Source organism: Rattus rattus, chromosome 16 (genome assembly GCF_011064425.1).
Source record: "Rattus rattus isolate New Zealand chromosome 16, Rrattus_CSIRO_v1, whole genome shotgun sequence".
Lineage (NCBI taxonomy): Eukaryota > Metazoa > Chordata > Mammalia > Rodentia > Muridae > Rattus > Rattus rattus.
Window position 1 is genome coordinate 35,053,135 of NC_046169.1, and position 288,358 is coordinate 35,341,492.

Below are 288,358 nucleotides of genomic sequence, written 5' to 3' on the forward strand. Positions count from 1 at the left end.
TGGGATGCTTCAGAGGAGCCGAGAGTCGAAGCGGCAATGTTGCCCATTGCGCCTGTCACCTGCTTCCTGCTTCCCACAGCCTCTGACCGCCTCTGGGGTCTGGAAGCTTCTCCTGGGAGCAAGGCTGAGGATACAGCAGGTTATTCAGAGCCAGGGGATCTGCAGGTGTGTTCTTACCCTGGAGAGGAACAGGGGACCTATCGAGGTCTTTCTGTTCAACCTCCTCCTCGAAGCCAGTCTCCTCATGGTACAGGTTAGAGCCACCCTAAACTGCCACGGGCTGTTCACCGTCCTGGGTTCTCACCCCATCTATACTAAGGGTGCTGCCCTCCTCTGCCCCGAGTACCTGTGGGCGTCTTCCTTCACATGATAACGGAGCCATCAGTCAAAGCTCTGGTCCTCTTCTCCCCAAGTTGTTCCTCTCTCATGATCACCCACTCCCTAATCTGACCTAACCAGACCATGGCTTCTTGTGCCTTTCTCTGGCTACCTGCCGGCTGTAATCCCTCCCGATCTGGAGCTTAGCCTCTGTGCCCACCCTGTCCTCTGAAACCAAGCTCAGCCAGCACCAACATTTCCACTCTGTGGCCACTGCAGGGCCACCCACGGTAGCAGCAGGGCACAAAGAAGCTTCCGCATCTCCAACACCTGTACCCTGACCTGCTGAGTCCGTCTCTACCCTGTTGGTGCCACCACAGTGTCCCTGAGGCTTGCCCTGCCTTGTCTGCATGGAGGCAGGGCTTCTCCAACTGACTCCTCCTCCGAACACTTTTCTTCCATAGTCACGCAATCGGGAAGGCTGTCCCTTGCTTACACAAAACACTTGATCCTTCAGCTCCGCCCTGCCTTACTGGCTATCTAAACTGGACATTGGTAACCCCTTCTGACCTCCACATGCTGTGCATCTGACCTAGAACGGACCCTGCACCCCACTTCTGACAATCGCTTTCCAGGGTTCTGCAGATAATATGAAAACCTCACACCAACAGAAGGCTTTTCCATACGGTGTGCCAGCCACACCTGCTGTTATGATACGGCTCAGGCCAGACTGGGGCTACATGATCTCCTCACCTCCTAACCCCACAGGACTGAAGCCGCATTAGGCTTGGGGTAGGGTGTGGCCATTCCTGTGACATCCCAGTGCCTGGCCAGAGGTCCCAATGATCTTCAGAATGCAGCATCAGTGGGCAGCAGGATATGGGGATGAGGAAGATAACATGGGCCGAGCTCCGGACACAGGTTTAAAGGGAAGGTAGGCTCAGGGCTGTGTCTGGACTGGCTGCAGGACTCTGGCTGAGGTTGCTGGTAGGAACTGTTACCAGAGAGTGCAGCTACAGACCTAGGAGTCCCTGGGAGGATGCAGTCCTGCAACCCCAGTGTGAACACACCCCCTCCCCTTTCCGGCCGTTCACAAGGCCCTGGAGATTGCATGTGGCAGGGTCCCCTATTGCCCACCTACCTGAAGAGGTCTAGCAGAAGCTTCTCAAGGTGTGAGTCACCTGTGGGGAAAGGGAGGAGGGGACAAGCATTTACTACAGATCCCCAGGTCTCACCCACTGTCCGAATGCAAGTCTGGGGGTCTCTGTGACCCCTGTGGTCAGCCCCAGGAGGTCAGCGACGTGCGGTGCAGGGTGACCGATAGATGAGAAGCTTCGGAAGATGGGACATTCTGGCCATGGGAAGTATGCCCCGTGACAGAGGTGAGTGGGTAGGACCAGATAGATAGGGACACCACCCAGTTAGACTGCTGACTTCTGCCCATAATGATTCCCTGCCTTGAGGGTGGGGGTCAGAACTGGATCTGGCACCTTGAGGAACATTACAACTACTTAGATGACCTGGGTGAGAAGAGGTGCCCAGGGACAGAATGAAGCCTCCATGTGTCATCTCATTTCTGCTTTGTTGGGGGTGGCCTGCATGCCAGTGACGTCTATGTCCAGGGAAGGGGTAAGGGCAGAGCCCAGCCCTCACTAGCACATCCCTAGGCACAACAGCATTTGAGCTCCCACCCATTAGATCCCAGGGTTGGGGAACAGATCTTGGCCGAGCAGAGGAACATGGTTTCCGTCAGAGTGGTTACACAGGAAGGGAAGCCGGCATATGGGTAGAAGCTGCTTCCCATTTGGAAGAACCAAATGAGCATGATCAAAACATCCTGCTCAACAGCAGCATCAAAAACACAAAATCCAGGGCTGGACAGATGCTTTAGTGGTTAAGAGCACTGACTGCTCTTCCAGAGGTCTTGAGTTCAATTCCCAGCCACCACATGGTGTGGCTCACAGACAGAATGGGATCCGATGCCCTCTCCTGGTGTGTCTGAAGACAGCGACAGTGTCCTCACATGCATACAATAAATGAATAAATTAAAAATAAAATCCAGTGACCCGCACAATGCAACACACTATACAACGCAGAACCCAGTCGCAGCAGAATGCTGGGCTTTCTAAGTCAAGGCTGAGAGGGTCCACAGCTACCAAGGCACTCTGCAGAACAAAGGGCCCTTGTGCAGTTAGAACGAACAGACACATCATTAAACCTGCACGCACCGGTAAGCAAGCGCAAAGAAGGCGGCGGAGAGGCAGTCACAGTGGGGGACGCCTCCGACCGTCAGCTGCCGGAGAACTGGATGGATGTCTATGGCCCCGCACCAGGTCGAACTGGCCCAGGGTGGGTACTGAGTCTTTTGAAATGGGCATACAGCTGAGGACTACTTGGTTACAATTTAAATTAAAAAAGAACAAACAAACAACAACAAGAACCAAGCAATATAACGTATGTGTCATCTCCCACGCCCCCCCCCCAGCCCCGGTTGACCCAAATCAGAAGCCAAACCTAAGATCACTGAGAGGACAGAGTCCTTTGAAGGCTGACTGCAAAAGGAAGAATCTTAAATGATTGTTGAGCTTTACACTGACTTCATGTTGAAAGAGAAGAGTCTGGCTTCGTTGGGGTAAAATAAAAATACATTGTTAAGTTGAATGAGGTTTCCGACTAGTCCTCCTTACTTTTGAAACTATGGGGTTGAATGGGACACACATCAAACACTGTCCCCAAGCTGGGGACACCACAAATCTGTGAGAGAGCACTTTGTACAAACCCAGGGTGGTGAGTGGATGCTCTGGTAAGACAGGCTTTATGGTGTAAAGCCGGAGACGACGTTCTTTAACAAGGGGTGTGAGTGGAGAGACTAACCTGACTGGTGAGACCTACTTAAACAAGGGTCTAATTTTCACCTCTTGCTTTTAACACCTCTGGGAATCCAACACAAAGAAGGTCATGTGAAGGGCCGCGTGGAAAGCTCAGAGTACTGAATTTAATCAGAAGGGGACCCTCCCACCCACCCCCATCCCCCACTCCCTTCCCTGAAGCCTAGGGCTGCAAATTCCTGTATATCAACCGTGGCAATAAATTAAGCATGCAATTAAGATTCAAGACCCACGAGATAAAACTCTCACTGGAGGGGAAAGCAGGACAGACGAGACAATAGGAAAAACCCAAGAGCATCAGATAGTGAACTGCTAGAAAAATCTATGATAAAGGGAAGCCTCCCACGGCAGATTAGGGGTGGGGAGTGTGCACTCCACCACAGAGCAAAGCGCAGGCTCAGAGAGACACAGGACAAACCCTCCCCCAAGTCCTATGAAAAACTGACGAAACACAAAACACACAAAGAAACAAACTCAATCTCTTTTTCCCAGGCTCCTCCTCCAGACCTGCCAGCGGTTGATGGAGTCTCTGGGAAACCACTGCTGAGGTGCTAGGAGGTCTATGTTGTTCCCAATGCTCAAATATTTGGGGGTACTTTGTCTCAGCTCAGCTTGGTCCAGGTCCAGGGAAAAGGTATCTTCTCTGTCATAAATGACTGGATGGTCACAAGTTGATGCTACAGGAAAGGACCCTGTCTCTGTACTTGATGAGATGGGATTTTCTTAACTCCGTAGGGATCCATGAAGTAGCGGGCCAGGTACAGTGGAGCTATCTGTCCCAACCATGTGGGCAGCGCCCTCACGGTCAGGTCTAGGGGGCCAGACAGAACATTAACACAATCAAGGCACCAAAGAGCCCTGCGTGAACAGTTAGGGGAGATGACTTGGAGTAAGGACGCTTCTCACTCTTTTACATGTCAAAGTGTTACCGTGCCTTTCCCTAGGTGGCCGCAGCAGGCCTGTACGCTTCTAGTCTTTGTTTGGTGTGGCCAATGTTCCTGAGTGTCATCTGGTTTCCTGGAACAGCTAGATTAATGGTAGGATCAGGAGGGTATAAAAGCAGGGTAGTAGCCCGTCAGCCGAGAGAGCCCTTGGCCACTTCAGATGCTCAGAAGCTCCTGCTGGTATGGGCCCAAAGCAGTAATGTCAGCTCACTGAGAGGACCTAGCGTGCTTTTCTCCTTCCTTTTAGCTAAGAAGGATGTGAGACCACTGCAGGCATCCGAGGCTGGGATTTTGTTACCTAGTAACCACAGGTATCTGCATCTGGAAGCCAACTACTGAGTAATGGATAAACCCATCAGGTAGTTCCCTTCAAAGAGAAAGCACACAGCTCTCTTCAGCACTCTTCCTTCTCTATGCTAAACAGTGCTTCTTATTGGCTTCTCTCTTTGTAGCCAGGTGCTGAACACGCATGTGTGCGTGCGTATGTCTGCCTGTATGTATATAATATGTATGTAATTTTAAATTTAAACTTGGATACACCAGAAGAGGGCATCATTACAGATGGTTGTGAGCCACCATGTGGTTGCTGGGATTTGAACTCAGGACCTTTGGGAAGAGCAGTCAATGCACTTAACCAACCGCTGAGCCATCTCTCCAGCCCTGAACTTGAGGTTTTTAAGCAATGTGAAGTGAGACCAAGTTAATCTGCCCGATGCAGAGCTGGAAGCCCAGGACACAGTCCACAATCCTCTAACTATCTGGGTCCACAGCCTTTCCTTGATGACTGTCATTATTAACAGGAAATAGTAACTAGTAGTGACTTTCTGTAGAGTAGATGTAAATGACTCGTGGGACATCTGGAGCGCAGTGACACATTAGAGATCGCACCTTGGTAGGACTCCAGCCCTGAGATCCCACCCAGTTCTGTTTAGCCGACTGACACTGCAATAGGGAGATCCGGGGAGTGGGGTGGGGGAGACTGGCACCACAAATGGAAACACAGACATCCATGGCAGCAATCCCTCTCACCAGAACTCTCTGGCTGTGGTTTCCTCTGCCTTTTAGGGTGCACAGCTTCCGGCTTTGCAGAGCACTTCTCATGGGCTCCCCTCACCTTTCTCTGCAAATGATGTGACAGGAGGGGGCGGGGTCTATGGAGTCAACCCAGCAAATTGCTGTCTTAATTCGGAGACGATGAGAGTAGCATTCGAAGCTGATGGAGGAGCAAGTCCCTTCAAATTACTCTGATTTTTACTGCCCATTTTGAGTAAAGTTTCAAATGGGACAGGAGAGTGAATCCACGACTCTTTTAGAGTGAGCAGGTTCTCTGCTGGAAGAAAAAATAAAAGCCATCACAGCGGATGGTGTGAGGGAGAGTGCAAACGGATTTGTCACTTTGTCCTAGGGCTGACTGCAAATCTCCCAGTAGGAGACATGATCACATCTGCCCTGCTCAAGAAGGCTAAGGATCCAATTTACACTCAAGCATTGGGCGGGTCTCCATGCTGGTGTATCTGGAATCTGACCTGGGAGCGACGATGCCAGATGATACCACAGGGGTCAGGACCGCGGTTGGGGTGGCGGGTAATAACAGTGGTCACCAGGCCAGTGTTGTTCAGTCAGTGGTGGGTGCACACGCACCAGAGCAGTGTGATCTCAGTACCGAGACAGGGTGGGAGGGGAAAAAAGCCACTCAAGGTTTCAGTAATTCAATAATTTATTCCTCTAAAAAAGTGTGTAAAAGTATATAGCTCTCATCCACAAGGTATATATGAATGACATTTAAAATGGAGGCCTTTGTCATTGTTTCTTTTTATCAAAGTCTTTAGTGTATTGAACCAGCACTGTGCTGTAGTTCTTAAATGAACGTCACATAGTTTTGTATTCTTCCCAATTGTCTGCTATATATAAAAGAAGCTCACTGCAAAATGCTTGAAGGAAAAAGGAAACAAAAAAGAAAATCAGAACTTCCCAGAAATGTACAGCTTTTACATTTAAAAAAGGCTCTGAGAGATACATACAGGCATGCCGGCCCAGCCCTCCCGCCTCCCTCCCTCCTCCCTTTTCAAACCATGGTGGGAGTTCTGATTTCTGCAGAGTTTTCAAAATTAAAAATAAAAAAAAAAATAAAATAAAATAACTTCTCACTCTGTAGCAAATCCAGGGCTTGTACATTTCAGATTAATTCTGTAAAAAACTCACAAGTAAAATAATGCATATTTAAGGGAAATATTACACAGACTTTTTCACACAGAAGTACATAAGATTTTTTAAATCTATTGCCATTCATTTATTTTTGCACAAAAACGTATAAATATGTCACCAGCTTCTCTTAACTTAAAAAACTTAAATAAAAGACACCAGATGAAAGCTACCCTTTGCTGCCTTCTTTTAAAACTTTTTATAGCTTTTTTCTGTTTTTATTTTTTGTATTTTTTTTCCTTTTCTCTTTTCTGTGTAGAGTTGAGTCTCTGGGAAGAAAAGCCCCTGCAGTAAAAAAACAGCCCATTTAAAAAAAGAGAGAGAGAGAGAGAGAGAGAGAGAGAGAGAGAGAGAGAGAGAGAGAGAAGCTATCCCAAGTGGTAAGGATTACAAATGTCTGGTTTGCAGCCCGCCCTCCCGGGTGACTTTATACAAGTTCACATCTCCGTCATCTTCAAAAGGCCTTGAGGATTTCCTCTCTGATAAGAAAAAATAGCACTGCGATATCTTAGGTCAACTTTACACTGTACACGTTAGATACAAACGGTTTGATATATCAGATTTTTTAAGCTATACATTGGAAAGGCAACCCCCCCAGTTGGTGAGACAGAGAACAGTCACCCATTTACAAGTTATTTCTCTGCGTTCACATTCCCACCACATGTTAATATAATGTTTTAAACGTTAGATTATCTCAAGAAAAATACTTTTACAAAATCATTCAATTATTACATTTTTTCCTTTTCTTTGTTAATAACCAGGACATCAAAGTCTCTTGGAAGAACTTAGTTTGCATGACTCTCCCACGGGAGCCGGGCTCAGTGCCGGGCCTGTCAGGAGGCTCTGGGAAGCCAGTCCACGCCCACCACCCGCAGACAGAAACATACGACATAAGGGCTAGAAACAGGGTTTCAAAGTCAACCCAAAGGTCTGGGACAGGGAGTCAAAAATACTTCAATCAGCTGTTAATGCTTTAAAAAAGGCTTTTTTTTTTTTTAAAGTCCCACATAGAGGCTCAGCTTCAAGTACTGATTTAATGGTTGAGTTGTAATATTTCTTTGAAACAATATTCCTATGGTCCAGAAAACTTTCACTGTGTTTGTAACTGGTTTTGTGAGCAAACACTTTGGGTTGTGATATGTACACAAGTCCCTTTTGATCTAATGAAAGGAGAGACCTGGCTTTCTGTAAGAATTCTCTAGAAAAGGTATTTCCATGTGACTGTATAGAAGTGACAAGGTCCTTGCCTCCAGCTCGGGGCTGAGCCTGACCACCTTCGTGTACAGTGTGACCCACACAAGGCGCGGCCACACAGACTGCTTTCCCAGTCTCCCGCTGGGTGTGCTACTACACTACCCTTCAGGTTTGGTCTCCCCACTTGTTCTCACTCCTTTTCTGGCTTCTAGGACAGAGGTATGTACTCAGAGAATCCTATGGTGGGTCTCAGTGGGTTTCAGCTACTGTACCTGGTCCTCAAGATTAGAAAAAACAAAGTTGCAAAAACCTTACAACAAAATTAAAAATAAATAGAACAGATGCAGCTGTCTCCAGACCTCCTGTGCACACAGGTGCGCCCCCTGACAGCTGGGGAGGCGGGAGCCCCAGTGCGAGGTCCCGTACTGGAGCTGGCGCTTAGCTGTCACATCCCAGGTTGTAAAGTACGGGGTGACTGACCCACAGGCATCCACCATTGGCTAGAAGATTGCATTCAGAGGGCTGGACAGCCTGGTACTAAACAGAGGCTGAGAGCAGGCTCTTGTGCAAAAGGACGTTGTCTCTTCTCTTTCACTCTGAGGCCACCAACAGTCACCACTTCCTGGGGACTGCAGGCTGCACACATCACACATTGGCTCAAGTCACGGCTTATGGAAACTTCCAGGTCCTCATGAGACACGTGAAGGAGTCACTGTGGCAATGAACACTGCAGAACGAGCATGTGCCTGCTCAGAAGGCGTCACAGTGCAGGGCTGTAGGGAGTGCTCTGAAAAAGGCCGGCCATTTGCAGAGTGGAGCAGGCTCCCTGGCCAAGGCTGCAGGAGGAGCTGAGGCAGAGGGCAAGCTTCCCGGTTAGAGCATGTTCATGATGGCATTGTACAACTGCGTGAGCACCACAAAGTGGACGGGAAGGCAGGAAGTACGGTCCTGGGTGGCCGGATTGCACGTGAGCCAGGACAGGGCATTGTACTGCTCCAGCACAAACCTGCCAGGGAGAGCACAGAGATCAGCTTCTGGGCCACATGGCTTGGGGGGTGGGGCCCATGCACCCCACCTTGCATTCCTTCACACCAGTATGCCCACTTCAGGGCTGCCAGGATCATGAAGCCACTGAGTGGTAACTGTTCCATGTTGGCTAGCCGCCAACGGAGACTGTCCTGACCATCCTGAGTTGTTCAGAGTGCACCCGATACTTTACCCACACTTGGCCTCCCAAGTTTCTCAAGGGTATTCTGTTGTGGTCACCGGAAAAAAACAACGGGGTGGGCAGGGTCTTGCTATTTATTCCAGGCTAGCCTGAAACTCTCGACCACAGCCTTAGTTGCTTGCCTGGGCACTGGGGACCTGGGTGCAGACCACTGTGCTTAACTTGCTACAAGGCCCTTGTTCTGTGTTCCTCCAGGGACCCTGAAAGCCAAGCTGCTGCTGAGGCATCCGTACACCTCCCATTTCCAAAGCACAGTACCCCAGAGGCCACTCAGAAAAGCTTATTTCTCAAGGTACCCAATAGCTCTTGTTTGCTTGCTTGCTGTTTGGTTTCTAAGCTCCACTCTTGGGCCGGTCAGTGACACAAAGGTTGAGTGTGTGCCCTGGCACCCATGTAAAGCAGTGTGCAACAGTGCACAACTACTATCCAACAGCAGGGTGGAGGCAAGGTGGGAGGAGGCGGACACGGGTCAGTCTCGGGAGCTCGCTGGCCAGCTGGCCCATCAGCTGCTGAGCACCAGGCTCAGTGAGAGACCCTGTCTCAAAGAGTAAGGTGGAGAGCAGCTGAAGAGGGCACTGATTGACCTCTGGCATGCGCATCCAGACAGCATCTCCTGACTTCAGGCTGGACTCTGGGCTTGAACTCAGTAAGTAGCTAAGGATGCCTTTGAGCTCCTGGTTCTTTTGCCTTCTCTTTCAAGTTCTGGGATTACAGGCATACGCCATTACACCAGACCCAGAGCACAAAACTGTATGCCCTGCTGAAACAGTGAGAGAATGCGTGCTTCTGGGATGCGTAACACAATGTACAGTGTAGTGAAGCCCATGTACCTATGTGTGCCAGGGAAGGCCAAGCCGTGTTCTCAATGCAGAGCCATCCCCAGACACTGTTCTCTAACTGCCCTTCCGCCCAGGTTTACACTGTGTCACCTCCTTAGAATAGAGAATGAAGTGTCCCTCATTTACTGCCTAGTGCACAGGGGGCACAGGCCGCATGTCCCTGCACCAGCAGCAGTGTCTGTGAGCACTGCCCTGTACCAGCACTCCAAAGGGGGCAAGGAGGAAGGAGCATCACTGCGAAGGAAGGCCCGCAGTGCTGCCTCCAGGAGAATCTACCTTAGAACATCAGATGTGGTCTTGGAGTCCAGAGGGTGTGGAGCCCGCTGAGAGTTCCTGACAGGAAGGAGCTCGTCGGTCTGTGCTACAGAGATGTGGTGATGGAGTGAGGCCTAGGGGAAGAACAAACGACTGTCATCTCCAGGCGCAGAGCAGCACCGTGAAGAGTGAGCGAGGCCCAGCTCCTCAGCTGTGCAGAGTCAGCTGCTGTGTGTCCAGGTTCCAACTGCCCAGTCATCTCCTGGGACACAGTCCCACGTCCTGGAGTTAAGTTCAAAGTCTTTCTGGTCTAGCCCACCTCATTTTGCTTCTGGAGGGAAAAAGTTCCTTGGTGTGCACGCACTCAAGAGCACACATGTGCCGGTCTAAAGACAGCCTGCTGCAGTGACTCCCTCCCAGGAGGAACATCTCGGACTGGGCGGGGTCCCTGACTGACTGCGCCATCTCACCAGCACATCTTGCTTCTCTAACACAGCAGTCAAGCACACAAACAGCCGTTCCTATGTAACGCTGTGTGGCCTGACAGTCACTCTGTTTTCAGTATTTAACCTCTGGAATATGTTAAAACAAACCAAATACTATACATCATTTCCCTTGTAAACTTATGCGGTATCGCTTACAGATGAGAATCTTTAATATTATACACACTGAAAATGTGTGATTCCTTTGTACCAACTAATAGGCTACGGTCAGGCTTCACTGATGATCTGGCGTGAGGGTTAAGGAGGACTGAGTATCGAGGCTCTGCACTCTGGATGTAGCTGCTTCCTACTGTGGGGCTTCTCAACCCTTCTACTCCTCAGATTCTCACAAACCCACTGTTTGATCCAGAGGTTCAGTTATGGGTGCACCTCCAGGGTGAGCATGCAGAAACACCTCCAGGGTAGGTAAGAGCATTCTGGGCAAGGCGGGGCATGTCAGCCAGAGGACAGCAGAAGGCTCTGTCTGTCTGCTGTCTCAATGCAGCAGAGTGAAAAAGACTAACCTCTGCGACGGGGACAGTCATTTCCTTCATGCTCAGTCAGTCTCCGTGACCACCCGTGCCTGGCATTTCTGAGCATAGAGTGACACACTACCTCCTGTTTGTCACCTCTGGTTTGGAATTGACCCTAACAGTACTAGGGAATCTCCTTGCTTTGCTGACTGACTAAATGTTCCCACAGGTTACTACTCCATGCCTCACAAGTCCCTCACAGCTCTTGCCCACTGAGATCCACGTGCAGTGCTACAGAGCTGGTTCAGTCAGCCTTCCTGACAGGCATGCAGCTCTTCTTAGCTCTCACGCACCTCATTGGGTTTGCTTATTTTGAGGCAGTGTTGCTGAGCCCTTCAGGCTGGTTTCAACTCACAAGTCATGTGACCTCCCACCTCAGCCCCCTTCATAGCCAGGCATGGGCATGTACCAAGTACATATGCCATTTCTCACGCCTGCCAACATCCAATGGCTGGAGGTGGGCACGCTGTGCCACAGGGGGAGCTCAGGAGTGCTATCGCTCAGTCCACTCCCTTACCAAGAGTCCTTCTCCCCATGGCTCTGCCCCACAGTACTCTCAAACCTGTGTCTCTGCCAAACTGCAAGGGAGGGACCGATCCCCTCCCAGGCTCCTTCACACTCGGCACGTGTGGGTCTTGTTTTAAAGCCTTAGGATCCGACCGATAAAACCATACAAGGAGGAAAACACAGAGATGTGAAGGCTTGATGGCTGGCTCTGCTCCATGGAGGATGGCGCCAGGGTGCAGCCAGGCAGGACTGTGCTGTAGCTTACTGGCAGCCATAGTACTGACTGGGAGAGAGTCAGGTCGAGCCACAGGTAACTCCCACACTTACACCAGGACCCTGATGGCCTCCAAGGTTAATGTGGACTCACTTCTTAACAGCAAGTTTGGGTCCCTCTTCTGAACTCCACTGTCCTGTAACTACAACCTCCCCAGACTGAGTGACACCAAGAAAGGAATGGAAGAGGGGATTTCTAGCTCCAACCAAACAGAACACAGGCCACTGATTTCTCTCACGCTCCAGAGTGCATCGGACCAACCTTCAGGAAGAGTGGGCACTGGTTCCGGGCCTGCGGGCATGACGACCAAAACCACTGCGGGAGGTTCTCAGCTTTGGCAGTTGATACAAAATACCCAAGGGCCAGGGGCTGCTGCTTGAGCTCCTCTGGAGCCTCCCGGGACAGAAGCCGCTCTCCCTGGCTCTGAAAAACAAGGTCCAAAGCACAGTGAGCACCACCAGAAGCCGCTTGCAGCTTTCCTCCTGCTATGCACACCAGTCACTTTAGCACTCTCTCCTTCTCAAGTGTTTATCCCGGGTTAAGTCGGCACACAGGACCATGTGGTCAAGGAGGCAGCACAGGCTTTCTCTTTGCTCTACAGCAGGCCTCAAGTGGGCTGGCCTTCGAGTCTGATCCTTCTACCTTAACCTCTTTAGCTCCTGGGTTTGAGAGTTATGTGCACAGATATGGGTGTGCGTGTTCTACTGTGTCCTGACTTCGCTTTTTTCCATTGGCCAGAATAATTTCATATTATTTTTTGTCTTTTTGCCCCCCCTCCCACCCTCTGGAGTTGAGGACCAAACCCAGGGCCTTGTGCTTGCTAGGCAAGCGCTCTACCACTGAGCCAAATCCCCAACCCCTAATTTCACATTTTCTTTGTCCAGAATCAGAGTCGGTAGGATTTGATGTAGTACATTAATAAGGGCCATTTTCTTTTTCTAAATAGGAGGCATTAAAACAACAAACCGATCACTCACTGTCACCTGTACTAAAGGCACCTTGTCCCTTCAGCTGCTCCATGAGTAAAGTGACGCTATTCTAACCCTTCCTTTTCCTCATCACCCTTACATGACGGCAGCGCTGGCAGCACGGTCCCCTCTACAAGTCAGTGCACGCAGGCTGGCTGGCACTTGCTCAGGGTGAGACACCACACAGCACCGCCTCAGTGACTTAGTCCTAGAACCTCAATTGCAGGTACCATACAGCCGTGAGGCCTGAGCCATTGGCTGGGACAAGGCTGACATGAGCTACAGGGCAGCTTTTGACCTTTAAGCCTCCCATCAATCCACGGCACCTAAAGATGGAGCTGGCACTGGGCTCTGGCTCCTTCACTGGCTTGTAGCAATGACCTGGGCACATCTGAAGACTCCACACTGGGTGGCTCTTGATGCCCTACAGGCTGCTGCCAACATGGCCAGCACAGCACATGAGAAAGTGCATGCACACAGGCCACAGACCGACCACACACTGCAGGGACTTTCTTAGCTCCAGACACTGCACATGCGAGCCACAGGTCTGCCTCCTGCCTCTCAGTTAAGTCGCTATCTGGGAAAATATCTAAGAAAAAGACTAAGAGGAAAAATGTCTTAGCATTTTAGCTCAGGGGGAAAAGGCTTCAAATCCTCGGGGGAGGCCAGGACGAGGAGCATGCACCTGTAACTTCTCAGCCCTCCAATACCAACAAAGCAGCAGGCAGGAGCACCACCAAGGCCTTGCACACAGGAGGACTAACTTCCTAATAAAGGGAGCACTAAGACTGCCTGAATGCTTCTTTCTAAATCCCTGCTCTCCAAGACAGGTTGGAGAGCTGTGTCCCTGAGACCGAGACCTCTGGGGCGAGAGGCATGTGCAGTCAATTCATGGCCGGGGGGAGGACAGTTTTCCTGAGAGTTGTGGTTGTTCTCAGCAACCTCCTTCCAACAGTCCTTACCCGACTGTGCTGGAAGTGAGAGCCCACACCGATTCCAGAGGGAGAGCCCGGAGAGGGAACCGGAGAGGAGTTGGGAGAGGAGTGGAGGTTCCCGGTCATGAGGATGCCAATGTCATTGTCCATGTCGTCTGGAAATGGAAGGTCTACGAACATGTCATCTAGAGGGAAACACAGCGAAGTTAAAAAGGAACCACGCTCCACCTTGCCATCCTGTGTTCTGTTAATCTTCAACTGTCACAGGTATGCTGTAGGTACCTAACAGGTGCCTACTGTATGCAAGTGCTACAAACTGCCATTGGGTTTCTCTCCAGTGACAACCTAACAAAGTAAAAATATAGTGGGGAATTCACAGCCATGGAAGAAGAAAGGCCTGATTCCTTTCAGCCTTCAAAGACAGATGAAAAGTGAAAGGCAGCTCAGGTGCTGAACGCCAATGCTGGTACTGTCCAGCAGCAAGCAGACCCCAGCTACATGATCAGTACAGTACCACAGGACTGGAAGGCTGACGTCAGGGGACAGGGAGAAGCCTGCCCTGCAGTGGGAGAAGCCCATCCCACAGAAGACCAAAGGCAATGTTCATTAGGAGATGCTCTCCCTTCTACACTGCAGAAGAAGGGCGGACTTGCAGCAAATTTGGAAAGGAAAAACATGAAGGAAAAACTATCACAAACCCAGTTAGCATGGACAGCTGCCATGAGCCCACACTCTGGGATCCTTTCCCCTCCCCATGTAGCAGGCACAACGACTGGAAGATGGTAAAAGTCCAACAATAGCACAAACAGATGCACAGAATGTGGGATTTTATGGTCTATGACTCTTTTGGCAATCCTATACAGGTATTAGAACAATTCCATTAAGAATAATCAGATAAGGAGCTGCTCTCCAGCAAACTGCATCCCCAGGGTGAGCCAAGAGGCGGTATCTTCACACGGCCGTGCCCTCCACAGTGAGGTCCACAGAGGACAGGTGGAGACGTCTGCGGACAGCTGCTAGTCTGTCTCTAACAGACAGTGGGCTATGTTAATCACCCATGTTCTGTGGCTTGGTGGTTAATTGTCAACTTAACCGGGTTAGTAAGCAACAGAGAGAGTGGAGCGGGCTGATGTTTCCGGTGAGCACTAGTGAACGCTCACGGAGGGATGTCTACTCTGCAAACGGGTAGTGCCAGCTGTGGGTGGAGGCCAAGATCCACAAAGTGGGGAAGGAACAGCTCGGGCACCCTGCTCCCTGAAGCCTCACGGGCTGCGAGCACTGCCATAGCTTCTTTGCTGTAGTCTGAAACCAGGGCAACACAAACCCTTTCTAAGGGATTGTCAGAGGCACAAAGGCACGAACGGAACATGGTGACAGTGCAGCTCCTCCCTTCCCATGGCTCCTATGACACGGCTAAGACGTACACATGCACACACATGGCCACCACCCCATACCCCACTCTACCTCCGACTGTGCCCTCTGCTCACCATTGTTGGGGCTAAACCCATCCTCATTGGGGTAGTTGGCTGGAGCCACCTGGATGGTTGACGATGTCGGGAACACCAGGATGTGGGTGCAGGAGGCATCCTGAGGTGTGTTCAGCTGGGACGACTGCATGTTCAATGCAGTGCTTCGGCCAAACACAGAGCCCATTGTAACAGCATCTAAATAAGCAGAGCTGTGTCAGGTGCCTCTGCAGACCGACAGCCCCAGGGAGGTGTCAGGTGATGTGTAAAGCTGCTTAAATGTCTTTAGAGAACCACTGAGACCACCAGTGACAATCGCCTGACCCTCCCCTCACATGCAAATGTGGAGCTAAACCTGGACAGAGTCAGCACACATTCTGCAGATGACTTAGCCACTGAGTGACCTAGAGCCCTAAGGCCTGCATACTTTCCATCTGTGGTCACGATTATAGGCGCACCACTCTGAATGACAGCACCCAATGCTCTTCTTTTTTTTTTTTTTTTTTTGGTTTTTTTTTTTGGAGCTGGGGCCCAGGGCCTTGCGCTTCCTAGGTAAGCGCTCTACCACTGAGCTAAATCCCCAACCCCCCAATGCTCTTCTTAACCCTACCTAGTGCCTGCCAGACGCTGGCCTGTGCTAAACTCCATGCCTGGACCTTGCTGGCACAGCACACCACCCTGAGGTGGCACCAAGTGTCACTTCTGTGTAAATGAGGGCACGAGCCTCTAAAAGGTGTGTGTAAACTGCTGTCAGTGCTGCAGGAGACCAGAGGTCCAAGGAGCAGACAGTTCAGCCATTGTCCTGCTCTGAAGCCTGACTTCATACAGAACAGGAGTTAACGGGATTCAAAGACACTGTATCTGAAATGTGAACAGATCCCGACAGCACAGCAGCTTAGTGGCAGTCAGAGCACGGCTCTGCTGTGGCTTTCCACAGCCAGTGCAGCTGCAAGGCTTCTGTAGCTGAGGTCCCGAGAGTCCCCAGAGCTCACTCATGTCTGGCACTATGCTAAACACTCCTCTCTTTGCTCCACTTCTCGTCCTCAACAACAACAGACACTAAAACCCTTCCCGAGGTGCCACACTGGCACCTAGAGGCTGTCTGGAGGGCGAGATCCTATGACAACAAGAGACTGGGGCAGACACACACAGCAGCCATGGCTTGTGCTCTCACTTGTGCTCAGGGCTTCCTCTTCTTCATCAGATGCTCTCATTCTCCAGGTTAGAAGCACAGCACTTAACTCTACATGTATGTATCCACGGATGTCCTTTTGCATGTACTGGGCTGATAAAATACCCAGTTAATGGAACTGACAAGAGACAACTCACCTGGCATCACTACAAAGGACCCCTGGGGCTCCATGGCAACCAGGCAGGCACTGAGGATAGAAGGAGAGTCTGCAGCAGAGATCCCACACATGCGGCACACATCCTTGAGCTGTTTGCTGATTGTCTGCAGTGAACATTCTCCAAGGAGGATACTCCAATCTAAAGTCAGACATCACACACAGTGTTTACAAGCCTGCATGGTGTTTCACACATCTGTCAGTTTCACTGGGAAATGTTAAGTGTTGTGGCTCAGTTCTAAAGGGAGTAGGGTTTTCTGTGTTCAGTCCTCCTCTGTTACACAGCTTCTCTCTCACTGCATTAACACAGAAACAAAAGCCTGCTCTTCCGTACATAGGCTGCCATGCCCTTCGAGGGGCCTGCAACAGATCCTGGCAGATCCAGGTTCTAAGATCCTTTCACTGCTGAGGTCTCTGTTGGCTGGGCTAGCCTGGGGTAGCCATTTTTCCCTAGGGTCTGATGCTTCACTTCCCTCTGACACTGTTCGCTGCCCCTAAGCAGCAGCACTCTGTCTAAGCACTACTGATGCGTCTCTGTGACGATGGCACCCTGTCTAAGCGCTATGTCACATCGCCCCCTACCGAGCACATGGGGCTCAGCTGCAGGCTTTCTACAGTCACACAATTCTTTCTGGGGCAAGGACAGGGCAGTGTACTTATACTTATAATGGTAGTCACTGTGGAATGGGAGAAAGCAGCTGAGAACAGGAAGAAAATATCTTCAAATGGCAGAAGTCAAGACAGGTAGGAGCACCACAACGCAGCCAGCCTGACTCTTCTGGGCAGACACTGGCAGTTAACTGGTAGACATGACGGCTACCCAGAAGCTGGGGGCTTCTGCATGACCTCACTCAGACCATGGCTCCAAGCAGAGGAGCCCCAGGTCGGCTGGGAGGTGAATCCGTGCTTCCGCTGTCTGCAGTCCCTCTGGCCACACTCAGGCTCTACCCTTAAGGGACAGGGAAGGGGAGCTTACCCCTTCCCACAATCTTACATAGAGGGATCTTATGAGGAGGGGCCTTAATCATTTTCTCAAGCGCTAAGTGACTAAGTGACAGACACATGTTCGTGCCTGCTTCTTGTCTATTATTTCCCCGCCTTCCCAAGGGTCATGAATAGCTGAAAGCCTTTAAGAGGGAAAACTGACTAAAAAGCAGAGTGGGGAGAAGAGCCAACCTGACAGAAGTGATGGGAGGAATCCCCAATGTATTAACCCCCAGGCTACTGATACAAGACTCATCTAAGTGCCAGGCTGTTTAAAACATGAAGAGGTCCCACTTTCTCCCAGTCCACAACATCAAGTGTGGCTAGGAGAAACGCTCTCAGTCCGGCACACACTGTAGTGTGCGCACACATGGCTCTGAGCCTGAAACTCAGTACAGACCTGCCCTACAGGGAACAGCTCGCACGTGGGCTCTGCCTCTCAATGGTTTAATTCCAGGGATTCCACAGTACCCGGCTCCGCTTCCTGTAGTCAAGCAGTGTACTCACTCTAACACGGGCTGGCATGAACTACAGCCTGCTGCCTGCCTCGGTCACACAGAATAGCCACTCATGCAGCTCTTATCCTGTTCTGACTTCACACTGGAAGAAGTGAAGAACTGCACACCAATTAACTGCTCTGCAAGAGGAAACTGTACTCTCAGGCCTTGGCAAGGACACTGTCCACTCTGATGTATGTCTTCTTTCTCTTTAATTCTTTTACTGAGATTGTAATAATTTCCTCATTCTCCCCCCCCCAACCGTTCCATATTGACGACCTCGCTCTCTTTCAGATTCACGGCCTCTTTTCCTATTAGTTGCTTCATGCATCCATGTACACTCTACACATATGTAAGCCTAAATTGAATGTGCTCGATCTGGACGTTACTCAAGTGTGTGTCTTCTGGGCTGATCATTTGGTAGTGATGGTCAATTGCTGTGCTCTTATCCCTTAGCTGCTGCGGTCCTGTGCATGGCTGAGGCCCCTGGGCTGCCCGTGGGTGTCAGCATGCCTCTGTTCAGCCCACGTCCAGGTAGTCATGTTGGTGAGACCGTAACCTACACCACGACCCCTGCGCCTACGGCTCAGGGAACCCTGTGGAAGGTGGATGGGAAGACTGCACGAGCCAGAGGATCAGGGCGTCCGCTGTCAACTGTGTCTCTCAGCCACGCTGCCCCACATGCTGTGTGTGTGAGCCCTCAGGGGTCCTGCTGAAGATCCAATCCAGGATCACATGTACACAGCAAGCATTTACACACTGCTGTTCTTACATATGACTATAACAATCACGTAGAATTTCTGATAGACGTCTTAATCCTTTCTTTTTACTGCCTTAATATGTAATGTTATAAAATTTAACTATTACTTTATACTGATGAAACAAACTCCAATTTTCCATTTAAAATATTATTTGTGTAAGTGACTGGGGAGGGGTGGAACTACAGAGTTTTTAAACTTCTGGTTTATCCCTTTGTATACATGAGTCACGGTCATGAGTTTTGGCCTTTGGGGCAACTTGCTTTGCTCAGTCTCCAGCCATCAGCTCAGTGTCCTTTGCTCCTACACCTGCTTACCTTTCAGTTCCGCCGTGGCCAAGCCGCCCCAAGCGGCCAATGACAACTCTCCAGGGCAGAGATGTCATCTGGACAATCCCCAGGCACCATTCCCACAGCTTCTGCAGCCCGATCTTACGTGCAGACACCTTGCTCTTCCGTGACCTGACAGAGAGAGGAACAGGAAGGGTCCTACACGAGTCAGTTGTCACACAGCAGGGCACCCGTTTCTAAGCCCAGAGTTAACACAGAAGCTGACCCAATCAGCAAGGGGTCTCACCTGCTTGGTAAAGCAATGTTTACGATGCAGGTCTCCAGTAACTCCCCATGCAGGTCAGTGCAGGATGCCAAGAGCCAGCGCTGGTCATGAGACAGACAGTAGCCCACAAAGAGCACGTTGTACTTCTGGCTCGCCTCACCGAAGGCCTCTCCCGGCTCTGTCTGCTTGTCTTTGATTGGGGCCAATATAAAGGGAGGGGAATAAAGCTGGATTGGACTGGGCCGCTGAAATAAGAATCAGGTTCGTTATCAGCACAAGGCCAACCAAGATAGCATTTACAATAAAGCCCAGAGCGAGCAACACCAAGGGAAGAACAGAGCGATGGCAATAGGCTGTCCCCACCACCCTCTCCCCAAGACTAAACACACAGCGAGCAATGAACACACAGATAGCAAAAGTATTGTAGGCCCTGTGGCTTAGTTGTTTAGAACATGTGTCTAATAGATGGTATAAGCCATCAATGTTTGACTGAAAGAAACCACTACATCCGAAAGTAAGAACAAAGCTGACCGGATGTCAACAGACACTAGGAAGACAGACGCTGAGGCCACATGAGGTCCATCATGCGCAGCCTCAGGAGGTCTGGAGTCCCAGGCAGTAAACTTGAGAGGTTGGCAAGGTACGGAGACAGAGACAGCTGTAAGCTGAGAGGCAGCAGAGGTGCCTGGTTTGCACTGCAGCAGAAGATGACTCTTTACAAAACTCACCTCCGGGTTCTTGAGGGTCATCTCAATGCTGGCTGCAGGCCCAAAGCCCGTGAGGGATTTGATGTGGATCTGTGTAGGCAGAGGCCGCCTGCACTGGCAGTACACTGAAAACGCCATGGACTTCAAGTACTGAATGTAGAAGACGTGCTCATCCTTCACTGTCTGCAGCATGTACTGGCAAGGCACAATCTACGAGACACAAGCGACGGTCGGTTCAGCCCCACAAGCCAGCAGCTGGGAAACAAGAAGGCACGGGCTTACGGCTAGAGTGGGAGAAGGAACCTCAACTCCACAACCTAAAGCCAAATGTGACTACGGCCTGACTCCTCCCAGTGACAGGAAAGCTGTTCCTCAAATGCCCACCAGCCATCTGAGAAGGTAGTATGGGTAGCCAGTTTCCTTGAGGACTGTCCTGTCCCACCACCTCATACTTTAAAGCAGGCTTCTTAGTGCGTGCCCATTTGTACATCTGACAATGCCCGCTGGCTGCCGTGGTATCTAATGAGGTGCACTTGGGGTGTAACACAAGGTAAGTGATGACGAGCCACCCCACTGTACAAACAGTTCACGGTCACTTCATTTTAAACCTAGTAAAAATGCAGGGTAGGCGCACTCACTCCCTGCTCAGGAAACAAGAGCAGGCATTTTGGAAAACGACATTTCAGCATCTACATTCGAGAAGTCACTGTGAAAAGGACTTATTAGCCTGAAGAACAGTGGACCAGCATGCTTGCCAGGCTCCGCTTACACCAGTGGGAAAAGTGAGCACGGCTGACACATAATGCACTAGCTGGAGCAGCCCAGTCTCAGCACTGCAGGGGCTGGGCCATCAGAAGCTGGAGGTCAGCCTCAGTACCACAGTGAGACCTGTCTCAGGACAACAAAGTCTTCTTATGACAAGTGTCCCCGTGTTAACCAGAGAAAGAGAGCCCTGATCTTGCAGTGAGACAAGCGCAGAAACGCTCTAGGATGAAAAGATGGCTGGGCCCAAACCACAGAGGCCTGAAGGAAGGAGCACTGCTCTCCACAGGCTCCTCAGAACCCTGTCTCACACACGAGGAAGCAAGAAGAGCAAGTCAGTGGAGAGCGACCTGGAGAATGAACGAGCTTCTCATGTGCTCGGGGATGTGATCCAGCATCTCCGTGTAGCAGCGCATCAAGCTCAACAGCCAGAAGTTTCCGGAGCTGGAATCCTCCTCTGCAGTGTAGGTGAAGGGGTCCACCATGTAAATGACAACGGCTGGAGGGTAGGCATGGCTGTCTGCAGAGTCGGGCTCCGTGGGGATTCCTATTCTCTCCCTCTCTGTAACACTGCAGAAAGAGTCAGCTGTGAGGCTCTGACAGCAAAGATAGACTCTATCAACAAATCAGCCAGAGCCCCCCGCCCCCAGGCGATGATCCAAGGCATCAGCACACATCAGGCTCGACATTGCAAAGATGACAGAGGAAACAGACAGCAGTACAAAAACCGCAAGTTGCTCTGTGGTACCCATATGTGAGACCCAACTTGGGGGGGTCTTGGGTTTCAAATTTTCAGGCAAAGGATGCTGGCTAGTAGAGCCTATGCAAATATCCCCAAATTCCAAACTCTGCAAACATGTCTGTGTGTGTTAGTACCGGGCACTCATATCTGTGTTAGTCTGAAACGCGTTTTCTCTCATCCCTTTCTTCCCTTTGTTATCAGTGTACACAAAGGGTTTAAACACTACTATTTAATGAACTCAGTAATGAGCACGCTGATTACTGGTTCCCTCTCTTAATGCTCCCTCAGAGCAGCGCTTGTCACTTCTTATTAGCAAGCATGGAAGAAGCATTCGTCTGGATTCTGAGAGTGTGTGAGAGGTGGAGTAAGGGGTGTGACCAAGTGGCAAGCCCACTGGTTGTGAGGCACACACACCTGTCTTGTCCGTCCTGTGAGGGCTGGGCGCAGCTCTGCCCATGCTCAACGTCTCCACAAGCCACGTTCCCTGGGGTTCCATCTGTGGAGCTGCCCCCAGCACTGGGGTTCTGCCCTCCAACCCCACTACTGAATCCTGAAGAAGAGGTAGTGCTCATCTGAGCGATGCCTGGAGCAGAGGTGGCTGAGGAGCCCGGCGGCCCAGAGCAGGCGGATGAACCACTGGCTGCAGAGCTGCTGGACGTGGGGTTGAATGCACTGCCAGCTGGAGGCGCTCCTGAGCCTGAACTTGAAGACCCAGCATTCCCAGGCGTGGCTTGTCCCTGTGCTTCTGCTGGTGGGCTCTGGTGCTTAGGTGGCATCAGCAGGCCACTGTCAAGCTGCAGAGTGGCTAAATAAGGTGCTGAAGGAAGACAAAAGTGGCCTTAGTGACCCTAGCAGTCTCCCGTGGACACTTTGAAAACCCCCACCACATGTGGATATGAACTCCTACACAAAAGGCTGAATGCACACAAAACAACTTGTCAGTTCTACAGCTGCTCACAGGAAGAGAGAAAAGAAACTGTGCTAACAAGTCTCCTTCAAGGTCCCCGAGACTGGACCTGTGGTTGTGCCCAGTCTCATAGTGCACCATGGACGGGTGCGCAGCTTGGCAAGCTCTCAAGTCTTCCTCAAGCTCAAGCGGCTAACGTCAAGGAACGCTGCTGTTTTCAACATGGCTATAAGCACATGTAACCCCAATAAGCAAATTTACAAAACATACATCATAAAAATCAGGATTTAGCCAGGCATGGTGGCATATGCCTCAGAAGGCAGAGGTGGGTCTACATAGTGAGTTCCAGATCAGCCAAGGCTACATTTAAAAAAAAACAAAAACAAAAAACAAAAAACCAACCAAACGAACAAACAACCTCCCCAGAACATGGAGACAAAGACCCACAATGCTGCACCTGCCAGGGAGGAGGAGACTTTCCCACTGTCCTTTACCAACCCTCCCATGCCAATCATTTCCCCTTTACCTAGGTGATGGCGGCAAACTTGAGCATAAAGTTTGAGTCTGGAATGATTGTCACTCTCCTCACTGCTCCACGGCTGGTTAAACCACTCGCTCACAAGCTCCTCTGTCAGCTTCTGTGCCACGGTCTTGCCCACACGCATGATCCCGTCACGGAGCACTTTGCAGATGGGCTTGTGTTGCCCCAGCCGACACATCTGACAGCACATGCAATGGTCACTGACAGCAACCACCCTCCACAGAAGCACGTCAGCACGTCAGCTGGCCTTCCCTGGCAGACACCCCGTCCCTGCAATTGCCCAGTCCTTCCCGCCCGGGTGTGGTCCTCTAAAGAGGCAGAGCAGTTACAGCACCATGTGTGCTGACCACTCTCTAAGAGTCAGAAGCTGCCAGGATACTGGCAGGGGCAGAGAGTTCAGGGAATCAGCTCTAACAAGGGGCGTTCTGCCTGGCTGGGAAGGGGCCATATCCCCCTTATTGTAGCTGTTGAGGTGACAGCTCACTGCGCTGCTTAGCTTTTGTCAATCCGACACGAACGAACCTAGACTAATCTGAGAAGAGGGAGTCTCAAGAAAGGAATGCCTCCATCAGATTGGCCTGAGGGGCATTTTCCAGATTAGTGATGGATGTGAGGGCACAGCCCACTGCGGATGATGCATAAAAAGGCAGCTGAGCAAGGCAGAGAAAGCCAGCCAGCCAGCAGCCTTCTCCCATGGCCATTGCTTCAGTTCCTGCCTCCAGCTTCCTATCCGACTTCCTCCACAATGCTGTACCCTATAAACTGAGACAAATCCCTTCCTCCGTGTGTTGCTCTCTGTCAGTGTTTTCTCACAGCAACAGAAAACCCAACGCTCCCAGAGGACACTGTTATGAGCAGGAGGGGACTACTGCCTGCAGCTCCCTCAGAGCAGGGGTGGTATACCTAACCAGACCCAGTGAGCCATGACACTCTGCATCAGGCCAGAGGGTCATTCAGAAGGGAGACAAGTTGTCTGTGACAGCTCAATTGTGACTTATCAGTGTCTTGTACCTACAGAGCAGACCAGGGTCAGAAGTGACAGTATCCAAGGGTTCACTTCCTGCTTAACATATGCCACTCACTGTATGTCAGCATCCCCTCAGCTCACCTCGTCCTTGTTCACCCAGAGTGTGAGCTCTGTCCTGGAGGATAGTTGACACTCAGCTAGGTCTTCTTTGCGGACACTTCTGTGGATCCCACAAGTGCTAGCCAGCATCCTAAACACTTTACAAATACTGGTTTTGTGTCACGCCATCGGCGCCCTGGTACTGGGTTTACAAGAGCCAGGCCTTGACGCTTCAGTGCAAGACACCAAGGACCCAGGAGTCAGGCCTCTCACAACTGAAGGAGCTTACACACTAAAGATGCAAAACTACCTTCCTGCTTTTCCTATCAATGTGGCTACCAGATTTCTAATCTACCAAATTCTAGTATGAAGATGAACGCAGTAGTACTAAAGCACAACAGAGCATGAGGAATTAAATTTATCCTTCAATTCAGGTATTTCAAGGTAAAGTTTTTGGTACCACTTTCTGAAACTCTTGTAGCCAAAATGCAAACGTAAAGTGCATGTGCCTCCTGTCTCCAGGCTCAACGATTCATCCCTCTTTACAACAAATTCTCTTTAAGATCGAGCTCCAGGTTCATTCCTTCAGTTACAGCCGGATGCAGGCCCCACATCAGAGAGGGAGCCCCACGACATGCTCACCTCATATACAGCACTCAAGTCCCTGAAGAAAGTTTTGGCTCCTTCGAGCAAGGCCTCGTTTTCTGGACACACCACAATGTAAGCAACATCGCGGTGGCCCCCATAGGGCTCCAAGAGCAGCCTCTCCCAGAAGGGCAAGGAGAAGGGTGAGATGGTCAAGAACTCCTTGTCGTAGCCCACCAGCAGCGTGGGGATGGGCAGTGGCTCAGGAGACTCTTCTGAACCTGGAAGACAGTGCTGTTTAGGAAGGAAGGTGAGTCTTTTCCCATGCTGGACAGCTTGGCAGCCCCTGACCCGTGTGACTGAGCCGTGGGGGCCTAGGACATGCTCTGTGGGCCTCCGGCTATCAGCTCACTAGATGGGCCCCAGTGAAAAGCCTCATGAGAGTCAAACCATCTTAGGAAGGGCGAGGAGAGCAAGGGCAGAAAGCAGCAGCCAGGTCCCTTAACAGGCACAGTCTCAGTGTGACTGAGCACCACACAAGTCCTGGCCCTGGAGCAGGAGGCCTGAGCACAGGCACCGTGGGCTGAGGCAGAGGCTACACATGAGCAGAGAGGCCAGGCCTTGCAGCAAGCAGAGCATGGAAGCCTAAAGGAACCTCAGAGGCACCAAGGCTCACTCACCGTAGGTCCCACGCCCGGCCATCTTATGGAACTGCTGCCAGGTGAGTGGCCCCTGCACGTGCTGGATGTTCTCCCAGGTCCTGCCTGTGCGCTTCTTCTGGATGGCATCTTGTAGGAAGGGCTGCAGGGACAGCAGCATGCGCACCACATCTTGGGATGAGAGCATGCTCGTGTCCAGCACTGTGGGAGGAGAAAAGAGCAGAGGACAAGGACGTCAGGGGAGCGTGCCCCCTTCTAGATGCCATCCTGGGTCTGCACTAAAAGAGATGGGTGACCTGGGAGTCAAGAGAAAGGCTCTTCCAAACTGAAGAAACGGTACCTTGCTAACAGGCATAAAGAGGGAAGTAGGTCACACTACTCAGAAGCATTCAACTGAGAAAACTGTGAGAGAAGTAAAGGGATCATGTAAACCTGCTTCCAAGAGTTTTCAGAAGACAGAGGGCCACAAGGTTTCCTTAGTCACCATGTTCCTTTCATTTATACATTACCATTTTGAGGATAAGGGAACAAAAAGGGAGAGACCTAGAAAACCTTGTAAAAATATCCTTGAGAAACACTGGATGTTTTATAAAGAGGCCCTATACTATCTACACAGCTCTGAAATATACCTACTTCTTCCCACCCTAAAGCAAGCTATTATTTATTTTCTCCTCATTGTCTAACTATTTCTTTTATTAAATTAGCGTAAGTTGGGGCTGGAGAGATGGCTCAGCAGTCAAAAGCACTTGTCCTTGCAGAGGACTGGGTCAAGTACCAGCGCTGACATGGCGGCTCACAGCCATCTGGAGTTACAGCTCCAGGGAATCCTCTGACCTCTGCTCATCTCTGCCGGGACCAGACATGCACATGGTGCACAGACATACAAGCAGACAAAACATTCATAGACATAAATCTAAATAAAGACAGTTTTATCACATGCGGGTGGGTACCAGCACAGAAGTGTAGGTGCCCACAGAGGCCAGTGAGGTCATCAAATCCCCTGGGGCTAGAGCTATAGGCTTGTGGGTACTTTGATACGGCTGCTGGGGACTAAACTCAGGTCCTTTACTTGGGAGTACAGGCACTTTTCCCCCTGAGGCCAGGTCTTATTATACAGTCCAGACTAGCCTGGAAGTTGCTATGTAGACCAAGGTAGCCTGAAATTCAGGGATTTCCCGGCCTTTGTTCCTTTAGCACAAGTACAGGCTCCTAGCAACTGTGTACCTCTCTAGTCCCAGCCCCAGCAACTGTGTGCCTCTCTAGTCCCAGCCTGCTGGTTTCTATTTGGTTTTCAGTTTCCCCAGATCTGTCCTTCGTGCTTTCTCTCCTCATCCTATAGTCTGGTGAGAATGCAGACTTCTGTCCTTCATTTACTTTCACAAATATGATGTCACCCAGTGTAACTGTTGCTGCCTGCTCAGGGGCAGCCCTGACCTCCACACATTGGGGTCCTCTACCTCATGTTTCCATCACTTACAATTTGCTTCCACAGGCTTCCTGTGTGCTTATTTAATATGCAACAGTCACTCTCCTAAACAGATTACGAAGTCCAGGAAGGCAGGTGCCTTCCGCCCTTGGTGTATCCCAGAGCAGCAGAGGAGCAGCCTGGTCAGCATTTGTAGAGCCCAATTCCAAACATGGTTGTCAACTGGAGGTAGGTTTCCTCTCCTCCCCAGGGCTGGGCACTGACCACGAGCTCTACTATGGTCTACATGGGCTGACTGGCAATTTTAAATAGCACAAGCCCCTAGGATGTACCCCTGTAACCATAGCAAAGTCACATGTGGTCACTGATATGTAGCATACTGAGCAACCAAAAGGAGAAAATACTCCGGACATGTGTGGTCAGTTCCAGGAAGAGACACCAAGGCAACTGCATACCGTAGGATGACTGGATACCTAGAGGTAGGACTGCTGACTATCCTTTTTACACACTACAAGCTACAAGCATGGCTACAAGCGGCCAGAATGCACCCCCTGCTTGTGGTGTAATGGAATGGCAAAGTCTTGGGAGGCGGTTACTCCAAAAGCTTCAGGAGAACACAGCCCAGCCTCTAGGCAGAGAACACAGCCCAGCCCTCACTTCCAGTCCTTCGGTTATCATGGGCAGCAAGATAACTTCTGAAAGAAGCCTGCTCTCTGGGACACCTACCATTGCTGTGCGGCCAACAGTGTACGGTGGCACTTCTCACCAGCGCCTCGTCCACTTTCCCGCCTGTGGGGTTATCCACATACTGCCTCCCCTGCTCCAATGCATTGACGCACTCTGTCCAGTAGTCATTGTTATCTGCCTGCACCCGGTCATAAGTCCAGCTCACACAGGGAAGTGCATGGCGGCTGCTGGAGGAGATGTAATCCAGAAAGCTGAGAGAGGCGAAGGGCTGTGTGTGCTGATTCTGGAGGAGGAGGAGGAGGCTTATGGGGGGCTCTGGGGCTTTCCGGGCGCCCTCCACCTGAGGAAGCAAGGTGGATTGGCAGGAGGTCTGGCACATCATCAGGCGTCTCTCTGCAGCTTGGCCAATGTCAGAATTCTTCCCAAAAATATCCAGCTCATCTTCGAGGAAGAGCCCCGAGTTGTAACCAAGTCTCCGGTTCACGATCGCACTGAATCCACAGGTGCAACGGTACTGGTCTTCCTTGGAGGAGTCGGGGATGTACAGCCCGACATCTGCCCCCTTGACGTTCATGTTGCAGGCGCAAATGCAGCAGCTATCAAAGTTCCTGTCCTTGAAGACATTCATCACGGAATCTGACAGAATCAGGGTGACATAGAGACTGTGGGCCTCAGGAATTGGCTGCATGGTGGCAGGCTCCACAGAGTTAAGGGGCCTTGTGGTAGAGGGGGTGGAAGCCGGTGACCCCTGATCGGTGCTATCGTATTTCACAGACCCTTGGCCACTAGCAGTGCCCCCACCTCTGGGAGTTCTTGGAGTCCTGGGGGTTCGAGGTGTGGGGACAGAGAATCGAGGGGTAGCTGGAGATGGAAGGACCCCAGCTCCACTGTTGCTGGCAGGGGCAGCGCTGTTGAGCGTCACAGGGGTGTTCATCTGGGGTGTGTTCAGATAGTCTGGATCTGCGAGGCTCCCAACACTAGGCACATTGCTGCAACAAACACAAGGTAGCAGTGAGGGTGGAGTGCACAGGCAGAAGCTGCCCTGCACATCCCACACCACAACCCACACTGAGCATCTGCAATTTTCTCTTCAAAAACAAAAGAAAAAAGGAGGGAGAGAGAAAAGGAAAGGGAGAAGCAGAACATGAGCACAGACAGACAGACACACACAGACACACACAGACACACACACACACTTCCTTTCCACATAATCCACACTACACAGTGCTCACCCTGACCTGCTGGGGAGCTGCTGAGGAAGCTTATGTGGCAGTGGGCATGGAGGAAGTCGGGTAAGGCACTGTAACTACTAATGGTGCTCAGAGTGCAGCCCAGACAGTGCAGCTCCAACAATGCAGGCTGGGTTTGCATCTACTCTACAGCTACGGTTTTGCGTCTCTGCCTGTGCATTTTTCTTAGAGGCCACAACTCTGTAATGATACTGAAGTAGCTGTAACCAAATCCACATTCAAATGTGGTGCTTTCCTAAGTCAGATGGCAGCCCTGGTAAGGCTTGAGTGTCCCCAGCACTGTGTGACTGCTGTGCCCATCTGTCTGTCTAGCACAGGGCTTAGTGTCTGTCACTCAGCAGTCACTGGGAAGGACATACCAAGAGGTCCCTGAGGGTCCCCTTCTTCCTTCAATCTCTCTCAGTTCTGAGACAGACAGGGCAGTCTATCTCATGAGCAGTGGCTTGGGGAGATCACGTCTGCAGCATGTGCATGCCCTGCCACTCTAAAGCTGCCCTGAAGCACACCCTCAACAACTCCCACAGGCCTGCAGCCAGCGCACAGGCTCAAGCTCACTATGCGCACTCGCCAGGACTTCAGTCCTAATGACTCGACACATGAAGCCTGTGCTCCTCAGTGAGCTTCACACCCATTTACTTCCACAAGCCATCGCCCTGCAGTCTTTTAGAACTTGTACCATTGGCTCAGGTATCTGAACCAGGCAGTAATTACATAAACTTTGACTTACAAGGATTTCTTGGGTTCAGACAAAAGCTGACAGAGAAACTGAATGGTGCAATAAATAACTATCTGTACATTTATGGATTCCTTTAAATTTTGCTGGTCAACAAGATCCTAAAATGATTTTACAGTGGATTAAAACAGAACCATGATTGCTAGCTGAAAATCTAAATACTTCACTTGTTCCCTAGGTAGAAAAACAGTTCATCTTACTTAGCAGCCTCATTCTTCCCTGTTTCCTAAGAAGGAACTAGAAACCAATCCTGAGTGAAAAGTGGGGCAGTCAGCAGAGAGACAGAAGCAAGCATCAGCAAGTGTACCAAGCGTGACAGGCAAGCCCAGTGCAGTGGCACTGGAGAGCACAGCAGGACCTGGCAGTGCCAAGCTGGGCCACCTGGTAAAGCAGTTCCCAGATCCCAGGGCTAGTTTTAAGGGAAGCAGAGCTAAGAACCCACTAGCCACATGGTAAGGAGCCAACACTGGCCACAGCCACATCAGACAGTGTGAGCAAAAGCTCTTCCCTTAGCATAGGCTCCACCAGGCCGCCAGTCTAACATCTGGCTGCAGAGGGCATAGGGGGAAGGCGATGGATGGGTGGGAGTGGCCACTCAGAGAGTGAAGACTATCAGAACCTGTCCAGAGAGTCTGGGGCTGAGGCTCCAGGACCTCGCTCAGCAGCTAGAGCCCAAATAGAGCTTGGCAGAGCCCGGCCAGGCACTCGCAGGGCAGCCGGCCTGGCAGTCCTCTCCCTTCCCCACTGCGGTCTGCAGCCATTGGCTGCTGGAACATTCCCACAGCTCTGGGGAGAATAATCTACTGTAAGGAGTGGAAGATCCAGGGCCAGGGCCCTTCAAGCCCACAGTCTTTTCAGGAGGCAGAACTGTCACATGGCATAGGTGCTGGCTTCCAAGTCCAGGGTCCTTCTGCCCCTTCCCACCCAGCTCCTCAAGCTGACACCATGTAAACTGCTGGTGTCTATCACAGACACGTGGCCAGAATGAGCCCTGAGGCAGAACTGGTTTACTCGCTCCTAAGGCTCACCATCTTTGAGTTCGCTGCTGGCTCAGATAGGCCAACATACATAGTCAGTCTCCCTGCCTGACAACCGTCCCTGAGAAGGGGCACGTGCTGGAGCCCACTCATCTCCACAATCCCTGCAGTGAGACCGGCAAAGCGCTGGTCCATCCACACATGCACATGGCCCAGACACACATTTGTGTTTGTAAATTTTTGCTTTATCTGAGGAAGAAGTTCTTTCTTTCGAAGAAAACAGAGTTTGCACTGCTGATACAAATATTGTTTCTCTGGGCAGACGAGACACCAAGTCACCAGCAATTTCTCCCTTTACTTTTCCCAATCACGCCTCAATCTGTTACTGTGTTACCTAACTTTAAAGTCCCACGCTGAAATCATTACCTTACACAAACCAAAGCTCCTCCCACTACTGACAACCATCAGCAACTCCAATCGGAGGTAGGTTCTACGGCAAACGCCACGTTACACTTACACACAGCTCTCTGAAATAATCTTAATTTGTCTACACACGCGCTCACGCACAGAGGAAATTTCATTTAAAAATAAACACACAATCCTGCAAAAGACAACATGGTCAAAATCGAGAGTAAGCAAGAAACCAGTCTGAGCCTGAGCTGCCGTGGCCCTGTGACGAGCACTTGGAAACCAACATGGTGGCATCGCATGCGGTAAGTGGTAGAGCTGCGCACGTACTTGTAGCCGTCTCTAATGGAAGAGGCTGCAGGGGGCATGGGCAGCTGCTCCATTTTCGGAGGAACCGCCCATGAGGGCCGGAACAGACAGGCATCTGGTGTCTTCAGAGGCAGCAGGCAATGGCTTGGCAGCGTCTTCAGTGGAGCGAACATGGAAGAGCCCACGAAAGGCTGGAACTGCGGCACTCTGTGCACGTAGGAAAAGTCCTGTGACAATGAGGGGCTGGGTTAATGCTGGCACAGCAGAGCCAGCCCTGGGTGCTCAGCACTTCCTAAACCCAGGCACAGAATCTGCTGTAGAAACAGCTCTCTACATGACGGAGTGAAGGGAAAACCTAATGCCCTCACTGCTGGTGAGCATCGGTCACGGAGCGTCCGTCTACTGATGGCTCCGGCTTCAACAGCCCTTACACACGCGTGTGTGGGCGCCACTGAGAAGCCGCCCAGCCTTGGGAAAGCCCACACACTGGTCATTACCTTTATCTCCTCTGGCTTGGGACTTCCTAAGCCATCTTCCACTTCCATCCTGAACTCCGTGAGGTGTGTGGGGACCATACTGACCACAGGGCTCTCCATCATGCCCAATGCAGTCACTGTCTCTGAACTCACTCCATCTTTGTAATTCATCACCGGAGAAAATGCAGGATGCTGTTCCAATGATGGAGGGGTGGGGAACATCCTTTGCAAGTCTGCAACTGCTAAAAACAAAATTAAAAGTGCATCTTAACAGCAAGATTCCTAAAAGCTCTGACAAGCAGCCAGGCACAGCAGTATCCACACAAGGCTAACAGACTTTCAAGACACAGGTCACGCTCAGGCGTCCACACGTCCCTGGGACCCCCTCTTCATGCTGTATGGTGTCATGCTAATGCAGTCACCAGGGTCTGCAGAGCATGCTTTTCTTCCCATAGTTGACTCTAAGACCTGAAGGAGACGGGTGGAGAAGAAAGTGAAAGCTCTCCAACTACACTACTTATGAAAGTCTACCTCCATCTCCAGACGTTTATGAAATAGTACAGAGAATAAAAATTATTTAGAGCAAGCCTGGGGGGTGGGTGACTGAATCACACAGTCCTGCTCTTTGGGGAATGATCTCACACTGTCTTTCTAGCCATACAGTTTTAGAGTGAAGAGTAATAATAGTACCCAGACTCTAAGGGCGTTGTCAGCAGGGCAGGGCACACAGTGGCCAGACAACAGCTTACAGTCAGTGTTTAGCAAGCCTGTGCGCATTCCTGGCTTCTGTCCTCAGCAAGGAAGGGGGGAGCTTACAGTACCCATTCCCGCTGTCTTCACAGAATCAGTATCTGAGAACAGTTCATGACCTGGTTAAAGGTTCTGACTCTGAAGCAGGCTATGCCTGACACAGTGCAAGTTGTGGTTATAGAGCATGTCCACTAGGTGGTGCCCTGGGCTTGGAACTGGTAGTTTGTGATTGTCACTTTGATGTTCCCATTTCCATGGTTGTCGCCTTTCCTGAGGCCCCAACATTTAACTAAACACCTAGTCCTTAAACGGGAATAACCTGAAGCAATGACCTTGACTATGCCAATTAAGCCCTGGCTGCTGCCTCTGGCTTCACACCCTTTAGGATCCACGCTCCAGGCAGAGTTCAGCCATGGCAGGAGAGATCCTTCCTCAGGGCCTCACCTACCACAGCAGTCCTTGGTCCCCCTTAGATCTGTAACAGGCATGCTTGCTTTCCATTGGAACAAGAGAGCTTCCAGCAGCTCCCTAGAGGGAGGGAGCAAATGGGCACCTGGAGCAGGAGTCACAGGCGGTGATACTGAGCGACCTTTCAGAGCCGTCCTCTGCCTGCTTCTATAGGGCAGGATTTACAACTTGAAATGCCTGCAATTAAGGAGGTCAGACAAGCCAACTACTGGAGACGATACACACAAGTTATTGACTCTAAAGCAGGAGAACAGTCTCCGATCAGATCAATATATTGTATTTCAAACAAAGGGTAGGATTACTATACCGGGTAAAGGCCGAATGGAGAAATGTGCACCACACCTCTAACATCTCCCCAAGCTGAAGCACAGCAGCAGCCCCACGACTGAGCGCGGGAGGAAAGCACACTTCTCTTAGAGTAAGAAGAGCAAGCTTGGAGCTAGGGCAGAAGTTTCACCCAAACAAGGCTTTGGAGAAGGAGCTCTATCTGGGGGAGACAGGGCCCACGAGACGAAGGCAGAGTGGTTGGGAAGGGCTGGGGAGGAAAAGTTCAACAGGACAATAAAACAGCCTCTGTGTGTTTCCAGAATGGAGTCCCACACTCTAAAGACTAACTTTAACCCAATGGTGGCAAAGCCTTTAATTCCAGCAATGCTGAGGCCGCAGGAGGCAGTGGCTGGGAGATCTCTGAGTTCAAGGCCATTCTGGTCTACACAGCAAGTTCCAGGGCAGCCAGAGCTACACAGTGAGAATTTTTCAAACAACAAAAAAAAATTACAGAGGCTGGAGAGACGGCTCAGCAGTTAGAGCACTGGCTGCTCTCGCAGAGGACCCAGGGTCAGCTTCAGCACCCACATGACAACAGCCCACAACTGTCTATAGCTCAGGCTCCAGGGAATCCAACACCCCAGCCTCCAAGGATACCTGCACTGCGAGCAAGCTCAGCCCCCCCACCCCAACACACACGCTGTCACACAGTGAAAAATAATAAAAACGAAACTGTAGTAAACTTTAGGACATGTCAGTCTTTCTGCGAGGGAGGTCACTGCCTTACCAATGCTGGGAAGTCAGCTCCATGCTTCAAAGCCTCTGGCACCCTGTTCATCTCTACAAAGACGAGACACGACTCCAGCGGCCACAGGCCCACTTTACGGAACAGCCCACATTCTCACCATCAGATACTCAGGGAGACCCCACTGTCAACCCCATGCACACTGCAAGCTTGTAGAGAAGGCAGGGTTCAGGTGAGCGTTTCGCCACTGCATCTCAGCACCCAGGAGTGAGGTGACACATGGTGTCAGCTCCCAACTAGGAGCGCACCGAATGAGAACGCTGCTCAGACAGAGCTCTACGAGCTGACCCAGGGGACCCGTGTGTGGGGAGAAAGCAGAGAGCCTGAGAATCCAACGCCAGGCCTCCATATGTGCCTGGCCAGCACGAGGGATGCTGCTCCTAGAAAACGGCACGGGCAACTCCATGCAGGACTGGAGGGTTGAGCCCTGCTGTTCCTCTCAGCTGCCTCACACCCTCCACCCCATCTCAAGCCACTGGCTCCTTCTCAGGATCCTTCTGCCTCAGAGCATAGAGCAGAAGCCCAAACACAGAATTAAACAAACAGAATGGTCCAACTAATTTTTTTTTGTTTTCTCTAAGATTCATTCTTCAAAAAAGATATAATTTCAGAGAAATCCATAGATAACTGGTCTGCTCAGTGTATTGATCCTTCATTGCTACATGCACAAATTAATACTATGGGATCTTTTCCTTTCACCTGCATGTGCTAGCTCCAAGTTGCTACTGGGAGTTCAGAACACAACAGAACTGAACAAACGGAGACAGCTGTACACGTGATCACACAACTCTAGAGAGCCCTGGAAGTGCCTATGACTACTCATTCTGAGCTACATTAAAAATGGTTTCTGATGGGGCTGGAGAGATGGCTCAGAGGTTAAGAGCACTGACTGCTCTCCCCGAGGTCCTGAGTTCAAATCCCAGCAACCACATGGTGGCTCACAACCATCCCTAATGGTATCCGATGCCCTCTTCTGGTGAGTCTGAAGACAGCTACAGTGTACTCATATGCATAAAATAAATAAATCTTTTGAAAAAATGGTAGCTGGTACACTAGGCCCAGCAGAAATTCCTCAACAAAATTACTTCCATGGGGCCTAAGCAGATGTCCCAGTTACCCCAGTGTGCAGCTTCTTTGTACTCTGCGGGGCGGTGCCCTTGCAGATACCACAGTCAGGGAAGCAGAGCAGAGATGGAAACCAGCCATGCTGCTTACACTGCTACTGCTGAGGAGGGGATTCTGTGTCTGTCTCTCACCCACCCACCCTCCGTCCCTCCGTCCCTCCGTCCCTCCGTCACAGACTCACTTAGGTCTTATATTGGATCGTGCTGGCTCTTGACTTCAGTGCTAGTCTTAACTCACTGTTCCAGCCTGTACTTTAGCATCAGATGCTGAGGCCATTCTAACGCAATCACCTTTTAAACAAAAATACAACACTGGTACACAGTGTTAAGGACCACACTGCAGGATGGCTGCCGTGAGTGGCCAGCCTATGCCCTCATAGGCAACAGAGAGGACTGGCCAGCTGATTAGCACATGTGAAAGCCCTTGCCTGACCCACCCTGAAGTGCATGTTTCTTTCATGTGTGTCAGCACCCACAGCAGCGGGCTGGCTATCACTCATTTCTTCCCATGTCATGAGTAAGAAGCTGTGATCTACTCAAACTGTCACAACCCAATCTCTGCGCACGCACATCCCACTTCTGCGTCTGAGCGAGTCAGACTACATTTACAGGGTCATAAAACTTTCTGACTCATCCTGTGACATGGTGGTTTTCCCCTCAATTTGTTCTCGTTACCAGCTGAAGCGAAGGAGCAGGAATCACAGGGTGATTTGCAATGGGGTGCGTCTCCCTCAGGGTCTACAGGGCCACCCTGTCTTTCCTCTCACTGAGGACCCATGTTTTCTTCAGGTAAACACAACACTATTTCTGTCCTCCTGTATGCAAGGTATTAACACCAGAGGCCTCAATGAGAAAACTAAAACTGCACAATGATTCCTGACAACCATTCATTATCTCTAAGTCAGTTTAATTTTTGAAAGCAGAGTGTTTTCTGTAACTTCTTTGAGTAGCAATCTCTGAAGTTAAGTGGACAGGACCCCCTGCCCTCTCAGCTGTGGCTTCACTTGGTCTGACAGCACAGCAGAGGGGCAGCAGTGAGGGCATTTTTGTCTCTGACTGGCTTCCTGCCTTCTCAGAAGCATTGACTTCTTAGGCTTTCATTCTCAGTGGTAACCATGTCAGCTCAGGCTCCTGCACCTACTTGGAGGGTAAGGGCCAGCAGCTCTTCCGTCCTTCCCAGGGGGCCGCTCCTCAGTCCCAACAGTCGGCATCTTAGATGAGCGGAGAGCAGGGGACACGGCCTGAGAATAGAGTTGTACTGTTAGAACACTGATGCGCACTACCAACCCTTTAAGATAGAGCGGCACATCCTCATGAAACGCCCACATCCACCTCTAGGCAGGGACGAGCTCACAGGCATCTCCAGGAAGAGAGACAGCTGTGTTCAGGGCCTGGTGGGAACACTACCCAGGCCTTCAGGCATGCTGCCTCCAGGTCAAGACCAGGGCAGCTTTACCAACATAGTAGCCGGCCGGTATTCCAGCAGTTGCTGGCCCTGGGTCTGGCTCTTCCTCCTTGGGAGGAGGCAACTAAAACAGTGGCCCTGTGCTCCCCAAAGCTACAGGTTTAGGTTCTAGCATTTCCATTTAAGAGTTAGCCCTCTCTTCACAAAGGCAGCCCCATCTGAGAGACTCTGAGTGCAGACAACTGACCAGTTACTCAGAACAAGGCAAGTTCCTGACTAGGAAAGAGTACCTTTAAGAACTCAAATAGGCTGGTCATAAAATAAAGTGTATCCAATAACGTAAAAGAATAGGTTTTGGGGAGGTTAAGAGCACTGACTGCTCTTCCAGAGGTCCTGAGTTCACTTCACCACGGGGTGACTCACTTCGAGTGTGTCTGAAGACAGCTACAGTATACTCATACACATTAAATAAATAAATGAATGAATGAATATATAAAATTTTAAAATAAATTTAATAAAATTTAATAAATTTAAAAAGAATGGATCTTACAGATCTAACACCTTTTATTTATACTTACATAATATACAGTTGAAATGTACATTTAAATTCAAACACATCTGACTGCTCGGCCAGCTGCCTCCCTCCCTCCTCTACTTACTAGGTAAATTAGTTTTATCAATAGATGCTGGAGGAGAAATCAAAGAACCCCTTATTTCAAAGAAATAAAAATTCAATTGAAAGCATCTCCTTTGTGTTTAATATTGCTTAAAATATATTCCTCGAAGAGCCATTTCTTCATTAAGCCCAACAGTAATTTATAACTTGTACAGGGAATGAAGTCACAGGCCCAGAGCAGACAGCTCCATCACAGCGCCTGCCCTTCTGCTCCTTCTGCTTGGCTGACTGGATCGCCTTCCGCCCATGCTTTCCTCTCCTCAGCACCAGAAGCCCCTGCCCCTCCATCCCAGCTCAGCCTGTGCTCATCTTCCTGGGAGTCAGAATAAAAGCGGAACTCTCCAAGGTCCAGACCAGCAGCAAGGGAGTCACCTCTGCTTGTACCACCGTTCACACTGCCGTAAGGGAGCGCGTCACCTCTGCTCAGTCAGTGTTCACAGTGGCATGCCCTTTCCTTTCAGGCAGTAACTGTCTGAACTAAGGCCGCTGTGTTCCAATGCACACAAATATCAAATAGAATTCTTGTTTCCTGCAGTTCAGACTTAAAAACAAAAGAGTGTACATCTTCCCCCAGCTCCACACTCAGCAGAGCCCTGGAAGTCCTGGAAGGTAGACAAGCCAAGAGCCCATCCCTAAGAGCGGGCCACAGATGAACAGGCTGCTGGCCAGTCCACAGCGATTAGCTGCTTCTCTCTGCTGTCCAATCAGGGTTCATTCCACGCTCACCCAATGCCCTGCCCCTCATGACCCCAGTCTTTGCCCTCTCCAGTCAAATCCACTTGTCAAGGCGGCTGCCACCTCACCCTCAGTAGCTATAGCAGCACTGAGAGGGAAGGCCTAAGATCTGTTGATTAGCTACGGTTGAGTTTAAAGTTAGAAATCTGATCCCTCCTTAACCCAGTGCTGCCCTGCCCCCTCTGCACTTCAATGGTCAGCATCCTTTAATCCTGGCCGTGAGGCTGAGCTCGGCAGTAAATACATCTATAGGCTGCTTTACCTTCTTGAGTTCTTAGCATAAAGTCAGTAATTTAACCAAGTATGTAAACTTGTTAATTGCCTCAGTTACCTGTCACAAAAGAACTGATCATCAAATTGTTTGAAAAGTTTACATAGAATAGATGGAGAGGAAGATTAAGTAAATAAATGAAAAAGAGAAATAAATGGAGTTCTTTGAACAGAGTGTGTCTTACTCAGCTTAGCCCCCTATGCAGCCTCCCTAGAGAGAGCGAATGCTAACATCTGCCCAAGGGCAGAGATGACGGGAGGATGAGGAAGGATGAGCTCCCTGCAATCGTGTGTCTACATCCACTCCCAGCACAGCACGGTGACTGCACACTCGCTCTCAGTGACTAGGTGAAGGAAGGTTGGGTGATTTGGAAAAACCTCCTCTTAAAAAAAATACGAAATATATATTCCTTTAGCCACATGATATTCAGGAGGGTTTATTAAAATAAATATGAAAGATTTTAATATCTACACCTATGGAGAATAATGGTGTAACCAAAGCACCAATAAGCAGTCCTCAAAGGGACTCAGGTGCTGGTCAGCCCGCAGCACGGCGGGCCTCACGGCTGCAGCAGAGCAGACTCACCCCAAGCTCGTCGTCATCAGAGTTATCAAAGATGTTGTCTAAGTCGTGCAGAGAAGGGGCCAGATCTGTCACTTGGGTAAGGCTCCCGGAGCCAGCTCTGCCAGCAGCGTTGTCCTGCCGGACATCTGTGGGAAAGGAGGCAAGGAGGAGTGAGCCGGCTCTCGCCGAGGGAGACAGGAAGGATGGACTGGACCTCAGTGTCTGAGGTCTGCTGGCAGTTCCCTCCCTATGTCCTACTTAGATTTAGACATAATTATTTCCAACTATGCTTCTCAGCTTTGAAACGAACCAAAAGACAAACCACGAAAACATTAAAGTTGTGATCAAATTACTGCTATAGCAATAGGAATAGAATCTTAAGTGGAAAGAACTCCCTTTGCATTTTACTTTAGCAACAGTCCAAGTGAGTGATAACAATGTACACACCTGTTTTAGTAGCAGAACTGAAAATAGACATGGCATTTTTCCCATCAGGCACCGGCGTGGAATGACCTGGTGTAGTGACATCCTTGGTACCAAATCCATCCTCTGACTGTGTAATAAATTCAGCCAAACAAAACACATGAACAGCAACCCAAAGTGTGGGATATGAAGGAGAACACAAAGAATTAGCGCGGCGATGGAACCTGTTATGAGCAGTGTGGGAAACCATGGTCTATGCAACCAAAGGGAATCAAAGGCAGGCAGGCCCTTGCTCTGCACTGCACAGAATCAAGAAGGCCCATCTCTCGCAACCCTCTAGGTGTCCTCAGAGACTCGGTGGTGCTGGTGGACCTCATTGAGGACCTGTCCTGGCATCCAACGCAGTCTTTAGTAATTGTGCCAATGTTAAATGACAGACCAAGCCTCTGGATCTACACAGACCCTGCACATTGTCCCCTCGACTCGATTAGCCTCTTTAACCTCCATCCTACTCTTCCCTACTCTCTCAGAAGGCTTCCTTAGATGGCTAGCCGGCAGGCACACCCAGCACTCGCTATCATGGCAATGGAACCAGAGTGGCTCCCACTGACGGCTATGAGCAGTGCTGCTATGGAGTCAGAGAACACACAGGCACAGCTCTCAGCACAGTGAACTACACACTCCCTAAGAACAGACACTGCCCTCAACACTGTTTGCTTTACATCTTAAATCCTGTAAAAGAAATAAGCAGGGAGCACAGGCCAACAGTAATTAGCATATGAGAGGAGACATGCACGGCATAAGGAACAGCCCGGAGAACACGCAGCTTCCTTTATGCTCGGCTGACTCTGGGACAAAGGTGAGCCATGAGGTAAGGAGGAACAGAGCGCTGCTCCATACAGTAGTACCAAGAGCATGAGTATGAGGACAGAGCAACCAGGCAGGACCACCTCAGACATCCTGCCTCAGGACTCTCCCACACACACTGCCAACGCCAAAACCCACAGGCTGCTGGGCTCGTGCTGTGGTAAATGGTACCTTGTTCTTTTTCAGGGAGTCCTTCTCCGTCCCCTGCTTGCATTTCTTATTTGCTGTGAAGATGTACTTTATGTCACCATCCTCAAAGGTGTATGGGTCATTGACTTCTCCCAGAGTGTCTCCAGGCTGCTGTGACAGAGGTGATGGGTCCAGGAAGGGAGCGGCTGCACCTGAGGCTGCTCATCCTGCCAGATTTTGAACCGCTTGTTAGGTTGTGCTAAGAGTCTAAAAGGGAAAATAAGTGACAATTTAATAAGGTAAGTGAAACTGTATCTTTCTTAACATAGTATTTATGACTTTTACATTTCTTTTTATTAACTTTGTGTATGTGCATGCACATAATAGCATGTGAAGGTCAGAGAGCCGACTCTCTCCTTTCTGGGGATTAAACTCGGGGTCAGGCATGGGCAGTGCTGATGTGGACTCATCATGAACATAAAAACTTCACAGATAAGAGAAAGTCTCCATGCACAGTGCTAGTTCTCCATGTGTTTGCCTGCTGAGCATTCTCTCTAGCCCAGTACTTATCGTTTAAAAGAAAGCTGAAAGTGAACACTGAAAAGCACTAGTAATTTCCAGTGTTGTTGTTTTTGTTTTTCAAGATCTTAAGCATGATCAGGCAAAGCTAAGGCAACTTCCTTAGCCCATGACCAGATTCTTCAGAAAATATGGGTCATGCCCCCCACCCCAAGTACATCAGCTCTGTCTCCTCAGTCAGCAAATCAGCACAAAGATGAGGCTACAGGTCACCTGCACCAAGGTTCAGAATGGTGAGTGGCTCAAAGGTACAGAGAGCACACCTTCCAGACAGCGCTGGGAAGTGCAACATGGGAAGTCTCTTCAATTACACTCTGGACTAATGGATAAATGAGTCCACAGTATGTCCTGAAACGCCACGGCAAAGCCGTCACTATGCCAAGTATTGTTAAGTCTCATGAAGAACAGGGAGTTTGATTCTGAGACATTCCCCATTTGCAGAGTTGACAGAGAGAGTAAAGATAGCAAAGACAGAAGACACTGGGTGTCCAGCCCCATCCCACAGAGAAAGCGAGGGTGTCCATCCCCATCCCAGGGTCAGCTCACCTTTGCAGGGCAGTGCTCTCGGGGCTCACATCCAGTACAGTGTGAAACCTCTCCCCCTGCAGCTCTGGAGGCCGGAACTCAGCATCCTCACTGGGTGGGAGACGAAAACTCTGCCACCACCTGTCTGACGACTCGGTGTATGAAGGCCTGAGCCCACTGTACAAGGCTGTCTCACTGGCCTCTGCCATCAGAGGCAGTCTTTGGCCTACAAGGACAGTTCTGTCCTCTAGAGCGGAGAGCTGCTGAAGGTCTAGCCCGTTTCCATAGAGGGCAGGGTTCACAGGGACAGAAGGTGGGTCCAAACTCTCTGTCTCCTGACCTCGTGGCTGAGGGCTGAGGGTGGGGGGCAGAGGGGAAATGGGGGAGTGAGGTGAATCCATAGGATTCAGATCCATTTGCTTGCTTGTGTTTCTGGAAGGCACGGCCATTTGCTTATCATACTTCCGACTGCTTGACACCTCTAAGGAGGAGTCTATCCCTGCCAGCCCTAGCTTCTGTCCAGGCGCATCCTGCTCCATGCATAACTCTTCAGCCACAGAAGGCCTGTGGTGGAAGGGCACCAAGGGTCTCTTTTGCAACTTGTCTCCTTTTTCTTGTCTTTCTGTGGTCTTGTGCTTGGAAGAAGCAGGAGGTGGTAAGGATGAAGAGGGTGGCGGTCCTGCACTGAAGCCTGGCTGAGAGAGCGTGGGAGGTCGGCTGGGTCCTACTGCACACCGCTTTAAAAGTTTATGCCTACAATGAGAATTAAAGTCAACACATACCCAGGGACAGATAAAGGCATGATTACAACGTCCCCAGACAAGTGTCTCTGCTAAGGGGAGACTCACACCTCTGAGAGGCTCCAGAATCCAATGTGCCTATAGACACTAAGATACACGTGCTGGGCAGGAAGTCAGGAGCCACTCATATGTAAGGGCAAGCAGATGACCATGGACATGATGGGAAGTACAACTTACTATCCTGCTCATCTTGAACCTTGCTATGAGACAGCAGGAGCTACAGTCTCTCTCTGCATCTGAAGACTGCGAGACTAAGGGACCAGAAAAGGCAACAAGGAGAAATTCAATGTCTACGTCTCAACTCTCTGACGGTCATACACAATGGCTTAAATGATTTGTGACATTGCACACTGGGAATAAAATCACTGTGGTCCAACCTCCAAAGACTATGAAACCAAGATAAACCAGAACACTTGACAGGACCTATGGCCTACTAAGCCTTGCCTCTCACTGTGCATCTGGGAGGGACCAGGAGACAAATGTGAACTTCAGACACACACATGAAGATGGGCTGGAGCTCAGAGGTTGGAAATTAGAACACGTGTGAGAGCCCCGACACATCTCAGTGAGGATGCACACCTATTCACACTTGGCAAACACAGACCTGAGGAACGGCTTGGTCAGGATCACTAAATGATGCCAAGTTCTCTGCACAGCCAAGTTCCACAACAGGTCAGCCAGCTTCCCCGTCTGTAAATCACTCCAGGGAAGATGGCAAGCTCTCTAGTGGTGCAGTGGCGACTCTGAGGCCACTTGGGTGGCATTAAATTACTGCTGCACTGAACTAAATGATGCCCTCGTGGGCAGTAAAATGGATTTGTGTGGCATGATGGGATGGTTTAGTGGGACAGTAGAATAGCCGCCCTGTTCCGTTCAGCCATTAAAGAGTGAGAGGAGTCCGCCCTTCATACGCTTGCAATTCCACAGCAGATAATCTGCAAACACTCCGCCCAAACTGTTTAAAAACTAAATCTTAAAAAAAGGAAGAAAGCAGAACCAAGAAGCAGCCGACTTTGAGTAAGGCTATCAGGGACAGTCCAGGCAGAGGCGTGCTCCATGTACCAGGGTTTCTAACTGTCACACACGCATGGGCACTCTCCCCAGGACAGTTAGCTGCACTCATCTTCTGGCGCAGTCCTTACGGGGACTCTTCAAAGGAAGGGTTTGCTGTAACGTGTGAGCTTCTGAAGCTGCCTCCTTCAGCTCCACAACGTTTAAGAGCAGAAATGTGCCCTGCACCGAGAGAGCATGTGCAAACCCCCAGTTACCAAGGAGCCCGCAGCAGGGACAACTTGGCAGAGCAGCCTTGGAGAGAGGGCGTGGTCAACAGGGAGGAGGAAGCCTACAGCAGAGCCAGAGTGCGAGACCCAGGAAGAGCCTGGCTACTAAGAATCTGCTGAGAACTGGAGCAGCGGTCCCAGAGCACGGGAAGTAAAGCACTATTTACTAAATATACTGGCGGTAATTCTTACAAACGTGACACTAATAAGTAAAAGTGTTTTAAGAAAAAGTCTAGATTGTAGAAAAGATCAGGAAAAAGGAAAAAAAAAAGGCAAAAGTCAAACTGACCATAGTTTATACCTCACATCCTTGCCCCACCTCCAACTCCCAGTAGCCAAGAGTGAGTGTGTGTGTGTGTGTGTGTGTGTGTGTGTGTGTGTGTGTGTGTGTGGAGAGAGAGGGGGGATTGATTCAGCTATACGTGCCCTAAGAGGGGGAGAGCTGAGTGCTCTCAGTGAGGACCCGAGTGAGGACCTCTCCTAGTGAAGCTGCACAGCAGCCAAGCGTGAGTGTGACTGGCTGAAGGAACAGGGGCTGCCCACCAAGGCAACACTTGGTGAGCATGGGGCCAGAGAGACTGGAACACGGGCCAACGTTCCTTCCTTCAAGTCAATGGAGAGAGTTTGCATTCCCTCAAGTCAGCCCACCAGTACTGCAGTAACGGCTGAGCTGAGAAGTGAGTGGTTGGTCGCCTTCTCGACAGACGGCCCTCATTCCTAGAAGGTCCATGGAGCTCATGATTCTATGTAAGCTTCTAGAAGCTCTGGAGCCGTAAGTGTAAAGCAAGGCCGGCCAGCTCTCAGCTGGACTGGGAGACAGGATTACCTCCCTAAAACTTTAGAAGCCATAACAGCCCGTGTCAGTGAGACCCGCCCGTGTACCCGCCTGTGTACCCGCCCGTGGTAAGGGTGTTAAGTCAAGGGGTAAAGAGGGAGGTTAGAGGCCATGCAGACAGTCCAGAGACAAGCAGCTGAGATACCGTTAAGGCGGTGGCTCTTGGGGTTTTAGCAAACTCCCTGTCCCTACCAGTCACAAAGATCCTCAAACAAAGGACCCCAAGAGCCACTGCACCCAGGTTCTGCTGACTCCAGCCAGCCAGGGTTCGGTACTAAATCTGAACCCTGGCAATAAACACCACTGCACGGAAGACTGGATGGATCCCTTCCTTCTGTACAGAGGACATTAGAGGGAACTCTGAGATGAAGGGGCCCGTGCGGCTGTGGCTGGCCAACATGGACGGTGCTGCCTCTGCCTCTGCCTCTGCCTCTGCCTCTGCCTCTGCCTCTGCCTCTGCCTCTGCCTCTGCCTCTGCCTCTGCCTGAGAAGCACACGCACCTGGAGCAGGAGCAGCTGACTCTCTGGGTTGGGTCAACAAAGTCCCAGGCAGCAGGACTGTGAGCGGGCTCTTCCTCCCCAGCGGGCGCTGACATCTGGCTCCTCCTAGAAAGGGTGGAAAAGTGACTGTGTACACACATGAGCTAACTCACTCCACTACAGACAACAGGGATGAACCCTTTCTACAATGTAATGGCTCCTGCTGATAAAGGAGTTCAGAGGGACGAGGAGGTAAACAGCCTGTCTGCTATGCACAGGGAGGCAGCTTCAGACGCTCCTGCCTGCGTAAGCTCATCTTACATTTACACAGACAGGACGGACAATGGACAGCACCCACTCTTCCGCTGCCTTTCAAAAGTCACTTCTGCTGCATGAGCAAGGCCTGGGTTTAGTACCACCCACTCACATGCCCACTACCACTACCATTCACACACACACACACACACACACACACACACACACACACACACACACACACACACACGATATATATAAAGTCACTTAACATTATGTAAGAATGTTTAAATTTCCGTTTTGGAAACATCTACGAATTATACATACTCTGTTATGCTGTAATCACCCGGGAAGCTCCTACATTAAAGTTAATGTTCTAACACTCTAATGTCGTTAGTAACAAAGCCCCTGGAAACAAGAGGCCAAGCTCTAACTCCTCACTCCCAGCAGCTGATGCCACAGATTCACCGGGTGACCCTTGGGAGTCCTCGAGGCAGCCTTCTCTACCTACCTGGGCGCCTCGGCTCCTACTCGGGCCAGTAAGAGAGGGATGTGATCTGTCAGGCACAGCAGAGATGTGAGGCTGCTTCTGAGTGAAAGCAGAGGATGGTGGGTAAGAAATACTAACTGAAAAATTACCTAGGCACTGAAGATAGAAGTAAAATTATTTGTACTAATTATTCTGAAGGAAACAGACTATGGTTTTGTACACAATTATTTTAGGGTTTGTCTAGCGCATCTCCAGTGGCCCATTCTAGAATCAATTCCTCTGACAGTAAACATTTACCATCAGTTTGCTAAAAGCCTGAGCCAAGGCAGCTACTGAACCCGCACACAACTCTGAACAGCACTCTTTTACAAGAGTTGGAGTTATTTCTAAGTGAAAAGTTACTGTAACAAGAGCACCAATGGCAGACTGGAGAGGCGACTCAGTGTTTCAGAGTGCTTGCTTGGTCACAGAGGGCCTGAGTTTGGTTCCCAGCACCCATGTCTCGCAGCTCACAGTTGCTTACAACTACGTGTACTGGGGATCCAGCACCTTCCTTGCCCTCCACAGGCTGTTTTTAAAATAATATTAGGGGTTACAGAGACGGTTGACAGAGGGGTTGAGAACACTGGCTGCTCCTGCAGGACTCTCAGGGAGTTTGGTTCTCAGAACAGTAGTTCACAACCATCCACAACTCCAGTTCCAAGGGGTCTAATATTCTCTTCTGACCTCTGTGTCAGGCATACAAGTGGTGCAGACACTCATGAAGACAATACCCAACGCATAAACGTAAAATAATATGTATATGCACACAGAGACACACAAACACACGCGCACAGACACACAAGGCACACGTACATGCACACACATGCAAACTTACACAGATACATTCAGATATATGCAGCACATACACGGGGACACATAAATGCTCACACAGACACACACACGTGTACACACACAGATACAATATCTAATAAAGCAGGAACACAGCATCATCCAGGTGTGCACTGCTGGTGAAAACCCAAGGCTAACTCAACAACTGTCCAAGAAGTTTGTTTCCCTCTGTAACTGGGAACCACTCAGAAATCTGCACAAAAAGAAGGGCAGACCCTGAGTGCCACCTGACAGTCAGGGCAAAGCTCTGAGCTGTCCCTGTTGGCAGATGTCACACCAACACTGTGATTTTCTTATGATCGAGAACCTGAAATTATCCATGATACATAAACCAGGTAAAGCAAGTGTCTGCTTTTAGCATCTTTGTTTCATATCATATTCTACTGAGTTTAAACTGTGAGATGACAATGTGGACATCTTCAGGTTTGAGCACACGGTTGTACATGTGACTGACTTGCCCTCTTCATCCTGCGATCGAGGAGACTTGACTAACCAGGATGCACAGCACGTACTTAGACTGGGCCCTGTTAAGGATGCACTCCTTCCAGACTCGATGGACCATGTGACTGTGGAGTTTAGGAGGGATCTTCTTTGATCTCTTTGGACTGTGCGTGGCTATCATCCCCCCATCGTGGGACCCGAGGTGACTGGCAGCGCTCTGCACACCGCTCTCGCCTGGAAAGCAAGCACGATCACAATGTCAGGACCACCATAGGAGCAGGTGGCACCGAGGCTGTTGGAAATTTCACCTGCCTAACCTCAGATCCGTGAAGCCTGGTTTCCCTCCCTCGCTTCTGGCAATCACGTTATCTGCAGGGATGAGAGAATCCTCTCCTCAACTCCCCCCACCCTTCCACACACACACAGTAACCAACCAATATCAGCTTGCCTAGCTCTGTGTGTTTCCCCTAAAGCAACACACATGAGAAACGTGCACACCACCTGGGAAGACGTGCACAGCAACATCTCACCCCTTATGTTTAGATGCAACTTAACGTATAAGGAAGGGAATATAATTGTAATATTAAAAATGCAAACATTCATTACTTGTCCTGATTTTAGGAACTAAACACAACCAGTGTATTTTGGGGCAGATAGAGCAGCAGAGACAGCTCTGTGCTCATTCAGCTAAACAGTTGTGTAATAAAAGCAGACAGTACACAGCAAGAGAAGAAGTTATTAGCACCCTAGTGTCTAGAACTGCCTGCCTTACTCCCAGTGTCAGTTACCTGAGCTTGGCACTAAAACCCAGAAAGGATTTTCTCCAAGTTATGTTCCCAGATAGAGATTCACCGGCTCCCCTCAGGGGTCCAGTTAATCTGTCCACCTGTTGATGGGTGGCCTATTCCTCCTGGCCACGCCTCCGTGATGGTAGGTGACAGAAGTCTTACCATTCCCATTTCAGTGGCCAGCCAAACGGCAATGTCCAGTTAACTCTAGGGCTTCTCTTATTTGACTAATAAATAGACTATGAACTCTGTTCTCAACAAAACGAGCGTGCAAGACCTCTTGAGCAAGAGTGTCAATGGCGAGACCGAATAATCTGCACTGCTCCCTTGAAAATCTTTCAAATGTCCCTTATGACACAAATTACTCTCCATGATGGCTGCATCAAGGCCATGGCTTTGCAGGATGTTTAGGTTTGTCCCCATTAAAACATCAAACCATTTTAAACAGCTGAAGCTGCCTTTCCTCCCAAAAGCACCAACACTGGAGATGGAGTACAGGAGAACAAAACCTGGTATTTGACTACTATCTTAAATTTAAAAAAAAAAAACAAAAAACAGACTTGGTTGCCATGCAAAGGAATGAATTTCTTTTCCCAATGTTTCTCTAGTGCCTTTCCTAAAACCTAGACCAAGAAATCATCAAAGTGGAGAACAAGTCTCAAACGCCCATGGCAGCGCTATGAGCAGCAGAGTAAGGAAAGAAGCCTTCACCGGACTGAAGGCTGCTGCCTCTGAGTTCCCAGGCCTCCAAAGAGACAGGAAGACATGGCTGTCTGAGAGGTCATGGTGATCTCAGCAACACCAGCCAGCTTGACCCAGCTGACGTCTCAGAGGAGCAAGGCAAGCCACCTGGTACTGCCTCAGTGACTGACAGTGAGGGCTCTGTTCAGCACTGTACAAAGGGGCACTTGGGCGAGTTGATTTGACTACACAGACACTAGAACCTTCAGATGGTTTTAGGGAACAAGGAACAGTGGAAGGGCATTTCCCAAAGACTCGTGCAGTGTGACACATAGAGCAAGTGGAAGCAATGTGAGGATGAGGGATATGAAGGCTACAACAGACTTATCACAGACAGCCTCTTGCTTTGGAACTGAGAACTTCTGGAGGTCAAGGCACCATACATGCAGCAAGCATTTCATTTTAAAGTCAACACAAAGCTGAGCTGGAGAGATGGCTCAGTGGTTAAGAGCACTGACTGCTCTTCCAGAGGTCCTAAGTTCAATTCCCAGCAACCACATGGTGGCTCACAGCCATCTGTAATGGGATCTGATGCCCTCTTCTGTTGTGTCTGAAGACAGCGACAGTATATTCACACAAAATAAACAAATAAATCTGAAAAAAAGCTAACACAAAACTTACTAAGAATCTAGGGGAGGAAACTGATAAACTAAAACTGATAAAAATTTAAAGTAGTGCAACTGTTAAGAATACAAAATTTTAAGTAAAATTCAAACTATTCAAAATACTGAAAGATGGGGTCTTTGAGGATCACTACAAAAGATAACGAAGCATTTTCCTTTCAATTTAGTTGTAATAAAACAGATCAATGGCTAGCCACTTCTGAAAGAGTTGTGCCAATGCTCTGCTCTCTGAGCTCTGTGAGTCTAACGCAGGCTGGGAAAGGCGAGCTGATCCAGAAGGGTGCACATAAGATGCTGGCAGCTGATCTGTGCACATCTTCCTGATGCTAGAAACCATCTCTCAACCATGGACAACACACGACACACGTGCCAGGGGATTTCCAAGGAAAGCAAGCTGACTCCAGCCAGGACTGTTAATACAGGAACCCTGTCACTCAACAAAGTGGACAAAAGGTTCTCAGTTCAAGCACGCTCTCCCTTGGGGTGGGCTGGGGTTCAAGCACTCTCTCCCTTGGGGGTGGGGGGGCACAACTGTCGCAGATCAGCACAGGACTCAGGACCCGCTCAGAGTCCTCATGCTAGTCTAACATGTCTTACAGTGCAGAAAGAGTCACTGCATAGTTGTCCTGCAGGAGGAACTGTGAGCCAGGCTAAGGTCCCGCCTACCCCTGGGCTAGTGCTTGTGAGTTAACACCGACGTCCACATGACCTTCGGGGCATCACGTCCGGAAGGCTTTTCCAGAGACAGTTAGCTCTGACTAATCAAGGGTTCACCCTTCCAAGTCAACTGAACAGTGGTGACAGGGCGGGTGAGAACTGCTGGAGGAAGCAGGACCCTGGAGACATGTCCTTGGGACTGCAGCCTGGCCCTGGCCACCTGCTCTGTGTTCTCTTTACTCTGTATCCAACAGGAAGCGAAGAACCGCCCCCATGTCCTCCCACTACATAATGACTGTCTGGATGCATGCAGCCCAGCAGCAGTGGGCTAACTCTGGAACCGTGAGACAAGCAAATCCTTTTCCCCTAAGGACATCTCTCTTGGGCAAAGTCGACACAGTATTTGCCATTGTTTAAAGAGTTTCCTGTGCATGTGCAGAAACATGGACATAGTGTGCCGGGGTAACTGCATGCAGTACTACGGAATGCACCAACACTATCAGTGGAACAGAGACTAAGGCAGCACAGGCACAATTCTGAGTCACAGGCACTTGCCCTTCTAACACTCTCCTCTCACCCGTCCCCACATGTCTATCCGGAGGTCTGCCATGCTGATGGTGGTCTGGGAATCCTTCTGAAGAGCACGCTGGGTTGCACTCACCTATAACCACTTGCTCTGGGGAGGTGGGAGGCGTGAGAGGCATCCCACAGTTACTGGGGTCTTTCACACTACCGAGCCCCTGCTGTGCAACTGTGACGTGCCCTCCAGCACTGGTACCACTCTGAGGAACCGGGATATCATTCTGAGAGATCAACACGAAAGCCGAAGGGTAGACCATCCGGACACCACCTATGAGGAAAGACAGCAGGAGCAGGTCTGAAGAACTGTTCAGTGAGCAGTCAACAGCTGCCTGAACATGGTCCCTGAGTCACCATGGCAGCACAGGGGTCAGGAAGCGGGGCCACAGTGTGCAGACCCTGAATGCTCATCTCTTTAAATGAACACTGGAGCTAGAGCACAGTTCTCCAGGCACACTTCCTTACCGACAATGACTTCAACTGCCACGGGAAAGTCATCGTCATATTCCAGCTCGGCCTCCTCTCGGGGCTCCTCCTTCTTCCTCAGCACCATTGGGTAGAAACACTGCCATTCCTCAATCAGCTTGCGGGTGGCCGGGTCAGACATCTTGTATGCATGCCCTGTTAGCGTGCCATTTAAGCCGTAAGGACTCACCAGCACTATGCAAAGGAGAGACAGGTATCACATATATACTTGGTCGTTTTAGGTTAAAACAGAGCGCTACTTCATGTCCTTTGATTTATAGCCTAAAGTCGTTCACAGTGTGGCATTTAAGTTTACTTTAGAATTATTTATGTGTAGTTTAATTACATCAATTTTTTAAAAAGTCAAGTTGGGGTGCCATTACACTACACGTTCAAGTCTATCAAGAAACATTGTATAACACATCTGCACATTAAAATGCATGCCTATCTATGGATAATGGCTGTTCAATATGAACACCACATCTGGCATGGACACCCAGGCCTACTTGGCACTTAACACTGACGTGAATCCTGAGAACCCCTACACATGTAATAATCAAAGAATAATAGGTAACACAGAATATACAATAACATGTAATGCCAACAATAAAGCGCCTACTAGCAGATCTTCATGCCCAGAGCATGAAGCGCACAGTTACTTGTGTGTCCGGTGAGACTCTGCAGGGAGGCAGCGTGAACTCCAGTACGGAGCTGACACCAGTTCTGTTCCTTTCAGTCTTTGAAGCCAACGTTGTTTTAATGGCGTTAGAAACAGACTGGGTTACTGTGGCACTCACACTGTGGCTCTGTGAACAGGTCTTCAGAATAATCCTTTCTAGGGGACTAGACAACTCAGAGTGGGAAGCACCCCATTTCCCTTTGGCTTTGTGTGTGCACTGCATGTATGTGTGCAGTCTACGTGTATACATGTGTGTGCCTATGAGTCTGGAGACCAGGGATCAAAGTCAGGGCTTCCTCTCTACATCACTGTCTTTGAAATTAATTCACGTGTCCAAATACGAGGACCATCTGCAGGAGTCTGTCCTCCCCTTCTGCCATCTGGGGCCCTAGGGTTAAACTCAGAGTGCTTATCAGGGAGCCTTACCCGCTGGGCCACCTTCCTGATCTCCACTGATGCTGGAGAGGTAAGGTATCTCCCTGAATACGAAGCCCACAGATCTGGTCCGTGTGCCAGCAAACCCCAGGCACCGACCAGTCCCGCTGTCCCAGGGCTGAAGACACAGGTTGTCATGTCCAGCTCTGACCAATGCTGGGCGGCAAACTCAGGCCCCGCGGCTGGGCGGCAAGCACTGCCCTAACCCCACCTCCCTTGGCTCATGCTCAGACTCAAAGTTCTTTACTCCATTATGGACCTAAGCCTGACCTGGAATTCTGTCTTCCTAAAACCGGGATTACTGGCACGTGACCCCATGCCTGACTTCAAGTGCCTTTTTCCTTTTATTAACAAAACAAAACAAAACTTTAAAAACTTTAAAATCATTTAAAGAATTCCTCTCTTGGTGTTTATTCATGTCCTGTATTACTGAGTTTTATAAAGATACTTTCTCTCAAATGTACCACCAGTTTTTAAGGCAGCCGGGTGATTTATTACGTGAGGGAAGACAGGCAGAGCTAACTTAAATGTGTAGCCTCTAAGGACCTTTATTCCTAATACAATCTCTCCCACCTTCCAAGGTTAAAAGCTACTTACCTTCCCTGTGACCGTTTATCTTCACAAACGCTTAATTTTAAGTGATAACATTGAACATTGAGTGACCATTGTGGAGGTCAGATTGCATTTCAAATGTAAACACAGGATTTAAACAAATTCCACAGTCTGCAATAGCACATGTTGTGCTTAGTTTGTATTTGAGAATTGGGTTGCTTTAAATTTTATATGAATTTTATAGCTATTTGCTGTGGGGTGTGTCCGTGTCCAGGTCTCTCTCTCTCTCTCTCTCTCTCTCTCTCTCTCTCTCTCTCTCTCTCTCTCTCTGTGTGTGTGTGTGTGTGTGTGTGTGTGTGTGTGTGTGTGTGTGTGTGTGTGTGTGTTTTCTCCTTGTGTAGCCCTGGCTGTCTTGGAAACTGGGAATCCTCTGGCCTCTGCCTGGTGAGCGCTGAAGTTGATGGCAGGCCACCACTGCACGACTGTCTGGCTTTCAGAAGTCTAAGAGGATGTAAGGGATGATGGTGAGGGGTGGCAGGTAAGACTGAGAACCAGGTGGAAGAATCCCAGGTCTCTCCCCGCTTAGCTTCACAAGTAAGGTAGACTGATCCTTATTATCTCTTTAAAGTGAGAACACATGTGGGGTACAAGCTACTGCTTTCTGTGTGCCCTGTTCTTTTCGGGCAGCCAGTTTTGGAAATGATAAATCAAATGGAGTCCAAAAGAATTTTTTCATGGTTTTTAACATTTCAAAACTATTATTCATAGAAATCTGGAATCCCTAAGATTAAGAAGTAGATTTAGAATGCTTAGTGGAATCAAAAGATGTAAAGTTAATTTGGAACACGAGATGAAGATAAAATGTGATGAGACCACCAGTGTATAAAGTCAAGTCATAGTCGTCCACAGAGTGCAGGGAAGAAAACAATGCTGACAGTAACGGCACTAACCACACTGTACACCAGAAGAGACCTGGGAAGCCAGCTCCCCTTGTGAGCAACCACCTTCTGTCAGTTACTTCACTGCAGAGCCTTGTTGGCAGACATAACCACAGCCCCTTCATTCACTGTGCGCAATGGCCAGGAGACGCTGGCCTGCGATGCTTGTCAATCTTAGTTTGTTTCGAGGAAATTACATAGCTTTACCAAGCCGTTAGACATGTACTTACCTGAGAAATGTTATTAACTGATCACGATTACTTTAAACCAACCAAACACCTCCTCCTACAAGACACCACTCCACCCTAGAACACCCTACACCCACCCTCAACACCCCATCCCCTGCTACAACACCCCGTCAGGAGGGGCAGCTACGCACTCGGGGGTGCTGGTGCAGGATAAAGCGCATGGCCTCTGACTGACCTTGAAATGGTGCGGGTGAAGACTGGGCCATGTGTAAGTGTTCCTCGTTGATCACATAGATCGGCTGGTGCTGAGCAATCTCCACGCTTGTGCACACATTACTCTCTCCATGAAGAAAGAAGGTGAAAGCACAGGACAGATGCTCACTGAAAGAGAGACCAGGACACTTGGTTTCATGCCGGGCAGGAAGCACCTGGATGCCGCTCTGCCCTTCTGACCACCCAGCCAAGAGAGATGCCGCTCATCTGCTGGGGACAAACAGCTGCCTCCAGTTGATGGGGCTTCAAAACAAGGCCAGTGTTAGTTCTTAGCAGTCACAGTGCTCTACAGGATGTCCCCTAGTCACATATGAAGCTCCCTTGTCAGCTAGAGACAGGAAAGCCCACAGGGCCTGCTGCACAGTGAGCACTCAAGCCCTGTTAGCTTCATAAAAGATGAAACACAACTTTTAAGAATTCCTTTTAAAGTGGATTGTAGGCACGATCAAAAGCACTGGAGCTGAGATTCTACCCCATTGTAGAGACAACGGTGATGTTACCTACTTGGGGTACAGTGTAGCAAAAATGTCACACAGCTTAGAGCACCATATTATACATTAGAGGTTAAAGTCATTGCTTAAATGGTAGGAGCAGGCTGGCACATGTCTGTCATCTGAGCACATGGGAGTCTGAAGCACGAGATCTACCCTGGCGCTGAGGTCAGCCTGAGCAACTCTGGGAGAGCCTACCTCAAAGCAACAGCGAAACCCAGTGAAAGAAGTGCTCACACCACCATGTGCTGATGCCGTCTCCATGCGAGGTAAGGACCGCATCTATCGCACCGTCTATTTTTACAATTTACATCCTTTTATTTATGTACTGACTCACTGAGGTGCCATGGAGCCAAGTTACCACAGTGGCCTGGTCTTTCAAAGTCGTGAGCTTTGATGCTGAGCCAGCAGTAATACACCCTCATTCCTCAGTGGCCTCAAGAACATTTGCCTACAAACCAAAACCACAACGCTGATGCCGCCACCTCTGGGAAGCAGCTCCTGTTCATGAGGCCTCCAAATTATGACAGGCCATATAAGAAGTACTCCTCAAAAGACCAAGTCTTGTTTCAAGAATAAAACCATAATGCTTTACCGAAAACAAGAGAAGCCCATCACTAGCACAGAGGGAAGCACACACGGGCTCCTGTCTGATGAGGGTACCCGGGCGGTCTGTGCTTTACTAAGACGTGAAGCTCTGACAACAGAATGTACGTGGTCTTGTTAGTATACAGTCAGCAAAACAGCAAGCCGGTGGTGCATTGGGGAGACTGGTTTTTCAAAAACTAAAAAAAAATTGTTGATATCCATATATTTAAATTTCAAGTTCACCAAAAAGGAACACCCACTCCTGGGCTGCACACTCACTCCTGGGCTGCACACCCACTGCTGGGCTGCACACCCACTCCTGGGCTGCACACCCACTCCTGGGCTGCACACCACTACTGCTGGGCTGCACACTCACTCCTGGTCTGCACACCCACTCCTGTGCTGCACACCCACTCCTGGGCTGCACACTCACTGCTGGGCTGCACACCCACTGCTGGGCTGCACACTCACTCCTGGGCTGCACACCCACTCCTGGGCTGCACACTCACTCCTGGGCTGCACACCCACTGCTGGGCTGCACACTCACTGCTTGGCTGCACACCCACTACTGTGCTGCACACCCACTCCTGGGCTGCACACTCACTCCTGGGCTGCACACTCACTGCTGGGCTGCACACCCACTGCTGGGCTGTACACTCACTGCTGGGCTGCACACCCACTCCTGGGCTGCATACTCACTGCTGGGATGCACACTCACTCCTGGGCTGCACACCCAGCACTGGTCCAAAGCTGAACCATACCTGGGGCTAGCACTGCTGTTCTTTGGGTAGAAAAACCTGCCTTTCCATTCCTCATCTTTTCCTTTAAAGTGAGGTAAGGGCCAAATATGGCCCAGTGCTTCTGTGTGCCCCAGCCGGAGGGCTTCTGTTGTGAGATGTCCCCTGACTGACTTTCAGCCAGGGACACACTTGTCGTGAGCTGCACATGGAGGAGCTTGTGGGAGTCGTCTTTGTACTGCTTCCCTCTTCAGCTCCTGCTGTCTAAACTTTTCTTCCACTTTTCCTAAGATACTAAAGGGCATCTAGAGTTCTGGGTTACAACACAAGATCATTCACCCGGCTTGGTAAGGGCTGTGCACAACTCGCTGTCTGTGTGATGGGGACGTGAAGCACAGGTCGTCCCTGCAAGGAGTGACAGGCTATGAGACTAGGTGACATACTTTCACGCCGGGTGAGCCCTAGGAAGACGTGAGCTTGAGGCAGGCGTGCTGGAGTGTGGAGTGGTTCAGTGAGGTGGGGGTTTAAGGGTAGGAGGAAACCAAACCCCTCCTTGTTTGAACACAGTCTGGGGTGGAGCCCAGTGCTGTGCTGTGTTATGTGTCTCTCTCTCCTGTGACTACAGCCCTGCGCTTTTAGACCAGCTGGCTTCTGAACTTGCAATCCTCCTGCTGTAGCTTCCTTCCATAACAGCTGGGCTCACAGGTCTGTGCTACCATGTCCACTTCCAGTTTCAGTGTTCAAACATGGGTTTAATTCACTGTTGAACTCTCTAACATTTAACAAATAACAAGAAAAACACCCACCCTTATTCCACCACTCCCCTCCCACCCGTTTCACCTCCTATCACTTAGATAGCAGAAAAAGAAAAACGGGGATTGGGGGCGAAGAGATCTGTAAACCTAATTTCTTTTTTCATTGAGCACATCTACCAACAAACTGCAACCGGTCCCCTGAACGACCAATAATCACTTCTCGGGGCTTTTTTTACATACCCTTTGACAAATCCCCAGAATTCCAAATGTCACAGAACTGTAAAACCTGTCTGCAGCTGGAAACCTCTGCTGGAGCACGAGCAAATCACAGTTAGCTGCTGTGGACAGTCTGAAGCAGCCCCACATCCCACATCTGGGTTACACTGAAAACATTCTTACAATGTTTCTGTGGTTTTTAAAGAAACAAAACTTCTTACTACATAGGTCGTTCCCTGAGTCCATGTCACTCCTCATGGAAAGGCTGCTCAGAGGCAGAATGTGGGGGTGACACCTGGGGCTGTGGCAGGGTGGGTAAGAGCTGAAGTCAGACAGCTGGGAAGGAGCTCACTGAGAAAAGGAAGCTGCCACCAAGCCTGATGGCTTGAGTGGGATCCCAGAACCCACATGGGGGAGGAGGAGAGAACCGGTTCCTGTAAGCTGTGCCCTGACCTCCATAGAACTGTGCACACAAACACACACAGTAAATAAGATAAGTAAACGGGGTTGAGGAGGGGTGAAGTCAGCCTGAGCTCTGGTGAGTTTCAGACCAGCCTCAACTACTTAGTGGGAAACAGTCTTTTAAACCCAACAGAGCACAGTATAGATCAGTCTGCTTGAGTAGAGCGAGGTGCAAGACAGCGCATTCTACCTTGAAAGACCATTTTTCTTTAAAATCTCGTGTTAGAATAAATGCTTTTTACCAGGAAGGCACCTCTGAAGGCTGCTGACTGCCTGCCTTACAACGGGGCGTCTAGGGAAGGCTTTGCCAAAGTGCAGGGGAGAAAGGCCCGCTCTCCTACCACATTTTTAAAGGGTGTTTTTACATCTTGAGCTGGGTCTTCAGAATGCAGCTATTATATATGCTTTCAAAATGCACTGTGAATATTAATACACTCCTATTCTCTTCAAAGTGTAAAGTGTTTTGCTAACAGATTCACAATGCAGAACACATGCAGACAATTTTACCTAAATGCTTTCTGTGTAATCAAGTTATCACTCTGGAATTTTCTGAGTTGTCATTAAGGAAGCCCTCTCTGATATTTGGTCTCCCTTCTTGAGAAATGCACTTCCCTTTGGCAGCTCGGACTTTGCTCATGGTGTCTCTTGTTGATCAGGCCTCTGCCTTCTTCAGAGGGCAGCACCTGGGCACAGTATTCTACAGAAGCCTTGACAGGGTCTTAGTAATTCTCATCTTTTTCTGTACTGTAATGAATTAACTATCATTACAAGGCAATGAAAATATTGTTATGCTTATTTTTTCAAGTTTTAAAGCTAATTGTATTTGTGTGTGTGCCTGCAGGAACACGGTGCACTTGGGAGGATAGCACAGCAAGCAGGAGCCAGCAGTCTCTCAGCACAGGGCCCTGGGCTCAAACTCAGACCCTGGGCTTGGCAGCAAGAGTCACTGAGCCGCACCAGAGGCCCTAACTACAAATGTTTTTGTTATGAGAGATGACACAGTACTTAACTATTAAATTACCATCAGAGTCCACGAAGAATCACTCCGCTAAAAAATTTCCCAGGGCACTGTTCCAAATGCTGTGAGGTCTTACTGGAGATTGTACACACACACACACACACACACACACACACACACCCCATGTGTGTAAATGCATACAAAATGCATTCATGTAAGCACACAGATATGCACACACACCTAAGACTAGGGTTGTTTTGTTTTTTTTCCCTACCGTCCTATCCTTAGTGCTAAGCTGTTCTCTGGCAATCCAAGTGTCCCTTTGGTGGCATAGTTCTCTGAGTCTGCAGGGTTCCTGGACTGGCACTATAACAGTGTTCGTCTTTGTCAAAGCAACTGCAGTGTCATAGTGACCTAAAGGACTAATGTTCCTCCTGGGACCCCACTTAACAGGGGCTATAACTCAGTTGTCTCTGATTCAAAGGCTGAGAGCATTTGTGGTTAGCCTTGATGGGTGGCAAAGCAATACAGGACTGTTTTTAAAATAGCAAAGTGGCTACACGGTCTGCTCTCTTCCACAGACATCAGCACACCAAATCTGAGAAGGCTTCTCAAAGTCCTGTTCAAATTTCTCCTGAGGGTACAGCTTGGCCAGATTGTTGCCAGTCTAGAGGAGACATAGGGACTAAAATAACAGCTGTCAGGGACCACGTGCAGCCGCCAAAGCACACCTTTAATTCCAGACCCAGGAGGGAGAGAGAGGCAGGTGGGCCCCTCTGATCTGAGGCCAATCTGGTCTACAGAGTGAGTTCCAGGTCAGTCAGAGCCTTAAAGTGACACCTCTCTAAAGAGCAAACAAGTAAATGCACAAGCTTAACCCCCACCCCAAGAAGTACAAAGTGGGGACTCTCAGGAGATTTTCAGGTTACTCTGAAAAGAACAAAAGGGTAGGAAAGAGGCAATATCACAAGGAGCCAAAGAGAGAGCAGCGGACACTCCGTGTGCTGTGGCAAGTCCATTAAAGGCGTCCGACATCAGCATTTGCCCGCCAGACAGCAACACTGCTGCAAAGTCTCCCACTCACCAGTACTCAAAGGAGGCCACTGTTTTCTCAGCAAGAGGAAAATAAAATGGCACAGGCACTCATTTAGTAAGGTGCTACCATCAGCCAGCACTTATCTCCCACACTCTTCCAGTGCCAGGCGGCTGTGCCAGGCACATGGCTTCCTCTGCCTTCAGTGGGCAATACCATTGTACCACAGATGTAATGGCTAGGACACTTTCCTCCAGCAGTGTCAGAAGGTCAGAAGGCTATGGACTGCCGCAACGTGTTAAACACCAAAGCAGTGACAGATTCACAGCTTTCAGAGTGGGAAAATTCAACTGAGAAAATATAAAAGAAAAAGAGAGAGAATGTTGGGACAGAACTGCCTGTAAGACAGTGGTTCAGTACAAAGACATCAACGCTAAAGTAAAGGAACCAGCAGAAAACACACAATGCCTTGGGCGCGCCACAATTACAAAGTGAATGTGTGCTCCAATAAATGGCAGTATTTACACACACACACACACACACACACACACACACACACACACACAATATCAGTATCTAGTTACTACAAAAGGGGAGGAATGCTTACAATTATGAACATTTAAATTGGAGAGTACTATCCTGCAAAGTGTTTGGTTTGGTTTTGTTGTTGTTTGGGGGGTTTTTTGTTTGTTTGCTTTTTTTTTTTTTTTTAAACATTCTAACCAAGGATTTTCTGTAGCTTAGGCAACTTCTGGTTCACCCCACCAGTATGCAGCCTGAGTGCCAGTGCACAGGCATTGCCCGAGAGCCTACACTGCCAAAAGCCCACAGTCCTGGCTCATGGAAGTTGCAGGCCAAAAAGAGTCCGTGTAAAGCCATTCAGAAAATCAGTGTACATGTGCAGTGGAGGGTGAGGGCAGGTTATGCAGTAAATCAAACGAGAGGACATGCTCAAGAGGTCAGAGAGGAAAGCAGCAGCAGCAAGAGAGCATGAGGAAAGAGGCGGGCAGGCAGGCAAGTCAGAGGCCTAAATCCAGAACCCTGCTGAATGTCTGGGGAGGAAAATGCCAAGTGTGCTCATCTTATAAACTGTCAGGAGAGGGCACAGAGGGTGCTGAGGGCGCTGAGAGTGCTGACCAGAACACACCCTGAGCCTGTGAACTGTAAGCAAAGGCATAAGGAATAAGGAATTCAGGGATGGGGATGGGGCAAGACACCAGCAGTAAGTCTGAGCCACGCTGGAAGCCAGGTGAGAAACATGGGCCCTGCGGACTGGACCAGGAGCAAAGAGAAGCCACGGGAAGAAGACCATGAGGAAGAACTCCGCTGTCTCAGCAGGGCAGTAGTGTCCTTTGTAGTTCAGCAGTCCCCAACCAAGGGCAGAGAGAAGAAAGAAATTAGGTAGATTGTCCCTTGACTTGTTATTGTAGAAGATGTGTATAGAACTCCATTTGAAATTTACTAAACTTTAAGGCATGTCAAACTAATTCATTCAGATATCTGTCTTTAAAGACTTTCTGTGAAATAAAACTTACTAAGATTAATAATTAAAAAACATTGAAAACAATGAAAGTTTATAATCAAACTATGTTGAAGTTAAATAATCTGAATAAACCGAACTCTTCTAGTTAGCAATCACACCTACCAACTTTATTAATGCTAACAGTGAGGATCCCCCCATCCCTTTACACTGAGTTCAGACGCTCCCTCTCTCTCGATTGCCTTCTCCTTCTCAGTGCTGAGAACGCTATGCCTGTGTCTGTGGTGCCACTGGCTAGTTTCTAAAGACCAGATGTCACAGAGGCCCTCTGGTTTCCACCAAGCAAATGGCAGTGCCCAAATTCCATCACTCCGGTGAGCAAAGCATCAGTGAAGGACCTTCTCAGAAAGGCAGGAAGCCCTTCAGTAACAGTGACAGTTAAAAGCACAACAAAGGGGGCAATGGGTGACCCCAACAGCTATCCTGAGGCATTCCACTTAAAACCACACCTAATGGCAATGCCGCCATCGTAAGAGATAGACAAAGATGGCCACTGAAATGTCCGAAAGACCCTGAAGCAAGTGATCACCCACACCTCTAAGTACAAGCACGTGTGTGGACTGTGCACGTGTATGGGAGACTTGACAGCCGCAGAGGAGGGGTTGGGGGTCTCAGGAGACTGTGTAGTCACTGAGGAGCGCGTGCCTGACACATCAGACAGGATGGGCAGAGAGTGTGGAAATCACCACCAGGTGATCTATCTACTCCAACTCTACCTTGGGATGTCCAATTTGAGTTTGCATGCCACAGGCAGAAATATATGGAGTAATCTAGAAGACGATTTTTTACAATGACCAGAGTTTAAAACCAACAACTGTGAACCGAAAGTTGAGACAGCTAAGGAAAAGGACTTGACGCTATGAAGCCTGACTGTTCTTACCACTGGGTGCTATCCGTGCTGTCCATGCCTTACAACCTCCATGCTGTACTGCTCAACACCTCCCTCCTGGGACACCAGAGAGTGTAGGCATGCCTGCCCGCTGAGAACTGAGGACACAAGCCACAGAAAATACACAGCCAGGACAGACTCACCACTGGGGCTCTTTCCTAGGGAAAGAAGCTCACTGTGAAGGCAGAAGGGTGGCCTTTGAAGACCTTTCAGTCCAGCTACCTCTCTACTGGGCCTCTCCAGTAGGCTGATTAGCACAGACCGTCAGGACTGACGGCAGAGGAACAGGCGTACTGACAGCTACAGCCTAGCAATGATGAGGGGTAGTGCCGTGAGGCAGGGCAAAAGGAACCGTCCTAAGAATCCATTCTGAAACTCGGGAGCCGTGTTATTGGGAAACCCACACAAGACATGGGTCACAAATGCCCATGAACTGGCCACTGACTTGCTCTGCCGCCGACTACTCTGTAACAGCGGGCATACAAGAACCCTCAATGTGAATGACTTGAGTGAACACACTGCCTCTCCCTGCGAAGGACAAATGAGCAAAGGGCTTCAGAAGGCAGCACATGCCTGGCTCCAGAGCAAGAATCAGGAAAAGCAGCACTGCTTAGACATAACTGAAAACAGTGCCTCTCTGGCCACGGTGTTCTTACACATTTATCCTCAGCTGAGAGCTCAGTCTTCGTTCATGTAGTTGTAGGGGAGAAAGGGCTCCATTCACCCACTGTTCCTCTTTACCAATGCCCCACAGATTGAGAACTTTAGATCCCTGTTCAGTAACAACTGTCATCTATGCTCAGGGTCCAGACAGGTGGGAACTGCTACAAAGTCCGGTCTGTGGGCACTGCTCCAGGTCCCTTGGTCTCAGTGATGCTTGCTCCGCTCCACATCCCACTCCATCAGGACCACACCCAGTCCCCTCTGCACCAACAAGCATGCAAAGGAGGGCAGTCCATCAAACCCCAGAGAGCAGTCGGAGGGAAAGGGTTAAAGCCGTGAGATGTATTCCTTTATTCTATGCAATGCATCTGTAATTCTCCCACTTTCAGTCAAGATCACAGTCCAGTGTAATAGTCTGCTTCAGGGACCAATTAATTCTTTTATGTTTAAATCAATCTCTGAGCCTCTCCAAATAATTTAGCTTCTACATGCTGCCTCCCATTTGATGTCTTTGGGGAGAGCAGAGTTAACCCTGTGTGGCACATTAATCACATTTGGTAATAGACGAAATGCATTACCGAGCAGTTTCACACAAAACTGGAGTATGCACTAAACCATGTTAGCACACAGTGTCTGTGTCTCCATCTCCTTAATTAAAACAAGCTAACTCAACGTGGAGCCAACCGCACACCCTTCCCCTGCCTTCTCACGAGGGTGTGTGCGTGTGTGTGACCAAAGCATTTACTCTGGCTTTGGATAAAACGCCTATCCAGGAGCAAAACTCCTGGCCTGGCCTGTGCTCGTGTTTGTAGACTCATCTGTCCCACCCCAGCCTGACAGAGTGAGCTGACATGCAGACAGTGGGAGGAGGGATAGCAGACAGGCGTGTATTTGATTCGAAGTGGCATGTGTTTGGCACTCTGCCACAAGGCTGTGTCCTTTTACTTGAAGTCTAATTAGTAGGGATAATTCCACATGATACTCACGGGTAGTCTGAAGGGCCTTACCACTGCATGCAAAGCAGACGCACACATTTAACACTATTGTGCCAAGTACTGCACTGAGCTTACAAGACTCAGAGTAGCAACACACTTGTAAGTGCCATGTCCTCCTGAGAGGAGCTACAGAGTAACAATAGAGTAACAACACACTTGTAAGTGCCATGTCCTCCTGAGAGGAGCTACAGAGTAACAATACAGAGTAACAACACACTTGTAAGTGCCATGTCCTCCTGAGAGGAGCTACAATAGAGTAACAACAATGCCATGTCCTCCAGCAGTAACAAACAACAACACTTGTAACAATAGAGTGCCATGTCCTCCTGAGAGGAGCTACAGAGTAACAATACAGAGTAACAACACACTTGTAAGTGCCATGTCCTCCTGAGAGGAGCTACAGAGTAACAATACAGAGTAACAACACACTTGTAAGTGCCATGTCCTCCTGAGAGGAGCTACAGAGTAACAATAGAGTAACAACACACTTGTAAGTGCCATGTCCTCCTGAGAGGAGCTACAGAGTAACAATAGAGTAACAACACACTTGTAAGTGCCATGTCCTCCTGAGAGGAGCTACAGAGTAACAATAGAGTAACAACACACTTGTAAGTGCCATGTCCTCCTGAGAGGAGCTACAGAGTAACAATACAGAGTAACAACACACTTGTAAGTGCCATGTCCTCCTGAGAGGAGCTACAGAGTAACAATACAGAGAAACCACACACTTGTAAGTGACATGTCCTCCTGAGAAGAGCTACAGAGTGACAATAGAGTCACAACACACTTGTAAGTGCCATGTCCTCCTGAGAGGAGCTACAGAGTAACAGAGTAACAACACAGCCATGTCCTCCCTGAGAACAAACAATAGAGTAGCAACTTACACTTGTAAGTGCCATGTCCTCCTGAGAAGAGCTACAGAGTAACAATACAGAGTAACAACACACTTGTAAGTGCCATGTCCTCTTGAGAGGAGCTACAGAGTAACAATAGAGTAACAACACACTTGTAAGTGCCATGTCCTCCTGAGAGGAGCTACAGAGTAACAATAGAGTAACAACACACTTGTAAGTGCCATGTCCTCCTGAGAGGAGCTACAGAGGCAGCAGCTTTCTACTTCGCATCCTGGATCTTCACCAGCACAAGAGCAGACAACTTTGTATTGCAGTGGCTCCGTCTTGGCTTACCAATGCCTGACTTAGGGTCAGAAATTTCAAAGTTTAAATATGTTATTTTTTTAATGGTCCATGAGTAAGTGATGCTCTTTTTGCTTTTATATATAAGCAAGTAAATTTCTCCGTAGAGTCTGTACATGATAGTTCACAGTGCCGACCGGCTCTGTGACACCAGGGAGAGTGACTGCGAAGCAGGGGAGGGGAGGTGAAGTCTCTGAAGTGAATCCAAAGACTGACAAGATGAACTGTCACAGAGAGACTGTTTCTCTGGGCATGTGGCATATGACAATGTGAGAATCTGGTCAACAACTATAATCGTGGTAGAAACACTGTCAGGTACTCCTCACTAATTCCCCAAGACTGGATCAAGGAAATATTTGTCTGTTTCAAATCTCAATAAAACCAACCACCGCTAATCCAGATCAAATAAGTGAACCAAATTTCATGACGGAAATCATGATCTCATATGATGTCATCACAGCCAACAAGCTTCCAGTTGCAAAACTTGTGGTTTCCTGGTGATTGGGCTAAGTGTATGTGGCTATCATGGGTTTACTTTCCTGTCTGGTTCTCCCTTTAAACGAATCTGTCAAGGTCTAGAGGGACCAAGTGTGTAAGAATCCCTGCAGATCACTACAGGACTCTCACGTAATCTCTAAGGAGTAAATGCACGGCAGTGAATAAACAAACAAGACCCCTGGGGGTTAGTTGAGACAACAAGGAGCTCGTGCACTGGGACCCCCCCTCACACAGGGAGTCCCCAAGAGGCAAGTGTGAGCTCAGCATGAGGCAGTCGTGCAGAGCGCAGCACTGCTGGGAACACACAGTGCAGTAGCAGGGGAGACTACAAAGCAGCCAAGCCTACCTGCTCGGGGACCTGTGTGGTGGGAGGCAGGAAACAACGCTTGCAAGCTGTCCTCTGCCTCCACACACACAAGCTGTGGCATGTAAACAGGTACAGACGCTCACACGGAATGTATGAATGAATGAATGAATGAATGAATGAATGAATGAATGAAACAAACAAACAAACAAACTGTCCAAGGGTCCTTTGTATACAGGCTTATCTTTCCTTTTTATAATAGGGTATGCTATAAAATACATGGCCTTGCTTGTGAAAACTAATACTCTCGTTAGTACAGCTTGAGGACTATCAAGGCATCAAATTTACAAAGAAAAACAACCCAAATGACAGAGTAAGCAAGCATCACTAAGAGAGCACTGCCTCAAGCTGCTATTGTAGCAACAGCCCTTCAGGCAGGGACAAGTAAACCTATGACATATACTGCCCTGTTCTCACTCAGAGAAAAAAAGTAACAACTTATTACTGCTTTATGTTTTAAAATTAGGTGTGGAAAAACCAGGGTGTGGAGAGGTGGCTCAGCGGGTCAGAGCAGTGGCTCACCGTGCTGAGGACACAGGTTTGACTCTCAGCACCCACGCTGTGGCCGTAGCTGGCTGTCAACACCAGTCCCAGGTGATATGATGACCTCTTCTGGCCTCTGAGAGCACTACATGCAGGTGGGACACAGATGTAGGCAAAACACCCACATACTTAAAATTAATAAAAAATAAAAATATGCAAAAAAAAATAAAACAATCACAAAGGCTTTGGGACTCATCACAAGAGCTAGTGAGATACCAGTCTGTCAAGCCATTGAACAAACTCGATGTAAGGCAAAGTTAGCACTGGGAAGGCATAGCCAAGTGGATGTGATAACCACGCAAGCCAAGGCTTAGGAAGACTGGCCACCTCAGCCCACTCCGATGACATCCATTCAAATACTGTCTGTGTTCATGAGACCATTGGACACTTCCCAACACCCTCCATCCAGCCTTAAACACGCAGAACCCTTTGGCAATGTGTGCAAGCAGCACCATAGACAATCATGGACTAAGCACGCCTGCTCTGGTGCAGAAGGGACCTGTCCTGCTACAGAATTCTAACACTGGGACAATACTCCTTTTCCTTCCTTCCGCGTATGCATCAAGCATCAAAAAGTAACACTGTCACGGCCGCTCCTTGCAGACGGCACACAATGCTGGAGAGGAGTGACTGGCATGTGCTTCCTCCCTCGCTCAGGGCCCTCTTACCCGGCCTGCACCCAGGTCGACACTCTGTCCGTGAGACTGTAAGCTGTATGAATGGGAGCCTGCATTCCTGAGCTCCGAATGTGACCAACTGGGGAGAACACAGTGCACAGGGAGCAGAGAGTCCAAATACTGGGCCACTGCAGAGGCTCAGGGGAGTGACAGATCCCCTTCCACAGAATACCACTGAGGCTGCAAAGACGGCTGGGAGGTCAGGGTGGGCGCTGCCAGGGCCAGTCTGTTCCAGCACCTACATGGCAGCTTACAACTTCCCACAACTCCAATGCTAGGGAACCTAACACCTCCACAGCTAGTGCGCGCGCACACACACACACACTCACTCACGCACACTCAGACAACACACACACACATACATACTCAGACAAAACACACACACACACAAAACATACACACACTCAAAACACACACACTCAGACAAAACACACACAGACAAAACACACACACAGACAAAACACACACACAAACACACACACACAGACAAAACACACATATACACAAAAGTAATCTTTTCAAACATTAAAAAAAAAAAGAACACAATTGTAAATGTGAAGGAAAACTCATTTTCCAAGTAACTGACTAGGAAGTACAACTCGTACCAACATGGACAGATCTTCAAGAGACAAGGTATAAATCAACCAACCAACCAACCAACCAACCAACCAACCAACCAACCAATCAGAAAGCAGTTTTAAAATATCCAGAAAGCCTTTTCTTTAGACAAGGGCACATGTGCGGTCGTCTCCCACACCAGTTGGCTGAGGGTGAGGAGGTGCCTAAGGCACAGGCAGGCCGGTTGTGGTGGCGCACGCCGGTAGGATTTGCTAAGGCACAGGCAGCCGCTGCCCTGAGTGAGGTTGACACTATTTTAGGACTTAGGAGAGAGGACAGACACTCGCGTCCTTGTGTTGTTCCCAAGGCAATGATCCTGATATCGGGCCCTGCATGATTACTGACTACAAAGGAAGCATGCCACAGTGACAGCTGGATGGCAGCAGGACGGAAATGGCCAGCTTGCCCTTCACTGGGACACCAAGAACAAGCCTCAGGTTTTCACCCAGGATCGGTGCTTTGTACCAACACAGCTGATTGGAGGGCTGTGTTGTTAACTTGTTTTTCCTGCACAGAAAGCGGCGGGTCAGCAGAGGTCATGACTGAAAGCCTTTACTTCTGGACAGTAGCAATAGCAGAAGCTCTTTCAGAAGAGCTCAGTGTGAAGTCACTGCTGCCAGAGTCTAACTGGAGACCACCACACATGGGCGGATTTCCCAGGACCAAATGAATGGAAATCATTACAAGACTTTTTTTTTTTTTTTTGATTTTCCAAATTTTTTTCTTAGCCAAAAACAAAACATCAATCTTGAATGTATCACATAATTTCTATACTATTTAGTTCAATCCTCTAGCTAGCCTCTTGTGGAAAAAATATTTAAAATTTTGACATAAAACTAAAATAGTACTAATATGAATCAATTACACAACTACAAAGAGATTCTAGAGGTGTGAGGTGCTCCCCATGATTGCTGGCCATACCTCTAACTCACACTTCCTGTGCACACACCCCTATCACACTGTCTCTTCAGTAGCAGCAGATCAGCTGACTTAAGACTCATGGGAAAACTGCACTGAGCTTCGACTATGACCAACGAGGGTCTTTGCAATAGCAAGGGGCATTACATAAGCTTAGTGAGGTTGGGTCAACATTTTAAACCAAATAGAAAACATTTTTTAAAACTCAAATTTCGGGCTGGAGAGATGGCTCAGTGGTTAGAGCACTGACTGCTCTTCCAGAGGTCCTGAGTTCAATTCCCAGCAACCACATGGTGGCTCACAACCATCTGTAATGGGATCTGATGCCCTCTTCTGGTGTGTCTGAAGACAGCTACACTGTACTCATATATAATAAATGAATATTTTTAAAAGTCTATACTGAAAGGCCAAAGTTATTTTATAAATAAGTCAAATCCTAAGAAGGGAGACTTTTAAGATATTATCCCAGATAATGAACAATTCCCGGAGAGCTAAAATATTAAAGAATGCTATATATTTTAAAGAGACATATTTTCCAGGATGAATCAAAAGCTTTGGTTAATTAGCATTCTAAGACCAGCAGTGCAGTCCATTTCTATGCTAGGAGCCAGAGGATGGGAACTCAAGCTGGAAACTTCTTTCTAATCAATGACATCAGCTCCAAGGAGGAAGAGTTGGCTACCGGAACCTATAAAGACAATGACATACAGCAGCCACCTACATGAGCAGAGCCACCTGGGGAATTCTGTTCACCCAGGTGCAGCGAGAGAGGCTGCAACACCAGATCCCCACCCAGGGTGCTCACCATACCCCCCTAACTCCTGTCTGTCTCCTCCTTAACGAGTGCAGTGGCACCTGGACCATTTCTGTTTATCACATGCTTAGCTCATGTCTGGAAACTGAAGGATGAAATGAGACGGCTTTCTAGAGCCAAAGGGCTTGTATGGTTTGAAGAAACCATCAGGGATGAAGGACCAGAACTCAAAGCTCAGGGGACACAGAATAAACAAAAGCAGAATCCAACAGCAGGACAGCGCTGTGAAGTCAGGTACCGCAGTACCTGAGTCTCTAGGCCAGAGGCTCTCAACCTTTCTAATGCTGTGACCCTTTAATACAGTTCCTCATGTGTGGTGACCCCAGCCATAACATTATTTTCATTGCTACTTCATAGCTGTAATTCTGCTACTGTTAGGAGTCATAATGTAGATATCTGTGTTTTCTGATGGCCTTAAAACTCCCCTGTGAAAGGGTTGTGACTGGCAGGTTGAGAAAGAGACGCTGCTCTGGGCCAAAAGTGTAAGCTTCCCTTTAGAGATCTGTCCTGTGAGATCTGGGCCAAAAAGGAGCAACAAACAGGGAAACCACACCAGTGTTTCACTAAGCAACAATTTTACAAATTAATTCTCCCCAATCCAAAAGGAACAGGAGTTACTGTCATTTCACATGGAGTTTAATCTGCTGTGATCTTTGAGAGAGAAGACTGGGAATCAACACTAGTCACACGGGTCAGCTGTGTTCAGTCTATGAAGGGTACTGAGAGGCAGGAGGAGGAGTGGGAGGAGGACCAAGACCAAAGTGTTGGGTAAGTCACAGTCTAACCAGATACGAAAGGAAAAAAGCAGAAGAACATTCAAAAAAAAAAAAAAGAAAAGAAAAATGCAGACAAGAAGAGGTGACTGCTTAACCTGTTCTGGTGGATCAGGATCAAGTCAAAGCAAGGAATAGGGTAGAACCAGTGCAGGGCAAACCACCACATCCTTCCAAACCCTGAATACAAACAAGTCTCTTGAAATAAGATATAACCATTATCCGTTTACTACACGACTGACTTCCTGAAGATCCACACAACTTGTTTTCTCTGTGTGTCCGACACTGTATGAACATCGGGGCAGCTGCAGACTGTATACTGTGCATACATTAAGGCAGCCAGACTACAAACCACAGTTTGTTACTAAAAGGCAAATTTTCTGTTTTATCACGTGACTTCTAGGTTCTTGGAAACATGAGCTAAACAAAATCCCATCTTCAAGGACTATCGTCTATGGAACATATAAACACAGACAGTGAGACAAGCTGAGACTTCTAACAAGTGTGAGGATCAGGCTCTATGGATAAAACTGTGTCTGGGGGATTTTTAGAATTCCAATTGTGAGGCAAGAAGCAGAGGTTAGGATGCAGCATGTGCCTGGAGGCAACAGAGACTGGGTGGCAGTCACTCAGTGCTGCCTCTGCTGGCACTGTGCGGAGAGCCTTTAACACTGCCTACATACTCAAGAGTACCTTAAAGGGCATTTAACAGTAGTAAAGCAGGGGGAGGGGGGAGCGTGGAGGGAGGGGAGGGGGGAGTACAAGGACAGGGAGTGGGGGGAGAAAGCTTGCTTACTCTCACAGTGTGTGAGCAACCAACCCTAGATCTATCTAACAGAGCACAGTCTCTCAGAACACTGAGGTAGTAAAATGGACACATCTTACTCCTGTGGTTCTCCTCCTACATTGTCCCCAGTGAGTGTTTCCTCTCTATCAAGCTGAATCAAACTTTGTATTCTAGGTTCACATGACGACATAAGCTCAACAAAGCAAACACCTGCCAGGTTAACAGAGCAAGAGAAGAACGAGAGTGAGTTCCCTGCTCCAGCAGCAAGGTGGGCATTACCTCACACCTGCCCTGCCTTCCCAGCAGAACAATGCTCGAATGTGTCATGCAGCCTACCACAGTCACCACAGGAAGTTCCCCCTTCTGTCCTTCTGCACCAGCCTATACAGTGCACTGCATCTGGGAAGCTAAAGCAGACAAGCGAGACAATCCTGCTGCTGAGATTCACCCAAGCACGTTGTGCACAGCCTTACATGCAAACTCAGTCTAGATGGCTTTCTTTGTCACCTGCTACTGTGTGACTGGAGTTCCACACTTTGGGGTCCAAACCCTTGCTTCACTGGTAAGAAAATAAGGTGCATCCCAAACAGAACCCAAGTAGCAGTGTGTGGCAGCCTCCTTCCCCGGCCACTGCATTTGTTGGCCCTATGAGCTGCCTCTGTGTCACTGGAAGTCAAGCAGTGGAAGGAGGAAGGGGCTGGGGAGCACACGCCAGGGCTCTAAGCAGCTGCTTGCCTCGGTGCCTTGAGGACTGTGGTGGCTGTATTGGTCTGGGTTCCCTAAGGGAACAGAACGGGTAAAATAAAAGAGAGAGAGCAGCTTCTGTTTCAGAGTGGCTTACAGACTGTGACCTAACAATCGGTGTCTCCCAGCAGGACAGCCAAGAGTCTGGGAGTGTTCCCTTCAGGAGACCGGATGTCTCAGCAGTCTCAATCTGGTGATGGAGTCTGGGAAGGCTCCTGGAGCCACAGCTCTTCCGTCTCTGTGCAGAAGCAGGTTCTAACACGAGTGAGGGAAGGCCTCAGCAAGAGGGACCAACTCGCCAGCAACGGTGAGAGCAAGCAGACAGAGAGCAAAAGCCTCCCTCTTCCAAGTCCCTTTATGTGGGCTGCCACCAGAAGGTGCCGTCCCACCTCAAATGGTCCGAGCAAGAAAATCCCACACAGGCATGCCCAGCGGCTGGGCTTTTGATTGGTTCCGGATGCTGTCAGGTTGATGATCGAGCCTGGCCATCACAGTGACCCGGTGCAGCAGGTGGAAAGCTGGTGGTGCCTCAGGATGAAAGGCAGAAAGGGAAGGATATCCGGCCCCAGCATCCTCTGAAAGATAATGTCCCCAAGCACCTCGCCTCCTCCCACCACACCACCTCATGGGTTCCCCTCGGTGCAATGGCAGCTCAGGCTGCAGACAAGCCTCTAAGGCATTCTTCGTTCTTTCATTCCTTGGGAGCTCTCACTCACCAGGCCATGGCTCTGGGCTGCTGTCAGCTAAGTGCTGGGCTTGCTCCAGTGGCTCTCTAAACACCTCACTCCCAAGCATCGAAGTACGTTACTTTGTAGGTAAACATTAATAACCATATATCACTTTATAAGTATTCCAACACTCGTGCTGGAACCTTCTTAAACTGAACCCAGAATGACTAAGATCAGTCATCACAGGGGCTGCCAAGGGTGCAGCACAACAAAGCATCACCCGCTGCTGCAGTGGTGGGCAGTGGTCTGCAGGGCTGCTTTAACCGTGCCCACTACAGCTGCCCACATGTCCATGCTTGGTCTACTGCTGGGTGTGAGCCCCACGCGGCACATGTATAAGCCAGGGACAAACTGCACACAACACAGATGCAATCTCCTGCACATGGTCACAGGGAAAGAAGGAGACCGAGAACTCGGTCAACTGCATGGTTCTGCCTCGGTAAAGTTCTAATCCTGCCCCATCTACAGTGTTATCAGGACAACAGTGACCAGGGAGCAGGGGACATGAGGATGTCATGTTATAACATTTGAAGGACTTAAAAATAATCCCAGTTAGTAACTTCGGAACTCTCACTTCAAGCAGGATCTTAGAGAAAGAGTGAGCACACTAGCATGCAAGTGTGTAAGTAGGTTAGTTTCCCACACAGGAAACATTCTGTTCTGGGGAGACCGTATGAAGACCGTACCCAGATGGTTCTTCCAATCAGAATCACAAACTAATGAACCTTACAGCTGCGAGGGGATTTAGAAAATGCCAGGGCCAGTCTAAAACAAGGCAAGCCACCACCTCCTTAAGTTCCCCAGGCATCGGAAGCCAACCATGAGATCCACACGTAGCCAGCAGTGGGCAGACATGGTTGCCACTGCTACTATCATGGCATTAGGGGTGTGCACTCACACCTCTTTCACTCGGGTCATCAGGCTTGGTGATAAGGCCCTTCCCTTCCGGAGCCAGCTCACTGCTGGCTCTGAACACCAAGAGGCTATGGGCATTAATTACATGAACACACGCACTGCACAGAGCCCCTGGCCTGTGTCCACTGCTGCACTCGTACACAGTGAGGTGGACCTGGCCACGGCTGCTGGGCTTAAACCCATGCAATGATTTAGTGTCTTAGTGTCATGCACAAGGGCCATGAAGATGACACTGAGGACGAAACAAGCATGCTGATGGGGCTGACATGAGACACAGCCCAAAGGTAAGATTTGCTCAGGAGCCTGTCTTCACTAGCAGGCATGAGTTAAGTGACCATCACAACAAGAATCTATTTCAACCTGTGGCGATGGTCAATTCCACCAGGACTCATTAACTCAGTTTGAGTCTGAGACCCAGGCAGGAGGGCTGGGGCGAGGAGCACCAGGCAGGAGGGCTGGGGCGAGGAGCACCAGGCAGGAGGGCTGGGGCGAGGGCACCAGGCAGGAGGGCTGGGGCGAGGAGCACCAGGCAGGAGGGCTGGGGCGAGGAGCACCAGGCAGGAGGGCTGGGGCGAGGAGCACCAGGCAGGAGGGCTGGGGTGAGGAGCACCAGGCAGGAGGGCTGGGGCGAGGAGCACCAGGCAGGAGGGCTGGGGTGAGGAGCACCAGGCAGGAGGGCTGGCTCAAGTCCTTGGTTCCCCTGTGCTGAGCACCACAGCCAACTCAGACCCCAGCACTCAGCTTCGGGCCCACCGGGGAAGTGTGTTATCTTAACACACGGCACACTTAGACAAGAAGTGACATCTTAAGCACTAACTCAAACGGGTTTAACAACTCTACACAAATAAACCACTAGAAAGAAAACCTAGATTTTCGCTTTGGTTTGTGAACTTTAATTTCTTTCTTTAAATGTTAGTTCACGTCTTTAATGTATCCTTTTAGCTCCATGTGCTTGCTGAGTTCTGGCACACAATGCAGGATTTCTGCATTCCTGGTTAATGTATTCTCTCCAGAATGACAGGAAGAAATGAAACAGTTGTGGTAAAGCAATCAAAGCTGTCTCCCTCAAATTACAGCTGTAACTGTAAACGGAGTTAGCTCCGAAACCAGGTGGTCAGAAACACATCTAGAAGGAAAGACAATGGAATCGTTTACTTTGACCAAACATAAATCGAAGTTGCCCAACACCAGGAGAAACAGCTGGAGGAGATTCTCCAAGTCCTCAAACATTTGCACGGACTGATGCTTCAAAGGCAGGAGAGTCGTCCCTCAGAGCTCCTCATCCTCAGAGGGCAGAGACAGGCCACACGCAAGGCAAACAAGGACCAATGGGGAGCAGGACTGAGTGGAGATGCTGCGCTCTGAACTCTAAACCACACCCTTAGGAAAGCTGAATGGGCAAGGTCTACGGGCGGCCCTGACCACAAATGTCCAATGCGCATCATCAGTGTTCACTCCAGAGAGATGTTCCTAGCAAGCTGTGAGGTAAGAAACACCTGACGTCTTAGGAGATGCCGTGATTCTTCTACTCCATATTCTCCACCCATTCCAAAGTTAGTCTGCAGCAGCCTACACATGGAAATAGCCAAGGGAAAATACCATTTCCTTCAACTACCAAAGTTGAGCTTCAGAGGTCAGGACTATGGCTGCATCCTCAAAAGACCTAAAGGCAGAAATAATGCTTAGGATTTTCCCCTTTCCCACCACTGGCCATGAAAGTAAACTTTTGGTCTTATTTTAAATCACTGGGCTACCTAGCACACTCATAAGATTCCTCTTCTCTCTCTCTCTCTCTCTCTCTCTCTCTCTCTCTCTCTCTCTCTTCCTCCCTCCCTCCCCTCCCTCCCTCTCTCCCCTCACCCCCTGTGTGTATGTATGTATGTGTGTGTGAAGAAACAGTGTATATTTTAAATATTCATGTATCGTGTCTAGTTTCGTCTTGCAGCTATGCCTGTGCACCACATACATGGGTACCTGCGGTCAGAAAAGGGCTTGAGATCCACTAGAACTGGCGTTACATTAAGTTGTGAGCCGCCATATAGATGCTGTAAACTTAGCCCAGGTCCTCAAAGAAGCACAGCAGACCACCTTCTGTATTACAGTACTGAGTGAAAGGCCATGGTTGGCTTGAGGGAAGCAAAGGGAGGTGACCATTTAAACTCAGTGACCCTTGGTGTATAAATGGTCATGTTCCACTTACTTCCAAACTCTCACTGACTGGAACATGTATGTGGCCACCGTGGGGCATGACACTAATCAAATTAATGTCTTTTTTAAACACCACCTCTCTAAGAAAAGCAATTACTAAAAGCTATGGCTTTGGAACATTCAATGCCACTAACCACTGTACTACTAAGTCACACAAGGGGACTTTGTTAAGGAAAGAAAGCCCTCATAATTTGGAACTCTGATGTCCTGGGGAAAAGAGAGGCTCTGGAAATGCTTGGTGGCACCTTAGATGGAAAAGGGCACCCAGGGTCACATATTACTAAGCACTTCTCTCTCTGTCTGCTCAGGCACACAGGCAAGGCAAAACATTTGATGCAGAGCAAAATGCATGGCCTCAGGGTCAGGCTGCAAGAGAGTCTCTCCCTCCTCAGAGCCTCGGATACTCAGCTACAGCCAGCATCAGGCACACCTGCAACGCACCAGGCTTCCCAAACTGTAACTATACACATGCAGAAGTGCATGAATAAAAGACTCCTAAACATACTTTTACTGTATGGTAGGCTCTGAAATTGCAGCTTCATGGATGGTGAAACCTCACCTGTGTCGCTGCACTCACCAGTCTCACGACATCGTGCTGACTTCTATAATTCGGCCGCGAGGTAAAGTTCAACACTTATGTTAAGCTGAGGTATTATATCAATAAACTTCCCATTGGGCAAGATTTCATACAGAACATAGACTACTACTTCTGCTCAGCCCTGAGACTTGCTTATAGAGAGCCCACAAGATCCTAGGAAAGGAGGATTACAGTAGGGCACACTGTGCTCCCACAGCGTGGCAGCATCAGGGAGCACATCCGCCAGGCTGATGCTTGAAGGGGAAGAGTCAAGATGGCTTTGGCTTTGCTCCTTCTCTAAAGAGCACCGTGTCAGGCCGCTGAGCATCAGGGTGAGCTCCTCTACTGTTTGCCAGCCCTTGACTGTAAGGTATGGATGCAAAGTGTCTCTGGCAGTTAGGGGGAGGGGGGCTGTGCACAGGCAACGGCAGTTGTTCTGTCCTGCGATGTACAGATGTACAGCTGCAGACCTCTCCCCTGCCTGAGCAGCAGCAGTCCCAGCACAGGGCTCTGCAGGCAGGAGGTAAGGCTAGAACACAGGCGCATCTGTAAAAGCCACCTCATGCTGGGCTCGGTCAATACAACCCCACTTTCATTCTCTTCACCCCAGAGGCGGACAGAGGCAGAGAGCAGAAACCACCCACATGCCACTAAGTGGCCCACTAATGTTTTCCAAGGACATGCTGGGGTAAAAGGCATTCTTTCAATGGCCTCTGATCTGAGAAAGGACTCACTGTGCAAGGAAAAGGCATTTCACACCTTGCACAAGTAAAAGGCAAGAATAAGTTGTGTTTCCAGTGGGAGTCGCCTTTGCCCCTGCATGGTGTCATCAGTGAGCTGCTCTGCCGGAGAGCAGCAGCTAAGCCAGGCTCACTGTGCACCTTGAGAGGCAGCAAGTCTTTTCGACACACTCCTGTAACTGCCACATTATTAAGGAAAATGTAAGAACAATGTAAAAGCATTTTCTTTTAATTGAATGCACAATTTCTGTACAAAATCCTGTAACAGTGATAAGCACTCACAGACAGGCATGCAGACAAAGCAGTCACTTACATAAACCAATACGTCTCAAACACACTTGGAACAGTGTCTGACTTCTGTAGCCCACGTGCTTGACTATAATTATGTCTACTTCAGTAAAGGCCGCCAGTCTCCCCGCCTGAAGCCGAGTGAGGAAGAGGTGAACAGGTAAAGTGACTCAGGCCCGGCTGAGAAAAGCAGGGGATCAGACAATTACAATCCCAATTCCCATCAGATGGTCCAAACGCTCAACTCCAGATCCACGGAACTCCCTACAGGGCGTAAGCCAGGTACTTTACTTTTAATATCTGCAAATTGGGGATGCAATCACCTCTGGCTGAAGACCTTCCGAGGCTTCCGTGAGATGTTTACTTAATTAGCAGACAGGTAAGCCTCTCCCCACGTCCAGGTATTATTACTTATTTGATCCGTACCCTGAGTCTGTGAGGTGTGAAGACGACTGTCTGATTTACTGATCTGTTGGCTTAAGTTACTTATCTACACTTTGTCTGCATCTGTGTCAACTGTACTAATGCCTGGCACCCAAGGAGGTCCGAGAGGGTGCTGCATGCCCTGAGACTGGAGTTGTGATGGCTGTGAGCACCACATAGGGCTGGGGACTGAGTACTCATTCTGTGGCAACATAACAGGTGCCGGGAATCCAGGCAGCCTGGCCTCACAGCTCATGCCATTTAACATCACTGGCCTCAAATGTACGTTAATAGAAATGTCACAGGACAAAACACAACTCACTTATCTCCTTTATAATCACTTAGAAAACTGGTGGATCAATGTTTGCAATCGAACTGGAATACATACACGGGGCGTAAAACAACAGGACTCTGAGTCTATCTCATTCTCAGTGTATTTTGAGGCATTTCATTTCTAGATGACAGTTTCTTTTAATTCTGAAAACAAACGAAATTTCATGAACCAAAGTAATTACTCAAGATGCTTCAAGACTTAAGGCTCTTCTGTTATTCCCACACTGATGCAGAACTTAAGCCCCGCGCTCGCCTGGGCTACACAGAGAGCCCTTACCAGAACACAAACAAAAAGGATGCTCAACGAAGATGTACGTCAAGGAGCCGAGACACAGGAACACCAATGAAAATGTCTTTAGGAAGTATGGGTCTACTTCTTATGCTGCAGCAATTAAGCCCGATCTGTCACAACAGATGGGTTTTAAAGTAATTTACACAGTCTGAGTGACTGACACTGATGTTTGGAAATAGATAAGCAGTTAATGGCGAGGCTAACTCCCAACCCAAAAAGCATCTCTGGGCTGAGCTCAATTCTAGATGCAACCAAGAAACACAGACACAAAGATAACATTTCTTTTTCTAAATTATGTCCTATTATTAAACTGTCAAAGGCCTTCAACTACCAGGTAAAGACAGGCCGAGGGCAGAGGAGCCTGCTTCTCAGCCTGAAAACAGTTCAATGGCAGAACTCACAGCGGAGAGAAGCAACTCCTGGGAACAGGTATGAGCACGTGAACCTTGGCAAGTACACGTAAAGCTTTAAAGTAACCGTGCAATAAAAAGAACATTCAGGAAAAGCCAAGACTAACCAAACAATTGCCATTCAATAAAGGCAACTGAAGGGCCTGCATTAGCACTATTTCTCCCCCAAAGATCAATGCCAAAATCCACCATCAGCACTGGCCAGGGCACTGCTGGACTGAGCAGGCCTGCTTCTCCTCCCTCCTCTCAGCTCTGTTTATGTCACAGCTGGAACACTTTCCTGGGATTCCACCTTCAAGTCTCCGCTCGCTGATGTTACCTACACAACAGCTGCACATGGAGTCCTCTGGAAAGGGAAGCTGAGGTGAAGAGGCACAGGCAGTGCTTCACCTCACTACCTTCCGCTCGTGGATGGCAGCGTCGTGAGCAGGCACACTGTGACCTGAAGGGAGAGAAGCTTTCTGGGCTGGCTGGATTCTCATCAGTCTCCATGATTTTGATAAACACTGACCAAGACAACCAGAGAAGGAGGCGTCTATCTGGGCTCATGGTTTCCAGGTGTTAAGAACCCATGGTGGCAGAGCAGACTGGAGAGGCAGGAACAGCTGAGAGCTTGAGTCCTGATTCACTAGCAGGAGGCTGGGAGAGCTAACTCAAAGTGGCCTTTTGAAACTTCACAGTCAGCCCCCACGGACATGCCTCCTCCAACAAAGACACACCACATCCCTGGGGAGCAAGTGTTCAAACGTGCAAGCCATTCTGTGGGACCACTCTCAGTCTAACCTCCACTGCCTCCCTCTGTGACCCCGATGTCTACTTGAGTAAGAACTCCAACACTGGCTTGCTCTCTTGGGTCTTTGCTCAAGTTGATTCAAGGTCTTGCTACAAAGGCCAGGCTGACCTAGAACTCAACATCCTCCCAACTGCCCGGGCCAGTGTGGTTTTCTTAACATAAGAATAAACCTCCCCAGGACTGGCTTTCTGTTAGCTGGTGTTGGTTACTGCTGTCCCTCAGCGCACTCACCGAACACAGGGCAGCAGAGACTACACGATGGGGAAGAAAGTGACAAGCTGATAACCAGGGAGTAAGATGTTTACACAAGCTAACAGAGAACTGATGCCATCCAGAACCTATCCAGAGGAAGGCCAGCGACCCTGCTCAGCCTTGGACGAGGACTGCTCATCACCACACTCCCAGGCCAGCAGGATCCAAATCCAAATTCCCCTGAGACTGAAGGACAGTGTCATCTTCTTTCTAAAGTGTCGGTCAAGCCAGTGCTTGGTCCCTAGTGACAGATCTAGGCTTCAGGTTCATGTGAGAGCAGAAAGAAGCAAGGTGTCTGAACAGTTTCCTCCACAGATTTATGGCTGGGAACAGGATCAGGTTGGCTATCGGGGTTTTTTTCATGATTTATTATTAATATGTAGTTTTCTTCTCAATTCACAGCTTTTAAATAAATCATATTATTAAATATTCATACATAAAGTCTTCTTTAGCATTGAAAACATGCCCGAGTCTGGGTTTTAAAAAGCAGTCTTTCGGACACCTCGTGTAATGACTAAAATTAGCAAAGAGGAAAGAGCATTTGCTCCCTAACTATCTGGCTAAATGATGAACTTATCTGTCCTCCAAAACCATTCATGCATTTTAATTTGCTGTTTCACTCAGCCTAGGCATAGGCATAGGCAAAGCCGCACCCAGAATGCAGAGAGCCCGGCCTCCCTGCACTCCTGGTAGACCTGACTACACTGAGGAGCTCCATTTGACTGCTCTGAGGAAAGACACAGGCCCTGTGACCCCACAGGAGCCCTAGGGAGCAGACTCCAAGGGCTCCTCAGACGGAAGGGTGACTGGAAGCTGCCTACTGACTGAGAGGCTATCTGAGGGTGGGAGTCTCCTCCCTCCTCCTAAGTATACATTTAAGCGCTTGCTCTGCTCACAGCGCAGTGTGCAGTGCGTGCGTAGGGAGCAGGCTCATAAGGAGAGGCATGGCTGGGACTTGCCTGCACACTGCTCTCTGCACGCTGTTCTCTAGCTGTGTCTGGGATCCCCAGCATTCTCCATGTCCGCAGTTCAAATCATTACTCATTTCCTAAAGGGGTGTCATCTTTCTGTTTTTAGGAGGAGAGCGTGGTACTTGTGGTGTTTGGGAGGACTGGGGCCATTGCCACTGCTCTGACCGCCTGCCTCTGACTGACTTCGGTGAGCTCCTGGCTGCTCTTTGCCTCCTTACTTCAGTTCCGATAGGTTGTTTCTCTGCCGGTGAAGAGAGCCAATGCAAGCCACATTGATTAGATTAATGGCAGGTTTACTGAGAAGCTGCTTCTGGGCAAGTTCGCTGGCCCCAAGGCTTGAGGCCAGGGGAGCTGCCATGAGGAGGGAGGGAGAAAGAAAGGGAGCCCACAAAGAAAGAAAGGGAAAGAAAATAACAAAGAGAGAAAAAGAAAGACACCAAAATGTCTGGATGGTATGGGAAGAGTCACTGGGGTAAGGCCGGTCCGGCTCCAAAAGTTCAGGGTTGGAGAACGCCAGGTATGACTGGTGCATGCTGGGAGAACCTGGAGGCCAGGTCTGCTCTGATGTGTAAAGTGTTCACCTTAGTCTCTTGTCCTAGAGGACAAAACCAAACAAATTCCTCTAACAAGATTAGGAACCTATCACAGTTCAGCTACCTGGGAAAGAGACACAAAGTAAGTCCTGCAATCTAGTCTGCACAGTCCTCCCCTCTCTAACTGCAGACACCACAATCCCAATATGGTATCTCCTCAGCAATAAAACCAGACTATACAGCACAGGTCTGGGAATGCAGTAAGGATTGGGAGTAACTGTGTGCGTGTGCGTGTGCATGTGGGTGTGCGTGTGCGTGTGCATGCACGTGTGGGCGCGTCCGTCCATCTATGTGCTCTGAGAGCCAGTTGTCTGTGTCCTGGCTGCCCCCATGTTTGCCCTTCAGCACTCATGCAAACCCGGGCTGTGGACTCCAGGCCTGGACTTCTTCCTGTTAGCAGCTCTACACAAAGCACCTGAGGAGAAGCTGAATAACTACACCCTGATGTCCTCCGTAAGAGTTTAAGTGTTACTCAAGTGCCTGAGATACGTCCTAACCTCAAAAGACTAACAAGTGACATAGCAAACTAAAGACCTCCAGAGCAGACAAAACAAGACCATACAAAAGGCGCCCACCACCAACAGGCTGTGGCAGTTTGAATGACGACAATGTCTGAATGCTTGACTCCCCGGCTGTAGGTCCTATTTGGGATGTGACACTAGGGGCCCAGCTTTGAGGTTTCAAAAGACCATTTGAGTCAGCCTCCTGCTCAGTTGTTCCTGCCCCCACACCTTTGCTCGGCCTTCACTCTAATGCTCAGAAACAGGAGCCTAATCACACCTTTATCCCTGGTTACCTGGGCCACAGTGTTTTTTCACAGCAATAGAAAACCTAACTAAGAGATAGGTTGAGGAAAGGAAGGAAAAAGGGAAGGGAGGGAGGGAGGGAGGGAGGGAGGGAGGGAGGAAGGAAGGGGGTGTGGGGGTGTTAGCGATGCATATGAACGCACCCTTTTTGCCTAAAGCTAACTCTATTGCTCTCCAAGCACACTTCAGTCTACCACCACTGGGCTTCAAGCCTCATCAACTACACAATAATTGTATATGAGCCAGGTTTTATGCTTGAACACACTTCTACACTTGCTATATGTGCTATACACTTCAGGCGCGCACACACGCGCACACACACACACACACACACGCATGCACCACGCACACACACACTGTGGGCTGAAGGACTTGTAGGCTGCAGGCAGGACCTTTCACGTGCCTGGGTTTCCGGCTCACTTTGTGGACCCTCAATCCTTGCAGCTTCACTGCTCCTCCTCTGCTGGAGACAGGACGGCAGATGTCTAGCCTTGGTTCCCCCTTTTCACGACTCTGCCCTAAGCCATGCAAACCGTAAGTCCTTCAAGTCTTCCCGCAGTGCACATCAACATGACTCTCTTGGCTCCTCCAGCTCCTGTTAACGTTTCATAACCCAAGACTTAATTCTGAGGCATTTACCCTGCCTCACCCTCCTCAGAAAGGCTTCGTGACGTGATCTTCCCTCCTCATGCCACTGTACTCCAAGACTGAATCGTGTTGGTGGTGAGGGTGGTGTAATTACTGTTGAGAAAGCTTCACACACGCTAGCAATGTGCACCACTCACGCTCTCAAAGTGGGGAATGTGGCACGACAGGTGTGAAGCACAGATTTCAAGTGTGCACAGTCCGTGTGCAAACACTGGGAATGACCTCAAGCAGTTTGGCCTGAGTCTGTAAGTACAATACAGCAGTGGGAAATGCAGAGAGGGCGCCACTTGATAACCTGTGATAGAACACAGAGCTGCCTGCACGTCCACATGTTTCATATACCACTGCACGTCCACACCCAGTTTCTTGGCTCCGAAATACCCACAGGACACAGCTGTCCTGGGCATGAAGCACCGTGCCATCCAGACACATCAGTGCTACCTTTTGACCAGAGAATCAGCTTGGAGAAATGAGCAGGTGTTTTCTGGACTGCATGCCTCACAGACTGGAGCTAAGAAGCACTTCAGCAGCACTAAAGGCTTGGTATTTGATAACTTCCTATTCTGTGTTAACCAAACATGCCTGACCTGCTATCCTCAGACAGTCAAACAGAAGTCAGTCCTGCCAGCTCTTAGCCTGCCGGGAGCCGACAGGTGCAGCAGCTTAGCACTGCTGTCCCCTCCTGGGGAGCCCTGGCAGAGGACAGAACTCTGCAGGGAGGCATTGACTTGGCAAGGGGCTAGGGGACCCAAAATATCTGTAGGAAAGTGAAGCAGCTCACAGGTGACCTGCTCTTGAAGACAGAGCATCAGTCTATGTTTTGTAATTTTTAATAAGAAACAAAGATAGGAAGACGCCATGCTTTAAGACCACTGAAATAGACCTTGAAGTTCTCTAGTAAAGCCAGTTTTCTCATTCAGTAAAGCCTGTTTCCTGAACATATAATCTTTAAAATCTCGGCTAACAGAAATATTTAGCCGCCTGTCTGGAACTATACCCAGTTCTAATTGCCCGTGTTTTGCATGTAACGATCCAGTGCCAATGGGAGCAGCAGTAACCAGTTTCAGTCACCCGTACCCTTCAACCGCTGCCCAGCAATGGACGGGCCCTCTTCCGAAGGCTTCCTTCTTTGTGTTTTGAGATCTTAAGATCTTGCCACAGTGTGGTGTGCATTTCCCAAAGGAATATGCCCGAACCAAGCAAACTGCTAAAACCCCAGCTGCTGAGACCTCAAAGCCCACTCAGTAATAAAGCCTAATGTAGAAAGACAGTACAAGGTTCAAAGGACTTTCACACACTTATAAAACCTAAGTGTTAGGGGTCCTGGTTCCACTCCGGGTTTCGGCACCAACGTTAGGGTTTTGAATCTCGGCCCATGCCCAGACAGAATACACCCAAGCACCGTGGTTCCATGTGGAGAGGTTTAATAAGAAAAGAACAGAAGAAGAGAGGAAAGGCAGCCGCCTGTGGGCATGTGGAGTGGGGTGGGGTGGGGCAAGAACAGAGTAGAACAAAGAGCAAGAGGGGTAAGAGAGAGAAGGGGGCAAGCAGCCCCTTATATAGTCAGGCACAGTTGGCTGTTGCTAAGCGACTATGGGGCAGGGCATACCTGGCTGTTCCCAGGTAGCTGTGGGGGTGGAGCTTAGACAGAACACCAACACTAAGTATTTCAAAACTTCTCTCTTAACGTCAAAAATGGGCAGGGAGCCTCTGTCTCTGTTGGCCACAGCTCTATGTTCTGCTCTATGGTAGGTAACTCTGCAAACTCGTTTAAAAGACGTGTAAAGATATTCCACTTATTTAAATCAACCTTCAGGAGACTTTGGACTCTGTGTTGAATAAAGAAAAAAGTGATGTTGCACACTGGAAACCTATAGCTTGGACGGTGCTCTAAACCCTACTCAAGAATTCTCTAAGAATGGGAGGGCACAAAGGTAACTTCTGTAGTACAGACTGAAAACTGAAAACACACACGGCACTCAAATCGTGCTGAGGGAAACAGAGGAACAATAGCTGAAGGCACGACCTAAAAGCTGCCTCAAGAAAGCAGCAGGGAAGGACTCAACATGAACTGGAGCTGAAGGGGATGGTGGTGAACTATGTGCCAGGACCCTCTCTGGCAGCGCAGTGTCCTGACCTATCTAATGGAAGCACACACAGGCTGGGGTGAGGACACACAGTGCAGAAACCGATAAGCCATGGCCTCAGGACTCACGGCATTTGTGTGTGTGATGTGTGTATAGCAGTGTGGAAATCAGGAACCAGTTTTATAGGACACAGCTCAACACCCAGCGGCTTTACCCAAAGGCCCGGCTCCAGGACACTCCTGAACCACAGACAGCCCAGCTTTGCATCACGTGACTACAAGGCAAACAGGAAGAAGTGCTGATGGGTGCTCAGAGCTATGTCTAACGACTAAGATCAAACTTAGGGATTTTAGTTTCATAATCTTCTTTAGTACCCTAACTTGCCAGCCAAGCAAGCAAGATTATTAGAATGTACAATGTCCCTTTCAAAAACCTTTAGAGTTCATAAATGTCAGCAAAAAAAAATTATGCTTTAAAATTCATACATAAACAGATGCAAGGAGATTTCAGATACTTAGAGAGGAAGAGTTCTTTGCAGATGGAAAATACTTCCTGTTTTGTTGAGGTTTGGTCTCATGTTATCTATTGTAAGGCTAAATTCGAGCCCCTGGAACCTGGTATAGAGGGAGACCCAGTAGGCCTTGCTCACAAGCTACTTCTGACTGGTAAATAAAGATGCCAACAGCCAACAGCTAGGCAGAAGAGATGGAGGTGGCATTTAGGTTTCCTGGGCTTGGGGTCAGAAAGAACCAGAAGAAGAACCAGAAGAACAACAAGAAGAACCAGAAGAACAACAAGAACAACAAGAAGAAGAACAACAAGAACAAGAACAAGAAGAAGAAGAAGAAGAAGAAGAAGAAGAACAACAACAACAACAACAACAACAAGAAGAAGAACAACAACAAGAACAAGAAGAAGAAGAACAAGAAGAAGAACAAGAAGAAGAAGAAGAACAAGAAGAACAAGAAAAAGAAGAAGAAGAAGAAGAAGAAGAAGAAGAAGAAGAAGAAGAAGAAGAAGAAGAAGAAGAAGAAGAAGAAGAACAAGAAGAAGAAGAAGAAGAAGAAGAAGAGAAGAAGAAGAAGAAGAAGAAGAAGAAGAAGAAGAAGAAGAAGAAGAAGAAGAAGAAGAAGGAGGAAGGAGGAGGAGGAGGAGGAGAAGGAGAAGAAGGAGAAAAAGAAGAAGAACAAGAACAAGAACAAGAAGAACAACAACAAGAAGAAGAAGAACAAGAAGAACAAGAAGAGGAGGAGAAGGAAGAAGGAAGAAGAAGGTGGTAGAGGTGCAGAAGGTGCAGAGGAAGGAGGAGAAGGAGAAGGAAAAAAGGAGAAGAGGAGGAGGAGAAGGAAAGGGGGAGGGGAAGGAGGTGCAGAAGAGGGAAGGAGAATCCACCTGGATTATGGAAGAGAACGTGGCCAATTGGAGTTAAGAGCAGCCCAGATAAAACATAGTAAGAGTAAGTAATAACTCAGGGTTATTGATAGGGAAGCAGAGTCTCTGCCCAACTCTAGTGCTGTTTAAGGCTCATTGCAAATATAAAGGTGTGTGTGTGTGTGTGTGTGTGTGTGTGTGTGTGTGTGTGTGTGTGTGTGTGTGTGTGTGTGTGTGTGTTTTATCTGGGGACTGAATGGTCAAAGGTAGGGCAGAAACCCCAGGAGGGTATTAAATCATTTCTACAACAGTCTTTAATCCCAGCACTTGGGAGGCAAAGGTAGGCAGATCTCTGAGTGTAAGGCTAGCCTGCTCTATGTAGCAAGTTTTAGGCTAGCCAAGGCTACACAGTTAAATCTTGCCTCAAAAACAAAAGCAACAAAGGTTTCACAGTGGAAATAAATGGCTCATTAACACAATTGCATGTATGCTAAGAAATTCAGACACTTGCATAGTAATCCTAATGTTTCCCAATGCTACTACCCCACAGTAGGCACCAGAAAGAATCACAGTCACATCAGTCCTGTGTCACACTTACTTGTTATCTTAATCCTAAAACAATTCACTTTTCAGAAACACAGCAGACCTACACTCAATAGTTGTAAGTTACTTGATCATATAACCTTTTCCTTGACAATATAATTTTAATTAGTTCTCTTCAACTGGGGAGGAAAAATATTGGGAAGCCCACACCCTCACTCAAATGCCTGAGTTACTCAGGAAATAGATATCATTTCTCTAATGGGGTAAAACATTCCTCTACCTGGGTGGCTCAGGCTGAGGACACTATAGAACAATCCCTGCTGCTGCTGTGTCCACTCTCAGCAATGACAAGGAGGGCAGAGCCTTCTAGAGTAGCCTGTTCCTAGAACACCGACAATCTGAAGAAAACATCTGCATCTGCCACGAGCTGAATTACTGGAGGGCAAGTGAAGGACACTGCCCATGTGTCCCGTCGGTGTCATGAAGGCTGTGTGTCACTTAAAGAACCAGACCGCTGACATGAGAAAGAGCAAATGTGCTGAAATAAGAGGGAGAACCCTAGAAAGAAGGAAGCAGAAATATCACCCAGCCTCCTCCCTCTGCGGCCTCTGGCACTGTGCATGGGCCAAGCCTCCCTTCTTAATCAGGGCATCTGCAGTCCAGAAGACCATGGCAGTAACCACAGCACCCGAGGCTGTTGTGACTGGTGGGAGAGGGTGCTACTGGCACTGTGCAGGGAGAAGCCAAAACAACAACATCCAACAGCAAACACCCATCCCATGGCTAAAACTCCAAGGCTAAATAATGATAAAACTGGTCAACTGCCTGTTTGCTCTAAGAAAGAAGAGATGAGAAGAAGTTGGGAAGGGGCCGAGATCAACCCTGAGAGAATGGAGTTTACAGCATCTGCACTTCCCACAATACAAGTGACTTGCAATGAAGGAGGAAAGCCAGCCCACTCCAAAGAGAAAGGGAGTCAATGGAGGAGTGTTCATTGTGCTTCATAACTAGCCGTAGCACAATAACGGTTAACATTGCTTGAGGACAGAAGGGAAAGTGTGCTCATAGCAGATAAATGGGGAAAAACAGGGATTTAAATGATTTTATACACACACACACACACACACACACACACACACAAGCATATGCACTTTTAAAACCTTATTCTTTTGCAGTAAGCACTTCTTGTATGCCAATGTTGCAATGGTCTTAATTACATTTTTACTGTAATTATACAAATAAAAAAACCAAATAGAAGCTTAATTTTTTTCTAAGCAAGAGTTTTAGATAGCTGATACTAGAAACTGATTCACTTTGAATGTGTCATAATGAAATTATTCCATTTAGAATTAATAATCTAGGTTGCAGAGACACAGAGTACTCTATAACTAGAAATCATAATACAAATAATAACCTTTACTCTTGCTTTTTTAGCTATGCTAGAAAAATTAATTTAAACCTACCCAATTTTCAACTTAAAATGAAAACAATGTTCCTTCTCTCTGACAGATAGACTCTGGGGTGTTGTTTTGTAAAAAGCGCCCATTAAACACATGTGTAAGTGAAAACAGTAATGACTAAAACACAAGAAGTCACTTGCTTGGGCACACCCATGTCTAACCTGTAGGAGGCCCCTGGGTACTGGGGCTCTGAGAAGTGATGAGTAGAAATGGCCCTAAAGGCAAATATATTTTTGATTTTTTTTTAAATGCTCACATCCTTCAGTACAAACAACTGTATTAAGCCAGATCTAAACAGTGAGCAGTGAACTGCACATGGAACGATCTCACTGGCCAATGAAGGCCACCAGTGGTGGGTCACAGCCCTTAGGAAACACGCTTCATCTGGGCCTCCATCTGGCCAACCTTCCCCTGAGGGGCTGCACTCACTGTTATGGAAGCCAGCAGAGCACAGCTCCTGTAACGCCCACTGCATCCCTCAAGTTTCCCCTTTATAATCTGATGGTGGACATCACTGCTGACACCACCCTTGGTCCTCTCTCCAGATATGGCCTTGAGAAGCGCCATCAAATCCCAGGGTGGTGCTAAGAAATTCAGATACGTGAATAGCAATCCTAATGTTTCCCAATGCTACTACCCCACACTGGGCACCACTGACAGACTCAACATCAAACCCCACCATGCTGTCTACCTGGTGCTGGGTCCTGCCCAGCTTCTGCGCAAACCCTTAACCCTTGAATGAACGCTACACCCCAGCAATCCATTAGTGTCTTCTGACCCCACTGTGGGATCTCCCAACAACCACTTTACTAAATCAAGATACATTGCGAGAAGCTACTGATGGAGTCTAACGCCAAGACTGGTGACAGCAGCTTCACCCTAAGACAGACTCCGACCTGCAGCTAGCAGCTGCCCTAGGGCACCTAGACAATGAAACCAAACTGAGGTGATACGTCCCCAGTGTGGAGCTCAGTGGGAAGGGGTTAAGGGTCTGTGCTTCATACTTAGCGTACAAAGAAAAAGAATAATTTGGAGGGGAAGAGGTGCTATGTACTGTGCTTTGTGAACATTAAACACTATCAATCTATTATAGATAACTAGAGTATGGTCAGAGGTAAGGAATGTTAAATTCAGTAATTTTGTTTTGGTTTCATTGATCTAAAAATCCATGCCTATTTAGCAGTGAAGTTCACACCCACTGCAAATGTGGGCATGGCAACCATCCATGGTCTCAGAGTCCACAGTGTGACGCTGACAGTCACCAGGCTGTGTGTGCTCATCTATGGGAGGAGCACACGGCAGCACTGCACACATGTTCACCCTTTAGTTCCATGTAAGCATTCTTAAGTTATGCCAAATAGCAGTGTAAGGGAGAAAACTTAGGGAGAGTAATAGAAGGGCCACGCTAGTGTGTCTCAACTTCAAACCCAACCTGATGGCCACATGGCTCAGCATGTGATAGCCCAGTGGCCCTAGAGTAACATGAACAGATAATAAACACACCAACCCATTCGGCCTAAGCCCAAAAACAGGCGTGGTCGCAGCTGAGAAAGCGAAACACCAAGAGCATCCTGAAGACTGACCTTCTGTTGACTGGCTTTTCATCCTTGTCATAGGGCCGCACAAACCACTTCCCGATCCTCACGAAGTTCTTATCCATTAGGCACCTACAATAAGCACATCAGGAATTACCTTCACAGACTCAGGAACAAAGCACTCTGTTAACAACGCGAATGAAAGGCACTGAAAGAAACACAAGCAGTGCCAGACCCGCTGTCGGAATGTTTCCTTACACTCAAAGAACTCACAACTCTGGGCACGAATTATCAATGCCCAAAGATGGGGGCACATAAGCAAGCAAAATAGTTGGAAGTGTTTCCAAAACTCTGGGATTTAGGTCACAGATCTGCAGTACATTAGTTCCCATATCATCAAGGTCAGAGTGTAGGGAACTGGAGGACTCTTCTTCCTGCAAGCTGGGTCTGGAGTTTTCTTGTGATAAGTTATCAATTCTTTAGTGAGGACACCAAAAACAAAACAAACTTTAGCACTGTTTATCATCTGCCTTAATGCTTTCTCTCTGAAGGCCCAAAAACACCATCTAGGAAAATGAAGACTTGGCATTAATCTTCCTAGTAAGGACGGTGTGTTGCTCTTGGCTCTGTCTCCATGGCATGGCATGGTGTGTGTGTGTGTGTGTGTGTGTGTGTGTGTGTGTGTGTGTGTGTGTGTGTGTGTGTGTGTGTGTGTGTGTAAAGGTTGTCGAGTTCTGGGTGTTCTCTTAAACATAGAACACCAACAGTGAGGACAACTGAGCTGAGTGACAACACAATTATGACCAAGTTCATTCATTACAGGCAGGTGACGACTCTACCCAGCCACCTCCTGCACAATGGGTGAGAGGCCGCTCAGAGCACTAACAAGTACCCTTGACTTTAATAATACGCAATGAGAAAGAAAAAGGACATTCTGAACGTGATGGGACACAATGGTCTCTCAATATCAGTAAGGAAATGATCCACGTTTTGAAGGAAAGCTGTCCAAATGTGGCATGTGATTCTTTTGTACGAGGCCCCGTGAGAGCTAGATTGCAGTTCTTATCTCAATATTCAGGCAGATCCGCACTCGGTTTTGTCTCTGCCGTTCCCACTCATCAAAGACTATGGAAACAATTCCAGCCCTCACCCATTTCATTACAGGTTAAACAGCTCAGTTAATGTCAGGCAACAGTTCCTCCTCACAGGATAACTCCCTTTGTGCAGAGTCAACTTGGGACAGGGTTACATCAAATATCACTGGATCTATTTGGAAAGTGAACCTCTCCCTTGTTCACAGTAAAGAAAATCATTTCCAAAGTAACTCAATCTGACTTCATGCTTCTAAGTGAGAGAGGCTCTGAATACATTAAATTTTGAATAGAAAATATGGAGCAGCCACCTAAGGAAAAGGTCACACGAACTGAAACTGTAAGGCTTCGCCAGGCTCTTCCCCAGCCAGACTCCATCCGTCCCGAGCAGACACTGCCACACAGAATGCAGTGCAGTAAGAGCCAACAGCTGCTAGCGTCACAATGGCAGACACCAGATCAGTGTGAGTGGAGATGACTGTCAGTGTCCACAGCTAAGGCACAGAGGGAGCGTCGCCTAGCGAGGTCAAAGTCACCAGAGGGAGGGAGCTGCCAGTACATCTGTGCACGGGGCCAGGACATAATTGACAGCTCCATAATATTCCCTTAATCCCTTCTTCCCCTTTTATTCGTTCTTTTTTTTCTTTAAACAGTTTCTCTGTGTAGCCCTGGCAAGCCCGGCACTTGCTCTGTAGACCAGGCTGGCCTTGATCTTGTAGAGATGTGCCTGCCGCTGCTTCCCAAGTGCTGGGATTAAAGGCGAGGGCCACCACTGCCGGCTCCTCCTCCTCCTCAGCGCAGGTCCACATCATAACTGGATTACTGTGCACACAGTTCTTCACTTGGTAAAAACTGTCACTGGGTGTCTACCTTGAAATCCACAGTGCGCAGAATAAAAGCAACGATGACAGGCATGGGGTCACACCCACCAGCAAACTCCACCTCATAGAGAACTGCATTGGATAGAGCTGTGCTGGGCTTGGGGTGGAGGCTCACACACAACTCCTCTGAGGTGAGACTGAACAGAAGAAAGTAACCAGGATGCTGTCAACTTTAAGCCTTGGGAGGAAATGGAAGAGATGTGGCTCCACTGTGGAAGACAGTTCTGTGACTAGACTAGCATCTCGGGAGTCCTGATTCTGCAACAGACTACAGTGCAGAAGGAACAAAAGCTCTTCTAATACTGCAACAAAGTAACTCGGCTCACAGAGTCCACACATCACACCCGCATCTGACACAGCCCATTCCCACGAGACAGCTCCACAGCCAGTGAGCCCCACTCCCCCTTACTGCTCTGTGCCTCCTCTCCCGTTTTAAACTGAGGACAGCTCTGTCTCTGATGCCATCTGAGGTTTCTCGTGTTTCTATGAGGGTTTCAGTGCTCAGTGCTCTGTCAGGATGACAGCGACTATTCACCAGGGACTTAAAGGCCTGTGCTGTGGCACATTCTGTGTCCTGCTCTGTACAGCTTCGTGTTCACTCAGTATCTGATACGCGTGGTACACACATAAGGATTACTTTCCTGTTCATACTGCAAGTGCTCTTATGGCCATGTTTGGTGTGTGTGCTCTTACCATGAGGCACTCAGTGACCGGGAAGGAAATCTACTGAATTTGCTTCTTCACAGCCTGTCAATTCCTAATGCAGCCTAAAATCACAATACCTCAGCACTGACGGGGCCATGCGGCTCTGAGACATGACCAGGAAAACAAAACACTATGACAAATTGCACTAATTATATTCAAAGAACATAATTAGGCAAATGCTGTTTTAAAGGTAGTTTTAAATTATAAAAATATCAGAAATAAAATATACCTTTCTGCCATTCTTTGCTCTTTTAAGGGGAAGGAGGATGAAAAGCTGTATTTAACTTTACAACTCAACCTTGCAGACACTTCGATCTGCTGAGAGCTGTTTCAGAACACTTTCCTGTCAGTACCAGGTATGCATTATAGTCAACCTGGATGTCACCAGCGTTTCAGTTTCCTAAGAAGATGCCATCTTTCTGTAAGGCAGCTGTGTGAGTCCGGAGGCCGACAGCGTTAAGCAACAGCAGAGAAGATCCCGTCCAAGAGCCCACGCCTCCAAGTTACCATCTCAAGAGAAATGCAGCGAAGCTGGAAATGAAGGCAAGCTGCACGTGTGCGCCTATCTGAGGTTCCTGTGATGTGCATTCTGTGGTGTACCACAGCGTCCTCAATAGTTACCACAATGGCCAGCTCCCATCTCCACTCCCCAAGCCTGGGCAGACCACCCTCTGCTCGCTAGCTGCCCACAGACTACATCCCACCCCCCTGCATGCCAAGTATCGTCAGTGCCACCTTCCCCTACCAAATTCATCAAATTCAGGAAATCTGTTTCTGTCAATCTTGTTACATCATGCACAGCTAAGAAGATGAGGGCCCTTCCCAGCCGACCCCACCCCCTCCCTCAGTGGCTGGGCTTCCCCGGTGCTTCAGCGGGCACTAATTCTTGCAGCAAGATGTAGCCAGGCAAGGCCTGTCTACTCCACATCCTCACTAAATGACTATAACCTTACATTCTTCTACAGGGCTGGCCTCCCCTGAAATGTCCACTGTGCCTCATGCAACTCCAAAGGCCTGCACCTTTCTTCATGGCCCATTCAGTGTCTAATGTCATTCTCTCATTATAAACGAAAAGCCAAAACCAGTTGTCAACACCCTCGCCCTGTCTCTGTGCAGCAGCAATAATAATAATAATAATAATAATAATAATAATAATAATAATAATAATAAAAACAATAAACACAACAATGCACAGCCTGATTGATGCTTTTAGAAGACAGACCCTGTCCAGGCATTTACTGGTAGGTATGTGTCTAGGCTTTTAGACTTACGTCCTCCCATTATAGACTGTACTCCAAAATCTAGGCTTATTCTCTGACGTGGCATTTCCATGAAGTGGGAACTGACTTGCTTCCTGCACGCTCACAGTGTAACCCCCGTCACGTCCCATGTCTTCCACTGCAGTGCAGCTGTCACTGAGCACCATGACAGCGGAGCTCTGCTGCAGCCTCTACCCATCATAAGGCAGGAGAGCGAGCCACAGTGTGTGGGCATCTGGCTGGGGTGGCTGCAGGCCCAGTCCCCGTGCTGTGCTCCCTTGCCAAGCACTGGGGCAGCACAGGGAAGCTCAGCAGCCCCAGTGCAGCCCCAGTGCAGGCCCAGGCAGGGCACACACTCTCCACACTGCCAGGGTTCCCTGGGTGCAGAATGGCAAGACCGAGCCCAGGGCCTCAGCCATCCCTGTCACCTTCCACTGTGTGCAACACAGGGGTGGCCTGACCTCTGGGGATAGCAATAAACCCCATGAACATCAAGACGCTGATTTTATTCCAAAGCCTTCAGGCAGTTACAAATTAAAGTCAGAGTAACAAACCCAATGCCAATCTGGCAGTGTGCTGGATGTTCTGCCCTTTCTCCAACGCCACGAAGGCAAGCTGCCTCAGGACATAAACCACTGTGGAGTGTCTGAACTGCACACATGCTTTGCTGTTTTGTCAAGAATTTTCACTCCATACTCATAGATGGATAATAGAATTTGATACATCATGAAAATCCATGTCAACTACAACAAGGCAAACAGCCAAGATGTCTGAAGTACTAACGTATACAGAGCAGGCTCCCGAAAAGCAACCTCACACATTGTTTCCATGAGGAGGAGGATACAGCCTCAATGTGACGCCCAGCGTAGTCACAGCAGGGTGAGCATGGGTGGCGTCACTTAGGTGGAGACTTTGGAACACTTGCCTTCTTCCATGGTGGGGAGAGGAACGGGATGTGCAAAGGGGGATGGGGCTAAGCCCAATCACAAAGGATTCTAGATAAATAAAAACAAAATTAATGGTATTTTATCATCCCAGGCATTTATCCAAAAAGATAATTGGCCTTAAAATAAACTAGGAAGCATGCTTACTTTCTCCAAAGACATGAAAAAGAATGGTGCAGACAGATCTGAGACAGGAACTCTGGGACTCTCCACTTCTCGGTTTTACACAGTCACAAAGATAAACCTAAAGAGCAAAGAGCTCCAAATCCCCCTGCCCCTCTCTGTCCAGAAACCTGTCTGCTCCCAACCATAAAGAGCAGCTAGCCGGAAGACAGACCGTTAGCCCACTGGCCATCCAGCGTGTCATGTGACTTCATCTCCACACCTCTCCTTTATAGACTGCTTTGTCCACTGAAGTGGTGGCCAGTGTCTTAGCTGATGAGCCATGAGCAGACACGGTATGCATTACCTCAGGGCACATGCACCACAGGCTTTCGGCTCCTGAGTCACCAGCAGTCTCTGCTCTCTGTCAGGAAGCCAACAAAAAGAGGCAAAGGCTGGCTGCTCAGTTCTTGGGCCTGGGGCAGGTAGGCCGAGGCACTGCAACTACACAACCAGCCTCGACTATGGAGGGAGGGGGCTTTGGTCTCCGATAACGCAGCGTCCTTGGGCCTAACCTGACTGCTGAGCAAAGCAGGACATCAAAGCAGGCCAGGGGCCCCAAAGGAGAAGAATGGGCCAACCGGCTGGAGAGGAGAGGGGTGTGAAACTTTCTAAGAACTACAAACATGGGGCGGGCACATGCAAGGTGCAGCACAGTGACCCCTTGAGGCCAGAGAGATGCTCACAGTAAGAGCACTTGCTGCACTTCCAGGTCTTGGGTTCAGTTCCCTGCACTCAGGGCAGCTCACCATGAGCCATCTTTAATCCAGTCCAAGGAGATCCGATGCCCTCCTCTGGCTTCTGAGGGCACCAGGCACGCACTTGGTACACACACGCACACCAGTAAAACACTCACACAAGTAAAATAAAAATAAATAAATCTAAGAACAAAACAAAACTGAAATCTCCACCATCCTGCCTTTTAAAAAAATGACCGAATGTGACCCCAGAAGATAGATTTTAAATACCACCGTGAAAGTCACAGGAGAGGACAGCCCTCCTCTGCTCAGGGCAAATCACATTCTAACTCTCTAGCTCTCTGAAGATGAAACAAACTCAGTCAGAACCTGCTCAGGTGACAGGAAGTTCTCAACGAAGGAGGACACTATAGACCAGAATCCTTGGAGCGAGCTGGCAACTATCAATGTCGCCACCACTCTAAAAATAGCAATCCTTGCTGTCCTCCTCTAGGCTGTGAGGGCAGTCAGCCAAACACAGAGCTCTTATAATAAGAAACGGGGTGTGCTGGGCCAAGGCCACGCCTCAGTTGGTTACGTGATGGACCAGAGACTCAAAGCACTCCTCTCTGCAGGTAATAAGGAAAGGATTCCAAGAAATAAATCTCTGGGAAAAACAAAACTATAAGCAGAGCCACTCTCTGCCTGACGCCAGTATGCAAATGTTTGCACGAGTAGCTTGTTCATTTGTTTTTAAATGGACGGATGCATCCAGCTGGAAGTGTATGCCGCGGGCAAGCAGACACTGAACAGTGACAGAAGAAATGAGTGTCTGAAGTCACAGTGCTCACAATTTAAAATCGCTACAGAACATCAATAGAGTGGTGCTTCAGTACCAATCAATATAGTCCAGAATGCAATGCTCTTCTGTGTGAAAATGGCAGGGAAGTTGTCCTTAATGAGTCACTGCAGTGACATCACTGTTAGCCTTTCACAGAGATCAATTTATACAGCTCCTTCTCAGACTCAAGTAAGAGCCTTTCACAGTAGTGAATGGAACTGCCTGTTAATTAAAGATCTTTGCACCTTAAAAAAGGCAGGAGAAATCACTTGTTCAAGCTTTGTTAATACATCAGCTAAACAAACAGTAATTTAGAGAGTAAACTAGCCTGCTGCTGAGCTGTCCTGTTTTTATGACAGGAATTCAGAACTCACGCTGGAAAGCCAGGCTGACCTTCCATGAACACAAGCAGAAAACACAACAGACCCGGCAGGAGACAGACTGAGAGAGAGAGAGCTCCAGCCAGTGATCTGAAGGATGGAAAAGGACACAAGCAGGGAGTTTTCATTCACAGAATGCTGTCCCTTCAGACAGAAGACTCAGCTTCTCACAGGGACCTTGAATTACTTGGGAACTGCCTGAGGAAGGGAGACCCGGGCCAAAAGTGCTTGCTCAGGGCAAGGCTGCCCTGCTCACTGCCTCAGATGTGCCCACAAGAGTCCAGATGAGATACTCTGCGGTTACTTTAACAGAACAAAATAATGAAATTTACATGAAAATAGTAATTATTGACAGAGTATGTGAAATACATTACACATGTTAACTGAAGCTACCTGCACCCCATCCCCCACTGGCAGGTTGAGTGCTGACAGATGTGCACCAAACTGAGACCAGAGTTTACCTCACAATTCATTTTCTTAAAAATAATGGTTCAGTTTGACTCAGGCATTGGTCCCCATCATGAAATCTAAACGCACACCTTGAATAAGGAACTCAGAAGCAGGTTCGGGCTGACCCAGGCGTTGGTTCCTAGGGGGAATCCTATCCTAATGCATGAGCCCTGAATAAGGAACTCAAAGGTACATCCTCTCACTGTTTCCGATTCTGATTTTCTAATCACAAAGGAAAATGCTAACACTCGGGCTAAGACAACGATGGGTTATTCACCCAGGACCCTATTTAGAAGAGCACACTTGATGAGCCTTATCAGACATGCACGCTTGCTTCCCCGATGTGCTCTGTGCTTCTGTTCTTGGTGACTTGGCAGGGGTACACAGAATTCCAATACTTCATTGATGATTACCTGATCTTCAAGTCAATACTTCTTTAGATGAGTAACATTTTTATGGAAAATGCAGAACAAATGTTTGAAGGAAACAGGGCTGTTCGGTAAGAAGGTTTTTGGAAGTGACTCAGACGGTGTTACCTCGTGAGTTCTAGCTGTTGCCTGAGCCAGCAGCTAGAATTTAGCAGTACTGTAAAGTCCACCCATTTTTGATGACCTCAGAGCATCATCTGCAGAGTTCACAGAAGGGAACACTGATCCCCACTGAGGCTTTTAACTGGGCCATTCTTAGTCATCTGTGTCTGCCCCAAAACACCACTGAGAGCCTGGTGGTGTCAAGCTGCAGCAGGAGGTAAGGAGACACTCCTACACTGACTGACATTTTTCAGTCAACTCAGCAAGAACGTGGCAGCAACCTAATGGCACAATGCGCTATAACTCAGGAATAAAGCACGACCCCACGGATGTGAACGGCTGTTTTAAGAACAGCTCTAAAATCCCTGAGGATCCCAGGTGAGCCTTGAGCTCCCGATCCTCTGACTTCTCCTTCTGGAAGCACAGAGTTACAGGTGTACAGCCAAAGAAGAAATGTGCTTCTGTATGTGAGCAGGTCTGCGGGGAGGGGAGCGAGAAGGACAGTGCAGGAGTGGGGCAGAGAAGAGGAAGAGGGACGACTACATGAGAGACTGCCAACTGGTTAGAGAAGAAATGGTGACAAATCAATAGTACAGAGATAGTGGTGGTAATGATTCCAGCAAGGGCCATCAGCAGGTGATACAAGACAGTGAGTGGGATTTAGAGGAAGGGGACATCCCACAATCCCACTGTGTCTGCCACAACTATGGCATTCCTGTCTAGTACAACAGGAGTGGGGTCAACCAGGATCTCAGCTGGCAAAATTCTAATTTAGAAGAAGAAAGCTGACAGAGAAAGCTGACAGAGAATATCACTCCAGCCACATGACTGCAGTCTCTGACACGTGTCAGATGCTGTGACTCTCAGAGGCGGTACAGCCTCAGTTCCATGCCATTCTTATTAAGAAGAATAAGCCTAATCAAATCATGAGAAACCGCCTCAAACTGAGGAGCCAAGCTAAGGACTCACTCAACAAAAATGGCAGCATTGGCAAGAATGGTTACGAGAAAGGCCTTTCCCAGACTTGAAGAGCTGTGGTACTAAATAGTGAATTATCACGGATTATCGTGGATTAGCTCTTTAATTTTTTGCAAGAAACATAACTGTCAAACCCCACAGCATCTCAATGACAGCGAGGGTCACAGGAGCTCATTCTGTCACTTCTTGATCTTGTGCTTACGTGAGAGGCTGACTGGACCTTAGGGATCCACCCTTCATTTTCAAAGAGTAAAAAAGAAAGTTGAAACTAAAACTGAACAAGAGATGCGCACAGCCTGGGAGGGATGCAGGAAATCCCTACCTTCCCTAACCTTCCCTAGCAATGTGAAACAAGCGGAGATACAGAAGCGTAGCTCTAACAGTGCCGATGACCCAAGTCTAAAGCCCGAGTGGACCTGGGTGCCCTGAGCGCAGTCACACCATGGCCCCTTTCTTACCTTTCTAACAGATTGTGGATTGCTTTGAAGAGCAGCGTCCTACATTCATAGGAAAGGCCATTTTCCCAGAGTCCTTCTTCCACAACTGAAAAGAAACAAAAAAAAAGAAAAAAAAAAGAACCAGTAAAAAGGACATCCAAATAAAAAGAAACTGACACATTTTTCTAATGCAAAGCTAATGAGCTCATTCAGAGGACTGCGTCTCAGTCTCACGGTGGACAGGGGGGCGCAGTTACGGCTGTCCTCAAACAAGTCACTTCTGATGCGCCCAGGGCGGCCTCCCCAGTCTCAAAGAATAATTCTGAGCAACTTCTATTACAAAATAACAAACCTGTCACAGAGAAATACCTAGGTGACTCCCCAAAGTATCTGAGTTAAACACAGTTGCTTAACTTCAAGTCTACCTACATGGTTTTTTCTAAAGATGTAAGATGTATTTGTTTTGTGTGTGTGTGTGTGTGTGTGTGTGTGTGTGTGTGTGTGTGTGTGTACATACGTATGATGAGTACATAATCCTCTCTTCAGACACACCAGAAGAGAGTATCAGATCCCATTGTGTGCCTCTGTGTGGTTGCTGGGAATTGAACTCAGGTCCTCTGGAAGAGCAGTCAGTGCTCTTAACACTGAGCCATCTCTCCAGCCCTAGATGGGGTTTTTAGAGAATTTAAATATTGCTAAAAATTAACTCTTGCTACAATATTAAATTGTTTCCTGGACTTATAATTGTATAAGCACTGAACATTTTTGATTCCTTTGAAGTAAGCAATGCCATGGACCAACAAGTAAGCAACTGTAAAAGAAGCCAATGCCCGTGCCGTCCTCAAGTTCTTTTTCTTTTCATATTTATATAAGGGGGACTCCAGAGTAGATGATTTTAAATTAAATTATCTTGACTCGAGATACAGGGATGGGGGAAGGGACGGACACTGGGAGGGGAGGCAGGTGGGGTCTCTGAGACTCACGGCTGAGAGGAAGTGCCTCACTGGATTAACAAGGCTGAGAGGAAGTGCCTCACTGGATTAACAAGGCTGAGAGGAAGTGCCTCACTGGATTAACAAGGCTGAGAGGAAGTGCCTCACTGGATTAACAAGGCTGAGAGGAAGTACCTCACTGGATTAACAAGGACCTGGGGAGGCCGCAGTGGTGTGGGGATGCACTATTGAGTGGATTTAGGTTCTGCTGAGTGAAAGGGAGACCTAGAGGCTGAGGACAAAGACAATGGCCACCAAGTCTGTGGGAACCGACAGGAATGGGGTATTCTCTTCATGAAACCACAAGTCACTCATTCAGTGGTAAATTCATTTTAAATTTAGACTCCAAGCTTCCCGGATAAATATTAATTCTATATGAATAAAAAGAGTAGTAAGAAAACTTTTATAGACTGTATTTATCAATTTAAATGTTTTTGGTATCAGAAGAAAAAGCACAAGAAATCAAATAGCTCTGTATACACGAGAGCAAAGTGTCAGTGGAAACTGTTCCTAAGTGCGAACACTGCCCCCAGCTACTGTAAGGGCTGCAGGCAGGCGAACAGAATGGCGAACAGAAGCGAGGCTACCTCAGCGGCTGTGTGCAGACCCAGGCTGGGGCAGTGGTTACCTCGCGGTGGTGGAGTCCTGTGCTCAGGAGCTGTTTGCTGTCACTTAGCTTCTGAAACACCATCCTCATTCAAATAAAGTGTAAAAGTACTAAACTTTCCAGAGGACACTGTTTTATTAAAAACAAAGTTAAATAGCAGTAATTACTGCATAGCATCCAAATACTCAAAATCTTCACAATGTAGAACTTTCCCCAACTTTTAAAACGCGTCTTACAGAATTAGTATGCTTCTTTAAGAGACAGGCCATGTAGAAGGTTCCAAGTGCTCAGGTGTCAATGTGGAAAATTATCAAAGTAGCCTCGTGTTTCCCTGCTCCTAAGGGAGAGTGATGAGAAGGAGAGTCCCAGGAGGGTGGAGAAGGGCTGCAGCACTCCTTCCTGCATCCATCAGCAGTGTGCACAGTCTAAACTGCAATGGCGCCCTCTGAGCTGTGATACATATTCCCCTTAATGTATCCCACTGCAGCCAGGAAGGAAATGAACATTTCCTCAGAAACATTTCTGACTCCCCCTGTGCTTTTAACCTCAGGCAACAGAACTACTGAAACCCATCACCCAGAACAAGGGGCGAAGCAGAGCCTCTGCAGAGGCTGGAGGGGGAGGGGCACTAGTGGGAAACAATTTCTCATTCAACCACTAAACTACTGAAAAGCAAATTTTGTTTGAACCCTACAAATACAAACAGACTTTTAAAAAACAAGAAGCAGGGGTTGGGGATTTAGCTCAGTGGTAGAGCGCTTTTATGAGCGCAAGGCCCCTGGGTTCGGTCCCCAGCTCGAAAAAAAAAAGAAAAAAAAAGAAAAAAGAAATCGTCAAGTTAATAAAGAAAAAAAAAAAAAAAAAAACAAGAAGCAGAGAAGTCCTTGTTAGATCTGCTGTGACGCAGGGCTAAGGGACAGTAATGCGAAGGGAGACTGAGGATCTATCTGTTCCTTACCTTTTGTTTTCAACTCTGCTGTCCAAGGCACAAACGGTCTTATAAACTAAACTCTCCAATTCTCACATCTACTTCCTGAGAACTATAAAATAAACGGGCACTGCACCAAGACAACATGTATCAGCCTCACCTATGGACTGTGCCAAATAATACTTAAAGATCTCAATTTTTGATATATCCGATTTCTAAAAAATTGACTTAACAAAAAATTGAGTAACAACGTAGCATAATGTCACATTAATTCTGAAATATAGCATCATACCCGTAAAAAATCCAATTACACACAGTATCATTGACTGATCACCATTTTGCTGTCATTGATTGCCTTGTAAAATCTATCTGAAGTCATTAATAACTAAATGGACTTATTTATATCAAATCAAACCTACTCAGTACGCCGCTCTCTTGAACTTGTCGTGGATGTAGAACACTTGGTATCACTCAACAAATCTATATCAGAAATGCATTTAGCTTGTCCACTGTCAATTCGTCAGTCACATGGATCAGAGGATAGATGGTAGGGTAGAAGACAGATGTAGAAGCGCGGTTTGTTCTGGTCTATCTGCAACGCTACAGGAGAACAGCGCTGAGGATGCTCAGCAGACAGAAGCAGGGCTGTGACATGCGATCTCACCAGGCTAAATAAAGTCTTCCTCAGGAACCTCTAACAGCACGGGTCCTCGACAGTTGCAGGATAACCAGAATTTTAATGAAGGCTTTTGCTCAGCACTGTGGCAGCTGAGACATGACCCACGTTAGCATTTCAATGGATCACAGGACTTGTGTAAAGCCAGTAAATTTTCAACTAAAGGAGGCCAGAGAATTAGATTTCTGGATACACTGAGCAAGACCTTCAGAAGACAGCTGTGCAGAAATCAGTCCCTCTTCCCTGTGATTGCTCACGCTGGAAGAGAAATTGTCAAGTGTCGCATCGTACTGACTTCCAAGCCCGAGCGTGGCCCCAGGCCTCTTAGAATGAGCATTCCCATTTTATCTTAAGCTTTTAACGTAAAAACGGACAAGGGTCTGGCAGGGCAGCCCCACCTAGAAGAGACCTCTGGCTCCTGGGAGGGCAGTCTATGCCTCACAATGACTCCAGCTGTCCTCTGTGGGCACACACCACTTAAGCTTAAGTTAGGCTGGTGTTTATTAAACAACCACATGCTCAGAAATTACAAAGGACCAGCCTGAGATATAAATGGGCGGAGGGGTGTCTTTGTTTGGAATATCACAGTATAGCCCAGGCTAGCCTCAAAGTCATGAAAATCCTATTGCTTCAGCTTCCAGATTTCAGGATTACAGGTATGAACCACCATTCCAGGCATCGAGAGTGTTCACTATTAATGAAAAGCATGCATGTAGTTGGTGTACAGGATGCACACATATATGACATGCACACATACAACACACATATGACACACACATACGCTTCAGATTTGCTTCAATCCATCAATGCTTCAGATAAACTTCCTCTAAAATGGCTGAGTTAGTCAAGAAGACTCAACCCCTGGGTCTCAATGTCCTCTCAATTAAACAGTAAAAATGAAAACCATTTCTTTCCTTCACTTCAAAGGAGACCTGCTTTGAAACATAAACACGCACTCGCTTGCTACTGAAATTCTGACAGGATAGGTCCCGACTTGCCTTTGGCGCTGAAGCTCCCCAACCTCTGTCAGAGCTATCACTGTGAGTAACTGTGTGGAGCGCAGCTGTCCTCTTGGCGCTCGGCGACCCTGGCTCGGCCAGCATTTCTGTTCTTGCAGCAATAATCTTAGGGAGCGTTTTACAGGAGGGTTAGCCCTGGCAGAGGGCACTGTCTGGCGTGACCAGCAGAACAGGGAAACGCGATTCATTAGCCACGCCTGGGGAGATAACAATGCCACTGCCTCTTGCTGCCTTTCAATCCACACATCAGCCTGAGACTAATGCCTTCCCGTTACTCAACAAGCACATTTACAGACAGGAAAAACTGTAATCACCTTTGATTAAGAGACGGCAGATTTCTCCTATATGAGCCGCCAGCCATGGTGACACAGTAATTATTTTGTAACTGACAGGTTAAAACAGCAAACGCAGCAAAAATAACATGGAAGAGAGAAGGGAGGAGAGAAAGGAGAGGGGAAAGAAAAGAGAGCGCAAATAAAAGGTTCAGAGACCACAGTCTGCTCTGCATGCCCTGCCTTCCCCTGAGGGGAGGTGCAGGCAGTCCACAGCACAGATGAGGGACTCCTGAGGTAAACACACCCACACGCTCGGTTCTTGTAAACAGTGGAGACTCTGGTCATGCTTTAGCTCATCACTATTGGCCTTTCTTTTCTGCTTCTCTCTCCAAAACTGAGACTGACAGTTGACACAGTGTTAATCTCCTTTATCTTCCTCTGACTACACTCTCTCTCACCTAGCAAACTGCTTCTTTTCATTTACATAAACACTGTTCCAAGCTCTTTTTTAATGTGGATTTTAAAAACACTCCTTTGAAGAAAAACCAGAATGCAGAACAATTATACCCACTCATCACTTAGCCCAGCATGCAATCAGGAGCAGAGGTTCCTGCTGTGAGAGCAGAGGCCCTGACAGCAAGCACGGTCGTTCTGCTACTTCCAAAAGTGAACAGTCCTTCCACACCCGTGGGGCTGTACCCTTTGTGGGAGCAGGCGTGCGTGCTGCCTGCTAGCCACAGTCTGTGCAGACACTGGCACTTAACGGGAAGAACGACTGAGTGTGGAAATGAGCACAGTGGACGCAGGAGTAGAAAGTTCATTCTAAAGATAATATGTACGTAATTAACTTTTTAAAAAACGACTTTTTAGGCTTTCCATAACATTACTGTACTTTCCATCATGAATGTGCTATAAAGCAAAAAAGAATTCACACACATGAAGAGTGCAGTAGGCACAAAACAGCTTCTGGAGAATAAAGAGAAAGAAAACAAGCAAACCAACTCTGGAGCAACTCCAGAGGCTGCAGAGTCAGTTGGAGGTTGGGAGCACTTGCAGCTCTTACAGAGGACCCATGTTGGGCTCCCAGCACCATATATGGCAGGTCACAACCCCTGGTTAACCCCGACACTCATGTGGTGCACAGTCATACACATAAATAAATTTAATGCACAATAATTAATAATAACTTTTAAAAGTATCTTTTAAAAACTGTGACTCAGTACTAAGCCAGCAGGCATGGGGCCCTAGTTCAAACCCCTGCTTGGCCTCTTCCTCCTCCCCAGCACAAACCCTAGAGTTTCATGGGGGTGGTGAGGTGGAACCAAACACACCTGTTTTATCCAGTCTAGCAAAACTTGAACAATTTTACACTGTCACGTGCTTTGGGACATGATAGCCACCAGGTCAGAAACTAAAATACCCACAGCCCACCTCTAATGTGCTGTTAAATGGACTTAGAGTCAATGACTGCTGAGGAGCTCTAAGTACTATTGCTATCCAGAATCAGTCAAGGCGCCACAATTTCTGCTCTCTACATAGCCAAAGCTCCTCTTTTACTTTGTCCCTTTGTATAGTATATAATCATGAACATCCACTCCCCCCAAAAAAAACTAATCAAATCATTTTCATAGGCTTCCTGTCTTTTTAGAAAAAAATAAAATTATCAGTAATCAAATATGATGCCACTGTGTACACGTGTGCGTACACACACGCGCACACACACACACACACACACACACACACACACACACGCATGCACGCACAAAACTCTTGGTTTAAATGTATTCTAGCAACCTGAACACTGACTGCTATTTGGCTACGAATCTTCCTAACTTGCAGTTTGGCTACAACAAGACTCTTAGCAGAATCAAATTATTACTCTTTACCTTCAAGGGGAAGAATGTGTAACTCTCCTATTGAGTTAGCTTATTTTCTGTTATCAGAACAAAATACCTTAGGTTCAATACTTAATGAAAAAGGTGGGTTTCCTTAGCTCATGCTGTTGTAGGCAGAAATCCTCCCTGACTTCATCATGTCAAGAGGGTAGAGACCAGTAGGGAGAACACAGCAGCCAGATCTGATTCTTGCCCCATTCCAAGAGCTAAGGCCGCGGTTTCTCCTTTTGCCTTTCTCTGCTGCTCAGGCTGGCCCAAACTCAAAATCCTGCCTCAGCCTCCATAGTGCTGGGATTCCTGGCTACATGTAGCAAAGTGTAGCCTTAGCCACAGCTGCATCCATTTTAGGTCATGATGTTAAAGAGTTTCTGAGACTGACCACTCCAAGCCCTGAAGTGGAAACCTAAGGGTTCTTTGGAAAGTCCTTTCGATGGTGTTTTGCTGGGGCAAACATGTGAAAGAAAGTTTCATTATGAAGTGGACACAGGTGAAAGGCTAAGGCAGACTCATGAAGGAATGTTTAGCTAAGGAGACACAGGAGAAAGGATGTTCTGCTAAAGCAAGCACATGAAAGAAAGGACACGAGGCAAGGAATTCTTCACTAACAACACACATCTGTTGGCCTGCCTTACACCGTGTAGCTGAGCTGCATTTGTCGGGGACTCCGTAGAGAGAAATGCACCAAAACACTTCTGGAGGAGTGCTGCCGCTTCTTGTCACTTCTGCAGACTTCAGCCGACTGATTGGCAGAGTGATGTCAGCTGAGAAAGACGAACGTGCTGAGGCGAGATGCATGGAAGACATGATGCTTGGAGGGTATAAATAGGATGGTGAGGAGAAGCAGCCTGGCTTGCTTACAGAGCTGCTGTGGGTCGAGTCTTCCCTGATCTTTGTTTCCCTAAGGCACAGCGGAGAACTCCTGGTCTCTCCCACTGCCCTGTGCGGAGGCTGAGGCCTGGCTGTCTCTGCTGGGCAGCACCACTGCTGCTGACTCTTGTTTGCTCTCCTGGCTCTAGCGACCCGGGCTGCTGCTCCATCTGTCAAGTGTCTGTAAGTGACCAAGCTGTCACTGCTAACCTGTGAACTGAACTGCCGATTCCCACACCATACACAGATGGAGTTTTGTTCCAAAGAACCTTTCTGAACAGATCCACCTCCCCCATATCCTTTCTTTTCCACTACCTCTGATGGGTAGTGGGCTACAAAGGAGGTTAAAGTGTTTAAGAACCATCATTAAAACTACATCTTGAAAATAGTTAAAGTTACGCAGCCCTAAGAAGGCACCCACAGAGGATTTACTTTAAAAAATAGGAAGAGCATACAAAGAAAATGAGTTTACAACGCACTGGGGAACGCAGGGAACAGCCAGGACCAGGAAGGCAGAAAGGCAGAAAGCTAGGAAGACGCTGCTGCTTGGCTGGAGTCATGCGCACTGGAGGTCTTTCCAGCTCCGACCCCACAGAACTGTCAGGGTGCACGGTGGCATCAGTCTCTGGTCCTCTACAATCTCACAAGCCCACAACACAAACCAACACTGCGGTTAAACTGGCATTTGGGGAGCTAACTGGATCTAAGCAGCATTTAAAATGGTTTTTTCATGCAGAAAAAAATGCATTTGCCAAATAATTAGCTTATATTACCTTGCTAATCACATGACAACATTTTCTGTCAATTGATGTATGATACTAATTCTTTATCCCATGATTTAAAAACTAGCTATGCTATTATAAACTACACCAATCAAGTACTTCATTAGTGCTGACTATTTAACCTGAACCAAACAGGAAGCTTTTGAATTTTCTATAATATGACAGAACAGGTCAGGTTGCTGAATAATTCACTTATTTTGCATACAATTTTCTACATATTACATACCAAAATTTTTAAACTTTAATCAACTGTGCTTCAAAGAGAGAAGAAACATACCCAGAAGCACCCAACTTGCAGCCCCAGTCCTGTCCTGCCACAGTAGCGATGCCTCAACTGCACTGAGCAACAGCCACAGGACAAACGCAGCTCTGGCCACTCTGAGCTCTTGTCCACGGCGCTCACTCACTTGGAAGGGAGCTGAAGGAGTGCAGTAAACAAGAAGTGTGGCATAGTAACACCGGGGGCACTGGTGCTGCCCCGCCAGCTACACCAAGGCAGAAAGCACGAAATGAGGCAGCTCTGAGTGACATCTCACTTCTCCTCCTACTTGAACTACACCAGCCTTCTGTCTCCAGCGTCACCCACTGGGGCTCCACCCACAGTTCTCTTGAGCTGCTCCCTGTTCCTTCTCTGCCAGCCACCCTTGCCTAACCCAAGCCCCCTAAACAGCCTTTCACCTGCTCTCCCTCTGATCAGCCACAAACAGGAAAAACTGCATCTCTCACCCTTCTCCTCACATCTGAAAAGGGACAAGACAGCCTGCACAGGCACAAAATCTTCCACTAAGAAAAACACTCATCATGAAACAAAAAGCGAGAAGCTGTGATTCCATGTTCCTCAGGCTATAAGCAGGGGTGTGTGTGTCCGTGTACTGGGCCGCAGAGTTCAACACATGCTCCACCACAGAGCCACACCCCATGACGTGAATCTCCTCAAGTTACCCAGGAAGATGCATTTGTTCACCTTCCCTCACAGCACTGATTCTAGGTCCAACTCCAGGGACTACCATTTACTGTCAACGAGGAAGGACACTTTGTCACTATCAGTTCACACTGTCCCATCAGTCACGGTTGTTCTACCACACAGCGGTAGAATTGGTTGATGAGATTTTCATCCACATTCCACATTGCTGTGACAGGAGATCAGTTAGAGGCCACACCTGTAAAAGCTCAGATAACTTCCCCTTTTTTGGAGAGGCAGAGGTGAAGAGACACAATTTTTAGAAACAAAAGAAAGAAGCAGAAAATCCTTTTGGGAGGCACTGCAGAATCACAGCAGATTAACTGATGCGCTTCCCGAACCATCGACATCAGTGTAACTACTGTCCTCAAATGTCTGAAACTTTCTCACTTATATTAAATTTCTGTGATTCTTCAACAGGTTTTAAAACAGGATATGTGATTTTTAATCAAGTATAATATAGATGTGTATAAATGGATTATAAATTTAATTTGGCAGTGTGGAAAAGGTTTATTTTTTGTATTAGATGATATTCTGAGATGGTTGATACTTTTGAGTATAATCGTAATTTGAGATAGACTATAAGCCCCTCCCTTTTAGTAGAGCCACTTTAGAAAGGTGACAAGATGGAACTCAGAGACACGGAGCTGACGCAGTCAGCACACAGGACAGTGGGTGGTAGGACAGGAAGGACCCAAGAATCTTCTGGGGGTTCCTGGGATTCCACACTACACTCTGGTCCAGGAGAAGCAGACAGAACTGGAAATCTGCTTCCATCCAGCTCTGGGGCTTGTGACTGAGCAGTGCAGTGGGTGGGTGGAGAGCAGTGCAGTGGATGGTAAGCAGTGCAGTGGATGGTGAGCAGTGCAGTGGGCGGAGAGCAGTGCAGTGGGTGGAGAGCAGTGCAGTGGGCGGTGAGCAGTGCAGTGGGCGGGGAGCAGTGCAGTGGGTGGAGAGCAGTGCAGTGGGTGGAGAGCAGTGCAGTGGGTGGAGAGCAGTGCAGTGGGTGGAGAACAGAGCTGCTGACTTCCTACAGACACTGTCTGTGGACACCAGGGTAGCTCTGGTTACATCAGTGAATGCTGATTATGACTTGGTAAGTAATCGGTATATCCTCAGAAGTCATCTGCCAGACTGACCTACGTGACAAGATGGAGAGAGCAGTGGGAGCAGTACTTGTCTTGTTCTACTCTCTTTTACTAAAACAGCAATTCTGAACCAGAGACCGAGAGGCTCTGTCATGAACCAAATCTCTGACCTAGGATGTGTCTTTAGAATTTAAAGGAGGAAGGGGAGTATTATGATCAGAATAGATAACTTATGTCCAATTATCATGAAGTGTTATTTTGAAAAATATTTCCCACATGATACCACATTCCTTCAGATAGGAGACAAGTCTTTTCACTTGTTTTCCTTCCTGCAGTACCAGGGAAGAGTGGAAAGCCTGATGGGTATGCTCTGCTACCTGCTGAACAGACAGACTTTACCCTGGCAGGCTTCACAGGCAGAGGGGTATCTATGGTTAATCTACACACACTTTTGAGTGTTTTCTTAATGATTTTGTTTTTTGCTTTTTGAGACTGTGTCTCTCTATGTAGTCCTGGGTCTCTATGCAGCTTAGCTCAAACTCACTGAGACAGACCTTTAGATGACCGCTTATTGAAAACCTGAGTTTCCCTGCTTTGTCTCAAAGCTGCATGCCCAACACCCAGAACATTACTCAAGGCACGCAGAGCATCTGAGAAACACCTGCTGAGGCCTGATGCTGTCTTGGGGCTGGTGGTCTTGCCTCTTAACACAAGTGACTCTTAGTACTCTAGCCAGAGTGACAACATCACTGGTAGGCATCCGACACCACAACAGGTAGAGCCCAAACTGCTTCATCCCTCTGAAATGCAGCTCCTCGCAATATTCATTACAGAAGCTTCCTGAGGAAGGGCATGTCTTGAAGTGAACAGCAAACCAACCTATTCGGCTCCAACCCACTGGTAAAAGGAACACAGAAAACAGAGGATCACAAGAAGCAGTCCAGAACAGAACCCTCCAGAGCAGTCGTCTTCCCTAAATATACGCATCTCCCACACTGGGGCAGTCAGACTCCACAGGAAGCCCTCCCGTCCAGTCCAGCAAGAGCAGTAGCTGCCAGTCGTCACAGTGCAATCTGATCCCCTCACACACTGCTCTGCTGTTCTACCACAGCTCCACTTACAGAACGGCAAGGCCTGCTGTCCTGTTTGCTCCCCTCGTCTCCTAATTGTTTTCCTGTTTGTTTACTGTGTTGTTTTGAATGTGTCCTCTCCCCATCAGAACATAATAACCGTGAGAACACAGACAATAGGGCTGATCAAAACAAACACATACCCACTGAACTGAATTTAATAGAGATCAAGATGTCAATAAAATTAATCTTCAACTCACAACCTTATTTCTATACAATTCAATTAACATGCTAAGGATCCATACAGGAGCCTAATATGAGGGCAATTAAATAAACCTCAATTAATTTGCTCACATTCTGTATTCAAACTACTACTGAGGCTGGATGGCCAGCTGAGATCACACATGAAAGGCAGGCGACAAACATCAGGTGGCAGCAGCAGCACACTGTAGCACAGGCCTCCTTTCTCACTTGTAGAAATCTGACCCATACAAACAGGGTACACAAACAGCTTTACATGTAAAAAGATAGAAATGCTATCATACGAAAAATATATAAACAAAATTATCCCTTAGTAACCAGGTTTTCACATTATTATTTCTATAAAAAGGAAAACAAAACAGAACAACCTGACTGACCAGTACCAGTAAGTGTGGCAAGTTTTCTGTACCAGCCTACATCTAAACAGCCAGCCGCATCTTCAAGATAGACCATGTCTGCCTCTCAGCATCCTTGACACGCACCTTTAGGAGGCCACATGTCCCTCACCAGCATCACCCTGCCTGGTGACTGAAGCTTCCCAATTCCTCCACCTGGAGCCCTTCCAACACTTCCAGCTCATCACAGCTCACTGAGCTGTCTCCGGACAGGCAGCCCGCGCCTCTTCTGTGCTACCTTAGACATACTGGCCTCTCTTCCTGAAGCACACTGAGTGCTGTGTGCTAGCCTTGCAGTGCCTCGCTGACCACCGGAAAGTTCAGAATGGCAATCCCAGCCGTGCGCTCCACTCCCCACTCCGCCCTCCAGCACCACACACTTTATGCCCTGAGGCTGACTTCTTTATTCAGACTTTCCTTTGGCTTTATCCCCAGTGCTTTGAACAGTGGCACTCAAACACCTGTGAGCAAATGTTTCCCCTTATCAAACAAGTACGTATAGAAATAGGAATGTAGCTGCTTGAGGCTGGCCAGGACGTGACTACAGGAGTTCAAGAGTGCCTGAGCTTCAGAGCAAGACCCTACTCCAAAAGTTCCAACTACTGCTGTCCCTTGTTTTTTTTAAAGGTCAAGCATGCACAATCCATATATCCGTGTACATAAAAACAAAATGACGCTTTCAAAGCAATGTTTATTTAAATCAAGCCTGTCATCATGATCATCACATACTGGAATATTCTGGTTTGTTTTTTTTTCCAATTAAGAACTATCTTTACCATGTCTTTATTGGAAGTACAAACATCTAAACGGGTCCTTCACACTCACACAAATGGGCTTTTACTTGCCTGCTAACATATTCTCTCATCTGGTGGCAGGCTGTGTGGGTTCAGACTACTTCAGAATTCTACTTTAGAATGAACAGGTCTGTTCTGAGCCAGATGAGTCTAAGATCAGCACTGAAGGCTAAACTCTGGACATAAATTGCTAATAGCTAACCACTGATTACAACCTTCTCTCACTTAGTCCGTTCTCTGTTCTGTTTGCGGTTAGCAGAGCAAGCACTTGACAAGAGATGACAACAGTGACATTCTGAGCATATAGTACCTCTCTAAATGCCCACAGTCCCACTGGGCTATGATCACCATGAGCTTCCTAGAGGATCACTGATAAAGCATCTCCTGAGTACATGAAGGGATGGCTGGCTCTAAGGCCAGTGTCTGCTTTCTCATACTGGGAATATGCTTCAAAGAGAATCTTGCAAAAGAATTTGGAGAAGGGCTTGGGGTCTGCTTGCTTACTTGCTTGCTTGCTTGCTTGCTTGCTTGCTTGCTTGCTTGAAGAAGGGTTCTCACATAGCCTAGGTTGGTCTGAAACTCCATTCACAAGTGAAGATGGCACCCTACCTCCTGATCCTATCTCTACCTCCAGAGTGCTGAGCTGTGCACCACCACACTTGGTTCTGTGAAGCTAAACATGGATCCTAGGATGCTGTGCATGGCAGGCAAGCACTCTACCAACTGAGCTACACTCCAAGCCCAGAGAAAGTTCATTTTTGGGTTGGTCTGGGTTTTGGCAAAAGACTGAAGACAGATTTAATGAGCGCTGTTTTCCTCTCTCCCTCAGTGCCAGAGTGAGTAAGTGTCACTCTGGCACATCGATCCACACTGAAAATAAAGCTAGCACGCTTCCCTTCGTGCACACAGAGCCCGGATCTACTCTGCAACTGTCTGCTGGGCACAAGGTAACTGAAAGGAAACAATCAGCAGGAGCGCAGGACATGGGCATGCCTCATTCCTGGGCGTCCGTGGGCAGGTGTGGATGGGTCGCGTCACCAACTGGAAATTACCTGTAAACTGCGATGGGCAGCATAAGCAATGCTCTACGCCTATCCATTTAGGTGTTCTGAGTGTCCTCTGAGCTGCTGATGTTAACAGATTTACACTTGCCCCGTGGGACAGGCTCATGTGCATGATTCTCTGGGACATGTTTCCTCTAATATACTTCAACCAAATTGTGCACTAAGTGACTTTGTGGCTTGCATTAGATTTATAAACATCATTACATGTGGGGGTAAGGGCTAGGGGCAGGGAGAAGAGAATGAAAACAAACCACAGGGCAGACACAGCAATAACAGACCAATACACTCTTTGGTTTGCTATCTCTCCTGAGGGTTGGTCACAGATGGTTCGTAAAAGTTACAAATACTAAACTGTATGAATACACACAGACTACTTTCAAACAAGAAGAAAATCAGAGTAACTTGTTCCTTTATAAAAGCAGGTTATTGATTGGCTCTCAGGGACCACACACATATACTTTCCTTCAAATCCCAATTATTCAGCCAATGCTGCAGAAGTTAATAGAAGCCCGGTGGACTGGGCAGCGGAGCCTGCACAACACAGGGTTATCTTTGCCCATTCTCTTGGGTACCAAGCACTGCACATGAAGACACCTGACTGGTGAGTTTGGTAGCTTGCTCTGCTCAGATGTGCTCACACTAACATCGGTTTGGGGGCGGGGGTGTTCAACCTAAGCCAGAGTCACAACACCAGGGACAGCACCATCTTATCTGCTGAGAACACAGACTCAGTGGCCCAGTGGCCCACATTTCCCTCTGCTTTCCCTTAACTGTCCCAAAACCCCTGGCAATGATTCGGCAGCCTCTTCTGTAATTCTGGGTGATTATTCTTGTCCTAAAATGAAAACACCTACCCCGAAACATGGAAGTTCTGTCCAAGGCACCGTCAGAAGAAATCCTGTGTTAGTATCAACTCAGCCAAGCACTCCACAAGGTCACTTATCACCAAGAACAAGTCCAGCAGTCCTCTTATTTAAAGAAGAAACAAACCACCTAAGAGGTGGTTCACAGTGCAGGTATCTTCATAAGCTCAAAGTATTCTCTTTTTTTTTTTTTTTTTTTTTTTTTTTGGAGCTGCAGACTGAACCCAGGGCCTTGCAAGCCACTGAGCTAAATCCCCAACCCCTAGCTCAATGTATTCTCATGTGCGCATGCGTGTGTGCATGTGCGCATTCTGACAAGGCACAGTAACTAACCGGGTGGCCTATCCTTTATCAGCAGTGCTTGGAGACACGGGTGTCTGAGTCAGGGCTATAGAGACTTGGGTATGGATTTTACATGATGAACAGCTCTAGGACTTATCACATTAGGGTTGCTCACCCTGTAATGGAACAACATCCTTAACATCTTTTCGGACTGAGTCATTTGAGCGAAAGCATTTTGATATCCCTTAAACCTACCTACTAGTAAGCACGTAGCGCACACTGTGAGTACTGGGCAGAAGGCAACATGGGATCTTATCACAGTACTCAGGACACCATGTAGCATAAAGCTGGCCAAAGGTGACTGGAAAGACAGGATTGTGCAGTAAAGAGAGGACAACACTGCAGTCTCTGAAGCCCTAGCTGCTTCCTGGAGGATTTTCAAGGATTAACAAAGGCAGTGAGCAGAGGCACTTCAAGACAGTGTCCCTGGCAGAAGTAAACATTCCCAAAAAAGTCTGTGGGCTTTTTGCTTTTGCTAAACTAAATGGTCTGCGCACTGAGCCTGCAGCCGGCTCTCTGCATATGTTAACACAGTCAATGTGTAATCCTCACTCCATCAATCCATCAGCATCATCACCCTGCAACTTCCAGCTGCACTCGAGCACTGCACCGGCCTTCCCGCTCCACAGCCCTCCAGTTCCTCCACACCCTTTCCCAAGGTAACTGCACTACAAGGCTCCAACACTGTACCAGGTCCATCACTTTCTAATGCAACTCCTTTATGACGTCCAACAGGGCAGCCAGAAGTTCTAAGAGACACAGTGCCACCCAGAGGAGACAAGGGGTTCAGCTCAGCTATACCTGATGGTTAATCAACCAGACAGACAAATGGCATGTGGGGACCTTGAACACAGTTTGAAGTTAATGTCTATGTGCATCATTGTACACACACATGTACATGTATGCACACAGTGATTTCCTCGTCACAGACTAGAAGACGACTTACAACAGATTTCTTTAAAGATATTGTCTGTTTACTTTATGTATGTGAGTACACTGTCGCTGTCTTCAGACACACCAGAAGAGGGCATCAGATCTCATTGCAGATGGTTGTGAGCCACCATGTGGTTGCTGGGATTTGAACTCAGGACCTCTGGAAGAGCAGCCAGTACTCTTAACCACTGAGCCATCTCTCCAGCCCAACAAGAGATTTTTTAAAACCAAGTCCAAGCCAGATTGATGCCTGGCCTGGTCCATCATTAAAAGTCTCTTCCAGCGCCAAGAAGCTACATAGCTGCTGTAGGTCATGGCATACAGCAGCCCCTGGATGTTGTGTTAGTCTAAGCTGACTGGGGTTACAAAAATAACACTTCTACACATGAAGTAAAAGTTTTAGCAGCATGTTCCACACACTCAGCCATCACTATCAAGAAATAGCAGAAAACTGAAATTCTTTTCTATTTCTGAAAAGAAAGCTTTAAAAATTGGCTGGCAACTCGTGTTTAAGATCTTGATAACATGCTCTAAATAGTCTTGACTCAAAAGGGGGGGGTCTAAGTGTAGACAAGAAGGGAAACAAATATTTGTCTATACAAGAACAAGTACCTTTCAAATGCTTATGTTAGCATGACTACAGTTTCTAAAGACGTGAGACCAATAAACACAGCTTGAAGCCAGAAAGGGCAGGAACGTCCCTGCCCACAGAAGCAGTCAACTGACTACAAACTCAAAGTACTGGGGTGCGGGCGTGACTGGGCGGAGCGTGCGGTACAACCGTCCAGCCAGCATCTGCACGGAGTTAGGGATCGGAGTCACACAGAGATAATCAAGTACACAGAACAGCAGGCTGGCTACAGATGCTGGCCATTTCTGACCAGTCTTGAGCATTCTTGGATCCTGGTGTCCATGTGGACATTCTAGGATGCCCTGTGATACCAAGGAATGACCACTTGTTCACTTAGCCGACAGGCAGAAGGTACGGACTACATAGCATCTAAGAGTCACTGGTCCAGTGTATGAGTCGGTCAGGTGATGGTGAAAATTTGGTCAACTCGAGACACAGCAAAAGCTTTACTCTCCTGTTCCAAAAGCCACACTGTAAAGCACTGATAGTGTTTTTAATACCAAAACAAACAACCAAAAAAAAAAAAAAAAAACTAACCCACCATTTGGCTTGCTATACTTGGCAATTTACTAGGCAGAATTATAGCCAACTAAGAATCCTCTGTTCTGCACCAGATGAATATAATATTGAGTCTGAAACAGAAATAACCAAATAGCTCCATGATATCATAGTCATCAGAGTGTAGCTTATCAATAATAATAAAATGTGAAACTACTGGGCTGGAGAGACAGTTTAGTGGTTAAGAGCACTGACTGCTCTTCCAGAGGTCCTGAGTTCAAATCCCAGCAACCACATGGTGGCTCACAACCATCTGTAATGGGATCTGATGCCCTCTTCTGGTGTCTGAAGACAGCAACAGTGCACTCACATACATGAAATAGATAAATCTTAAATAAAAAAAAAAAAGATGGAAATACTGATTGGTGTTTCTATTAACCTTGCCAAAAGCCAACCATTTTTCAAGTGTGTGTGTCACTGTCATGCCCATAAATATGGCTGCAGGTCCACGTTCTCTCTGGCTCTCAGCATAGCACAGAGCAGCTGAAGTGAACAACCCAGCCACAGCAGCCCAGGCAGCACCGGACAGCAGTGATAGGTGCTTACTGTCCTTCCTCTGCTAGAGTGTAACTGTCAACAGCCCGACTATAAGGCTGTCCCTTTACAGAAACAAGGGACTTATATTTCTTATGTGATTCTTACAATGTCCAAGCAGTTTTTAACAGTGTGTGTTAATTTTTGTAGTCATTAAAAAAAAAAAAGGTTGATTCCTTGATAGAAGAAACTACCTAATTATTAGTAGCAGTTTGAGATAAATGAATTATTAAACATACTGTTAAAAGATGGGCTTTATTCCAAGCAGCTAACAATGATTTGAATGTTAGTCCCTCATTTTTATTCACTCATAAACACCCCAATGTATGCACACGTTCATTCATTTACACGAAAGTTCAGAACAAAACTGTAATGAAGTACAGTAATTCTTGACTTACTCATTGTGTGCAAACAATTCTCCAACACTATCACTCTGATTCTACTTTATGCATCACTATGGAATTTAAAACCAATTACATAACTGGTGCTGGTGGTCTTCCTCATAAACTTTACTGCTGCTATAAAATGAAGAGAGCCGTTGGCTCAGAAAGGGGAACAGTTTGAAAGGACACGATTTACACAGTAACCTCCACTGTGAACAAAGGAGAGGGAGATGGGTCAGAAGTCCATCAGGCAGACTAACTTGCTAACTTGTTTATGTCTGAAGAAGTAACGTCTTTTGATTTTAGTCTTTTGAAAGAAGAATGGTGAGGGGGTTTCCACACCTGCACTCTCTGCTCCAGGTTGTCTTTTCTCTTTGCTCCCACCCAACAAACTTTACTGGTGAACTGTGCAGCATGTGTGGAAGAGCTGCCCCGCCTCCATCCAGAGTCCCCTGATCTTGTTTTCCAGAACTCTCCTCACATTCTTTGGATATAGGTGAGCTAACCCTCACTTCCTGACTAACATTTGTCTACAGGGCTCTAGAATTTCCGTCTGCTTTAAGAGTGTAACTAACTTTACCTCACACATGGGGGGGGGGCGCTGTTCACTTTCACTTTCTAATCCTCATTTACAATGAGCACTGGGCCCCAAAGGTCAGTTTGTGACTCAACAAGCAAGTAACATAAAGGTGTCAGTCGGTGTCTGTGAAAACGTTAGCAGCTCACCACCCAGTCCTCTGGCATGAAATCAGACAGAAAAGGGGACTGAGAAATGCTAAAGGACATAGGTGAGCCACAGCAGACCAAGAGCAGTAACAAAGACACCAAGAAAGCCACGACAGACACTGAGCTTGCTCTCACAAGAGTGACATGCTACACTTCCTTTCCCATGGCCCCTCGGTCTCTAGAGCTAGGTGCAAGCAAATGCATCTCATAAATGAGTGATCAAACCACAGAACTCAGAGGGCTAGGAAGCAGGGGTGCACAGAGTCTGAGGAGGAGAGACAGAGCCAGCTCCCACACACACTGTTCTCTGATCTCCACATCATGGTGTGGCATGTAGGCAAACACAGACAAAGGTTAGAATTTAAAAGTTACAAAAATACTTATTGACAATAGAAGTGTCAGAAATGGATGGATTCATCCTCCCTATATTAGGCTGTAGAAAGATAAGCCCCAAGTGCATGTGTTTAAGAAAGGCACACATGTCAAAAGGGCTGTTCTAACTACAAGAAACTCTGCAAAGACCTAATTGAAATCCGGGTAGACATGGAGATCGCTGCGATACCAAGATGGCCCCAAGCCAAATCTCTTTTCTGGCTGACAATGCAGGCCGTGTCACTGGACATTAACTTCACATATCATGCAACAAGCCACCCGGTGTCTAGTCCTCTTCCATCTGCCTAAAGCAGAGCGTACCTTCTTCTGCACATTTAATTATAACAGAGTATTGGAAAGCAAATCCAAGATGGCAGAAAGCACACCATTTCTACCTTCCTTCCAGTTAACGTCTACAGCTTGTCATCATTTTGGAAAGCAACATTTCTAAAGCACAGTGGTTGAGGAAGCTAGAAGTCATCCAAACTAGCATTCTCAATCTCCCATAAGCAGGCCTGAACTTCCTCAGGCCTCCCCTGCTAACTGCTAGATGCTACCTGCTGCTCCACCAGGATCCTGGGCGCTTGGCCATGCCCTCCACAACTCAGGTCCACATCTCTAACCAGGTATTCCTGTCCTGAGCTGTGAGGTCTTCTCCTTGTGCCACTACTTGAGATCACTGTCATTCCATCCTTATTGCTGAAGCTCTGAGAATGGAGAGAGAGCATCCATCCTGAGCTGGCTACACTGAGTCTACACTGCAAAGAGGCCTCCTGCTTCCCAGATGCATGGCCTCAGGCTGCCCCACATCCAATTCCTTCTTCCCAATGCTGTGCCTTCTTTCCAATGTAACCTATCAGATCTCAATTCTGAGGGTCGGAGTGAGTGCACAGAAGTCTCCCTAGCAGGACCTCAGCACTGTGTCCCTCTGTCTCACTCACTGAGGGCTATCACGGAACTGCTATTTACAAAAAAAATAGAACTATGGGGAATCTCAAGTGGGTCTCTGCTTACACTTCATCTTGACTAGGTTTGCAACAACCAAAGTCAGTGAAAAGAGATTTAGCTGCTGAAGAGGATGTGTCTAAGGTCCTCATGAGGAAGTCTATTTTCAAACATAATTGGTTCAGACCAATGATGCCTTAAACATAGAAGTGTAAAATCTGTTAAATGCTGTAGACACAAATATTTCTTAGCATACTGTTTTTCCATTGCTTCTTCGATAAACGATACTATAAAAGGTTTTATGTACCCAGGCTTGGTGGCACATCCTTTAATCCCTGAGTTCCAGGACTGCCTGAGCTGCATAGCAAGGACCACACAGAGAAATCTTGGAGGAGGGGAGGTGCTCATTTGTGTGGAGACTCCTCTGTCTTGCTAACTGGAATTATACTCTTTTGTCAAGGTTTATGCATGGCCTTCAGAAAAATAGACATTATGAATCCTGACACAGAGCAACAACCACGTAACAACCATCCTATGTGCAGGAGAGTCTCCAGCAGAGTTAAAAAGCCAGAAGGAAGCACTCGGTGTCTTCAGGGGGAAGTGATAGCAGCACTGGCTACAGGACTCATGGGAAGGGTGGTGTGAGCCTTGTCAGGAAGAGCCCTTGGCCGTCCAGGTGACCTGCAGTGTGGCAGCCAGGCTCCTGGGCGGCACCTGGCTGACAATGCACCTCCCCTTCCCCAGCCAGCCTCAGCGTCCCCACTTCCTGCCCTGGCACTCGCCTGCTGCCCTATGAATGCAGTCAGCACTGACCCTCTCCTCCCAGGCCCTCCGCGTCTGTACTGCCCGCGGCCTGCAGGCTGGCTGCGTCCACGTTATGTAAGAATGCCTTCGCCTCGTACGGGAGCTGTCTCTTGCTTTTCATCTCCTCGTCCCTCCAGCTCTCTTCTTCCTATCACTGAATTTAAACCTCTCTGCAGACAGAACTGCTACATAAAGACTCAAAACACTTAGGTAAAGAGCGAATACTCACTAGACCCCTGTCGAATAAAACTATATATAATTGTTACACAGTTTGAGATTATTTTATTATAATTATGGTATAGTACAATTATGTTATTGTTTTCATTTCTAAACGAACTTTAATAGCAGCAACATCTCAAAGCCTGCTAAAGGATATTATAAAGATATTATTCCTGGATTTTGCTTTGTCAGAGATAGGTAGAGTGTCGAGTCCTGTCTTCTGGTAGTCTCCTAAAGGGCGCAGCGTGCAGAACACATAGGTAGCTTACTTCTTTTTTTTTTTTTTTTTTTTCTTGCTGACCTGCTTCCTACACTGGCTCCCAGGGCAGAGGGCTTAACGGGAAAGACTGAATCAGAGGACCTGCTACAAACACACGCATGCATGCATGCACGCACGCACCACGCATGTAGAGTGGGCATGCCTATAATCACAGTACTTAGGTCACATGGGCCGGAGAGGATCAAGAGTTCAAGGTCGGAGTTGGGGATTTAGCTCAGTGGTAGAGCACTTGCCCAGCAGGCGCAAGGCCCTGGGGGGGGGGGGGGCCTCGACAAACAAACAAAAGAATTCAAGGTCATTCTCAGCTGTACAGCGGGTGTGGACCAAAGGAATGACCTTTATCAGGTGCAAGTACACACTTCTTTTTTTAGTTAAAAGCCCAACTGAAATGAAAACCTGGGGGAGAGGAAGGAAATAAAGGCAGCTCAACAAATTCAAAAGAAGTTACCAAAAGAAAGTCTGAAGCTAGTATTAGGAAGTGTCCTGTTGTCAGTCAACGGCATAGAATGAAGCTGTGTGTGTGTGTGTGTGTGTGTGTGTGTGTGTGTGTGTGTGTGTGTGTGTGTCCCCTCGTGTGTGTCCGCGTGTGTGTGTGTGTGTGTCTCCCCTCGTGTGTGTCCGCGTGTGTGTGAGTTTGTGTGTGAGTGTGTGTGTGTGTGTCCGCGTGTGTGCACTCGCACAGCAAGCGTGCATCAGATTCCTGGAGGCGGAGCTGCAAGCAGCTGTGAAGACCTCCCTGGGCTCTGCTTCTCCAGGAGGCGCTCTGAGCTGTGCGTCCAGCCCCGCCTTCGTTTCTACTGAGACTGTGGTTTATGGGCTTTGCTCTAAGACTTTCCAGAGAGAGAGAGAGAGAGAGAGGAAGCCCAGTACCATGGCAGCTGTTCCAGGTAACCGCGCACAGTGCGGACGTTCTCAGGAACTTGACGTTCCCATGAAGGACATTTAAAAGAACAGTGAAGATTTTGATTCTGTGGAACCTGCATGTTGTGGACATGGGTAAGCTTTGCTCTTCTTTGGTTTTGTTGTTGAAAGGCTGTTTTTAATTATTTTTAAGAAATTGAATCATAGATGTTGTATCTTATTTTGTTTAAACTGACAATGAACAGTACAAGCTCTGTCCGTCTATGACATTTGTCTGGTTGTTGAGAACAGTGAGGTCACACAGTAATAAGAAGAGATGTAACTATTATTAACAGTCTGCTAGAGAAGGTGAAGCAACTGGATCAAAGTGCCCGCCTCTCTCCTCTTTGTACAATGCAAGCGAGCCATCTGGCTGGACACGCAGAACACTGGCCTTTCTACAGCAGCACGTGCCCATGTGCCCAGAGCGCCGCTCCATGCAGCCCCTGTGCAGCACACACTCACACACACCCATCCTGACCATCAGCACCCCTGCCACCATCACCACAGCAAGCCACTCACACAGCATGCCACCAACAGGAGCTACTGCCGCAGAGTAAAGGCCAAGAGTGGGCCATACTCATCCTCCCACAAGTGACAGCTGATTCCTAAGAGCACCTCCCACAGGACACAGGTGACAATCTGCTCTGCACTTACACACTGTCTTACAGCAAGAGACTTGGGAACCAAAAAGAACAAAACTCCCCTAAGCTGAACTTGCAAAAGCGCACCTGGTCTGATTTTTCTCCTTGAACTTAGGATGTTTCCCCATAAGCACGATGACCGTCTTACCTGCACCGGAGCCTCAGAGTTTCTTCTCATCACAAGTTGACGACATTCAGATAAAAGGCACAAAACTGTGACACACTTGTGTGCACATGGAGGGATTCTCTAGGTTTTGTTTTGTTTACATTTTTGTTAGTGTGTTTCTTATTTTCTTTTGGGGGGAAGGTTGCAAGGGCAGAGGGCGGAGACTAGTGGGACTGGGGCACTTGATAGGAATAAAGCGTTAAACAGACAGGAAGTAAAGAAGGACCTAATGCATAGCAGCGTGGGGGTAGGGGACAGTCCGGCACGGGAGTTTTAACGACAAAGGCCACGGCTGCTCTTGCAGCAGGGGCAGAACCACTACAACATTAACGGCAGCTTATACACGGTGAACTGTCTAGGAGTTAAGTGCTGTGCCAAGCAAAGTGTGTTCCAAGTGTGAACTCAAGTAGCCCTCACACTTCAATGCAGTACTGGAAATCCCCACCTGCAAAGTGAGCAGACTCCTGGCTACAGCTGAGAACTAAGAGGGGCTGTAACCATGGTGTGGCTCCAAAGCCTGTGAGTTAATTCCTGAATGACCCTCTTACCAGTGGGTTCTCATACCCGCAATGTGCTAGGGGCTACGACGCTGTTATTACCAAGATCAATTCAGACAATCAGATTCTAGAGCCCACTACTAAACATCGAACATTAAAGTTATTGCTAGTTAATGGATTTTTTTCCTTTTAAAGAAAATTTTAGTTAATGAAGATGGAGGGGAAAAAAGAGAAGAAAATTTTACCTTTTTTGACACTAGAGTATCCATCATTTCCGGTCCTTCCCTTTCCTGCCTCCCTCCCTTAGCATGGACTCCCTTGCTCTCTTGTGCTCCCTATCAAATTCACGGCCTCTTTTCTTTGATGCCTAAGTAAATAAGTACAGCCTGTTCAGTTCAGTTAGTGTCAACATCTAGCTAATTCCATCTATCATGCATACAACTTAAAGGCTGAGCAACTGATGTTGGATAACCATTTAGGGGCACATCCCTGGGCTGACTAGAAATTATTTCATTCACTGGTTGGTTGCTTGGTTGGTAAGAAAAAAGGCCATACAAACAAAGCATTTGCCACATACCATCACCCCGAGTATCTAGCTCACACTTAACTCTGAGGGAAGAAGAAGGACAAAGAGTATGAAAGGGACACAAATCTGGTTCTACTATATCTCCTGCCCTCGGTCCATGTCCATCCCACTCAGTGCTGTACAGTAGGAGAGCATTTCATTCAAGTTAGCAGTCTTTGAGCACAACCATACCCTCCCACCCCCAGCCCTTGCTTTTATTCTGCTTCTCCCCAAAGGTTTCTCTCTCTCTAGACAGTTTTGATGAAGGGCGTTCTTTACATATGTTATTCATGGAAATTTATCTGTTCTTCAAGATATAAAAACATAAATACATGTATTCTTTAGCCTGGATACCAAAGTTCTTTACAGAGTAGCACACAGTGTTTACCATAATGAGACCGTGTGCTCTGTATTTACAGCATCTTTACTTATTCATACACTGACTACAAGAGAAACACCACGCCATGTAAAAGCTCCATCCTTAGAGGGAACACCAGTGAGGAAGAAGCACGTGCATGCTCAGAATAGGTGCTAGCTAGTTTTTAACACTGTTTCTCCCACACTTGAATCCCGGAAGCAGAACCCAAAAGGAAAGTAGAGGACTAAGAGGTTCTAGCTTCCATGTGGCCATTCTCCCAGAGCACAGCAACTAGAGATGCACAAGTACTGGAGCGTCACCTACCTCAATGGCCAGCACAAGTGGGAGGGGCTAGAAGGAAATACCATTCCCATGCTGCCCACAGAAGTCCTCACTCAGTTTTCCCTTACCTCAACACGTGAGAAACGTCTGAACACAGTCCACTGCTCCTACAGACCATTCATTCTACCCTCCCCTTTTTTCTTAAACCTTTATTTTTCATAAAACTCATTCTGTTATAAATATCATGATTTTACTCTCCAGAAGTGTGACATTCTTTAACTCTGCTGCTCTTAGCAACATGGTACAGTTCAGTCACCAACTTTTACTAAGTGTATGCAAGCAGACTAAATATTTCCCCACCCGTCTGATGACTGTCTCCAGCAAGGATAAACTATGACGTGCGGGTTTCACTGCCGCATGTAAGGCATGAGCACATCCATCAAGGTGTCATTTCATTTCCAGTGTAACTGCCAGAAGGAAATGGGGTAGGGCAGGATAAACACAGAACCTTGGATTCCGAATGAAATGCAGTACATCTGAGAGGAAGCCGCGTCTGTTAAAAGTGGTGTTTACCCCAAAGTCAAGGGTCAGGGTCAAGTTTAAGGACCTTCCAGATTTTTAAGCATCACAACATTAAGTGGACAACTAAGAAAGGTTTAAAGAGAAATGCTTATGCTAGGCATGGGGGAGGGGGCACTGTGCAATCTTAGCACTTTGAAAGGATGAGGCAGGAGAATTGTCACAAGCTTAAAGTCGGCTTGGGCTTCAATATAGCAGACCCTCAGTCTCTTGAAAATAATAAATAAAAAGGTTTTGAAAAAGCCCAAACTTAAGACTTAATCCTGGGGAGCTCTTCCCGCATCCACTTGCACGACAGTCGTTGCTGTCTGTCTAGTCTCCTTCAAGATACAAAAGTCCAATGCCAGCAGGCGCCCCTTATTCCACACGTGTTTGTGGGCAGCAGTGTGGTTGGTTAGCTGGATGGCTGGTGGCACCATCACACAGCAGGCAGCACTCTAGAGTGAGTTGCAGCATGCCCAGGAAGGTCCTGTGCTCAACTGTACGAAGCATTTTGTAAATACGATTAGCATATCTTATTTCATGTTCCCTCCAGGCTGCAATATAAATGACCAGCCCGTGTCCCTTAACTTCTATCAGACACATCTACCAAGCAGCACTGTGAAACCAAGCAGCCCTCGTCCCTCCCCCAATGGCTGAAACGAGGACATGTGGCGTGGCTCCAAGCCTGGGGACACTAAGAAGCCTTACAGGTCTGAGAGTTCCATCAGCTTGGGGACTGTATCACAGCACATGAGCTGTAGCCTAAGAACCCAGGCTGCCCAGCACCAACACCCTCCCCAACACAAGTCAAAGGGACGCGCTTTTCTTCCGTTCCTCCACCTGCCTTCCTAAGTGCTCTCTTCCTTAGCAGCCTGTGCTGTCCACCTTATACTCTGAAGTACTGACTGGACTAACCCTGAGAGGAGCATCCATCCATCACAGACCGTCCAGCCCGTCAGGATCTACTGCACACATGAGGGAAGCAAGCCTAGTGAGAAGGCTCCACCAGTACTCTTGCCCCTGCTAACCTGCTTCTTTCTCAACTCCTAAAAGATCTATGCTCCATCCTCAAAACAAGCACAAAGGGGGTAGGGTCTTCCTTCTGCTGCAGTGCGAGCAAACTGCAGCACAGGGGTGAGCATCCTCGTATACACGTGACAGTGAGCGGCTGAGCACATGCTCTCAGCAAGAGCGATGCCGGCCTTCAGTGCAGGCAGAGGACAAGGCTCCTCTTCAGAACCCGCATCTTCACTCATCAATCTGCGCTCTCACAGAACAGGTGAAACACTCGCTGTTTTGAAAGACACAGCGTCAACACTGAGCCCTCAGCATGAAGTCAGCATGAAGCAGACCCCTGGGTGGAGAGAGGTCTGACACCCGGGACAGCAGACAAAGTGTTAGAGTGAGGGATGTTACAGAGTGAAAGATGGGGAGCCTCTGGGTACAAGTGGCAGACACTAAACCCACAGAACACCACACGGGTCAGAGGTACAGGGCAAGGATGAAATCTGGGAGATGGACTATGGCCATCTATATCCTACACAATATTCTCTACACAGCATGCACTATCCATCCTATACAATATATACTGTACACTATGCACTGCATAATATCCACTATCCACTAGTCACTATACACTATTCACCGTACACTATCACCATACACCATCACCGTACACTATACACCATACACTATCACCATACACCATACACTATCACCATACACCATACACCATACACTATCACCATACACTATCATCGTACACCTACACCATACACTACACCATACACCATACACCATACACTATCACCAATCACTATCACCATACACTATCACACTGACCCAAAGCTCCTGTCAAATTCTGGGCAGACCGACACTAAAGGGCGTAGGGAGGTGGAGGGACAAAAGAGTAAAGCACTGACATGTAGTTCAGCACACCAAGGAGTGAGCTGACTCTAAGAATCCTCCCTGAAGAAGATGGCATCTGTGCAGAAAGTACAGAGAAACCATTCTATTTAACCACATCAGCATTTCAATTCAGCCCACTTCCACAGCCCTGCTGGGTGGAGGTGACAGCCTTGCAGTGTGTAGTGTAGTGTAGTGTAGTGTAGTGTGTGTGTGTGTGTGGGTGTGTGTGTGTGTGTGTGTGTGTAACATATACGGTTGTCTGCAGAAGCAATGGGCAAAGCTGCACGTCAACTGTGAATCGAAATGGAGAGAGCTGCGGTACAGGACGCACCCTAGGAATGAGCGAATGGCTCCTAACACTAAGCGACAGCCACAGGGTGACTGGAGAAGGGAGGATAAGGACAATGCTCCTTCCTGTCCTGTGTGTGCATTTTGATAGTGATGATAATAATTAACAAGTCCTGAGTTTGTCCACACCGGCAATTTACAGTCACCTTATGTGTCAACTGCTGGTAACCACTGTGAGTCCGCAACACCACACTTCAGATCACAGTGCTGAGATGAAGTGAGCCAAAGAGGCAGCGGCTGGCACGGCCTTCGTATTCAACCACATTTCTTTTCTGTAACAAACTCAGGAAACAAAATCCAAAGGCCCGTCAACTATCAACCAGTATCTTAGCATCTCAACCCTAGAGTGGAGCAAGGGCATCTACCTTCCTTCATCAAGAACAACATGTGTGCATAATTTTTTCTCAAAACATCACTACCAATTTCTATGAAAAGTGTTTCTGCAAAAACTTTTTTCTAAGTTTTAAAAGAATAACCTAGTTTATTTGGGAGCTTACAAAAAAAAAAAAAAAAGGGGAGAGAGGGGAGGGAGAGAAAAGGAGAGAGGGGAAGGGAGGGAAGGAGGGGGAGAAGCAGACCGGTCTCCTGTCATTAAACTCTACAGGTCCAAGCACTTAGAAGCCCTAAGATTATTATGTCGGCCAAATGCAGACCCCAACCTCACAGCTTATGTGGACATCATGTTTCACTAAAGGTAGTTATTTTACAACTGGCTGGATGCCCAGAGAATGCCAAAATATATTTTAACCAAAGGAACAGAAAAGGAAGTATAATGGATTTGAACTCAATTTTAAATCTACTATGGCTTAAATAACACAACACAATTGTCTCTTGTTACTTTTACACAAAATTAGATTGACGGAAGTGAACAGATACTCTTTAAAAAATAAAACTTCATAACTCATTTATTGCTTTACCTCAAAGTTCACAATGCTGTGTCCTTAGGAACTTCTCCTTCAGTTGAACGTGGGCACGTCTAAGGGAATGCACTGGCCTGCAGTCCTGGTGGCCGCACTCTGAGCGTCTGACAGAGTCGGAGAGCGCGTATACTTCTTTCTGTGAAGAGCATCACTCTGCATCGCGGAGCGGCATCCACACATGCAATACCCACACACAGCGGTTTCTCCGGCTTCCTAGACTAACCTCCAGCTTCTCACTACCCAGTGTCTAGATGATGGACTCCAAGGTGTGCCATCTCTCTGTCCTTCAGAGCAGGAGTGTGGTCTGACACTCACGGAACACCTCACTGACAAGAGGCCTCCTCTGCTCCACGTCAGGGCCTGCTGCACACTCAAGCCATGCAGGATCAGTTAGCTACACACACGCTCTTCTTCTCCATCAACAGTACTCCCTCACTTGCACAAACACACACATGCGCAGACACAGAAACAAAGAAGCTGTTCATAGCAGGCATGGCCACGTCCTCCTTCAATCCCAGCAACTCAGGAGTGAGGCACAGGTGGATCTCTGTGAGCTCAAGTTCAGCCTGGACAACAATTCTACAATGGGACGTGGCTACAGTTAAGACCCTTTCTCCCAGGGTTGGGGATTTAGCTCAGTGGTAGGGCGCTTGCATAGCAAGCACAAGGCCCTGGGTTCGGTCCCCAGCTCTGGGAAAAGAAAAAAAAGAAAAAAGAAAGAAGAAGAAAAAAAAAAAAAGACCCTTTCTCCCCTCCTCCAAAAAAAGCAAAACAAGAAAAATTTACAGCATATTTATAGCTCAGTTCTCTAATAATCTTACATTAAAATAATCAAGATTTTTCAAATAAAATCCAATAACAGGTTTTAAACTTTTTGGAAAGACTTTGAAAATTCCAAGTAGGAGTTTACAACTTAGAAGCAGTAGCTAACATGAGAGCACTAAGTTGTGGAACTTAGGATTTTTTTCAATATCCACATCCACACAACTCAATGTGGCAAACCTAGTCAACAGAAAACCGCTTTCATGAGCCAAGATATATCCATCCCTACAGTGACTCAGCCAACTGTTGTGACACTTCAAGAGGCTGGAGAGGACAATGGTTATCCTGAGCCATGCCTGTCACAAGGTGCAGAGCAAAGCAGAAGGAAACCCCACCTCCCTCTCCAGCATAGGCTGCTTATGTGATGCTGGACATAACCTCAGCACCTGTAGACCCTGACTGCAGCAGACTGGACTCACCGTGTGCACACTGCTTAGGCAGGAGAAGCCCATCTGCAACACGGCCTCCACCTAAGACACATGAAGGTGGGCCTGTGCCTTTTCCCTTCACAAGCAGCTCCTAGCGCACTGCTGGCCACATGTGACCTGGGCGAGCACAGTTTGAAAATATACACTCTGCCTCTTAGAAAACCCACAGTATGAAGCCCCAAATTCTTTGTGCTATGTGATATAAAGAACCACAAATTGCTGCTCCCAAAAATATCACCTCAAGCCTAGGTGTAAAAAAATTGTTTTTTGCAATGTGTATGTATTAGAGTCAGTTCTCTCCCTCCACCATGCAGCAGGCAGATCCTGGAGCTGTAACCTAGGGCATCATTAGAATACACCAGCAAGCACTTTACAGACTAAGCCATCTCGTAAACTCAAACTCATAAGGCAATTCAAGTCAACAAATGTTTCAAGGGGTGTTTATTGATAAGATATTGGAACATGAGCATTAATGCTCAGAAACAAGAGAAGCTTCATCCCTCCAAAAGAGCCTCCAAGCTACAGGGGAGACAAATTCAACACAGTACAATGCAACAAGCAAAAGTTAGCATGGGCTAGCCAAGCTGAAGTGTCACTGAGACAGCTGAACCTACTGCTCTATCCCAGCAACCACTTCCAGAGGCTCATGACTACCTGTAGTCTCAGAGGAGCACCCGTGCTCACATGCACATAACTAAGAATGAAATGTAAAAGAAGCAGGAGCCAGCAAAGCCTTCCCCGAAAGCTACAGCACCACACAAACACACACATACACACACACACACACATACACACACACACACACACACACACACACACACACACACACACACACACACACACACACACACACACACACACACACACACACACACACAGTGTCGGAACCTAAGCCAATTCCCTCTTTTCTAACCATCCTTCCAAATTATTCTGTACATATTGTATGTCCCCTCATCCGTACCACACAAAATGGGGACCCACACACCCACAAACTGCTACTGCTCTATAATATACTACTGCTATAAATAACAATGTTCAAGTGAACATCCCATACAATAAGGAAAACTAACCTTTGAGGCATAGAACAAAATGAAGTCACTCCAGCTAACTGACATATAATGCAGTGAATTTTTAAGGAAGAAGACAGGTCTCAAGGCTCTTCCCTGCGTCCGTGCAGGGAAGAACTGTTCTTCGTTGATCTTTACCACAGAAGGCAACCTCACCCCTATGCCAAGCAATCAAGGCTTTCCTGCTATTGGGCCGAAATACTCCCACCTTACAAAGCTAGTATTCCACTCCCCACAGAAGCATCGTCCCATTCTGCATCAGAAGAGAAGCTGTCCCAACTCATCAGTCATGAGCAAAGCCCTTAGCTGTGTAACTCCCATTTGTTTTAACTCCATCTTTCAAGCAGAGTGAGTGGAGGTGACTGTGGCTCCAAGGAGAGCTAAGTGTCTTGGAGCAGCAAGGTATGGGCACCTGATGTGCTGTGACCTCTGACACCCCAAAGCTACATTAAAGGACTGAATCCTGCCTGTCCTCACCTTTACTTTGAAATACGTCAGTGTACTAGTGACCATCAGTGGTTTTGGAAGACTCCTATGTAAATGCAGGTAGTTCTATCACAGAAAGAAGAGCAACTGCCGATTTCCCCGAGGTTGAGGACTGGCCCCAGGACCTCGTGTAGGGTGAATGCCCTCTGCCACTTGGCTACACCTCAACATTTACCTGGTTAACTTCATGCATACAATTCCTTCTTTCTTATACTTTTAAATCTTTTTTGTTGTTGTTGTTGTTGTTGTTGTTGTTGTTTATTCCTCAACTATATCTATTAACTCTGTGATGACAGAAATCCAAGTTCACCTGGCTATTAAGAAGCAGAGACTGGAGGCTGGAGAGACGGCCCAGTGGTTAAGAGCACTGCTGATCTTCCAGTGGTCTCTGGGTCAGTTCCCAGCACCCACATGACAGCTCGCCACTGTCTGTAACTCCAGCTCTAAGAGTTCTAACCCCTTCACACAGACGCACAGTCAGGTAAAACACCAACACACATGAAATAAAAAAAAGTAAATAAATAATTTTTAAAATGAAGAGGTAGGGACCACTTAGCACAAGCACAACACTTCAGCATTTCTTAGTGACTTGGGACCACAGCAAACCTGGCCCATCTCCCAGCACATGGGGGCAGGGGGAAGCTAAGCACCTCACATACTTATGCAAGCAGTCTGCAGTGTAAAGGGAGGCAAGAAGGCAGGCTCACATGCAAGAAGCCCACTTACACTATTCGCACTGACGAGGAAGAGACGGCAGAGACACTTGTTCCTTGTATGTATGTAAAGGCAGGGGGTAGGGGAGGGCTGAGGCGGGAGCCGGGGTGGAGAACAGGGCTCCGTCGCAGCAGTCTCCAGGGAATGTGCTACAGAAGCAGCCCGCAGCATGGGTCTCTAACTATAGCACAGGTAAAGTGTACCCCGCAGGGGAGCTCAGACGCAGGCAGGAACTGCCCTCCCAGTAACCAAACTCAGAGCAACACCATTTTATTTATCTCTTCCTTCCTTCTCTCCTTCCTTCCATCCTTTCCTGATTGACTGATTTTTCTTTTGCTTTTGTTTTGAGACAAGACCTCACAATTGAGCCCTGGCTGGCATGCAATTCACAGAACATGCTAGTGAATCTTGCAGTGATCTCCCTGCCTCTGCTTTCCAAGTATAAAGATTACAGGCCCAGATCACCATTTGAGATAAGAATAAAACTGTCAATATTGTAATACCTAAAGAAGTAATGACTGAGTTATTCATTAGCGGTGTCACATCAGGAAAGTCATGGGAAGCATGTCTGCAAGAAAAGAGCACAGTCCGAGTGCCGCAGGGAGCAGGTGACAGGGAGCAGGTGGAGCACAGACCTCTGGAATCTGGGCCGTGATCCCTAGTGGCTGCTGCTCCAGCAAACCCACTTCATTCTGCTCACACCAACACATACACACCAAGACCCGGAGAGTGCTCCCCCCAAAACAAGAGTGACCCCCACCCCCAGCTTCACTCTCACTAATGCACAAATGAGCGTGAAAATGCCATCATTAACTCCTGAGCCGAGCCCCACCTGCCAGGAAAGAGTTCGTTTTCCTTGACTAGAATCCTTCATGTAGGAAAGAGCAAGGCCACTGACAATGAGAGATCCAGGAAGATGCAGCAAGCCAAGTGAAAAGGACGTGCTTTGCTTAGCTGCCGATGCAACAGAGGCGACCGCAACTGTACGAGTCTCTTCTGGCTGCAGTGAGAGCACTGTCCGCTGCAACTTCAACAGAGGCACACTGCTAGCCACACGCAGGACACGGCCACCAGCGAGGAGGCACTAAGCAGGTATCTGCCTGTCGGCCATGAAGCACCTTGGGAGAAACAGTGCTACTTACAGCAGACTGAGGACAGGACGCAGAGGAACGCCTGCGATGTAGGCCACACAGCAAGTACGAAGACCCGGAGCGTCTCTGCACTAATAAACATTCCCAGTTGTGTTTGCTCTGAGACCCTTGTCGTGTCAGAGTGTAGCAACAGCTAAGGGCCATCTATGTCCCTGATAAAAGCAGTCATCGAGAAGCACACCCCAGTGCATGGTTGGGAACATTAGACTCCGAGTACCAGTTTGTGTCTGTGAACAAATGTCAACCATGGGAAGGCGGCAGTGATTCCTGGGGGACTGCTTTCACCCTGCCAAGCCGACAGCACTGAAGCCTGTCCTCAAGGCAGGACTGGGACCCACTGCGAGGCCTTCACAAGACTGAGGAAGAGCTTTAAGAGCTGTCTGCCCAGAGAGCCTGTGTGCACTCAGCCACCCATGCCTGCTCCCTCCTCTCTGCGGGGTCCATTGTCCCCACTATACTGACTCCCAGTCACCTCTTCTCCAGTCTCTGCTCCAGTTTCTGAGCTTGCCGATGGTGACTCACTCTCTCTGCCCTTGAATTGGGCTCTCCTGACTCCACAGCCCTGCACAACCCTTCCTCAAGAGCCACACTGGCCCTCAGTCCTGAAAGAAACATTCTGCATCACCCACTGGCAAGCCAGCTTTCTGTCACCAAACCTGTCGCTTCATCCACTTCAACTCTGGAGTGTGCTTAGCATGTGTGAGGCCCTTGTGGTCACTCTCCAAAGCAACAACAAAACTAAAACCTAACTCTCACTCAGAACAGCACTTCCTCACACAAGTCCACGCAGTCTCGCAGCTCTGGTCCATTACGGCTTGTGTCTGTGAGTTTACTAATGTTCACACCTCCCCTTCACCAATAACCTAAAACTCAGCTTGTTGCCAGTCACTAGTTACTACATCCCATGTGGTGTGGTGTGGTGTGGTGTGGTGTGGTGTGGTGTGGTGTGGTGTGGTGTGGTGTGGTGTGGTGTGGTGTGGTGTGGTGTGGTGTGGTGTGGTGTGGTGGGGGGGTGGGGGGTGGGGTGGTGGGGTGGGGTGGGGTGGGGTGGGGGGGGTGGGGTGGGGTGTGTGTGGGGTGGGGTGGGGTGTGGTGTGGTGTGGTGTGTGGTAGCTGCACACACTGGGGCTTGCTAAATTAACATAACTCACCCAGTGCAGAGATTCCCAGCACGGTTCAGGGCAACCCTCCTTGCCAATGAACTGGAAACCTCTGAGAGGAATTCCGACAGGATCAGGTTTTACATCTGATGACTTCAAGAATGAAGACAAAATTCTACATACATAAATCCAGTGGAATTATGTTGAGAGAAATAATACCATACTCCAGAATTCAATCTTTTAAACCAGACTATTCTCTAAACAGACAATAGATTAAAGATCACTTTTTAAAAGCAAAGATATGGCTCAGAAAGAAAAGTCAGACAATAGAGAAACTTCCTGAAAGGAACGCATGGTTGCTGGATAGGACAGCATCTGAACTGACTGTGAGAACTGAACACTGCCAGCGTGGGGCTGCAGCAGGGAAACTCAAGTCATGTTTTACACATGGGAAGGATTCCCAAATACAGCAGAAAGCAATTACTGGGTTTGAAATGTAGCCTGATAAGGACCTATAATATTTTCTTTAAAATAAACAACCTTCATCAACAAGGCAGGATCTTTTTTGCTTTGGTGCGTGCAGGTCTGAAGCTCAGGCTTTTCACATAATATTTATACTTTGAAAACCTTGTTCTTTATGTATGCACCACCACTTATGAGGGCTTATGCTGTGCAAGCATTGAGTCTGTGTGTCCTGTGTCCCCAGGGTGAGACTGTGGAGGAGGACACGAGTCCAGGACTGCAGGAAGAGCTCGGTGCGCAGACAGGCACGGCAGCACTCTGCACACGGTACTTCCCCTTCTGACTCCCCAGGGCTCTCCCTCTGGCATGCACTGAGCAAGCTCGCTAACAGTGGCCGTGCCCCTCTCACGCTTGCAGCTGACAGACTGTGCTGTAAGGAACAGTCCGCAAGCTGACAAGTTTATTTACTAGTATTTCTCCAAAGAAATGGTACTTCACCACATTTGAAATATTAGTTTTTTTAAAATACAGCTTATAAAACTTTTTGGCTTTGGTTTTTTTTTTTTTTTTTTTTTTTTTTGGTTCTTTTTTTCGGAGCTGGGGATCGAACCCAGGGCCTTGCGCTTCCTAGGTAAGCGCTCTACCGCTGAGCTAAATCCCCAGCCCCGGCTTTGGTTTTTAAGATGGGGTTTTCCTCTATAGCCCCGGATGTCCTGGAACTCGCTCTGTCGATCAGGTTGGCCTCAAACTCACAGAGATCCACCTGCCTCAGCCTCCTGGGTACTGGAATTAAAGGTGTGCCATGGTTGCCTGGCTATAAAGATAATTTTACTACTTTTTGATGATACCCTGCATCCAGTTTTACATGTAACCTAATTGTCATATAATGTCTAGGCTGCGTGTATCTACGAAGTCTCTGAGCACCTTCTCTCTCTATCTACTTCGATGCTCTGTGTCAGAAGTGTAACATAAAACAGGATGAGAATGCTGCACCCAAGGCTCAAAACAAGGAAATGTTTATCATACAGGCTGTCCGTGTCAAAGGCTTCTGTAAAGACGGGACTAAGTGAGCGCAGCACAGACACAGCACAGCTCCTTAGCAAGGTGCACAGAGAGCAGAGCGGCTCCTGGAGGGCACTAGTAGAAGGCACACCATGCGGCACAGAAACAGCTGCTGGAGAACATGGTCCAGAGCGGAAGCTCCTTGGACACTGTACAGACATGGTCCTCCGAGAAAACAAACAAATACCTCCGCGAAATGAGTCAGAAAGAAAGCACAGACCAGAAGAAAGACTAAGGCAGCCTTCAAAGTAAAACAGAACTAAGACTTCCAGTGCAGACAGTAAAACCAGGAAATTGTGCTAGAATGTAGGAACCGGGCAACGGTGAGACACTGAGAAGTCCGAAGATAGGCTGTCAATGCACATGTTTTAGAGAAGTTAAGACAGTTGTCCCAAGTCATTCAAAGAGCACAACACAGTATTCACAAGAGGTAGATCTGAGGGCTGTGTGTCTGTCCTATGAGTTACATGGCTGCATGGTTCTTATTTAATCTTTAAAATCACATTAATCATAGCATCACTGAACTCAACAGAGGATCAGTTCGCTGTCGTTCTCTCCTGCAGCTGTGCAATCAAATAGTGGCTTCAACTCCCCAACTCACAGGCCATATGAAGTGATAAGCTGTCAATTCATCAACAAATTCAAGTTTTCAAGTTTCCCAAAACTCTCATGTGTCCATGAACAGCAGGCAGGCTCCATCTTGAGCACATGCAGTGTTACCCTCCGTGATAAGACCGTTCTGCTCCTGTTGGGCAGCGCTCACCAAACACTGAAGTCTGGGGTGCTGTTCACCACTCATGCTCAGCTTCAAATACTTTCCCACCAAAAGGAAGACAGCACACGAGGCACGTGGAGGCCGCCAGCACGTTCCTTTGTAGAACCGCACACTGCGGCACACAGGCCTCAGTGAGGGACACATTTGCTGGAAGGACAAGTTTTTATGAACCTGAGGAGTTAAAGCTCTGGAGGAGAGACAGCTCAAGGGTTAGGAGCTCTGGCTGCTCTCATAGGGCCTGGGTTCAGTTCCCAGCAGCCACAGAGAGGCTTCCAGGTGGCTGTTACTCGGGGGATCCAAGACTCCCTTCTGGCTTCTACAGGTACTGTATACATATTATGTACAGACTGACATGCAGGGAAAACAGTTGTACACATAAAATAAAGGGGGAAAAGTAAAGTTCGTTAAACATACTCTTATGTGACACGTAGATTTGGGTTCCTGAGAGAACCCCACCGTAGGTGCAGTGTGAAGCCACTAACTTGGAGCTAGCACCCACCACCTCTGCCTGTGGACCATGTGCAGTCTCACATCACAAAATGGCTCTGACCTTCAGATTCTCTGACTGGGTTGGCAGGACCCATCACCTCAGCCCAACCATGGGGCTACAGACCACACTACTAAAACTGCTGGCCTAAGGTTGCTGGGATGGGGCATACAGCCCTGCCACAGATCACAACGAGAGTGCTTTTAGTTGGGAGGAGGCTTCCTATTGGTGAAAGAGAAAAAAATAACACTTATTTAAAAAAAAATCTAATGGTCTATAAATCACTCCACACTGTGTTTATATTAATTTTTTGTGGGATAGTATAAAATGAACCTTTGCCTTCAGGGAAATCACCTTGTAAGTCTCAAAAATCTAAAATCTAATCTAATCCACCTACCTATCATCCATCCATCTATCCATCCATCCATCCATCCATCCATCCATCCATCCATCCATCCATCCATCCATCCATCTCAGGTGAACATTTCCAGTTGCTATAACCAGTTCCCCTTGTGATATGACTCCAGGTTAGCCCACTCTAGCCATTGGTCTAGGCACCGTGAAGGCGGAGAGCAGTGAGTGCATGGTTAGTGACCGACTCTGATGCTTCCACACACATAGTATTAGCGGCAACCCAACTGCTGCCCCTTCCCACTCCCAGAACTCAGCTCCCTTCCTCGGGCACTATCGGCTAATCCATTTCTAAATCACAATCCTCGACTTGGGATTTATCGCTTATCACTTGCACCCAGTTAATTATATCCACAGACTGAAGATAACCTTTGAAGGCTGACTTTTTTTAATCAACTATATTGAGATTTTTAAGTATTTTAAAGCATATTTTCTTTCTCTTCTGTCAACAGTTGCTTCTCAGTCATCAAGTACTGGCCTTCCTCTCTGATTTCGGCCCCAGTGCGAGGGCAGGGGAGGCAGTATGGTGGTAGAGTGCTAGCCTACTACTTCAATCCCAACACCACCTAAGTACGGCTATGCACAGCTGCCATCCCAGCACTCAGGACACGGAGGCTGGAGGTTCAAGAGTTCAAAGTCAAGGCCCGGCTGAAATACATATGACCCTGCCAAAACCTAACGGAGCAAAAGCTGCTTGGTCTGCACCCCTTGCTACAGCTTCAACCTTGTGGCCGCTGTTTCTGGGATGCTTGCCTCTGGTCAGCAGGTCTGGGAACGCTCTCAGCAGCTCCTTTCAACATTGCATGGGCACCGTTCAGTATCTACAAAAACTTCAGTCAGCAACACTGGCTCCTGGTTTTCCTCACAGCCACTCACACTGACAGGCCACGCTGCGGGCTGCACAGACACAGCAGGCTGAGGCCCTGGCCCTGGTAAACTGCTGAGGTAGCTAATCTTTCAGTTCCTTACAGTGACACTGGGACAGGTACTTTGGCTGCACATGCATCCCGGATGATCAGATGTAGCTAAACCCACAACCTTTCCCCGGATCATTCTCTGCAAATGACAAATACCCTATTTTCATTAACTAGGAGACAAAATGAAGTGTTTCTCTCATAGATTTCAGACCTCTAATCTGAATACTGAACGCATCTACCTTCAGATACCACACGGCACACTGGAAATTACTGAATCCACAGTGCCCGGAGCCCTACCCTTACCACGTCACAGCACAGTGAGGGTGAGCCTTAAATCTTTGCAGGACTCCACAGCTGGCCCGGTCTACCCAATGAGTCCCAGTCCAGCCAGGACTACGTGGTGAGATTATGTCTTTAAACAAAAAGTGTGACTCAAAATGATAAAAAGTCAACCACATTTGAATATTCAATTTTCCTAATGGGTAAATTCAGCTGAGCTTCTTAAGCCAAAGCCTGCCGTGCACTTCCGGGGTGGGTGTGCTCACTGCTCATGGTGCACGGATGCTGACTTAGCGTCACTACCTCATATCCCAGCAAGTATGGATACATCTTCAGAGAGAAGACAGTTAGCTACTGCTTCTGGAAGAAACACTAGGCATGTTAGCAGGCTGCTGCGACCCCGGCTCTCACTCAGCTGAGGCAGAAGATTAAGAGCGTGTGAGGCTAGCTCACAATGTATGATTAGTACCAGGTCAACCTGGGCCACACAGCAAAGCCACACCGTAAAAACACAGTATTTCAAAGTTAATAATTTCTCAAAACACACACACACACACACACACACACACACACACACACACACACACACACACACACACACACAAATGTGTATTAACAAGGCTTAGCTTGTTATTTCTATTTCACCTCTATTTTCACAAACTCTTTGTAATTTTTTTGAATGCATAATCATTCCACAGGAAAAATGTACTCATAAATTAGTAAGATCTCAAAAACATTAATTTTGACTAGAAAACAAATCAAAGTTATTAAACAACAAGACTAAATACGTGTCTACTGTACATGGATATACCAAGGTCGTCCTATTGCTGGGTGTGGTAGTGCACACATGTTCCTATCCTTAGGAGAAAAGAGATCGAATTCAAGGCCATCCTCAGCTGGCAAATTTAAGACTAGATTAGCATGAGGAACAGGAGACCCTGCCAAGAATAAATACAATACGGAAAGGGAATTCGGAGAAACTTGGAGGGCAGCATTAAGGAAAGGGGGGAGCACAAGTTGAGTGAGAACCCACAGTAGAGGGCCTCTGTGTCCGCACGGTGAGTGTAGAGTGTAGTCAGGGGGTTTAGCATGGGAAAGGGGGAGGAGAGGGAGAAGGATGAATGGATGAGCCATATTAACAAGGAGGGAGAGCAAGAAAAGCTGGTTTTGGGGGACTCTAAAGTGAAAGCATTATATAGCCTTAAAGTTCAGTTACAGTCAGAAAAATATTGGTTAAAGATGAAAATGTTTGGATTAAGAGAAAGGAGAAAGACCAAAGAGCTAAGTCTAGACAGGGAAATGGACTAAGAAAGAGGCTGACAGGCCTCTGCACAGGTGAGAAAAACGAGGGGCACTGAACATTAAAGGACCCCATCTGCTTCAAGGCAAGGGCACTGAGACAGAGCCGGCATCCAACTTCTCAGTGGTTCTGTGGAGACAGAAACTGGGGATGGGTTTCCACGCTGCAGCCTGAGGAGGACCACGCTCTGCACAGAGCCCATGACGAGCCACCTTCTCGCACAGCCTTGTTATCCACACCACAAACAGCACGATCAATCAGTGGAGATATGAGGTAAACATGTCACACACGCTGGATGAAAATGTCACAGAATTAACAAAAGCGCTTTCAAAACTTAGCTGTTACTACATTTTTATAAATGAGGTAAATTTTATCTGAATGATCAGAAAACACACATGTAAAGTGGAAACCAGGTTAAGGGTATGTTTCAATAACCCACAAAGTAAGTCCACCACGTACCAAGCAGCCCTTCCCAATCACCCCCTAGCCACAGCTCAGACCACAGTGCCCCAAACACTCAGGCTTCCAGCCTCAGTAAGTCGGCCTTCTGCTGCCCACAGCAAGCTGTGCTTGTGTTCAAGTGTGCAAGATAAACCTCAGATCACTTCCCGGCTCTCGTGGCCACGGTAGCTGCTTCCTAAGTCTCACAGGGAAGACCACTCAGGTGAAGACGGACGCTGCGTGGCAGGTGAGGTTCTTGCTCTGCCTGTGGACCCGCACCACTGCCTCAGCTCTCGGCCACACCGCACCAGTGTTTTCAAAGTTGGGGTTAACTTACTCTCATTGTCACACTGCAGCCCGTTTAGGACACACCACAGTATCTGTATGCTGATGTTTCAACGGCCTCCTTCACTGTTGAGTATCTCCCAGCATAATTAATTTTATTAATAAAGAAAAAATAATTTTTTCCTGAGGAAAAACTACAACATAAAGGCTCCTTTTGTAAGTCGGTGTAAGGGAAAGCCCTTCTAAGTGGCCACCAAAGTCCCCAAGTCAGTTTCTGAAATGTGGCTCTCAAGAAACTTCTTAACACAAATCATTGCTTCCAGGTCTAAAATTCAGCTGAAGACTGGGAACAATGCATTTTATACTGAAAATCTTGCCAAAACTTCTGTTTACACAGTTTGACAAATTACTCCAATTTTTGCATGATAGAATGAACTAAAGACAAAAGATTTGCAAAGCTAATTGTTCTCTGAGACTGAACTACAAAAGCGTGTTCTAGATCACTCTGAAATGTACAATCAAATTCCTCTAAGCTCAGCTGTGTCACTACCAAAAAGACAGGCAATCATCTCTCTGGGAGGGACATGTCAGCCTCTGTCCAGGGCAGCAGGAGGGCTTGGGTGTATCTGTAGAGAAAGTAGCGTGAGCACACAGACCCTGTCTAGTAAAATACTGCCTTACTCTCCCACGCCTGTGGCAAAGGCTGACTGCAATCAGCTTAGCAACACCCAGCACACATTAGGAAGTCCAAGTTTTGCTGGATCGAATGGGACTCTCTCTCATCTTGAGAACACTGTGCCTATTAAAGCTTTGGAGACCCTGACTCACCTTTCAGGTAAGTTGTCTCTGACTTGTTGATCAATAACCCATTAGAGAGCCAATCCCATCAGAACGAACTCCTATGCCATGAATTCATGTTGTCCATTCCCGTTCAATGATATCAATTTCTTCACACATTTCAACTGTATTAACTAACAAACACAATCACCCATAAAAACAAAACTCAAAGAGACGTGCTTGACAGCAGACATTCCACTTTCTGGAATGGCTGGGCTGCCACGTTTGTCCTTGGTTTGTTTGGGTTTGCTGCTGTCTTGTTTGCTTGCCTGTTATCACTGCTGCTTGTTTTGAGGAAGGGTGTCCTCTGACTAGCCTGGGACTTGTAGCAATCTTCCTGCATGGGCTTCTGGAATGCTGGGATACAGATGGGCACCCTTCCTACATCTAAGCACACTTGTTCAAGGTGCTCGCTCGCTCGCTCTTCCAGGGTCAGCAGTGTGCACTGCTCTTGCAGAAGACCTGAGTTCAATTTCAAGCAGTAAAACCTGAAGTTCACAACCACCTGTAACCCCAGCTCTCCAGATGGGGGACGGGAGGAGGCTGCCTTCTGGCCTCCAAACCTGCGTATACATCTGCATACATACCCAAACACATAAATGAAAATCTTTTTTAAATGTTCTTCCAACAAAGACTTAATAATCTATAACTACCTGTGTTTGCAATAGAGTTTCTAGAAACAAAATATGCTGGTGCGAGGGATCCAATAGCACCTTTTCATTTCTAACCTACACTACAATGTAGAATTTGATCTACAACTATCTCTACCTACATTTAAATACAGTGACAGTGTGGCATGGGATCAAAGACAGGTACTGCTGTATACTCAGGTCACACAGCTCGCTGACAGTGTATGGCCAAGAGAGGTCTCGAGAGTCTACCCAGAAAGTAAGCCTAAAACCATGAGAACGTGTGCTTTGTTTCATTCTGTTTTGTAAGTTCACTGGGCCTGAGAGAGGATGTGGGAAGACTCCTTCTGTCAGATGACAACAGGCTGTGTGTGTCCACTCTAGTACCAAGGACAACAAGCCGTAGGTCCACCATAGCACTATTACTATGGGACTCAGGGACTAACCAACATAACTTACCAAATGCATGCATTCAACCTGGGACAATTATGACCTCCAGGGGTCACCTGGCTAGACTCAGGAGGAAGTAGCTAGCTATTGTTTGAGGCCATGGATGCTGCTGGGTACCCAACAATCCAAAGGACAGCTCCGCAGAGCTCAGATGTCAAAGGTACAGAGTAAGTGTCCAAGCCCTTCTCAGGTAAGCTACCTCTCACCCTCTCAACTATAAAAATACAGACTGCACATCTCACCCTGCTAGACATCAGTATAAAAAGCACATTCACTGGAAAGTCTTAGACTTTTTTTTACTTTTAATAGTGTATCGTAGGCTACCTAAAATACTGATCAAAACAGCAGCAGTTCTTACTATATAATTACACTGTTTAGCTATGGAAGGGCTGTCTTAGAAATCTGAAAATGTGCTTTCTGAAATTAATAGCTATCTGTATCTAGTCACATTATTTATAGTCCTAGCTTTTAAAAGAAGTTCCTAATCTATCTCTATCAGTCTGTCCACCTGCCTGCCTGCCTGTCTGTCTTATCTATCCACCCACCCACCCATCCACCCACCCATCCATCCATCCCCCTACCTAAGGCTAATCCCAGGTAGGAATGTAACTGGAACTGAACACATACCTGCAAGCTGACCTTTACCTCAGCACTGTCACTACTCAAATGGCTCCTTGTGCAGACTAGAACCACATCACATTGGGTACTTCCCTTCACCCACTGGATCCCACATAAAAAAAAAACCAAAACCAAAACCAAAAAACCTCTCAGGCCCTCTTCCCCTCTTTGCTCACTACTAATAGCCCTGCTTCCTGTCCCTCTCCATACCTACCCTCGTCCTGTCCTAGGAGAGATCCCTCTCTCTCACTCATTCCCTAGGGCTTACTTAAGAGCAATGTTCCCTAAGCTCTCCTCAGTCTCTGGCAAAGTCTACTTACCGCTCTTTGTAATATGTAAGTTCTCAATATAAACACAGACAGGTTAAACTTGAGGGCCACAGCTATAATCTGGAAACCAAGGGACTTCAATATATATACATATTTACTCTTTCACCCCCTTCCCCATGGTCCGAGTGAATACTTTCAGCACCCTGATGTCACCCATACATAGCAGAATGCTCTCCTACTTGAGGCTGAAGACAGTGTCAGCAGCTCATCCTGTCTCACAGCAGCAGGCAAGTCCTGTATAGTGAACGGTCAGCAAAAGAAAGCAACATACTTTGACCCTTATTTCCTGGAGTTGATGAATACACTCTTGCTGAGAAAGGCTGATTAGAAGGCTTTATTTTTTTCAGGAAAACCACAAAGATTTGAAGATTAGTCCAAAACAGACAGTGCTTAGCGAGAGCTCCTAAGAAGGACACCCACAGTGACCAAAGACACTATGCGGGTCACACTGGCTCGCCTAAGCCTCTGTGAACTGCAGCACAGGCAGCTGATCAGTCCAGCCCAGTCTGTGGATGCAGAAGTGACACCCACGACACTCAGCACCTGTATCTTACAGCAGGTTCTACTTACATCAGTCAGTGAGGCTGACACCACCAAGACAACACTTTACCATCTCGGGAGGAGTGGAAATGAGGCAGACACAGCTCCTGGGGAAATTCTCCAACTTTAAATCAATTGTCCCCTTGCAAGCCCTTGAACTGTGGGCTCCCACCATCTACAAAGCAATGTGTGCTCTGGAAATGAGTGTTCTAGCCCACTCTGACACACAAGCACAGCACCCATAAGAGAGAAGTCACCTTTCCACAATAAGGACAGTGTCTCAATGTGTTCATGACTTCTGAAGCTTGCTAACATTTATTAGATTCAATGAAAGGACTACAAGTTCTCGTGTGGCTAGAAGAACATGCATTAGTGTGTTGAGCTGGCAACAATGGCAAAGCAAGAGAAAAGCTGTATAGTGGATTCTTTGGCAAAGAGTCACCTCTGCCTTGCCTCGGGTAGAAATTCTTACATCTGTAACGGTGAGCAGAGTGCAAGCCACTGAAGCGTCAACTCTGGCTTATACAACACATGCCAGCTTCACTTAAGCCTCATTTGAGGAGGATTACTGCCTACCATCTAACTTCATTGGCCACTGCCTCAGTGCTGAGCCTGGTGAACTGATTAAACAAATGCTCTCTTCATCAGCCAAGGAGAGCAAGCACACTGAGGAAGGCTAGTCAGTGTTCCAAGGGAAGACTGCTAGGATTTGTGGGTAAGCCTTAAACTTCTAGGATAATCATCACTGGGCAGATGCACTCCACTGGAATATTACCTCACAGGAGTTAGAAACCTAATGAAGAATTAATGGCTGTAGAGCGGAAAACGGTCTGCAGAAGAACACAATGGAAACTGCACAGGTAAGAAATGTAGGTTTCCAACAGAGAAAGGGAGTTTACCCATGTAGCAACTAGCCAATGTCTCACTTAAATCAAATCTGTCACTGAATGCAGCTTCCTAGGAAACAACAATAAAATTTAGTCTTCAAATAAACATAACTTAAGAAAAAAATCTGTGGCAAATACTCAAAAAAAAATAGGTGAAATACCAATATCCAACCTAGAATCTGAATATTTCCAGGTGTCAATCACAGCCAAACTCTATATAAAGTGCAGGTGTGGACTGTTTTCTGATGTCAAACACACACACACACACACACACACACACACTGGAAGCCATTATTTTGATTTAAATCGTATAATCTAGAAACCATTAGCTATTTATCACCTGAATTGGCATTCCCAATGTCACTCAAAGTAAAGTCACTAGAAGTCTGGAGGCTGTGCAAGATTTATCTGACAATCAGTACCACATAGCTAGAACCCATGTCTGTCAAAAGTTGTGTATGGTGCTGGGATAAGTCACGAGGATAAGCATTTGAGTGTAAGAGGAGGCACTCACACAGGTCTTTAATGTCCTCCTGCGTCAGTAAATTACCAAGAGCAGCACATCTCCAGCATCTGTCTTGAAAACACTGCACAATTCACTGCGCCTATCAAAGTGGTGTACTAACAGGGGGCACACATATGCCCATCTAAGAAGAAAACAAGCACATCAAGAAATTTTAACAAACCACTTTTACTCTTTCAGAAAACCATTAATAAAAATTCCCAACTGTAGATGACTAGGACTTGGTATTATCTAAATATGGGAAACTATACAATCCTAGTTTTTCAATCAACAATGGAGCAGGTAAGCAAAGGGACATGAGCACCTTTGTTCTCTGAGAACATGGCTACTGTGCACTCTCCTGGCCACTGAGATGCACTTTACCCCTTAGGTGGAATGAGACTGTGTTAAATTTGCAGCGATGTGTAATCCCCATACAAATTTTACAGTTGCTACAGAGTCCACTGTATGTTGTAATTGTTATTAGGTAATATTTTATGAAAGGTAACAAGATTGTTCATCATGGCATTTAGTAACTTTTCTGTTGCTATGGTAATAAACACCATAGCCAAAAGCACCTTGGGAGGGAAGGGATTTTGACTTACATGTCTGATCATAGTCCATCACTGAGGGAAGTCAGGGCAAGAATCCATAAAGAAGCACTGCTTCCTGGCCAGCTCTAGGGCTCCTGCCCAGTTAGCTAGCTGTCTCCTTTTTCCTTCTTCTCCCCCCTCCCCTTTTTTAAATTGAGACAGGATCTCTTTCTTCATGCCTTGGTTGTCCTGGAACTCACTATGTAGACCAGGCTGGCCTCGACCTCACAGGAGATGTACCTGCTTCTGCCTCCCAAGTGCTAGGGACTAAAGGTGCGTGCCACCATGCCTGGCCCCAGCTTCCTTACACAGCCCAGGACCACCTGAGTAGGGATGACACTGCCCACAGTGAACCAGACCCTCCTGCATGAGTCAGCACTTAAGAAAACACTCAACAGACATGCCCACAGGATGTGGCATCTGATGGATGTAGTTCCTCAATTGAAGGTCCCTCTTCCTAAGTGACTTGCATTCGTGTCAAGTGGACAAAAGCCAGTACACCCAGAAAATCTGAAATTTTTCTTTCTGTACAGCAATCACAGCCCTGAGTGATCTGGCCTCAGCCTATCTTACTCATCTATTGTCTCTTACTTCTGTCAGGTACATTTATTACAAAAACAATATCAATTTTCCAATCTCTTTTCCTTCTCCTTACAATTAATTACTCATTCTCCTCTCCCGGAACAACACTCTGCCCAGCACCTGTCGTTGTTCTTTTAAGCTCCAACTTTCAAATTCTGTCCTCTCCACAAAGCCTGCCCACTTTCCCAAGGAACAGGAGATATTTCTGGTTTTCTACAGTGTGGATATAACTGCATAATAAAGTACAATTTTCTATGTAACATTTTGTTTAGTTATGTATCTTATAGCTTTCTCTCACCCCTGCTTGACTGAGCCCAGCGATGGCTGCAGAATCAAAACAATCAATGAGCCACAGCACCTGAAGCCAGAAGGGATTAGTAAGGAACTTACAGAAAGGATTCCACAGAAGGGAAGAAATGCACTTCTGTTTAGGGGCTTAGCATACAGTAAATCTGTTCACCTCGAACTTCTCAGACACTGTTTACATCAGCCCAATACCGTGAAAGCCTTCAAGTATAGTTAATTGGCATACAGATCCGGAAAGGCAAGTTACTCTACCCACGAACTCACGTCAGTCATCACAGGAGGAAGCAGAGCACTGGATCTTAGGCAAGGACTGACCAGTCTGAGTTTTGCTCTCATTTCCCTACACTGACCTCTCTGTGCAGTCAGTGTCAAAGCATCAAAGCCTATAATGAAAATCTCAGGTAGGTAGATCAAGAGCCAAGGTCCAAATGAAAACATTCATAGCATCTTCTAGGTCAGGGGATGGGGAGATGGAACATGCCAGATCTTCACCACGGTCTAAAAAACCACACAGGCAATGCATCCAGCCCCAGCCCACGCTTTCAATCCCAGTTTCTCACCTAGCTTATCTATTGCTGTCCCAAGCAAGAGCTCAGATCCCAGCAGCTGCACAGCTCTGGACAACAAGCAGCATGGGCTGAATACAATGTACAGGGGCAGCTTTGGGCTGTGCCAGACTTCAGCACAGCAGAACTGAGTGGACCACAGTCACTCATGCCGCAGGTACCCACCACTTAATCAAACAGAGCACTGAAGGAGGACTAGCTTCTAAAATCAAGATATGCACAGCAACCAGTGACAGGGGCTCACGTCACCTATGCAGGCACATTAACAGAACCTTTAGCCTAACGGGCACAGCCTACTTCAAGAGTTCTCTGGGATAATTCCGATCTCTGTTGTTCTCAGTCCAGTCCCTAGCAAACACCAAACACAGATCAGCAGCTGCAGCCCAGTCCACTGGGAGGACACAACAAGGGCAGTTCAATCCAGAAGAGACGGTGAGGTTTGCCATTGGCCCCCAAGTATGTGGAAGCAGCAAGAAGCCACAGGAACCTCATGAGAAGCCCAGCAATGCAATGTCAGATGAACCAATGCATGCGTACAGCAAAGAGCAAGGCAAACCAATGTTCCAGCTCCCACTGTCTGTGGGATCATATTTATATTCCTTCCGAACATCATGGGTCCTTTCACGTGCCTGTTACAGCGAAACATCCTTTCGCCTGTGTGCCCCAGCAAAACATCATTTGACATAACTGACTTTCCAAGGAAACCACAAGTTTCCACGTTAGAACCCCTCTATTTACCCCGTCACTAGTCAAGAACCCCTCTATTTACCCCTGCTCTATTTACCCCATCACCAGTCAACTTTTGTCCTTGTTTTGCTTTCCCAGCCTCTTCCCTTCCAGAAAGCCCATCTCCCTACTTAATCACTGGAAGACTCACTCCATTCTACAGACTCTGCACTGACAAGTAAGTCAACCACCGCCAGGTCTTCTCCCCCACCCCCGCCTCCCTGTCTCTGTCTGTCAGTGCCCTCTGTCTGTCAGTGCCTACTTAGCAACAGCAGCGCTGTGCTCGGCAGCTGCCCCTGCGCCTCACTAACCAACCCGGCTCACACTCTGGCTAGGACGGCTGAGGGTGAGCTGACTTGTCTGTAGGAGCCTGGAACGTCCCTGTCAATTTCTGCAGGTGTCCTTTGCTTTGGAAGGTGACTAACTTATGTGGTCACGCTTCAACAGCCCCCTCCCCCCAGCGATCGTTAAATGCACATTGGCTCATGTACAACACAAAAATCACTCCAACGTTAGTGGCTGTCACTGTCACTTCTCCCAGGGTCACAGTTAATCTGACCTCCTCGGAATAAACTATTCACAATGTTAAGCACAGATTATTTCTAAATTATATTTAATTTCGGATGCTTTTAAGTCCTTCTAAAAACTATTGAGTTTATCAGGCTTCCTCTAGTGTGCTGCTTTCATTTTGTAATGCATACATGCATACATGCATCCTAAAATTATATTTCTATTATTCAGAAAAATACTTATGCTAATCACATCCATCTAGAGAGGAGACCATGTGCCCATTAAATCTGGGTTCCCTGCTAATCCAACTGTGCCATTTAGTCAAACACCGTGTGCACTCTTAGAGTTCCCTCTGACTGTAACAGCCAATCTCTCAGAGAAAGGGCAACTTGCTGCTCAAAGATCTTAATAATCCGCAGGGCCTGGGGAGCACTGCCCTTTTTTTCTTTTTCTTTTTTAAGTTAAAAAAGGCCTTTCCTCTCAACAGAAATCACTGAAAAGCCTCTTGAACACAGCAAGAATGCAGGGCTGGCTTTGGCTACAATGCACATCCCTGTAGAATTGCAGAGTGCCGACAATGGTGTCAGTTTTCTCTCATTCCCTGCATGTGTTCGTGTCTTTCCAGGACTACAATAACCTGTGCACCCTCCCTGGCCTCCCCAGTGCTACACTTTATACAACATTTAACAAATTACAAAGCCATTGTCCTGTCACAGAGACTATTATTAGCCACAGAAAGAAACTAAACACGAGGCGATGCATTACATCAGGAATCTCCACAGCACAGGAGACCGCTGCTTCCTTCTCCTGCCTGTGAGCAGAGCAGCTCAAGAGGCAGAAAAAACAGCAGCAAGAGGCAGGCCTGACAGAGCCCTGCAACCCCAGCACTCGAGAGGCTGGGGTAGGAAGAAATAAATTCAGGGCCACCCTGGTCTACACAGCAAAATCTTGTGAAAGGTGAGAGGGGAGAGAGGACAGGGGAGGGGAAGTTGCTAAACTAGAATTAAAGACTACACTGTTCAAAGATCCTCAAATTTCAACAACTAGTCAAGGAACAGATACTGATCTGAGTTCCAAGTTTATACAGGAAAACAAAAAACAAAAGCACAAAACCTCTTGATGCCAAGAAGTGAAACAGAAAATGATCCCCAACCTAGTAAAAGGCAGCCACTCGCTTCATTAATGGTAATCATCACAGAATCACTGACTCACCCGCATGTGCACCAAAGTGACAGACCCAATTCCTCTCTGCTGCTTGCAGAATCGGAGCCAATGCTATAGCTGGGGCAGTGGCTCTGATGCAGCGTACGTGTGTCCAGTACCACACCATATCAACTTCCTTCCTGTGTCCACTTCCTCCTAAACCCTGACAATGGTCTCTTCCCTGTGTCTGCATTTTGTCATTTCAAGAATGTCCCATAAATGGAATCCACAGCACAAAGCCTTTGGGACTCACTTTTCGTTCCTCTCAAATTCCTGGAGATAATGTATTTAACCTACTGTGCGCATGGAGAGAGTATTCCTCTGTTAAAACCTTGCATCCCCGGGGTTGGAGAGATGGCTTAGCGGTTAGAGCACTGACTGCTCTCCCAGAGGTCCTGAGTTCAATTCCCAGCAACCACATGGTGACTCACAACCATCTGTAATGGGATCTGATGCCCTCTTCTGGTGAGTCTGAAGACAGCTACAGTGTACTCTTACCCATAAAATAAATAAATCTTTAAAACAAAAACAAAAGCCTTGCATCCCACTGTCAGGTACACACTTGGTTTTGCTTTGGCCTGCTAAAGACCATCAAGACTCACTGGCAATTGGTTTTATTCTGCCGTTGTATACTGAGGGGTAGGCTTTAGAGTGCACGAACGCATTTTCATTGTTCTGGGATAAAGGACCACATTACAGCTGCCGGACTGCACTGTAGATGAATATTTACTCTTGAGGAACTGAACAGCCTGGAGGGAGTGACTGCAGCACTTTATAGGCCCTGCACCTACACACCACTGACACCTTCCTCAGCACCTGCGGCTGCCGGGTGAGGAGGCTGCGGTGTTCCCCACAGGTTTAAGCTGGGCTCCTTGTGGCAAAGAAAGGAAAAGAATCTCTTCATGTGTTCAGAGCCAAGTCTGAAGCTCTGTTTCCACTCTCCTAACTGGCTGCTGCCTGTCTTCCTTCTCACCTTTGGGAGATTTTCTATTTTCTCTGCACTGACTCTTTGCCAGAACCTTTGCTGCAGTATTTTTTCCCACTTTGTACCCTGCTTTTACTTTGTTTTTTGGGGTTTTTCAAGGTCTTAAGAGGTTTAGGATTCTGTTGTTAGCACAGGTCTCCTGTACCCCAAGGCAGCCCTGAACTCCTAACATAGGCGAGGACCTTGAGATCCTGAATGCTGGGTGTGCAACGCCATGCCGGCTTCTCAAGTGACATTTCAGAATGACTGTGTTCACTTGACAGGGACAGCCTACATTCTCATAGACCAGGTCCTGGAGGTAAGGTCGAGTTGAGTCCTGAATGCTGACAATTCCCCTTTTTGTTATGCTGTGTATATCTGGGGGCGGGGATGCCACAGCCCATGGAGACTGAAGCCAATTCCACCTGTATGTGGTTGTCCAGCTTTTCAGCAGCCTTTACCAGCTGAGTCACCTCCAGCCCTGCTTTTATTCTGCAAAAATTCTAGGTTTGGGGGCTGCTTGGCAAGTGAAGTACTTGACTCTCATGGACAGGACCATAGTTCCGTTCCCAGCACCCACAAGGTAGCTCACGGCTGCCTGGGACTCCTGCTTCAGGAGATCCAGTGTCCTCTCTGGCCTCCTGCATGCCTGGTGCACTTACAGACAGACACTAATGGACATACAAATACCTAAAAGAAAACCTCAAATCATTTTACATTTCACACTCAAAATCTGAGGCTTGTTTTCTATTTGGATTTTGTTTGTTTTTCTCTGATTGCTTTTGGGTTTTTTGAGATAGAGTCTCATTCAGTTCAACTCAGCGAATGAGCACCAGACTCACTCTGGAGCCAAGCATATAAATCCCTGAGCCTCCTTCCTCCAGCCTCACAGCCAGCCCTGTGGTTTGCTCTGGATTAGCTGTGTAAGGTGTAAACTCAGGTAAGGGCATCATCCCAGGTCTGTTACCCCCACTGAGCAGGAGGGAGGGAGGGAGGGTGTCTCAGACCTCAAGGACCACACTCTTTACTGAACTTACACCTCAATCCTCTGAGCAGTTGCAAATGGTAGAGAATTTTCAATTCTGCGGTCCCTGTGCTCACAGGCAGCAGAGAGAAATTCTTCTGTCAGTGTTCTCTTTCGGCAGGCTGCCTGGAACTCCCACATAGGCAAGAATGGCCATAAGCCATCTTCCTGACTTCCCCTCTACGTGCTGGGGTTAGAGAGTGTGCACAGCCTAAGCTGTATGGACCTGTGTGAGCATTGGACCTGTTAGTGCTGCTAAAGCTCAGTTATTCTAAGAAGGCCTGTGAATGTGTTTTTAAAAACAAACTCTAGAGGTTTCCATGGAAATTATCACATTACCTGGAGGCTGGCTTAGCTGTTTGACTTCTGGCCCTGAATCTGTTCCCCACCTTGCTGAGCTCAAGGCCTCCTGCACTGTAGAATGGTGATTGTGATGGTGATGGCAGCCAAGCTCCATCCACCTCCTCCCTTACAATACTCATGAAGCAGGGGTGCAGAGAAGCGGTCACTACACCTCTCTACAGCCGCCCTCCGTAACTGAGCCCAGGCTGGATCAGCAGTCCCTGCTCTGCTGACAATCCAGGCAACTTGTCAGACAGTTTGATAATTTCTGCTAAATAAACTTCTCTTTTTCATTCCAGGATGCTTAAAGTTCCTTTGTTCTAATTACAGCATAAATTAGGAGGTATCAAACTGCTTTGAGAATTTGATAACAAGACAAATTGACCTTGTCAACAAAAATATATAGGATGTCCCCTTCTGCCACCTGAAAACAGCATCTTGTTCCATGCAACAAAGTCATGTCCTGCCCTCCCCTATGCAGGATCCTACTCTCCACAATTCAAAATGCATTGGTGCTCTCAAAACTCAGTAATGAGGCCTGGGAAATGACTCCGTGGGTAAAATGCTTGCTGCTCAAGCATGCAGACCTGAGTCTGGACCCCTAACCCACATAAAGCTCAGTGTGCCAGTGTAGACCTGTGCCAGTGCTAGGGAATGGCAGGGAAAGGCAGATTCTGGAGACTCTAAGCCAGCCAGTATTCGATGAGAGAGCTCTGTCTCAAAGCTAAGGTGGGAAGTAAGTGACAAAAGAGCATACCTAATCAGGAGTACAGGGCAAGTCACTCACAGTTGAGGACAGATGTCTCTTGGAGCCACTAGAAGCAGACTACAGTCAGCTCCTTTTCATTTCTAAACATCAACGACCTCTTTAGCCTTTTAAATATTTTAAAACCTCAAGTACCCAGAACAGAGTAAAGTAGGAGTGTCACAGGGCCTTCCCAGCAAGCTCCAAGAAAGACAGCTGGCAAACAAGAAATGGAAAATATTGTGCTTAGTAGTACTAAAGTACAAAATTCACTGATTGAATTCACTGTCTCAGAGGTGCTTGTTATTACATAACTACCTGCACAGCAATCCAAGCAGCCACTGCAGAGTCTTAACTATTAGGGCACACTGTCAACTCAGTGCCCTGTCAGAACAAACTGCAGTGGCAAGCCCAGGCTCCCTCTGTCATGATGAGCTGCTGTGGGCAGAGGAAGAGCAGCACACCGGCCTTGCACACTCAGATGGAGTCAACTCTGAAGCCTCTCTCTGATGGTACCGGGAGTACCACGCAATCCCTCAGCTAACTGTAACTGCCAGCAGCCTCTGGCTCCTTGCCAAAAAGACTCTGTCTCTTTGTCCAATCTTCAGCCCTTAGCACAAGTGCTATTCCATTCCCACCAGTGGGATGCTCAAAACAAAAAACAAAACCCTGGGACCTTTAACAACTGCCTCAAAAACAGCTCTTAGCAGCTGATGGCTGGAACCACGGAGTTAGACAGCAACCCTTAGGGGTTTTTAATGTGAGGAGTCTAACACTTTAAACTGGCATTTGCCACCCAGAAATTCACCCTCTTTTACAGAAAGCCTAAAAACACTAACATGCTCACATGAAAATGCTCACAAACACCTCTGAAAGCACAAGTCACAAACAATAACAAACAACCTGGAGCCCGACCTATCACTTGGCAGGGGCCAAAACAGGACCAGTTTGGCACATCACTCTCCTTCCCAGGAACCAACCAAGTCTACTTACTTTAGAGGGTGAGCAAGAGCGTGCGTGCATGCGTGTGTGCAATGGGAGAACTATGATGTAAAAAGAAAACAGTAATACGGATTTTACCTTTTCTTCTCTCCTCAGATCTGCACTGTGCTATCACAGCCTGAACCTTAACCTCACACCTTTACAGCACAGCCCATGCTTGCCTCCCTGGCCAGCTTCTCTGTGCTCACAGACCTCCTGTCACCCAGGATAGAGCACTGCTCTTCTCTGGGCCTATCACTGAACACTGAGACTACTCACAGGGCAGAGGGGACGTCTCAGGTAGGAAGTTTCAAGAATGGCACACGGTGTTGACATGACTTATGGCTTAACAGTTGCTCCTTGGTGTCCACCATCTTGCCCAACAGCTCTCCCACACCAACAGTTACAGCCATGGCTCCTACCTCTTGACCTCCACACTACAGGCACGGGGAGCCTGGTGAGAAATGCAGTGGCAGCGGCTAGCTCAGGAAGTGAGTAAGAAAGTGGAGGCTGGCTCGGGAGGTGAGCGACCAGTCACCGTGCAGTCTTGGATAGTAAGGGTGGAGGAAGGAAGGAGCCTGAGGACTGAGTCTCAGTGAGAGTAAAACCACACGAAACGAAAGCTTAGTTTTAAGGTCTACAGTCACACCCACTCCACAGTGCCACACCTAGAACACACACACACACACACACACACACACACACACACACACACACACACACAGTGTCTAAGTCCTGATTAGGAACTAAAGTCTGGAAGTGAGTCTGCTGCTTGGTCTGATGTCATTCTTAGGGCTACCAGGTGAGGCATGTGTATCCATCCCTGCCCCCTTCACCTGTAGCAGTGTGCACAGCAGTGTGTGTGCAGCAGTGTGTATGCGTAGCAGTGTGTATGTAGCAGTGTGTATGCGCAGCAGTGTGTATGTAGCAGTGTGTATGCGCAGCAGTGTGTATGTAGCAGTGTGTACAGCAGTGTGCGCAGCAGTGTGTGCAGCAGTGTGTATGGGCAGCAGTGTGTATGGGCAGCAGTGTGTATGGGCAGCAGTGTGTGTGCAGCAGTGTGTGTGCAGCAGTGTGTGTGCAGCAGTGTGTAGTGTGGCAGCAGTGTGTGTGCAGCAGTGTGTATGGGCAGCAGTGTGTATGGGCAGCAGTGTGTATGCGCAGCAGTGTGTGCGCAGAAGTGTATGTGTGCAGCAGTGGACAGGCCCTTGTTATACAGCACTAGCCAGAGAGTCGTGCTACTTTGGGCAGTAAAACAACTTTTAATTTTAATAGAAGAGGCCTACCCTCAGCTACTTCTGCTTAAGAAAAGGGGCAGAAGGGTTGCTACAAGAGCAAGAGCATCCGGCACCTTCCTCTGTCCACGTGCTCATCTTCAAGAAGGAGCAAATGCCTTGTCGTGCTTGAAGTAATGGGGAGGAAGACACAGCCTACAGACAATGAGACAATGAGAGATGGCTCAGTAGCTAAATTGCCTGATGCTCTTGCAGAGGACCTGGGTTCAGTTCCTAGCACTCACATCATAAGTCACTGCCAACTATAGTTACTGCTCCACGGAAGCCGATGCCTTCTTCTGACCTCCAAGGGCACCAGGCATGGACATGGTGCAGACATACAAGAAGAAAGTTCATAGAATGGCACCTACCCTCTTCCTTCTTGTCTTTTCTTTCTTTCTTTTTCCTTTCATTTTCTTCTTAGACCAGGAAAATAGAGTATTGGCTGACACTCAGTATTTCTAAAGCACTTTTGTACCGTTTTAGGGGTTAAATACAGTAGCAGATGCTTTTAAGTAGGTCCAACACTTGGGAGATGGGGCGGGAGGTAAATCAGGAGTTCAAGGCCAGTCTCTGCTACAGAGTAAGTTCCATACCAGCTTAGACTGCATAATTCTCTGTCTTGAAAAGTGGAGTGGGGGTACAGTAGTAGGGGGACAGGACACAAAACGCCTTAGACAATACAGATGCCTGCCATCCAGCAGTCCCCAGGACACACGTGGTGGGGAAAGAAACTGACTCTGCACAGTGTCCTTTGGAGTATGTGGGCTCGCACACACACAGATAAATAAATAAATGCAATTGATTGTTTTAATTACTATCCTGTAACCACTTTCTCACATTGTATAAATGATACATCAAAATATTCATTATACTATCACATTTATGTTCAAAATAATTGGAAACATCAAAAACATACAGGTGAGGAAAAAAAAGTCTCCTTAGGTGGGAATGGTGACCGTGGTGGGAGCTCCCTGGAGTGGCACTTGTTTACTCTGCAGTATCCTGGAGCAGTCCCATAAGCAGGCCAAAGGAGGAACACTGCAGGCCTCCTCAATGACTCTGCAGCTCAATGAGAGAAGGCACCACTGTAACAAGCATTCGACACACACAAGTGAGTCTACGTGAATCACACTTCAAAGAAAGCAAACACCACCACCACCAAGCCTGAGTTGCTTTAAGCACCACGGAAATGCTAAAAATAGGTGAACCGGGGCTGGGGATTTAGCTCAGCGGAAGAGCGCTTGCCTAGTGAGCACAAGGCCCTGGGTTCGGTCCCCAGCTCCGGAAAAAAAAAGAAAAAAGAAAAAAAAAAATAGGTGAACCGGAGAGTTACTCTATCCCAAAGGAAAAGGTTAGGAGACAGAATGTGTCCATCTTGACAGCTGGTACCATTAGGGTAAAGGGAAGCAAACAGGTTCTGATTCTGTATCAGACCCGCTCCCAGATACAGACCAGCTCCCAGATACAGACCCGCTCCCACATACAGACCCGCTCCCACATACAGACCCGCTCCCACATACAGACCCGCTCCCACATACAGACCCGCTCCCACATACAGACCCGCTCCCACATACAGACCCGCTCCCACATACAGCCTGCATTGAAGAGCTATCTCACTGCTACTTAGAAAATAGCAAAGCTTGCCTTAAGCTGAAGCAAGCCTCCAATACTAGGAGCGCCATGAAGAGGGGCTGGAAGGTCAGCTCAGGAGAGTTAGAGTGCACTGAGCATGTGAACCCTGCCCCACACCCACTGCCATGCAGAATCCTCCAGACTGCAGGACAACAGAATTATTATAGAAAATGTAGTGACCAGATGTGTCAAGTGAAAAACTGGCAATAAGCCGAGGACCCCTAGGATAGATACATCTCCTTGATTGGGGAAAAATGATAAGGGGAAAATAATTGAAAACATACAGTAACAGGAAAAATAAAGTGCTTCATCTGTGGACCAACAATAGAAGAGATTTACCAGTGACCCTCAGATCGGTAAATGTATACACTGTGGCGGGAAGGGACAGCGTGGGGAGCCTGGGTACAGCCATCAGCACGCACAGCAGCAGAGGCAGCACCCATGCCTGGGTGTGTCTTCTGGGCAGCAGCCAGTGCTTTCTGGCATTTAAATGGATGTGTGGCGTAAAAAGTCAGGGGTGGTCATCTATACTACTTCTAACACGCTTCTCCCGGGAAAGAAACCGTGGGTAAGAAAATGAATTAGAGAAGTTAACTACATAAAGGAAAAGGCTGTCCCTATTGTCAAGCTGCATGCAGCATCTATGGCATCCAAATACCTCACCCTATTTCTAAGGCACAGACTCCAAACATCCCTGAGAAACAGCAGGCGCTGCTGCCCGAGCCATCTCGTCAGTCCTGCTGTAGTCCTAGAGCACCATGCCGCCATCTGACGGGTTCAGCATCAGCTGAGTGAGCCAACAGCGCACAGCAGCTTTCTACAGAAATAATCAGGGGTTTAAAGCAGGGCATGTGCAAAATTCCTGAAATAACACATCCATAATTCACTGCCAAACTCAGATCAATTCAGAATCTGCAGAGGCAGAAGCATTATTACAGCTCTGAAATCCATATTCAGTGAGGTTGTGTTCAGAAAGTTTCATTTCAATTTCAAAAAAATAAATTACCAGAAAGGTTCAATAGTGACTTAGGCAGATGTAAGAACCCTTCACTCCAAGCAGAACCTGAACAGGGCTCGGGTATCTGAAATCTAACAAAGTCATCCGTTCACTGGAACTAAGACATAAATACTGGGTGAGGCATCGTCCACCTGAGAAGCATGACCTCTGTCCTCAAGTCGACAGCTCTGTGGACAACATGGAAAGGCTCTTGAAAGGCTGAGCTTAGTGCACAGGAGCATCCGGACAGGAAGCCCACACCTCCTCACCTCCCTCACGGCATCCCTAACAGTGGAAGGATGGCCAGGTCCTCTTTAGTAACACAATGCCAATGCTTCAGGAGAACACAAACTTTCCTCTGTCAAAAGGGTTGGAAGTAAATGTCAAGTGAGAAACTTCAAATTGTGGAGAAATTTAGCTCAGAAAAGAAAAGTGAGGGATGAAACTTGCACACAGCACTCTGTTCTGGTGCAGGCCCGGTGCTGAGCCTTTAGAAAATGCAGCCAGGAGCTTTGGGAAAACGAAGCTTTTCTTTCTCCTTCATGGTTTCTCTATAAAGCTCTTAGGTTTCCCCACTTGCAAAGAAAGCATGGAGGGACTGAACTACAGGCATGTCCGTCCAACACTTCTCTGAACCACGGACTGTATGTGGGCTCTGCCTCAGGCCCCATTACACAGCATCATCGAGCAGGACATGCAAGTGACCCACTGCTCTTTGTGTCCTCAGGTGTCCTCCAGGACCCAGTCTCACTCAGTTTCAAAGTTCTATTTCTGAGATGCTTGCAAATGAAACTGGGGGGCATGCACAGGTCCAGTCCCATCCTCAGTGGCCCCCAAAACAGTACAAATATTTTTGGTGAATAAGACACCCTGAGCAAAAATGTCACTTTACGAAGGAAAATAACATGTGGTAACAGTGTTTGCACTGTGAGACTTGGAAGGCTTCGGGCTGCATCTTCCACATGTCAGAGATGTACAGTACCACGTCTTGTGATCTGCTTCCAAAAGTCAATCTCACTCCAAGCTTCAGCACACAGATTAAGAGTTTATGAACAGAATCACCTAAATCTGTTTACTTGAGAGAGGAGAGAACCTCCCGCAACCTAATCCGTCACAAAGCACCAGTAATTCCCAGCTGATCATGAGCCCTGCAAGACCAGGTAGGGAGGAAGATGCCAAACGCCAACTGCTATCAACTAGAAGTTATTGGCCCGAGCTTCCGAGGCCGGGCCTGAGCAGACTGAAGCTCCACGCCCGGTGGTCAGGAGCTGGAAGCTCCTCTCTGTACAGTTTCTTCTTTCAGTGAGTGGGGTCTGATCTCTAAATGACAAGCATCTAAACCCCTTGCTTCGAAGCATGTGCTCTGGGCCTTAACTGCTGCCCTGGCTTTCCTATGGCTCAGGCCTCCGTCCCTACCAGCAGCTCCTTCAGCAGCCACTGATCGCTTAAGTCACCTCCCCCACAGGTCCTCCTTGTCTACGCTCTCCTGCTCTGGCCTGTGTGCACTGCTCAGTATGTCATTCTCATGAGCTAACCTGCCTGCAGCCCTGGTACACTAATGTCACCGCAAAGCGTACGCAGCAGAGTGTTATCAGCAGTGAGCACAGCACAATGCCTTCGCTGGCTCCCCTCGGCCCACGTGGGGCACTCATCAGCGAGTGGAGGCACACACATGCAACATTTACTTCTGATTCACGGCCATCTACAAGTCTGCAGCCATGCACCCCAGCTCACAGGGTCATCTTCGCACTGCTGCCAAAGAAAAATGGAAACTTTGAAATGAGTGGTGCAGCATCAAATGTGCAGCACTCAGTGAAGAGAAGTCAGGTTTACCTTTAGCTATCCATTGTGGAGTTCTGACTCAGGCTCACCCAGAAACCCACCAGACACATACTCCCAGAATAGGGGGGATGAGGAGCATATATATATGTATATATGTGTGTGTGTATGTGTATATATGTGTGTGTGTGTATGTACGTAAGTATGTATATATGTATATGTATTAATATAATTAATATAATATAATAATTAATATATATATATTAAATAGAGTCTCAAAATGTAGCCCAGGCTGGCCTCTAGCTCACAGAGACCCGCCTGCCTCTGCCTCCGGGGTATTAAAGTTAAGGGTGTGCCACTACATTCATAACAGGGCTGGAGAGCTGACTCAAAGGTTGAGAGCACTGGCTGCTCTTGCAAAGGACAGAGATTTGGATCCCAGAACCCATATAGAGACTCACCACAGTCTGTAACTGGAGTTACAGGGAACTCGGATGTCCTTCTGTGGTTTCTGCAGGCATCAGGCATGAGGCATGAACACAGTACACATGAACACATGCAGGCAAAACCCTCATACATATGAAGTAAGACAGGAGAAATTTAATTTTTAAATATATACTCTTAAAAAGAAAAGTCTTCAAGCCAGGCAGTGGTGACACACACCTTTAATGCCAACACTTGAGAGTCAGAGGCAAGTGGATTTCTGTGCATCTGAGGCCAGCCTGATCTACAGAATGAGTTCTAGGACACTGAGGTCTTCACAATGAGACCCTGTATCAGAAACCAAAGGGGAGGAGGAAAGTCTCCAAATTACTGTGCTCTCCTTTTTGTCTGCCTTCTGTCTTTCTTGGCACTGAAACTGAACTGAAGCCGCTGCCATTTTACATCCGTACAGACTGCTCTGTGTAGTTTATTCTCTCACTGACATGTGCGTCCACCCGTTCTTCGTGCTGGTGGCAGTGCTACCTTGTACCCGTGAGATTAAGTAGAAACCTCTGCAGAGCCAGTTCTTTTGCATGAACTAAGACACAGCACAAGAGGATGCCATAAAATGAAAGCCTGTGCTCCTGCAGGAGTGCTCTGCCACTGTACAACAAACCCAGCTTTGGTCCACAGAGCTCTACCTAGGTCCAGTCACTGGGGTTTTACCATGACTACACAAACAGGCAACCCACACCCGGATCATGGTCCTAAATCCCTAGTTAGAGGCTCCCAAAATCCTTGGCAAAATGGCTGATTCTAGATCTGGAACATAAAAAGTTAAAAGATCCCATCACACCAAAGAGCTCATCAAGGAGGGCACCAACCACTAAGGAACCATGTTGGCAGAATCAAAAGTCCTTCTCTAACAGAAGAAAACCGGGTTGTTCTAGTAGCAACAGCAACCAACAGGCACGGCCACACTTGGATCCATGAGCTCCCGACAATATTTAAACATGAAGCCAGTCATCTGGAGACATGGTTATTCCCTGGCTGCACAGAACTGGCAGACGCGTCTCCGAGGATAGCTAGCTTTAAATGTGACTCATGTGACACCTGTCATTCGGGAACGAGGCTCAACTGCTCTAATCATAGGTAAGAGAAAAGAATACTAACTCAAAGGCTGTAGATGAGGAAGAAAGCATCAGAACACGCTCCGTGTGAGCTGGCGGGAAATGCAGTGACAACTGGACACCTTAAAGCTCCCACAGCAAGAGCCACACAGAGGGGCATTCCTGGTAAAGGCACAAGTGGACTTCTTGGTCAATTAAAATGGACCTGCAGATGACTTTTCAATGGCTTGAGAACTGCTCTGAACCTAATGGTTTTAAATTGCCAACATAGTAGGAACCTTATCAGTGCACATACAAGAGCTTGCTTTTCTAGGTGACCACAAACCGATTCAATATGCCTCGGGTGCAACTGCTTTTAAAAAATTCTATTTTAAATTAAATGAGATACCGATGGTTACATTAAGAGACTTTTTCAAATTATTGCATTATAAGAAAAAAGGAACTGAAGGTTATCATATATGGTTTCAAGTTTGGCCTGGGGTTTATTGTTTCATTGGTTTTAAAGAATCAGCAGCCTCCTGGCCCTTTAATATGGGCCTGTCCAGTCGCCATCAGCATCCCGCACTGCTCAGCACTGACAGAAGCTACACAGCTCAGTCAGTGCAGTCACTCAACCACGCTGACCTTCCTTCCTAACTGTTTTTCTCACTCTGCCTCTTCACTGCTCTCTGCCAACCACTAAGTGAGAGGTCACATTGCTATCAGGGCTCAGAGCTGCTCACACAACCCGAAATGACCCTTCCTAGGTGACACACAATGGCAGTATTGCAGATGATGCTTCAAATGGCATAAGTCCTATTTCCAAGTGAGCCTCCTCTGAGCTAGGGTTTCACTTCTAATGGGATTTACACCAGTTTAAACAAAACGAGGCTCTCTCTTGAAGTAAAATACTCCTAATAAGTTAATCACTTCCTCCTGACTTTTTCCAAGGTTCTGAGCAACCAATCACATAGACTGTACTCGCCCTCAGCTGAAATGGAAACAACTCAGCAGAGTGCACCTCAAAGCATGAAGTTCCCAGCCACAGGGCAGCATGTGGGGCTGCTGGCCTGCCTTGGAGGGAGAGCCCTCAGTGGAAGCAGTCCAGGCCCGGACACGAGCTGGACAGCGCTCTCACTACACTCAAGGAGCGTAAGGACTGGGTGTGGCACCATGGCACTCCTGAGGAGCACAGCTGAGGAGACGCCATGGCACCTCCCCAGACCTCTGAGAGCATTAACACTGAACAAACGCCTTATGTCGCCGATTACACACCACTGGCCTAAAATCCTCTTTAAAACATTAGCCCAATATAAAACCCCAAGGCAAACAAACTGACTCCAGAAGTGACCTAGGTGATGTTCAGGAAAACCGTTGATACTGTATCACACACAACTATGAGAGCAGAGCTGTCCTGGTCTCCTCTCCTGCTGTTGTGAGGAAATACCCTGGCAAAAGCAACTTCAAGAACAGGAGATCACTAACTCCAATCCCAGACTATCTATCTCTGCAGAGCAGGCAAGGCAGCGGGAACCTGTGGTTAAGTAACAGAGCGGTGGTGAATCTAGAACAATGGCTGCTACTCCGCCTGTCTTCTCCATCCTTACACAACCCAGGATCCCCTCCCTCCATCGATGAATAGCCGCCACCCAAGCTGGCGGACTTCCTACCTGTGCTACCTTACCCATCTCCCACACACAGCCAACCTCGACAGTCCCTCACTGAGACACGTCCTGCTGACAATTAAAATGAGCCACCATGTCTACCAAGAACACTGAGGTCTACAACCTGGCCCCGCTCATCTGCTGCGGTTTCCTTGGCACATAAGCTTGACTGTCCAAAAACAGCCACAGACCCTGCCTGGCTTAGAGAAACATGCATGGTAGTGTTTTCAAGAAAAATGAAGTGATTCCCAACACAGTCAGCAGCCGTGCAGCACTGGGATGTGGCAGCAGGCGTCAGGATGGCCCACCCTCTGAGCAGCCCATGCCTTTGAAATCACTCAAAGTTAGTTCTCTGCCATCATGAGTAAATGTACCACCATCTCAGAGAGGAAGGGGAAGAAACCGCTGACACTTTCAACAGCTCCGGGCAGACGACACCTTCCTGGCACACCTTGCTGGACACCTCTAATGCCTCTTCCCGAGGAGGAGCCCAATCTAGACCAATAATGCCAATAGAACTGTCACAGCAATAGAAAAGGTTTCCATTTATACTGTCCAACAGGATGTCACCAGCCACATGCGGCCTCTGAGCAACTGAAATGAATCACACCTGAAGATAAGAACTTTACCAGAGTCTGAACTATATATTTAATTATAATGTACATCCACTTGAATAGCCACATGTGGCATGCGGCCACCATATTGAACAGAGAGAGTATCAAGTCAGAACGCCCTGGACAGTTAAGTGGTGCAGACAGCCCTGCGACAAAGCTCCTTCCCTTTGAGGGCCAATACTGACTGTCCACTCAGGGCAACAGGAGTCTGCGACTAGAACTACAATAAAGAGCCTCTCTTGAAGTTCACCACAAACACCAGCCCCTCTGGTTTCTAAGCCAACACATGGGCCACGATAGCCTCACTGATACTTAAAAGCAGCCAAACTTAGAGTTCAAAGTAAGTCTAATGAAATACAAGATTAATGTACATGCTTAAAGAATACATCAAATAAGGCTGGAGAGATGGCTCAGCGGTTAAGAGCACCCGATTACTCTTCCAGAGGTCCTGAGTTCAATTCCCAGCAACCACATGGTGGCTCACAACCATCTGTAAAGAGATCTGATGCCCTCTTCTGGTGTATCTGAAGACAGCTACAGTGTACTTGTATATAATAAATGAATAAATATTTAAAAAAAAAATACATCAAATAAATCTAAAAGCATTCCAAGCTTTGTTTAACTTAACAAGGGCAGCCACTTGTCCCAAGTACCAAATGATTTTGTTCACTATGAGTGTAAAATAGTCCCTTCTCGCTGACTGCCTGCCTTACACTTTAACCTTCCATTATACTCAGTTGGAATCTGCTCCTGCGGTTGAAGAGATGGCTCAGCAGGAAGAGCAGTTAATGTTCTAGCACAGGACTAGAGTTTAGTACCCAGCACCCGCATGGCGGCTCACAGCCATCCCTAACTCCAGTTCCAAGGGATCCGATGCCCTCTTCTGGCCTCCACAGGCACCAGGCACACAGAGCAAACAGATACATACGCAGACAAAACACACATACATATTTTTAATAAAAACTTAAAAATTGGTTGTGGCTGGCTATGCTGGGGAGCATTCCTGGGACAGTGGGACTGAGCTGCAAGGGTTAGGAGCGCAAGAGCAGCTCAGTGTCTGCTGAAGTAATTACGAATGTCTTAAAGCCAAGTACACAGAGCACCAAAGCCCAGTCTCTCACTAGAACTCAGTATGTACAAAGTATCCTTTCAGAGGTTCAAAGCAATCCTTCAATAGTAACAAATAAGTTAATCTTATAAATGATGGCAGTGCTACTTTGTTTGAATCAAAGAGGGAAAAAAATCCCAGAGTTCTGAGTATCAGAAACGTAGATCCTCCAGTCTTCTCACCCAAGTGCACTTATAAACTGGCCCTTTCTAGTAAAAGGATTTGATTTTAAGCCCAAACAACTGAACAGAGATACAAAGTTCATCTGTATGGAACATAACCCCATCCCACCTCCCCCCCCCTAAAAAAAAGACCTTCAACTTCTTATGAGGGAAACAAAAGTATGTTCAGTCCTAATAATCAAATTATATCAGACTAGGTTTCATACCCCCTGGTATCTCAAGCAATTCCTAAGAACACATAGTTCTTATGTGTGGGCCTAAAGGAGATAGGTCACAGGGAGCTGCAACACACTGTCAGTTTTTCTCTGAAGCTGAAGATCCACCACAGTCTTAGCAACCAGGTAACTCCCAACACACTGTCATTAGCTCCTACCGCCATCTTCTGGGATGTTGCTCTAGAGATCAGAGACTTATTATAAAAAGAAGAAACTCACCTACTGTCTATTACAGCTCCAATATCAGCATCTAAAGCCAATCTGGGGCTGGAAGACACTGCTTACACACGCCAAGGCCTCATGACCTTCTCAGTTTAGACTTCAGCCCCTAAGGCTCTCCACTCAAGTGAAATATTGTGGCCTTCTTCACCCATCTACTCCCATGGACGGGGTGGGGATGAAATGGCTTTCCGGAGCCGTTTGGCTGATTTTCTCATGCAGTAATAACTCAATGACAGATTCAAGAGCTAGTTAATGAAACTAAATCACTTATCAACAAGTGTCCTCTCCTCCTCCAGACTATGAAAGCAAAGAGTAAACTATAAACCAGCCCTTCAGAATATCTAGTTCAAAGGTAAAGCCAGAGGAAATATTCTCAAACATAAACCAAACCTGATGGACTTGCAGTCATATATTATATAACATATGATATATGATATTATATATCATATATGATATAAAATATATCCATCCTCAATTTAAATGAAATATGTCTATAACCCAAACTTTCCTCCACTTTGGGCACCAGCAGTTTCTACAGTCTTTACTGCTTTTCCTCTTCTTGCTTCTCCTACAGACATTCAGGGTGACAGACAGGTGAGTGACAGGTCAGGACCACTTCATCCCAAGAGCTGCAGGCCAGGAAAGATGGCCGTGTCCTCACTGGGACCATGCCTGCTTTCTAACTGCCTATCTACCCAGTGGCCAGCAAGGATGTCTGGTGAGACCTACACTACTTTATTGCCATATGGGTAATCAACTGTTTCCCTACAGAGTGCACTCTTGCCTGACTGGTGAGTTACAAGGAATGCGTCTTTTAATGTAAACCTATCAACATCCCCACAGAAGTACCAGCAACATTTTCATGCCACCTTTAATTTTAAAAATCATCAAAGTGCTACATACACTCATACACATACAATAAATACATCTTTAAAGGTTAAAACAAACCAGTAAGAGAAGGCAAGGGGCCATGACCCAGAGGTTGAGAGCCGCAGCTCCAGCGGGTGGCCTGTGCACCTTTGCTACAGTAATCCCAGAGGTGCCCCATGGTCAAGCCGTCTTTCAAGCACTATTGTTTAAAAGCCAAAATGCTGAATAAAAGATAACTGACAGTTTAGTCTCCTTAGCAGTTAGTAGCGTTACTCTAGCTATATAATTCAAATTCTCCTTACAGTACCTAGCATATTGGTAATTATAACCCACGCCTCCTAACTGTAACACAGGCAAGGTTAGTTTTCTGTCTCCTAAAAACAACAGGCACTCAAACTTAAAGACAGAACAGTCACGGGATCCCAGCCACTTGGCAAGTCAACGGTATCTTTGTCCTTTGTGCAAAGTTTTTAAAAGGGGGGGGGGCGGGGTCGCAGGTGAGTCTTCGGGCCAGATGTCAACACTGGCTGGCCTCTCCCAGGCTCTCCTGGGTTCCTCAGAATATCTCTGGTGTTCCCGCTCAATATGCAATGGCATGACTGGCTGAGACTCTCTCCAGGTGGACCATCTGCTGAAGTTCAAAGGGTCTGATCCGGAGGAAGGAAGAAGAGCTATTCTGAAAGGCATGCCAGCCACTCTCACGTGGGATTTAGGTAAAACTGTTTCTTTAGCTTTTTCCATCTTTCCTTTTTTTAATAAAGCCTCTCTGAGTTCAAGGCCAGACTAGTGTATAGAGTGAGTTCCAGGACAGCCGGGGTTACACAGGGAGACCCTGTCTCAAAAACAAACAAGACAGTTTCAAGCTTAACTCACCAATTTTAAAGAGTTAAACACTCTGAGGAAAAAGTTAAAAAAAAAAAAAAACTAGAAAATGCTTCCAATTTCTTTGTTCTGGTTTGTTTTGTTTGTAACAAGTCTTGAGGTGTAACACTGGCTGTCCTAGAACTCAAACATAATGACAATCCCCCTGCCTCTTCCTACAAATGATGGAATTACTGGCTTCTACCATGCTTGAATGCGTAGAGCGTGGATTCTAAAGCGGGACTGCCCAAGAGCACAGCGGCCACGCTACCTGAGGTCACTTTCTTGGACTAAACAGCAGTTCGGCTTGGCTGGGTCTAGAGACACCCAGCACCCACCATATAAACGCCTACCACAGGAGCACAGGATCAGCTGAAACTGCGTGAATAAATAACCATGTACTCAGACTTCAGAAACTGTTATGACAAAGCCAGCTTCTTCTAGACCCCCACGTCTCAGGCTGGAGTACTGAGCAAGACCCTAAGATTGAGCAACAGAAGGAGAAATGGATTCTGATGTATCTTAAGACGCCATCAACACGGGTGAAAGCTAAAGTGTAAACAAACCAGCCAGGGGATCACCAGGCAAAGGTGACAGCCTGAGTTCCAACCCACGGCCCAGAAAGAGAGAACAGAGTCCCACAGTGTGTCTTCTGATCGATACATGTGCACACGTGCACACAGATATACACGCATACCCTCACAGAATGAATGAAGCTTAAAACATCTTCAAAGTTCACAGAAAGTATGTGTTAAGAAAGCATCTCAACCAAGGCAGTGCTAAGGTAAAAAGTTAGAGGCTAATTCACACAGTCCCACTAGTGGACTAATTCAAGTCCCACCATAGCAAAAGCCACCAGCATTTACTCTGTGTCCTGAATCTACCCCATATTATTTAATTAACACCAGAAGTAAAGACAGAGCAGCAGAACTTGACTGTTCCCTGTAAGTCATTCAAAGTAAGACAGGAAAAAAAATAAAGGCAAAACTACTTTCTACTGAAAGATTGATCAAAATCCCTGGCATACAAGACACCAACTGTAAATATCTGATCGCCGTCTGGTTTCAAGGCCATTATCTCTTCCTAGTTTACTGCTACTGTAAAATTAGGTACTTATTCATTCTACTAATGAAATCTATGAAAAAGAAACGTTCGTTATGGCACGCAGCATGAACGTGGAGTCACAATCCTTGCTGATCGAATGGCCTTAGTAGTTCTGCACGCACCACGCCTGTAAGAAGTTCAGCCAGCTCCTGCTCAGGACAGGCTGCGGCTTCCCAGACACAGTGTCCTACCTGTGATTCCCACACAAAATGTTCAGGACCTCACCTCCCACAGCCAAAGCCAGCAATGCAGTGAGACCACCTTTCTCAACACTGGACCCCATGTCATTGTGGTGGACAAGAGTGGAGGGACACAGCTGCCATCTCAGCACTGGGAAGCTGGAGACTGGGCTGGGCTCAAGGTTTCCCAATAGAGAACAGGGATGAGTAGAACAGCCACCTTCCACAATCACTTCTGGGTAACAAAGGTCGCGGCATACTGCATTGACATCTGTCATGGGTGACAGACAAGGTCATTCAATGCAGCGGAGACGGCTTCTGACACGTAAGCACCATCAAACACCTTAGCCCTTCTCACACAGACATCCTGTTGTCCAGGGATGCCACTGCAGGCAAGCAGGCAGGCAGGCAGGCAGGCAGGCAGGCAGGCAGGCAGGCAGGCAGGCAGACAGGCAGGCAGACAGGCAGGCAGGCTTTTCATTATAAATATCCACCAGGCTACTCTCTAAAACAAGCTAAAAATACATGCGGTACCTGAAACTCAGCACAGAGTATCTGAATTTGTCTGCTTTAGGCTAAACATATCTCTGTTGTGTGAACAGCACACTTCCTTCTGAATAGCCAACACCAAAACAGCCCACGTTTCAACAAGTTCAAGATCAACTGTGAAAGAGAAAGTCATCTCCGCATAGAGAGGCAGCTCACTTCTCAGACAGGCACTTGCAGACACATCCCTCCAGGACACCGCTCTGTCAGGAAGCCTGCCTGCCAAACAAAAGCCTTTCATATTTAGCTCAGAAAGGCATCTTGTCTCCCCAAGTCCAGAAGATTGAGAAATAAGAGTAACTTCTTAAAATGCGGTGTTCTGTGTGTACAGGAAAGAGGCTACTGACAGACAGTTGGGGCTCTCATCTTTGCTTTCCCACTGTACACACAGAATCTGCTTCACCCCTTGGTCAATCGGGCCAGTTGTACTGTGTGACCAACTCATGAGTGGAAGGTGCTCAGCCACACAGGCCCTGGCAGCCATCACATTCAGTCCTACTACAGTCATGGCATAGGTCAGCTGCACCGTCATGTGGACAGTGCAGAAGGCCTTTACTTCTAGATGGGCCTCAAGAATAATGTTCGTTGGCTGAACTCACTGCCATGGTCAGAACAAGACCCAAACACAGACAACGCATTCGCAACACTGACTTTGTAGGAGGGTATGTGGCCCAGAACTTGTGGGAAAGTCTAAAGAAAACCACTGAACACTGACCTGCTGTAATGGGTCCAGGGCAGTCTCTTCAGGACACATTAGGGGTCAGCTCAGTCAGAAACAGACTCTACAGGGAGTGCCAGAGACTGCATCTGCAGGGAAGCTTGGCTGGGGTGTGTGTCCTGCCTATGTGAATGTCCCTGATGGCCCCCATACTTGAGAGCACTTGTAAAATCCTTACCTGCTAATAATACTCGTGGCTGAGTAGATTAGGTCCTCATTTCCAGCTACAGAAGCATAAAACAAAATCAAATGGAAACTGTGCTCATAAACACCTCTCTCACCATCCCTGACAATAAACTCAGCATGGAGAGCTACAAGCCATGTTAGACTCCCTTACTTTCAGCTCAGAGACCACAGAGCAACTCAAGGCAGCCTAAGCCCTGCCTGCTGCCTCATCCAAGCCTCTGCCACAGGCCTGTGTTCTCCAGCATGACAATGGATGGGTAACTGGAAACGGAGAGGCCTCCTCCAGCACCACAGGCAGAGCCTAGCACGTCAGCGGACACTCTGGACTAGTGGATGCTAAGAGCCACCCAGCAGGTGTATGGAGTCTTTACTGACCCAAAAGCACTTCGTTAATCTTCCAGCGCTGTTGCCAATGTGTACTCTGCCAGGTTCTGGGTGATTCCACCTGGGTGTTGCAAGGCTAAGCTCCAGGGCTACTAGAGATGTGACAAAAGCACAATTTCTTCTACACTTTGGTTTGAAGCTAGGTTAGCTACATTTAATGCAAAGACAGACCGTGACAAAAATGAAGGGATCCTGTGTGCAGGCCTTGCTCACCCACAAAAATCTAAGCTCCTTCCAGAAACCCCAGTCTATGTCGGGGACACATGCCCTTTCCTATATAAAAGAACAGTGAGAACACAATGTCATTTGACTATGGCAACAAAAAAAAAAAGTATTAATAAAGCCAAGGCCAGTTCTCTACATATACCTATGTCTCTAAAGCTTTTCAAAGCCAATACTCAAAAATGTAATTGTTTCTTGAATTAGGCCTTTAGCTCTAGCAACATTTATGAAGCCTCCTTATTTTCCATTCCTTGTTCAGGAATGTACAAGCCTCCCTGAACAAGACTTATTAAAAGAAATTTTATCCTTTTAATGCACAACAATCTCAACTAAATCTTAAAAGTTTACTATGTAAAGACAAGCTTTTAAAAGAAAAAGAAACCAGTGGGCGAGAGAGATGTCCAAACATGGCAATACTCACAAATGCCATGCAGTGACCCCGTCACACACAGCACGCTCCTCACCAAAACTACTGCCATTCATGCAGAAAATACAATCTGCTCCAAAGACAACCGGCACTTACTTCATTAAGAGACTTTACAGGCTGGGGAGCCGGCTCCCCAGAAAAAAAAGAGTTCTCAATGCCCTGTTCTTGCCAGAGGTTCCCTGAGCCCACGTCAGGCGGCTCACAGATACCTACGACTCCATCTCTAATGGCTGAGCTCCTTCCTCAGGTGCCCACTCACATGCACAAAGTCACACAGAGACAAACACAAGCATTCACATATTTAAAAATGAAAGAAAGATTTCTTAAAAGATTTTAACTTCTGTTCACTGTAAAGTTTTCATGTCAGTTAAAAAAAATTAGACCATGATGTTTTCTTAAAAAAAAAAAAAAAATTAACCAGGATGTCTGTTTCCCAATAATATGCGCAAACCAAAACTTTATTTGACTTTCCGCTAAAGCAATAATCTTTATAATTTTGCCAATTGCTTAATTTTCCTATCAGCAGAACACGGGCCTCCCTTCACATTCTATCTCACTACAATCTTGGTATAAATGTCCCATTTTTCTTTTAAAAAAACCAATTACATGGTTCAGTAAGTTGCCTGCGGTAACACACTGATGTTATTTACAGTAGAAAGTTCGACTTCAGCTTGCTCTCTCAATTTCAAGCATGTTTAGCTTAATAATTCTAGTTCACTGAATCCCTTTCTATTCTTCGTAGGAAAGAATTTGAGTGGCTATCTTTCCGTAATTTCACAATAAGACCTGTTACTCACCCAAGTCTTAGTAGATGTCACATGTCTTCAGGATGAGTAAGTCACTAAGTCAAATACTTAAGTAAGCATGTATGTTCATACAGTCATCATACAATGAAAACTCTTACTACTTCATAGCTGTGGCAAACTAATTCAGAACAAATTAGGAAAACAGAAACGTGAGCGATAACAGTGTGTCAGGCCGGCTGTGGGGGTGAGACACATCTTTAATGGCTGTGAGGCTAAGGCCATCCTGGTCTACCCTCATACACTCAGTCTGTGCACAGCGCAGTGTGCACCTCTCCTACCTGTTGACTATAATCCTCTAACTGAACACACAAACAGAAGCCCTCAGACAGCCAAACGTGCTCACGGGCCCCGCTGTACCATGGCAGCAGTCTCCACTCCACTCCCAGTGCAGCAAGCTTAAGCTACTGTCCTCTCCATACAACATTCTGTGCTCGATGTGAAACGCAGAGAAGGAAGGGACCAGCAAGGGGCTCCACGGGCCCTTGCCAGGCAAGCCTGCAGACCCGCATCTGAGACCCAGAATCTATGGTAGGAGGAGAGGACTCGGACTCCCAAAAGTTCTCCTCCAGTCTCTAATGCATGTCCATATAGCAAATGCACACCCACATGTGCACACATATATACACACACAGAAAATGTATGGAAAACACAGATAAATTTCCTATGAGCGTGTCACCTTTGCTGAGACATTTTTATTATTCCCCATTCCTCACTCAAACATTAAAACCAGAAAATAATTATTTCATCTTGAAGTAGGCATTAATATTGGGCACTACCTGCAGAATCAGTTGCGTGAAAAATGTCAAAATGTAATTCTCATCTGCGAGCTCGCGGTTGTCGGTGCAGTAGCACTGGCCGACAACTACATTACAGTTGCATTACTGCTGTGTGAGCTAGCTCAGGTCTTTATTAACTTTAGCCTCATAATCCAATTTATAGTGAGAGAACTAAGACAATGATGGGTTAAATAAACTGAGCAAAGGCTCGCAGCTGTTAAATAACCGTGCAGGCGTCCAAAGCCAAGCCTTCAGAGCCTCACAATGCGTGCACCTTCCCTTGTCTCACCACCTTCCTCACAGGGACCCAGATACTTCAAGCATTCCAAGTACATAGCTATAGGTCCAACACAGTGTCCCGGGCAGCAGCACTCTCACTCGTGTGAACACAGGGAGGGACACAGTGTCCTGAAGGAGCAGCTTGGTATTTACTACGCTTTGCCAGCTACAAAGCATACACCATGGCAAGATGCAAGCAAAACAGAACCAAAAGACAGGAACAGTACTGCAGCCTCCTGTTAATGTCGCAACAGTGCTGCCCGCCCTGGACCTAACCTCACATCTGCTGCCAGGACTCTGCTAACATTTACATTCCCAAAATAAAATAACTCTTAAACAGGCGGGAAAGGAAGTGCTGCACTCTAGATTCTATGGTGACCAACAGGAACTCCCCACCTTTCCTGACTACTCTACAGTCACTGTGCCACTCACTTTTCTAATTAGATTTCAAATATTTCCTAATGCTGGAGCCACAGAATTTACTCTTCAGCCACGTTTACATGCAGAGGTGGACGATCTGTGTGACTGGCTCTCACTTTCCCAATGCTCAGCACGCCGAGAAGAGGAGACACTCGAGGATGGCATGGCTGCCCAGCAGAGCACGCACCGCACTTCACGGTTCTCCAAAGGAAAGAGCATAAGCGAGATGCCACTCCCCTGGACCAACCAGTCAGTTGACAGTGTCAGCAAAGGTGAGGTAAGCGGCACATTGGTCGGCCATGCCTATGCTCAAACAGCAGCTGCCCACGCTGCTTCCTCTGTCCTCTTTCACACAGTCATCCTGTCATCCTGTCCAATTAAAATGCGGTGCGTCTGCAGGAAGTGGTGCGCGCCATTAACCCCTGCACTTGGGGGACAGAGGCAGGCAGATTCCTGTGAGTTCGAGGCCAGCTTGATCTACAGAGCAAGTTCCAGGTCAGCCAGACCTACAAAGTGAGACCTTGATTTAAAAAAATAATAATGTTTCTATGATTTAAAACAAAACAACAACCATTTAAAAATAAGTCACTCTTTGCTTAACTCTGCCAATATATCCTCAAATTAGTGAACGACGCGTAACATGAAGCAGCCCACATTTACACGAGTTTCAGCTCTGTGACAAGCTGGTCTCCAAGAACAGCACTCACTCTGCTGTCAGGACAGACCATTTGTTTTATGACTTGTGACAAAATGAATTTAAGACATCAGTAAGGAGAAACAGAACCAAAAACAACGGAGAAGAGCTGGGAGACAGCACAGCAGGTAAAGGTACCAGAGCCTACCTACGCCTCACAATACATGGTGCAAGGAGACAGAGAACTCCCAAAAGCTGTCCTGTGATCTCCACAGCTAGGCCATGGTGCACATGCCCTCCCACGATAGAGCAATAGGAAATCCATCAATCAGTGCTATTTAAATAGTTTTTAAGATTAAAAACTGAAGAAAAATCTTTAAAAATCTGCACATAAAAAAACTAAAAGAATGCAATGTTTTTATATTGAAACAAACCCAAATATAACAAGGACCACCTACCATCTAGAAGCTCTCTTAGAGACTCTGGAAAACCAAAACGTAGGTGGTGTAGAGCTCTACTTTTCTCTACATCACCTACTGATTACACAAGGTTTGGCGATGGATGCCAATTCTGAGAGTCTGCTGATGAGCCCACTAGTAAGCAACCTCACCTAGACAGCGAACAAACACTAACGCATCAGGAAGAACCTGCAGCCCAAAGTTAGCTCGTTAGTCCTCTGTGCTGTACTGCCCCCTAGCTGCTGTGGCAAGAGATACCACCAACAGAAGGAAAGGGAAAAAAAAAAACAAACAGGGCTGCCAACAAGTTTCAAGAATTTGGCAGGAAATCCTTCAGGCAAATTTAGAACCTTTAAAACAGACCCACAAGAATACACTGGAGTTTGTTTTATGTCTTCCCGTAATAAATAATAAGACCATAAACTAAGAAAACATCTCAGCAACGCCTGCAACATTTCAACCACAAATTAACTAGAGCAGGTTACGTTCTATAAAGCCAGGCGGGAAGGGCAGCACTCCCTACAGAGATGTGGGCAGCCAAGCAAGGTGTGCAGCCTGTCTCACAGCTCCACACAGCTCGGACTCAGCGAGTCCTAGGGCAGCACAGCAGCGCAGAAGGGCCTGCAGTCAGACCTTAGAATGAACACTAGAACGGCTCCTGACTTGGAGAATTCTGTAGAATATGAACAAGAAACTTGGCTAGAGGAGTGGGAAACTACTACTAATATTTATTTTCTGCTACTGCAAATGTATGGTAAATATAAAAACAGACTAGCAAATATGTTGCATTGATTCAAAGTTTCCAGGTGTCAGATGCACACTGAAGTCAAAATTTAGTTAGTTAAAAAGAGTATTTCTGGAATCACTAAGAGAAATACTGAGATGCTTTATTAAAACTTATTTTTTCCCCAAAACAGCATCTGAGGTCAATTTGAGACTTGTCCAGTAAGGGGTGGATTAGATTTCTGTATTTTCAATTTGCGAACAAAGAGTTGAGTGGGCAAAGTCCAAAGAGAAAAAACAATTTCTATTCATACAGTGGTCTTACTAGTTACTCACAACTCACTGTTAACCTAAAGACAGGGCCAGAGCCTTGTCCCTACCCAGATACTGCACACTGGGAACACCACACTGTAACAGTGATGCTTCAGAGGTCAGAGGGACAGGGTGGTAAACCCCTGTACTCCAGCTTCACAAGGCTGGGCCAGAAGGAGTGCTTCAAGCTGAAGGCTTATGGTGACTCTGTCTGTAAATAGTCACAAAATAGACTTAAAGTGATTTTACAAGATTCTAAGTCTCAGCATGACTCAGGAAGAACAAGAGAGTTTAAGGAAAGGGGAAAGTGGGGACAGAAGGGGGTGGAGGAGGATACTCTTGACAAACATACGGTTTACTGAATACTTGGGATCTCTGTTTTAAGCAACTCTTAAATATGAATTCCAAAATGTACAATTGTTAAAAAAAATATGTGAATAATTTTAAAGGAAAAACGAAGTCCTTACCCTGCAGTTCATGATGTATTACTCCCACCAGGTTGGGTTCGTCTCCCCACCAGAATATCCAGAGCTCTTTGCAATCCGGCTTGACGTCACGACGCCATACACAGAGCAGGTTGGCTTGCAGACAGCGGATGAAACTTAACAGGATTGGATCATCTTGGGCTGGGGCTGAAATTATGGGTCCACAGTCCCCGTGCCCTCCAAAATTGTACCTACGCCATTTGATTCCTGTGAGTTCAGCCTGGAAAACAACAAGAAATTTGCAATAGTTTTGCTTGTTCTTTTTACTTATAGACCACTAAAAGCAAGTTCCCACAGAGAGGGAAAGCTGATAAAACAGGCATTTATATTCAACTTCACACCACAAGGTCTCTCAAACAAAGACACACATCAGCCCTTCTAAGTTTGGGGACAAGGGTGTTGGAACAAACCAATCATATTAAATACCAGGATAAAACAAGCTGGTGATCATTGTGTGCTGTTGAAACATGTTTATTCTCCTGACCATCTATCAGGCACCCATATTTTTAAATACTATCTCAATTATTACTTCCTATTCAATTCACAAATTATACTTATTTTAAAACCAATTAAGGGGCTGGAAAGATTCACTACCCAGCAGTTAAGAGCACCAAGCATGGGTGGATTTCCAGCAAGCACCATGCAGTGGCTCCCAGCCCTTCTTAACTCTGGTCCCAGAAAAGCCAGTGCCCTCTTCTTCATAGCTATGAGCATAGGACACACCTGGTGAACACTCATACATGCAGGCAAAACTCTCATATATATTTAAAAACTTTTAAATATTTTTATAAATAAATGAAACAAGATTTTTAAAATAACTATTGAGCCGTGAGGGCCCTCGGCCTTTAATCCCAGCACTCAGAGGCAGGAACAGTGTATCTCCTGTGAGTCTGAGGCCAGGCTAGTCTGTAACCAAGTCTCAGGACATCTAGGGCTATGTAGAGGGACGGCCTCAACAACAACCAAAGTCCAAGTTGATTGTTCCTAACACAAAATCCTGACACTGAAACTATCTCTAAGGAAGCCTTGAGGTTCATTTCACATGGCAAGCCAGTAAAATATATGTCAACAGTCTGAATCTGAAAATCTACAATCTGAAACATACGGTCCCAAGGACTTGGAACAAGGGGTTCTCCGCTTGCAGAAGACATTCTGAGGGAGTCCCACACTCTCACCTCCCTCTCCCACCTTAGCAGCCAGTTCAGGAGGTGGGAGTTCTCACCAGGGCAGCACAGCGTGCTGAAAGGCTGCTCAGGAAGTAACTGCTAGCAAAGCTGAGGCAAGTCACTTAGCATGCAGCACAGAGCCTTGCCTCTAAGCAAGCCTCTGCTGTGGTCAGGTCTTTGGTTTTTTTTTTTTTTTTTTTTTTTTTCCGGAGCTGGGGACCGAACCCAGGGCCTTGTGCTTCCTAGGTAAGCGCTCTACCACTGAGCTAAATCCCCAGCCCCTGGGTCTTTGGTTTTTTAAACACATCTTAAACCATGCAACTTTGAACAAGCAAGTAGAGGCTGTGTGTACTGCTGTGCGTTCCACACACTTCTACGCTCAGATTTCCTGACACTTGGGTCTGATGAACTGAGCAGAACATCAAAGACACTTCAACACAAAGAGTGTGGGGCTCCTTACTTAGCGGCTACACACTGGACCCATGTACTGGACCAGAGCAAAGCTGACCCACAGTCCTGTATCAAACAGCCCATGTGTCCCCATCCCTGCATTTCCTCTCCCACAAAGCCCATCATCTTTATGGACAAATTCTTTCTTTGAAACAGGAGCAGCATAGGACAGAAAAGTAACCGTCCCAACCCAACTCGGACTAACTCCAGGTGCTTAAACAGCTGACACAAGGCGCGCGCGCGCGCGCGCGTGCGTGTGTGTGTGTGTGTGTGTGTGTGTGTGTGTGTGTGTGTGTGTGTGTAATAAAGACAAGAGTCTCACTATGTAGCCCTAGCTGGCTTTGAACTCACTATGTAAGCTAAGCTGGTCTCCAATTAAACAAGACCCACTTGCCTCCTAAGTACTGGGACTAAAGGTGTGAGACACCATGCCTGGCATACTTTCCTTAAGCAACATGGGATCCCCAACATTCACATAGCATTTACATTGCATCAGGCAAGTGGAACTTAAAGAGCATCTTAGGTACATGCAAATACCCCATTTATAGAAGGCCTGGGGATCTGAGGCAAGGCAGAAAAGCAATCCTGAACAAGGACAGCTTGTGAGCTCTCAGAGCTCTCACAGCCCAAGGAAGTGACTCTGTCCATGGCGGCTCCCTCTTCTCACCGGCACACCCACACCCTTGTCTAGTTTTCTGTTCAAGCCCCCACGTTTCTTCTAATATAAGTAATATCTCTGTGCTTTAATCAGAAAGCCTAACACTAATTTCTAAATGTCCGAGGAGATAAAATTAGAGAACATATGGAGAACACTCATTTAAGCAAGAAGATGGTTCTATGACCAAGAACCCTGGGCAGGAGAGGAGAGGAGAGAAAGTAGTCACCAAGTACACAGTACCAATCAATCACAATGATGACAGTGACCATGTTTCAAGTGCTAGAAAAGCAGGGCACATCAGAGACTTGCACACTGGCTGAGTCTGTCCCCAGGAAAGCTAAGGACACTCACTAGAGCACTTTCACCTGTAGACCCTCGCAGTTCAGCAGGCAAATATCTGGCTGATTCCAGACAGTTCTCTGCCAGGCTTTTGCACTAAGTTCCTGTGCCTCTGCCTGCTCTTGGTGGCAGAGGGAAGCCACTGTCACTTGCTGTACTCTTTACAGAGCTGACCCTGCCACAGTGAGCTATAAGCGCCACACTGCACTGCCTGCCACAGGCTCCATAGTGAGTCAGCCAAAGGAACTGGGAAACTTCAAAACATTCAGCTCCCTTGCTCTAAAGCTAAAATTAAGTTTTATAAAAGTCTACCTTGATAAGTAAGCCTTGACACCTAACAGATGACCATGATAAAGTCAACACTCAGGGAGGGGTGCTTTCAATCCTGGCTCCGTGTCTAGTAAGAGCAACACCTGTCCTATCATGGATGCTGTTCTCCCAGGAGCATGGAGCACCCAGCTCTGCTCACTGAGCCCTGGCAGTGCTCTGCCTCCTCTCAGCCCCAGAGCACTGAAGCAGAAAGGCCTCGGAAGAAACCTCAGACAGAAATGAGGCTAAGCAGGCTGGTTCCTCTGAAGTCAGCGGGGCTGATGACTGAGACAGCTCCAGCCCCTATCTACCTTTCAAACCTCTCACTCACTCACTGTGTACTGTGTCAGGGAAGTCGGAGAGCCGTATGTGCGAGCCAGCTCTCTCTACCACATGGGTACGAGGGGTTGAACTCGGTTCTCCTTTAGCAGCAGCCCTTTTACCTGCAGAGCCATCACGCTGCCTGTTTCCCCCATTTCTGACAAATACCTAACTCTAAAACTCAAATTTTTCTTTTCAAAGTCTTGAATCAGCACTGAACCTAGTGGCACAATGCAGCTCTGGAGAGACATCTCTGGACAGATAGCTCTGGACAGACAGGTTGCCTGAGGCCCAGACCTGCTAAGCAGAGACCTGGGAATAGTGCAGGGACAGAATGCTCACTGAGCATGTGTGGCCACAGGTTCAATCCCTTACTCTCGAAGAATTTTTTTGGAGCAAACCTTTAAGCATTTTGATATTCAAATTATCCTAGATATATATTTATGCTAAGTTCTAAAAATACAAAACCAAAAAGGTAGACTTTAATATTCAAGGAGCAAAGGTGGCCCTCCCTCCTGTGGGACAGCTCCAGCGCATAGCACCCTGAGGGTCTGGGTACACTGGGCACCTGAGTTCTTCCCACCTGCCTCAGCCCTTCCAGCCACATAGCTCAAGAAGTTAAGACTCCTAACAGTTAAAAAGTCATCCATAACCACAAACCTGGCAAACGACAGGTCCCAGACATTGCTACATTGAAACCACAACTGAATTTGAAACAAATTCTTTCCACTCTGCCATGCTCCTTCATGGGGCTAATGTTAAAAATTAGCCCTGGAGGATTAGAAAATCAGACAAAGAAAGCACCATGGGCTCAATTTAGCAATGACTACAGCTCATGGCCATGCTCTCTGATCTAAGAATGGTCATGGCTTTTCCAGGCTTCCTGGGGCAATACAAACAATTCATAAGAGCGGGCGGTCACACCATCTCAAGGACCTTACGTACTTACTGCCACAGGCGTCGGCACACAACCACTGGAGGACGGTGTACTTCTCAGAGGGTAAATTTTAAAAAGGAACTCCCTATTCTAACAGCAAGAGGCGATGGAGAAAGGGTGTTCAACAGTGGCTGTGAAGGTTTTCTGAAAGAGGAGCTGAGGGGGTGGGACAGCCGACATGAAGGAAGAGAAGGCTACTGCTGTCAGCTCCCAAGGATGCTAAACTCCAGACTCCAACAGACCCCAGAGCAATGCCTTCCTAGCGCCCTCCATGGGGTTTAGAGGCTCTGTATTGATCCTTAGTCTTACTTCTTAGGTACAATGTACTCAAAGAGCGCTTGCTTTTCACACTAGATGTTTACATCATATATTTGCAACATGGCCCCAGAGTTAAAACTAGATTCAGTGGTCCTAAAACAGAATAAAAACTACACATGTGTTCTTGGCAAGAACAAACTGGGGTTTACCACCCCAGATTGAACACTGCAGGAGATAAGAAATACAGGTTATGAGCTTGCTCTCTCCACAATGTGCCTCCATGATTTCAGGAAGCCTACTCTACCCCAGGGTGCTTCAGCTCTAGGAGTTACAAAGTGCTATGCTGACCTACATACAACAAATGAGCTCATCTCCTGCCCCAAACTAGTTACATCTCACTGGCAAAGGCAACTTGTAAATGACACAAACCCTTATCAGACATCTCAGAACCATCAGTGACAAAATTTCCAGAAGATACTCTGATTTAAGAAACCTACTGGGCTGAAGCGAAGGAAGGAACTGAGTGGTCCAGCATTTGCCTAGCATGCGCAAGGCCATGGGAGGCGGACGACAGGCATCTCTCACTGCCAGCATAAGTGCCCTAGAAAATCTCAACTGTGCCTTTGCCCTCTCCCTACTGTGACAGAATTAGTATTCTAGCAGATTAGGAGAATACAGTAAACACATTAAATCACCTCACAGATCAAAGCCAGGAAAGAAACACAAATGTTGCATATAATGGAAAGGCACAATGTAACAAATTGTAACAAATTTGTAAAAAATATAACAAATTGGCTCCAGGTACGAGTGGCAGAGTGAACACACACACACACACACACACACACACACACACACACACACACACACACACACACTTCTGCTCTCTTTAAAGCACACTAAGCAGCACTCTCTCCCTGTAACTATAGATACAACAGCAGGCCAGACAAGAAAGAGTATCGGAGTTTCAAAAACCATGAAGCTGATGCTCAGGAGAGATGGGGCTCTGAGTAACCAACCCCAGACACAGAAAAGGTGGAATGCAAGCCATTGGCAAAAGTGCCCTTCAGCCTTAGGAGCTGGGCACACTAGCACCTCTGCAAGGCGTGAGAAGGAGAGAGGCACAGTAAGAAAACAGGGTGAAGTCTGCTGACAGGGCCTGAGAGATTCAGACATTCTTCTACCGCATCCCAGGAAAGAACAGAAGAAACTTCTCCAAAGACAGAGGCTGTGCTTGCTACGGAGGGCACGGCAATCAGAATGAAAGTAGACCTCTAAGTACACTTGGATGAGTGACAGCCAGGAGCCACCTTCCCAGTCAACCCTGAAGTACCAGACAGCTACTAGACAGCCTAGAAGAGACCCCAAAGGAGTCTGGAATCTTACATGCTACAGAGAAAGATCCCAAGATACTAACTCAAACAAACAAAAACAAAAACAAAACCAGCCTGCCCCCATGTGTGCAGGCACAGTAACAGACAACACTCATACACTGGAAACTATCGGCAACTCTGCCGTCAGCACCTCTATGATCAAGGGCTACTAATGAGCCGAGAAGAAGGTCCAGACACAACGCTAAAACAAAGGTTAGAGGAAAAACCTAAACTGTGAGGAAAAAAACATCTAGAACATCCATCACTGATTCTCTCAGAAAATCGAGAGATGGCTGAGTGGTTAAGAGCTCTGGCTGCTCTTGCAGAAGACCAAGGTTCAGTTCCCAGCATCAGCAGAGTGGCTGATAACCATCGCTAACTCCAGTTCCAGGGGATCTGATACCCTCTTCTAAATTCTGCAGGCACCCAAAAGACACATATTGCATACACAGACAAAACACTCTTACATACAAAATAAATCTAAAAACACCTTACAGATCAGTGTAGCCAATTAAAACTGAAAAGGAACAGAATGTTCAAAGAAAGAATCAAAAGAAAACTCAGTGAAATACATGGAAGATAAAGTTCAGTAACTCACATGCACAAAGTTGACAAAATAAAAAGTGGGCAGGTAGGGAAGGGTGGGAATGAAATTAGAAAGAAGAGGAACCGGCTGGAGAGAAGCGGTTAAGAGCACCTGACTGCTCTTCAAGAGGTCATATGGAGTTCAATTCCCAGCAACCACATGGTGGCTCCTAAAGATCCGATGCCTCTTCTGGTGTATCTACAGTGCTCAATATATAATAAATAAATTAAAAAAAAAAAAAAAAAAAAAGAAAGAAAGAAGAGGAACCGAGGAAGTTAAGAGGTAAACACAGACTCCTAAAGCTGGGCTACAGCTCCCTGCTTAGAGCACAGACCCAAGGCTGCAGCTCACTGCAGAGTGCTTGCCCTCTGTGCCTTGGGCTCCACTGTGGAAGTAAAAACTCTTAGAAAAAGAAAACAATGAAGAATTACCTAAAACAATAATTCATGGATACTTCTCCTCTCTAAAAAACCTGTGAAACACTAGATGGAAAACTCTCTCTGAATACCTAAAAGCAGTAATGAGAAGGGCCTCACAAAAGGCCCCACTCCACCGTGGCATGCTACAAGACCAGACCCATGAAGAAAGACGTCACATGAGCAAGAAGGCAAAGTACAGAGACTCCCATGGTCTCAAGAACAATTCTCAGCCAAAGCAGACAGAAGAGCTACCAAATGCAGAGCAGGAGGAGCAAGCCCAAACGCTCAACTCCTCGTGTGTGAAGAGGACTGCAGAGTGTGAGCCACAGGGAGAGAGGCTAGGAGTGGGGGAAAGCCAAGGAAGACCCACAACTGATGACAACTATAGGCCGAGCTTGAACCAAGTGACCATGGCGGAACAGATGGCCCCAGTAAAGAACCCTTAGGAAGCTGCTGCTGCTGGTGGTGAAATGCCCACTCTACTGAGGACTCCAAGGTTTCAGACAATAGGGTGATGGTGAGGGATGGTCAGGTAAGATAGCTTCTTACCTGTGGGACATGACCTCATGTAGGGGAGGGAAAAAATTGTCAACAGTAAAAGGTCTCGAAACAGGCAGTCTTCAAAAATTCACTTTAAATAAATGTTATAAGAACCCAAGGTCTTTCAGAAACTCTAACCATACTGTATTTCATGGCTTCACCACAGCCTTGGTTCTGACTAACACGGCATGAGTACAACTCACACACCATTACACCCCGCCCAACACTGCCTACACCACTTCAGCTCAGTTCCTACTGTGCACATAGAGTTTTCTCTCAGAGGCACACAATGGGTAAAGAAATGCTTCCAGTAACATCAGCTCCGTCAGCTACCTCCGGTCGGTGGTTTGTACAGGAATGGCCCCCATAGACATACAGGTCTAAATACTTGGAGTGACATCTTAGGAGGTTTGGCATTGTGGGAGGAAGAAAGTACCTGGGGGTGAGCTTTGAGGTTTCAAATGCTTAAGCAAGCTAGGCCTGGTGTCTCTTTATCTTCCTGCTGCCCAAAGTAGAACTCCTTCTCCAGCGCCATGTCTGCCTGTGTGCCTCCATGCGTCTTGCCACGACCTGGAAGCCAGCCCCAGTTAAACACTTCCCTCTATAAGAGTTGCCGTGGCCACAGCGGCTCTCCATAGCAATAGAAATCCTAACTAAGGCACTCCCTGTTTAAATTTTGCTATCTGAGTTCTTGAGTTTCTTTTGTTTGGCTTTGGTTTATTTCTAACTGTGTGTGTCCGTGTGGGTATGAGGAAGCTGAGTGCAGGTGCCCTCAGTGGCTGAGCAAATCAGAACCCCTGGGGCGCTGAGCTGGAGTTGGCGGTCAGTAGCTGCCTGAAGGGTGCTGGGAATGGAACCCAGCACTCCGGGAGAGCAGCATTCCCTCTTCACAGCTGCACCATCTGTCCAGCCCTGCTCCTGTCAATTTCATAAAGAATTGCTCAATCAAATTCTGGCCTGGGATTAAGGACAGAATCCCCAACAGTTTATGAAATGGTCCTAAATATACTCCTGCCGCTTTGTACCACACTTCTGCAAAGCGGCATTCTCCACACTGACGACTGTCAAATAAGGATGCATCAGCTCCACCTCCTGCACCTCGAATGCTTCTGCCAAGACTTAACTCTGTGTAAGAAAGTACACCCACCCCATTAGTATGGAAATTGCTTTCATCTTTAATGGTAGTAAAATTATAAGCATACCAAATAATTGTTTTAAAGTAAATGCATGGTTTGGTCTGGGGGGAGCACTGGTCTTCATTTTGAGGGTTGATTGGTTTTCAGGAATTCTTAGTTATTAGTAAATGTTCGGCTAATACACCCATCTCACATCTGTGTGCCCAGAATCACATACAAGTTTCTTGAGCAAATATAATGAGAGGAGAAATGGTTTACTAAAACATAGAGATGCACTTTAAGAAGGAAAAAGGCCACACATAGTGGCCTACGTGGGAGGCAGAGGCAGGCAGCCTGGTCTACAGAGTGAATTTCAGGACAGCCAGAGCTACATAGTGAGCCTTGTGTTTAAAGAAAAGATGAAGAGAGGAGGAGGACTGGGGGCGGGGGAGGGAGGGAGGGGGAGGGGGGGGAGGGGGGGGAGGAGAGAGAGAGAGAGAGAGAGAGAGAGAGAGAGAGAGAGAGAGAGACCTATATTTCCAAATCCAAGTGACACTGAAAAGGAGAAGTCATTAGGACTTGGCAAACATTTCCAACACCTATTAACATGAACACAAGGTTAATCCTGAATCTAAACTAACCCGAATTACCATTTGGTACCAATTACGTTGGTAAAGTACAGATGAAAGGGGTATGTCTCTCTGTAAGTGGTAGAAAGAACGAGCTATATCATGTAAGGTTCCTCAGTGTTTAGAAATAATAAGGAATTAATAGCAAAGCATTTGCCTAGGAAGAAGGTAAGAAGGGCCTGGAACTAGTTTCGGATTTAATACTCCGCAGCTCTCCTGCGGACCAGGAGCTGCGCCCAGCGCCCAGCGGCTATGCACTTTGCAAGTCCTTGCTAAGCTGCTGGGGGTGGCCCCCAGCCCTTCTGCAGCTCACACAAGCCCAGAACTTTCAATCCCACTCCTTCAGTCTCCATACCCAGTCTGACCTCCACACAAAAACTTAACTCTGCTTGAAAACAAGAAAAATAAAATTTAAACAAAAATTATCAAAACATAATAATAAAATATAACTACTACAATGTTATTCCTCACAAATTCCTAAACTTCAGAATAATTTAGTGTCCCATAAACTGTAATGCAAACCCCAAAAATGTACTAATTATTACTATTATTTTATGATTTATTTCTTTGTATGGGTGTTTGGTCAGCATGTTGGCTGTGCACTCTCTGCGTGCCTTGTACCTTCAGAAGCCAGAAGCTATCAGATGCCCGGAGCTAGAGTCACATATGGCGGCTGAGTAACCTGAGCCATGTAAATGCTGGGGCCTCCACAAGAGCTGCAAGTGTTATCAACCACAGGTCCCTTTCCGTAGCCCAGGCTGACCTGGACTCACAACACAGCTAAGGAAGACCTTCACTCTCAGCAATCTTCCTGCCTCGGCTTCTGGAATGCCAAGTTTAAAGGCTTGCGCTCCGAAGGCTATTTACTCCCTGTATGCCACTGCTATCTATTTTCCTCTCCACTTTAGCTTACTGAAAACCCAGCTGGGCAAGCAGACACTCGTAGCTCAAGCTTCCCCTGGCTGCACCACTACCACTGGCCAAGGATGCTTCCTTCAGACAAGATAGCTAGATTCTATCATGGCCTGAGAAATACAATATAACACTAGCGATCCGTCCATACAATAGGGATTTGGTACAAAAAAGGTGACTTTATGTCTGATTGTTTTTGCCCGCATGTATGTTTATGCATCATGTGCATGCTTGGTGCCTACAGAGGCCCAAAGAGGACAGTAGATCCCCTAAAACTGGAGTTACAGATGATGTGAATCCTCATGGATGCTAGGAATCAAGAAAGTATCCTTAACCAATGAGCCATCTCTTCAGCCTAAAAAAGTGACCTCTACCATACACATTTACTGATTCGAAATTTTTCTCTTTATTATCATTTTCTTTTAATCACTTACTTTGCCAATACTAATTCAAAGTGAACAATATAGACTGAGAAGACGGCCAAGAAGGTGAAGGTGCTGGTCACCAAGCCTGATGACCCAAGTTTGACCCCCATAATCAACATATGGAAGGACTGAACTGAATCCTCAAAGTTGTCCCCACAAATGTACACATGAAGGCCACACATGCATATATGTGCACAAGTGCAAATAAACTAAAAATACAAAATATTTAAGATAAAATGAATTATAACTTAATATGAACAAATTCCTAAGCTTAAGAACTATTTAGTACCCCATTAACTGTGTTGAAATGCCAAAAGGCTGTTTGTCTGCCTTTGGTTCATGTATGCATGACCAAGTGCTGCCAATGTGCAGGAGTGTGGGCATGCTCACATATGTCCCCACCTTTCCCTGAAAGCTGGCATGGTGCCGGTTGGGCTGGACTGCTCTGCCTCCCCAGCTCTGGGAGTAGACATCTGCGTCATGCCCAGGCTTTCTACATGAGTTACTGGGATCAAACTAAGGTCCTCATGGTTGTAAAGCAAGCGTTTTACCCACTGAACTTGGATTCCCATCTGCATATGAGAGTAAAGTGGGTTTGTCAATAGAAGTTTCAACACCATTAAATCTTAACAGTTCCATTTCTAGTCAGTCATGTGCATCTGTATCTATGCACACTGAGTACAGTGCTCACAGAGCCAGGAGAGGGCATCAGCTCCACGAAACTGGAGTTACAGGCCACCCACGGAAGATGCTTGGAACTAAACTCAGGCCTGTGGAAAAGCAATGTGGGTTCTTAAAACACTGAGCAAACAAGGTTTTCTGTTAACTAAATGCTTCCTTTTAAAAGAAGGTTTTAAAATAATTATTTTGGAATATAGGCTCTTACTGTAGTCCTGCCTGACCCAGAGATCAGCCTGCTTCAGCCTCCCAAGTTCTGGGATTAAATGTGTGCACCACCTAACCTGGTATGTTAAATTACGTTAATAAAATGTAACGTCTAGGTTCTACACAAAAGTTCTAAACTTACCAGACACTACTGTTTGCTTCTAACTAGGAGTGCCACACTCTGAAAAAAATACAAGATAGGGATAAGTCGCCAGGGGAAAGCTGTGAGTGAGGAAACACAAACACTCCCATGCTTCGCACCCAGCCTCACGCGCAATCCTCTCAAGCAGACGGAGGCAGCAGCACGGGTATGGTGAAGAACAAGCCTCACGGTTATGAAGACTTGAGTGAACCTGACATGGGACCGAGAGACTCTGAGGTGAACTTGACCTGCTCAGCACAGGCGGCAGACGATGGCCAGTACAGCCGACTGCTGGTGTTTACAGCTCGCAGCTATGCTCAGAGTTTCACACTGCTGGTGACCACTTTCCCACTACAGCCAGCGCTGTAACTCTGACCAGACAGAGTACATTCTGAAATAATTACTCTGTGCTAACCTCTGAACTACGATGACATCCACAGAGAAATGAAACATTTAAAATATAAACAGTTCTGGGGGTGGGGATTTAGCTCAGTGGTAGAGCGCTTGCGCGCAAGGCCAGGGTTCGGTCCCCAGCTCCAAAGAAAAGAAAAGAAAAGAAAAGAAAAAGAAAAAAAATATATATAAACAGTTCTAGGCAGATACAACATCCTCTTTCGGCCTCCAACGGTATTCTTCACACATGGTGCACAGGCATGTATACAAGCAAAACACCCATAAAGATAGTACTAATGAAATCAGTTCATTAATACTTAACTCTTTGTGGATGTCATCCTAATTCAAAGGATTAATTAACTAATTAATTAAAATTAAATAAAGGTTCACCTGAACTGTTCCCACACCTTAAATAAGCAGAAAACTAGGCAAAAAATAAAATAAAATTTCCATACTCAGGCCTTGGCCAATTGGCAGTACAAAACTAGGTTCTCTACAAGGCAAACAAGTGAGGAAGGGTTTCTAAAGTTGAAGCCTCTGGAATTTGGAGTAGATAACCAAAAAGAAGACAATTATGTAGGAAATCCATGCTGTAGAGGTTCTCTGGAAACTTCCTGAGCACCAAGCTGTGCACTGGACAGAGTCAGTAAGGCCAAAGACTAACTAGAAAAGCCACTCTGGGCTGCAACAGTCAGCCAAGGTACACACTGACTGGAGACCCAGGAGTAAGCAGGGAGCCAATCCTAGCATAAAGACTACACTAACAGGCAAGCCTCAAAAACCAGTAAGGCCAGCAGTGTAACCACCTTAACTGCCAGCAGTGTAACCACGACCAACACAAATGTAATCACCAAAGAAAAGGGTGCACAGGCTCACAAGGTCTGGATGTCACACTATGCAGCAGTCAGAGCAAGGACAGAAGGGAAGGAGGGAGGGACAGATGATGGATGGACAGAGGGGCGACAGGCAGACAAGTCCATTACTAGGACAAAATCAATTAACAGAGCCAAAGATTAAAAGAATAATGTAAGTAATAGACAGCACTTTAAAAACAGCTGTTATAAATACAGTCAAGAATTTGAAGAAAAATACAAACATCCACCACAGAAAACGTGCCATTTAAAAGTCAAATACACAAGGTGTGAAATGAGAAGCCCACAGAGTCTGTTCGCCCACAGAGGGTTGGGGAGTAGGCTGGGCACACGAATGTGGCTCGGTGTGGACTCCTGTCTAGATGCAGGAGGGCCTCAGTTCAAACCCCACAAAGCGCAGGAGGCACTGGCAGAAATGAGGAGTCCTGCAAGTGTACTATGGTACTGCCTAAGCTGAAAGGAGTGCACAGAACTGCAGAGCCTACGAACAAAGCCAAAGAACAGAAGCCAGCAGTCTACCACCCCACAAGACCAAGATTCCAGAGTGTGGGGTGCAGCAGGTACTGCATAAAAGATTTCTGAACGACAGCCAAGTTATCTACAAATGTTATGAAAACAATTCATCTCTAATTCAAGGAGGTCAGTGAACCATCAGCAACGTAAACACAGAAACCACATCAAAATAAAATTCTTGAAAACAATGATAAATGTAAATTCTTAAAAGTTGTCCAAGAAAGATATTACATAGAAAAAATAGAAATAATATTAAATATAGACTGATCAGAAGACATGCAAGCTAGAGGCTAGGATATGGCTCAGTTATAAGAGCGCTTAGTCTGGGCAAGGCCCTGGATTCCATCCCCAGCAGAAAGGGGGAGGGACACATGAAAACCAGAAAACTTTGCAAAGACACACTAAAAGAGAAAATCGTTCACCAAAACCTACAGATCAGAGAGAGAGAGAGAGAGAGAGAGAGAGAGAGAGAGAGAGAGAGAGAGAGAGAATTTTTGTATATTTTAAAATGTTTCCTTTCAAGGGTAAATGAAGCTGGTGTGGTGGCACACGCCCTTAGTCAGAGCACCTGTGAGACAAGGGCAGGCTGCCCTCCAGCCAGCTCTACAGTGAGACCTAGTTTTCAACCAAGGAGAAGGAAATGGGCTGGCAGCAAGCCACCTCAAGAGTTGGACACAGGGATTGGGGATTTGGCTCAGTGGTAGAGCGCTTGCCTAGGAAGCGCAAGGCCTGGGTTCGGTCCCCAGCTCAAAAAAAAGAATTTAAAAAAAAAAAAAAAAAAAAAAAAAAGTTGGAGCACAAACCGCTCCTGCTGGGGACCTCACTCTCCAGTAAGTCTCGGAAACTACAGCCCCAGGAGAGCTCAGCTCCACTCCACCCACACCCCAACCCCCACCGCCTCCTTGCACACCTATACTCACCTGTATATACCCCTCCCCTCACAGATGTGTATACACGCATGCATATAATTAAAATATATTTAAAAAAACATTTTAATGGGGAAAAATACTAATTTTTTGATGAACAGAATTTAATACACCTATATTAAAATAAACGTATTTTCTTTTTTTTTTTTCCTTTTTTTTTTCTTTTGGAGCTGGGGACCGAACCCAGGGCCTTGCGCTTCCTAGGCAAGCGCTCTACCACTGAGCTAAATCCCCAACCCTATAAATGTATTTTCAAAAGTTCTTCAGGTGAATAAAAAGAAAACAGATACCAGAAAAAAAAATCCAATGTCAGAGAAAGATATATAAACACATAAATTTAAAAAACAATAAAAAACAATAAAATGATAGAAAAATGAATATTCACTGTAAGAGTGTTAGTTCCTTAAATAAAGCCAACTCCAAGAGAGTGACCATTACTAGAGTAAAGAAGGAAATTTTGCAATTAAAAAGAGTCAGTTCTGCTGAGAGTCATGACGCATGCCTGTAAGCCCAACACTGGGAGAAAGGAAGAAGGAGCCCAGGTCCAAAGTCATCCTGGGCTACACGGTGAGACCAAGCCACGCCCAGTCTACTTAGGAATTCCTTGTCTGAAAACAACAAAGTTACTTCTTCAAGAAGCAGCCAAACCTCCAGGGAGCTAGCACCTAGCAGAGTTTCCCGGCAGCAAGCAGAGGGCCAACAGAAGGCCAGGGAGAAGGGACGGGCAAATGGAAGAGACAGGAATGGTCTTCTCAGCACAGAAGGTCACCGTGGCAAGAGATATGAGCAGCCACAGTTAACCAGAGAGCCCAGGGCAGCAGAGCACTCTAGTTTTCAAATGACATGGAAAATTCACCCTTAAGAACCATGTGTTGAAACAAATACACACGAATATGTTGTTAAGAATTTAAAACTCTGAACAAAATTAAGTTAGAAATTAATAGCAACAACAACAAAATCTGGAATGCCTCTACTCCCTGAAAACTCTGGAATCTAAACTTCCAAATAGCACATGGGGAAAGAACAGGGTACTCTGAGCTAATGACTGATGTAACAAATCAAATGTATGAGATATAATTAAAGGTATTCAGAGAGAACTCTAACTCCAACAGACCCATGACTCTAAGCTTCTACAACTAGAACTTACGGAGGAAGACTTAAACAGAGTCAACAGAGGAAAATAACGTCAAAAGGTAAGAAATACCAAACAGACTAAAAAGAAAATGATCAAAACCAAAAGCTGGTTCTTTAAAAAGATTCATAAACCTAGCAGGTTTCTCTAGACAGACCCCTAAGCCTGACAGACAAGCCCCTGCACAGAAGTGAAGGCCCATCACTGTACATCCTGAAATACCAAAAAGGGCAGATGACCACAGACAACCCTTAGTTTAGTAAAGAATGCCAGTTAAGTGAACAAGAATTTGAAAAAGAACAGCACACCTCTCCCCTACCCCCAACAGAACTCAAACTTTCAAACTTCCCCACAGGTGCTAGAGAGATTTACAGTAGATGAAAGCCCTTGCTGCCAACCATGACAACCAGAGTTTGATCCTGGGACAAATTTGGGGGAAGGAAAAGAACTTCTACAATCTGTGATCTAGCTGTCATACATGCACCATGGTACACACATGGGACAGACACACACACACACACACACACACACACACACACTCTCTCTCTCTCTCTCTCTCTCTCTAAATAAATAAATAAATAAATGACTATTTATTTACAAAATTAACAATAAACTTTTCCATTAAAAAATATTGCAAATATGTCCTAAACAGACTCGGCAAACAGACAGCCAGGTGTGGTGGTGCACACAGTACTCCGGAGACAGAGACAGGTGGGTCTCTGTGAGTCCAGGCTAGCCAGCGCAGCAATGGAGTGAAACCCTGTCTCAACTATAAAAGGAAGGCTGTTCATAAATAACAAGATTGATAGCCCTGTGGCACCAGGACCATAGGAAAACCTCACAAGAAATCCACATGCCAGTATCCTTTTAAGGGCATGAATATAAAAAACATGAAGATGCTAAGAAATCAAATCTAACACAAAAAACAATGGCAACACACCATGAACTAACTTTATCTGGAACTCAGTCTGCAAAACACAGAGCGTCCACCAACAGAACCAAATCTATCTCTCAACAGAGGTGCACGCCCATGTTCTCTCGCACATGCACAAAAAAACACATTTAAGAGGAAAAGCGAACTTTATAGAGTGCAGACTGCTCCCTCCTGTAAAGGTGGGAGTTCTGCTCCCAGCACCCACGTCAGGCCACTCACAAGCGCCTCTAACTCCAGCTCCATGGAATCTGATGCCCTCTTCTGGCCTCCTCAGACACTAGCACACATGTGCACATATACACACAGACACATAAAAATGAAATAAATCTTAAGGAATAAAAGCTAATTTAACGGGGAAATGTTCAAAAACCCAGAGTGAACAACATGGTGACAGAGGACTCAGCCTAAACTCAGGAGCAAGGGTAGGTCGCACCCTGAGAACCGTCACCCAAAACTGGACTGTTGGTTCCAAATAGTATAATACATCACGAAAAAGAAAGAAGATACAGCTTCCAAAGAAACTGAAAAGGGGCTGCAGAGATGGCTCGGGTTAAGAGCACTGACTGCTCTTCCAGAGGTCCTGAGTTCAATTCCCAGCAAGCACATGGTGGCTCACAACCATCTGTGATGGGATCCGATGCCCTCTTCCGGTGTGTCTGAGGACAGCGACGGTGTACTCACATACAATTAATAAACCTGAAGTGACTTATCTCCAGACAGCACTGTAATGTGCATTTACAGAAACCTCAGGCTGCTACAGAACAATCACAACACATCACAGAGTTTAGCAAGGTCAGTACACACCACAACGCACCTCTTCATATCAGTGGTAAACAAGTAGAAAAATCTTAAACATTTCTTTTAAAATAGCATTAAAAAGCATACACAATTTAAGGACAAATTTAAATACATGTTTCAAATCTACACACACAATCTACCAAACAATGTTGGGGAAGTGAAAGCTATAAGGACAGACATCCACCCCGAAGCCCACTAATGCCAGCAGAAGGGGTAGGGTGGAAAGAGCACATCAGGCACCAGACCATCCAGGACTACTCAGGAGAGCATACTGCAGTCTACACACAACCTGGAAACCGGGTCGGGGTGGGGTGGGGGTGGGGTGGTAAAAGGAAAGCTGGGGAGTGTGGCTCTGGCATAACATTTGGCTAACCTCGAACCCTATTTTGGATCCCCAGCAACACAGACGCGCACGCGCGCGCGCATCCTGAAAACAAGCTCATATGCATGAACTAGAAGTCTCAATTATTATCAGTACATTCTTGCCAATGTGACCTATATCTATTCAGCATAATCCCAGTCAAATCCACACAGCACTCCACACATTACCAGCCTGACTCTAAGGCACCATGGAGCGCTAAAGCTGTATCCCAACGGTAGGGCACTTACCTAACACAACACCCAGGGTTCAACCCCACGTGCCAATTTTTAAAAATAAAATAATTCAATTAAATTTTATATTGAGGCCAAGCATGGCAGTGCATACCTTTAATCCTAGCAAAGCCAGACTGTTCTACATAGTGAGGGGTTTTTAAGATTTATTTATTTATTATATATGAGTACACTGTCGCTGTCTTCAGACACACCAGAAGAGGGCATCAGATCCCATCACAGATGGTTGTGAGCCACTATGTGGTTGCTGGGAATTGAACTCAGGACCTCTGGAAGAGCAGTCAGTGCTCTTAACCACTGAGCCATCTCTCCAGCCCCGCAGAGTGAAGTTTTTTATATTTTATTATTTCATGTGTGAAGGGGTTTGCCTATATATGTGTCTAGGCACCATGAGTATGCCTAGTGCCCACAAGGGCCAGAAGAGATAGTCAGATGTTGTGAGCTGCCACGTGGGTGCTAAGAATCAACCCCAGGTCCTCTGGAAGAGCAGCCAATATTCTTAACCACTGAGTAACCTTTCAAGGCCCCATAATGGGGCTTTATTCTACTATAAAGAAAAATGAAATTGAGCCAGGCATCTTTCTTTACTCCCAGCACGCAGAAGACAGAGGCAAATGGATCTCTCTCAGTTCGAGGCCAGCCTGCTACAGAATGACTTCCAGAAAAGCCAGAGCTACACAGAGAAACCGTGCCTTGAAAACCCCAAAAGGAAAGTGAAATTTGTAGAAAAAGGAACAGGAGATCACTATAACAGACAAGGAAGCCCAGGCTTAGAGACCCAGACACTGCCTGTGCTCTCTGATGTGCTCTGTAAACTATGAAAGTACAGCTGGGAATAAATGCAGTAATGGCTAGAAACTAGAACGGGGGTCATAAGACTGGAAAGAGGTGGCCAGCTCTAGGGAGGGAGTAAGGAATACAGGAGATCCCAGTGGAAATGGATCCACTGAGGGCAAAAGGGCCAACAGGCAGGAATGTGGGAAGAGGATTAATCAAAAGGAAATTCATATGAAAATGCCTTCTAATTTTTAAAAAATAAAATATTAAAAGAAGAAAGTGAGTAGAAAAGCTGGAGCATTTTCCTGATTTAAAGACAAAATCCCACTAAGGAGCAGGGCAGCAAGAAGTGCACTCGCCTTAAGGAAAGGGGCACAGCAGCATCAGGGGTGACCCCAGACACCCAAACTCTCAAGCACACAGAAAGCACCACAACTACTCAGGGTTAAGAGCAGTTGTGGGGGGTTGGGCGCCGTGAGACCTACACTGGGAGAAATGAGAAAGGAGTAAAACATGCTGTTCAAAAAAGCCATAATGCTATCTGGTACCTTGGATGCCATGTAAAGGTCTTCAAGCACAGCCCCAGCATCCAGAGAGGAACAGGAGAGGAGGCCTGTGTCTCCGGGGTGGCACAGTGTTCCAGGCCAGCCTGCACCGAGGAGCAGGGTGAGCTCAGAAAGCTGAGCCTCTGCCATGTCATGTGGAGACAACCAGTGCCACAGGGGACACAGGGGACACAGGGAACAGCAGGACACAGAGAAGCTTCGATTCATTCTTTCCTCACACTAGTGCGTCAAGGGGCATGTTGCCTGGGGACTAGCCGACACACAGTGATTAGCATGTTGACTGGGGACTAGCTGACACACAGTGATTCACTGTTTTCTTTTTCACTATTCTGTGGTAACAAAGATTTCTTAGAGAAAAGAGTATAAATTACAAAAGAAAATAACAAATTGATTTCACATTTTGAGAGCTGATCTTCAAAGAACACAGTTGAAAACAAAAAAGGTAAATCAGAGCTGGGAAGAGTGTACACAGTGCACACGAGGGGCAGAGACACAGGCAACCCAAGGAAACAACTTCAATTTTTAATGTGGAGGAAAATTGCCAATAAGCAATCACAAGAAAGATGTAAATGACATAATATGCAGGTGAAAAAGACATCGTACTTCAGCAATCACTAGTGACTTATAAATTGAAATCAGTTACGACTACCGCCCTCTAAAGAGGATAATTTTAAAATAATATTACTATTAGTGTCTGTGTGTAAGTGGCAGGGGTAGCACGGATACAGAGGTCAACTCTGTGGAGTCAGTTACATCCTTCCACCTTTACGTGGATTCCAGGAATTGAACACAAGTCATCACGCTTGCAGGGCAAGCTGCTTTGTCCCCCGAGGCACATTGCTGGCCCAGAGAGTGGCTAATAGTTTTAAAAGCTAACTAACCATGCAATGCAAACATGCAGAACCTAGAGGACATGCACAACTGGTGAGATATCAAATAACATAACACTTTTTAAGTTTGGCAGTCCATTACCAAATTAAACCTCTACTTATTTACAGAAATAAAAACACCAGAATTAGTACATTAATTTTAATTGAATGCAAAGCACAAAATGTGGTGTGTCCATTCCAGGAACTGTTTTTTAAAAAAAGAAATCCAAAAACAAAGAATGATAGTAGAAAGACTATATATTATTCCAGTTTCAAAAAAAATCCAGAAAAGGCTAAATAAATTGTCCTGTGACAGCAGACGGATGTGTGGTTGGGGGAAGAAGCTGTCAGGAGGGAAGGAGACCTGACTGCATGGCACTTAGGCCCTTCTGCTGCACAGACACCCCTCTCAGCCTCACAGAATGGATTCACTCCTCATACACACATGAAACTATGTGCTGTTCTGTGGATGTCAAAATCCATGAAAGTGCATGCTTGAAATGGATGTACATTCTGTATAAAAGCTCCCTCAGTCGGGTGGTGGTGCATGCTTCTAATCCTGGCACTCAGGAGGCCAAGGCCGGCGGATCTCTGAGTTTGAGGCCAGCCTGGTCTACAGAGAGTTCCAGGACAGCTAAGGCTGTAAGAGAAACCCTATCTCAAAAACAAACAAACAAAACCTACTTCAATAAATACCCTGAAAAGTTTAAGTGTTGGTACAATAATTCAAGTAGACAACCTCAAAAACTATGTGCACCTCTAAGTGACTGCAGGCCCTGTAATTATTTCTAGGTCTGACCACAGGGCAACACGGGTCCCCCATGTAACCTCAGCACTTGGGAAGAAGACAGGACCAAGAGTGTGGGACTAGCCTGGGTTCTATAGTAAAGTAAATGCAGCACTGGGTGTTTTCCCTTTTTCCCCATGAGACAAGGTCTCCCTATGCAAAGGAGTGAGTTTAGGGAGCACTCCATCTAGCAACAATCATTTTGTATTCAACTTCACTCAAAGAGGAACATGGGACTAAGCGTGCAGTGTCTGCTCGTGTGATCGATCCCGTCTCACCCACAGCATGAGGACGTGCATTCTTCCTGAGAGCACACATGAGCTGCTCCTTCCTGCACAGGCCTCTGTCCACACTGTTCGGGCTAACAATGTGCTCTCAAGGATCCTTCTTCAGAAGTTTTCTACAGGAACCATCCTTGACACGGATCCATCGGGAAGAACACAGTCTGAGCCGTAAGGTGGTGGACCCAGTGAGGGTCAAAGGACACTGGTATGGTAAAATAGAAACCAGCTCCAAATGGCTGCTGAGGGTCTGGCTTCTAACAAAGAAATCTGTTCTGGTCATTGTAGGCTATTCGCGCATGTTTAACTATGCACATGAGTGCTGCTGGGATAATCCATCTCTGACAGGAGGACCTGAGTCTTTACAGGACAAACTAACATAACGTCAGCGAGATGTTTCCAGACTACACCGTGGCATGCTTTAATCTTCCTCACCATGAATCAGAACAATTAGCTATCCTCATTTTCCCTTCTAGATGATTCTGTTCAGAATAAAAGTCTAAGAGACTCCTGCCTGTCTGTGTGAAGCAATCACAAGCTGCATTATTACTCCACTAATCTCTGATCAAACTTTAAAAAATGTAAGCTGTATTATCACTCCATTAATCTCAAGCAAATCTACACGCCCCAGTGATCCCCACTTTCATGCATGCACTGAATCATGTGGTCTACATGGTTAATTTTTAAGGGCTCAGAAAAGAAAGCACCCAGTAAAAACTGGGCTGGCTAGGAGGCTCAGCCCAGAAGTCCTGGCAGGACCGGGTCTGGAAGGGACTGGAGGAACTCAGACCTGCCTTGCAGCCTCCACCACTTGAAGTTCTTGCCCAGGTTTCCTCCTCTAAGAAAGCAACGGGGCGAGCAGACTGCAGGCTCTGAAGCAGCTGCCACAGCAGCTTCTGCTCAGAAGAGCTCAGGCTGCGGAGAAGCAGCAGCACAGGACGGGGGCCTGGGAATCCAGGTCCTACCTAATGCCACCAGAAATAAGGGGAAAGGGCCTTTGTAGAGATTAAACATTTTAAAAAGAAAACTCAAAAAAATCTATATACCTATATAATATTTACAAGAGCTTCATAATCTCACTGGAAATCAAAAATTCAAAAAATAAAATATTGAGATGTGTTTGCTCAATGAAGCAAAATTGAGCAATTTCCAGGATAGGTAAGAACAGGAAAATGGAATGATGCATTGTCTGTAGAAACATAAACTAACATATGTTCTTAGTGGGCTCATGGTTGTATCTATTGAAATGTAGTGTTTAACTATTATTGCAGAAAAAGATGAAAGTGTTTTAATGTTGCTCATAATTGGTGGTTAAACAAGCAACAGTACATTATCTTAGAGAAAGAATGTTATTGTTAACAAAAATAACAGAAAAGGTATGTCTAAATTCTCTCTCTCTCTCTCTCTCTCTCTCTCTCTCTCTCTCTCTCTCTCTGACACATACACAGCAGAAAGTCATGTTACAGGAGAAGGTGAGAATCACCCCCCATCTTTAAAACTGAAGACCGTCCGTCAGATGAGCACGTGGAGACGGGCACAGACTGCGGCACAGCTGCATCCCTGAGTGGCAGGTACAAAGCTGGGAGGGCAAGTTGTCAGAACACGGTGAAGCTCTACCTACAGCCACTGGAGCAGGCCACAGTAGTGCATGCGGTAACAATCTAGGACTTAGGGTCAGAGCTCCTGAGGGCAGTAAGAGGGCAGGGTGAGGCTGGGTGCTCATGCTGAAATGAGCTGTTCATGGCACGCTCTAACTTACAAGTGCTATTTTAGAAATCTAGTAAGACAATCTGCATGTGAAGACACACCAAGATGTACACAAGAGCTAGGGGGAAATCTGGAATAATACAAATTAAAATCCTGGTTGGTATCTTCCTCAGAGGGAAAAGGGCCTTTATGGTTTATGTTAGACACTTCCATATTGCTTGAATCTGAGAGTAATTAAGTGATATTTTATTTAATTTATAAAAGAAATTACTTTCCATTAAAGTCATAATTATGAAAACTGTAACCACATGGAAAGTGTTGGTGAGCACAGCAGAATGAAGACCGCATGGCTATGTGCACTGTGCGCTCCAGCGCAGCAGACACGCACACTTGCCACGCACACGGTGCTGGGGAAGCCTCAGCTATCGCAGTGACTCAGACACACATCGATTTTATCATTTCAGTTTCCTGGAAGTTTTATTTCATGAAAATATTTTGTATCTCATTAGTACTACCTCACTTGGAGAGAAATTAAAGAAACATGACAACGTCAGGAGAGCCAGCTCTAGCTTCAGGGTAGCCAAGGGAAATGTCTGCCCACCTGGGAAGGCTGAATGAATTCCCAGCCAATGGAAAGCGGATAGCACATGCTGTGCCAGTAAGTGTACTCGAAACAACTGGAGAGGCCCCGCCACACCACGAGATTCCATCAGAAGCTTCTCAAGTGCATACGTCCACTCCAGTGCTTAACTGAGACTCAGAGCTGCCAAGTCACAGCACAGTGGCAGCACAGAGGGTTCCGGAGCACAAGGAGGCAGGAGTGTGCTGAAAAAGGAAGAAGGTAGGGGCCAGAGGGCAGGAAGGGAGGGGAGGAGGGAGCACAGTAGGAAGTGAAATTCCCAAGCATGAGACAAAACTGACATGTAAAATGACACTCCAAATAACTATACAAAACTTGTCCAATCAAGCAGCCAAGTGCTAATCTAAGGGAACAAAGAAACTAGGAGTAAAGACTCAAAGGAGGGGTTGGGGATTTAGCTCAGCGGTAGAGCGCTTGCCTAGCGAGCGCAAGGCCCTGGCTCCCGGAAAAAAAAAAAAAAAAAAAAAGACTCAAAGGAATCAGAGCCAGGAACAGTCAGGCACATGTGCACCCGTGCCTGTGCTCGTGTGCGAGCAAACACACACACACACACACACACACACACACTCTCTCTCTCTCTCTCTCTCTCTCTCTCTCTCTCTCTCCCTCTCTCTCTCTCTCTCTCTCTCTGCTTGTAGGCTACCAACATGCCCTCTCTACCTACTGAGCTCTCTCAAAGCTCACATGTGCGCAAAGGTATGTGAGAATGCAGGGCATCTATGCCATCCTCCTTGGCTCTAAAGTTAATAGTGAGCCGGTAGAGACACAGCTTATAGGAAGCATCACAGTGGGGAGGGACACGAGCCTTTAATCCCAGCACTCAAGATGCAGAGGAAGGAGGATCTCTGCGAGTTCTAGGTTAGCCTGTCTTCAGAGTTGGCTCCTGGACAGGCAGGGCTACACAGTGAAAAGCTATCTCAAAACATGAGGGGAAAAAGGAAGAGGAAACATCCCACAGCAGCTAGCTCCACAGTGGGAAGATAAACCTGCTTTTCTCCAGCTTAAGCCCAGCTCCCAGAAGAGCAGAGGCCTGGATCTCCTGCTGAGAAAGGACCAGGGCTGTGGACCTGCCTACCCCCATTTCCTTTCTTCCTGTCAGGGCTACACTGTGCCCATTTCTGATAACTGAATTTCCTGAGTTCTTCCTCTGCCAAAACAGTCTGACTCACACCTCCACACTCCACCACCGCCACCCTCCCTGCCCAAGGCCCTATTCATCCACTCCACCCATCCAGCCATCCCCTTCCCTTCTATCTCCCTGTCTCTGGGACTAGGCAGCTCATAACCACGTTACACACACACTCTCCCGTTGGGGCTGTCTCGGGTCTGTGAGGCTTGGGGGTGCAGGGTCAGTAGACGCTTCCTACGCCTGGGCTCAAAGCATCAGCCCATCTGGGTGCTGTCAACCCCACCACCACCACCATCACCACCACCACCACAGCCACCGCCACTGCCACTGCCACCGCCACTGCCACTGCCACCGCCACCACCACCCCATCACCACCACAACAAAAACAAGGAGCCCTTGTGATGGTTTGAAAATGCTTGGCCCACGGAGTGGCACCATTAGGAGGTGTGTCCTTGTTGGAGTAGGTGTGTCATTGTGAGTGTGGCCTTTAAGACCCTCATCCTAGCTGCCCGGAAGCCAGTATTCTGCTAGCAGCCTTCAGATGAAGATGTAGAACTCTCAGCTCCTCCTGCCCCATGCCTGCCTGGATGCTGCCATGTTCCTGCCTTGATGATAATGGACTGAACCTCTGAATCTGTGATCCAGCCCCAATTACACATTGTCCTTATGAGAGCTGCTGTGGCCATAGTGTCTTTTCACAGCAGTAAATCCTAAGACAGCCTGTCTCTCATCTTTATGTCTCCTTTATTATAACCTCTATGAATTTCTCTTTAAAACAGAAGTCTGAGCACGTTGCTGTATCTCTAAAACTCTTTAGACTTCCTCCTAAAACACAGAATTTACACTTCAAGCTCCTCCCTGTGATCCGACCCTCAACTGTTAGTCTTGTCTGCCATCAAATCAAAAGCACATTTACGGGGTTGGGGATTTGGCTCAGTGGTAGAGCGCTTGCCTAGCAAAACCGCAAGGCCCTGGGTTCGGTCCCCAGCTCCAAAAAAAGAAAAAAAAAAAAAAAAGCACATTTACTTACCTAAGCAAAGGTGAGTAAATTATTTCCAGTGAGGTCTGAAAATGCTATTTTACAGGTATACTATTTATACATGTGTGTAGCTGACAAATTCCCTCATGAAAATCATACAGTATCATCACCAAGCTCACACTGCTACACACAGTGGAATAAAGCTGCATCAGAGAACACTGACCCTCGACTGGACTGCTTCAAATACTTCTGTGCTCAGTGCCAATACTGAAGTCTAGGCGTTGTTAAACAGGCTTTAACACTTATCATTCAGAGCTCACAACTTTCTGGAAATTTTCAAGTCAGCTCTTTTAGATCTTAACAGTGCAGCATACCTACCTTGTAAGAAAATCTGACAATACAATTCAGTTACTTTAGAATACAAATGCCTACCATTCTGAGTCTGTGTGGAGTGTAACTGAGCTCACCACATAAAAACCAACACAAGCCATTTATAGTAATAATGTCATTAGAAAAGTCTCCAAATACAAGGAAACACATCTACTTCAAATCAAGTTTATAAAATAAAGAAGTCGGTTTATTAGCTTTCACAATCCAAAGCATGGGTGCTCATGAAAGTATCTAGTATCTACAGTGTAACTAAATGTTAAAGGGTTCTACAGACAGATTCAAAACAGTGCCATCTGTCAGGATGGCAAAGCCCAACTTCATCATCAGAGTGCCAAAACTAATAAAATATATTTTAAATATATATCTCAGGCACTTCATACACACTAATGAATTGAGTCTGTCTCATTCTGTCTCTCTGACTCTCTCTCTGTCTCTGCCCCCCAACCCCACCACACACACACACACACACACACACACACAGAGAGAGAGAGAGAGAGAGAGAGAGAGAGAGAGAGAGAGAGAGAGAGCGCACTGTGTAGGTCAGAGCATAATTTTTGGGTCCAGAAGCTAGAACTCAAGTCATCAGGTGTGTGGCCAGTCTCCTGAGCACCCGGGTCACCCAACAGACATGAACTGAGCTGGGAACCTGACACTAAATCTGTGTCGATGGCACTACTTTAACTGCTTCCAAGGCCTTAAACACTAAGAACCTGAGTTTGGGGTAAATGTGCTCTGAAATAAATTCTCCACAATGAGCTGCTCAGGTGTTACTGAAGCTGATTTTCTTGGGGACTGCCATAGGTTGTTAAGATGGCTCTGTGGGTAAAGGTGCTTGCTGCCAAGTCTGAGGACCTGAGTTCAGTCTCCAGAACCAAGGTAAAAGGAGAGAACTGACTCCCAGTTCTGAATATTCCCACTTGCATATGCAGGTACACAAACAATAGGGATAAATGTGGGTTTTTTTTTTTTCACTTTAAAGTAACTACAACCCTTATTTAGAGTCATTATATAACTAAATTTCCTTAAAATATCTATTATTCTAGTATTAAATCACTCTTTACAGGACTTCAGTGCATGTTTTGATAGGAAAGTTACTTTCAGAAGAGAGCTACACATATGCACACATGCACACAACTACACATATGCACACAGCTACCTACTCTTCTAAAGCTGAGGAAATGTTCACTTTCGGGGGAGGGGTTGTTTTGTTTTGTTTTGTTTTGTTTTGACCAGGATCTCAGCACGCCAGGCTGGCTGACCTGGAGCTCACAGAAACCCTCTGAACATCTGCCTCCCAGTGGTAAAATTAAAGGCATGCACTGCCATGTACAGCGCACCCTTTCTTTCTGAGAAGTATTTTCTGATCCTTGTCCGCCCTCCGTATTCACTCAGTATACAGGCCGACTACGGTCCACCTCCACTGAAAACAAAGGTCACTGCACCACTTACTCAGGGCTTGAGAGAGCAGAAAGTCCAGCAGGCCTACAATCCATTCATTGTGTGCGTCTGCGTGTGCCTGTGCCCCAGTGAGTGTGCGCGAGGAGACACAAGGACAGCATGTGGGAGCCCATCCTCCCATCCCGACTCACCATTCCATGGTGGGGTCCTTCCCTCACTACTGTACCACCCACAGTTGCATGCCAGTGCCAAAGCCAAGCTCCCCTGGGTGCTGTGCTCAAGCCCGAGACTTATTAAAGAAAGCTCCTGTTAAATCGGGTATAACACAGGTTTACACAGCTTTAATCCTAGCACTTGAAAGGCAGAAGCAGGCACATCTTCATGAGTTTGAAGTCAGCCTGGATCACCTAATGAGTTCCAGGGCAGACACAACTACATAGTAAATACCTGTCTTTAAAAAAAAAAAAAAAAAGATTGTTACAATGAACCACTGTAACATGAAATGCAAAATGCAAAAGCTTTAGTGACAAGTTAATAAATTGTGAAAGTTGTCCTGTGCCCTCCACATACCTGTGGCAACTGTCCTCTTTTCCCCCTCCACACAAATAAATGAAAATTTAAAAGACAGATTTTTTTTTTTTTTTTTAGGATTTTATGTGTTCAAAATAAAATCCAGTGTCTAACCCTTGGACTCCCACTGGAGCTGCAGGGAGCCGGCCCGCCCTGCCCCTCCTCCACACTAGGGCTCTCCCACTCTCTCCCATCCTTAATCTCTAAGAGGCCCCTTCAGAGCCAGGCCAGTAGGGATTTTGCTAAACTACCAGATTATGCCTCTGCCTTTACAGTCTCTCTATTGCTCCTAAATCTACAAAAGCAAACCTTCAATAGGACCTTGCTTTTCTCACTCCCTCAAGAGCCCCATGCTGGCTCAGAGCCACCTACCCATCAGCTCACCAGGACAACCTCCACCCTCACGGTCACTGACCACTGAGCAGACAGACAGCAAGCCTCTCCTGCCACTCAAGGCCTATAAGTGCCTTAAAAACTGTGATTACCCGGTTGTTTACTCTCATGTCAGAGGAGACCAATCTCACTGTCTACTGAAAGCACACACCCGCACACACTGACTTAAATGCACCCGCAGCAGCAGGGTCAAACAGGAGAAGTGATCATCATCCAGAAACTACCGTGGAAAATGTGCAGAACCTGAAGGACGGTGGCTCACGTGGCTCAAGAAGTCATGTGAAAGAGAGCAGTCCTAGAAAGACTCTTAAACACATATTCAACCCAATGCCATTTAACACACCACTTTTCTTCAATCCATTCTCTTAATAGTTTCTCTATCGTCTTGGATTATCTCCCATTCTCATTTCGTGTGCCATCTGCTCGTTTAAGACTTCACGTCTGTCCAGTCTCTGAAATATTTGTCACTTTAGTCATTAGCACCTTGCACAATGCAGCTCTGTCTCCTTAAAGTTCAGAGCTCGATTATTTTAGAAAGCTCAAGATTATTTTAACATCATCATTTCTTAATCTAAACTGGCCTGCCTACACTTTACATTTTCCACCTAATGAAAATTCCACCTCAGTAAGTGTCGGTGCTGTTTTAAAAGGAAGCCGAGAAGCAGGGCCATAAACTAGAGGGTTCTACAGGCCACCTCAGCAAATTCTCCCAAGCAAACTCAAGAGTCCCACAGAACTCCCTTCTCACTCCCCAGCAGGCCCCAGCCTACTCTCTACCCCTCCCAGGGCCAGCAGAAAGTTCCCCTCTGGTCTTCTCAGTTTCAAGGCATCACGCAGCCCATGCAGCTCCCTCTGGGCCTGACATACAGCATCTCAGAAATTAAATCGTACATGTAGGTCTTTTCCCCGTGCGTCAGACCCTTAGCCCTTTGGTAAGTACAAGCTAGATTTTAATCATTTCTGATGCACACTATTCCTAAATGAATTATACATGTCCTAAATTTCTCAAACACTGCATACAAAAAATTAACATTTCTAAATATTAGTTTATTGGCTATTCCATCCACTCTCACTCCCAAATCCCTTACATCTCCTTGGGTCTCAGAAGTCCTCATTTTCCACATAAAACAGCAAGCAAAAAGCCTGTGTGTCAGACTAAGGACAGAAGAGCTCTACGGTAGAGACACCAAACCTTTCCTCCTGATAGCATCACAGAACCTGCCAGTGCTCTCAATGTTAATGAAGGGTGCCAGTGAGGAGAGCCAAACTCAGGGGGGAAGGGGCCTGCACCCTCCCTGAAGAACTGCTGCTCATTGTGAACACAGCACAAGGCCTCTCCACACCCTTCAAGCATCCTCCAGCCAACAGTCCTTGTCTGGGCCTGAAGGGCAGGCCCCCTACCTCGGATAGGCACTCCAACTGCCTGAGGCAAGGAGGTCTAGACTGCCTCTGCCAGCCCAAACAACAAGCTAGGGAAAGTGCTGCTGGATCCCTCCCACTGTGGGACAATCCTGAGGGAATAGCAGGAAAGCCATGTTCTCTATCTCTAACAGTCTCCACGTGCAGCACAAGGCAGTGGGAATGAACCTTTTCTAATTTAGACTACAGAGTACACCCTCATGGTAACTTCTAGTTCCAATGGTAAAGTTAAGGCCCTATTCACAGTCAGCATGCCTAACAGAAAGACTATAGATCTATGAGAACCTTCCTTCAGTGACAACGCAAAGCTGAGACACGACCAAGGTTGTTCAATGAAAATCAGAAAGTATACAGACCTTAGCTCCTTTCTTTGCAAAACAGAACAAGGGAATCGGCACAGCAGGCTAACCATGATTTCATGTTAAGAATAGTTTTTATCAGGTACTATTTTTGACATTCCTTAAGAACAATCTCAAAATGTTAGCATACTTGCTATTAAAGGTCGAAGGGCACCCTAGAGCTGCCAAGGAAGTCATCCATCAACTACCAAGTAAGAGCCGGGGTTCAATTCCTAGTTTCACCAGTTATAGCTCAGAGTTGGTACGAAATCCTCCAGTACTTAAAATACATACACGGGGAAATCCCAAGTGAGAAGAAAAGCCACATGCAAAGATGGATTCCACATCTCTTTTCACAGCTCACATGTGAGGAAAAACCCAAGAACAGCATAGGTGTGAGCAATTCCATCTCTTTTCCCTTAAAAATGGTGAAAGCTGAGGCTTCCCCCAGCCTTTCAGGTGCCGGCCTGCCCAATGCTCACACGGTTATATGCTTGAGGTCTTGGGTGCACGTCTGAAATCCCAGCACCCATGCAGAAGCCTGAGAAGTTCTGAGAAGAGTTACAAAGTGAGTTCTAGACCAGCCAGGATCACTGTGTCTAAAACAAAATGTGCTCAAATGATTTTCTCACATGCCCCAACTCGAGTTCACAGGTTGTGTCCAGCCTGATTTGCCCAATCAATAAAAATTTTAAATCGGCCCAAGTTTCTCTATTCCAGTTCACTGCCTAGTGAACTGGGCTCTTTACTGGACTCATAAAAAGTGACCTTGTGACTAAAGGCTGAGAAAAAGCCCCCTGCACAGCCTGTAGAACAAAAGGTCAAGGCCCAGACCTAATTCCCAAAGGGTTACAAAACTACAGTTCAGCAAGCGTAGACAATCCAGGATACTGACACGCTAGGGTGCATTCAGTCTTACTAACAAAATCCAGGGACAGAGCTAAACATCTAAATTATGCTATAGCAGTTTGTGTGTGTGTGTGTGTGTGTGTGTGTGTGTGTGTGTGTGAGAGAGAGAGAGAGAGAGAGAGAGAGAGAGAGAGAGAGAGAGAGAGAGAGAGAGAGAGAATATCTCTATGTAGCCTTGGCCATCCTGGAACTCTACATAGACCAGGTTGGCCTCAAGCTTGCTCATAGAGCCTGCCCACCTCTCCCTCCTGAGTGGCAGAATTAAATAAAGGCATGAGCCAGCTCAAAGCTCTGCAGTAGCATTTTTTCAATTAGAACCCAAACAAGCGCTGAGGATGCCTCCAGGATGCTTAACAGCATGGAATAAATGCCTAAGTGCAGGGAGAACCAAGATAACTGTGCCCTAAAAAACCTCTTCTCCTCAGAGGTGTATCAAGACTCTGAGCAACTAGTTCCACCTGTGGCAATCACGGAAAGCTTCAGAGAGGAGGTGATCCCGGAACAGATGTTTAAAATGAGCAAGCCTAGTTTGGGGTTGGGGGACAACTGTAGCCCTAGCACTCTTGGGCAGAGGCAGAAAGCCTACCCAGAGCCCCCAAACAAGCTCCAGGTACACAGTGTAGCCCTGTCACAAATACTCATCTTCCTAAAGTTTAATAAGATGCTAGAGGGTCACACTGAAACATTTCCACCAGTATTACAAAACTCCTGTTCACAATTATCTGTTTTATTTGAAATAAATGATTTTTTTTTCAATTCTAAGACCAAATGTCTAATGGCCAATTAGTGCTGTGACTTGATACAAATTAAGAATAAATTATAACCAAAAGAAAATAGAAAAAATGTCCTCTTCATTCCCTTAAGTGTGCACACATACATGCACATATTTGTGTCTGCCTGTCCGAGGACAACTATGGAGTTCGTTTTCTCCTTCCATTGTGTGGATTCTGGATGGGGAACTTGGGGCAAGTACTTCTGCCAAGACCTCTAATAAAGATTCAGTAATCTCAGCACTGCCAAGGCCCAGGCAACTGGATTACCTTCAGTTTGAGGCCAGCCTGGGTTCTCTAGTGAGTTCCTGGCTAGCCTGGGCTACAAAACGATACGCTGTCTCAAAACTAACAAAAAGAAGAGAGGGGAGAGGGAAGGAAGAAGGGGTGAGAGGACAAGGAGTGAGAATATGAATGTTTGAATGAAAACAAACAAACAAACTACAAGCTCCTTATTGACCAAGTCAAAGCTGCAATATGCAAGTTTATGGAGTAACCCAGAGACTCCTTTAACACTACTGGAGTCTCACTACATTAAAAATGGTACAGAAGGGGTTGGGGATTTAGCTCAGTGGTAGAGCGCTTGCCTAGCAAGCGCAAGGCCCTGGGTTCGGTCCCCAGCTCCGGGGGGCGGGGGGTACAAAATACAGAAAGCTGTGTGCTTTATTGTGAAGTGATGCAAATACAGCTTTAAGAATATCCTACCACAATTCCCCCAGAATGAGAAAATAAACATTCAGAAACACTAAACTGAAGCAGGAGAGACACCAGTGAAGGAACATTTGCCTTGAGAAAACTGCTTTCTCCCAATTTCCCTCTGGGAAGAAAGAGTCATCTTATGGTTTTCAGACTAGAATCCAAACAAACGCAAAAAGATACTTCCTTCAAGGAGACCTGTGCAGCAAACATCACCAACATGCACACACAGGGAAGCAGGGCTTCCTAGCAGCAGCTGTCCCCAGCAGTTGGAAGGGGCGGTCTCCTCACTGCTGCCTTACAAGCAGTACCGTACAGGAGCACAGGAAAATTCCACAAAGCAACAGATCTCAGCTTTTTAAGACGATTTCACAACTATTTTTAAATCAGCTAAAGCAAAGAAAGGAAACTATGCTGATGCACATAAGCACCTACAACTAAAAAACTGGGCAAGCATGGGCATCTCATTCATGCAAATGAGCCTGAATTTACAACTCCTCATTTATGTTAATATTTACCAAGATTAATGGAATATCACCTCCCCTATGTAATGAAGTCAGTTCTCTCAACAGAACAAAGCTAACACCTTCAAATCTTTCAAATAAACATTGAAAGCATATAGCATAAAGGGGAATTATCTGAGCGGGATCAAAAGGATGTGATCCAGCACTCAATAAGGGAAAGTCAGACATTCCAATAACACAAACACTGAGTCTCTAATTCTAAAACTCTAGGCGGGTCCTAAGAGGCAAATGTGTGTTGACTTGTTTTATATTTTTTTTTTCTTGTTTTGCTGAAAGGGGAAGCTACTCCCACAGGCCATCTAATTTACGCTATCTGATTAACTCCCCTTGCAATGCACTGGATGCTACTTCTTTGCAACAACAAAATTATCTCTAAAATGACAAACAGAGATCGATCCTGGTACACGGCACCTTCTGCAATCTGCCCAGTGCATTCATATGCACTCTATGCACGCTTAAAGCACGCTAGCAGTAGTGCTGGAGAGTCTCCTCTCAGTGCTTCTAATAAATGGTTAGAAAGCACAGGTCACCAGTCACACCTACTACCCAACCACATTTTAATTTTCCTAAGCTTTATCTAATCTCCCTCTCTCTCACCGGCCAGCTCCTGTGAGATAAACACACCATCCTTTCCACAGGAGGGAAATCGGTACCTGTACTGGCTTAAATAACAATGTTATTATCTTCTGAAAAATAAGTCAAGGCTTCAAAAATATCTAATCTATCTCTGAATCAAACTTTGATAGCTGAATTACCTATTCATAAAAAATCCATTCAGATAATCTACAGCATCCCGGTACACACTGAGAGTTCCATCTCAATGCTGCCTTTACTCATCTCAGAGTATAGATCCTGGACGTGTCTGATGAATACAATTAGCCCACAATTAACTAGGCTAAATTAGCTAGCGAACAAAAAAGATCAATTTTCCATACTAATTAGCATAAGTCACATCTATGAGCTAACGGTATTTAAAGAAATACCTTGAGAGACTTTTTTTCTATATACATCATCTTAACATGTCCATGGCAAAACGACCAGAGTGCCTGCACACACTCTACAAACACTTCCTGTCTGGCACACAAAGAGAATGGAATGGGCCGGCCTGCTTCGCCATGAGCATGGCAGGGCCTTTGGCACATGTGGATCTCAGGCACATTATTTCGCTTTAAATTATGAACGCATCACACGTACAAATGGCTCTTTAAAACGGTCCAGTAAACTGCTACACTATGCCTTAAATTGCTGTCTATTATGTACTTAAAAATATTTACTAGCAATTGGAGGTTAATATGGCAACCATTACCGGGTAGCAATTATTGCCATTAAAAAAATATAAATACTATAATGCCATGTGCTACTAACAACAAATGCTGAACAGAAAACACATTGGCATATTATAAATATTTTCATTAAAGGAAATGAACCATCATGAAAAAGATGCTTTAAACGTACACTTATTTTAAATATTAAAACTGCAAACTGGACAAAAAAACCCAAAAACAAAAAAGACTGTGAGTGTATCTGGACGCTCTGACACCTTGGCAAATCTTCCCTCCTCTCCATCCCGCACTCCCCACTCTAGCTTCTAGGTTCCCAGCAGCTCAAGTTTTCTACAGTTACAACTACCTTCCTTTCCTTAGGGGACAGAGAAGGCCCATAAGACAACAGGAAATTACATCTACAACAAATTACCCTAAAAGCTTCAGATACAAAATGAATGGTCCTGGGTAAGACATTAAGTACTAATGGGAGTACACGTGTTTTAATTCAGTGAGGATTTGACAGCATTATTCAGTTACCTACAGCCAAGGAGAATTTAAGCAAACCAGACATGAATGTGGAGAAAATATCTAGAACTTAGAAGTGTCCCCCAAGTCCCAGTACCCAACATACTTAAGTCTAACCTAAAGGGCACAGAGTCACTTTCTCCACAGTATCTCAAAAGAAACACAGAAAGATACACTGAGCATCTGGAAACTATAATGTTTCTTCACTAAGGGATGAGTTCAGGGCCACATTTTCTACAGGGCCACACTGCTACATTTTCCAAAAATGAAAACTAAGCACACTTAACTTGATAGACAGCATGAGAAAAGTTTTGTGTCACAAAGGACCAGTCAGGCACAAATTTCCTGCAGCAGTGGCTACAAATCTCACAGGAGGAAGAGTGAGAATCAGCACAACGAGGACCCATATCATATGCATCCAATGGCCTTTTCACAGGTTAGGGTGGGGGTGGAGACAGAAAAGAAAGGCTAGGAAATGGGACTCCGGGCAGTGTCAGAAAACAAACTCCCAGGAACAAGAATCTACAGGGCCTGATTGCCCAGTCAGCCTCTGCTCAGCCCTGGTATTGGCCTCAGGATCTCAGGAAGGCGTGGCTCATGGTTCCCTCAAGGCTCTGCTCCAGCTTACACCTCCATCCACGCTAACAGGAGCACGTGGGTGGGCAGTGTTCTAGAAGTGACTATGCTCTACTCAGAAACAAAACTGCAGGCCAAACTGTTCAAAAACACAAAATGCTAGGTACCTGGAGTTCTTCTGACACAAAACATGATTTTGAAAAGATGACAACTGTTTCTCCTATGGAATCAACTCTTCTATACGATATTCTTTTTTTTTTTTTTTGGATTTTTTTTTTTCCGGAGCTGGGGACCAAACCCAGGGCCTTGCGCTTCCTAGGCAAGCGCTCTACCACTGAGCTAAATCCCCAACCCCTCTATACGATATTCTTTAGGCAATGTATTCTCGATAAGTAAGTTGTTGCTGTGTGTGCACACTTCAGGGAAAAAAATTTCAACTAAGAATCAGAAAAAAGGACTGTCGGCAGATTGTCCTTGGTTTTGGTTTTCTGTGGGTCTCTTTTATTATTAGGTTTGGTTTTTTAAAAATTTTAGGGCTAGAAAGATGGCTCCAGGGTTAAGAGCACTGGCTAATCCTCCAGAGGACCTGGGTCCAATTCCCATCACCTACAGGGCAGCTTACAATGGTCTCCAATTCCAACCCCAAGGAATCCAACACCCTCACACAAGTACACAAGGAAGCCAAACAACAATCAGTGCTTATAAAATAAAGATAAAGTTCTTAAAAATTAAACAGCATTTATCCACCTCCATATAAACAGTCTACATTTTTAAACCAATCTAAAGATTTCTGCATTCCAAAGAAGTCACCCAAAAAGTTAATTGTACTTTATATTCCAAAGTCAACTTTTTGGTTTAAAGATGTTAGGGGAGAAATAACCAGAATGCAGTCAAAATCAAAGTTCAGAATCTTCAACAAAGAATCTGGAGCGTCTCTTCTCTACCCCCTCACTCGCTGAAGCTGAGAGAAATGAGGAAGGATCCTAGAGTTGGGCTGTTCGGCCGGCAGGCTTGCATTTGCCCACACAACACATTGTATATAAATTAGCCACATGCACACAGCACTGCTGCTCAGCGTGATGACAGTAATGTGGGAGCTCTCTCCAACTAACGTGGCTGACTTGGTTATTTTAATTACCTGTAAAAGTGTCATTGTGATCCCCCAGTCGACAAATTGGGGGGGGATTAAATACCCCGCTAGTCAATACATTTGCTGATCTATGAAGGTCCCTGAACCTAATACTAAATGACAGACAGGGGAAGTGGGGGTGGAGGGGTGAAAAAAGAGGCAGAAGTAGTTTTATCTCACATCAAAAGATCAAGAGTAAATTCCCACAGTAGTAAAAGGAAGAACCCCAACTGCTAACTGAATCTTGAAACTCAGCCTCTGGATAAAATTCGGGGTGACCTGGAACCAGTCTGCTTACAAGAGTGGAAGCAGGGGTACTGTGTCACTCAGTCTTTGTAGGCCAAAATCATGCTTGATTTCTTTATCGGCATGAAAACAGAATGACACTTCCAAAGTTGGCAACAATTCCTATTTCTCCACTAGTCTCCAAGGGGAGAAAAAACATCTATGCCACCCATAATTAAATGTAACTAATTACAATTTGAACACTAAATTATTTATCCAGTGTAAACAAGGACTAAGAGGAAATAAAGCTTCTATCTACAGCAGGGGTTCCAGAAAATAATTTGCAATAAACGCATGCTTTCCAAAAGGCAGCACCCACAACGCTCCCCCACCAAAATTGGGCACACAACTTAAAATAAGTTCAGTTTTTAAGGCTAAATTAAATAGGCCGTTCAACCAATTTTCCAATTATATTCTACACTTGAAACATAATTGCCTTACATCTGTTTACAAATCTTTGCTCAATATTTAAACAAATTCGTACTCTCCGGGGCACAGAGCTCCACATACAGTAACTCAGGCACAAAGCGCGTATTTAAAGACCACGCACTCCCATTATCAGTCTAAGCGCCAGGTTTAACAACGCGAATGTTTTCAGAGCTAGGTAATACGACCCAATAAAAAGCAAAGATGGCATTTACCACCAAATGTCACTGCCACCGCCAGGAAAGAGTTGCTGGAGCCCTATACATTTTTAATTTCGATGAATCGAGCCGCCGCCACCCGGTGCCAGGCTTCCAGAAGAACAATTGACACCCTAAATGGTTCGAGATTAAGGCAGGCGATGCACTTCCAAAGCAAAAGTTGTCAATTATCAGAGGCGAGAGCGGGAGAGGAGAGGCGAAGGCAGATAAAAGCGATGTTATCAAACCGCCCAGCTTGTTGCTCGCGCGTGTGTGTGTGTGTGTGTGTGTGTGTGTGTGTGTGTGTGTGTTTTCCTTGTTAAGGCAGAGAAAACAGTTTTTAAAGGCAGCGGAGAAGAGCGAGGAGCAGCAGCTTCCTCCACCTTCCGTGGGCTCCGAGCAACGGCTCTCCCGCTCTCCGGCATAGTAAGCCTCGAGAGGCGGGCGGCTGTCCGTGTTTACAACCGCGCGAGCTCCAGCTGCCAGAGTCCTTTGCCTGACACCATCGCCTTCCATCAACTGTTTTCGGGCGAAATCGCAGGTGTCATTGTGGAATTTAAAAAGAGAGAGAGGGAGGTAGAAAGAAAGAGAAATTCAGAAGGCAGACGCGGGCGAGCGGCCGATCCGATCGGGAGAGAGAGGGCAAGCCTGCAGATCACCGGCGCCGGCGGCTGCACAAGGCGGAGAAGCCTTCCACATTTCGGGAAGGAGGAGGAAAAAAAAAAGAAAAAAGAGGGGGGAAGGGGAGGGGAGGGGAGGGGGTGTGATTGCCACGGAGGTGGGCGCTCCGAGCGCGCCCCGGCGTCCGCAGCGCCCCGACTTCCACACGCACGTCCACGCCGGGCGCCGCGCTCGCCGACGCCGCCAGGGCTCCGGGAGGAGAAAGTTGCGCGGCGGGGAGGTCGCGCCCCCCACCCGGGCCCCCGCCCCGCCACTCACCAGCGAGAAGAGGTTGGAGTGACAATCCTCCAGGCTCGCCCCGTTCGCCACCCAGTTCGCCGCGGCGGTCATGGTCCTCCGCGAGCCCGGCCGCCAGAGCGGGGCATGTCGGAGCGGGCCGGGCCGGGCGGCGGCTCGCGGGCACCGGGGCGCGAGGCCGCGCTGGAGGCCCGAGGGCGGCGGCGGCGGCAGCGGGGGCGGCGCGGCAACGCCGCCCGCCTCTGTCGCGCAGGGCCGCCGCCTCCGCCTCCGCCTCGCCGCCTCGTCGGCCGCCTTGTTTATCTCCAGCCGGCGGGCGACTCGCCCTCCGCCGCGCCGGCGCGTGAGGCACGCGAGCCCCGCAGCGGCCCGGAGCCGCCGCCGCCGCCGCCGCGCGCGAGCCCGCGAAGGGGGTGCGGACGAAGCCAGCGGGCGACCCCGGCAGCCGAGCGCCGTCCCTCCTTCCTCTTCCTCCCCCCCCCCTCCTCCCCAGTCGGCCGCGCTTCTCCTCCCTCCCCGGGCTCGCTCGCTCTGACAGCAATGGCGGCCGCCGACCGCGGCTCGGCCCGCCATTGGCTGCGGCGCGTCACGTGACGGGCGCCGGCCGCGCGGGGGCGGGGGGGGCCGCGGCGGCAGCGGTGGCTCGCGGAGGCGCTGCTGAGCCGAGCGCGGCCCTCTCGGAGCGGGGACGAGCCAGGAGGGAGAGAAAGAGGTGCGGGCTGCCGTGGGACGCCGGGGCTGCGTGGACGCCCCGCCCTGGGCGCGGGCGCGCGTCAGTCGCGGGCCGAGGAGGCCGCGGCTTCCCCGGCGCGGCCTCCGAGCCCTGTTAGCTGCTCCGGCCTGAAGCGCGGCGTGGGCCGGCCGGGCCTGTGCGAGCGAGCCAAGGAGTGTCTCCTCGGAACCTCGCGCCCGCCGGCCGTATCGCACCGGGCGGAGGAGTAGGATTCGGAGACACAAAGGCAGCGAGGCGCTTGCCCGGGGCCGCGGGATTCGAACCCGGGCATCGGGAAGCCAGGGCTCCGGGCTAGCTGCCTACCGAGCGCTGAGCTCCTAAAGCACCCGTGCTTCTGGAGCCCTTCGCGCCCACTCCGTGCGTGCACGCAGGCATTCCTTGCATAGATGATCCCAGCGCTCTTAGGTGCCACATTCACACTGTGCTATGTGGGGAGCAGGCCCTGCCTCCAGCTCCAAGCGGTCAATAACCAGCATTCCTTCTTCAGAGTAATGGGGCTGGAAGAAGTGCTGATACAGGAGACTGCCCTCCAGGAGTTTTTGGCCCCAAAATAGAGAAAAGGAGAAAGTTGACTTGAAAAGAGGTAGAATTAGCGGGGTGTGGTGGGGCATGACTGTAATCTCAGCACTTAGAGGCAGGTAATCTCTGGGAGTTCCAGACCAGCGTGGTCTACCCTGTCTCAAAGAAACAAAGGAAAAATAAAACGCTGTTGAGAGTGATGGAAGCGAAATAAAGGGGAGACGAATCTTACATACCAATGGAGCTTTGAAAGTACCACAAACCTTAAACCCTGCAACGAAGGTGGCTCATACACATAGGTCACTTTGCAGAGTCCTCAGAAACTAGTGAGCTAGCTCGGGTGCATCCCCAAGTTACTGAGTGGCTGAACACCGGAACTATCTGAATTCAGAAGGCTCTAGAAAGGATGCCAGGAGCTGGCTTTGCTACGCCTAGCTGTGACCCTGCCCGACAAAGTTTAACTATGCCTCATTTTCTAATGTGTCCAAAGCAAATCCTAATTGCTGACCTGCTGACCTCAAGCCACACATTTCCGTTAAGAAGCTATTGAGGGAATCGTTACAAGGGGGATGCCCAACACTTTATGCACACATGTAGTGTTACTGAGACCTGAGCAGCCAGTCAGATGGTCCATCATACCCAGAGTCCACCCATATTCATCACACACAGGCTACAGCCTACTAGCTGGTCACAGACTAAGCAAGTTAGACGGGAAAGGAAAAGGGAGGTGAGAGGGGTGCGGCACAGGATCAAAACCAAACAAACGAACAAGAAACAGTTTACAGATCAGGAATGCTAGCGTTTTATTTTTAAAAATTGCTCAACTTTATGTATCGCTAGGACCAAATATTTGTGTCCCATTCACAATTCATGTTGAAAGTCTACAAGGGGCAGCTTTTCGACATGGTAATTAGCACGTGGGTGGAGTCCTTGTCTTGAGATCAGTGACCACAGAAGAGACATAGGAAAACTCGAGTTCCTCCTTTGCCATAGGAAGCCATTACCAGGAAGGCAGCTGTAACTAGACCAAAATAGGTCAACGCCTTGGCCTTGGTCTTCCCGGCTTCCAAAGCTGAGCAAATAAATTGCTGTTCTTTGTGCCATTAAGGCTGCAGAAATTTGGTTAACACGAGCAGTTCAGAGAGTCTATCAGAAGGAAATCAGAAATGGAAATCATACGGTCAGTCTCAGGTTTTACACGTGCAGAAGGATGTTTCCTTCCGAGTAGGAAGGACAGGGATATAAAATAGCATCATGGCTTCTCCACTGGGGCTGAAGGGGATGGCTCAGTGGTTAAGAGCACTAGTTCCTCTTACAGAGGACCCGGGTTCAGTTCCCAGCACCTATAACCATCTGTAACTCCAGTTCTCTTCAGCGTCTTCTTCCGCCCTCTACAAACACTACACTATATACACTACTATATAATGATACATAGAGACAAAGAAGCAAAGCACATTTAATTTGTAAGAATTTTTAATACATAGAAAGAATTACATTTACAATGGGTACTCTCTTTGGCCCAGTAATCCTCTTCAGAGCAGTTCAGGCATATATACAAGATGTATAAAGGCTTGGAATGTGTAGCTAGTATGAGGCTGCCGTGTTGTCTGTAGGGCAGAAACTGGAGTCGACTATGTGTACAGCCATCGGGGAATGGCCAACCAAATAATTTAATTCTATGCAGCCATTAGAAATAATGAGTTGGTGCTATGCGTTCTCAATGAGAACGACCCAAAGCGTGGATTAACTGAGATAGCCCTGGAAAGGTTACCATGACACCACATGTAACATCAGATGCCCCTTGGGAGCGGAACCGGGGCACTGAGGGATGGGGTGGAGAGGGGAATCAGATTTCACTTTTTTTTTCCTTCTTTCCTTCTTTTAAAATACAAAGTGCGCTTATCACCTCTCCGTCCCGTAATAACAGTAACAAACCACAGAAGTCAACCCATAAGTGAAATTGGAAACAGAGCAGTCGAAGGCGCCGCGATAGCCACTTGAAAAGCAGGATAAAGCTGAGCACGGTGGAAACACCCTCCAACAGGAGAGAGCCGAAAGGGAAGGTCCCTGTGTTTGGAGCCAGCCTGGGCTGCGCCGTAAGACTTTATTTCAAAACTATGAGAGTGAGAGGGGTGGAGGGGAGAGAAGAAGAGACTGGGAGAGGTGAAGCCAATAAAAAACAAGACCAGAATAAGCAAAACCCAGGGGTTTTCTTGCCTGTCATATTCAGGGCCCCAGACTGGAAAAGGGGAAACCCCAGACCCTCTGCCAGTGAGTATCCTGGCGACAGGTATTTAGAACCAGAGCCCCAAGGAACTGGGAGCCTTTCTTTCAGATCAGCCACTCAGCATCTCTTTTTTTTTTTTTTTTTTTTTTTTTGGTTCTTTTTTTTTCCAGAGCTGGGGGATCAGACAGGGCCTTGCAAGCTTCCTAGGCAAGCGCTCTACCACTGAGCTAAATCCCCAACCACTCAGCATCTCTTAAGCCTCAGTTTCTTCCCATTTCTCCAAGGCTGCAGGCTGCCGGGGTAACCTTCAGGTCAGTCCTACCTGGGAACTCCTTGGCCTCTCTGCACAGCTGAGATGGCTGATAAGGATCCTAGGAGTTCTTACTCAATAGAGAAAGCACTGGGAGTTGGTGGCTAAGCTCAGGAGATAAGATAAACACTAAGCAAAACAAAAAGTCAGAGGGGGGCGCCTGGGAAGTAGCAGGGAGCCAGGCTGGGACTTGAAGTCCCGTTCCTTAGGTGCAAGAACCTCATCTGTGCCCAGTGGCTGAGTTTACTCACAAGTGTTGCTTCACAGGCAGGAAATAAAAGTCCCACTGCGTGCAGAGACCTCGGGTCTCGTTCTCTGAGGTCAGATGGGTTCCCTTTCACCGTTAGGAAATGTAGTAGCAGAGAAAATGGAAGCAAACACAGGACCAGAGGAGGAAGTGTCTATTAGACAGACAGAAGAGAAGGAAGACGCTGCTTCTGCAGTGTGGGGAAAGGATAACACTTGCGAGCCTCAGGCACCTGGGCTCCAATTCCCAGCTCTGCAGGTCCCTAGCTGTGCAGCCCTGCAAGGGTCACTTAACCCTGTGACCTGCCTTTCTTCCCAAGTGCTCGGAGTCCCAGAACGATAACTCCGGGAGAGCACTTCTCACAGTGCGAGCTCCCCAGGCAGTAATCAATACCTTACAATCACCAGCCACTTGTCCATCTTTGGACAAGAGGAGGTGTCATCCGGTCACTTCCTATGGAGATTGTTGGTTTGTTTTTGTTTTGTGTGGTTTTTCTCCCTTCGATGCGCTTTTCTTAGATTACTTGGCAAACTCTGGGGGAAGCAGAACGCAGACTCTGGTGAATATAGCTGTGTGGATGGATACCGTAGGCTGGAGAGATGGCTCATTGTATAAAGGACATGCTACGCAAGCATAAGTACCTGAATCAGGAGCCACAGCATCCACAGAAAGGCCAGGTCGCCTGTCCACCTGTAACTATATATAACGGGTAGGGTAGGGCAGGTGTGTCCCCAAAGCCTGATGGCCAGCCAGTTTAGCCAATTAGGGAGGTGTAATTTCAATGAGAGACTCCGCCTCCAAAATAAAAACAAACGAAAATCCCCCAAACATTTGGAGAATAGTAAGAAAGAGCATATGGTGTCTGGCCTCTGCAAGCATGTGCATACGTGTGCACGCCCATAATCACATCTGCACACACACACACACACACACACACACACACACACACATGTGCATCCACGTGCACACACCATATACACACCCGAAATAAGAATCTGAAAGCACACTCCTAGGCTGGAGAGATGGCTCAGCAGTTAGAGCCCTTCCTGCTCCAGCAGAGGACTCCAGTCCAGTTCCCAGCACCTACCCAGAAGCTCACAACTGCCTGGGACTCAGCTCCAGGGGAATCCGATGCTCTCTCCTGGTCTCTGTAGGCAACTACTCCTCTCACACATACACATACACATACACATACACATACACATACACATACACATACACACACACACACACACACACACCACCACCACCACCACCACCAACAACAACAACAATAAGAACAAGCCTTTTGAAGATCAAACTCACCACCCCCCCAGAAAGAAAATACCAACTTTTGCACCCTACTGAGACGTCCAAGGCTCATGCCCTGCTAGGAATCTGGGCTCTCTCTTCCTTCCGTACCCAGACCAACCAACCAACCTGACTTCAAGATACATCTCTTTGTTTTTCCTAAGGTTTAGGGTTTTGTTTTGTTTTTGTTTTTGTTTTTTTCCTTTTCTTTTTTTAGGAGCCGGGGACCGAACCCAGGGCCTTGCACTTGCTAGCTCTACCACTGAGCTAAATCCCCAAACCCCTTTTGTTTTGTTTTGATTTTAATTTTTGTGAAAATGTGATCATGGGACACATACTATTTGACAGTCTGCCTTTTCTCCCATTTAACCATTTATTACAAATACATCTCCAGGCCCATATATCTGCATCTAACTCCCTGTTTTGTTAGTTATGTGATGTCTCATAGAATACCTGGGCCATAATGTATCCAATTATTCCCCTGTTCCCGAACATTCAGTGAGGTTTCCAGGGTTTTTTTTTTCCTTCTCCCACTTTACATAAAGGGCACTGTAAATATCCTTATCTATAGATTCTTATAGACTGACATTTTTATTTCTTCGGAATCAAGTTTCCCAAACGCAATTGCTTTTTTATTGTTAGCAAATGTATGTTTTTATTTTTCATAAATACAGCCAGGGAGCTGGGGCGTGGCTCAGAAACAGAGCGCTTGCCAAGAACATGAAAGGTCCTGGGTTCAATCCCCAACGTTGCAGGGAAAGAAAGCGAGCTGGCAAGATGGCGCGCGCGCATGCGCACACGCACACACGCACACACACACGCACGCACGCACGCACCAGGGGGTTGGATAATATTATCAAACAGATATCATGTAAGAATAAATAAATGCATAAGAAGCTAGCGACACAGCTCCGTCGGCAGAGGGCTTGTTGTCTAGCATGCAGAAAACCTTGAGTTTATTTCCCAGTATCCCATCAACAAGTAATGATGGCGCGCACGTCTACCGTCTCAGTGCTCCTCAACAGCCGAGGTGGGGAGCAGGAGATACAGATTCAAGGACATCCTCAGCTGTATTGTGAGTTTGAGGCCGGCCCAGACTACATGGCACCCTGCCTCAAAAAATAAAGAACAGAATCAATGGATGATAAACAAGGCCAGAAGACTTTCCCACAGAGGTTGTAGCAGTCCACGCTGCCTGAAGCCATACGGGGGAAGGGGTTGGAAACCTACAGATCCTCGAAGCCCTGCCAGCCTTTCTGTGTGGTGCCAAGCCGTGCTTTCTCACTTTTGCCAACCTGATGAAAACTGGCACCAATGTTTCAGTGTGCTCTCCCAGAACTGAAGTGAGGCTGATCTCTCTCAACCTCTCTTGGCCACCATGGCTGCCCACAGTTCCTTGATGGTCGCTGGCTGTTAGGGGCAGCAGCTCAGAGCAGCAGAGGCTCCTGTGACAGGATCCCTAGGGTGGCTGTGGCTGCTCTTTGGCATTGAAGGCTGACACGGACAAGGCAATTCGTTGACACCACTCCATAAAAGTCGCTGGCCCGTCCCAGGTCGCGTGAGGCAGTTTTTACGCCTTCATTTCCGTAATTCGATTTTTAGGCTATGGCGTTGAGTTACCCCTCCAAGAATGGTTTTATAGCAGTGGTTCTCAACCTTCCTAATGCTGAGATCCTTTAATACAGTTCTTCGTGTTGTGGTGACACACACCCACCCCACCCCACCCCCCCGCCATAAAATTATTTCATTGCTACTTCATAGCTAAAATTTTGCTACTGTTGTGAATCATAATGTAAATTATCTGGTATGCAGGATACAATGACCCTTCTGAAAGGCTTAATCAATCCCCCTAAAACCTTGGAGACCCACAGGTTGAGAACTACTGCTTTACAACACTCAAACTGTGATACTCTGGGCAGCAAGAGCTTTGCTCACAACCGGGAGAGGTTTCCTAATGCTCTTAGCCTCTCTGGATAACCAATGGAGTCAAAACTGTGGGAGTGAGGTGTGAAACTGCCTCATGTGACAGGGGCAGGCTGTAAAGCCTGGAGAGATGGCTCAGGTGTTAAGAGCACTCGTTGCTGTTCTAGGGGAGCCGAGTTCATATTCCCAGCACCCACATGCCAGCTCACAACTGTCTGTAACTCCCGTTGCAGGGGATCTGACGCCCTCACACAGACATACATGCAGTCAAAGCACCAATATATATAAAATAAACTTTTTTTTTTTAAAAAAATATCAGGCTAAAGGCAAGCCTGTGGGGCATTTTCTTAACTAGTGATTGATGGCGGAAGGCAGGTCAACCCATTGTGAGTGGTGCCATCCCTAGGCAGGTGATCCTGGTTCTACCGGAAAGCAGGCTGATCTGTAATTACAGATTATCATAATCTACTGAAATTATCTATGTAAATGTTGACGGTGATGTAAAAATAGTCTCATAACAGTACTTACCTGAAGTTGTTGAGATTAAATAAGATAAAACATAAAATATTAAAGAATCTGGCGTGCGCGTGTGTGTGTGTGTGTGTGTGTGTGAGCTGAGCAAGCCAGGGGAGCAAGCCAGTGAGCAGCATCCCTCCATGACCTCTGCATCAGCTCCTGCCTCCAGGTTCCTGCCCTGATTAAGTTCCTGCCCTGACTTCTTTTGATGATGAACAGTGATATGGAAGTGTAAGTCAAGTAAACCCTTTCCTCCCCAAGTTGCTTTTGGTCGTGGTGTTTAGCACAATGCATTACCTCTACTTTTTTTTTTTTTCTAAATAGGGTCTCACTGTGTAGCCCTGGCTGGCCTAGAACTCACTGAGTCAATCGGGCTGACCTTAAACTTACAGAAACCCACGTGCCTCTGTCTCCCAAGGGAGTAGCCTAGTGTACATATATGTACACACACATATAACACAATATACAAATATACACGTGTATAATTAATTGTACACATTTAGTACACATAGATATACAATACAGAGAGAGAGAGAGAGAGAGAGAGAGAGAGAGAGAGAGAGAGAAAGGAATATGGCCTCAAACAGCTTGAGCTTCTTCTTGTTGTTGAGACAGGGTTTCTCTGGCGGTCCTGGAACTCACTTTGTAAACCAGGCTGGCCTTGAACCCACAGAGATCTGCCTGCCTTTGCCTCCCGAGTGCTGGGATTAAAGGCGTGCAAATGAACAGAATCTTCTTTTTAAGTGTGTTAGGATTCTAGGCAGATGGCTCAGGAGGTAAGAGCACCGGCTGCTCAGCGGAGGTCTTGATTTGGTACCCAGCACCCACATGGTGACTCACAACTGCCTGTAACTCCAGTTCCAGGGGATGCAGCTCCTTCTTCTCACTTAACAGGTAGTACATATACATACACTCAGGCAACACACACACACACACACACACACACACACACACCACACACAAACAATTAACTGGTCAACTGGGCATGGTGGTGCACTCCTATCATCTCAACACTCAAGAGGTAGAGACAGTGGCTTCAGAAGTTTAAGTTCACCTTTGACCACATAGTGAGTTCCAGGCCAGCCTGGGCTACATGAAGCCAGCAAACAAACAAACAAAAAGCAAACAACAAAAACAGAGGGGAGAGAGGGAGAGAGAGAATTCGCTAGCCACATACGTTTCCTGTCCAGATTACACAAGTGTGAACTTGAGACTCATGAAGGAGCCCAGGGCCTGCCCACATGGCCCAGAGCCAGGCTGTACTCTGGAAGGAGGGATGCCAACTGCACCCACGGCCCTGCCAGCACACCTTGCCTGCTATACTTTCTGTCTTGTAGGCCAGGCCCCAGTGAAAAATCAGCCAGGCTCCTGGAAGTTGCTATTAAAAAAAAAAAAAAAAAAAAAAAAAAAAAAAAAAAAAAAAAAGGGTTGGGGATTTAGCTCAGTGGTAGAGCGCTTGCCTAGCAAGTGCAAGGCCATGGGTTCGGTTCCCAGCTCCGGGAAAAAAAAAAAAAAAGACAGACCTCTTTCTCTCTGTTGACCTGAATTAGGGACTTCAGGAGTGGTCCAGACAGGTGGGCAAGTAAACCGATCTCCCCCAGCATACCTGCCCATCCTGCCCATCCTGCCCTGGAGCGCTCAAACCCAAGTCTTAGCATGTTAGACAAAAATCAAAACCTGTCCCCCCTTCCCCAACCCCGTCAGAACTCTCCTAGCTATCTGGCACTTTGGGTGCCCAGGCCTGAAACGATGTGTCCTGTTCTTGAGCTCAGGTCTGCTATCTCCCTGCTGGCTGGGTCTCCATGCTGAGGTGAGACGTAACTTTCTGTGAGAGATCATTGAAAAGCAACCCTTGGACAGAGCCTAGGCTTTTCCGAGGCAACAATGGGGTGGCGATGAAACCAGGACATGTGAATCTCCAGTCGCTCTCCGCTCTGCCTGGGTGACAGTTTCGCTGGGTTTCAGAGGTCACCTGGGTTGTGGCAGCCTCGGCGAGTGTGAAGCAAACAACCCCTCTCTCTCCTGCTCACGTCTTAGTTTTTCCTTCCTGAAATGGGCTGCCCATCTCCGAGGCCACCGGCCAGTTATATTAATCAAATGGTTGTCAGTCAACTGCACTGATTTCTCCATCCATCCTGAGATGCGCGCCGGGCTGACGGCACTAGGCTACCTCGGGTACGGAATGGAGTCTGTGAACAGAGTTGCTGTGGCTGCTGTCGGCTTAGACGACTTCCCCCAGGAAATAAATTACATTTCCTTCTCTATAGATTGTTTACTTTATAGTCTCTCGATCTCACTTGGCTGGCTTTTTTTCCGTGTAGAGTTTTCAGGAGCTTGCTTCCCACTTAATCACAACCGCTTCTGTAAATGTTAGCGGCGTGCGTTACGGGGGGAACGGCTGTGTGTTTCACAATGGTTACTGCCTAGACAAACCCCTTCTTTATTCCGCGCGCACACATACACACAACCCTCCGTAAACATCCCTCCTACTTTAAAAAAAAAAAAAAGTCTACTCTTAAGATGGTTTTCCACCAAGCAGACTCTATTTCTCGTTAACCATGCAACAACTCAGACAGGTTTAGCAGAGTTCTCTGTGTGGGTACGCTGTGTGTGTACATGCACTGTTCCTCAGGTGTCATTGGTCAAGGGACTCTCATTGGCCTGGGGCTCACCATGGAGCATAAGCTAGCTGGCCAGCAGGCCTCAGGGATCCGGCTAGACTTTGACCCTCTAAAGCAGGGCTTACAAGAATGTACCACCTCACTTAACTTTTTCTGTGGTGTCTTAGTTGTTCTTTCTGTTGCTTGGGATCAACTATCCTGACAAGAGCAACTTAAAGGAGAAAGGGGATCTCAGCTACAGCTTGAGGGTAGCTCCTGTAAGGATTTACAAAAATGACCGGAGCTTGAAACGGCTGGTCACAGTGCACACACACAGTCAGGAAGCAGGGTTTGATGAATTTGCCCACTCAGCAAATTTTTCTCCCACTCTTAATATACAGTTTTGGGTGCTAGCCAAGGAAATTGTGCCACCTACAGTGGTGTGATGCATTTCCTCCCTGCCTCAGTTGACCTGATCAAGATAATCCCTCCACTGGCATGAGCAGAGACACTTCTCTAAGACAGTTCTAGATTCTGTCAGGTTAGCAATTAACAGCAATCATGTCAGATGGGTGCTGGAGATTCAGTCATATCCTCGGGTTCACGGGGCAAAGGCACTGCCCACCTCCCCTGCTCTCCCTACAGTTTCATGAGGGATCATTGCTTGGGTAATATGCATGTCCCACCGGAACAGGTTCATCTGAACTTGGTAGGCCACTTCTCAAAATTCCTTCAGATAGAAAACTTTCTCCTCCAGTCTCACAGCAGATCTGGCCAGTCAGAACACGCCCCCTGCCACCTGACTAGCTATCTGACCTTGAAAAAGTGGCCTTCTGGGAGCTGGAGAGATAGCTTGACTGACAAGTTCTTGTAGAGGGCCTGGGTTTGTTTCTCACAGTTCACAACTACCCGTAACATCCAGAGGATATAGAGGGTAGATATAGGCCCTCTTCTAGCTTGGGTATGTGATACACACACAGGCATAGGCATAAATAAAATTAAAAAAAAAAAAAAAAAGCTTTAGCCAGATGAGATGGTGGTGGCACACACTTTTAGTTCCAGCACTTGGGAGGCAGAGGCAGGCAGATCTTTGAGTTCGAGGCCAGCCTCGTCTTCAAAATGAGTTCCAGGACAACCAGAACTATAGAAAGAAATCCTGTATTGAACAACAATAATAACAATGATAATAACAGTAATAATAAAACTTGGAAAATAATTTTTAAAAAGGGGGAAGGATAGAGGCATAAACCTTTAATCCCAGCACCGGCAGAGGCAGGTGTAGCATCTCTGGGAGTTTGAATCCAGTCTTGTAATCATTTAGGCTTTTCTATGTCTGTTCCAGGTCCCAAATAATAACACGGAGACTATATTTATTAATAAATGCCATTTGTCTTATAGCTGTCGGCGCCAGCACCGACACAGTACCGAGAATCGGGCGAAAGCCTACGGGATGAAAGAAACACACACAGGTTATCGTGTCAAGCCAGGAGAGGAAGAGAGGAAGAGAGAGAGAGAAAGAGAAAGAGAGAGTGGAAGAGCGGAAGGAAGAGTGAGAGTGAGGAAGAAGAGTGAGAGTGAGGAAGAAAAGTGAGGAGGAATAGTGAGAGACTCCTGTAGCTTTATTCACCACTTATATACCCAAGTCTCCAGGTAGAAAATAACTGGGAAGCACAGTGGGAAACACTAGCTCGTGACTACCTGGCTCGAGAATTCGGTAACAAAAGACCGACCTGAATTAATTAGGGAGAAATCCTGAGAATCTCAAGAATAAAGGCTGAGGAAGCAAAAGGCAGAAGTAAATTGACCACCACCCAGGTGTGGTCCAGGTGTGTCAGTTCCACATGCATCAGCGGGGCTCAGCAGAGGTCATGCAGTGGAGACACCGGGTGTTTACTACTTGGTCTTTTCTTCCTGGGCCGTAAATACATGGGAGAGGCCTCTGTCCAACAATCCCACGACTTCTTAACTGTGGCCATGCAGTTACAAAGCGGCCAGGCCCAAATCCAATATGGCACTACATATAGCCATCATTGTTTCCCACTAGCTCATCACTCAATTACCCCATTATACTATTCTAAGTTCTGCCACACAGCTGATGACCCCTCCTCATTTTCACACGTCTGACTTCCTCTCTTCCCAGGAGTCTTACCTTGTCTCTCCTGCTTTGCTATTGGCCATTCAGCTTTCCATGGGCAGGTGATGCATCTACCCAGTGTACATCTCCCTACATCTTCTCCTTTTAGTCCAATAAAAGGTTCTTCGTCCAATATCAATAAGCTATATACAGTAAGAAACTTATGAAAACCATCAGGTGAGGATGACCTCCACAGCGTCCAGTTCTGTATTTGGCCAGTTTGGAAAAAGTACTCTACTATCTATCCAACCTTGGCTGAGTTCAGTGTTCCACCCCTAAATCATCATCTATCATAACTTGCATTGACAGATGCAAGAATATCTTCTTAGGCCTTGAAACATTTTCTTAAGTCCTAAACAACTTAGGCTTAATGGTGAGGCTACCTCGTCTTCAACCACATTAGAGACCCGAGAAAACAGGAAGTGCAGAGGAAGCAGCTTCCAAAACTATAAGAAATGACAGAGACTGCTGGCTGCCTGGTCACCCACCCTTGGTTCTTCTGTGCTGTTGCAGTATTGTCTTCAGCCTCCTGGCCAAGAATATCTGACAGACGTTTCTGTGAGGCAGGAATATTGAAGGACGTGCCTACCTTGTCCTGGCAAAGCTTGGCAGTCAACTTCCTCCATGTCCTGCTTGTCCTGTAGTTTGGACAGCATTCTGTCAGCAGTTGAAGCAAGGGCAGTATTTTGCCTGATAGCTAGGTCTGCTACATCGAAGCAAACTCCACAAGGAGGTTTTTCAATGCTCCTGGGGTGCTGCCAGGAGTAGACACATCTCGCTGTCATAAAAAGCCTTAGGTTAACAAAACATTTTTAAACGCCATATTCTGTATATCTTTGACGCTCCTGAAGACCATCTATCGATCTACAGTATATCTGTGATTGCTTCTAGCTCTTTGCTATCTATTCAACCTAGGGAACTTATTCCTGTAATTAACCAGTCTAGTATCTAACATGACCCTCTAAGTTTGATTGACTAACTACTGACTTGCATTTCCTAATTACCCTAAACAGTTTGTAATAACATCTTTCAAAAGGACTAGAACTTCACATTGCATTGTTTAAAAAATGAGTTGCATAGGTACAAAGTTGTATAACTTTGTATAACTTATACAAAGTTGAAACCCATATAATGTATATTGTTGCAAAAATAACCTTAAATCTGTATCAATATGCAAGATCTATACTAATGTAAAAAAAAATTGGCTTGTTGGTGCTCTTTAGTTTAAAAGTAGAGGCAATAAGCTACACTTTTACCCTATCGTTTCTCTGTCTCTCCTTGTTTTCTTTTAATCCATTCTTCCCACTTTCCCCCTAACAATAGACAGGAGAGACAGAAGGATATTTTGTATCCTCCCTTATGGAGACCATTAACAACTAGTGCGCCCCTAAAATAACAAGAAATATTCATCACCCACGGAATGGCCAAAAAAAAAAAAAGTCATTTTTGGAGGAAAGGAGTATCATTCTCTTAAAATTGCTTCCTACTGCCTAGGGGCAACGTCTCTTTTAGAGTCCCTAAGAAAATTGGGATATTAGCTAGTCTTACGAAAGCCAGCTGTATCTATCATTTGTTGTCCAGTCTCTGTGTGGTGGGAAAGTACAGGGTTTCAGACTGGAACAGTCTGAAAGGCTGGGGTCAGCTTTTGATGAAACAGCACTGAGGTATTCTGAGGTTGGATCAAGCAGGATGCCGGAATAAATGTCTCAGCATCCCAGCATCCTTTGCAGCATCCTCGAGGGTGAATCTTGTCAGGGCTGCTTTAACTTTATCGATGTCTGGTTGTATACATTTCTTCAGTTGCACATGTATGGGATGGGCAGTGCATACAGATCAGCTAAACATGATGCTCTGCTCTTTGTTGGACCGGGTAAGGCATTTGTCCTTTCCTGGAAGTTAGTTTGGACTGTATAATCAAACTTTAATGTGAAATTTCATGTATGCCATTAGCAAGGATGGCATCATAAGTCGTGAGAACCCTGTGACCATCAAGATCTATTGTCCCTGTGGTGACACTTTTCCTGTCTCAGCCAGCCTCAGAGCTGTTCCTTTGGAGGATTCAGCACTCACGTTACCTGTTTTGTTGCTCTTCTTGGTTTCTTTCTTCATGTCAGCTGCCAAGGTTTTCAGGAATCCTTACCCTGTCTTCTGTTGAAACAAACACGAAACCTCTCCCCCAATGCAACACATGTCCTGCCTTCCATTCTGACATTGAGACATCTTTATAATACACGGGCTGGTTTATTTCAGCAGATTTTTTTTCTCTCTCCATATCCAAAGTCATAAATTTTTTGCAATCTCCTTTAATAAGGGTTCAACCTCTCCTCCCGGCCACCACCCTCCAGAGGTAGTGGAAGAGAAGAGTTATTAGGATATGGGGGAAGTGAACCTGTTTAGCAATTGTTCTTTGGAGGGCAAACTCGATCTTCTTTGGCAGCAGTTCAGTCCCATGGCAAACATCAAATAAGTCAGCAGCTGCAGTCCAGCCCTCTTGGTAGGCAGATACCACACAAGAACCAACAGGGGTAGTTTAATCCTAAAGAAACCACCAGGCTCACCAACCAGCCTGAGGTGAGGCTGCAGAAACAGCAGGCTGCCTCAGGAACCTCACGAGCAGTTCTTTGGCAAGTTTCTCTCAATGTCTGAGTTCCCACAAGCTGAGCTCAGCATCACTCTGTAAGGCGAGGCGAACCAACACAAGTGTGTCATTATCGAAGAAGAGCAAGGCAGAGCAAACCAAACCGATGTTCCCTCTCCCACTGTCTGTGGGGTTATATTTATAGTCCTTCATCACAGGTCCTTTCACCTGTATGCTATATCAAAACATCCTTTGACCTGTGTGTGCTCCAGCAAAACATCGTTTGACACAAACTGACTTTCGGAAGAAACTAGAAGTTTCTACTTCACCAATGTCTCTCAGCAACTGTTGCTTTTCTTTTCTTAGCATTTAAAAAAAATGTAAAGTCAATATCGAACTATGTTATCTATCGCTGAGGGTCTTCATTGCCCCTCTTTGTTTGTTAAACAAATATACAATTAGATCTCTCTACAGCTACCTATCCTATAGGATGATGAGACATGCCAATAACATGCTTTATATTATATTATGCAAAAACCGCTTCATTTACTAGACTATATATGCTTGAACATTGTCAGTCTTAATTTGTACAGGTATCCCCATAATAACCATAACTTCGAATAAATGTGTAATTATAGAATCCGCCTTTTCAGAACTCTAGGCAAAAAGCCCACTGGAATTCTTAATACTTATCAATAGTATGATGTATCAATAGTATGATGTATCAATATGTATCAATAGTATGATATATCAAAATGTGTAACATTTTATATCTTCAAACTCTACAAAAACACCATGTAAGCTATCACATGGCCTTGCTCTTAGGCAGCATCAAACATAATCTGTACTCTGTGGACCTGTCATTGTAATTCCTCAGGCCTTTGTGGATTTCTCTCATCTACTTTCTCTGCTGGTCTCTGTAGGTTCCAGATCGGATTCTTCTGAAAGTTCTTTATTCTGATACAAAGAATGTTCTAATCTCTGTTCTATGCCCTGTCACTTGGTATTCCCAACATTTTATCCTCTCCTTATCAAACTCTGCTTTATCCTGCTCTTTTGGAAAGAGGATATAAAAATTACAATCATCACTGGACATATAATCATTTGAATGCTGATAAGTTAAACCAAATTATACGGGATCCAAAGGCCCTCTGTCAATGTGCTTTTCTTCATTTTTGTTTTAAAGATTTATTCATTTATTACTGTATACAGCATTCTGCCTGCATGTATGTCTGCAGGTCAGAAGAGGACATCAGATCCCATTTTGGATGGTTGTGAGCCACCATGTGATTGCTGGGAATTGAACTCAGGACCTCTGGAAGTGCAGACAGTGCTCTTAACCTCTGTGCCATCTCTCCAGCCCCCACTTTCCTCAGTTTTCAACATAGAAAACTATGTTAATCTCTCTCTCCTTCAGACACAGTATTTAATACTTCTCCCTATGACTATCTACATTTAGTTTCTTTTTCTCTTTTACTGTTTTTAAAATTAATACATTAGCCCCTCGGTCATACTGTAGTCAGTGATACTGTAGCTCTGGGATAATGTTTCTTCTGCCTTTTTGTGTATCTGTGGCCACTCAGGGCTAACACATGCCCAGAGCAGCTGGCTCTGCACTCTTGGCTCCATCTAGATGGTGGCCCATGCTGGTTTGGGGGATGGAGTCACTGTTTGCCTTTCCATGAGAGCCCAGCCTTATATCAGTAGGCATCACATTTGTGGACATGGGCGTGTAGTCCCAGGCCCTAGAGCCCTGCCACATGTGCTGGCTCAGCATGTCTGACTTCCACCCACTCTGGGAAAGTGGTGCCAAAGACTGCAATGGTCACCGGATCGCGGCTAGTTCCAAGTGGGCTGCAGTTTTTGCCCATTTCCCACCACAGCTTTGGGAAGTTTATTTTATTTTATTTTATTAATTTTTTGCTTGTGGAGAATACCTGAGGTTTCCATCTTCTTTCTCTTAAAGGGACCACCTCCTGCCCTGCTAGGAAATTGTGTCTGGCTTTGGGAAGTGTTTGTTCCCTGCTGTTCCATTCAGGGATTTTTCTCAAACTCTAAGTTAGGATATACACGAGCCCCACGTTGGGCGCCAAGTATTTGGATTTTTTTTTTCTATGTTCACCTCTGTTCCTGAATAATAACAGGAGACTATATTTATTAGTTAATGGTATTAATATATTATAGCCAGCATTGTTTCCCACTATCTCATCACTCAATTACCCCATTATATTAATCTAATTTCTGCCACATGGCTGGTGGCCTCTCCTCATTTTCACACATCTCACTTCCTCTGTGTCTCATGGGTAAATCTCCTGTGCCTGACTCTTTCCCAGAGTTCTTATCTCTTCCTGGGAGTCCTGCCTATCTCTCCTGCTTTGCTATTGGCCATTCAGCTCCTTATTGACAGGTGATGCTTTCACAGGGTACACAAAAGATTATCCCTACACAACCTAGTCTACAGAGTGAATTCCACGACAGCCAGAAATACATAATGAGACCCCATCTTGATAAAAACAAACGAACAAAAAAAAATGAAGAAAAGAAGATGGCCTTGCTTTTCTGACCCTCTGTGTTTGCATTCTTCATATGAACATCACAGCTCTGAGATCACATGGAGGGTGCTATTGTTGTTATTTTTAATTTGTTCTACTTGCTTGGAGGTGGCAGCTCAAGTTTCTTGCTACCACCTCAATGTTGTGGACTCAAATCACACACACACACACACACACACACACACACACACACACACACAGAGCCATATTTTAATATGCCCTAAGAAGCTCAATGTTGGGGCCACTCTCAAACCTCCACACGGCTAGCACACTCTGCCCTCTGATATTCCTGAATCATTACTTACTAAAACCTATATTCCATCCTGGCTGCCTCGGCCTGTAGCCCTTCTGGGCTACGATCCCCAACTCTGACATGTTGGCTGTCTCTCTGTCCTGACTTCTCAGGCCTGATCTTTCTGCCTCGCTGGTGTGGCAGTTCTAAAACGTTCCTCTTCCCTGGGTTCCCTTGCCTGGGAAATCTAAAGTCCTACCTCTGTCTCCTGCTCAGCCCTTGGGTGCTGGCAACTTGACTTACCAATTTGAAGCACCTGCAGACAGGGACCTGCAGCATCTTACCTGTGGGATTCTCGTGCAGTTTCGGAACCTATAATGCAAGCATTAAGCCAAATCCACAACAAGAGGAATCAGCTATCATAGATGGGGCCAACCTTGGGCAGGTGGTCTTGGGTCCTACAAGAAAGCAGGCTGAGCAAGCCATGGGGAGCAAGCCAGCAAGCAGCACCCCTCCATGACCTCTGCATCAGCTCCTGCCTCCAGGTTCCTGCATTGGGTTCCTGTCCTGACTTCTCTTCATTATGGAGTGTGACCTAAGAACTTTAAGTTGAAATAAACCTTTTCCTTCCCAAATTGCTTTAATCATGTTGTTTGCTTCTTTCTTTCTTTCTTTCTTTCTTTCTTTCTTTCTTTCTTTCACACACACACACACACACACACACACACACACACACACACATATACTACACTGTAGCTGTCTTCAGACCCACCAGAAAAGGGCTTCAGATTCCATTACAGATGGTCATGAGCCACCATATGGTTTCTGGGAATTGAACTCAGGACCTCTGGAAGAGCTCTTAACCTCTGAGCCATCTCTCTAGACCAATCAAGGTTTGTATAACAGCATCCAACGTAAACTAAGACACTCTCTCCCCCACAGTCATAGTCATGTCTTCATATCAGAAAAACTTTTAAGTCCACTGCACGTACAATGGCCTTCACTCCATGCTTCTCAGTCAATTTAGTGTCCTTCAGCACCTGAGTCTCCTACCCATGAGTCTCCTACCCATGAGTCTCCTACCCATGAAGGCAAGGTCTAGGCTCTGCTCCTCCACCCCATCACACAGAGGTCACCCAAGCAAGGTCTGGGCTGCCCCACTCCACCCACACACACACACACACATACACACACATACATGTCACCCAGTACTTAGAATATTGCTCCTATTTAAGCAGACATCTGAGGCCGAAGGAACACAAAATAGCATGAAGTAACAAGCCCCTAGCAAGACACTGGCCCAAAGCAAGCATCAGTAAACACGAGACATGGCCGTCAAAGGTGTTGATTGCCTCAGGCCACGAGCAGTTTTTGCCTTTGTCAGAAAGGCAAGGGCCCTGGAGGCTTGGAGCCTACCTTGCCCCCAGCCTAGAATAACCAGTTCCCTCAAACCTGGAGATCCAGCTCCCCTCAGCGTCAGCCAAGTGGGGCTGATAGCTAAATGGGGGCTCCCAGGCTGCTCTACAGAGGGGTCTCTATTGGCGTTACACTGAAGGGACAAGGGCTGACTTGAAGCCAGTATGAAGGATCACATAACCTGAGTGTCTCTCGTAATTTGTGTCCCTCCACAGCACCATAACCAACACCAGGGGGTTAGATTTTGTACAACAATCAGATTTCTTCATCTAAATTTGAAATCAATGCGTCTTACAGAATATTCAAACATCAAAGAAACGCATAATTGAGAAAACAGAGCTCCCCCCTTTCTCCAACCTAGATAACTTCTGTCAGCAATTTGGCACATGAGGTCTTTATCTAGATTTTTCTAAGCATATGCTAACATTATTTTTACTTTATATACCTTCTTCCCTTGTTTGCCCTTCACTGGCCTTCTTAAGATAGATTTTTATATGTAGCAGAACCTACCACTCTGATGTAGAGGTCTATGAGTTACATAACTTGCATCACAATCAAGATTTGGTTCAGTTCCATCAATGTAACCTGCTGTGAAATTTCCCTTCCTGCCCTTTTGCCACCAACCCTTTCACCTCAGCTTCCTGGCATGACTAATCTATTTTCCAGCCTTTTAATTTTCCCTTCCAGAATGTCATATAAAGGTACATTGTTCTTTCACTTAGCATAATGCATGTCAGGGTCATCCATGTTTTCGCCAGGAATCAGTGTAGTTCCTTTCTATTGCTGTATAGTATTCCATTGTATGGACATACCACAATTTTTTTTTTATCCATCCACTAGATGAAGAATATTTGGGAGGGAGGGCGATTATAAATAATGGTGCTGAAATCATTCAGATACGAGTTTTAGTGTAGCTGTAAGTTGTCATTAACTAAGGAGATGGGATTGCCAGGTAAATATAATTATAATATATTTATAGGAAAGCCACTAAACTCTTTTCCAAAGTGGCTTTCCCATATACCATGCTGCTTTTTTCCCTCTTGTTAACCTAAGAAACAGATTACCCTGCAATGTGTCTTTGTATGATCCTTTCCTGCCAGGATGGTAGATTGTGTGGAAACCATTTTGTTTTATTCTGCAGCTCATCCTCTAAACCCAGTACACGCCAGGCACTAAGAGATGTGTGGTGGGTGGATGAGCTTCCCAGACCTCCGCCAACGGGAGGATATGTAGATCTATGCCATCAAGGGTGAAGAGGCTACACATTGCGTTCAGCTGTCTGAACTGTGTTTCTTTCTTTCTTTTTTTTTCTTCATTTTTTATTTATGTATACAAGTGCTCTATTTGCATGTATGCCTGCATGACAGAAAAGGGCATCAGATCCCATTACAGATGGTTGGGAGCCACCATGTGGTTGCTGGGAATTGAACTCAGGACCTCTGGGAGAGCAGATGGTGCTCTTTACCGCTGAGCCATCTCTCCAACCCCCTGTGTATTTACTTTCACTGTGTTCTTCCTGACCATTCTTGGTGGTCCACACACGGCAGCACTGTGACTTGCCAACCCTTGTGACCGTCTTCACAACTCTCTGAAGGTTAGAGAGATTATTGACTTGTTAAGAGAACTGGCTGCTCTTTCAGAGAACCTAAGTTAGGTCCCCAAGTTCAGGGTATCCAACACCCTCTTTTGGCCTCAAAGCAGCACCTGCACTCACACGAACACAGAAGAACACATAAAAACCTGCCCATACACACATACAAAAAAGAACAAACCCAAACTAAACCTTTAAAAAAAAATGCCTAGCAGAAAACTAGCTGGATCAAAGACTATGAAAGACGGCAGCTTTGGTAGTTTTTTTCCTACCAAAGCCAATAGTAATTTATATTTTCATAAAGAGGAGAAAATTCTGGCTTTAGGAGATTTCTAGTTTTGCCTAAAGTTATCAATAAACTCCTCTTTTTAAAAAAATGAAATGGGTTTCATGTAGCCCAGGCTGGCCTTGAACTCATTGTATAGTGCCGGCTGGCCCTGAGCCTCTCAGCTCCCTTTTGACTCCTGATTGCTGGGAGGAGAAGCACGTGCTACCATGGATACTTTGTGTCATGCTGGAGATGGAACCCAGGGCTTTGAGTGTGCTAGTTGAGCACCCCATCCACAGAGCCACAATTCCAGCCTTTGGGCTTTATCCATGAGGATCAATAGCAACTCTAATCTGTTAAGGTTCTCAACGTAAGTGAACCAGAGCTTCCTTGGTCTTCACGGACAGATACAGTCTTCAGAGATGATTGCAGAGAGCCGCAAGGGATCACCCAAATTCTTTGCATAACTACCAATAAAACTCCCATAAAACCCAGAGGAATCTCATAAATAACTGGACCTCTAACGCCACTGGGCAACTGGAAAAGCAAATAGTGAGAATGAAGTGGACTCAACGACGAGGCGTTTGGACTTCTAATATTCTTTCACGGTGGGTTGGGGTGGAATGCAGCACACGCGCCTGGGGGACCTGCTTGCGTGGGAGCTTCGTTAACAGAAGCGGGCCCTGGTAGGTGACCCTAGGAGGGCTCTAAATGAGAACAAACGGTAGTGGGGAGGGAAAAAATGAAGCTGAATTGGGGGTGGAGGGAGAAATGAAAGTGTTACAATTAGCTAATTGGGCCCATTTCTGGATCCAGCCTTATCTCTCCCACTGTGCGTAACGCTCCTCTCGACATCAAAGACCACCGCGTGCCTGGAGAATTGGAAACGATGTTTATAGGGTACTTTGAAGATGGAAAGTACAGTTTAAATGCTAAGTTATTATTATTACTTTAAATGTGAAACACTTTTTTGGGAGGTGGGAGTTTTTAACGTGTTTGTAATTCTTGCGACGGGCAGGAGCAAGGCTGTGTGTGGCTAGGACGAACTCGGGGAGGCCAGAAGCACCCCCATGTACCTTGGCAGCCTCGAGGAACCTGGCTCAGTCCCTTGTCCTCTCCGACTGTGTTTTCCGGGAAGATGAGGGCTGTCAATCAGAGGCTGTCAGTTTATGTAAGAACATGTCTTGGGGATCTAATTGAAATACGGGATCTTTCCAGGCAGCGTTGATGGAGTTATCACATTACAGATTTTATTTGACTCTGAGTCTCAATTCATTCCTTTGTATAGTTTCCAGTTTCTTCATAAAACAGAAATTAGACGGAGTCTTGACATTAGAATTTCACGAAAAAGCAATCAAATCCAAATTACTCCGAAGAAGGAAAGGGCTATAAAAATGACTAAACAAAATGGAAGGAGGGAGAGAGCCCCTTCTGGAAGCCCTGGTTCATGAATTAATTTTGCTATCCGGTCCTTGGGACAAATCCAACTTAATTTAAAAGGTTGCCAGACAGAGAACACAAGGAAAAACTTTTCAGACTGTGGTTCAGAGAGAAATACTATAAAGTTTAAAAGTTTTTATTTACTTTTCTCTCCTCCCTCCTCCCCTCCCCTCTGCCTTCTCCTCTGCTCCTGCCTTCTCCCCTTCTCCCTCTCACTCCCTCCTCCTTTCCTCCTCTCCCTCCTCCCCTTCTCCCTTTCCCTCCCTCCTCTCCTCCTGCCTCCTTCCCTCCTCTCTCCCTCCTCCTTTCTTCCTTTGCATACAACTCAGACAAGGGACTGCTTGGTGGCTGTCCCTTGGCTTCCCCCTGACCCAGCCAGTCATTTCTCTTTCATGTGTTCAGCGTGTTCTAACAGAAGATTTTTTTTTTCTTTCAAGCACTGGTGAGGGGATTTTTTAAATTAAAAAATCATCAAAGCTTAAATGACTTGCCTGACATAAAACTTGGACCCAACCTGGAACAGAGGCCTTGGGCCTTTTCAATTTCCTATGCTAACCAAAGCCCGGACTGGTCTTTTTATTTTTTTTTTTGTCTCTAGTAATGAAAGGCACACAAGGTATCGAGTTACTAAATGGCTTTTAGCCTCTTGAAACTCAAGCGAAGGAAAATCTCATTCATCTGAACTCTGCTAATAGTGGAATTTGTTACAATTCGACCTGGCTAAACTGCACTTTACCATGGGATTACCCAGGAAGGCAAGTTGACCAGAGAACGGCTACATTGGAAGGCTGCTCAGGACAGAGCTTAGATGCAAGCCCAGCTAAGAAGTTGTCTTAAATCACTCAGCGTCCCACTTTCCTAAATCACCCCTTGCCGAATCCAGAAGAAGTGTGCCGTCAACGCTGACTTGATCGAAGGGGAGCCATTCTTACCCAGAAACCTTTTCATCGTTAAGTTCTCCTTTGCCCTTGAGAGAAAGAAAAGTTCTCCCAGCACCTGGGAAAAGGAAGCAGGAGAAACTAAGAGGAGCAGTTCAAGGACCTCCTCAGCTGCAGAGTGAGTTGGAGGTCAGAGGTCCCACTGGGTCCCATGAGACACTGTGGAGGAAAAAACAAAACAAAACAAAACAAAAACCAAAAAATAAAAAGAAAGAAAGATGGGGAAGTGGGAAGAAGAAAGGAAGGAAGGAAGGGACAGGGGTGGGTCTGCAGTGGTGGTGTCAGGGTTCTTCTTGGGAGGCTGAGGGGGTAGTAAACTTGGATCCCGTGCAAGCATAAGAACTTCAGTTTAATTTCTCCAACTGTAAAAGTCAGGGCTGGGGAGGTAGAGACAAGAGGGTTCTAGACGCTTGCTGGACAGCCAGACCAGCTGAATGGGTATCCTCTCGTTGCAGCAGGAGACTCTGTCTCAAAAAACAAAGTGGAGAGCGGTTGGAGAAGCCTTCTCTTCTACCCCCAGGCAGACCTGCCTGCTCCCAGCAGCGCTCAGGCATGAAGAAAGCTTCGCTTGAAGCAGCAAGATCTGTCATTTCAAGCACAAAGGAGGTCTGGGACTGCAGGAGACAACTCCTTCCAACTCAAAGGCAGCAAGCACTTTCTGGTTTCTTCTCCCTGTGCTTGGAACCAGTAAGTTCTCAGGGTACAATCCCACCCGCTGTTGAGGTAGCCTGTGTCTTTTAGCCAGAGGGACTTCGGGAACCGTTCCCAACACCGCTGGCACCAAAAGCCAAGTTAAAGATGGTCAAGGGAAAAAAAAGGAAGGGAACATGAACAAGTGAACTGATGACATCTGACCACTTCGGGAGACAGGCTGTGGGTTCGAGACAGGCTGTGGGTGTGAACCAGCACTGAGGCAGGTCTATCACATCAAGTTCTGGGTTATCCTGGGCTACCTACTGAACTCAAGGCTATCTTGAACTATAGAAAAAGATTCTCTCTCTCTCTCTCTCTCTCTCTCTCACTCACACACACAATGGTAGGTGAGTGGATAGATATGCAATCAAGAGAGATGAATGAACATGGAAATTTAATGTATGTGGATGTAGATGGAGTAACCGGAGGGACCCCATCTTGCTAAGCAAATGTCTCACCCCTCAGCTGCAACCCTAGCCCTCCAAGCTTGTCTCCTGGATCAGTGAACAAACCCCTTTCTAACCCACTGCCCTAGCCTCCTCCTTGGCTATGATTTCACCTCTAGCTTCCTCTGGTCCTTCTAGCTTCTACAAAGCTGGTTGTCAGGGGTAAATGACTAAAGCTGGACCTGGTGGTACAGGTCAGTCATCCCAGCCATGTGGAAGTCTGAGGAAGGAGGACTGGAAGCTCAAGGCTTTTTCTGGCCCACAGAGCAACTTCACGGCCAGTCTGGGCAATTTAGTAAGACTCTGGGTCGAAATAAAGACTACCAAGAGGACTGGGCATGTGGCTCACGGTTTGTAAGCATGAGGTTCTAGGACCAGCCCCCATATTGAGAAATATTTAAAAAAACAAAACAAAACAAAACAAAACTGGACAACCTGAGGCTCAGATCTCAGCTCTGACCTTTTGTAACATTATGGTTGTGAAAAGGAAATTCCTCTCTTTGGGCCACAGTTTTCCCATCTGTAAAATGGGAGTTACCAACAGTGAGGATTAATGGAACAAAATCATCATATGTGTGGTACCCTGTGTGACACACAGTGAGCATCTAGGTTTGTTTACTTACTTTGAAGATTTATTTAGTTAGTTGGTTTTGTTTGTTTGTTTCAAGACAGGATTTCTCTGTGCAACAGTCCTGACTGTCCTGAAACTTACCTTGTAGACCCGGCTGGCTGGCCTCCTACCTCTGCTAAGATTAAAAGCATGGGCCACCATGCCCAGCGAAGACGTAATTTTCTTTATATTTATTACACGTGTATGGGTGTTTGGTTTACATACATGTTTGTGCCCCCGCGTGCATACCTGGGGACAGAGGAGGAGAGAAAAGGGATGTCAGATTCCCTGGAGATGGAGTTACCATGATCGTGAGGCACCACGTGGGTGCTGGGGACTGAACCAGGCTCTTCTGCAAGCTCAGCAGAGCTCTCAACTGCTGAGCCTTCTCTCCAGCCCCACGGTTTTTAGGGTGTGTTTTCCTGTTCCACTATGTGGGGTCCAGAGCTCAAACTAAGATCAACAGCTGTGGGCTGCTGATGGGCTTTCCTGGCTGAGCGCTACACCCACACCGCGGAAGATGTGGCCTCTTCAGAAGAGGCGGGGCATCTCACAGCTACTCAGCAAGGAGTCAGGAGAGGTGAAGGTGTGGACTCACTTTCATTTAGCCCTTCCTTGGTCAGAGGGGAAAGAGCATCCCGATTGTCCACTCAGGGGAAACTCCAAGGCTCAGAGCTGGAGAAGAGGGGGCAGGGGAGCCAAAGAGTGGAGAGGCAGAGATTCCTGCCAACACAGGCCAAATCGCAGGGAATAGCACCCCCGCCCCCACCCCAGCCCCCAAGCCTTCAATGAGACCACGTGGATTGAGACCCTTCCTGAGCAGCAAGCCCCAGTTACCCCAGAGTTCACCCCAGTCCTGGTTCTTGGGTTTGGTACCAGGCCAGCAAGGACCCACCCCACAGTGCTGGGAACGGAACCGCTGGCCCCTCCATTCTGTGTTTACTCAGAGGAGACTTGGCTGCTGGGAGCACGGAGAGGTTGACTGCGGTTTCTCTGCAGCAGCTGGGGGTGGAAGGGAGGCGAGAGACGAGCTGGAACAGATTAGAGCTCTGGGAAGCTAGAGACCCCTGAGAACCTGAGCCGAGGACAGCCTCTGCCTGCGTTCCCTCTGCCAAGGGGCTGTGGGTTTTGAAGCCCCAGTGGCATGTCCCGGGATCTCCTCCTCCTCCCTCGGAGGCTGGGCTTTGGGATGCACCCAAGCCGGGCTATGCGGAATGTGCCCTTCTTGGAGCCAGTGTAGGCTCTCTCTTTTTTAAATTGGCCTGTAAATCTCTATGTAGTTTTCAGGGTTTGGGAATTTTATTTTATCTGGATCTAAGACTTGTTCTCCTTTGGCATCAGAAGGCATTTATGACTGTTAAAACAAGAGATGAAAAATATAGGCCTGGAACCAGCGAGGCTGCCTCTTGCCAGGCGTATAGGGGTTCGTCTGGGAGACCGGGGGTGGGGGTACTGAGGTTTTCTGTCCCAACTCTCCAATTGCTCAGAGCTTCTTGATAAAGTTGAGGTGGCTGAATAGGATCACCCTGCTCAGGAGAAGGAGGCTAAATGAAGGATGCTCGAACCTCTGGAGGGTTCTACCTTCCCCAGTGAGGCTTTTTCCCTAAGCCACACCCTCAAGGGCAAGGTCCGCCGGACTGGGTCCCATCGCTGTACTTGCTGGTGAAGGGGGCAGTTGGCTGCTGGCTTTGATGCGGCAGGAGCGCCTGGGCTGGCTTTGAAGTTCCCAACTGGCGGTTATGGTCAGGATTTAAATAACTGCGATTGCAGCTTCCTTTGGCCTGGCTTGCCAAATTCTGTTCTTTCTTGTCTTAAAGCACACATGCTCACACTGAAGCACAATACGTGGCACATACATGACCCACATGTCACACGCGCAGCACACACACAGCACTCATAGCCCTCGAGACACATACACAGATGCACAACACACATAACATATATAACACACCAGACGCATTGCACAGTACACATGCAAAACACATCACGCATGCATAACTAGGTACCCAGCATACATGACATGAATGACATATGCAAAACATGCCACGTCTAAAAGACAATACACGTGATACAGCATGCATAACATATGCACAGCGCATGACACATTAGACACAACACACATGACATTGATATGCAAGGCATAGGCATAGCTTCTACAGCACAAAAATCACATAGGACATATATATTTATATGTATATTTGTGTGGATATATGACATATATGACATACAACACATAGCACACCCAGCACACACACACACACACACACACACACCAGACATAATAAACACATATGACAGAAACACACACACATGCACACACATTTCATTTATGTCCTTGGTTTTTTTGTTTGTTTTTTGTTTGTTCGTTTTTTTTTTTTTTTTTTTTTTTTTTTTTTTTTGAGACAAAGTCAAAGTGGACGAGGCTAGCTTCAAACTTTGCAGTCCTCCTGCCTCAGCCTCCTTTGCTGGAATTACAGGTTGTACCACCATGTACCATGCTTACCTTACATCTTCCTCTTCCTCTTCCTCTCCCCCTCCCTTTTCCCCTCCCTGTCTCCCTCCCCCTCCCTCTCCCTCTTTCTCCCCTAACCCAAGATCGCCCACAGCCCAGGCTCATCCCAAACTCACTGTAGCTGAGGAGGACTTTGAACTCCCGATCCTCCTGCCTCCACATCCTGAGTCCTGAGATTGCAGGTGTGCGGTAGAGCTGAGCCTGGGTTCTGTGGTGCTGGGACTGGAATCCAGGGCTCTGGACACGATGGGCAAGCATTCTGCCCAAAGAGCCCTGATCCCTGTGCTACATTTCTTTCCTAATGGCAAAAGGTACAGATGCTTCACGAAGGACTGGGAAAGAGAGCACCAGTGAAGAGAAGAGAGGTGAAACTCACTCAGCCCTTGTCTGGGGATGTTCTAGTTTTCCCCTCTGGTCCATGAACGAACTCATCATTAATCTCTTAAGACATCATCAGAGATCACTTCTAGTTCCCATCACCAGCATCCACAGTTAGTCACAGGTGGCAAACGCTTCCCCATCTTTGCAATACTGCCTTGTATTCTGTGAAGATAACAGTAATACAAGCCCTCGGTGTTCAGAGGGCTCTGGGTTCGAATGTCAACCCAGTCCTCCATTAGTGGCTTCGTTGGGCAGGTCATTAAATCTCTCAGGAGCCAGAGTTTCCTCGCCTGTAAAATGAGAATTTACATTTTTTTTTTCGTCTTCAGGAAAGGGGTTGAAGCAGAGAGGAAATAAAACTCCACCCAGAGAAAAGTCCGGGAAACATTCCTGCCTGCAGCAAGACCTGAGTCCATCAGGGTCAGGCTCCTGCAGTACGGCCCGCCAGAGGGATCTGTGGCAAACTTATCTGACCCCCTCTTCCATCACACCCCACCCCACCGACGAGCACAGCTCTGTCCCTGCCTCAGAACTTTGGGCTCCAATGCGTTTATCAGAGAGTTGGGTTTTCAAGCTCTGTCTCCCCACCGCCGCCGCCGCCACCATGAACACCCGCCAGAGTTGGCAGTCTGTAATATGCAAAAATCCACCCAGAAATGGAAGAGGGGACATTTGCACAAGCTGGGTTGTGTCTACAGAATTAGAAGGCACAGTTGGACTAATTTTAGTGCCGAAAAATTGGAAACACTGGGAATAAGGCCCGGTGGGGAAATGTGGGTTCTTGAAGCCGCTCGGAGAAGAGCCAGTGGGGATTTAGGGGGTGGGTATCTGGAGCCCCTGACTTGGCTGGAAGCTCGGGGTTGCAGAAGGGTTAAATGTCCCATAGGCCCCAGGTTAGAGGCCTGGGGTGGTGGGCTCCCTTGTCTTGGCTTCCCAGATATATCTGCTTTCCTTTGTCCAGCCATAGATGATCCCGCAGACACCGGGCTCTCTGGCACTTGGTCCCTTGGGACCCGAAGGGCTCAGGCCTCTGTGATTGGCCTCACGTGGGTAGACAGCACACAAACTCACTTTGTATCAGGGGAGCCAAGCAGCCCCCTGGCTCCCTCTTTCCTTACAGCCAATCGAGCCGAGCCTGAGAATTTATGAGAGGAGAGCGAAGCACTTTGAAGAAAGGCGCCCTTGTCTCCAGCCTGGCCATGGCCCCCGCGGTGCGCGTGGGGAGGTGGGAAGGGGTGGGCACGCGAGAGGGGCCGGTGCCCCCGGGATGGGTGGCGAAAGAAAAGAATGCAAAAAGCCAGGGTCAAAAGTCTTTCTGGGAACAGAGAAGAAAGCTGAGAAGGGGGCTTGCTTCTCCACAGGTGTGCGCGTGAGAGAGCACAATGGGGGCCTTCCTCGGGGTCGCAGAGGAGGCCCATCCCAGCCTCAGAATGGGAAGGTAGGTCCCCAGGCATCAAGCAAATGACATCAGTATCATTATTAAGACTGAGATGGCCGCGCTCCTTGGACGGTTTTGGCTCTGAGACTCAGTTTCCTCATCAGTGAAATTACTCGGTGTATTAACGCTCCTCTCGGGGCCTGTCGTCAAATAATTAAGTGCTCAATTAATACAGGCTTTTGTTGTGTGTGTGTGTGTGTGTGTGTGTGTGTCCGATGTATCTCACCATATCTGCCCCCCAGTCTCCCTCACCCCCCCCAATGGACTGTCTTTCCAACAAGTTCTCCTCCCCCTTCTTGTTTCTTGGTCCATTTTTGTGCTCGTTTGTTGTTTTGGTTGACTGGTTGGTTAGTTGGTTGGCTTGATTTGGTTTGTCTTACTATGCAGAGCTGACTGGCCCCGGACTTAGCATGTGGACCATGCTGGTCTTGAACTCACAAAAATCTGCCTGACTCTGTCTCCCCAGTGCTGGGATTAAAGGTGTGTGCACTACCACACCAGCCGTGTTTTTGTTGTTTTGTGGTTTTTGTTTTTTTTTTTTTTTACCCCAGTACACCTAATTAGGGTTGCTTCCTGAGCATGGTGAAGGGTTATTTACTGGAGTGTGGGCAACTTCCCATGGCTGCACCACAGAAGAGAGCAACTCCCTCTCTTCCAAGCAGCCATTAATCAACCGTCTCAGGGAAGGGTGGGTCCTACGAGCCCTGCCCCTCATCCTGGCTATAACTTCAATACTCATCCTTGTGCAGGTCTTGTGCATTTAACCTCCGCCACTGCATGTATGTTTATGAGTACAATGGTCATGTCACATTCAGGATTTTTAATAATGTGTGTATGCGTGTGTGCCACACGTATGTGGGCATCCACAGAGGCCAGAAGAGGGCTAGCCTTTGCCCGGGGCTGATGATATGTTAGGCTCCAATTGAAACCCGTCACAAGGGTTAACTTCACAGACCAAGAGCACAGCCATCTCATACTGCAAATAAGACCCACAGAGGCTTCAAACTCAGAGCTGCCCCCATCTGCAAGTCCCCAAAATAAGGACATGAATTCTGCTCATCTCCACTAGCGATGGCCAGTAGAATGAGGTCTGGTGACTTGCACCATCTCAACCCTCGCTGCCAACAAGGAGGCCTGAGGACTTGAGATGTGCTTGGTATGAAAACAGAATTAAACTGGGCAACACATAGAACTTACATGATTTCAAAATAGATTTAAGCTGGGAAGCCGTGGCTCATGCCTTTAAGTCCTAGCATTTGGGAACCTGAGGCAGGAGAATTGCCTTTAAGTTTTTATGCTAGCCTGGGCTACATAGTGAGTTCCAGGTCAGCCTAAGCTACGGAGTGAGGCCTGCTTTAAACAAACACACAGACAGATTGGGGTGCCCTTGAACTCAAGGCTCAGCTCTGACCCTTTTGAGCACTGTGGTCATGGGGAGGTGAATTCATTATGGTCCTCAGTTTTCCCATCTGTAAAATGGGAACCTATTGCCCACAGTGGCATGTTTGGGGAAATTTGCAGAGTAATGACACAACCAACCAGGCACACAGGTGGCACCTGCGGTTTCCAGCACCACACCCGCTCTTCCACAGCGCAAACTGAAGACCTCATGCGTGCTAGATGAGCAGTCTGGCAGCTGAGATACGCCCCAAATAGAGTCAAATCGGCACACACAAAGGGACACTGCATTGAACAGCAAAGTCCCATGAGTTGTGGTAGAAAAGTGATGGAGATCAGGCTGTGGCCCTCGGGAACACAGAGGGGCAAACAGACCCTCCCTGAGCTACATCCAGGGAAGGGAAAGAGGTTAGGCTTCAAGGGAAAGTTGTTATCCCTGGGGACAGAAGAAAGGAATGCAGCAGAAGGGAGAGATCTAGATCAGTTTCTGCTGTCCTGGGGAATTGAACTCGGGACCCACCCATGCTAGGCAAGTCACTGCGCCAGATCCCCAGCCTCTGCCTTTAGTTTTTGTCTCTCTGTTTATTTTTTATCTGAGACAGGGTCTCAGTAAGTTGTCCAGCCTGGCTTTGAACCCACTACCCCAGGCAATGTGACTAGCACCCTCCCTGCCTCTGTCTTTAGGCTAGCAGGATTATGAAACCCAGCTAGAGATTTAAAAATACATCCAAATACTTTGGATTTCACCCCAGCGCCTGTGCTGAGCCAATATTTCTGAGAATGAAACCTGTAATCAAGACTCGGGGGTTCCTCCGTGCTATATAATAACCACAGTTCACCCCAAAGGACCGAACAGGGCTGGCTTCAGGAATGTGCCTGACGCAGAATGCCTTCTGGCTGTGGACACCAGCCCATACCTGGCTTTTACCCCATCCCTTCTCCAGGGATGTGAAAGAAACTACATAGAAAACAAATGACAGACACCCCCACCCCCCAAGCCACTTGGAATGCTCAGTCAGGGCCACGTGGAGCCGGATGTCCGATCACCGCGAACTGGCTCTCTGCAGACAAAGGCAGACGGAGGGTAATAAGGATGACAGGTCATAATGAGAAACAGTTACTACTTATTAAGACACCCGCTTCACGCCAGCCCTGGTGTTAAGTGCTTTTGCGTATTGATCGGGCCCCCACAGCCCAACCATCCATTCTCTGCCCGGCAGCTGGAGTGGCCTTTTTTGAAGATATAAAACTCAAAATCAGATCATGCTGTCTCATGGCTGACCCCCATCCCCCAACCCCAGCAAATGGCTTCACACTGAATTTAGCATGAAATCAGAGTTCCTGGCCAGGGCTTGCAAGGCCCAGTCATTCCCCTTGTCCCCCTCTCCCCCTTCCCCCTCCCCTTCCTCCCATCTCTAAGCACTGAGTTGAAGGATCGGAAGCCCCCCACCCCCGTTGCCCCTTTATCTGCCCCAGGACCTTTGCATGTTCTACCCCCAATCTTCCTGCCACCATCTTTTACACCCAGAGATGGCAGATGTGGGGCGCCACGCAGTGTATAATGTGGTGCTGAGATCAAGCCCAGGGTCGATGTATGCTGGACAAGAACTCTATCATCTGGGTTGCCTCCCCAGCCCCCAGCTCAGTGGCCTTTCCGAAAAGATTGGTTGCCTGATGGAGGAATTCCAGTGCCCCAGACGTAGCAGAAGGATTCTGTGTGTCTCTGCTCCTTGTTAGCCAGCTCTCACGAGGCTGTGCAGCCACCTGTCGGTGCGTCCTGCAGGGCTTGGCATGACGGCTCAGTGGTAAGGCTGGTGTCCCGACTTCAAGCCCTATTAGGATCCTGCACGGAGCCATATTGGATTTGGGCCTAGCCGCTTTTTGACTGCATGGCTCAAAGTGACTAGGTGAGTCTGGGCTGTTTGGCCACAGAGACTCACCCCTAAGATGACTGCCATAAGTCTTAAGATTGTTGAATGAAAGCCTCTCCCATGAATTTACAGCACAGGAAGATAACATTCAAGGGATGCCTCAGCTCGAGCAGATACCAGTTATCTCCTCAGTCTACACCCGGTGTCTCCACCACCTAACCTCATCGCCTGACTTCTTTGCCTCCAGCTATCACTGCCTATACCCTCATCTCCCCCTCCTTCATATTTCACAAAGGTCACTCCCCCTATCTGAAAGCCTTAAAAGCTGTAACGTTCATCCCAATAAACGAGACCTTGACAACAGAATCTTGCTTGGTTTCCTTCTTCTCTCGCCCCCCATTTAGGCCCAAGGGTAGCGCCCCTTCGGGACCCTGAATAACTGGGTCCCCGCTGGCGGGGACAGGATCCCTATGGCACGAAGAGATAGCAGCCGCCATAAATCTCTATAGGTGTCCTGTGCCACACGGGAGCATGAGCACACACGGGAATAAGTAATAGCGAATCTTCTCGTGTGGTTTTCCATCTGCTTGCCTTTGCTTTCCTGATCTCCGTTCGCCAGACTGACTAACATCAGGAGGCCGGGCCCTTCCTCACCTCTCTGCATTTCTGTTTGTTTGTTTGAAGACAGGGTCTCCTGGTGAAGCCCTGGCTGTCCTGAAACTCCAAGTGTAAACCAGGCTGGCCTTGATCTCACAGAGATCTGCCTGTCTCTGCCTCCCTGCTCTGAGATTTAAGGCACCAGCCACTCGGCCCAGCCCTCCCTGCTTTTCATTTTATCCTCTCTCCCTCACTCCCCACATGGGGTTGGTCCCTTCAGTAGAGTGCTTGCCTAGGATGCTGGGGGCCCTAGGTTCAGTCCTCAACACCAGATAAACTAGGCAATATGGAGCACACTTGAAATCTTAGCACTCTGGAAATGGGGGTAGGAGGATCAGAAGTTCAGGGTCATCCTCGGCTACAAAGTAAGTTTGAGGCTAGCCTGGGCTATAAGAAACCCCATTTATTATTTTTTTTTAAAGATATATTTATTTAATGTATGTGAATACACTGTTGCTCTCTTCAGACACACCGGAAGAGGGACTCAGATCCCATTACAGATGGTTGTGAGCCACCACGTGATTGCTGGGAATTGAACTCAGGACCTCTGGAAGAGCAGTCAGTACTTTTAACCACTGAGCCATCTCTCCAGCCCCAAGAAACCCTATTTTAAAACAACAAAACAAAACACTGTATAGAAAGACTGGAAACTACAGAAAAAACTCAAAAGATACTGAAGAAAGCCCCACCCACCATGACTCTGTTCCCCGGAGGCAGCTTGGTTAGTGGGCATTGTGGCTTCCGTACTGCTAATCCATGTTACTGTGGTCCTTGAAACAGTTTTGCAGTGGTTTTTGTGTATAATTAACTTCTTTGTATCCCCCCAACACTGTGGAAATGTGTACTCATATGCAAGCATCAAGCACTGCCCATAGGCAGAGAAGCAAGTGGCTTGCGCACCATGGACCGTCGCCTTCATTTCCAGCTTTACTGGAGTTAGCATCACCATAGAAACACTGGGTGTGTCCATGTGGACGTTTCCAAAGAAGGTTTAACAAAGCAGAGAGGACCCACTCTGAATGTGGCCCGTACCTTCCCACAGACTGGAATCCTGCACAGAATTAAAAGGAGAAAAGTTGAGCTCAACACCCACATTCCTCTCTGATTCCTGGACTGGGGATGCCACGTGATGCCACGTGACCTGCCGCCTCGTGCCATGCCTCTCGCCCCGCCCCCCACGATGGACTGTATCCCCTCAAACTGTGAGCCAGAACAGGCTCTCTCCTCTTTCAGTCGCTCTTGTTAGGCCAACTCAGTGAGAAACGGAGCAAATCCAGACTGGGTTCACTCCATCCAGCTTTCCCATGCGGCTCTATTCTCCTTTGGCGAGTCATGGTCAGTAAGGTCGGTGAGGCCGAAGCCAGAGGGAAATGCAAGGAGGCACCCTCCTCAGGTTTCAACAGAATGACGTTCCTGGGTGGGTGGGTGAGGGGCAACTGTTTTCCTCGCAAACGCAAAAGGACCCACCTGTGCTTCATCACAGTAATTACTGCTGTTATTCCATCGTTTCCGGAGAGTTCACAGCAGAGTCAGGCGTCACCGATGACGAACCATGCTCTGGAGAGTATATCGCTGGCGGATGCTGTTTCCGAGTGTCACAGAGTGACTTCCACAAACCTAGACAAGGCAGGATGTGCTGCCATCTATCCCCTCTTGGATCGTCTGTAGCACACGACTGAATGTGGAAATTGTGGACACCCTAATGAAAACCAGAAACTTTACCCAGATGTGGCCACCCTAAGCAAGCTTTTAAGGTCGTGTTCGCTCTCGGCAAAATTTCTTTGGTTCCCTAGCCACCTGGGTCTTCTAAGCCACTGACAGTTCCCATGCCACCGCTGAGGCCTGGCCCGAAGACAGCCTAGAATGGAGATCAGAAATCCAGGGCTTGCGCTAAAGAATGTGGTGGTGCATGGGGTTGGGGATTTAGCTCAGTGGTAGAGCCCTTGCCTAGGAAGCACAAGGCCCTGGGTTCGGTCCAAAAAAAAAAAGAATGTGGCACACTTGGATAAGTGTTTTTTTTTTTTTTTCTTTTTTCTTTTTTCATTCTAGCATTCATGATGTTCTGGGTTCCATTCCCAGAATGTCACAAACCAGACACAATGGTACACACGTGCCATCCCCACACTTGGGAGGTAGACGACCAAGGAGATCAGAAGTTCAAAGCCGTTCTGGGCTAAATATCAAATTCAAGGCCAGTGTGGGATATATGGAATCCTCTTTAGGAAGAAAAAATGGGAAGGAAATAAAACCCAGGGCTTAATTACTGCCCTTGGACCAGCTACTTCTCATCTTCCTTGTTTCTGAGACTGGAGAGATGTGACAGGAGGGTGTAAAGTGGACTCAGGGGTGTTATAAAGTCGTTTTGCGTTGGATTCTTACTATCTGTGAGTGTTGCTGAGAAGGTCAGCACAGCTCCGGACTTCACAAGGCTGGCTCTCCCTCCAAGGTGACGCGCATAAATGGAATCGGTGGGCCTGCGGCTTGGGAACGGATCCTGAGGATTGGACATCGTGACTATAGCCTATCCCAGCATCCTCTTCCAGAACACTCCTCCAGTTCACGTGATTCAAGACCCCTGACTCCGGCTCCGCTCTAGAAATGTTTTGGATTGGTCAGTCCCAGCTCCTCATCTGCAGAGGACACGTGACCCGTTTTGACCAACAAGATAGGTGGATTCTGGTGAGCCGGGAAAACAGCGGCTGGTAGCCACCTAGCCCTACCTCCATCTTGCTGACTGAGGTGAAGCCAATGTGGGCAACCAAGTTCAGAAGAGGCGAGGGGCGTGGCTAATAGCAGTGACAGCACCAGATCCAGCTAGGAGTACCAAAACAGTGGGCTAGAGAATACATGGCTTATAAAACTGAAAATATTTACTCTCTAGCCCTTAATCTGAGAAGATGCCCACCTGCCCTTCCTTCCTCTCTTTCTCTCTTTCTTTCTTTCTTATTCTAATTGGGACTCTCAGTGAGCCTGAGGCTAGACTGGCACCAGGGACAAGTCCCTGGCATCCTCCTATCCCCCCTTCCTCACTCTGGGATCACACATGCGTGCCACCATGCCCAGGTTATTCCAGGGGTTAGGGATCTGAACTTGGGTCCTCAGGCACGTGGGGCTAGTACTTTTCCCACCGAGCCATCTTGTGGGCCCCTCCACTTAGCTTGCTGCACTGTTTTTCTTCTTATTGGTTTGGTCCTGGAGGTCGGACCCAGGGCCTCATGCATGGCCGCTGAGTTCCTACCTCCTTCCCACTTTTTACTTTGAGACACAGTCTCGCCAAGTTACGCGGGCCTTCTTGAACTCGTGCACGATCATTAGCCTCCTGGGCTGGGATGAGCTGCTCCTGTCTCCAGGTCTGACAGGTGTACCTACATCATGCTCTTCTTCATTCATTCAGGGGCCCAGAGAGGGTAAGTAACTTCTTCAGTGTCACTCAGCTAGAAGGAGTTAGTTGAGATTCGATCTGCAGAACTAATATGGGACAGACAGATCCTCCGTTCTCAATGCCATTGTTGAGCCCTGGGGTCAAGCAGCCCTATACTTGACTTACTCGTAGGCATACAAACTTAAGATGCATTCAGCATTGATCATTATCGAAGCTACCTGGGTCCTGCACTTCTGTCTGTCTGTCTGTCTTATCAGTGTTCTAGCTGATGGCAGGAGAAGGCATTGTTAATGGGGTTATTGCAGAGGGTGGCAGATGCATGGGACGGTTGGGTTCAATTTCCTGAACCACAGGAAGCAAAGAGCAGTTGTGTGCAGTGAGCTGCAGCAGGTCTGCCTCTGCTGCCTTGGATAACAAAACTGTCCCTTTTCCAGATGCTTCAAGGTTCTGCCAGGTCTTCGGTTTCTAAAAGGTTAGGAAGGAGGCAGGGCTTCCCAAAGGCTGACTCTGATGGGCCAGAGAGCATTCAAGTCATATAAAAACAAACAAGCAAACAAAGGTTGCACGCATCTTAGTCCCAGTACTCAGGAGGCAGAGGCAGGTGGATCTCTGAGTTTGAGGCCAGCCTGCTCTGCAGAGCGAGTTCCAGGACAGCCAGGGCTACACTGGGAAACCCTGTCTTGAGGAAACCGAAAACGAAAGATTAGGAAGGAAATCCTATTTTCCCGTCACTGCTACCCTTGGCCATTAGCAATTTTGGCCTGACAAGGAATTAGACCCACTAATGACATACCTCGAGCTGGGCTCCGTCTGGTCGTAACAAGTGCTTGTGGTAACAGCCCGTCTTGGGAACTCCGGGCCAGCACATCGGTCTCTTGGCCACGGCCCATGTGGAAAATCAATTTCCCCTAAATGTTTGAAGAATGACAGAGGAGAGGCTGATGTCTTTTCCCTCTGCTGGAGTCCATGTGGAGACAGGGAACTTATAAGATGAATGAAAGAAACTAAGCAAAGGCCCAGTGTACAATTTCTTAATTCTCGCACTCTCTCTCTCTCTCTCTCTCTCTCTCTCTCTCTCTCTCTCTCTCTCTCTCTCTCTCTCTCGTCCTAATGCCAGAGACAATATACATTTATACATTTGCGTCCCATAGTGATGTGCTGTGAAAATGTCCCAGAACAGAAAACATTTGATTTGAATCCAGCAATTCCACTTCTCGGAATCTCCCACAGAAAACTCCCAGGAGGACTGGAGAATATGCGAACAGTGTTTCCTCAGAGCCCTGTGTGGAAAGCTGAGAAGTTGAAGGCTGGATGGAGATCCGACACACGAAGGGATTGGGCAAGCAAGCGACAATCTGCTCATTAGAAAAGATGCTCTTCATTGAAGGCAGTGGGATGGAAAGGTCGTCCTGATACAGCAATGGGCCAAGCTGGCTGGCCAGTGACCCAGGGATCTGCTGTCTCCGTTCCCCAGAAGCTGGGGTTACAGACGATACCACACTTTTTGTGGTGATGAACTCAGACCCTTGTGTGTACAAGACAAGCACATTACCAACTGAGCCATCTCCTAGGGTCTGTGCTGCTATTTTTTTTTTTTATTTTAAAAATTATTGTTGTGTTGTTAGTTATTATTATTACTTGGGTGTATGGGTGAAGGTGTGTGTGTGTGTGTGTGTGTGTGTGTGTGTGTGTGTGCCTGGCATATACATGGAGATGAGAGGATAATTCATCGTTGTTTTTCAGGGTTGATTGCCTCCTTCCACCATGATTTCCAGGGACTGTACTCTGGTTGTCGGGCTTGTGACACAAGTGTTTTTATCCACTGATCCACCCTGACTGACCCCATGTCGTCATTTCTGAGGCTGTCTGGGATGAACCTCCTTTCCACACAGGCCAATAAGTCAGTCTAGTCACGGATGTGAACAGGCTACACAGCCCAGACATCTCCTTCTAGGCGAGGGTCATGCTCTCCTCTCCCCCTCCCCCTTCCCTTCCCTCCCATATTTAACCATTTGCTAATCTGTCCATCACACCAAAGGCTCATGACGTAGCTCTGGGTTGATCTGGAAGCTGCTTTGTAGGCCAGGGCTATCGTCAGAGAGATTCCACCCACCTCTGCCTCCTGAGTGCTGGGATGAAAGCTGTGTGCCACCCTTGCCTGGACTTCATTACTTTCTTTTTTCTTTTTTCTTTTTTTTTTTTTTTTTTCGGAGCTGGGGACCGAACCCAGGGCCTTGTGCTTGCTAGGCCAGCGCTTTACCGCTGAGCTAAATCCCCAACCCCTACTTTCTATAGCTGAAAAAATACGCCACTGTAAGGATGTGCCATAGTTTACTGGTTGCCATTAGTTGGACAGAGGATGATGTCACCCCTTCAGATATGATGAATAAGATGGCTTTGCATTCCATACTCTCCCTCCCCAATTCTTCGGGGCAGATAAATATGTAAGAGTAAAAGATTGTGGCTGTACAGTAATTATGGGGTTAGTCTGTTGGTAATTGCTTTGAGGTAGGGTCTTACACTATAGCACAGAAGTAGTTCATATAACCCAGGCTGGCCTTGAGCTTGAAACCCTCCTGCTTCTGCCTCCCCAGGGCTAGGATAGCAGGTCCCACCCCACTCAGCTAAGATTTGCTGTTTTAAATCCCAGAAGGCTGGGCTTCCAGCTCTTCTTTGAGCGGGAGAAAAACCCTCCTAGGCGGCTGTCTAGCCCCTTAAATGGAAGCTGTTCGCAAACAGATCGGGATTAGTGTGCAGTTTTCTTATCTGTGCTTTCAAAAGGAATCATCTGTTGAGATTCACTCTTTTAGAATATTTCAAACATTCCTAAGACCCGAGCATTTGAAACATATTAATTAAGTGATTAATGCTGACTTCTCATGTAGGTCTCTCCTTTCTGCGCTGGTGGGAGTTTCCCAGTTCTGACTAATCCCAGCACAATAGGAGCTAATCCTGATGGGTCAAGTGCAGACCGAGGCGCTTCATTCTGCAGTGGGATTTGGCTGAGCCATACACTGTGAGGACTAGTGTATCTTAGCACGGGCTTAACTCATTACCAGTAGATTTAGTGGCTAAATTGTTTGGGAGTCTGGAAAACCTGAGTTGAAGTTTCAACTCTGCAGTTAGTTAGTTAACTAACTAAAACTAACTTGCGACTTGCCTTGGAAAAGCTACCCAACCCTTCTGAGTTTCCTCCTGTATAATTTAGAACTGGTTATAGCATACACTTCATAGGACATCCACGCGTCTGTCAGTCCATCCACCAGTCCATGCATCCATCAGTTCATCCACCAGTCAGTCTGCCCATCCATTCATCCATCCATCCATCCATCCATCCATCATCCATCCATCCATCATTCCATCTGCCTATCTATCCATCCATCCTTGCATTCACCCATCTATCTACCCATCTGTGATGGTTTGAATATGCTTGGCTCAGGGAGTGGCACTATCAGGAGGTGTGGCCTTGTTGGGGTAGGTGTGGCCTTGTTGGAGGAAGTGTGTCACTGTGGGCATGGACTTTAAGGCCCTTCTCCTAGTTCCCTGGAAGCCAATATTCTGCTAGCCGCCTTCAGATGAAGATGTAGAACTCTCAGCTCCTCCTGCACCATGCCTGCCTGGATGCTGCCATGTTCCTGTCTTGATAATGGATTGAACTTCTGAACCTGTAAGCCAGCCCCAATTAAATGTTTCTTGTCCCTTATAAGAGTTGCCTTGGTCATGGTGTCTGTTTACAGAAGTAAAAATGTAACTAAGACAGCATCCATCCATCCATCCATCCATCCACTTATCTATTAACCCATCCACCCATCCATCCATTCATCCATTTACACATGTATCCATCCATCTACCCCACACATCCATCCACCCACCCATTTATCCATCTATCATCCATCCATCATCTATCCACTCATCTGCCTACACATCCATACATACACACATCCAATAAGCTGTATTTTTGTGTGTCATGGTACCTTCTGTTTTCAGATATAAGACCAGAAGTCCTTTCTTTTTCAGGTAAGATGAGCGATACACCCAACTAATAATTAAAGGAATTAAAAGTGCTAATTTAGGGGTTGGGGATTTAGCTCAGCGGTGGCGCTTGCCTAGCATGGCGCCAAAGGCCCTGAGTTGGGTCCCCAGCTCCTAAAAAAAAAAAAAAAAAAAAAGTGCTAATTTGTTATTGTTGGTTTGGTTGTCTTGTTTCATTTCATTTCATTTCCTTTTTTTTTTTTTTCCGGGGCTGGGGACCGAACCCAGGGCCTTGCGCTTGCTTGGCAAGCGCTCTACCACTGGGCTAAACCCCCCACCTCGTTTCATTTCCTTTCGTTTGAACAGGGTCTCATCCTGTAGCTTTGGATGACTTAGAACTTGAGGTAGATACAGGCTGGCCACAAACTCCCAGGGATCTGCCCGCCTCTGCCTCCTGAGTGCTGAGACTGTACAAGCTAGACTCCCTAACTCCTGGATAACACAGGTCTTCTAAGAAAAATGTACCGGGAGTGCCAAAAGGAGGCTTGAATTTTAAAGTGTGACAGCTCGATCCAGAAAGTGAATTTAAATAGCCTTGAAGGGAAGGAGGGATGCACCACTGTAAATCTAGGGAGAGAGGAGGAATTGCAAAGGTCCTGAGGCAGGAACGCTGCAGGTTCTGAGGAAAACAAGAAGTACGAAGGGCCTGGACCGCGACGCGAGTGGGAAAAAATTGGATTTCAGCAATATGGGAAACCCGCGGAGGTTTGTGTCCTCTCTGACTTTCACATCAAAGGCACCATTCAGTCTGCTGAGTTGAAAATAGACCTAGACGGGAAAGCTTCTGCTGTGCGGCAGGAAGGGACCACATTAATGCAGGAGAGGGAAGACCGAGGTAGGGGTAGAGGTGGGAGGGTTCTGGCTCCCGGAAGTAGCACGGAGGTGATGGGTAGTCCCCCCATTCTGAACGTCCCTGGGGGAAGTTCAGTGAGGTACCTCAGGTGACATTGTCAGCACAGAGCCTGAATCTGAGAACACGAAATAATAGCCGCGGTGATTATGATTATCTCCAAACCAGCTAGAACCAGTTCCCCAGCAGGGGCCGATCCAACGGAAAAGGAAAGGGACAGGGCGAAGCTGTGAAGGTTCCCGCGGGGTTTGCGCAGTTGGAAAAAGGGGCCCTGATGGGACTGAGGAAGACTCCCAGCCAGAACCCTGGGAATGCAAAACAGGAAAGCCACCCCACTTAGCCCCAGACGTCAAGGCCAGGCCTTCCAGGTCCCTGCAAACACTGCTTTCTTATGTGTCTAGAAAGCAAAATCTACCAGGATAACCCTTTCCCTCTCCTCTTCCTTCTCCCCTCTCCTCCTCTCCCCTATCCCCTCTCTCCCCTCCCTTCTCCCCTCTCTCCTCCCCTCCCTCCTCCTCTCCCCTCTCCTCCTCTCCCCCTCCCCTTCTTCCCCTCTCCCTCTGTCCCTTTTCTCCCCCTCTCCCCTTTCCCCTCTCCCTTCCCCTCCCCTCCTTCCCCTCCCCTCCTTTCTCTCTCTCTCTCTCTCTCTCTCTCTCTCTCTCTCTCTCTCTCTCTCTCTCTCCTTTCGGCAATCCAGGTGCCCATGGCCAGGTATGCGTACTCTGTTTTTTGAAGGAGGAAGTAGCTTTTCAGGTGTGATGCCCCCTCTCTCGTGTAACTAATGAACGACAACAACAACAAATCAGGGGAGGAAACCCGACCCGGAAAACAGTCAGAAAACTATCTACTACAGACTGTAGATCTCATAAGTCAGAAAGACTCTCATTGGACAACTCCTTCGGGCCCTGACTTCTCTTAGTGATAGGCAGAAAAAAATGTCAAAAAATAAAAAAATTAAAAAAAAAAAAACAAACCAAAAAACAAAACCAACGAGGTCAAACCCCTGGAATCTGGCCATGTGACCTCATTACGTTTTTTTTTTAATTTATTTTGTGTTCATGTGTGTATGTGAGTGGGCATTGCACAAGCCGTGATGCACATGTGGAGGTCAGGGGTCAACCTCTGTGGGGGGCTAAGTGGGTGGGGTCGGTCAGTTCTCTCCCTCCATCCCGGAGGTTCCAGGCATCAAACTCAGGTCACCAGGCTTGTCCGCAAGCAGTTTTATCCGCTGAGCTACGTCCGGCCCTGAAACATTAGAAGAGTTTAATCGGGAAAGGGGGCCTTGCAGGCATAATTGTTAAAGATCTTGGGATAAAGATCATTGATTAGTGTGGCTTCTTAATCCAATGACCTCTGTCCTTGTCAGAGATCTGAAGGACGAGAGACGTACCAGAGGAGAAGGTTAGACCCCTGCAGCCACCAGGAAAGACAGAACCCACTGGAGTAAGGCAGAGAGGCGTTCTGGGAGCCTTTGGGAGGACTGAATCCGTAGACGAACCAATGATGCTCTTCTTATCTCGAGCTCCTTACGGGTGCTGGCGGTGTCCGCTTGCTGACACCTTCATTGCTGTCTTCCGCCCTCCAACTCAGTAGCAAGATGTTGTTGCAAGGTGTCCTGCCGGCCGTGAGGCAGTGATTCGTTTGCAAGCAGCCCAGGAGGCTAATTCACCCTTGACCTACCCACCCGGGAATGTGACAACCTGCAGCTGAGCCACGGGAGTTCTGAGGCGAGGGAAGGTTCTTTTAACATTTGCCCTTGGGGCTGTTTGGGTTAGACACCATTAAGGCCTTCTGCTCCCGGAGCTGGGAGAGCTGAGATAAGTGGTTCTATCTCTCTGAGCCTTGGCTCCTCAATGTGCAAGAGCAGAGACCGCCCACCACCTCCCATGCCCCGCCTACCTCCCCCACCTCCACCCCCATCCCACAAGGGAGATAGCGGGATGCTCCCGAGACCATCTGCCATCCCAGGAATGCAGAGTTAAACTTAAGATTCAGTCCAGTCCCCTCCTGCCTTCCTATCACAGCAAGCTGCTGCGTGTGGTTGGGGCCGTTTATGGGAATCTGAGAAGCTAAATGGCCAGCGGTCGGTTAAACTGTGGCTGTGTCTTTTTAGCACTGGGCTTTTTTGGATAAAGCAAAGGCCCAGAGGGTGACTAGATGGCTCCGTGGATAAAGCACTTGCCCCATAAGCAAAAGGACCCGAGTTCAGTTCCCAGCATCCATGAAAAGAAAGTTGGGCGTTGCTGAAATCCCAGCACTGAGAAGGTGAGACAGAATGACCCCTGGGTAGTGTAATCAGGGGTTCCGGGTTCAGGGAGAGAAGCAGTCTTCAAAGCTAAGGCAAAGCTGAGTGCTAGTGCGTTGCTCTGATCCCAGATTCCAGCACTCAGGAGGCAAAGAGAAGCCGGTGGATCCAGGCCAGCCTGATCTACATAGTGAGACCCCAAGTAACCCCGTTGCTACACAGAGTTAATACATATCTACATAGTATTGGCCTGTGTTATACACACACACACACACACACACACACACACACACACACACACACACGCTAATGCACACACGTGCAAACACGTACACACCTATGCTGCATACACAAATAACAATAGGTAAAGCAAAGGCCTGACTCTCTCTCTCTCTCTCTCCTTAGGCGCCTTCAGGAACGACCACCTGCTCTGCAAATCTGCCTCGTTGTTCCTTGAGAGGCTGTTGGCGACAGAAAGCCTGAAGAATCAGCCTCGGGCTCCCAAGCGTGGTGCTTGGCCTGGATGAAACTGCCTAGAAGTGCTGACTCTCACTTTGTAAGGACCTTGTGGTCGTTCCTTCTTCCTGTGTGTCTTTGCTCAGAACACTGCCTCGATGACCTTCCTACTAACCACCGCCCCCTCTCCCCCAGAAAGGGCACATCCCTTCCACTCAGTTAAAAGGATTTTTTTCCCCCAAAGAGCCCAGGTCATATTTCAAACCGCCTCGCCAAACTGCTCTGTACCAGGAGCCAGTGAAAGGGGGGCCTTGAACACCGTATTTATTTTGACTGGTTAAACAGGCTACGGCTGTAAAGGAAACAGCTCTCAGAAAGGAGACCGCCTGGCCGACTCGGGGGCTCACTCTTTCTACCCACACACACATACTGTTTAAAGCATTCCAGAAACCCTGCCAACTTTCCTGGCACAGCTCGTATTTCTTTACATGCATGTTGCATTCCATCTGGTTAATGTGCACTGTGCGCCATTCTTGGATCCTGGCGAGGCCTAGCAAGGTGGCACGGTGTGCTCAGGCTTGCTCTATGCAAAGCAGGGTATCAGGCGGGGCGGAGCTTCGGAGGGACGGAGGCGTGGCGGAAGGGGGGGGGCCTCTACCTCCCTTAGACCCAGGGTTGCCTGGAGTCCCAAAGTACCCAGCTCTCTCCAGATGTGACTGAAGCACTTCCTTTGTTTTTCTCTTTCGTTGGTGTTGGGGATCAAAACCAGGACTCTGCACACTATAGGCTACACTGCACTATACACCGAGCCCCGCACCCAGCCCTTCGGCTTCAGCAAAGTCACAAGTGAGTCGTCCTTGCCCGCCCAGAGAGTTTGGGGAGTTACAGCTGCTCTGCCGCTTCTGGTACAGGGCCAGGAAAAAACACAAGGAAGTGTGTGAGGCTAACATTAGGAAGCCGCAGTACTGTTTTCGAATGTGAGCTGGGTCCAGGGCCATCCCAAAGTCCGGGATGCCAACACCTAGGTCTGATGGTTTCTGACACCTAGAGAAAGGCCCGTCTCCATGAGCCACTGAGGATGTGCTGTGATTTGGATCCAACATAATAATGCATGTGGAAGCCAGGAAAGCCAGGTTTTAGGCAGTCTCAGAACATCTGGTGAATTCAGCTTCGGTAAAAAAAAAAAAAAAAAAAAAAAACGGGCAAAGGGAGAGAGGACAGAGCCCTCTGGAAGCAGTTGCCAGATACTGGGTATCCAAAAACATTATACGGGTTGACCCAAGTGTTCTCGCTTCCCTCCTCCCTAGTTAGTGAAATGGAACCCATGAGGTTGGCGATGTTAGAAATTCAGAGGAGAAAAATGGCTCTTGGCACCATTGGCAAACACATGGCGGTCTATGCCTGGACGACGAGGGGAACGCACGTCTCTCGGAGTTCCCGCCTGCGGTGCGAATAGAATGTTCCCGCTCAGAAGTGGAACTACTCACCTGGATCCGACGCGGGTGACATGGCACCCGGAGGCTTTAAAAAAAAAAAAAAAAAATCCCGGCCCCTAATGAGAAACAGCCGCGTGCAGAATAAAATTAGTGTGCGTTGTGTAATCCCAGCTGGCCAGTTGCAAGAACGGGGAGGAGGCAGGCGCTGAGGGAACAGGCCCTGGAGCCCATCCTGACCCTCTGGGTTGGAATTTCTGAGTCTCTTCTTTGCCTTGAGTCAGAATAGGAAACCGAACCCTGACCGCGTGCTTCTTTTTATAGAATCGAACTTTCTTGCCAGCTTCCTTCGGAGCGCAAGATCGTCCCTCTTGGTCTCTAAACAATACGCCAATCATCAGATGTGAGTGAGGAGAGGGGAGGAGGGAATAGTGTTCTGGGAGCACCAGACATAACCCAGGCCCAGGGCCCAAGACAAACACCGAGCCCCGAGTTTGGCTTCCGTACCAGACCTGGTAAATACAACATGTTTTTACAGGTTGGGAAATTGTCTGGCTCGTCTCTGAATTTTCTCTCTTTCTCCCACTTCTTCTGACTTGGATCTCGGCGTTCCGTCAGCGTTCTGCCTCGGTGTTGGCCAAGTTCACGTTTGCCAGTTGCCGAGTGGATAATAGATGGTTTGTAAGATTCGTAATCTGTTGGGGAGACGGAGACACAGACAATCGGGCAGTCTTTGCCTGTGTGATAAAAAATGACTCTCATGAGTCTCTGCTTGACCCCTGAGGCCAGACTCGTGCTGAAGGACAATGGGAACCAAGTGACTTAATGCCCAGTCAGTCATTGCTTGAGCCTCTCTGAGCAGACAGCCCACAGGACACCCTGGTAATCAGTTCAGAGTTAATTCTTGCTTATGGGGAAGACTGGAGTCTGCTGGCCCAAAGGAGACCAAAACCAGGGTGTGAAGTCACTGGTTTAAAATAAAAGGAAAAAAAGAATTCTCATTAAAAGTGGATTTTTGTTGTTAGTGTTTTGAGGCCAGGAACAGTGAGGTTTGGAGGAGTTGCTGGAAGCTTTTCCACCTTTAGGTTCACAGTTCCACTCTGGATCCTCGTGATTGGGTCTCCACGTTGCCAGGACATGTCGCACACTACAAAATTTGTACAAAAATATATCGACACAAATGACTCTGTGTAGCCTGAAGTTAAAGGGGGTGGGGGTGTGGTTTTGGACTGTCCCCACTGGCATCTAGGGCCACCTGGGACAATTGCCCTTCCCGGAGCTGTGACCTCGTCAGACCAGTTTGCTGACCTGCTTGGATTGTGGAGTTAAATTGATAAGGAAGCCACCTTGCCTTCTCTGCCTGCTTCCCTGTGGCCTCCCCTACCTGCTTACCTCAAACGGGGGCTAAAGGGTCAGCTACAGCAGGAACCTTCCAGCTGGCAACACAGCCCCATCCTGGGGGTGAGGGTGGGGAGCCTCTCACCTCCAGTTATTTCTCGCTCACAGGGGGGACTTACAGAACTTGTAGAAGAGGTTCCCTCCTGCCAGAGAGAGAGAGAGAGAGAGAGAGAGAGAGAGAGAGAGAGAGAATGTATGTGTGTGATCATTATATATGTTTCCATGTGTATGTGTCTATGTCTATATTTTGGTATATGTCTGTGTGTGTCCCTGTGTATATGTGTGTCTCTCTATGTGTGTACTGTGTATTTCTTTTTTTTTTTTCTTTTTTTTGGGAGCTGGGAACCGAACCCAGGGCCTTGCGGTTGCTAGGCAAGCTCTCTACCACTGAGCTAAATCCCCAACCCCTGTACTGTGTATTTCTATGTGTGTCTTTCTATCTCTGAGTATGTGTCTGTGCTCATGTAGGTGCGTATGTGTGTCTGTTATGTATCTGTCTCTGTATATGTGTGTCTGAGTGTGTATATTGTGTGTTTATAGTGTGTGTGTGTCTACGTGTGTGTGTGTACACACGTGCACATACTTCACCTGCCATTCCTCAGGTGCCGTCGACCTCCTTTTGAGATCAGGTCTCTCACTGGCCTTGAACTCACCTAGGAGGCCAGACTGTCCAGCCATCGAGTCCCAGAAATCTACCTGATCCACCTCCCACCTCCTAAGTACTCTGACTACAAGGGTGCCCACCACTCCTGGCTCTTTACATAGGTGCTGAGTACTGAACTCTGGTCCTTATGCTCGCCCTGTGAGCCGTTTGCCTCTTGGGCTACCACCTCCAGCCTGCCTCTGAGCCTTTGTTTATTCAGCTCCTTCTGGAGGAACCTCCTTCCGTGTTACTTCCTCTGACTCAGTTTCCAGGCTGATTCTTCATAGAAACCGTCCCTGACCCCTGGGACTTGGGGTCCATGTTAGCCTTTATCAAAATTGCCACTTAAAACTCCTGTTTCATGTCAGGTGCAGCGAGAGCACCACGTAAGGTGCCAGGGTCCTGCGAGGCTCACGGTCAAATGCAAGTTCAGATTCAGCAGGACTGGGGTGGAGCCTGGGACTCTTAGTTCTAATCACCTCCCGGGAGCTGCAGATACCAACAGTAAGTCCCATAGACTCAGGGTAGCAATGGCTGCAACCTCTCTTCATTGGAGCTGCAGGGAAGGAGAAAGCCCAGCAAGGAAAAAAGGAAAATTGACTCACTATTTTCTCAGCTTTCCCGGAGACGCTGCTGCCTCCGAAGAAGCTTCGGCAGGGAAGTCTTCAGGGCCTTGGGACAAGGTTATTTATTCACTGAACCTTCAGATCTTTGAATTGCCCAGTTCACTTGGTGGCAGGTTGTTCCATGAAAGGGATGTTATCGGTGTCTCTGTGATCAGGGCAGCCCTGTCCCTCAGTTGCAAAGTCCACAAAATGTCTCCAGGCCTTCTCCAAATCCCCTGGGGTGCAACCTCATACCCTGTTGAGATTTCCTGCCCTAGAACATTAGAATATCTTCTCCCAGAGGAGTTACAGGGTTTAGCAGGCCATGGATGTTGGGTTCTACTCCCAGCACCGCATAAAAATGGCCAGGACAAAAGCCTAGCATTTGGAGGTTGGGGCAAGAGGGTTAGGAGTTCAAGGACAGGTTTGGCTACATAATGAGTTCAGGGCTAGCCTGGGTTGCATTAGACGCTGTTTTGTTTTGTTCCTAAAACCTTATTGCTGCTGACCCCGGTCCTGTTGCCTGCCTAGTATAGCCTTGTCTAGATGGCAGATCCTCGGAATGTTTGTTGATTGGGCGAGTGAGGAAATGAAAAGAAATAAGAATTATGTTTGGCCCGTGGGTAAGTCGAATCCTGCCATCTCCCCACACAGCTTCCGGATCCTCTGTCTCACTCTGCCCCACCCCCCACCAAACCCAGCCACACTTAGTTGTTACTAAGGCATCTTTTTCTTTCCTACTAAATGCAGCATTTTCTAGAGCGAATATCCCTTTTCGGGGGGGGGTGGGGGGGATGAAAAGAGATTTTCACTTGAGATCTTTTTCTTAAATGTCTCCAACGACTAAAACATCGTACAATATCCAAGAGGACTACATTTGCTTAAAGAGAGGGGCGGGGGGAGGGAAAAAGAGGGAAAGAAAAACCTACCACTTTTATCGTAGAGAGTGTTTGGAGAATGTATACCCCCCACATGTTTTACAGGGCAAAGTCATAAACTAGCAAAATTAAATTTTCAGCTTTTTTTTTTTTTTTTTTTTTTTTTTTTTTTAATCTCGCCTTGCAGATAAAGTACCAGATCCTAAATTGGAAAAAAAAATTACAAAAACAACAGCAACCACCACCACCACCACCACCACCACCACCACCACCACCACCACCACCACAGCAACAATAAAATCCACTACTCAGGCACACTGGGAATTCAAGGAGGAAACCAAAGTAGAACACAAGAGCTGTGGGATTGTTGCTTCTATGGTTGGTTGGAAGGAGTGGGGTTCAGGAGCCTCAGGGACTCCAGTGGGAATTTGGTTGTCATTCAGTCAGTACAGGGAGGAGGGAGGGAGGGGTGTGTGTGTGTGTGTGTGTGTGTGTGTGTGTGTGTGTGTGTACACCTGTTACTTTCTTTGGTTTTTGAGACTGGCTCTCCTGGCAAAGCATGACCTGAACTCTGGATTTCCCACACTCTGTCTCCGACTTGACGGGATCTCAGGCAGTCTTGATCCTCGTAAGTCTAAGGTGGGACCTTTAAGAAGTGTTCAGACCGCAGGGCTCCGTGGAGGGAGGGGGGGGGTCGACAACCTTCCTTTTGGACATAGTTTAGTTGCCTCCGGACCAGCCTCTCTGTCCCGTGGGCTTATTTCCTTGCCCTGTGATGCTCCCTGCCATACTGTGGCACGGGGTCCCTTAGAGATGCTGGGTTCTTGCCATTTGACAGCCCAGCCTCTGGGATGGTAAGAAAGGACAGCCCCAGTCTTGTGAATCACTCAGGCTCAAGTGTTCTGTGGTAAAACCCAGGAAAATGTGAACAGCATCAGTCTGGGGAGGTGCACTCCTACCCGCCAAGAGCTTGCCACAGAAGCGTGGAGACTGAGTTTGGATTCCCAGCACCCATTTGAAAAGCTGGCTGTGTCAGTGGCCCCTGTAAGCGCAGTGAGCGAGAAGAGGAGGATCCCCGGAGCTTCCCGGTCAGTCTAGCCAACAGTGCCAATTCCAGGCTCGAGGAGAGACACTGGCTCAAAACAGAAGGTGGAGGCCTGGCAGGGCGGCATATCCCTTTAATCCCAGCGCTCAGAGCCAGACGCGGGCAGATCTCTGTCAGTTTGAGGCCAGCCTGGTCTACAGAGTGAGTTCTAGGCTAGCCAGGGCAGTAGTAAGACCTTGCCTCAAAACTAAAAATAAGTAACCAAAGTCCCCACCCAAATGAACCTGAACTTTGCCTTTAAAACTATGGAGTTGAGTTCTGTTATTAAAATTGATGCATATCAGGTTCCAAAGAAACCCAGGACAAGGCTCACACGGTATCTACAGCTCCTCCCAGCACTTCTCACCCCTCCCCCTTCCCTAAACCTCTTCAGCCCAGGGTTGAGCTTTACTTCCTATAATCCAACCATTTCAGCCACGCTTTCTTGGCTCTTGGTCCTCAGCTCCTCTCTCTGTTTCTCTCTCTGTCTCTGTCTGTATCTCTCTCTATCTCTCTGTCTCTGTGTGCATCTCTCTCTCTGACTCTGTCTCTCTCCTCCCCTCACCCCTTCTCTCTCCTCTCATAGCCATGTGTTACAGGATATTCAATCACACCGCAAACCCCGAAATTGTATTATTTACTGGAATAAAAACTGTTTTTAGGGTTGGGGATTTAGCTCAGTGGTAGAGCGCTTGCCTAGCATGCACAAGGCCCTGGGTTCGGCCCCCAGCTCCGGAAAAAAAAAAAACAAAAAAAAAAAAAAAAAAAAAAAAAAAAACCTGTTTTTTAGTTGTGGTGTGGCTTAGCCTTAGCTCACACCTTTAATCCAAGAGCTTTCTGCTTGAATGTTGTGAACAGGATTAAATGAAGTCAGCTGTAGGTCAAGAGGGAGAGCAAGCAGTCAGTTGGCAGGAAGTGAATTTAAGATTATTAAGAAAAAACAGAGAGTGAGAGGGAGTCAGGAGGAAGGATAGAGAGACCCACAGGTAGTAGAAGGGAGGGACATGCTGTTTCATGGAGGCTTTTTGAGAGAGGGGATTGGTTCTGGGACATAGACTGGTGAGGAAGGAGTTGACTTTACAGCATCGTTTCCTGCCATCTCCCCTGTCAGATTCCTCACTGATGGAAAGGTGTGTGTGTGTGAGAGAGAGAGAGAAAGAGAGAGACAGAGAGAGACAGACAGAGAGAGACAGAGAGACAGAGACAGAGAGACAGAGACAGAGAGACAGAGAGAGAGAAAAACAGACAGAGAGAGAGAGATGCCAATTTAAGAAGACAGGAAACAGGTAACAGGTGGCTCTCCTCTGCTGCTACCAAAAGCAAAGCAGGCATGGTAGACCTAATCCCAAAAGATTTAACTTCAAACATACAGACGTTTATGAACAACCCAGTCCCCAACAGGTCTCATGCTCTCCCTAAATAGGATGCAGTCTGATGGTGTCATTTGCCCCTGGGGTCTCCCCGGTGGCTACAGAGCAGGATTTCCCAACTCCACATGATTGACACTTGGGGCTGGGTGACGCTCTGTCAATGGGTCCTGCAGTGAGTTGTAGAAGACTGGGTGATAATGTGTCAGTCAGCGGATAGATTGTTACCATTGACAGGATTCCAGAGAGATTCAGCAGGAACAGTTAACTTTGAATCAGTTTCAGCCTTTCACAGAGGCCAGTTGGCTCTGTGGCTCTGGGCCTGAGGTAAGAGGTAGGACGGAGAGCTGGTGGATGTAGGATCCCAAGGTGGGAGAGGCTGCTCACACCCTGGCGGCTGGAGGCTGAGAGATTAAGACAGGGAAGAGTTGGGGACAAGATACATCTTCAAAAGGCCCACCCCCAGGGGCCTACCTCTCCTGTCAGATCCTGCCTGTCACAGATCCCACGGCCCCTCCCCCACTGGCCTGTTCAATTGTGGAGCTGTCAGTGGGTATAGCCATTGATTGAGCCATCCTCTCAGGATCCAGTGACTTCCCAGGGAGGGAGTGGATCCACCAGCCAGGGACAGAGCCTTTAACTGCCGGAGCCTTACAAATTCAAATCAAGATGACAGAAAGCAATGATCTGTCTGCTGGGTGCCAAGAGCAAACCTAACTTTGGTTATCAGACCTGAAAGTGAGTCTAGCATGGTCAGATGCCCTCTGTGGGTCAGATTCTCCCTACTGGAGAGTAACCGTAGAGACAGGGTGTTAAAACGCACAGGCAGCAGAGACACAGCCTTTCTGGGTCTCTTCCGTGGTCTGACTCCTCAGTCCTTGAACCTGGGGACTCTCTGGATAACATCCTATATGCCCTATCGGATGGGCAGGTGAAACTCCAGCGTGACTTAGCCCCACCCACTTTTGCTTTACCTACAGACTCGGACATCTAGTCTACCCCGTCCCTTCAATTTAACAGCACTTGGGCGCCCCTTGGCATTCCACTGGCCAGAACAGTCATGGCTGGCGCTCTGCCCAGGCTCTTCCATGACGCCTTTGGTGATGACCACCAGTCTCGAACATTTACCCTGGCATCAAGGGACCCATGGAAGCCCCTTCCCCCCATCCCCGTGACTGAGATTAAAGAGCTATGACTGTACCATTTCCCAGAGGACACTCTGAACCTCAGAAAGATGAAATCACTTTCCCTGTCCTACGCATCTAGGGAATGTGTTCATGGCTGCCAAGCCGAATCACTTTCCAATAGGAAATATGAACAAATCTCCCTCAGTAACCAGTAGCTATCATTTACGAGTGGGAAACCAGTCTAATTTTTATTTATTTTTTTTTGGTTCTTTTTTTTTTTAATAATAAGTCACCTTTATCCTAAAATTTAATAATAAGCCTTTATCCTAAACTATTTTCCTGGACCGAAACAACCAAGTCATCTCCTCTAGCAAGGGCATGGGCTGTATATACACTCTCTACATTGTGAGAGACATAGACACACACACACACCCACACCCACACACACACACACACACGCTAGGTGCTAGAAGAGATGTATAGCTTGCTAAGTACAATAAGAACAGGCTGACGATTCAAACTATAAACATCCCTTATCTGCATCGAATATTACACATAGAGCAGTGCCTGGTCCCCCTCCGTCTCTAAAGTCGTGACTCTGGCAAAGTTTCTTGTGTACTGTTGTGTCTGTTGGCATGCAAAGCCTACAGATAGAAAGTGAAAAACCACAGGAGAAAGTCTATGAGCTGGGCCACCAGTCGGAGGCTGGGTTTTAATTGTCCTAACGGAGAGGCCCCAGCTGGGAGGGGAGGTCTACTCCCAGGGACTGACCCTTTTCAAGCAAGCTTGCAACCACTTTGCCTGGGTTCCTTTAATGCCTTGGGAGGTCCCCAGAGCCCTTCTGAATGGGCTCTGCTGAAAAAAATCCTGAATAAACTCTTAGCTCCCGAAATTCTGCAGGCACACTGGTGCTCCAACGCGCAGAGGGGTGAACAGCTCTGCTACTTCCGGCCCATCTTCTTTGTAAGTCACCGGAGACCAGTTCAGCCCTGTCCCAACAGAAAGGCCAGCATTAGGCCTGGCTCTAGCCAGATGCCAGAGCAATGGCTCAACGATGAAGACATGGCTCTTGCAGAGGACCTGGATTGGGTTCCCACCGTCCATAGCAACGGTCTCCAACTGCCTGTAACTCCAACTCCAGGGGACCCGAGGCGCTCTCCTGGCTTCCAGGAGAAGCTGCACGCATGTGCAGATACGCATGCACATAAATAAAAACTAAAGCACATCTTTTCAAAGAGGGGAAGTGGGCCGGAGAGATGGCTCGGTAGTTAAAAGTACTGGTTGCTCTTGCACAGGACCCACATGGCAGCTCGGGACTATCTGTAATCCGGGGATCTGCAAACGTACACATGGACACACAAAGTGCATGCATGCACGCTGATTAAAAAATTAACTGTAAAAAACTTGAAAAGAACTTTTTCTTTAAAGGTGTCAGCAGGAATGTGACTTTTCCTCCTCCCTGTTTGGCTCCTTCTCAAGCGGCCCAAACGGTATCGCAGAGGTTTCTCCAGCCATTTTGTCTTTCGGTCTATCCATGGAGACAGTCTCTACCTGCTTCTCGATAGTTCTAGAAGGTCTCAGAAGTAAGCTTTGCCGGTTCTGATTAACTTAGCACGGCTTATGCGTCCATCCCAAGCCAATTCTAGTGACCAAAATAACTCAGCCCTCTCATTAGTCTATGTTGGATCACATCTGCCCCCTAAGACATGGACAGACTCCTCGCTTGGTTCTAAGTAGAAGACAGAGTTTTCCAAAGACCTACCTAGTTGAGGTAGGGAGATGGCGGCTGGGAAGGCTGACCCAATGCATGCTCCCGATTCTGTCTCTCAAAGCAATCTCCAGAAGGCAAAGTGCTCCTAACAGGGCCTGGGGTGGGGATGGGGGTTTCACAAGCTATTTAAGCATGCTATTTTCTTAGATAGCTGAGGTTTTCAACGTGGCCCGTGTCGTCGGCTGCGACAGTTTGAAGATCGTTTTCTGCAAGAGGCGCTCACCCACGTGGCTCGAAGTTTGATGGTTTCTTCATTTTTCTTTTTAACTTCTCGGAACCGGTCCTTAAGAAAAAGAGGAACCCGAAATGCCACAGGATGACTTATAACGGACAGACAGCAAATCAGCACTCTTGATGGCCGTCTCCCCTCCTCTGACACGTCCCGTCCGGTCTTTGAGTAACACTCTTGCGGCTGTTCTCTCAACCCATCTGCCTTTTCTGACTTTTAGGATGATGAGCCCGTTCCTCCTCGTAATGAAAGCGATACCTGCCTGACTCAGAGAGACACACACACGCCCCTCCGCCCTGAGAGTTGCAAAAGTAGCGCTGGAGATGGCTCAGTGGTTAGCATGCTTGCCAGGTAACCGTAAGTACGTTGTGTGAGGATGAATGAAGCTCGTTCCCCAGATACTTGCAAATGCCGGGTGGGACTGCTAGCTGCTTGTAATCCTAGCACTCAGGAGACAGACATGGGATCCTCAGGGGACACCCTGGCTGGGGAGACTGGGCTAGTCTTTGAGCTCTAGGTTCAAGGGATAAAGGCTGGGCCTCTCTAAGGTTGGGGGAGTCTTACTGATGTCAATCTTAGACCCCCACACGCATGCACACACTTACCCAGCACACACGTGCACAGAGCATACATATCTCGACACACATGTTTACACTCGAAAAGTAATTTGGGGCCAGCAAGGTGGTTCGTCGCCTGGTGAAAATGCTTGCCGAGTGAATCCTATGGCCTGAGTCCCACATCTGGATCCTAGGAGGGAGGCAAGAACTGGCTCCTAAAAGTTGACCTTTGACCTTCATGTCCAGGCTACGGCATGCACGTGGCTGCATGCACGCACACACATGCACACACACAACCAAACAAGCAAACAAATAAATATCATTTTTTTAAAGATTTCCAAAATCGACCTTATAAAAATGTATCATCGTGTTCCACAGCCTACCTTGCAATAGACCACCTTTCTCCACGTCCTACGTTTTCGTGTACTATTTTTTTTTTTGGAAATGCTTCTTATTCCTGTGACAAAATACTCCAGTGTTTTCCGTTTGGGGTGGGGGTGGCAGCATCGAGTCATGCAGATATACCATTATGCATGTATCCACTCCCCAGGTTTTGAACCTTAGGTTGCCTCTGGCTTTTCATCCTGAATGGAAGCTCATTTTTCCCACATACCCTTGGTGATGGTCTTGAGCTGAACCATTGGAACCCCTCCCCAAACCCCATCCAAAGGGATTGCTGAGGTTTCTAAATGGTTGATTTTATATGCATGCACACACGCGTGTGGTGTGTTCATGTAGGCGTGCCACAGTACACACGGAGGTCAGCTGACAGCTTTGGGGAGTCCTTATATTCCTTTCACTATGTGGGTCTGGAGCACCAAACCCGAGTCTTGCGTTTGATGGCGAGTGCCATTTCCAGTGAGCTGTCCCACCAGCCTGGGGTGTGAGCTTTTCAATAGCTCTGAAAGGCGGGCTTGAGTCGGTGAGTTTCCAGTTCCTTACTCTGTCTCTCCTCAGAGAGACGACTAATCTTCACTGAGACTCTTATCTCAGAGGTGGGGACTTTTTCAAACCCTAAGTCGCCTTTCATGCAAATGCAGTGGTTAAAAATAACAACAACAACAACAAAAAACCTTCACTCCAAAGGTGTGTGTGGTACACACCTATAATCCCAGCCCTCGGGTGCAGAGAAGGGAAGGGTAATAAATTCAAAGTTGGCCTGGGTTACATCTGGAGGCCCAGATCCAAAAAAGCAAAAACTGCCACCAAAATTCTGAATTCGGAGAGTTCTGAACTGGTTTGTCCGACCTGCGAGACCAGCCAGGGACCCTGTGGAAGAACCAACTTCATTATCTGGGAACGAGGAAGTCCATCACTGGTGGGAATGGTACATTGATTTCCCTGGGACCATGGGATTGTCGCCAGGACCAGAAGGGGCTCTGTCAACATGGAGCCCAACTTTCCTCTGTGTGGAAATTCCCTCCCCCCTGCTGATGGCCCTGCTTTAGGGAGCCAGGTCTGTTGTTTGAGAACCTGATGTTTTCCAACTGGACAGGGCCAACAGCCTGCAATGCCATTTGGGTTCCACAGAAGAGAATCTGAGTAAATCCAGAGGTTTGAAACAGTGCGAAGCAAACAGGAGACCCCAGCCCAGTGCTTCGAGGGGAAACTCCAGGGAAGACCCTGGAAAGGGTGTGTCGAGCCTTTTGAAATCAGGACTCAACCTTGCTGTTGATAACATCTACACAGGCAAATTATTAGCAAAAAGCCACCCAAGTCTCACAATGTTCGGTAGCCAGGCTTGGCTGCACAAGGCACAGGGGATGGGCAAACCTGACAGTGTGGGCTTGGCTAGAGAGAGACAGATGGTAAAACTCTTTAGACTTTGCCCATTGTGCGTTCTCTACGGCACCTACGCACCTCAACACTTTATCGGCTAATACAGGCTACACACAAGCAGGGGCCCTGCGTCAGGCGCAGGCCAGGCCTGTAGTAGTTGCTCAACGAATGTTTGCTGTGGAGTGAATGACTGTATGGGTCTGCCGGGCCTCTTCCTTCCTATTCTCTCGAGCATACCCCCTCCTTCTTGGGGGGCAGCATCCCCATCTCCTCCTACACCCTTTTAGAATGTAATTCTCAGTGGGCTAAGTGAGCGGACTGTTTCTTTTATCTTTTCTCTTTTTGTTTTTTGTTTGTTTTGTTGTTTTGTTTTTGAGACAGGGTTTCTCTGTGTAGCCCTGGCTGTCCTGGAACTTGCTTTGTAGACCAGGCTGGCCTCCAACTCAAGAGTTCCAGCTGGGGGGTTGGGGATTTGGCTCAGTGGTAGAGCGCTTGCCTAGCAAGAGCAAGGCCCTGGGTTCAGTCCCCAGCTCCGGAGGCAAAAAAAAAAAAAAAAAGAGTTCCAGCTGCCTCTGCTTTCCAAGTGATGGGATTAAAGGCGTGCACCACCGTGCCTGGCATAATTCTGTTGTTTGTTGTTGTTGTTGATTATTAATTATTATTATTATTATTATTATTATTATTATTATTATTAAAACACTTGAGACCATCGTTTATTCTTTGACAGTTTTACACATGTATGCACGGACTCTTGATCCCTTTTAATGCTTATGATCCACACCCCATGTGTTCTGACTCTTTTACCTGTTACCCTCTCTCCTCTCCTCCACTCCCACTGAACCCATGGCTCCCCAGCCAGTCTCCCTGTCCTTGAACTTCGTATGTAGCCAAGGATGGCTTTGAACCCCTGATCCTCTTGCCTCAGCCTCCAGAATCCTAGGCTTGTATCTCCATGCCGGGTTTTAGGCTGTGCTATGGGATGAAACCCAGGGCTTTGTGCTTGCTAAGCAAAGACCCTACCAATTGACCCCGCCAGACCCTTATTTTGTTTTCTTTGAAGCCCTAGCCTGGTCCTCCATTGCCCTTCTCTGACCCCTTTCTCCATGGGCCTCTCTTACTAGATCTGCATTACACCATGGCGTTCGACCTGAAAGTGGGAATGTACAGGTCTGGTGGCCATCCCCTGTGGGGCTAGACCCTGGTTCATTCATGAGTCCCTGCAGCTGAGGTTGCCCTCGTTATACACGTCTCTGGCCAGCGTCTCCTCTCTTCTAAAATCCCAGAGCGGTCCCACCAGCTCTCACAGGACCCTTCTTCTAGGTCAGTGGCTGTCAGCCCCTGCCATTTGTCCTAAAGCCCCAGCTAGTTACTGAGCTTCATATAGACATTCATTCACACAATGGAGACCGGAGGAGGAAGCCCCGGGGCTTGCTGGCTAGTCGGTCTAGCTGAACCTGTGGGCTCTGGGTTCAGCAAGAGACCTTGACTCAAGATAAGTAATAAACTAACAGATAAATAAAACGGAGAGTATGGAGGAAGAAATACGATGTCTATCTCTGGCCCTTCACATACATGCAGACACGTGTGCTACATACACACACACACACATGTGGGAGGGACAGTCACCTGTGGGACACATGTCCAAAGAGACATTGGGTAGCAGAGGGAAATGTTGATGGGCCTGGAGAGACAGGGCTCCAGTTCTGCCACTGGTAGCCTAGTGGCCCTGTCTATGTTTATGTAACCTCAGTGTCCACCGTTAGAGTGTAATGTCACCGTGAGACTGGAACAGGGTGACTGGGACCTGCTGGGGACAGTTCGGAGGGGCTCAGAAGAGGGCTCAGGAAGGGGCTCCCTTGGAGGAAATGAGCCATGAATAGCAGCTGTTTTGTGTGTGGAGAGAGAGCCTTTCCTTTCTCCTTAGGATCACTAAGCTGGTAAGGTGTGAATGTGGAGCTTCTGGAAACTTCCTTGGGAGGCCCTGCCAACAAGGAGGCAGAGCAGAGGTGGGCGGGAAGAGACTGCCAGTTGTTGCTTTGTTTTGGAATGCAATGAGAGAGAGAGAGAGAGAGAGAGAGAGAGAGAGAGAGAGAGAGAGAGAGAGACTACAGACTGAGGCATATATTCATAATCCTAGAACTTGGGAGGTAGAGGCAGGAGGACAGAGTTTGAAGCCAACTGGTTGGTTGGTTGGTCGAGTAGCCAGACCCTGCCTTGAAAAACCCAAACCCAATCTACCACAAACCTGTTACCAGGAGTTGCACCTAGCAACACGGTTAGTATATGCAGATCCCGTTCTCTGTGCTTGCCCGGATAATGAGGCCGTAATATCCCCCTGGGAGTCAAGGACGGTGGAGAACCCATGCGACTGTTCCTAATGCAGCTAGGTTTGCCTCTGGGGGCTTCTGTAGTGGTGACAGGCTCTTACCACAAGCCTCCTTTCTCTGCAACTCAACTGCAGTGTTCTTGGTAGCCTGGTTCATCTGGGTGCCCATCCTCCTCCACCCTACCCCCAGTTCTTCCCCATGGGAGCACTCTTGATTGAGAGGAGCGCCTGTCAACAAAGGGCCACCCTGTGCTGCTCTCCACTCTGAAAGGGGATGTGATTTTTTGCAATCTCTCAGTTGCTGCACCGCTGAGCACTGACTCACGTCTACCAGTGGGACGTTGTTCATTCGCCCCATGGGAGATTCCAGCCCCAGTCTTGGAATGCACACCCGGCTGTACGTCCAAGGGAGCCCAACCCTGAATCTAGCCTTCCATGCTTCCTCGGCAGCCTGTGGGTCCCCAGGGAGCACTTATTGGTAGGTGCTCTGCAGCCTCCCTTCTGAAAGCCACAAGCAGGTCTCGGAAGGCCATGCCCCTTCCTCTGCTCCCTTTGGCCAGTTGCATATGTCTCTGTGGAGTCCAACCCTTCCCAGGACGAAGTTCCACTTTCTAAGAACCTACTAAGCGAATGACTACAACCCAGTCATCAGAACTAAAATAGTCTGTTACCGACCGGGGTTTACCGAGAACTCCACTGCAGCGTTCTTGGTAGCCTGGCCTCTATGTGCAATTTGCTAACACGGTGGAATGCCCCTGTGCCCGTCAGGAGGCAGCAACTGGGGCTTGTAAATAAGATGGAAGGTCTTTGGCCTTGCCTGTGTAAGCCAGAAGAATCTGATGGGGCCAGCAGAACGGCTCAGCTGGTACAGGTGTTTGCAGCCAAGCTCAAGGACTCGAGTTTGAGTCCTAAGACCTACGTGGTATATAGAGAGTTCGCAGACTTCCACATGTACTCCTTAGCATGCGGGGGGGGGGTGGGGGGAGGTGGGGGCCCACTCGTATAGGCATAAGCACAGAGAAACCAAATAAATAAATGTGTTTTAAAACAAAACAACAAAAACCATTTGAGAGCCACTGCTCCAGGATCTGGAAATTCAAAATGCCCCATTCTGGGGTGCTTTTGTATTTCGATAGTTGGTCAGCTGCTATCAGTGTTCATCCTTTAGACCGACCGGAGTTACCCACAATGCACTTGGGAAAGCCAGCATCCATAAACAATGTGTGAATGGCTGTTCCGACCTCCATACGAGGGCCTGAGTTCAAATTCCAAGACCTGGGGCAGCAATGTCTGTAATTCCAGTGCACTGATGGGAGACAAAGGCAGAGACAGGGGAATTTCCAGAAGCTTCAGGGCCAGATAGCCCGGCTTATGATGTGGGGAAACAATAAAGAGACTTTGTCTCAAACGAGGTGGGAGGCAAGAATTGATACCCAAGATGGCTCTTTGATCTTCGCATAACCGCCCACGTCTGCCTGCATGCTCGCACACATAAAGCACTCATGAGTCTGAGGTAGCTTACAAAAACACCCCCAAAATCAAAATAAAAAACAAAACAAAACAAAACCAAAAAGAGCACAGTAGCCATGTGGGGTGAGGGTTGTGCGTGCAATGGGGTTGTGAGTTTAAGGACAGCCTGGGGACAGATCTTGTTTTTCGGGGGGGGGGGAATATATATATATTGAATATGTATGGAACAAGGTGCTGAATTTGGGAACGACAAAGGACACTCTGCTCTGGCACATAAGTTAGGGAAGGAGCATCAGCCAGGATTCTGAAGTTTAAGCCACAGAAAGCATACAGGGGATTCACCGTAGCAAGAAAACCGGACAAAGAAAGGCCGGTGGGAACGGGGAGGGGGGGCCAGGGAGGGACGTGAATGCAGTCTCTTCATCATCTCATGCACAGGATGTGTCTAATCCGACCATTTCCTGTTCCTGGTTCGTTTAGGTCAAACATTCATTTCGCTGGAACGCAGAGTAGGGTGAGCTGACAGCTGATCCAAGGGCCCCTGGGATGTCAGGAAAATGGGGTCCTATGGCAGGACCCCCTCCCTTGTACAAATCGTGTGAACGTCCACCTCCTCTGGCTATGTCCTTTGTCGAAGCTAGGGAAGGTGAACATCTTTCCAAGGAGCCCATGGGGCATCGGCCTGGCCAGACAGACAGACTACTGGAGGGGAAGGGAAGCACTCTGGGAAGGATTATAACCTTTTCCTTAGACACTTACTTAGGTGCCGGGTATGGTGGCTCCTGACTTTAAATCTAGCACTCGGGAGAGAGAGGCAGAGGGAGCTGTATAGATTCAAGGATAGCTTGGTCTTGTTTCAGGACAGCCAGGGCTACATAGAGATCCTGTCTCAAACCAAAAACAGAAGGTGTTTTCTGGTCTCCTTAGACCCCACCACTGTGGTAACCATTTCCTTTACTCTGCCACATTTGAATTCCCCAGCCGGCGGGGCTGGCCTGGGTGCTACAGAAAAATCATACACATTCACACACACACACACACACACACACACACACACACACAATAACTGTTTAAAGCTTGGTAAGATGGGTAATAAGGGCTTCATCATGTCTGCCCCTCCCTCCCCATGGGGTCCTGAACCTTCACCTTCTACACTTTCACTTCTCTTTAGCATCAAAATTCACTGCAGGAGCCAGATGAAGGGTCCATGTGCACCGCTTATCAGCAGCCCCACCCATGGGGAAACCTCAAGTCTCACTTTATTCAAAGGAAAATCTCCAAAGAGGGACATGCTGGACACTGCCCTAGATGGACAGCAAACACTGGTTACCTCCTGCTAAGTCAAAGGAACCGTGGATCTCCACGGTCACCTTGATGGAAGGTGAATCGCCGTGGAAACCAAGCCCTAGGCATGCTGTCTAGGGGCTTTTCTAGATTGAGTTGGCTGAGGTGGGAGGTCCCATATGGGCGGCACCATCCTCTATGCTGGTGTCTCTGACTGAATAAAAAGGAGAGAGGAGCTGAGCACCAGCATCTATTTCCTTCTGCTTCCTGACTGTGGATGTTGTGCACTCTCCACAAATATGAACCCAAACAAACCCTTCCTTTCTTTTGTCACAGCCATGAGAAAAGCCCTCTGTGGTAGTTTGTATATACTTGGCCCAAGGAGTGGCACTATTAGGAGATGTGGCCTTGTTGATGTAGATGTGGCCTTGTTGGAGTAGGAGTGGCCCTGTTGGAAGAAGTGTGGCCTTGGTGGTGTGGGTGTCGTCTTGATGCTGTGGCTGTGGCCTTGGTGCTGTGGGAGTGGCCTTGTTGGGGTGGGAGTGGCCTTGTTGGAGTGGGTTTGCCTTGTTGGAGTGGCTGTGGCCCTGTTAGAGTGAATGCGGCTTTGTTGGAGTGGGTGTGGCCTTGTTGGAGGAAGTGTGCCACTGTGGGTATGGGATTTAAGACCCTCATCCTAGCTGCCTGGAAATCAACCTTCTCCTATTTGCCTTTGGAGTGAGATATAGAACTCTCAGCTCCTCCTGCACCATGTCTGCCTAGATGCTGCCATGCTCCTGCCTTGATGATAATGTAAACCAGCCCCAATTACATGTCCTTTAGAAGACTTGCCTTGGTCATGGTGTCTGTTCACTGCAGTAAAAACCTAACTAAGACAGGCACTAATATACCTAAGGTGGTAGTGGACCCTATGGGCTTTCTGTGCAAGCATTTCTCAGGGGACTTTTCTTGGCTAGGACCATCTGGTTTGAGGTAAGAAGACCAGCCTGGACCAACCTATGCTAGAAGCTGTGGGAAAGAGAGTGAGTGTTATCACTGCCTATGGGAGCCTCAAGTCAAGTGCAGTGTTGGGAGGAGACAGACCCCTGACATCCAGAGCAAGGAGGAGGGACTGCAGAGACTCTGGAGGAACTGAACTTCAGGCCCTGTTCTCTGTTCTAGTTACTGGAAGTCGCTGGGTTAATTCCTCCACCTACTTTCGAGGCCTTTCTGCTACCCCAGGGCCATGTTGGTCCCACTGGGTCTTTCTGTCACAGTAGACGCAGGATACAGTATAGTGGAGGGGGGAGGGTAGGGAATGTAGGGGGAAGGGTGAAATTGGGGGTGGGGGCAGTTGCACATGGCAGCTTGCTCTAGGACCAATTCACAGTCGCATTGGTGGAGCGGGGGTGGGGGGGTCAGAGTCACGTCTCTCTCACAGATTCTCAAACGAGGAGAAAGCAGAGCCTGGGCAGCTCGCTAGCTCAGTGGTTAAGTGTGTGCACTGCTCTTGCAGAAGACCTAGGTTTGGTTCCAAGTGTACAACAGGCAGCTCACTACTTCCTGTTACTCCAACTCCTCTGGTCTGGCCTCCAGGGACACCTGCACCGATGTTCTCTCTGTCCCTGTCTGTCTCTGTCTCTATCTCTGTCTCTCTCTGTCTCTATCTCTGTCTCTGTCTCTCTCTGCCTGTCTCATCTCTGTCTCTCTGTATTTCTCTGTCTCTCCCTCCCTCCATCTCTCCCCTCCTCTGTCCCACCAAAAGGAATGAACGAAAGAAAGAAAGGAAGAAAGAAAAAAGAAAGAAAGAAAGGAAAAGAAAAATAGAGTCTGGCAAATCGCTGGGTCAAGTTCAACCAGAAGCCAGTTTGAATTTTGCTGTTTTGTTTTGGTATAGCCAGAGAGTTAAGAATGTTTTTCTTTTGAGCATTCTTAAAAGACTGTTAAAATAAATAAACTAAAAAGAACATGTGTACTGCGTTGACCCTCGGAGTGAGAGAAAACAGAGCAAAGGTTCTGAGACAACATGGGGGAACATGGAGAGTGTGTTGGGTTTTACAGACAATAACTTTGGGTGTCCGTGGAAAAAAAAATTAAATCGACATGGTGTTGACTGTGGGAAGCTATGTCCTGTGCCCACAGGACTCCAAGGCAAAATGAAATCATTTGTTTGGGAATTGTTTAAAGTGGTTTATTTTTCTTAAAGGAATTCTTTCTGGGCTGAGTGGGTAGATAAGGGAGAGAATTCTTGCCTAGCTTGTGTGGGGCCCTGGGGTCAATCCTTGGAGTGGTCTCTCCCTCTCCCTCCTCCCTCCTCCCTCCCCCTCCCTCCTCCCTCTCCCCCCCCCCTCTCTCACACACACACCGGATTCTCATGAGTAGGAAATTAACTGTGTGAATGTGTCCTTGTGGTGGACTACTATGCAGCCAGTAAAATTTTTTTACTTACTGACTGCGGTGCTGAGGATGAAACGACGCTAGGCAAATGTTTCTGCAACTGAGCCAGCCCCTCAACTATCATTTTGTGTTGAGACAGGGTCTTGCTATATAGCAGGAGCAAGCCTTGAGCTCGCAATTCTCCTGCCTCAGCCTCCCAATGGCAGGGTTTGTAAGTGGTCTTATCATGCCTGGCTTGAATACTCGCCAACAGAACTTTATGGCTAACACAATGTGTCTCATAACTATTGAACGCTGAAACTTGAATTCTATAATTTGTATGTTTCACAGTATCTTATCCAAAAAGTCAGGGGTGGGGATTGTGGGGGGTGGGCATCTTATTATGTAGACCAGGCTGGCCTGGAACTCACAGAGCTCCACCTGCTTCTACCTCCTGAGTGATGGGATTAAAGGTGTGTCCCCACCACATCCCGCCATTGAGCTTTTCCTCCATTTCATGTATAAGAAAAAAACCTGTCCTTAGATCCTGGCTCTACAAAAATTGGCAGCAGGCTATTTCCTAAAGATGATACTTATAAATGCTCAGGAAAAGCCAGGCTTGGTGGCACAAACCTGTAATTCTAGCACTCAGGAAACAAGGATCCTGCATTCAAGGCCAAGGTGTCTTATACAATGGTGGCCAGTCACAAAACAAAAAACAAAACAAAACAAAACAAAAAAACCAACAACAACAACAAAAAATAATTTAAGAAACAAAACAAAACAAAAACCCTAAATGATTGGGGGAGGAGGAGCCGAAATAAGACTCATTTGAGATCAGATTGCAGCTGAAGCCAGCTGAGTTGACCCGTCTATGAGGAAGTTTAACCCAGGACTGGAGAAACAGGAGGATAACAGACCGACCAGTATCTTTGATGGGATTTCCTAGATGGGAGGTGGTCTAGACTAACACTGATCACCTGCTTTGAGGCAAATCAAGTTTGGAAGCAAATCCCTGCTTGGAAGCCAGCCTTGGGCTGTCCATTTGGGGAAATGAATTGCTCAGCCACATGGGCAGCTTGAGGCTGTTGGACGGGCTCCAACCCACTTCGGTCCCCATCGCTCTCTGATGACACTCCGATATCAAATATTTGCCCACTTCTTGCTCATAGATCTCAGCAGAGTTTTCAAGTACAGTCAGGACTGCCGTCACGGAGTTTCTTATCAGTTTCATGACCAAGCTTGGGGGCTGTAAAGCTGCAGATAAACCGCCCCCCAAGGGGTGTGTGTGTGCTGGGAGTGCCCTGCCTTATCACACACCTGCAGCAATAATTAACCTTGACGGGAAAGGAACACAAGTGCTAAGCCACACATGCCTACTTCTAACAGCCTATGAGCTCACTGAGTTCCACATCAGGTGCGCTGAAGCCTGCTACACTGTTGCTCCTCACCCCAGAGAACTTTTCCTCAGCAAGGTCAGCCTCTCGTGCCCTGCTCCCCAGTTTCCACACTGTATCCATTGCATCAGATCTCTAGCAGGTGAGATGCCCCACCTAAATTGGTGAATTAGACAAGATATGGGTCATGAAGGACATGACCCACAAGGACCTTTTATCCATCTATCACGCTAATAGTTGGGGTTTTGTTGTTTGGGGGTTGGAAGGGCAGGAAGGAGTGATTTTTGAGTCTTGAGGCAGGAGCTCAGTTAATCCAGATTGATCTTGAACTCATGATCCTCTGTCTAGACCCCCCAAGTGGTGGGATTACATGCCTGTCTTCAGCATCATCTTGGGCTTACTGTTTTGTTTATTTGTTTGTTTGTTTGTTTGTTTTAGAAAAAGAATATCACTGAGTAGCACAGGTTAGGCAGGAACTCACTATGTAGCTCAGGCTGGCCTGAAATTCAGGGCAATCCCTCTGCCCCAGCTTCCTGGGTGCTGGATTACCAGTGTGAGCCATCATCATCATACTTAGCTCCGTGAGGCAATGACTGTTATCTGCCCCCTATTGCTTGGTGTTCCCAGGAGTTCAGATTATACATCTATTAAACAAATGCAGCAGGCATTTTGCCATACCAAACAGCTCACAATGAACCCATTCATCCAGCCAGTCAACAGCAAGCCAACAGCAATGACTTCTAAACCCTGGTAAGTAAGTGGCACTGTTGGGTAGGCTATCAGAACACTGAGGTTTTTAAACAATAAAGACATGGACTTATAAAGTCACATCCTGGAGCTGGGCCTGGTAGTGACGGTCTATCATTCAGCTACCCAAGAACCTTAGACAGTAAGATCACAAGTTCAGGGTCAGCGTGGGCTAGACAGAAAATGTATGGCCAGCCTGGGCTACTTAGGGAGACCCTGTCTCAAAATGAAGTGGGTGAAAAAACGATTGGGGATTTAGTGCCGTGGTGAGTACTTTTCTAGAATATTTCAGGATCTACGTTCAATCCCTAGTCACACACACAGACACACAGACACATATATATATGTATGTATATATATATATGTATATATACACATATATATGTGCATATATACACATATATATGCATATATATATGCATGCATGCAATACACACACACACACACACACACACACACGGGGGTTCCATCCTCAGAGAGCTTCCATACAGAGGAGAAGCCTTGTTCACCACATGGGGTTGCAGGGTATGTGTGTGTGTGTGTGGAGGGAGAGAGAGAGAGAGAGAAGAGGGGAGGAGTAAGTTATCACCAAAGGCAAAGTTCTGGAGACATTCTGAGGAGAGAAGTGTGAATTCACTCAAAGAGCTCCAGAGTGCTTGGAGCCTAAGTAGGGAGCCCAGCATCCACCTTCCCAACAGAGAGGAGAGTCCACAGGGCCCCTCAACACTCCTGTACCTCAGCATTCCGTTCCAATGCAGCATGGAAGGTTTGCCTGCTCCCCGTTCTCCTGGACCTGTCATGGCTAGCATCAGCTTCCTCAGTGGTTTTGGGCTAAGGACTCCACAATGACATTCTCTACACAGCTAGAAACCTGATGCCCAAGCTTACCAACTTCCTCTCTCTCTTGCCTCTTCCCACCTCTGGGGTCAAAAAAAGGTGGAGTGGACAAAGTTTCCCCCCTCCCACAACCACCACCTGAAACATATTAACAACCATCTTTAAAAGATGTAGATACTTGCTTCTGAGCTTCTCTGACCATCTGGTAGACCTCATTGATGGTTCACCTGGTATCTATTCCTTCATTCTGCTTGAAGACAGAGTGGCTTGGCCTGCAATGTGTGAAAGGATCCATTATAAATGTTCTGATCATGGGATCCAGTTTTAGCCAATGAGACCTAATTGGGAGGCTCCTGATTTCTTGAGGAAAGAGACCGCAGCTTTCATCATCCGCTGACACTGTGGCGGCTACCCTGAGAGTTTCTGGAGGAGGGTCTCTGAGGTAATCCCGATGTAGCTGGGTATAATTGGTATACTTGGTGAGACAACCCAATACTAAAATTCTGTTTGGGCAGAAGATAGACCGTTATTTGCTTAGCCACTGTAATGATTTTAGTTACAGAGATCAAGTATACTCCTGGTTAGTTGAACACAACCAGATCACACACAGGTGTCAGTTCATAGCTAATAATAGCATCAAAGTGATGTCTGCAGGCTTGACTGGGTTTACCAAACAGTCCCAGCACCTCTGAATTCAACTCCCAACAACAAAACTGGGGCTGGGACATGGGACTCCCAGGTATGATGGCTGTCCTGGGTAGGTTTCCACTGCTGTGATAAACATCACAATCAAAACGACCTTGGGAGGAAAAAGTCTATTTCAGCTTACAAATCTCAGGTGACACAATGTCACTGAGAGAAGACAAGAGGCAGGAATTGAGGCAAAGGCTTGGCTTGCTCAGTTTGCTTTCTTACATAGCCCAGGACTACCTGACTCAGGGAATGGCACCGCCCACAAGGGGCTGGGCTCTCTGACATGAATCATTAATCAGGAAAATGGTCCTCAAGCCATTCTTAGAAAAAACATTTTCTCAGATGAGGCTCCCTCTTCTAAGATGACTCCAGCTTGCTTCACAGTGACACAACCCTAACCACTGGGTTCAGTGGAAGGTGAGTCTGAAAGATGGAAAGGTGTCTCAATGCAACCTGGAGACTCTAAGCGGTCTGGCTCCGACCTGAGGTTAATTCCCTACTTCCTGCTAGGACCTCCGGCTTCCTCAGCAGGTGGTGGTACCTGAGTTCCCTGATGATATCTCGAGAAATGTTATGTTCCCGCCCCTCTCCCCCGTCTCCCTGCTCCTCAGGAGAAGGTAGGAAATGGACGGACGGACAGGGCAGTTGGCGCTGCTTTCTACCCACCAGCTGTATCTCAGAACATTTGCTGAGTGAGCGATTGAACATACGCAAGAGCCTGTCCTGCAGTGCCAGTCTGAGCTCTGGGCTAATCCATAATTTTTCTGTTTGACTTGGAAAGGGACCCTGTGAATTTGAATTCCGCAAATTTACCTCCCTAATTCTGTTCTTTGACTAACACAGAAATTGCTTTGCACAGATGGAGGGAGGGAAGGAGACGGGCTGGCAGGGGTGTGGGGCTGTGGGGGATGGGATGGTGATAATCGCCAGGTGGATAATACCTACATTGCCAACCCATAGCTGCCCATATAGGGAAGGTGAGCTGTCAGTATTTGAAGCATGAGTGTGTGTGTGTGTGTGTTGGGGGGTGCCTAATATCCTCCTCCTTCACTAGCTAACACATGCAAATGGGTCAGATGAGACTCAATCTCTCAGCTCAGGTTTAGACAGATCCCTGTTACCTACAGAATGGTTAAAATGGTTACATTCAAAGATCCAGCTACGAGTTACACTTTTCCCTGAAATGATGGAACAAGAATCTTTGAATGAATGAATGAATGAATGAATGAATGAATGAATGGGTAGGTGTGGAAGGGAGTGTCTATGATTTAGATTCTGATGGACATGGCCTGACCATATGTCTTTAAGCTCGTCCCACTCCAGCCTCAAGGCAGACAGACGCCATTGCTTCTTCTGCAGCCTTCACCCCTACCATTCATCTTGACCCAGCACACGTGGCTTCCTTCACACAGCAGCTTGACTGTGCCCCCTGTGTTGACCTGCAGCTGGAGGAGGGGTTGTTCATTCTGGCTGTGAGCCCAGAGTTCCTTCTAGGACAAGGGTCCCACTTGGCTTGTCAACCCACAGCCCCATCACTGAGCTAGGCTCCCTAACCTTGGCTACTTTGACCCTATACTTGACCCAATCCTGGTTTGTAGGTTCATAGCACCCTGTGGCTGGCTTTGCCTTGTTCTGCCTGCCCTCCGGAACTAACAACCATTCACAGGCCTGATGAGGCTTGCCTGGTCTTTCCCAACAGCTGCCTTTCCTCAGACACTCATCAGATATCAACCATGGGTCCAACCTGTGCTAAGTCCTGGGGGCTTCATGGTGGCCTAGACAGACTCAGTCCTTACCCAGAAACCTGTGGGAGAGACAGGCACGAGCCTATAGCTCCTGAGTGGTATGTTAAAATAGAATTAAAGATCAAGGGCTCTGTGAAATTCCAGGGGCATGTCTCAAACAGGGACTCATTTAGCCCAGGCTAGCTTCTAGCTGGAAATAGCCTTAAATTTATGATCCTTCTGCCTTATCTCCAGTGTGCTGGGATCATAGGTCTATACCACTCCCAGTTTATACAATAGTAAAGCTGGAACCCAGGGCCTTGTGCATGTTAGACAAATACTTTGTCCACTGAGCTACCTGTGTCTCAAGCCCCTGTGGTACCTTCGAAGAAGGAAAAGCCAGGATAGAAGGGGAAAGACAGACAAGATACCACATGCCAAATGGGTACCTGTGGGGACCTGACACTGCCATCAAGATCCCTCCCTTGGAACCAGATCTCTTTCCTCTTTCAGGAAGGGGTCAAGTATTGATAACCAAGAGGACCCCAGTGCCTTGCCCTAATCACAAGGCCACAGCAGCCATGCTGATAACCCACCTCTGGAGGAGAAGCCAGCACCTCCCACAGTATCCTCGGCAGCCACCCCAGATGGTGGCTTTATGGAACCTTACTGTGTGAAAAGGGAAGAGCTTGTGTGCTTCGCCTGAAAGGGGTTGAGGGTGGGGGTGGTCCGAGCCTCTGCGGCTGCACATTCTGGCCCCAGATAACACACAAAGGGGCTGGGCATGTCTTCTCTGATTCTATGAAAACCCCAGCAGGAAAACCGTTGTCCCCATGAGATTAGGTAAGACTTGGAGACATGGAGGACCAAGAAGGCCTGGAGAACACAGGGTCTGAGCCAATAGCTCAAAGCAAAAATGAGCTTTAAAAAAGGTTTGGTCGGTGGCTTAGTTCCTGGGAGCTCTGGGAGGTCTGGTTGGTTGATATTGTTGTTCTTCCTATGGGGTTGCAAACCCCTTCAGCTCCTTCAGTCCTTTCTCTAACTCCTCCACTGGGGATCCCATTCTTTGTTCAATAGTTGGCTGCAAGTATCCGCCTCTGTATTTGTCAGGCTCTGGCACAGCCTCTCAGGAGACAGCTATAACAGGCTCCTGTTAGCATGTACCTCTTGGCATCTGCAATAGTGTCTGGGCTTGGTGTTTGTATATGGGATGGATCCCCAGGTGGGGCAGTCCCTGGATGGCCTTTCCTTCAGTCTCTGCTCCACACTCTGTCCCTGTATTTCCTTTAGACAGGAGCCGTTCTGGGTTAAAAACTTGGAGACGAGTGGGTGGCCCCATCCCACAACCAGGGGCCTTGCCTAACCTCTGGATATGGTCTCTACAGGTTCTCTCTCCCCTTTGTTGAGCATTTCAGCTAATCTCATCCCTGTTGGGTCCTGGGAGCCTTTTGCTTTCCTGGCATCTTGGACTTGCTGGTGGCTACCCTCAGTTTCCCATCCCCCATTGCTACACACCTCTGTTCAAATTCCTAAAGGGTTCTCTTTATATCATCCCATCTCCTCCCATACCTGATCCTGCCCCCCTTTTATCCCCTTTCCCTTCTCTCTTCCTCCCAAGTTCCTCCCACCGTCTACCTCCCTTGAGTATTTTCCCCCTTCTAAGAAGGACTGAAGCATCCACATTTAAGACTTCCTTCTTCTTGAGTTTCATGTGGTCTGTGAATTGTATCTTGGATATTCCAAGCCTTTGGGCTTATCAGTGAATGCAAACCATGTGTGTTCTTTTGTGACTGGGTTACCTCACTCAGGATGATATTTTCTAGTTCCATCCGTTTGCCCAAGAATTTCATGAAGTCATTGTTTCTGACAGCTGAGTAGTACTCCATTGTGTAGATGTACCACATTTTCTGTATCCATTCCTCTGTTGAAGGACATCTGGGTTCTTTCCAGCTTCTGGCTATTATAAATAAGGCTGCTATGAACATAGTGGAGCATGTGTCCTTGTTATATGTTGGAGCATCTTTTGGGTATATGCCCAGGAGTGGTATAGCTGGGTCCTCAGGTAGTACTGTGTCCAATTTTCTGAGGAACTGCCAGGCTGATTTCCAGAGTGGTTGTACCAGCTTGCAATCCCACCAACAATGGAGGAGTGTTCCTCTTTCTCTACATCCTCGCCAACATCTGCTGTCACCTGAGTTTTTGATCTTAACCATTCTGACTAGTATGAAGTGGAATCTCAGGGTGTTTTGATTTGCATTTCCCTGATGGCTAAAGGATGTTGAACATTTTAGGTGCTTCTCTGCCGTTCAATATTCCTCAGTTGAGAATTCTTTGTTTAGCTCTGAACCCCATTTTTTTTTTTGGTTCTTTTTTTCGGAGCTGGGGACCGAACCCAGGGCCTTGTGCTTCCTAGGCAAGCGCTCTAACCACTGAGCTAAACCCCAACCCCTCTGAACCCCATTTTTAATAGGGTTATTTGGTTCTCTGGAGTCCCACTTCTTGAGTTCTTTGTATATATTGGATATTAGCCCTCTATCGGATGTAGGATTGGTAAAGATCTTTTCCTAATCAACCAAAGAATACACACGGAGGGCTTCATATGTAGCAGAGGATGGCCTTGCCTGGCTTCAATAGGAGGAGAAGCCCTTGAATCCTGTGAAGGCTGGATTCCCCAGTGTAGGGGAGTGCCAGGTTGGTGAGGTGGGAGTGGGTGAGTGGGAAGGGGAGCACCCTCACAGAAGCAGGGAGAGGGGGGAATGGATAGGCAGGTTCCGGAGGGGAATCCGGGAAAGAGGATAACATTTGAAATGTAAATACATAAAATATCCAATTAAAAAATAATCAAAATTAGATATCTTAGAGTTTGAAATTCAAGGATTTCACAACGAAGACAACGACAGAACCATGTTAACTCCTTCTTTCCCTCCCAGCTTCAGGTAGTTCTTGACTAAAGAATAAATCCTGTCTTCCACAGTCAAAAAAAAAAAAAAAGTTAGGTTTGTCCACCCAGCATGGTGGCACATGCCTGTAATGGGTGGGCTGTGAAAGTAGGGTTGATAGGACAGAGCCCTGAGCTATATAGCAAGACCCCACCTCAAAAAAAAAATAGTAAATCCTTTTTTTATTAAAAGTAATACAACATTTACTTCAAAGCTAGGTTTGTTCCTTTACTCCCACACACCCATGCTTAGCTGATGCCCACTCGGTGGGTCCCCGGGGAGACAAGTTGCTCATTTGAGTGGTGTGAGAAATCCATTGAAGTGAGTGTTTCCAAGGATGGGGATGCATTTCGAAAGAAATTACTTGATTACTCAGGAAAAGGTGTGACAGCCACGGAAGTCCTGTCAGGAAGCAGGGGAGGCACATCTGGTAATAGGACATAATTTCTTTATGCAAATGAGGCTCGGGGTCCTCAGGAAAGACGCTTCCCCACTTCCTGTGGGGAAGGGCTGCCCCACCATCCGCGCACAGCTGGAAGGTATTTATTTACTCTCCCCTCAGAAGCAAGCACGCGCATGGGGGTCTCAGGGGAGGACCCGGCTGCTAGAAGCTCCCAAGTTACACATCTCTGCCGTCCCAGGTAGAAGCTTATTTTATGTCTAAATCTTTTGTTGGGGTGGGATTTGAAGTGGCTAAAAGGTCTTATGTGAGAAGCAGATGTTGGTGTGTGGGGAGGGCGATCAGACTCTAAATGTAGGGGAAGAAAGGTGATGGTGGGGTGTGGGACGAGTAAGCACGCTAAGGAAAGTCATGTGACCGTGGGAATGCTTCAAGTTGAGCAGAGCTCCCCGCTCCCCCATGGTCTAACGCTATCATTTTGGTTCCTCTGCAGGGGACTGCCGGGGAGGGAGAGCTGACCTGGTGCAGCGGAGGTGCATCTAGGTACTGGACAACAGGCCAATTCGGAGCAGCGGTTCTCAATCTGTGGGTTTCCACCTCTTTGGGTGATGGTCAAGTGACCCTTGAAAAAGAGTCATCTAAAACCATGGGAAAGTACAGGTCCTTGCATTATGATTCACAACAGTAACAAAATTCCAGTTACGAAGCAACAAGGAACATAACTTTATGGGTCACCACAACATGAGGAACTGCGTTAAAGGGCCATGGCATCAGGAAGGTTGAGAGCCACTAATTTAGACTGTTCCAACGAGGAGCCAATGAATACAGTAACAATCCTTTACACACACCCTTTGTCTGCAGGGGACACACTCCAAGACCCCCAGTGGGTGCCTGAAGCCACACACAACACTAAGCCCTATAGACCCATATTTTGTTACTTTAAGAGACTTGCGGATTAGTCAAGATGGATTAAAACAGGGCCAGAGAGATGGCTCAGGTGCTTGCTACAAGCCTGAGGACCTACCTGAGTTCAGTCCCTGGAATTCACATGGTGGAAAGAGAGAACCAACTCCTTTAAGTTTACCTCTGACATCCAGACATGTACCACAGGACATCCATACCTACTAACACAGAGATGCACGCAAAATAAAAGGTAACTTTTTTTTTTTAAAGTAAAAAGAAATAGAACAATTATAACATGTAAAAAGCTACATATTTACATATATACATATATAATTACATATATTCATACATACAGTCATATATACATACTTACATATATTCACACATACTAACATGCATACATTCATACATACATACATGCATACATTTATACATACTTAAATTAATTGCCTAATTTTGAAACAAGATCTCTCTCTCTCTGTAACCCAGGCATCTCAGAACTCACCATCCCCCTGCCTCTACCTCTGAGTGCTAGGATGGCAGGTGTGTACCACTACACTTGACTATGGGTATATATTTTTATTTTTAATTTGAGATCGGGTTTCTCTGTGTAGCTCTGGCTGTCCTGGAACTCTGTAGACCAAGCTGGCCTTGAACTCACAGAAATCCTCCTGCCTCTGCCTCCCCAAGTACTAGAATACCTCTGCCCTGCTTGGAGTTTCTAATCTGAATAATTTTACAGAGAGTGAAAGCAGATGGAGAAAGAGAACAGCTTATGCCCACGTACCAGTATTAAGAGGCAATAGGAGGACGCCGGAGTGATCCCCAGTGGTTGGGAGAACTTGCTGCTCTTTAGTTCAATGGTCTGCATCCACACAGCAGCTCACAACTATCCTCTGGTCCCAGGGCATCCAACCTCCTCTTCTGGCCTCTGCGTGCAGCAAGACACAGTGCACATACATACATACATACATACATACATACATACATACATACATACATACATACATACATACAGGTACTCACATATACACACATGACATAAATAAGTCTTTTTTTTTAAAGAGAGGTTCTTATTAATGACCTATTTATTTTTATGTGCACAGGTGTTTTGTGAGCTGTCATGTGGTTGTTGGGAATTGAACCTGGGTCCTCTGGAAGAGCAACCAGTGCTCTTAACTGTTGAGCCATCTCTCAAGCCTGAGAGAGAGAGATTAATATGAGTGAGTGGCTCGCAGCATTAGGAACACTCGGAAATCAATCATGCCATCCTCTCTTTGCAGGCAAGAGGCTCAGTGGAGCCAGGATCAGGTCCGGGAGTCCCCCATGAGTCCTGGTTCAAGTACAAATGTCAGGTCTGGGAGAGGAAGGCATGGGGGGGGGCAGGGCATAAGTCCTGGTTGGGGCACGAGCCTCAGAGCTGAAAGTACCCACGTTGGGTGCAGCATGCACCTGTTGCCCCTCAAGCACAGAAGCACAGAACCAGTTTGCACTCCCTTACCCTTCCTTTCTTCACACTTTCATAGATGAGTCAGCCGATGTCCTTTTCCATACCCAGCTATCAGGACTGTCCATCTGTCTGGCCATCAGCCTCGCCCAGTGAACAGAGATTAAACCCCTCACACACCCGGTGTATGGAGGCCAGTATCAGCTGGCCATGGCTTTCTAGGAAGTGGTGTTGGCTTCTGGCTGTAGTTAAATCTGCACTGGGGCTTTCTCCCAGGCAAAGAACTGGAGGATACATATTTAATGTTGAAAATGACTTGGAAAACCAGGGATGGTGGGGCTTGACTGTATTCCCAGAATTCAAGAGAGAGGATTGTGGATTTCAGGCTAGCCTGGGCTACAGTGAAACTCTGCCCTGCCCCCACCCACATTCCCATCCTCAAAACAAAAGCAGACAAGACAAAAAGGACTTGAAATGTTCAGAATTTGTTCTTTCTTCCTGTATTTGTTTTATTATTTCATTTTACTTATTTATCTCACTGTATACCTCTGGCTGGCCTCGAGCTGTGTGGACCAGGCTGGTCTTGAACTCAGAACTCACAAGGATCTGCTGCCTCTGTCTCCAGAGTGCTGGGATTAACATGTGCCACCACGTCTGGGCAAAAATCAGAATTTTTCAACAGTAGTCCTCTCTTGGCAGAACATTTTGGGACACTCACTATAACTTCTTTATCTTGGCCCAGACATGATTAAAACTTACAAGGTCTATTCTAACATTCTTTTAAAAATATAATAAAATAATAATAATAACAATAATAATAATAATAATAATAATAATAATAATAATAATAATAATAATAATAATACATGCGTGCACA

General features: G+C 47.5%; 1 protein-coding gene across 1 annotated transcript; it reads right to left on the minus strand.

The window, feature by feature from the left end:
* Positions 1–7,690: 7,690 nt before the first annotated feature.
* Med13l (mediator complex subunit 13L) lies at positions 7,691–212,116 on the minus strand. The gene is given in 32 exon segments (XM_032886705.1): positions 7,691–8,552; positions 9,890–10,002; positions 11,926–12,087; positions 13,595–13,752; positions 15,055–15,231; positions 16,363–16,521; positions 18,928–19,079; positions 19,195–19,418; positions 19,902–20,090; positions 20,993–21,212; positions 21,799–22,201; positions 22,818–23,010; positions 24,541–24,764; positions 25,164–25,343; positions 27,295–28,244; positions 30,954–31,159; positions 31,430–31,650; positions 35,964–36,063; positions 38,495–38,619; positions 38,921–39,026; positions 39,935–40,092; positions 40,095–40,159; positions 41,018–41,749; positions 44,413–44,517; positions 46,540–46,702; positions 49,939–50,127; positions 50,322–50,516; positions 53,349–53,494; positions 88,667–88,750; positions 97,975–98,059; positions 173,482–173,719; positions 211,625–212,116. Coding segments are annotated over 32 exon segments (6,627 nt in total). The 5' UTR covers positions 211,697–212,116; the 3' UTR covers positions 7,691–8,419.
* Positions 212,117–288,358: the final 76,242 nt, after the last annotated feature.